At 40.0% G+C, this 230,000-nt stretch overlaps 13 protein-coding genes across 20 annotated transcripts in view; 7 read left to right on the forward strand and 6 right to left on the reverse strand.

Moving 5' to 3' along the window:
• Window positions 1–11,337: 11,337 nt before the first annotated feature.
• Window positions 11,338–20,635, reverse strand: LOC145486008 (endothelial differentiation-related factor 1-like). The gene is made up of 6 exons (XM_081464706.1): window positions 20,463–20,635; window positions 19,481–19,532; window positions 18,843–18,920; window positions 16,529–16,611; window positions 14,222–14,315; window positions 11,338–12,388 (listed from the first exon to the last, which is right to left on the reverse strand). Exons 1-6 carry the CDS (start codon window positions 20,544–20,546, stop codon window positions 12,324–12,326), a joined length of 456 nt encoding a protein of 151 aa, XP_081320832.1. The 5' UTR covers window positions 20,547–20,635; the 3' UTR covers window positions 11,338–12,323.
• Window positions 20,636–20,902: 267 nt separating this feature from the next.
• On the forward strand, window positions 20,903–22,970 carry LOC145485993 (NF-kappa-B inhibitor-like protein 1). Its single transcript, XM_081464681.1, has one exon. It carries the CDS (start codon window positions 20,992–20,994, stop codon window positions 22,078–22,080), a length of 1,089 nt encoding a protein of 362 aa, XP_081320807.1. The 5' UTR covers window positions 20,903–20,991; the 3' UTR covers window positions 22,081–22,970.
• Window positions 22,971–23,504: 534 nt separating this feature from the next.
• On the reverse strand, window positions 23,505–33,501 carry LOC145485999 (zinc finger MYND domain-containing protein 19-like). The gene is made up of 10 exons (XM_081464694.1): window positions 33,217–33,501; window positions 31,052–31,111; window positions 30,503–30,609; window positions 29,859–29,923; window positions 29,094–29,175; window positions 28,360–28,456; window positions 27,735–27,795; window positions 26,154–26,212; window positions 25,463–25,528; window positions 23,505–24,313 (listed from the first exon to the last, which is right to left on the reverse strand). Exons 1-10 carry the CDS (start codon window positions 33,268–33,270, stop codon window positions 24,233–24,235), a joined length of 732 nt encoding a protein of 243 aa, XP_081320820.1. The 5' UTR covers window positions 33,271–33,501; the 3' UTR covers window positions 23,505–24,232.
• A 1,987-nt stretch (window positions 33,502–35,488) lies between these two features.
• Window positions 35,489–47,599, reverse strand: LOC145486028 (uncharacterized). The gene is made up of 3 exons (XM_081464728.1): window positions 47,560–47,599; window positions 38,965–39,445; window positions 35,489–38,139 (listed from the first exon to the last, which is right to left on the reverse strand). Exons 2-3 carry the CDS (start codon window positions 39,421–39,423, stop codon window positions 37,126–37,128), a joined length of 1,473 nt encoding a protein of 490 aa, XP_081320854.1. The 5' UTR covers window positions 39,424–39,445; window positions 47,560–47,599; the 3' UTR covers window positions 35,489–37,125.
• Window positions 47,600–47,660: 61 nt separating this feature from the next.
• On the forward strand, window positions 47,661–174,059 carry LOC145486038 (uncharacterized). Of its 2 annotated transcripts, XR_014049244.1 has the most exons (9): window positions 47,661–47,748; window positions 52,884–53,073; window positions 58,056–58,115; window positions 61,599–61,850; window positions 62,596–62,892; window positions 73,846–74,148; window positions 74,876–75,181; window positions 77,052–79,038; window positions 173,697–174,059. XR_014049244.1 is itself a non-coding variant. In XM_081464740.1 (8 exons), the coding sequence occupies exons 2-8, from the start codon at window positions 52,983–52,985 to the stop codon at window positions 77,105–77,107; spliced, it is 1,365 nt and encodes a 454-aa protein (XP_081320866.1). In that variant the 5' UTR covers window positions 47,661–47,748; window positions 52,884–52,982; the 3' UTR covers window positions 77,108–79,302. The 2 variants fall into 2 exon arrangements, 1 of the variants encoding a protein (XP_081320866.1); XM_081464740.1 differs by lacking the exon at window positions 173,697–174,059 and having other exon boundaries at window positions 77,052–79,302.
• Window positions 99,347–113,914, reverse strand: LOC145482682 (uncharacterized). The gene is made up of 5 exons (XM_081461324.1): window positions 112,211–113,914; window positions 105,680–105,851; window positions 103,188–104,190; window positions 101,871–101,987; window positions 99,347–100,865 (listed from the first exon to the last, which is right to left on the reverse strand). The coding sequence occupies exons 1-5, from the start codon at window positions 112,509–112,511 to the stop codon at window positions 100,527–100,529; spliced, it is 1,932 nt and encodes a 643-aa protein (XP_081317450.1). The 5' UTR covers window positions 112,512–113,914; the 3' UTR covers window positions 99,347–100,526.
• On the forward strand, window positions 135,402–137,729 carry LOC145464917 (uncharacterized). Its single transcript, XM_081448733.1, has one exon. It carries the CDS (start codon window positions 135,402–135,404, stop codon window positions 137,727–137,729), a length of 2,328 nt encoding a protein of 775 aa, XP_081304859.1.
• LOC145486018 (uncharacterized) lies at window positions 150,085–150,639 on the reverse strand. Its single transcript, XM_081464717.1, has one exon. The coding sequence runs from the start codon at window positions 150,637–150,639 to the stop codon at window positions 150,085–150,087; it is 555 nt and encodes a 184-aa protein (XP_081320843.1).
• Window positions 154,037–154,585, forward strand: LOC145464926 (uncharacterized). Its single transcript, XM_081448742.1, has one exon. The coding sequence runs from the start codon at window positions 154,037–154,039 to the stop codon at window positions 154,583–154,585; it is 549 nt and encodes a 182-aa protein (XP_081304868.1).
• Window positions 159,659–160,075, forward strand: LOC145464955 (uncharacterized). Its single transcript, XM_081448769.1, has one exon. The coding sequence runs from the start codon at window positions 159,659–159,661 to the stop codon at window positions 160,073–160,075; it is 417 nt and encodes a 138-aa protein (XP_081304895.1).
• On the forward strand, window positions 160,361–162,236 carry LOC145464963 (uncharacterized). The gene has a single exon (XM_081448779.1). It carries the CDS (start codon window positions 160,380–160,382, stop codon window positions 162,234–162,236), a length of 1,857 nt encoding a protein of 618 aa, XP_081304905.1. The 5' UTR covers window positions 160,361–160,379.
• An 11,785-nt stretch (window positions 174,060–185,844) lies between the features above and the next one.
• LOC145486051 (LIM homeobox transcription factor 1-beta-like) lies at window positions 185,845–213,320 on the forward strand. Of its 5 annotated transcripts, none has more exons than XM_081464779.1 (8): window positions 191,273–192,218; window positions 195,598–195,689; window positions 198,495–198,705; window positions 206,568–206,806; window positions 207,231–207,433; window positions 208,846–208,923; window positions 209,093–209,195; window positions 209,740–213,320. In XM_081464779.1, exons 3-8 carry the CDS (start codon window positions 198,536–198,538, stop codon window positions 210,108–210,110), a joined length of 1,164 nt encoding a protein of 387 aa, XP_081320905.1. In that variant the 5' UTR covers window positions 191,273–192,218; window positions 195,598–195,689; window positions 198,495–198,535; the 3' UTR covers window positions 210,111–213,320. The 5 variants fall into 5 exon arrangements, with proteins under 5 accessions (XP_081320911.1, XP_081320905.1, XP_081320897.1 ...); XM_081464762.1 differs by lacking the exons at window positions 191,273–192,218; window positions 195,598–195,689 and adding an exon at window positions 195,700–198,401 and having other exon boundaries at window positions 209,740–210,063; window positions 212,661–213,320; XM_081464785.1 differs by lacking the exons at window positions 191,273–192,218; window positions 195,598–195,689 and adding an exon at window positions 185,845–189,025.
• Window positions 213,321–219,545: 6,225 nt separating this feature from the next.
• LOC145486123 (serine/threonine-protein phosphatase 1 regulatory subunit 10-like) overlaps window positions 219,546–230,000 on the reverse strand; it is a 29,524-nt gene continuing 19,069 nt past the window's right edge. For all 3 annotated transcript variants that reach the window (XM_081464819.1, XM_081464820.1, XM_081464818.1), the window contains exons 20-29: window positions 227,583–227,647; window positions 227,414–227,467; window positions 226,527–226,601; window positions 226,183–226,232; window positions 225,566–225,647; window positions 224,927–225,041; window positions 224,767–224,837; window positions 222,991–223,192; window positions 221,934–222,211; window positions 219,546–220,977 (exon numbers count right to left, since the gene is read on the reverse strand). In XM_081464819.1, the coding sequence (XP_081320945.1) occupies window positions 220,726–220,977; window positions 221,934–222,211; window positions 222,991–223,192; window positions 224,767–224,837; window positions 224,927–225,041; window positions 225,566–225,647; window positions 226,183–226,232; window positions 226,527–226,601; window positions 227,414–227,467; window positions 227,583–227,647 (1,244 nt within the window). In that variant the 3' untranslated portion in view covers window positions 219,546–220,725. The remainder of the gene's footprint in view (window positions 220,978–221,933; window positions 222,212–222,990; window positions 223,193–224,766; window positions 224,838–224,926; window positions 225,042–225,565; window positions 225,648–226,182; window positions 226,233–226,526; window positions 226,602–227,413; window positions 227,468–227,582; window positions 227,648–230,000) is intronic.

Raw genomic sequence — 230,000 nt, forward strand, 5'->3', positions numbered from 1 at the left:
CTGTGTCGATCATTCCACATGATTTGTACAAGGAGAAATTTAACGACAAACCCTTGCATAAAACGGAACTAATGTTGAAAACCTACACGGGGGAAAGCATTGTTCCACTGGGAGTGCTTAAGGCAAATGTTGAGTACAAAGGTCAGCAACCCTTACTGTTGGATCTGTATGTGGTTAAGAATAAGGGCCCGGTGTTGATGGGAAGGGATTGGCTCTACAAGATACGCCTGGATTGGTATGCTATTAAATCTCTGAAAGCTTCACAAACCCCACCAATTGCTAACGAGCGTCTGCAGACCATGCTAGACAAATACTCTGATGTTTTTGAAGATAAACTTGGAACATTCAAATCAGCTAAGGCAAGGCTAACCCTCAAAGAAGATAGCCAAGCTCATTTCTGCAAAGCTCGTGCCGTACCTTACGCCTTGAGGCCCAAGGTTGAAGAAGAACTGAGAAGACTTCAGAATGAAGGTATTCTCACGAAAGTTGAGTGGAGCGACTGGGCAACGCCCATTGTACCCGTTCCAAAGAAAGATGGGTCTGTCAGAATTTGTGGTGATTACAAGGGCACAGTGAACCCAGAACTACAAGCTGAGCAGTATCCTTTACCCCGCATTGAAGATATCTTTGCAAAGCTTAGTGGTGGGCAAAAATTCTCAAAGATTGACCTTCGTCAGGCATACCACCAACTAGAGATGGAAGAAGGTTCCAAGAAATACCTCACCATCAACACACACATGGGTCTGTTTCAGTACAACAGACTGGTGTTTGGCATCACATCAGCACCTGCAATCTGGCAGCGCACCATTGATCAAGTGCTGGAAGGAACATCTGGCACAAGCTGTATCCTTGATGATATGATCATTACTGGCAAGGATGATGCAGAACACCTGGCTAACTTAGAAGAAGTTCTACGACGGCTTCAGCTTCATGGGTTGAGAGCAAACAAGGCAAAATGTGAGTTTTTCAAGGAGAAGATAACTTATTGTGGACATGACATCGACAAAGATGGCCTACACAAGTCAGCAGAGAAGGTAGAAGCAGTATTGAATGCGCCACGTCCAAACGATGTAGTTGAAGTGAGATCTTTTCTCGGGCTAATCAATTACTATCACAGGTTCCTGCCTAACCTATCGACAGTAGTGCATCCCCTGACACAACTTTTGGAGAAGAATCATCAGTGGAAATGGACAGAACAGTGCGAGATAGCATTCCGCAAAGTGAAAGAAATGATCACGTCAGAGCAAGTTTTAACGCATTATGATCCCAGCCTACCACTAAGGCTTGCTTGTGATGCATCCCCTGTCGGTATTGGAGCGGTGCTGTCTCACGTAATGCACGACGGTACCGAGCGACCCATAGCTTTTGCTTCAAGGACACTCACCAAAACTGAGCAAAAGTATGCACAGATTGACAAAGAAGCCCTGTCAATAATCTGGGGGGTAAAGAAGTTCCATATGTATTTGTTCGGCCGCTCTTTCACATTGTACACAGATCATCAGCCCTTTACGTCAATCTTTCATCCGCGGAAAAGCATCCCTGTGGTCACTGCAGCTCGACTGCAACGTTATGCCTTGTTCCTGGCGGGCTATGATTACACCATTGAATACAAGAACACTAAAGTTCACAGTAATGCCGATGGTCTTTCCCGCCTTCCACTCGTAAAGGAATCCAGAGATGAAGAAGTTGTCGACCCTGTGGGTGTATTTAATTTGATGCAGTTTGATCCACTGCCAGTCACAGTGGATAACGTTAGGCGAGAAATACAGAGAGATCCTGTTTTGGCTCAAGTGTATGAGATGACGAGTAAAGGTTGGCCACACAACACTGCTCCTGCACTCAACCCCTATTTTGTTCGCAAAGATGAGATCACATTACAATCGGGCTGTCTGATGTGGGGAATAAGAGTCGTAGTACCTCCAAAGTTGCGCCCTCAAGTTCTCGAAGAACTGCATCAGGGACATATGGGGGTCGTGAAGATGAAGGCCCTCGCCCGAAGTTACATCTGGTGGCCTGGAATCGACAAGGAAATTGAACTGACGGTTAAGTCCTGCTCAGGTTGCCAACTAACACAGAGAGAGCCCAGTACAGTACCGGTACACGCATGGGAGTGGCCTTCATCCCCCTGGCAACGAATTCACATTGATTTTGCCGGTCCGTTCCTCAACAGCATGTTCTTGGTGGTAGTGGATGCACATTCAAGATGGCTAGAGATAGAGAGAATGACTAGTACAACCTCCGAGGAGACCATTGAAGTCCTTCAGAAGTTATTTGCCAGATATGGAATACCAGCCCAGTTGGTAAGCGACAATGGGTCGCAATTCACATCAGAAGAGTTTCAGCAATTCCTTAAGAGAAACGGAATCAAACACATCACGTCAGCACCTTACCACCCTGCCACCAACGGGCTGGCGGAACGCTGTGTGGGGAGCTTCAAAAGTGCGATGAAGAGTGAAACTGAAATGAAATCCTTGAATCTTAAGTTGGCAAGATTTTTGCTGGCTTATCGGAACACTCCCCACTCAACCACTGGAGAGCCACCATCCCGGTTGTTCTTGGGAAGAAGATTACGCACTCGACTGGACCTTTTGAAACCAGATCTCAGCGTCCAGATAAACAACCGCCAGATAGATCAGTCTGTCGCCAAGGGTGGCTCTGTAACGCGGCATTTTACCATTGGCCAGAGAGTAATAGCACGAAATTACAATGGAAAATCAAAGTGGGTACCAGGTACTGTGCGTGCACAACTAGGACCCCTGTCTTATGAAGTGGAGATTGGGCCTAACCTAGTTTGGCGTCGACACACAGACCAAATCAAAGATTCCAATGTCCCTGTTGCAGACAACCGTACACCAGTTATCCAGCCATTGCTGTTCCCGCCCCCCATCGAGTACCATGGTGACCAGGTAGCTGAGCCGCCTGAGCAGACAGAAGCCGTCCCACGGGAAACGGGCTTTCAGCCATCCAATCCAGCGGCTAAACCTTCAGTTAGCAGCCCGCCGAGCCAGATTGAACATGTTCCTGTTAGAAGATATCCTACCAGAGAGAGGAAGCCCCCAGCCCGACTGGACCTTTGAACATTGAACTGCCCATTTCTAGGGCTCTGACTTTATTTTTAAGAGTAGCATGTTGTGTTGAACTTTTGGGGTATGAGACTGGCTTAAGGGGGAGGAGTTGTAGTGTATTGAGCCAGCGGTTGACATTATGAGCATGCGCACTTATGCGCATTCTGTTCCGTGTGCTTCGATTGCAATAAACCAGATACATGACAGTGTGGGCAATCTATAATCACTCCAGGTTTCTCACTTGTGTCCATAGTTTGATCATGAAATAGAAAGGGTAAAATAAATCTGCCGTTGCTACAACGCAGGCTGCACACAGCACGTTACACCTCTTCTTCGTTTAGTGAAATGTTTCTTGTGTTTCTCACACGTGTCTCCACACTTGCAACCCTTGGAGCATCCTAGAGATATCCGAACACAGGTACATCGGCGGGTGATACAGTTGTTATGGCTGGAACATTGTAACGATATTATGTAATACGGCCTGGTCGCCCAGCGCTTTAGTCAGAATCGACCACGAGTTAAATTGTGTTGACCTGTTGAGCCAGGAATTACAGAGCCTTTGCAAAGCTGTCGTCCTTGTTATTTAAACCTTAAAGTTCATTACATGGTGTCAGAAGAGTGGTTACCTTGGATTTACACACAAAGATTCGCGTGAACTCGTGAACGCCACGAACTAACAAACCCGAACAAGCTTACCTAGAAAACCAACATGGCCGCCGCTTCATTTGGTTTGCCTCCACCGGAGCCTCTACAACTCCAGCAAGGGAACACAGCCCAGAAGTGGAAGAAATTCAGACAGAAATGGAGCAATTATGAAATAGCAACCGGCGTAGCACAGAAAGATGAACCAACACGTGTCGCGACTCTACTTACCGTAATCGGCGAAGAGGCTGTCGATGTTTACAACACGCTCACGTGGGATGAAGAAGGCGACGAGCTCAAAATTGAAAAAGTCTTGGAGAAGTTCGAGCTGTTTTGCAACCCGAGGAAGAACACTATCTATGAACGCTGTTTTTTTCTCGAGGAATCAAGACAGTGGTGAGTCCATCGACCACTACGTGACTGTATTGAAGAACTTAGCGGACACTTGTGAATTTGGAGCACTCAAAGAGTCGCTTATCCGCGATCGGATCGTTTTTGGAATACGAGACTCCTCAGTAAGAGAACGACTCCTGAGAGATGCAAAGCTAACCTTGGAAAGTGCAACCGAGAAAGTCAGGTCAGCCGAGCTCATTCAAATCCAACTGAAGCAAATGGCAGCAGACAAAACAACCGATGAATCAATTAGTGCCATTAACACTGAGAAACCGCCTGAAAAACAGCCTAGTAAATTACCTGTGATTGATTGCAAATTTTGTGGCAGAAGACATCCAAGAAACAAGAATCTTTGCCCTGCATATGGTTCAAAGTGCCAGAAGTGTGGTCTAGCAAACCATTTTGCAATAAAGTGCAAAACAAGGGAAACAAGACCACCGAAAACAGGCAAACGACTCCACCTGGTTGAAATAGAAGATGATACTGAAGACGAATTCGCTATCGACATGGTCACTCACAAAATCGGAGCACTGCACACCGAGAGAAATGATAAAGTTGCAAGTCAGTTGTTTGTGACGATGATGGTAAACGACAATGCATATGTCAAATTCCAGCTTGACTGTGGAGCAACCTGTAACCTTCTACCACTGAAGGACTATGCAAAAGTTATGGGAGATCCTGATGACCTCTATATTGAGAAAAGCAAGGCCAAGTTAACCATGTACAACGGAGCCGTTATGTACCCAGTGGGGAAGTGCAAGCTCAAGTGCACGAGAGATGGCTCGTCCCATGTCCTTGAGTTCCAAGTTGTTGACGGAGATGTGAGACCACTTCTGAGTGCAGAAACATGCCAAAGGTTGAATTTCTTAAAAGTGCTGGTGAAAGACTCCTTCCATCATGTGGATACAGTGACTTAAGACAGCCAGTTTACACCATCAACGTTGAAGACAGTCATTGATGATGACCTCTTGACAGAGTATGCAGATGTTTTTGAAGGCCTTGGATGCCTCGCAGACCCTTACCACATAGAGATCGACCCAACAGCACAACCAGTGATACACCCACCCCGCAAGGTACCTGTTACCCTAAGAGAGCCATTAAGACTGGAATTGGAAAGAATGGTAAATGAGAACATCCTGGCCCCAGTGAGCGAAGCAACAGATTGGGTATCAAGTATGGTTACAGTGGTCAAGCCCAACAAGCTCAGAATATGTATCGATCCTAAAGATCTAAACAGAGCCATCAAGCGGCCTCACTACCCTCTCCCTACTGTTGAAGAAGTTGCCACCAGTCTAAGCAAAGCAAAGGTGTTCTCTGTACTTGATGCCAAAAGTGGGTTCTGGCAGGTGCCGCTAGATGACGCTTCCAGCAGACTTACGACCTTTAATACTCCATTTGGTCGGTACCGCTGGTTGCGCATGCCCTTTGGCATCTCCTCAGCACCCGAGGAATTCCAGAAAAGGATGAATGATACCTTTGGAGATATTAAAGGCACTGCAGTGATTGCTGATGACCTTTTGGTGTACGGAGAAGGTGACGACATGGAGACTGCCACCTCAGATCATGACAAGAACCTAAGGATCGTCCTTGAAAGAGCCAGAGAGAGAAATCTCACCCTCAACAAAGACAAAGTCCGTTTGAGACTTACTGAAGTACCTTACATCGGCCATTTGCTTACAGCCGATGGACTGAAACCAGACCCAAAGAAAGTAGAGGCAATCCTGATGATGCCAAAGCCCACTGATGTAAAGTCAGTAAAGAGGTTCCTGGGAATGGCAAATTACCTCTCAAAGTTCTTGCCGCATTTGTCCACAGTCACGGAACCACTGAGGCGACTAGAAGACAAACATGTTGAATGGCACTGGAATGAAGTCCACGAAAGAGCCTTCACAGACGTAAAGCAACTCATCACTAATCATCCCGTGCTACGCTACTATGATGTGTCAAAAGAGGTCACCCTGCAGTGCGACGCATCTCAATCAGGTCTTGGGGCCGCTCTGTTGCAGGAGGGCCAGCCAGTAGCTTTCGCATCAAGGGCGCTAACAACCTCAGAGAGAAATAATGCTCAGATTGAGAAGGAACTTCTCGCGATTGTACACGCGTGCGAGCGGTTTGATCAGTACCTGTTCGGCCGAGAGGTCACCGTCGAGACTGACCACAAGCCCCTGGAGGCTATACTAAAGAAACCACTACTCACAGCCCCCAAGAGACTCCAGCGAATGATGATGCGCTTGCAGAACTACCAGCTTAAAGTTGTCTACAAAAAAGGCCAAGAGATGTACATTGCAGACACCTTGAGCAGGGCATACCTACCCTTACCAAACCATAGCTCACAAAATGAACTAGAATTCATTCGATCTGTAGAGGAAGTCGACATGACCAAACATCTTGCTGTGACCAGAGAGCGTCTCGCAGAATTTCAACAGAAAACAAAGGATGATGCAGTCCTGCAGCAGCTGAAGCAGACTATTGAGCTGGGGTGGCCAGAGAGAAGAGAAGCAGTCCCTTCAGAAATCCGTGCATATTACTCTTACCGAGATGAACTGACAGTACAAGATGAAATACTCTTCAGAGGGAACAGAGTCGTAGTGCCAGCAGCTATGAGATCTGAGATGCTAAAGAAAATCCACGCAAGCCACATTGGCATTGAGGGCTGCCTTCGGCGAGCAAGGGAAATCCTGTATTGGCCTGGAATGACTTCAGCCATCAAGGACTGTGTCTCTTCCTGCGGGACATGCAATTCACTTCGCATGGAACAACTCAAAGAGCCCCACATGCCACAGAAAGTACCCGACAGGCCCTGGTCAAAGGTTGCGGTGGATCTGTTTACACTGGATAAGACAGAGTATGTCATTATAGTGGATGACTACTCCAACTTCTTTGAGTTACGAGCCCTGTCCAATACGAGAGCTTCGTCAGTAATTACAAGTCTGAAATCGCAGTCTGCCAGGCACGGCATCCCCAACACAGTCAGAAGTGATAATGGTTCTCAATTCTCCTCATCAGATTTCAAAACATTTTCTCAAGAATGGGACTTCGAGCATATCACTTCCTCTCCATACCATGCTCGATCAAACGGCAAAGTCGAGAATGCAGTTAACACGGCCAAACGAATCCTCAAGAAAGCAAAGCTAGACCACAAAGATCCCTACCTGGCTCTTCTCGACTGGAGGAACACTCCAACCGAAGGGCTCGATTCCTCCCCAGTACAGAGGCTGATGGGAAGGAGAACCAGGACTCTCCTCCCAACTTCAGCAAGATTATTGAAACCCAAACTTCCAAAGCCTGTCAAGAAACTCATAACAAAGAAAAGGCAGAAACAAGCACATTACTACAACAGAGGGGCCAAACTACTAAAAGAGCTCAAACCTGGAGATATAGTAAGAATGAAGCCAGATCCAAAAGATCGAACAAAGCTGTGGAAGAAAGCAACATGTCTCCAGGAAGTTGCGCCAAGATCCTATGAAGTAGTCATCGAAGGGAAGAGATACAGGAGAAACAGAAAGGATTTGATAGCGACACAAGAGAGTCCTGCAATCGATAGCCACGTAGAGGAACCAGATGAGCCACTCCCGTCGGACGACCAGTCCCAGAGAGTCATTGACCCAGTTCAGCCAGGCACGCCTTTACCTGCCCACACAACTCCAGAGCGACCAGGGACCCCTCAAAGGCCGCCAGAGATCCCACAGCCATCTGAAAGAAGATCCACCAGAGGGCGTTTAATTAGGACCCCAATCCGTTTCAAAGACTACTGCCCACCCTGAGGGGTGCAGTCAAGCAGAACTGTAACTTTGTTGTGTTTTCCATTTGAACTATGTTAGGATGGACTTTGTGCAGGGCATTTAAATTTGCCTTTGTGGACATCTTTCATTCTTTATTTTACAGACTTAATCGTGATATTGTTTTATTTGTTGCCACTTGGAGTTTGTGTCATGTTGTATTTAAGAAAGAGGAGGATGTAACGATATTATGTAATACGGCCTGGTCGCCCAGCGCTTTAGTCAGAATCGACCACGAGTTAAATTGTGTTGACCTGTTGAGCCAGGAATTACAGAGCCTTTACAAAGCTGTCGTCCTTGTTATTTAAACCTTAAAGTTCATTACAAACATCCACAGAACGCTAATTAATTGTAAGCACGATGCTGATACTTCCTCTTGATTCGTCAGCTTGGGCTTAAGAACTCCTTCCTTGTGGAACAACCCATTCTCTCCTGGACTAGACAGGAATGGTCGAGGCTCTTTCGCTTTTTACCATATCATGTACTGGAAGTTCGCACGCCGTATATGAAGGAAGGAAGGAAGGGAATCAAGGTTCTTCTTTACCTTGCGAAATGCTGCTGCTCTCTCCTTGTCGATATCTATTTCGTCTGTCCCATGGTCGTACAGCTGCCAGACAAATGCTTCAGCGTCGGCCAAGACGCTTTCCTCTGGTGGACAATATTCGCCTAGATGTTCGATAAGCTTCGGTGAACTGTCGAAGATTTTCGAGGCTGATTGCTTACGGATACCCGCAAACTGGCTGGTTGTATCACAACCAGTGATGGCATGAAAGGCTGGTAGCGACATCCTCTTCTCCTCGGGCAATGAGATCTTGTGGACTGGTATGTAACTCTTTGTTCGGGAGGTACCGGAGAACATCCAAATTTCTTGACAGAGATCTTGTCTGTGCGCCAGAAGGAGGACGAGAACATCTGTGTCACGGCACAACACGTTAACTTGCTGATAACCCCTAGCAGCTGCGTCCCTAACGTGGAGTACAATTTGTGTCTGCCTCCTCGTGGTCTGGAGACAGCTCCTGAAGACTCTCTCTAGGCGCATCAGGTGACTACACGTTCAGTGTCTCTCTGAACCCTTCGCTAACCACCAGCTCACGTCCAGGATGCGTCCCATAACGTTGTGACATTTCAGTCGACAGAAAATGGAAAGGACTGGCCTTGTTTTCTTCAATGACAGTAAACCTGTCCCAGTTACCAATTCGTTGTTTCCTGGTCTGCACATCTCTTCTAATACCTTGCTCTTCTCTCTCTTCCGCTTTGCTCTGGTAACTCTCTTGAGATAATTTGGAAGGTATCGGTCGAAAACTACATGTACTCTTGTACGTTTGTCCGAAAAGTGAGAAACAACAAACGAAGTGAAATTATCACTCCACTCTCCGAATGACTTTGCACCCGTGGTATTTCCCAGGGACTGAACAGCTGCCATGCCGTTGATAATACTGCACTTCTGCTGGTGGCTGATGGGTGACTGACTTTGATGCACATTCTTCTGTAAGATATCGCCAAGAGATGCTAGTCTCAGGCATCCATACTGAAACAGACCAAAAACTAAGCTAATACTACTGACAATGATAAAAATAGGGTATCTAAAAGATAATAATGCTGCGGCACATTCTGTTGAGAGTGACATATTTTACGCAGTGATTCATTTACAACTTCATGCATAATAACGCATCGATGGCGAGGTGTGACAGGGGATCGTGACAAAAAAGCACATAGTGATCTGAACTATGTTTGGACATAAAGCGATAGACATCAATCTCCCCTTTATCAGATTGCGAAAATCGAAAGCTGTGGAAATTGAAGGAGCAGAAATCTAACTTATAAATTCTGTGCTGATACGCATTAAATGTCTCTAGAATGTTGACAGATGTGTCGAGGACGACGCGTCCATCGCGATGTGTGAAAATGTTAAAGCTTTAGCTCAAATTCATGTTTGGATGAAAGGAATAGATCGCAGCATATATGAAAATAGCGTGTTCTACGGTTTTCGTTTGTTTTAATTATTCTAAAAGCTTTAGTAACGACGATTTCTCTTCATTTAAGAATTCAGCCAAGGAGGCGTGACTGCCAAGAAATGACACACTAAGTTAAACCCGCCCCTGGGGGGGGGGGGGGGTGTACTCCCTTATATGGGCTATATAGGTATGTGCGGCCTCAAAGGGTATGGTTTTTCAGCCGTTTTGGTCATAAATACGGCATCGGTTTTTGCCGACTTTGGTCATTTTGGTCATAAACAGATATGGGTATGTTTTTAAGAAGAAGCCACTTTTTCATCATTATCGAAAAGAAAATCAACAAAAGCCCCTCACAAATTATGTTTACGGTAATTCAACATTGGTCTGAACTAGGGAACTAATTATAACGCAGGTCTGAAACAGGGTTTCGATTTAAGGGTCATAAATAGGGTTTCGAATTTTTGGTCAGGGCATAAATAGCTGGTTTTCACATGACGTCACTAAAATTCGAACTACAAAATATTCCTGAGATTTTACTTTAATGATGTATAAGAGCAGCTGAAAACTAATATTCATACAAATTTTCGCTCCGAATGGGTTGTTGGTTTTGTTATACACTACGCTTGAATTTCCAAGCTTTTGCGTGACGCGGCATTTATATGACGGCCTAGAGAGCTGTCATGATGGTTAAAACACTGACTTATTTCGGGGAACTTGGCTATCTGAACAGTTCATGTCTTAGAAAAGGTATTATTTTAATGTTTTAGGGTTTCTCGAGGGATAAATTCACGCGTTTGTAGTAAAACTCAGTGACAGATGTTTCTGTTGGTTTCCGGCCGCCATGTTGGTGCCCATACATGGCGTCTCCATAAAAATCTCTATAAATTTGGGAAAAAAATTTCTCCGCATATCTCGCATAAGAAAAATTGTTGTGACCAGAATTTTGGCGAGAGTTTTTGCATATTTACCTTCTTTCATTTTCCAGATTCTGGACTTTATCTATCAACCGGTTTTGATTTTTATTTGGATCTACTTTGAATTGCGTGACACTGAAAACCAGCAATAGGGTAGGGAATATCGCATATTTTGGTCATAAATAGGGTAAGGGTTTTGGGAAACGGGCCGCACACCCCAACCCAATTTTTCTGGGAGTACATTAAGAACAAAAGCAAGGCTTAGGGACAATCTCCTTCACATCGTTTTACAGGTAAATCAAAGAAAAACAAAACCACTTATCTTTCTCACTGGTATCCACGCGAAAAAGAACGACGGCTCAACCGAGCCGCAGACGTTCTCGTGTTGTTCGTGGCGCAACGCACTTTGGTAAAAAGTGGCGCACTGCACTCTGGTTAAATGCAATGCACTCTGGTAAAAAGTGATGAATTCGACAATTCGTATTCCCTTCTATATATTCTCCTTAAACCCTGTTTATGTTGCTGCTCGCTCGCAACACTCGCTCTGCAGCAATTACAATAACCTACACTTACACTAAGTACAATACTATAACAGTAGCCCTGCTAAACAATATACAAATAAACGGTGTTTACACTTATAGCAATATGGTACTTATCTAATTTCTTGCTTCTCGTTGCAAGAGATTTGTTGTTCTGAGTAAGTTTTGTGTGTGCGCGACTACGAAATAGCGACAGGCCTCGATAAGCGAGACGAATCGATATATACTACGATACTTTACTTCTGCCGTCATGTCTTGATTGACCACTGGTCGCCCAAGCATGCAACCCCCGGAACAACCCCTTAACATTTGGCAACCCTCGCATTTGGCGGGGAACGCAAACCTGATGTTGTTATCTAATATTTATTTCATCTCCTGTTGGTTACCATGCTCTGTGACATTCTAAGATGGATGGTTGAGTATTTCTGTCACCAAAACTGACTGAAGTGAGTAAAAGGCATAAAAAATATAATCATACCATTCAGAGCATGTTTGCATAATTTCAGCAGTTGGTGAGCCAAGGTATTTAAACATGTCTTTACTGCTCCATGTGAATGGTGCAAATTTTTAGAAAAGGTATGAAACAATCACTTCAATGTATATTATAATGCTGTATAACCACAACAATGACAAAAGTTCTAATTACTTATTGCAGATTTATGCATTTAACAAAAAGCCCCCAGGCATACTAGTCTCACTCAATATCGCCGAGAAAAACAATCTGAAACAATTTTAAACGCAATTTTTTTTATTATTATCTCGTTTGTCAGTAAACGCTCAGATTTTTTTCATTGGCAAGGAGTGAAGTGACATTTAACCCTTTAATCCAAGATCAACCACTAGATTTTCCTAACCTTTTTGCATACTTAGATGCTTTTTATGAAAAAAAGAGATTCAGTCAAGACTGTTTCTGAAATGATCTGATCCTAAATTCTCATGACCTGCTAGTCTTAATTTGTTACAAAAGGTAAGGAGAACCTAGAAATTGGTCACTGCTGCTAGCTTGGAATAAAAGGTAAAATTGTTTCATTACATATCACTTCTTCCCCTTGCCGCCAGGAACCAGCGGCTTCCCTTTATCTTTCCCACGAAGCTTGACACCTGAAAATAACAAACAAAGTCAGGATTTGGATTAATTGCAGGGATCCCAAGTAATCAGCCGGGAAAGTATGCCAGATGACATACTTGCCTTGGAAAAAATTTTACTTGCCTGTTCACATGCTATGTGATGCACTTTGGGATGGATACAATATGGCGGAACAACGAAATCAAATTAATTAATCAAAGGGTGCTTTCCATTATGCCAATGATTCCAGAAATTTCGGTCGGAATTCAAATGGAAAGGTCCTTTTCGGTTCCTTCCAACCGGAATACTCGGGATCACCTCTGGAGGTGGTCCACTTATTTTGATTGGAATTTTCCAACCGACATTCGCTGTTCCATTTTTGACAAACTAGTTCTTTGCCCTAATAAGGGAATTTGGTAAAGGAATTAAAAATCGCAAGGGCCATTCGTATTGGTTGGCCTGGTTTAATCAGAAAATGTCTTTCCATTTTCCTCGGGTATTCCCACTGATCTCTGATCGGTCAGTTTGGCATAATGGAAAGCCCATCCTCTTGTTAAAAATAAGAAAAAAAAAAAAAAACTTTCATCAAATAAATTTTGATCAGCAAGGCTGGGGATGTCCGTGGAAAACGGTTTATCGGTTCCGTTATTTCTGAATCACGGCCGATACAGAAAAACCACTCTTTGACTGTCATGAAGGCTAAGAGGAACGCTTTCACTCTTCCTGCTTGCATTTGGCTTGTTTTTCCAAAGTGTTAACATTACTAAATGCCATACCCTGATCAAGACGACCAAAACAGCTGATGCAATCGTGCGATGTGTCGTTCGCGGATGCAGATGCAGTACAGAGCATCGGTGGTTAACAAAATGAAAATTGAGCCTGCAGTGATTTCATTCATCACGTCATTCAAGATGGGGGACCAAAATGACGATTTTATTGTGAAAGAAAGCTGCAAATCTTTCGCTGTTTTCTGAAAGTTCCAAATGGATAACAAGTGGCCAGAATGCAGGGAACTCATGAGAAAATTTGAGAAATGTTTTTTTCTTTTTTTCTGGTAGAGTCAAACTAAAGTCGTCCAGCGAACGAGTTTCCATATTGTTTTGGTCATCCCTGCAACGACCGAACGACTATGAATATGGATCCCTGTTAATTGCAATCCAACTTTGCTTAGAGGAGAGCAAATATCAAATGAAACCAGCTTCAAACTAAAATGACATGTGTGTCAGGTAAAAAAAAAAACAAACAGCCTGCAGAAAATTACCATTTCCACAGGAGAAAATAACACTTCATCAGATACCTCACATCAGGCAATTTAGTGTATATAATCAATGTAATCTTATTGTTTAGCTTTGTTCAAAATTACTAATAATGTTTTCAAAATGATGTTATTAGAAGGTATGTGATAAGTTATATAGAGGAAGCCTGGCAGACCATCCCAAACTCTCCCCTTGTGTCTTGGAAAAAAACACTTATTTAAACAAATTACAGTCTGTTAGAATCCCCTAAACAATTCACTGAAAATCATCACCTTGCTTTTCTAGATGTATAAATAATTTCTTCACATACGAGCAAGCATACGTAGAGATACCCCTTAGACAGTCATAACAGACAAAAAGATCTTGCGCCACAACAACATGCAAGCTGGCGCAAGAAGTGAGAATGTGGTAATGTGCAATTTACCTGCAAGAACTTTTGGAAATGGAAGAAGTTGAAAGTCTAAGGGTAAGAAGACGCGAGAAGTTTTGATTCTAACCGCAAGCAACTAGGAGGGTTGTTTGAGTCAATAATAAAGAGACAAGGATCTGCATTGACTTAAATTAAGTAATTGCTATAGATCTTAAGTTTATAACGTCATTTAATAAACTCACCAAGAGTTCTTTCAAGTTTACTCAGCACCTGATTGTTGGGAATTGCTCTCCCAGACTCATAATCCATTATAACTTGCGGTTTTTCATTGATTTTCTGTGAAATAACAAAAAACAAAAAAACACACAGCTGAGTCAGTGTGAGAAAATTACCATTGTGAATACCACTAATGTACTGTTCTTCTTGACAAAAACAACTGTAGCCAGCAACAAAATTCTGAAATCAACTCATTTGTAAGGGCGACATGCACAAGGGAACAGATGAATTCCCAAGGACTAGTCCTTGCAACAAGTCCTTTAAAGTGTCTACAAGAGGGGATTGTTTGCAGGGACTAGCCCCTTAGTGCGTTTACATGTGGGGACTAATTGCACAGGAATATAGCAGAAACTAGGGACAAAAGGTACATGTAGCATTCTTTCACTCTGTAGCTTTGCAAAGTTAAACCAAAGCTATTTAATTAACAATGTAGCATTGAAATAAATCAGCACAATAAAACTGTATGTTGTTAACTTAATTATTTGGTGCTTGTTTTATTCTGATTTTGGGTTAACAGTTGTCATTTTGTTTTTAGTAAAATTCTATTAGAATTTTCCTGGTTGTAATACCCCAAGCTGCTTTTTCAACATCAACTTCATCTTCCTAATGCCAAGCCAGGCTGTAAGCCCCCTTCCAAAACAAAGTTTGTAGAAATTATGATGGGAACCTATCATAAGGATATGTGATTGGTTTAATTTTAACTAATTTGGTCACAGAGATTTCTCCCACGAACAGTTCAACCAGTTTGAATTCATGGGATTTTTTTGGAAAATGGCTTGTCCACACAAAGTACCTTGTTGGACCCCCCACTTGTTGCAGGGACTTGTCCCCTCATGTGTGCTGACCTTTAGGTGGCAGGAACAATATTTTTTTGGCAGGTCAACGCAACTCTGAATCCAGTGAAATTCAGGTCCTTGCAACAGACATGTGAAACTATAAATCAGAGCAACTTACATTTCTCAAACACACTGATATTTCATTAAGTTAAACAACAGAAATCGTAACCATAGCAGGGTTTGGATGTCTGGTCTTCATTAGCATACATGTAGATTATTATGATTTTACTTCTCTGTTTTCTCCTTAATGTTGATTGAGAAGGTATATATCAAACACTCATCTCTCTTGTTTTCAGAAAGACCAAAATAACAAACTCTCTTATTCAAAACTCGTACTCTGATTTGTTGATAAATTCTGGGTAGCCAAAGTTTGGTTGACCAGAAAAGACCTGTCATATTTATAACAAATTAAAGGTGTATAGTGCTAATATTATAAAAAATATATATATCTCAAAGCACATAACACAATGCTTATTCTAAGTGTTTATCACAGATATTTTTTATTAATTTGATGGAATCTACATGAGATCTTGATATGGAAACAGGAAAAATAGCTTTGTTTCCTCACCCGATTTAAGCATTCTTTGGAGTAGGCCTGGTGACTAGCCAGGCCGCGACTCCAAAACAAGAATGTAGGTCTGTACATCTTTCTAACCAAGCAAGTAAAAGTTACAAAAAAGTGAGTGAAATGTACCAGGAATTAGACACTCTCGCATAGAACTTTGTAACTTTGACCTAGAAATATGAGAGATAAAAGTAGTTGAGACACTTTTAGAAAATGAATCTTCTGGATGTCTCAACACTTTTGTCGCTCATCTTACATGTAGATTATTGTTTTCATGTCATATCCCTGACTTGTCCCAGGTCCCAAACCCTTGCAGTTTCTGCAAATTTCATGTTTTTCGAAGGCTAAGACGTAATGAAGAAAGGATGATAATCCTTTTTTCAATTACTATATCATGATCTCATGTAGAATCCATCATGCAAGTAAAAACATAGTTGTCACAAACACTTTTAAAGACTAAAAAAAAGTGCAATAAAAAATAAAAATGTTATAAAAGGTAAAAATATGAACAGTCGACAAATTTTATGTTTGCAAGTTGTCCTCAACATCAGTATAAAAACAGTAACATTCAGACTGGACTTTATAGATCTCCAGAGGAAGTTTGTTCCAAAGAAATGGCCCAGACTGGGCGAAGATGTGATCACCAAAGGTCTCATGACTGGTGTTAGGCTCAATGAGAAGGTCCTAGTCACAGGAGCACATTAGTGATGAGTTACAGTGGATTTGACTGGCAGGAAATATTTCTCTTAAGCTTTTTTCCCCTGCCAGTCATTGTAATCAGCAATGGTGTGCACTGTAAATTCTATAACTAAATTTAAACCAGGACATGATCAGCAGAGTTGGATCCACAAAGGATGGCTAGTAAGTCTTACTGTTGCTAGGTCCTTCTGTGTTAATTTCTTCTCCATTCTTGATTGTTGAATGAGCTTTCCAACGTCAAGTGAGATTGTCTCATCTGCCAGAAGTAGTTAAAATCTAACTTAAATCTTATTCTCTAAACAGACCAGGAAATTAAAGTGAAAGTGAAGGATGATCATTGCAGTAAATTTTCCAATTTAAGCAATTGGAAAGAAGAAACCTGAAAAAATCAGGGCTTCAACGGGATTCGAACCCGTGACGTCCGCAACACCAGTGCAATGCTCTACCAACTGAGCTGTGAAGCCACATATTGGGAGCGAGGTCAATTAATCGAGTTCATATCTTCCCGTGAGGAGTGAAATGATGTGAAGTTTATATGAAGTTTCATATAAACTTCACATCATTTCACTCCTCACGGGAAGATATGAACTCGATTAATTGACCTCGCTCCCAATGTGTGGCTTCATAGCTCAGTTGGTAGAGCATCGCACCGGTATCACGGAGATCACGGGTTCGAATCCCGTTGAAGCCCTGATTTTTTCAGGCTTCTTCTTTCCAATTGCTTAAATTGGGAAATTTACTGCGATGATCATCCTTCACTTTCATCTACAACTGCAGTTCATATATGAATTATTTCATATAAACTTCAGACCAGGAAATTCCAAGCAATCTGATCTCTTTATTGAAATTAATAATTTGCAAAGAGCCAGAAAGGATTAACACATTAGCTAGAAAGAAATACTTATTAATAGGACTGCAATGCATGCAAAGTGGAAGGCGCAGTGCCCTCATGGTTAGTGTGCTCGTCTCCGGATTGGGCGGTCCGGGTTTGAGCCCTGGCCGGGGGCATTGTGTTTTGTTCTTGGGAAAGACACTTTACTCTCTCAGTGCCTCTCTCCACCCAGCTGTATAAATGGGTACCAGCGAACTTAATACTGGGGGATACCCTGCGATGGACTAGCATCCCACCCAGGGGGGAGTAGAAATACTCCCAGTTGCTTCATGCTACGGAAACCGGGATAAGCTCTGGCCTGGTGGGCCACTTGGCTCGTATGCAGACTTTACCTCACCTACCTTACTGTATACAAATGGATACTGCATCAGGGCTCGAAATTAACAAAATCCTTAAGTTGCCATTTGGCAACCAAGTGGTAAAAAATAGTCGCTAAATGTAAATTCTTAGTCGGAAAATCTTATAGAAGAGACACAATCCATAGACATACATGACGTACTCAATACTCAAGGGCTTGCAATACATTATAAGGCGATTTTGCACAGGTATAGCCATTTTGAAGGTTTTGAAAGAGAGAGTCGTTTACTTTAGTGTGCCTTAGAATAAGCAAACATGGCGATCCAGTTGGCAATCAAAGAATCATGGGTTTGTTTATTATATCTATTCAAATAAATTGTGTCTTTCATTCACAAGTAATGTTCTTTTTCCTTTGAGATTACTGCTAGCCCTTTTAATTTGTGTCAGTCAAGGCAAAACCTAGTCGCAAATTTGCGACTACTCTCGTTTTTCTAGTCGCGAATAAGTAAAGTTAAGTCGCAAATGCGACTGTATTGGTCGCAATTTCGAGCCCTGTGCATCATAATTCTTTGCATGCACTGCCAGCCCTTACAGTTCACAGGAAAACATCACACAGCACAACTTTACTTTATGCTTGAAGTGCCTATGAAGTGAAAAATCTTTTGGTGTTTTTCTGTCGCTTGTTACATGTATGTCAACTTTTCAAAATTGCCAAAAGTGAATAATGTTGAAGACAGAAAAATCGAATTTGGCAACTGAAAGTAGGTCCATTTTGCCCATGGCCAAAACGAGTGTATTACAAGGTCGTGACATAGGAAATTGTTCAGATGACTCCATCGCTACTTTCCAACTTTTGTATCTTGGAACTTTCACCAGAGGGCACATATCCATCAGTATCTGCCATTTTACTTGCAAAAAATAGCGAACTTTGAAGAAATCTTCAATGGCAATTCACATGGCTACAGAGGTGAAGTGGTGTAAACAAATCGCTGGAACAATTTCCTACATCATCGCTTTTTAACTTGTTACCAGTCTCCAGACCCACTGTTTTGCTATACTGAGCTCACTTTGGGTGGCAAAAAAGTCAGACTTTTTCTCTCTTTAACATTACTGACTTTTGGCTGTTTCAATAAGTAGACATAACAAGCAACAGAAAAACACAAAAAATATTTTCACCTCATACATGTAAGCATTTTAAGTAAAGAAAGGTCTCACTAATCTAGTCACTTCTATATTAGTCAACAATGATTAATCATAAAACTCAATGTATATTTATCAGATCTGAATGCAGGACTTACGATGCAGTTCTTCTGTCTCTCTATCAAGTTTAGCAGAGTCCTTGTTTGCTGAATGCTGCTTGTTTGAGCCGGCACCAACTGTTTGTGAGCACAAGTAAATACTTGTTATTATTAAAATTATGGTTAAAACAGCTGAATGAGTCCATGACTAAATTCTGCCAATTACAGTGTTTCATTACTGATCTAGCATTTTCTAGTAAGATTTCTTTATCATTCAAAAATTCATGTAATAAATCATTTATAAACCAAACTTGTTCAGTGCCACACTGGGAAGAAATCGGCCTTTTTTATGCATCAACCTCACTGTGCTTAATCCATACTATCAAAACCTAAGGGAGATATTCTCCGAGAACAGCTCTGGAGCTTGGCTTACAATATTGAGCTCCATGTACATGTACCAACGATAACACCAACCACATGTTTTGCTGCAGTTTGAATTGGCTACATGGCTTTGCTTTGAGCTTTGATTAGTTCACTGTGTTGCCTGTGTTCATTGTGATTGGCAAGTAAAAGTGATTACTTTGGGTTTGGTTTACACACTCCACTGAAAAGCACTCTTACTCTGGCATTCAACCAATAATCTTTGTCACAAAAAGGTGTGCAAAGCTCATAGCATTTTGTCTTGACTGTCAACTTACATTTTTGTGTTGTTTCTATTGGACCTCCATGTCTCTGAGCTGATGCAACGGCCTTTGGAGAAACCAAAACAAAAGATATTTTTAACAAAAAAAAGAAAAAAAAACAAAGAAAATGTAATTAAAATGAGGATGTTCAGTCTGTACAAGGAACTGTGGAAACCCCTTTTAAATATAACTCTGACCAAAGTCAGGTAATGACAACACAAAAGCTTTCAGTTTCTTTAGCAATAGTCCTGCAAAGCAGTGGTGAGAGCTCAAAAGAAGTGCCCTCCAGTTGTCGGGGACAAGTAGATTCTCCTTCTGGGCAAGTAACTTTTCACTCCCACTTACCCGATGGGCAAGGGATCAGGCAAGTCATCTGCCAACTAAACTATCAAAAGAGCAAACTACTAGCTACTTGTCCCAAGGGTACTGGAAGCAGGAATTCAAGTTTTTTTTTTTTGAGTACTGAGTGGTGTCAATTTATTAACACTAGTCTACCTAGCTAATGAGAGATAATCATCTTCTCATATCACACACAGGCAGTTTGAAGACCACTAAAATTGGCAATTTAAACTATAAAGCACACTGAGAACAACATCAAGCACAGTACCATGCAGCAGCAGTATTGGAAGTATATTTATAATGTTAGTGAGTAAGTCATGGGTTGCATGTGGTTGGTGTGAAGACATAAACAGGGGCGGTGGAGCCGGAGAGCCTGGGGGGGATCTTTAGCCCCCCCCTCCCCCACCCCCCATTTCAAGCAAAAAGTACATAAAATAATAATTTTACAAATGTCGCCAGACCCCTACAAGTTAGCGCCTCTGGCGCTCGCTTGTAAGCCCCTCAATTCAAAATACGCCCCGCCATCCCTGATAAAGATTGTTAGTGGTACTTTTCACCCACAATTAATTGAAATTTAACATCGAAATTGCTGAGTAAAATATTTTTATCTCACGAATTTGTAAGCTTCACAATCAGTCAGCCCGAGTCAAATTGTTACCTGTTTAGATTTCAATTCTGCTGCTCTCGGTGTCTTCTTTCGAAGGTAGGTAACAGAATCCCAGTCAGATTCTGCCTCTGCCATTTCTATTTTATATCAAGGCAAGTGTAATTCTCAGACGATGTAAGTGAACACACGAACTGACTTCACTGGAGTGAAAAACAAAGCATCAAGCATGCGTATTGTCAAGCCGCTGACCTATTTTTCAGCAGGCTCATATTGCAACCTAAACTGAAATCAGCTAAAAAAAACTGTATCTCAGGTGCAAATTCAAACGAAATGACATCGTAACAGCGGGAAAATAATTTTCCTGATAAATTGTCTACCGAATCATGTCCCTGAAGCAAGCGAAGAAGAGACGATACAATGATGCAATGACCACTCTAACTAGTTCCCAGGGTCCTATCGGGGGGTTGTTGTAGAGGAGAGAGCTGGGCCCCACTCGTCCAAAACTAAAATGGCCGCGTTTGGTCGATCTTCTGCTTAACTTTCACTGTTCTCGCATTATTTGTTGCTGAAACTTCAACGGATGGGTAAGTCAACGGAAGAAAAGCTCTTCTATTATATTAAGACAGGGAAACTACATCGTGTCCGATCTCTCTTCAAGAAATACGAGCCATCCCATTTAACTGCCCTCGTTGATCGTAAAGGAAGAACTCCTTTGCACGCTTGTTGCCTTCTCGGTGATGATGCTATTATGAGACTGCTATTAAAAAAAGGAGCCGACGTACGAGTTCAAGACAGCGATGGGAATACGCCTATTCACTTTGCTTTAAAATACGCAATACAGACAGTGAAATTCCACGCATTCGACGACCTAATTGTGCCTTTGCTGAAGGCATGTACATGTAGTGGCCATGTTTTTGACATAGAAAATAACGAGGGGAAAACACCAAGGGAATACCTGACTGTGTTAAAAAGAACGTTTGCCCAGCGAAGGGAGGAAGAGGAAGCTGAAAGAAAACAACGGTGGCGAAAGGAGGACAAAGAGATGTCAGAAAAGAAGGAGAACTTAGAGTGGGAAAGCAAACTGCGGTTTGAAGCAAGCCAAGAGGATTACAGTATTTATAGCCAAGATGATTATCTTGAAAACACACAGGAGTCTTATGATGAGTGGGTGGAGAGAATCGCGCGTGAAAGAAGACGAAAGACTGAATCAAGTAAGCACCAGAAACCAGACACAAACAAGCGACAGGAGCAGCAAGAACAAAAGGCAAAGGAGCGAACCAAGGAACTTGAGAAGGAACATGAAGCTTACATAACACGGATATCTATCCAACGTCAGAAATTGAAACTTACGTCATCACTAACGGACTATGAAAAGCATTGTCGAGAAATATTCCACAGTAATACAATGTCAACACTTAAATTTGTGGATTTACCTTGGCCTTTTGAGGGTGACACTAAACAAATGATTGACCTTCTTGTCAAGTGGTCAGAACTGAAGTCAAAAGAAGAACGAAAGAAATTTCTGAAAGACCAGCAAGTAAGATGGCACCCAGACAAGTTTCTACAGAAATGTGGCAACAGACTTGATGAAGAGGACAGAGAAAAAATTATCGAACAAGTAAAGGAACTTTCTCAAGAAATTAATGCAATATTAGAGGGTGAATTTTGATGTTTTGACTAATGTAAAATACGACTTATAAAATAAAACCCCTTTAAACTCTGGCATGTAGTACTCTGTTCCAGGAGCCAAAACTACAGACTTTAGAGAAATCTCCGACTACTCAAAAAGTTTAAGAAACCCTGTTTACCCTGGAAATACATGCCTCTTTTTGCTCCCAGCCACGTAGAGCTTCAATCACACAGCGTGCATGAGAGTGAGTTAAGTGTCTATTCCAATCATGGGTTACCAGGATTAATTCCATACCAGTTGGTATAATTTCAATTAGGTTGTAGCTCTGTGTTGATTGAGATGGTTCTAGGGCAAACAAGTCATCTGATCTGACAAGTTAATCGTGCTTGCGGAGATTTCCGTTTGATGTGAAACTTACACCAACCAGTATGGTGTAAATGACGAATGGTGATTGGTCTGAAATCAGTGTCTTGGTAGACTGCAATAATTATTGGTGTTTATCATCCAATCCAATAGACCATATTTGTATTCTTGGTATTGGACTGAAACTAGCTTGCAATGGATGCTGATACAGGGGAATGTCATTAAAAAGAGATTAATGTCATTTACATTTGAAAAGACTCTCTGCATTAGCCTCGGTTGCAAGCTAGTTCCAGCCCAATACTGGGAATACGAAAATGGCCCATTACAAAATAATTTTATCTTGCCACCAAATGGTACTCATTTGTATTGGAAGGTGGGTGGATGAAGGCCAGTCCTGAATAAGCCATCTTGTCCGGCCTGCACATCTCAACTACAATAATTTATTTTATTAGAGTACTGCTGATTCAGACCATTCACCAAAATATTTTCACAAAATCCTTCTCACAATTCAAGGTCAGCAAAGGTGACCTGATATAATAATTTACTGATTTAGCAAGATGGCTACTGGTATATGGGAATACTAACTTGTTGCTGCAATACATTTCCCTCTCTGGCCATTGCAGTAAGAGAGTAAGCACATATTATTGCATCTAAAGCATTCACCTTAATTATTTTAGGCTGACAACAAGGTAACTTAAGTTCAATTAATAATTCAGTAAACAATAATATTTTATTTCATTTGAAGTAAACCTCAGTATAATGGCTGAAGTTAGGTGCCAATGAATTTCTTATACAACCAGGTTTTCATGGACCAAAAGGTATCAACTTCTGTCACACATTGTTTACAATAATTTCTAGCCTCAAATAGTTTTAAACACATAGCTTTTGGTACAAATGACCAATTTAATATGGCTTTGGTTCAACAGAAAGACCAAGCAGATGATTTTTTTTGTGCAAGTCTGTAATTTCCTCATAATTTGAAGTTTTGCAGTCAGCGAAAACTAAAAAGGGTGTTGATACTCGTCCAAATTGAAATATGTCACGTTGGAATATCTTTGTCTGACAGTTCTTGATAATCTCTAGTCATTCCTCTCCCAGAATAAAATATCAAGTCCATTTATTCTCTAAAAAATAACCTTGCAACAAGACAATATTCATATGCCATAATTCTGAAAGTTATAGCGACAAGTTCAACATAATCATATGTCAAGTAATCTGTACTAAAGTTAAACCTTAGAGAAAAATAGGAAACTGAAAATGCAAGTATATAATTCCAAGAAAACACAAATTCCAAGTACTCAGTCAGCAAAATACAATTGTTTTAACCTGTGAGTATTTCAGAAATCAATATTTATCGACTGAATTATTTAACATACAAAAAAATATGTCATTAACAATAAATTCTGATTTGACCTTGAAATTTAACTTGAGGACTTGGGTTTGCACTGGTTAAAAACTGAGAAACAATAATACAACCATCTAAGAGTCTTCTTTTACAAACCCCTTATTTATGGATACACTGTATATATGTATTTGAATTGTAACCAAACCTCGGAGTGAAAGTGATTTTAAGTTGACATTGACAACATCAGGTCTAGTCTAACCTTTCTACACAGGCTTAGAAGGTATAAAATGGACTACTCTAATCTCCTAAATAAACACTTTAAATATAAATAAACACTATATGAATTAAGAAATTACTGTGAAAAGGTGCTGGTTCAGACTAGAAAAGGCAGCAATGAGACAAAAACAAAATAAACCTAGTAAATTGACTAACGTTCGGTATATTACAAGACAGCAATTAGTGGAACTAGATAACTGCTGCAGTCTAGCGGTCTGGATACACATCATAACTAATTCTCTGCTTTGCCTTTTCTTTGCAGTACTTCTTGTGAGAAGGCCAGTCTCTCTGAAAATAATGATCATTGACCAAACAAGAAAATCAGTTAGGATTTGCAATGTAAAAAATAATATATTAATTATAGTTAATAAATACGTATGAGACATGACATGAAGGCTGTAAAAGGGTGTTGTTCTTGTGGTACCACACCTGTACAAGTAGTGTTTGATGTAACCATCTCTCAATATTTAGTACGGTGTGCTAAACCTTGATTACATGTATTAAAACCCCGATTTTCTGACCTTTCTTTCTTGAAAAATTTATTTGGTATTTTTATTAAACCCAGAGTCTCCAATTCTTTGCCCACACCCAACTCCTTTCTTTTCACTATCATGGATACTGCAGAACTAAGAGATTGTATGATCGACCACAAAAGACTTCCAGTGCAATATATTTCATTCCAACACTTCAAACAGTGCAACTGGCAACTGCATATTTGTATTAAGTATACTATAGATTATATACACCTTATTCCAAAATGGCCGCCATTTTAGTATTCTTTTGTTTACTTGAAAATGAGCCCTTGTTGCCTCATTTAAGGGAAAATATTCTTTTGAATTTTGAGTTTAAGAGCAAGGCAAAAAGGGCTATTTTGCAAGTAAACAAAAGAATACTTAAATGGTGGCCATTTTGGAATAACGTGTATTACATTATACTATAGATTTCAGAAATAGGAAATACTTGAACCATATTTCCCCCAAATGTTCACAAGTGTTTTACTCTATAACTAGGTAGAAACATGGAAAATGTTTTCTATTTCCCTAACAAAATACTCAGAGAAAAACACGTGAAAATCAAGAGCAGATTAATTGCACAATATCATCATTTGACTACAACTACCAGAATTTCTTTTGATTTTTATCATACACATTTTGAAGTCCCAGTTAGGTTTAAATAACAATTGCCCTAATTAGCATAAGAAATGGAAAAAAGTGAAGGATTCTGGTAGTTGTAGTCAAAAGACACCATCATGAAAATTGCCTAATATTGTTTATTTCAATTTCAAATGTAAATTCTTTTTGCTCATGCCATCATTGCATCAAGTACTTGTGCTAGTTCTGTGTTTCTATCAAGTTAAAGAATCACACCTCTTAACTTGCACCTCCCTACAGAGCGTTTTGTAATATTACTTATAACATGTTGTATACAGTTGCTAACCTCTTGACAAAGAGCTCCACAGTATCGTACTTGTTGGCACTGTCCACAGATACTGAACTCCCGAAGCTACAAGGTCACCAAAATTAAAACTATGTTAATTAAAATAGAATCTACAATACATGTTGGTTTTGTGCTTGAAAAATTAAAACAAAACAATACAAAAATACCAACAAAAACAGACATATCAAATGCACAATTTCTATTGAATAAATATAATGAATGTAAGAATGTGTACTCATTCTGGAATGTCCAAGCATTTCAAAAAGTGCAGGCATCTTAGGGCTTGAAAAAAGTGCCGTCCAGCTGTCCAGGACAAGTAGATTTTCCTTCTGGGCAAGTACCTTTTCATTCTCACTTGCCCAATGGGTAAGGGATCAGGCAAGTTGTCTGCCAACTAAATCATTAACAGAGCAAGCTAAGACTTGCCCAGGGCAAGCAAAATTTGAGAACAACTAGTCCCAAGGGCAAGCAAAACTTGAGAACAACTAGTCCCAAGGGTAAGCTGGAATTCAAGTTATTTTTCAAGCCCTGTATCTAAATTCACAGTTATGCATACTGTCTAGCACTTAGCTTTAAAGCAATGGCAACAAACACCTGAAAAACATCCAGGCTTCAACAGGAGCTTTTAAAGCTACTGATAACCAACTGCAAAAAATTTTAATAAAACAGCACAAAATATCTCAAGACTCACTTCAGTTTCAATTTTACAGCATGGGGGATAATGGCATTCATAAAAGGACAATGTGTCATCTGAAAGAAAACAAGAGATTAACCATGTACATCTGTAATGAACATTAGCAAAGTTTTCTCCTGATGGAACACTGTTTGATCTTCCAAAGTAGGAGAGGGAGGGGTGACAATTGTGGTGGTATTGCTCATTGGGGAAATGGGGAATCTTGGGGAAATCAATCTTTTTGGTAAAATATAGCTTTAAAGGAAGTGAAGAATGATCATCGCAGTAAATTTTCCAATTTAAGCAATTGGAAAGAAGAAGCCTGAAAAAAAAAATCAGGGCTTCAATGGGATTCGAACCCGTGACCTCCGCGATACCGGTGCGATGCTCTACCAACTGAGCTATGAAGCCACACATTGGGAGTGAGGTCAATTAATTGAGTTCATATCTTCCTGTGAGGAGTGAAATGATGTGAAGTATATATGAAATAATTCAGATTTGAACTACGGTTGTAGATGAAAGTGAAGAATGATCATCGCAGTAAATTTTCCAATTTAAGCAATTGGAAAGAAGAAGCCTGAAAAAAAAAAAAAATCAGGGCTTCAATGGGATTCGAACCCGTGACCTCCGCGATACCAGTGCGATGCTCTACCAACTTCTAATCCTGTTGAAGCCCTGATTTTTTTTTTCAGGCTTCTTCTTTCCAATTGCTTAAATTGGAAAATTTACTGCGATGATCATTCTTCACTTTCATCTACAACCGCAGTTCAAATATGAATTATTTCATATATACTTCACATCATTTCACTCCTCACGGGAAGATATGAACTCAATTAATTGACCTCGCTCCCAATGTGTGGCTTCATAGCTCAGTTGGTAGAGCATCGCACCGGTATCGCAGAGGTCACGGGTTCGAATCCTGTTGAAGCCCTGATTTTTTTTTTTTTTTTCCAGGCTTCTTCTTTCCAATTGCTTAAATTGGAAAATTTACTGTGATGATCATTCTTCACTTTCATCTACAACCGCAGTTCAAATATGAATTATTTCATATATACTTCACAAAATATAGCTTTCTCAGCAAAACTAGGGCCCATTTAGCATCATGGCACCCAAAACACTGATATTTAAAACCGGTTTTTTTCGGTGAAAATTTGGCAGTCAAAGGGTTAAATCAGAAAATGACTGACTGAGCTTTTGTTTGGGCCAGAATAAAGTTGCCATGGTAGTGGAAGTAGTAGTGGTAACAGTGGAGGTGGTAGAAGTGATATTGGAAACTACATCTAGACATTTAAGACCAAATCCCTCAATTCTGTCACTTTTTTTCCCAGAAATTCCCTTTTAAGTTGACTAAGTGTCATAGCAAAAAGAGGCTACGTTTTCTTATTGTTATCATATCACTTCAAGAATGACATGTACTATAAATGAGAAAGAAACTGACATTAAATTTTCTTCCCTAGTATATTTACTGGTATCATCCATCTCCTTAGAGCTTGATTTTAATTACTGAACAGTAATCACTAATTTGTTTAAATTTAAAATTTTGTCTTTGACAATATCAATCTAAAAAAGTAACAGCTCAGAAGCCATCCTTCTCCTTACCTTCTTCGATAACTTGTTCCCCATTAGCATTATAACACTTGTAGTTTAAATTCATAAAATGCTGAAAATAAACATATGGAACTTAAGATGAATTGTTAGATTTGGCTTTAACCATGGTACATAATTTAAAAAAATACTTTTTAAGTCACTTTTTTTTCTTCAGTCTTTATCTGCAAGTATTGGTAAGCTTAAATGTGGACTTTGAACTGGTTTCCAATCATAGCATCACATGTGACAAAAATGTTTTGGAAGCAGCGTAACGAAGAAGCAAACAAAGGAATCCAGGGCTTCAATGAAAAGCCTCAAGAGTAACATCTCGTGTTCTAACCCCTTGGGTATGTATTGGGCAATTACAGATTCAGGGCAAATATTGGCAAAGTGTCCCCTAGACCTATGCCAGTGAGGCTTGGGGTGCAGTGCCAAGTATAGTCAAAATGCACACCATTCCATGTGGGGTTTGGTTGAAACACACGCATATACAAAGACAAAACAAGTCAATTCAGAACCAGATGTGTCAATACAATTTAGGATATAGTTTCTTCTGAAACCTTTGACAACAATCACTGTAGATATAATTAAATAATCTACAATCACATTAAATATCTATTGTCATAAATAAACATACCTCATGTTCAGCTTCAAATGGTGGTAATCTGGATACAGCCATCCAGTATAATCTTTGATCTTCTCTTGGTTCACTTCCACAATTATTATTACTGGCACTGAAAAAAATAAAACTGTCATTGTACAATGTACATCATATCAAGTTTGTGTGCATCACCAACATGTACATAGACACAATTGTAATGTTATAATAACCAGGATTTTGACACTGTCAATAAAAATCATCAGCAAGGCAATTAATGCAGCACTCCACAAACGATACATGTATTATGTGCTCCCTGAAGCATGGAATTCCTTGGACCAGGGTCTAAATGTAGTTCTAGAATGATCATTTTCTGCTGATTTTAGCTTCTCTAATGCGCAAAATCTACACTATAATATTACATATATATTAAATATAAATTACTCACCATGACATTTGAGGACCATCAACTGATTTAAGCCAAAGATTTTTGACCAAAATCTACTTTTTACTTACATGTACAACCCAGGTTATTCTAAGATGTCTATTTTTAACATTTTTCAGCCATTATTAAGTAATTTCTCATATATTTCTATTATGATTACCTCGTGTTTACCCAAAAAGCCCTCAACAGCACAGTGCATTCTTGCACCTGAGATGTTAATTTGTGTGTTTTCTTGGTTCTCTAGCTTACAGCCAAATGATGCGCATTTTGTTTGGTCTTTTAATACATTGACATATAATCATAGTCACTACTCATGCTAACCACATACCTTTCTGCATGGCTAAATAATTGTACTTTTGAGTTCTTGCTTGCTGATGAAGGTACCACACACAAGTTGTTTAATCTGTTGTCTGCAAAACCATAACAACAACAGTGGTACAAGTAGTAAATTTCACATCAAATCCGTAACCTGGATTTAACTGGTAGCAAGGTTTATTGGCAATGTGAGCTTGAACAATAAACGACCAGCAGGAGAGGTAGGGGGCGAAAGAAAAAAAAGATAGTAAGACAACTGATGTCAAGTGGACACAAACTGCAAGAAAGTCCTTATGGTTGGGGCCCAGTAGTCCATCATTCCAGACCAGTGTTTAGTCATTTAACTGTGGTTTCATGTAGCATCATGTATCCAGGAGTATTTCTGCTCCTCCTGGTTAGACAGAGCCACTAGGAGAGTAGCATTATATTCTTGTCGAAGAACAAGGTCTAAGAACAAGGTCTTCAACCTTGACAAATCAATCCTCTTAAGACAAGTACAGAATACAAGTCAACAGACTAATTAAATGATCAGAATATTCATGCTCTCTCTATTTGTTATATGAACAGGCACTGCAATACCTAGCCAATCCTAACTGTTATTATTTTTTCAAGAATGTGCTGACTGGTTTGAACATTACACTATTGGTGTTTGTTTCAGTTGTGACCTGAGGGATCTTAGTTAATTTATAACAGTCAAAAGAGAAGTGATCCATGGAGGCATGTACATCAAGTACATTTCACTTGTATGTGTGCATGATAAAATGTCTGATGTACACACCCACTGTAACACCATTTTTGTGAGAAACTCTAAAGCCTGGTGCAACACCACCACAGTGTCGTTCCCTAAAAACAATCAAGAAACAAGAGAAGATTATAAGTGAGGCTCTAAAAGTTCACATAACTTGAAGACACTAAGTCTTGTATCCTTAACCTTCCCTCCCTTCCCAACCTAATTTAATACCAGACAATGCATCTTTTTTTTTCGCCATCTTATGCTGGGCATTGTACTCAAAGGTAAATAAGTGAGCCACTTGGATGCAGCTTAGAAATACATGTACATTCTACATAAAAGAAGACACACTAAAAGTAACGTAAAGGTAATTTAAACATTTTTTTGCATCTTTTAATTTAGTTAAATGACAATTACTTAATAAAGTTAACCACAAGCTTAGCTGGCTCTTCAGACAAAAGCAGGCTCACATGGAACATTGCAACTTTGTTAAGACTGGATCTTCAAGTTCTCAAGCATTTTTGTCCAAAGCGGTTTAGTAGCAGTTGTCTTCATAAGTCCTAAATGAAGCTGGACTTCCTAGCTGATAAACATGATACAGTATTTTAACCTTTCAAGTCCAGGTTCAAACTATGAAGAACTCAGGTCAAGGAAATTAAAGAGTAAACAGACAGAGGCAGCAAATATCTTACCAGATATACTCATGAAAATAACATCCATTTGTTTCTTCTCTTGACAAGTCAAATGCATACGCAAATATATTAGCTCCATTACCATCTTTGTTGACATCAACTTTTGCCTAAAAGTTAGCAAAATGAATGTTGTTCAAATCTTATGAGGGAGACAGCATCTTGACCATTTCAGATCAATCAGCCTTATGTGCCACAAAGGCAGAATAAGGATCTATGTATGAATGCATGAAAGGACTGTCAGCTCTCAGCCAATAAAAACAGAGTTAGAAAGCAATGCCAATTGGGTATAAAATCACTTTCGAAAAACCTACAAACAAGTAAATATCTTGATAAAATGCTTGTTATCAATGAAGAGACTTTGTGAACTATGGGTAGTTGTCAAGACATTCAACTAATTGATATTGTGGTACCATAATGTATCAATTTTCATATACATACACATAGTGTGAGTAATCAAATGTTAAAACTGAATGTTTATAGAGCAATATCTTCAAACAATTATCTCCTCTACTTGTTATTGTCATAAAAAATGTAAAATGCTTTTCTCACCTCAAATCTGAATCTCTTTACAAGATGGATGTCTTTTTCATCCAGCAAAGAGTATTTATGCTGTAACGGATAATCAGAGACTTGTAAGCATGAGAAATGTATTCTAAAGGAATACTAAAAATCTATTAAGTATGTATTTACAAGGTTTCCATATAATATGGAAACCTTGGCCTGGTTTGTTCAATATTATTGATAATTTACATGTAACACATTAGAAACCAAGATAATAATAAAGATTATCTCCAAGGATTCACATCAACCTTGTAGACACCCTATGTGTTCTGTAAAAGAAATGCATGCAGATATGATTGTTGTCTAATCACTGATGAAATAAGAGTTGCTCTAAAAGAGAGAATGTTTGTCTTACACAACTGTGCTCAACCCACATTCTTAACATGCCTCTCTTGGTATCATCAGAAATCACCACATGTGCCCACAGTTTACCACTAGCAGTCTGTTTTTCTCTCAACATTCAACAGGGATCATGAGTCGCTTAAAAGGGATTGGGACAAGACATAGGTGAGGCACACATGGGAAGAAAATCAGACATTTTTGTCCTTGTCTCGTCCCAGCCTCTTCTCATCAATACCGCCAATAAACACTTGTCTGACCCTAAGAGAAAAGACTCCCTGCTGGCAGTCTTAACTTACCCGGTAATGAATATGTGAGACAAAATCTCACTTGAGTCTAACAAGCTGGCCTCAAGAAGAGAAAGATTGCAGAACCATTTAAAAAAAACGGAAGTGCTCCCCAATCGGAAGTTACCCTATCAGCATGTGTACAATTTACACTACCAGCACACTTCGGTAAGATCAAACAAAGCGACACAGAGTTAGTTTTTCTCTTTCTTTTGCCCTTGTTTTTCTGTTTTCTCTTATTTTGTCTTTGCTTGTACTTTTTTAATTTTGCATTTGTGAAACACAAAGAAAAAACATCTAAAATGTAAGCGAATTTGCAAGTGATTGAGTTGTTTTTATTTTTCGCGCTCAGGCTGACACAAGTAACCAGAAGTGAAATTTCACCTCCTTAATAACACGTGTGAGTACGCACATGAATCGGTTAATGGGCCCTTGATATACGTTTGACTGTAGTCTCATGCTAGGTTTGATTACCAGCCGCTGTTCAAGAAAGGAGTCCACACAACTGTCCCAAACTCACAGCTGGATGCATGAACTTTGCATTGTAAATTTAGTGCATATATTAAATTGTGAATGACATATTTACGTCAAAGACGTGCTTTGCCGCTCACATGTCCAGCTGTCTCTCTCCAGGAGGAATGTAGACTGGACTCAAGTGAGCACAGGAAATCAAGCCTAGTCTTGCACACATCTAGCTGCCAGTTACATTGGTTTTGAGAAATAAAATTGTGATGATAATGCACAGTGTCCTTCACAGTCTGAGAACTAAATACTTTCAAGGTACTCGCAAGAACATGATTAGATCACTGGTTACACCCAAGAGATCTGTAATTTCTGTAATACAGAAAATGCAGTAGATGAAGAGCTCCCCCAGTGGTTCTTTAATGTTAAATAAAACTGGGGTGTTTAGACTGTAATCCTTTAAAGTGTCTATTTAAAACAATTAGACTACTCTTCGTCAACTGCTATGAAAGATAGATGCTCATGAAACACTCGGCTTCTAGTCTAATAGTTAATTAGATCATAAGATAGAGAATAAATACACGTTTATGGCATGTATACTGTATAAGGAACAGTGGCAGATGGGCAGGCGTGTGTTCATCTACGATAAGCCTTAATGATAAACAGTTCAATGGATAACAGCCAAGAGTCATAGCACTATAGCTTCTAATCCAGTTTTGCCTGCAATGGAGATTGCGACGTCTACACTGGTAAAATATATTTCCAGTCAGATCAGTTGTCAACTACATTCATTACCTCCAGTACATACTTACACTGTATCAAATCTCTATCTTGAAACAAAAGAAAACTTTATCCGAATATCGATGCACGGACCAATTTTAAACTAAGGCTTACACATGAAAGAGAAGCTTGCTTGTAAATTAAATTAGTTTGGACATGTACCATAAGCTTAAGTTAAGCTTATATTGAGGAATATCAACAATTTTCTAACACTTCCATCTCTGAAGCCGATCAAAGATAAGCTTTGCAAGTTGATTTAACTGATCAAAATAATTCAGCACTTACCTTACCACCAGCCTTGCCGATATACACAATGCCTAGCTTCTGCCCTGCTTGCATTATTCCTCCGAATTTGGTTTATACACCGAGATTTCTAAAGAAAACACAAGAGGGCAAACATGGCGGATTTCTTGCACTGCGATCCCATCACCTTGCTGATCAGCGGTCCCACGATCAAACCACATGGGGGCTTGGTAACCGGGCATATCATCAGAAACAGTCTCCTTTGTGTGTCTTGTGTACATGTGGTTCTGTAGCATGCTTCAAATACGGGTTAACCACATACTCTACGAAACACCCAAGTTACGAGAGCGGGCCATGAGAGGTGACTGCATTCGCAAGATACACTACTGTTCGTGATAAAGGAGATTCCGCGGATCACGAAAGACATTTAAGAAAAAGACAAAATATACGTTGCGATTAAAGAAGTGTTTGCACTCAAGAGAAAACATTTTTTAACCCGAGCAGTTCTCGCCGTCACAGCAACCGGTTGGAAGAGCGCGAAACGACATATTTTTACTAAGACTAATATTTCCCCTGAAACTAGAATTGTGAAATATTCCAAGCGTGTTAAATGAATATGTCAGGCTTACAAAGATTCAACCGATCGCACTTGAGAAACTGAACCCGTGACCTTCCGCACACCGCTATGAAGCTATAACTACTGAGCTGTGGGGTACATGATGTGGATAAATGTACCATAAAAAACGAATGGAAACGTATTCCCCATGCCAGTTAATGTAACTTTACTAGACCTCGGAAAGAGGTAAACATTCCTTTCAAACTTGGAAACAAAATAAATGCAAAAGTATAGAAAGAACAAAACACTGACAGATCATGGAGAACTGAATAAATATTTCGCAACGAAACAGCAAAGCATAGACGTCTTGTGATAATACCTGAGCTATTACGCCATCAGAATAGTCTTTTTTTATCAAGATTATTCCAACTCAATCATGTTCAGGGATTACAAATGATCCTAATGGTTTGCATTTTATTACTCTCATGATTCAAATGTTTTCCGTCCACACTATTCATTTGAAAACCCAACAATGGTCAACAATCACCGTTCACTTCGGATGATTATCGTGACGTCATCGTTCAAAAAAAAAAACTCCGTTTTTAAAATGTTTTCCGTCCAAAATAAAGCGAAAAGCAGGCGTCTTCAAATTCGTCCGGTTAGAAGAGCGTTTTCGAAAAGCTCCGTTCTCGTGACGGATTAGTGTGGACGGTAAGCCCAATAAAGCTGCGTTTTCGAATATCTCCGGAACACTGTGGACGGGGCCGTATTTAGCGGGTTGTATTTTCGCAGGAACTTTTCGCGAAAATGGAAGAGGCGAATTCCACGGTATTTAAAGTCTGCGATTTCGCAGAAACTGAACGAAATTGACAAGAATTTTCTTAAAGGCTTAAGAGTATCCCAGAATATAAAGTCACCATTCAGAATGATAGTGAATAGAACCATAGCAAAACAAACTTCAAAAACACGTTGACATGTTGTTTGCGACAAAGCGCAACGTTATATTTTACACAGACATGTCTTCTGTTTTTTTGTATGACTCGGAGAAAGAGAGGGTAAACGGAGCACTGATAAGAATTTTATTTTGCTCTGATCTGATTGGTTGCCAATCGCAAATGGGCGCTCTATGCATATTGGGATTTGGATAGGATGTTAGGCTTCATTAAGTCTAGCTAATTAAGTTGAATAAGTGCAACGCGACGGCCTTCCTTGGCAGCGATGCTGTAGCGGTACCAATCAAACAATACAGCAGCTTTTGATATTTGCCATTTTTCCTTTTTCACTTCCTGCATCGAGCCATTTTTCTGGTTTAACCTGAAAAAACAGACGGCGTTTCCCTACATTTATTCTACTCTTAACTATGCAAGCACGAAGCCCAGTCTGTTTCAATCTGATCTTTGCTTATATATTGTGCAACGACTGTCAATTCCATTTCACAAGTACTGGCACAGTTTTAAGTCGCACCAAATCACCAAAGTTCAAAGCGTTATCATCCTTCCTCAGAGCAGGACATATTTTTCAAGTCGGATCAGCAAATAGAATTGGGAAGAAACAAGATTATTTTAATGATTTTTGATAAAGCCTAGTAAGTTTTATCAGCCTAGTGCAGATGGTCGCCTACCCTCCCTTTCCACAAGTTAACGTCTCACTAACTTAATGGTGGGGAGTGAATCTTTTTCTGTGGTGTTTTTTTGTTTTTTAGTTTACCCCCGTCGTGGTTACGGCTTATGTGTTTTCGTCATTTCACACCGTAGTGTTTTCTCGCACAGTGGAAGAAATTTTTCACGACATACTATTAAAATATTCCGTCCTGCATCGTTTCCCAACAACTTGGATGACGAACGCTTACATACAAAGGTGCGATGAAAAGTGTTTTCGTTATTTGATTACTTGAAGTTCTCTCGAGTTTACATGTACATGTAGTGCTGTGGCTCCGATTCATGGAGGCGCTGTTACCTAATGTTTAGCGCGTCGAACTCTCGGTTTAGCGGTCTGGGTTTGAGTTCTGAGGCTGACGCCACAGAACTTGCCAGCAGCATACATGTATTGATTTGCTGCTGTTAATAAGAGGAGGTACCGAGATCTCTGATGTTTTGTCCTTTATTTCTCGGACTACTGTCTGGTACAATCTTCGTCTAACTTCTACTGCTTCTACTTCCACCACTACTCAAGTGGACACGCATATGGGTAGCTATGTGCAGGGGCGGATCCAGGATTTTTCTAAGGAGGGGTGCACCACTATAGAACGGCGTAACTGACTGGTGAGGTAAACAAATTTTAAATGCGAATACGAAGGCTTCATTTCAGGGGTGCACACCCCCTGTACCCTCTCCCTAGATCCGCCCCTGATGTGTGGGCCACACGTAATGACTGACCTTGGAGGATTCAACATCTTTTTAGAATACTAACCCAAACACTTACACGCGACTTCCAGAAGCGAACTACAAAGTTGAAAATAGAAGCTAAAGTTTAAATAACAAGAAACCTGAACGTACAGGATCTTTCGTGGGAGATCTAGCAGACCGAGGCCATTAAAAGAACCCGCCAAACATGACCATTGATAAGGTATTGTTCGGAGCTTAAGTACTGCTGATAAACTAAGATAAACAACTTGAACTCACAAAGCTCTCTGTGTGGGTAGTCCCGCCCTAAAATCACAAAACTAACGGGATAACTACGAAATGATAAAAAATTGTTGATCACTAACCAAACTGACTAAATTCTATAAAAATTATTCAGCTTCATAACATATGTAACCAGTTATGAAGATATGATTAACCAACTAGGAGCTGCCAGTTGGCTTGATAGCTCACTTCGTAGAGCACTGCACCGGTATCGCAGAGGTCATGGGTTCCAATCCCGTTCAGGCCTGAATTTTTAAATTCTTAGGCTCTAATTTCACACCTGCTTAATTAAGTTGTGTGTATAACTGCGATGATCAATCATATCTTCATATCTTTCTCCGTAGTTCAAATATATGGTCTTTCATACATTCACTTGTATATGTAACCTGTTGTTGTACTAACATCATACCGGGGGATACATCTAGCAGATTCATGCTGTAAGAATCCTCGTTAAGCTCAGGCCTTGAGAACCAGTTGGGCCCCGAGGTAGACTCTTTTTCTACTTCTATAGTTTTTTAAGGAATCGAATCAAGAAGCGGTGGCTTATGGCTCCTGTGCGACGTCCTGACTGAGTTTAACTGTTCCTACCGTTCCTCTGATCCCACCGTTCTTACTGCTCTCTATTGCATCCTAATGACGCCGGTCAATGTGGTCATCGTACATGAGCCATTAGCCCACAAAGTTGGAAACATTAAAAATATTTAAGAGCTAAACTAGTGCTCGTATTATCATCAGGCAAACGCGAGAGGAAGTTGAGAAGAACGCAAATGTTTATTTACTGTAACCGCGAACCTTGGGCAAGAGTTCAAGTTCTTCCAACTCTTGTTTATTTTCATCAGAAGATGTTGACGGCGGTACTGGCGGTACATTAATTACCATTTCTTCTCCATCGATTTTCTTGGATTTCTCTGATTTCTCTCCTATGACCTTAGAGATTATCCAGGCTATTAATGCAGAAGCAGTGTATAAAAGGGCCGCCTTAACTACTTCATTTGCAGTTTCCCTTATGAAAAAGGACTGTCCAGCTAACATCACTAGAGTAACAAGTAAAACTGTGGAAAACCAAGCAAATATACAAAGAACTAAATTCATAGGATCGAAATCGGAGTGAAGTATGATGAAGACAAGAAAAACAGCGACAACAATAACAATGGAAATAACTAGTAGAACAGTAATACCCCATAATGGGTTAATCATAATTCCGATTACAAGCCAGCAAAAATAATATATAGTCAGGTTTGTCCACAGAAAGATACCAACTTTTGCCACGAATTCTGTTGAGGTATTTCCTGGAAAGAACTGATATTTTTTTCCTGCAAAAATGCTAGCTGGTACTAGCACTACAACCTCCAAAAATATCAATGGTAGGATTACATACAGATCGCACAGAGTGTTACCAGATTTTAAAATTCCAATGGTCGTGAATAGAAGTATACTCTTTCCGATTGATAAAACGCACGATACAACGTTAACAGCCTTAGCTAACATTTGTCTCTTGCTTTTGTTTTCTGGACGTTTGTCCTTAGTCGAATTGTCGTTTCTTTTGTTTTTTGTTTTATCTTTTTTATCATTATTATTTTCAGGGTGAAAAAGAGCGAAAGTTATTGTGGCCAACGTTGGGCCAAAAAGTATTGTAAAAACAAACGAACACCACAACATTGCCCTAATGTAAGCCCTGTGCTCTGCAGGTATAGCAGATATGTTTGTCTTGTGGCCCTCTATGACACACTCAGCTGTGTTCAGCGTTGGATCTTTTATTCCTGGGCTCACGGCCAGATCTTGAAGCTTTCAAAATAAAGAGTACAATATAAGTGTCTAAATATAAGTGGCTATTAACCCACGGTTCCCAAATCAAATTGGAATTTATAAATGTTGATTTCTGTGGATGGAGGAAAACCAGTGAATAATCTCGAAAGAAATTCTCGGACCAAGAGCCGTCAGCAAGAGCCGTCAGCAACTTTACATTATGACGCAAGGTCCAAGATTCGAAGCGGAGTAACACTGGTGTATAATTACTATTGAGGGCTAGCGCTCAGCGAAACGGTCCCCAAACCCCACCCTACTCTAAGCAACTACAGTGGAACCTCACCGTTAGGCCGACCATGCACCTAACCATGTCTGCTCCTTTTTGGGGGCCCAAAATATAGCTCACTCTTTTTCCTCCTGATTTAAGTAAAACCACTTTCGATTGAGTGTGGCCACACCGCCATACGTATGTGAAAGTGTTGGGTGCCCTGTAATGGAACGTCGTGAAAAAACAACAACTTCTGTCTGTCCTGATGCATTCGGGGAAAGCAATACTGCCAGTGAGAACCCGGGGCAAGCACAGTGTTTACGCAGAAGAGCTAAGCGGGGTTAATTACATGTAACAAGCTTCCTGGATCAGTGCAAACGGCAAGACTCAAGATTGCAACTAGGAACGTATACACAATACTTGATAAAGAAGGAACAGCCCATGTCGACAAGTCCTGACTGCATTAACGAGCTGGCCGTAAACGATGTTAAAACAACTACAAGTTTACAACTTAAGTAAATACATTGTATATCAATTAACATCGCATTACTCATGATCAACTGGAGAACAGACGAATAGAACTGCTCATAGCTTACCTCAGCCAGAACTCTGTCGATCATTATAAAGCGGTCATCTTCAGAGACGTTACAACAGAACGGCGCAATTGTGATATTTAATTCTCGCTTTCGAGATGTGACTAGGATCGAACCAAGAGACAATAATTCAAGAACCTTTGCAGGCAAGGCAGCGTATAGACATGACATGCTCCATGTGTATGGAACTGGTGAGGATTTTCCCGTTTGGTTGAATGTATGCAAATTGACATGAACAAGAACAGATGAAGGCTTCCTTGCAGGGTACAGAGCTAGAGCAATGTTGAAGTAGTTCTTCGGCGATGCCAAAGCACTGTAGACATCTGCGTAGGTTTCAATACAGGTGGTATTATTCACACATCCTTTGATCACATTGGCTTTGGTGTGTTGAGCAAAATTCGTCACTATGACTTGGATCAGCAAAAGCAGCAGGAAACACTTCTGCAAAGTGGCCAGCAACATTATGGAGGTCTCCACCACAGTTCTGTTTGAAAGAAAGTTACGAATATTAACTGCTTGATTTCTGAAAAGTGAACTTTACTTTTGGTTACACTCAACAGCGAGACCGCAGCTAATATATCACAAACTAAAATCTTTTATCGATTTTACAAAGTGGCTTTTAGCCACGAAACTCGGAAAATGAATCCTCTGTAAACAGTGGCAGTTTCAGGGCCCTTGAATTGAGTTCTCAATATCCATATGTCGATTAGTAAAATAAAAATAAGATAAAATAAATAACTTGCAAATAGAACTGACATAAACTATTAAGAATCCCAACTGGCGCATGGTGGGAGGCTGACCAGGTGGCTATTTACACAACGCAGTCGAGAGGTTGAACTCAGGACTACCGAGAAAATATCCAGATAGCTGGAGGATGGAGGATTTGAACCACGGACCTCCAGATTTCAAATCCAGCGCCCTTAACCACTCGGCCACGCCGCCTCCACAGGCTCATTACCCATTGATTACCCATCGATTACTCGTGGATTGATGTCAATGAGTAATTGACATCATAATTCAGTAGTATACACGACCCCACAAGCTTTGTAGCTTTAATTTGGTGTGGGCGGAAAGCATTTTGGAAACGGAGCTTTTCGAAAACGATGACCTGAGTTTTCCGCAAGCCGGCACAAATCCAAAGTGACTGGTGATCGCTGCGTTTTCAAATTTCTCCGCCGTAACCAGTGTGGATGCTGCCTCAGCTGTCGTTGTTATTGCACAGGACATCTAAGAAATGTACAAAGATTTATGACGCACGTGCACAGCCATTGTACTGCTTATTAAATCTTTTGAGTGGTGACGTTATCGTCTCCCTCAAGGTTTGCTTAAGCACACTTTCAATCTTTGAGTAAGGGTGTCACTAAACACCGGAACGGAACGGTCAGAACGAACCAAAACACCGGAACGAGCTGCAAAGAGCCAGGACACCGGACTCAGAACAAGCCCGAATGGCACGAGAATGGGCCGAACTGACACCGGAATGGACAGAAATAAAACGGAATGAAACAAACACGAACTGGGCCGAACGAAAATGAATCAGAATATACAAGATGAACCGGAATGAACCCGAATGGACTCGGAATGGAGCAGAATGGCACCAGAATGAGCGGCTTTTTTCGCGTACAACCCACGCGTAATGCGCGAACTTATGTTAACAAAGGGAGAGATAAGTAATTAAGACTGCATTATTATCGTTGTTTCTTTGTCACGTGTACTACCAATGCAGTGGACGAATTACGCTAATTACATGCCACAATTCCAATCCACCAATCCAATCGTGTTTTCCCTCAAATTGGAAATCTTGATCTGGATAAAAACAGGTATCAGAACAGCGCGCAATGCATTGAGCTACAAGTTTTCATGTCGCCGAAAGTTCGCCAGTTGACTTCCTCGATCCTGTCCTTGACACTTCGACCACCATCTACCATCCCCGTCCACCATCTAGCTAAGACCCACCTCAGCCTGTCATCCCACAGCAGCTTGCCTATCCTGCGCTTGATACGTCGTCTATCCTGGATCTATTCTCCACAGCTGGTAGACAACAGAGGTTACCGCTACAACGTCAAACGTCTTAGATACCACTGACTGGCAATGAACAGTCAGGGCTAAGCTAGCTATCGTGAAGTGAGCTTAATAGCTTATTTTATATCTGTTGGTGCTAAATTGAATAACTTATTTCTCAACTCTCTTTTAAGTCAACCCATGCAGGGTTGTCTCTCTTTTAGATCAACCCGGTAGTGATACAACACAACGACAGTAGTTAGCAGTTATCAGCCCATCCCCACAACCGCCGAACAGTCCCTGGAGAAGTAGTATCTGCCACCATCACTACAACAGCGAAGGCCAAAGCTGTGGCATATCGAATCAGAGCAGTTTCTGCCGTCGTCGAGGAAGTTCTGCTGCAGAACATGACTGATGAACCCTGAACAAGTCTACCCTGGCCAGAGTACATCGCCAGAACTGCCCACAGAATGCGCCAGCAACTCAGACCGAAAGACCTGGTGGAGCCAGACTTCAAGATCGCCGATAGCCACATTTCTGACGGTTTCTTTCGCTCACACGTTAAAGTGGGTGGCCATCGCCATCTCAGGTTCGCCACCGGCCTGCAACTCCAGTTCCTTGCCCGCATAAAGAGCTGGAACATCAACGGTACCTTCAAGCTGTGCTGAAACCACTTTACTCAGCTTCTGACGGTACGTCAACGCGTTCGTCAAACAGGACGACCACGCTAAACACCCCTTTAGGAGTGGCCACCAAATAAAATGAAACACCGAACTAAAGCAATGACTAACAGGAGTGATTATAACTTGCATGGGACTGGGTACGTTAGCTATTAAAAATGGCGGGATCTGTATTTCGAGCATTGAATTAATATTATTATTATTATTATTATTATTATTATTATTATTATTATTATTATTATTGAAGTATTCCTCGATTGAAAGCGGCTTTTTTTTGGGACTGAGACGCAAAATAATTCGTGATGAGGTGCAATGTATTAGCCAAAGCGTACTCGAACGAATAATGTTAAAGTGTAAGCGACCGGAACTGACGTAAGGGTCACGCAGTTAGGTAACCGGTCGTTTAGCCTCCAAGTCGATTAGCCCCTGACCGTTTCGTATCAGGCCTTTCTCTGCAATTCCCCCCTACCCCTACCCTCTTGCTAAGAAAGGTTAGCCCCCAACCTGAAGTCGAAAACTATCTATTTCTCGTTCTGGAGGCTAATCGACTTTTTGGGGCTTACCGGCTAGGGGCTAATCGACTTTTGGAAACGATGGGTAACCGTCACGTAAGCTTTACTGTAGTATTGATGATGTGATCGTGTACGACCGAAATGAATTATGGTTGTGATTAAAAGCACATGGTCAAGTGTAACGCGTGCACTTATTTTGGTTGAATCCGGATGTTTCACTGACCGTGAAACACTACAATTGGTGACGAGAATAAAGTGATACGAAAACACATCTGTTTAAAGGAAAGTTATGGCGACAAATGACGAACTTCGTGGAATAAAGTCATTTGATTGTTGTGGAGATAGCACCAATGTAGGGCCAAGATGGCGGCAATGGCGAAAGGCGTTTCAATTTTATGTCCATGGTCGGGGGATCACAGCAGCCGCTCGAAGAAAGGCGTTACTTTTACATTGTGCAGGAATGGAAGTCCAAGGAATCTTTGAGACCCTAACGGATCCCGGTGTACCTGAAGGGGAAGAAGAAGACAACGTATACAAGGCTGCACTTCGAACACTCGATGCATACTTAACACCACAAGTGAATGTACCGTACGAGTGACACATTTTTCGGGAAATGAAGCAAGAAGAGCATGAAACGGTCCATCAATTTGTTGTACAGCTCAGTAATCAAGCTGCGGATTGTGAATTTGCCACTACGAAGAATAAGCAAGTACGTGATCAAGTTATTGATAAATGCTAGTCCACAGAGCTTCGGCGAAAACTTCTGGGAAACGGACAAGAGCTAACATTAGCAGAAACGCAGAGGACTGCTCGATCGCTGGAGTTATCGCAGACCCAAGCCAGACAGATCGAAGGCGATGCGGGAGCGTCTGTTAGTGCCATCAAAGAAGACAACAAACCCGAAGGAAATGGAAGAAGTGATCAGAAGAGTTTGAAATGTTACCGATGTGGACAAAGTGGACATTTCGCACGTGACAAGCATTGTCCGACAAGATCTAACACCTGTACAAAGTGTCATATGACAGGACATTTTGCCTCAGTTTGCTGAACAAAGAGTAAACAAGAGCAGAAGAAAAAGAACACACGGAAACAAGGTGGACGGGGAAAAGTTAACTGCGTGGAGGATGGTGAAGATGATGAATATGCTTTTACTGTGGGATTCGGTAAATCATGGGACAGGAGTGAACCAGAGATGGTCGATTTACAAGTTGGAGGTGTCACTCTTAATGGAGTTCTCATCAACTCAGGATCATTATGTAATATCATTGATCAGAAGACGTGAGAAGAATTGAAGCAAAAGGAGTAAAGTGCAAGTCAGAGAAGGCAAATCAGAAATTGTATCCTTATGGAACTTCAGAACCACTGAACACGCTGGGAAAGTTCGACGCATTAGTAAACCTAGCTGGAAAAGATGTTACAGCTGAATTTATTGTCATTTGCAATGAAGGCAGGCCGATACTGGGCAGGAAGACAGCCATGGAGTTGGATGTACTAAGGCTGGGACTACAAGTTAATGCTGTAAATACACCAGACCTTGTTGATAAATACAAAGCATGTTTTGAAGGAGTAGGCGAGTTAACTGACTATCAAGTTAAAATCCATGTGTACAAAGAAGTTAATCCAGTGGCTCAGCACCACAGGCGAGAGCCACTCGGTCTGAGAGAGAAAGTAGAGAGCAAGCTGCATGAGTTAGAGCAGCTGGACATTACTGAGAAAGTAAAAGGACCAACACCTTAGGTCAGCCGAATAGTAGGAGTTCCCAAACCTTCTGGTGAGATTCCATTGTGCATTGATATGCGCCAAGCAAATGAAGCTATTGTGAGAGAAAGACATCAAATTCCCACCGTTGATGAGGGCCTCCACGACATGACCCAAAGCAGTGTGTTCACCAAGTTAGACCTTAAATGGGGCTATATCAACTGGAACTGAGTGAAGAAACACGTGACATTACAGCATTCTCAACACATGCTGGACTTTATTGTTACAAGAGATTGATGTTTGGCGTGACCTCAGCTCCTGAGATCTATCAGCATGCTATCCAGCAAACTCTGCATGGATGCGAAGAAGTGCGTAACATATCTGATGATATTATTCTTCATGCTAAAGATGATGACCAGCAACATAACGAGAGGCTCGAGAAGCTGTTAGAAGGATTGCAACAAAGAGGTTTGACCTTGAATGGTGAGAAGTGCAAGTTCAAGATGCCCCCGTTAGAATTCATGGGAAACCTATAGATCGTTTTCACGTGACGTCATCATTTTCTAAAATCGAAAACTAAAGAGCCACGAAAGTTGTTATCCCCATCAGGCATAAGAGGGGGTAAATTTATATCTGTTTACAATTTTACAGCTCAATAGTTTGTTTTGTTTGGAAAACAGCGTATTTTGAATTTCAGCGTTATGGTGGTGCGTGACACAAAGCTACGATCGCATTTGTCGAATCATAGACCTATCTCATGATTTTTAGCTTTTTTAGAAGTTAGAGCATTTGGAAAAGTGCTTATGCAAATGCTTGTTTGCTCATTACAGATAATCAGTCGCCTAGATAGCCAAAGTGACTTCCAGATGTTTACACTCTTTCCCGGCCGCCATGTTGGTGCCCATCCGGATGGGCACCAGCATGGCGTCTCCATACAAACCTCTATAAATTTGGATAAAAAATGTCTCCGCATATCTTTCATAAAAAAAACTGCTGTGACCTGAATCTTGGCGAGAGTCTTTGCATATTTATCTTCTTTCTTTTCCCAGATTCTGGACTTTATCTATTGAACGGTTTTGATTTATATTTTGATCTATTTTGAATGGCGTGACACTGAAAACCAGCAATTGTCTACACGTGGTATTGCACCAACAGAATCCAAAGTTGAAGCAGTAGTCAATGCCAGAGAACCTGAGTCTGTAGCAGAAATAAGAAGTTTTAGGGGACTTGTGAATTTCAGTGCAAAATTCATTCTAAATCTGGCCACAGCTGCAGAACCACTTCGACAGCTGACACGAAAAGGAGTAACATTCACATGGGGTGAGAAGCAACAAGAAGCGTTTGAAGCTCTGAAGGAAACACTAGCAAGTGCTGAAACATTAGCTTACAATGACAAGGATGTCAAAACAAGAGTCATTGCTGATGCAAGTCCGGTACAACTAGGCACTGTTCTAGTTCAAGAAAAAAATGGCAATTGGAGACCAGAACATAGCTGATGCTGTGTCTTGTCCAACCCAAGAAGTTTCAAATGAAAGCAAGAATACATTCGGTATGTTGCAGAGAATGCAGCCCCCAGAGCCATAACTATCCAGGAAATTAAAGAAGCATCTGCTGAAGATGAAGAAATTGCAGTGTTAAGGAAGTGAGTTCAGACCAATGATTGGACTGTCGGGGAGCCAGCTTTTAAAGCTGTGAGAAACGAGTTAACTGTGCTAGGGAAGTTAGTGTTGAGAGGAACTAGATTAGTCATTCCGAGGAAACTTTGCAGGCAACTACTGGATCTAGCTCATGAAGGCCATCAACGGAAAGACTCCGTACATATACCAAGGTATGGCAGCTCTGTATAGACCGTCAAGCAGAACAGAGATGCAGAACATGTCATGGTTGCCAGCTTGTTGGTAAACTGTTGCCCCCAGAACCAATGAAGAGAACAGAATTGCCTACACAGCCATGGCAAGACCTCGCAGCAGATCTGCTGGGACCCTTTCCAAATGGTGAATATCTACTGGTGGTTGTTGATTATTTCAGTCGATTCTTTGAAGTAACTGTAGTCAGTGACATCTGGCAAAATGATTAGCTGTCTGGAAGCAATGTTTGCTACTCATGGACTACTGCTGTCAATAAAAACAGACATCGGTCCACAATTTGTGTCAGAAGAATTTGAAGCCTACCTCAAAGATCAGACAACAACAATGACCACAGAACATCACCCCATTATGGCCACAAGCCAATGGTGAGGTAGAGAGACAAAATAAGAGTCTGCTGAAAGCTATGCAGTTTGCGCACAGCGAGGAACGTGACTGGTGACTGGAATTGCAGAAATTCTTGCTCGGTTACAGAAGCACACCACACACAACTACTGGAGTGAGTGCTGCTAAATTGTTATTTGGAAGAGAGATTTGTTCAAAGCTCCCAGGTGTGGAAGAGTTGCACTCAGCTAGCAATGACAGTGAAGTCTTGGACAGAGATTGTGAAAGAAAGCATAAGGGAAAAGACTATGCTGATAATCTGAGAGGTGCTTGTGAGTCAAACCCGAAAGAGGGAGACAAAGTTCTTCTTCAGAAACCGAAGTCAGACAAGCTGTCACCATCATTTGAAGCCACATACTATGAGGTGGTCAACAAATAAGGAAATCATGTGGAAGTCTCTTGCTGGCGTCCACTACAAAACAAATGTTACTCCCCTACAGAAGTATGAGGAGGATAAGTCACAAGAAACAGCCAGCAATCCTAAATGGACATTGTCAAAAGACCCAGAAACTAGTCAGGAAGGGGGAACCAAGAGTTTCAACTCTGCGTTATGTGTTGTGGCCCAGGTGCAATCTCAGCCTGAGAGGCTAAAAGATTATGAACTCGGTTAAGACTTTGTTTACATGATGGACATTTCTTGAGAAGGACATGTCATCTTTATCAATGTGTCATTTTTGTATTGATTTAAGTCTTGGATATTGAAGCACTTCTCTTTGAGTTAGTGGCCATTTAGAACAGGTTGTAGTATGTATGTATTGTTATTTTGTTTATGAAATTGGACTGGACAATTTATTCGAAAAAAGGGAGAGATTGTAGTGTTGATGATGTTATCGTGTACGGCCGAAATGAATTATGGTTGCGATTAAAAGCACATGGTCAAGTGAGTTGAATCTGTAACGCGTGCACTTATTTTGGTTGAATCCGGATGTTTCACTGACCGTGAAACACTACATTTACTACATTTTATAGTCCATCAGTCGACCACACATCACAAAAACGTTCCCGCCAATATTTCAGTAATTTCCTACATGGAGCGAAGCGAAGCCAATTCTGTACGGAGCGAAGTCACTTCGGTATTCGTGGGAGTGAAATCACTTCCGGGTGTGGAGCAAAGTTACTCTTGTAAAGAGCGAAGTCACTTCAGTATGAAGCAATTTCACTTCTCATGCAGAGCGATCTGACTTATGCGCTGGAGCGAGCTTCTCTCCATGGAGCGAAGTGACCGTGAATTTCATCCATCAAACCGCAACGCAACTAGCCTGTCCACACAGGCAGATTTTCCCCTTTTGTTTTGCACAACGCAAGACCAACACACCAACTGACTAACATTTACACGAAATATATGACGCCATGTGCGAACGAGAAAACGTGCAAAATTACTAATTAAGCATTCCTAACACTTATAGCTCCTCTCTTACACACTCAAAATAGACTTTGAATAAAAAAGCACTCACTAACCTTCCTCACCAACAACAAAACAGATTTCGTCGCCCACGAGTGATTTGTGAAAACTGGGAACGAGATTTCTGCTCCTGTTACCTGGGCCTAGTATGTTCGCGACTGAGGCGTCGTTTGTTGGATGAGGAAGAAGCAACTTCGCCTGAGAGCACTCGGAGAATTTGAATTGTTATTCAAGATAAAGAGAAGGTTAGTGCTCTTTATTCTTATGTTTTATTATTTTCTAGGGGAAGAAAAGACTTACTTCCGGATCCTTCCACTTTCTGTAGTCTGAAAACCAGACAAGATCAAATTTGACATTTGTAGATCACTTCAGATCATCTTTGTCAAAGCTCAGACACATTTCATGTTTAGAGAAACCCCGGTAGAGCGAATTGCCATCTACGGGCCGTCAATAAAATCTGGAACGTGGAACATTCCGGAACATCCCGGAACATTGCGGAACATCCCAGGACATCGAATAATTATGATAATTATGAGAAAAATATGTGAAATTAAATTTTTGAAAATGCAATAAACAAAAATAAATTGTTATCAGCTCGGAAAATATACAAAAAAAAAAAAACAAAACAAAAAAAGAAAGAAAAATGAAAATGACTGTAATGAGTGAAGGCTTGCAACTTAGAAGACTAATCAGTTGTTTGCCATCAGTTTAATCATGTGACTGTCCCTTATTTCCAGATTTTATTGTTCATAGAAAACCAAGGTGGTCACGCATTAGAACTCTTTAATCAGACCGAAAAATATGGGTACAGGAGTGTGGTTTCTTTATTTAATTCATTATGCCAATTCAAAGATGTGCATATACACAATTTCTCATGAAGAAATAGTTTCTCCATGAGATAGAAATAGAAACTCTTCGGCATTGAGTTCCTTGTGTAAACTAGTTCAGACTGTTCAAGCTCTGATGACAGTGTAAACAAATACAAACAGAAAAATGTAGAAACAGTTGGTGATGCGCTGTCTTGCAGGGTCGCTGGCCAAAACTTTATTGGCTAAAGAAATATTTGTTACAAGTGTTGGCGATCTGAAATTGAATTCTAAGTGTCGCCAACATTTCAAATGCCTTTCCTGGAAAATGTTTTCTCCAGTACAAGTTGATACTTAATTAACTAAATACGCTTTTACTGGAGGCTATAATCTATTCATCGATAGTTCAATTTCACATGCAGATCGTTATCGGACATTCAATCAAACTTAGTTTTCTATTGAGCCATGTGAATGCCACCAAAGTAGACCAAACAAGCGAAGTACGCACATGAATGCACTGCTCTAATCTTTGATTAGTTGGGCCGAGTCTGCACTTGGTGGGCGATAGTGCCAGGTGTCCTAGCGGGGAGCGCGAAACTGGGGATAATAAAATTGCAACATGAAGATGGAACAGAGACAACTTACTTACTTACTTACAACTGACTTAAAACAAGCGACTGTATGATGCTCCTACGAACACCTCAGATGTTGAAGAAATCAGGGATCAACAAAGGAAACGCAATGAATAACCTGGCATTCATCGTCCGAATCGTCCATGTTTGTGTTGAAAAACAGAGTGTAGTAAAGCCATGTGACGCGGTTGGTGAGAAAGAAGAGGAGCCTACACTCATTTTGGTAAGTTGAAGGAACATCCAACACTCCCTACCCCTCCCCTACCGACTCCCCTACCCCCAAAAATATCTTTTCATATTTCGAGCTGATACCAGTTTATTTTTGTTTATTTTATTTTCAAAAATTTAATTTTACATACTTTTCTCATAATTATCATAATTATTTGATGTTCCGGGATGTTCCAGAATGTTCTGGGATGTTTCAGAAAGTTCCATGTTCCTGGTTTATTGATGGCCCCCTCTATGTTATACGTGCACTGAAAAACATTCCCAGATACCACATTTTGAACTTCTCAATTATCAGCAAAATAATTACCCTGCGAGTAGACTCTTTCAACCATCCAAGAAAAAAACGGGGTGCCGAAATTATCTTAGATGTGGACATGTGGACAGCTCTATGAATGACTGTTTAAAAAATTAACTGGATCTTGTGTACTAAAAGTACCTGCCGTCAAGTGTCAATCAATATGCTTGATTGACCTGGGGCAGATCTAGGGGTTTTGGTCAAGCCCCTGACTTGGCCTCAGAATGCCAGAAATCCTATTTTTGAAGAGCTCAATTTAAGAAAAATTTCCAGGGAAAGATGTCCCTGGATCCAGGCCTACAGGGAATGCCTTCAGCAGTCCATATCATGAACCTTCTTCTCTAGAAGCCCCCCAGATCTGCCCCAAGCCCCCTAGTGATGCATCCACACTGATTGGATGATGATGGACAAACAGCGTGACTGTTGCTCCTTGGCAAACGAAATCCTGGCTGCGGATGCTGGTCGCTTCAAAAGCTGCATTTCTCAAAAATTATGTGGCGGTTAGCGCTTGGATTTTGAATGGATCTTCAATGGAGTGCCACGAGAAGAAGTGTCAACCTTTCAGTTTATCTGGTGTTTGATTTGGAAGCCAGGTGATTTTAATTTCTGGGTGAAAATCGGCTTGGCCCTGGAGTGGTCGAAAATGAGCTTTCAACCCTTGTTTCCTTCTTATAACATGTAGAAACAGCGCAAAACCCATCAAATCACTCAAATTCACCATTTTGAGCCGCAGAAATGACAATACACAACAACTAAGGTAGAGTTACCTTTATTTTGAGCTTTAACATGGACATTACTCAATATCAGTTCACGATAGTTAGACTCTTTAATATTCCCATACATTTCTTTATATTTCGAACGTACAAACAGACATGCCGCTTGTATGGGCCCCATGTGCCTCAGTCGGTCTTGAACTGCTCTTTTGGCCTGCACCAACTCAAGTTGGCTTCCTTCAGATCTTTCTGGATGCTTCTGCTCCTCATGATTTTCTGTCTGCCACATTTCCATGTGCCTTGTGGGAACTCCAATCCATTGCATGGCATGCTTAATATGTATGATCCTCTCACCATGCCTTAGTGTATGACCAATCCATTATCAGCATCTTCTCTTAATGGTGGTGTTGACAGGCTCCTGACCTGTTCTTATAACAACCTTAAATCTCTGTTGGTGATCACCTCAGACCAATATACCCTCAGAATTCTCCTCAGACACTTGTTGATAAAAGTTTGTATTTTCTTTGTTGAAGTTTGTATTTTCTTTGTCAATACTGTTGTCACTCTTCATGTCTCTGGGCCATATAATAATACTGCCTTTCCATTGCTGTTGAAGATTCTGATTTTGGCAGCGGTGCATAGGTCTTTGCTTCTCCAAACCATGCTGAGCATTGTAAAAGCTTGTTGTGCTTTCTTTCTTCTAGCTATTGTATCCTCATCTGTTCCTCTCATCTAAACCACCAAAGGAGGAAGAACTTTTGGTGTTATAAGAACTCTGGTAGAGTGGAATAAATTATCAGTTTCTGTAACCTATTGACACCCTGTGTTTTTTGGCAAAAACACATCTTTGAGACATTTTTGACATTTTCAGCATGGATATGAGCTACATTAGCTCCAAAAAAAAAGTATTTGCAACATCAAAGCATGCCTGTCTGTTGCGTTTTATGAGATTTTTACCCGGGTATGCACACAAATCAAAATTTGGAGTTTTTGGACAAGATAGTGACCTACATCATCGGGTTTTTCGTTTTTTTATTATTTTTCCCACCATTCCTTTTTCTCCTCTTATCTTTTTGCTGCAGTTCTTGATCATCTACTGGGCTTGCTTCCAGTTCAAGAATTCCGAAGAAAGCATCATCAAGATGGAAACGTTCTTACCACGGAGTAGCCAAGTGTAGTCAAGAGAAATTTTGCTCTGCGTTTTTTTGCTCAATCAAGTTTCTAAGCGTTTTTGTGCATATTTTATGCTCAATTAACCCAATCGCTCTGATCTGGGTAACATTAGAAACTTGAGATCTATTCCTCCTGCAGAACTGGAATAAGTGATGCTAATTTTGGTCATTAAGTTGATGACGTCAGAAGTGGAACAAAGGTGAATGTCTGTCAGTGCCAGTTAATGGCCAGCACAGGCATCAGTGGGTTAAACTAGTGACTAGGAATGCAAAGAGCCTAAGGGAGAACTCAGCCCACACAAAGAATTTCTACTGTAGCTAAACAAAGAAAGGATCTTTAGGGTTAACTTTTTGTAATTCATTGAGAATATATTGTGAGTAGCTTTTAGTCTAATTCATTTGGTTCTTATACTTTAAAGGCCTGTTAATACAGGTGATTTTTGTAGCGTAACTTATGCAATTTTGTCACCCTGAAATTGCAAAATTTTAATTCAAAATCGCACTTGTAAGCGGGTTTTAGGAAATTGTACATATTTTGTACATATTTTAGTTTTGAGTCTTATGTAATTGTCCCCTTCACCCCTACACACATGAATTAAATACGAAATACTAATGAGAAGGCGGCCATAAGTTCATGAAAGTGTTACTCAGACTGTAAAATGAAGCCTTTCTCTTCCTTTTTATTCCTTTCCTTTTCCTTTCCTTTCCTTTCCTTTCCTTTCCTTTGTGATACCCAAGGTGTTAAAAAAAAGAGAGTTGTGGACCTTGCACTTGAGGTCACCAGGGGACAGTGAAAATAAAGGAGTGACTGGCATGATGTCCGAAGTTTGGAGGGATCAACAAGATTAGATGATCATATTATATTATGTTGTGCTGAGCTGTGCTATGCTGTGCTTTGCTGCACTGCACTGCGCTGTGCTGGGCTGCGCTGCACTGTGCTGTGATGTGCGTAAAGTGTTGTGATGTGCTTTGCTGTGCTGTATTATTTGATACTGGGGTATGTCAGGTGTAATTTTTGAACGATTGTATAGAAAATATGTTTATGTTCTTAGGGAAATCGATTAATATATTTATGCATTTAGGATAAATATACTAGCATTCTGTCATTAATGCTATTCTCTTATTTACTATGCTTCTCACTACCTATTCTGCTGACTAGATTGTGAGTAGCCTAGCAGCATCCGGTTCATAACAAAATGACAGCTGTTTCTTTGTGTTTTTGAAGTGCCTGTGAAGAGGATGTAGAAAAAGTTTTGAATGACCAGACTTACACTGAAACAAACACATTGTTTGCTCTCAATTTCTCTGTGTGGATTACAGTTGACGTAAATTGCACCCTCATAAACTATCACATTGGGGTAGAAATCTCAAGCTCATATTATTTTTTAAATGGTATATATCTTTTTAATTAACTCCCATACTGGTTAAGAAAACAATTTAATATGGTACTGCAATCATTCATAATTATATAACTGAATCTGAATTTAACTGTGTTTAACTTAATAATATTGGTTTTGTTTGATTCTTCCAAAAGGGAATGCTCTGGTTAATGACCTGTTGAAAAGACAAGAAAAGTACACTAGAGTGACTGTGAAGATACATTTATGAAGAAACATTCCACACTAGTGCATTTATGATGTTCCGTGCAATGAATAAAATTAAAGACAGTAGAATTAACAAAGACAAGAGAAAGAAGGAGAGGGGAGATACAGATGGACTATCAGGTAGGCCAGATTGTTGAAATCAATATTAAAAATTCTGCTCAACATATCTTAAAGTACATATGGAACTATGCTCTAATATTCTTGTTTAACTTGCAAACTCCCTTTCATTGATATTTTTCAAAGATTTGATCTTTAAAGGAGACTTACAACACCCAACTTTATGTATCATTCAATTCATTCTTCCTTCCTTTTCATTGGCTGAGAACCCACCATGTGACCTGTAAATAATGTAACTCCTACAAATAACGGTCTGCTCATATGTATAATTAATGTAAATACCATCTAAATGTGTTTAGCTGCAAATAATGTTCTTGCTTTCAATTCTGAAAAATGGCACATTGCTTTCCCTGAGCTGCCAGAGAGCGATTTAAATATGAAAACAAACTTTGTGAGTGATTGATCAAACAATTATTGAACTCGGTTTTCGCAAAATATCCTTATTTGTCAGTGTCTCGCAGATCAATTATTTGCCTCAGCCTTTGGCTTTGGCAAATAATTGATCTGTGAGACTCTGACAATTGATGATATTTTGCTTAACCTCGTCCAATAATTGTTACATATTTTTATTAGTTTGTAATTTATCTAGTAAGGAACTTTAGAATAAGATTTTAAAATAAAGGAGTAAGGATATGTCTATAGCTTAATGACTTAATTCATTCACTCGTAGTTTAAATTTTAATGATGAAGTTTAGAGGAACTGACGATATTATGTTTATACTTTCTATGAAGTGTAATTTTAATATAATGATTTTTATGTTTTTGCATAACTCTTAAGCTGCAGAGCAGAAATAATAGGATATTTTGGCAGGCAAAAAAATTCAGTTTAACTTGGCAAGGAGCCATTCTTAAATTCATGTGGAGTTGTACACATTAAGTGGACCGGTAGCTTTAAATGTGATTGAATGGGATTGAATTCATCCCACGGATAGTTTGACGGTCATTTCATTCTACGGTGGTGAAAAATTTTAATTACAAATTGGCAAACTTGCTAAAGTCACAACAAGTTTCTCTGCACATGTGCACCATATGTTGGCCGAGCTTTACATTTTGCTGAACTGATGGTATTAGTATACTTGGATGGTCATTTTATTTTATATGCAGTGAAAAGAATCATCAAATGAATGAAAGAACTTCTGTCAAAGCAATGTTGATTACGCATTGACTTTTTCTTCAAAGCATTTGAATGCAAAACAATGAGTGCACACTTTTTGTTGGCAAATCTCACATTGGATTTATACATACATTCATTTGGAGTCCACAAAAAAGTTGGTTGTTTAGCTCAAAGAGTAGTTCTTTCTTTCCCGTGAGGCTATTTAGCCTTTTCCACAATCCCACTTCCTAGAATACTTGTGCCTTAATAGTCAACCATCTTGAGTAATTTAATGAGTGCTTCACACGTTTTCCAGAACTTTTCACAATGTTTTATTGGCTGCCATCTTGAACTGATCAGGTGGTGCACTTGGCATCCTACATCACTAAAAGTATTAGGAACTGGTAAAAAAATACAGGGGTGGTGGGCCAGAGCATCTTTGAAATTGTAGTGGCTAGAAAACACGTTCTCTATCCCTTCCATTTGGCACAAAACTGAGTGACCCACCCCTGAATGAAGGTTTAAAATCACATGATCCACACCTTATAAAACATGACATTTTTCCTTGCATAATCTGACAAGATCACATTTTGTTTGTGAAACTGTGACCAGTATTCTTTTAGGTTTAAGATGTATTTCTTAACAGTAATACAAAATCATCTGGAAGTAATATAATTGTTTTCCCTTACTCTTGCAACTTTATATCATGTCAACACTTGGCCTTCAGACTTGCTACCCGTGGAACAGTGATCTATCTACAAAAAGGCTGTGTGAGTTCAGGGACTCGCACAGCCAGCAAACTATGAGTCCCAGGCCCAAGAGTGTGAGTCCCAGATCCATGAACATGTGTCCTGTGCCCTTGGGGGACAAATAGCATGTAGACACAGGCTGGCCATTTGGTGTTCTTGAAGACCAGCAGGTCAAAAGAGTGCAGTAGTTTGAACATTTCTGCCCTGGGACTCCTTGCTCATTCTGTTAGACTTCTTAGCTTCCTTACAGATTTTGCACTACATGAAATTGCCATCTGTATTGTACACCAGCCACGTGTACATTTTCAACCACAGGTGGATTTTTCGTCCTTTAGAACTGGAAGGAGTTACCTCTGTTGTTGATTGTGTCAAATGTGTGCCAAATTCGTGTTATAAAACAGGATGACTGGCCCCAAGGGAAACAGTGAGTTTTGTTTCCCTGAGACCTTAAATGTTGAGGGTTGAGGGGAAACAAACTCACTGTTTCCTGAGGGGCCAGTCATTAAGTGTTTTGTTATACCTCCCGACTCAAAAACAGAGAAAAACCTGTGAAAAAGTGATTTGTATGAGCGGCAGTCAAGCCGAGCTGTTCTACCGAAACGACACGATAACAGTCTTTTTCTTCGCAGCTAACAAAAATAAAGACAATACTTGAGTTGCTTTGCCTTCTTCTAAAATGATTAACTTGAAAATTCTGGGTTTGATTTGATGAGGAACAGCATATTTTGTTGTAAATGACACAAATGTTTTCCTACGTGGCGAGTGGCGACAGCGATCGAAGAGCAAGTTGCGGGTCTGCCTAATGTGCGAGCCAGCGAGCCATACGAGTCATGCGAGCCAGGGTACGAGCCATGCGAGCCACGGTTTAAACATGGACAAAATATTTGATAAACAGGGATACTACATACCAAAACATCTGATAAGAAATATATAAATAACGCTGTATTTTTAAATATACATGATACGAGTTACACTAGCCACATGAAGCGACGGTTTTAATTTCTTAGATGATTCTAAAACGTAAATATATTTAAGTACGTGACTGTATCTATTTCGTGATATTTATTTATTTATTCATTTAGTTAGTTTTTTAAGATCTTGAATATTATTCTTTGAAAGGAGTGCAAATTTCGAAGAAAACCACCGTCGAAGGTACGTGTTGGTAGTAAAACGATTTATCCCATTGGCATGATCAAGGTTCAGATAACATCAATACGTATAGATTACATAACACTATCGAAGTCACGCCTTCTCTGTAGTCTTTAGAACGTAGTGGAGCTTTGTATTTTGTGTGTGCTCTTGTTATTGTTGCTGCTGCTCACAGCTTGTTTACAATTTCCCAACAATTTTAAAAATTACGGTAGAATTTTAGAGCCCCGATTTCTTTAAACCTTCTATTATTCGAAACAATCTTTTGGTCCCATTAGCTAAAGAGAGTCAAAAAAAGTTAGGAGAAATTTTCCCTCAGCCCTACATATCTCGAATCATTTTTCGTTTCTCTGGGAGGTTCGAGAAATCGGGAATCCATTGTATCAAACTGACGTACTCTCTTGACTATTTTTTGGGTTTATTTTATTTAGTTAGTTACGTACTAGCAAGGTGAGTGTCTCTCTATGCAGATTGTTGAAATATCTCGTTTTAAAAGTAGATAGGCATAGGTACGAGAAACTGGGTTTGAAAACGACCGAAAATGGCGGATCGAGCATGAATAAGTAGTACGGTACGATATATCTTATATACATACTAATTTTTTATTTTATTTAGTTTTTATTTTTCATTTTCCGTGGCTCGTATGACTCGCATGGCTCGCACCCTGGCTCGCATGACTCGCATGGCTCGCACTGTGACTCGCATGGCTCGCACTGTGACTCGCATGGCTCGCACTGTGACTCGCATGGCTCGCACTGTGACTCGCATGGCTCGCACTGTGACTCGCATGGCTCGCACTGTGACTCGCATGGCTCGCTGGCTCGCATATTAGTAAAACTCGCAAGTTGCCGAATGTGAGTGATCCATTTTTGGTGTCAAATTAAAAGCTTGAAGACACAGAATGTTCAAATTTTCTCCATTCTTAATCTGATATGTTTTTGCTGAATTATAAAATCCCTTTTCTTGAATAATGAATGCCTTCTCTGGTGAGAAATGTTGCCTGAATTCAATGGCTTTTTGACATCTGATGGCCTACTGGTACAAATTTGCCGCCATTTCAAGGTGCACAAACTGATTAAGTGCAAGTCGAAAGTTCAAGTTGTTGTTTCCCTAGGGAGTTAGTGAGTTTTGTTTGCCCTAGTGAGTTAGTGAGTTTGACCCATGGCACGTGACACGTTCTCCTCCAATCGGAAAACGTATTTGAATTGGGAGGTATTACAACGATAATTGAATGACCCACCCCTTACCTAGGGCTTACAAGTTGATGACCCACCCCTTATCTGCTCTGGCCTACCCCCCAATACTTTTTGACCCTTCCCTTACATTTGTACTTTCACTTTTGTACTAACAGGTTTTTGTTTGCTCTGGAAATATTTCATTTATCTTCTTCGACCATAACCCTATGTGGGTATAGGGCCATTCACATCAAATACTTATTATAATGAATGACAAAACAAAAACAAAATCTTATGATAAAAAATAGCGATAAAAAGGAACATTTCAACCTCTCCAAGGTCATTTTCAGAGTATTTTAATGGTTAGAATTTGTTTTGTTTGCAATGGTTGTTTTTTTTTTTCATAACACTTATTATTATATGCCAAACTGGTCCAAGGTGAAAAGGAGAATTCTGATTAGCGGGTTAGGAGTGGTCAGATTATATTTAAATTTTTATATTATTTTTTATTTGATCAAAATGGCTGCCAAAGCCATGAACTGATCTTTCACTTTTGGATTCAAACTTGTAACTGCTCCCAAATTAGACTATTTAATTTTGGTATACAGGACCTAATTCCTGAGCTAATTTGAACCCATAGATTAATGATTCAGAAGCAAACTTACATTTCCTGAGAGGACTGCTAAGGTGGTTGATGACAGTGCTCAAAATGCAAAAGTGTTGGCTGAGTAGAGCTTGTGTGCTATTGAAATAAGTAGTAAGTTTAAATAGAATATGTAATGTTAACTTTCTGTCTGTTCAATATCTTGACTATTTTAGCGGGCAGTTCTGGAGCCTCTGGTGGTGATGAGAGGGATTCCAACAGCAACCTCAGCTCTGGTACACTGTTTATTTAGTATGCAGTCTGAATTGTAAATGTCAATGATTTGATTTGCTCTGGAAACAGTATAAACCCATGCACAGTCATATTTGATTAAAGTTGTGATATAGTTTAAGATAATTTTTCAGAAAAATAAAGAGCCTGATGAAAACCCAGCAGGTTCAAAGATAAATGCAGGGGGGTCGTTCTGCGGCATTTTGTAATAACTACGCATTTTGTAATACCTTACGCATTTTGTAATAAAGTTGCAGCATTTTGTAATTACCTACAGTATTTTGTATTAAATGAAAACGACGTATTTTGTAATAAGGGTTGCAGCATTCTGTAATAAACGTTAGTCTACGCAATTTGTAATAACGTTGGTGACGCAAATTGTAATGTCTCTTCACACGATAATTTCACGAAGCATACAGATTGGCTGGATTCCCTTCAACACCAATTCAACCTGATGGAAAATCGGTTATTATATCAATGTAGGATTTTTTAAAACTGAATATGAGTACAGTATCTGCATGGGTATTTGTACAGTAGATGCACGCGAAAGTGGGTAAATTACATTACAATGCTAACACTTTGAACAGGAGCTTTATTTCTATTTGTTTTCAGGACGTAACATGTTGATCAAAGTCGATCATCGAAAACGTAGTCGATAAGTCGATAGTACTCGATATTTGTCGATAATTGTCAATCGACAAGTTAAATTTGTCGATAAAAGTCGATAATCGCAAGATTTTCAATTGATTATCGATTTTATCGACAAAAACGCAGACAAATGTTTCAATCAGCTACGAAATTCAAGTAACCAAACCAATAATAGCTCTAATGACTTTTTTTTTAATGCCGAGTGTAAACAGCTCTTAAGTAAATCTGTGTGGCAATAAACTTAAATAAAAACCTGAACAACCAAGTGGTCTGTTATTCATTACAGAATAGAATGTTTAAATTATCTCGAGAAATGATCGATTAACAGTTTCAGCTGAACTAAATCGCGATCTTTTGCATAACTCGAACCAAACTAGTTCCCAGGGCCTCTCTAGGCGGGGAGATGAGAGATCCTGGGAGCTCGAAGACGTGCTTCTTCGGGGGGGACAGAACGGGCCAAAGTTTAGAAAAGATGCGAGAAAAAATTGGGGCCAGCAAAGTAATTAAGAAGTAAAGTATAGTAAATTGACATTTTATTTCATTAATGTTTTTACTCAGTTCAACATTTGAAAAATACAAGCTCCTACCTCCCCTCCACTAACTATGCTCTCCGCTAGGTTGGCTAAATTCGCTGGGTTTGTATGCCCCTTGCTTCTCCTTGCACCTGTGACTGTTGTACCACTCCGCAACCTACGTACGCCTACGCCATACATCGTTTTTTGTATTTCCGATACTTGTCGGTTGAAATCGATCAAAATCGATCAAAATCGATCAAAATCAATCATAATCGAACAAAGTCGATAATCACAATAAATTGTGTGATCGACTTTTATCGATTTCCGATATTTGTCGATTGATTAGTATCGACAACGATCGACAATGATCGATTTTTATCGACTATCGAAATAATCGACATGTTACGTCCTGTTATTTTGCATTATCATATTTAATTAACTCAATAATTAATCATTACATTTTACATGAAAATTATCTTGACGATCACTTATGATGTGAGACTCCTTTGTCAATGAATAAACTAGAAGAGCAAAGAGGTCTCTCCTTCTCCAGAACCGCACGACAGCACTCTTCTGTAACCGTGTCCGTTGACTCACCGGGACGTTAAACTTTCCCTGGACAAGCAGTAGTAGAGTTTCGTAGGTTTCATCATCCATCGTATACGTGAAAGCTTCTCGCGCCCTTTTTTACTTTTCTCCAGCTTGAACCAACTGGAAACTACAGCAAAGCCAGAGGAGATAAATGCCATATAAAACCATTTTGAGCGGTCTGCTATGAGGAATGCCAGGAGTTACGCTTGCTCGATTCTGCCATTTCATGCAGTGACAGGGTTTCCGCGGCAGGGGTGCCAGTAACGCACTCTCCACATAGCTCTCTTTATTAAAAGAAGATGTTGAACTTCTTGAATGGTATCAAATCATGCGACAAAAACATTGTTAGAACTGATCGATTTTTTAGATTAGTTCTTTTTCCTCATTTTTGTCCGATTCTTGGAATCAAGTTAGGTTCACGAAAAAGAAAGTAATAAAACGTCAACATTTGCGTGACAATGGGTGGAACTATTTCACCTGGTGGTATTCCATTCTCCATTCTAAAGATTTAGGACATTTTTAAGGAATTAAGCATTTTATTTTGCAAAATTTATACACCTTTCGGGCTAAAATTATGCCACATGCTTGTTGAAAATATAGATTTACATAGAAGTATGTGGGTCGTTTAGCTCCCGATATCTGCTTAAAAAGAGCATTTGACAAGCTATATTGTTGAAGGGAATCCCGCCAATCTGTATGCTTCGTGACATTATCGCGTGAAGAGACTTATTACAATTTACGTCACCACGTTATTACAAATTGCGTAGGATAACGTTCATAACAAAATGCTGCAACACTTATTACAAAATGCGTCGTTTGTATTTAAAACAAAATACTGCAGGTAATTACAAAATGCGTAGTTATTACAAAATGCGTAGTTATTACAAAATGCCGCAGAACAGGGTCTCATGTCCTGAATGAACCAAAGACCCTGTTATGAACGCAGCTGAGAGAGTGCATTGATTTGATTTTCTTCTTTTTTCAGTAGACTCAGAGCTTTATTTGATTTTATTGCAAAAGAATTAGCCATTAAAATGTTCACCTTTAACTCCCCAATGTACTAGGGCAGGGGGGTGTGGATGCCACCCCACTCATAAGGTTTTTCCAAAGTTTTGAAAAGATGATTTACTCTAAAGGGCTGAAACTTTCAGTAGCTGTTCATTCATCCCCCACAGAAATTTTGATATGTCAATTGTGTGTCCATCGTTTTTGGTGTTGCCATGGCAACTGCAAATTTCATGTATTTTTCCAGTTGTCTTCATTAAAATTGCAGCAATTCACGAATTTGTATAATTCAGAAGCATTCTGGCTTAATTTCGGATACATTTCCATTATTTCATTGACTTTTTAAGAACGCAGAAGGCGGTTCCAAGATGGCAGGTCGAATGATGTCATATGACGTCATAACCAACAAACATGATATCATCTACAGAGCAAGCTCAGGGCTATCTAATTGATGTAAATTATTTCACTGCGCCTTAACAGAACAAAAACCCAGCGAAGGGGTTCCATTCCTCCCCCTTCCCTCACACACACACCTTGTACCATGGTTGGGATATGAGTTAGCTTGTACATCCAAGGGTTAAATGAGTCTAATCCCAATGACGCTCTTGATTTAACACTGCTGTAACTTACTATTTAAACTATTTGAAAAATATGAATTCCTATTTAGAGACTACTTTGACTGTCATTTTTTTAATACGTAAGTTATTTTTTTCACATTTCTCTCTTCAGGACATGCTAAAAGAGATGCCAGTAGTGATGAGAAGGCATCTGAGTTGGCCAGACTTGTAGCAGATATTAAGCTAGATAAGTTTGAACAACAAACGTTCAGAGGGAGCAACACTTCTTCACACGGGGAGGTTGAAAGTCGAAGAGCCAGTCTTCCCTCCAACTTTCGACAAGAACAACAGCCAGGAGCATTGCGGCATCAAACAAGTGCGCCTCTTCTAAGTCAAATGAATCAAAATAGAGAACTAAAATTAGGTAAGTTACTTATAGTTGGAAATGGGGTCTTTCAAATTTGGTATTCATTTCAGAACTTACTTTTTACTGTACGCTTGGTTGAAATAGTTCAAATCTGTTAAAACTAAGTCCCATCCAGTTGTGTGTTAACTATATGATAAACATCGCATGAGCAAGTTAATAAATAAAATTATTGCAACCAAATGAGTTTGTTAAATTTGGGACTGTATTGCATCTTCATGAATATTTTTCACTCTTTTTGTCATCAACTGCATTGCTAAGTTGAGGTTGGTTGCCTCTGAAATCCTGGAATAATCTGCTGAGTACTGAGTGGTTTGCCTGATGATGAGAATAGAAAGATGGCCAGAAGTAGTGAATGAAAAGAGGCTCTTAGGAAGGTTCCACTGAATCAATGTTAATAAAATGTTAATAAATTTGTTTACATTACTAAGCATGTGTGGAAAACGACTGATTTTGAGTTTTTTGCTTCAGTTGTCTGTCAGGGGCAAAATTCAGGGAACACAGCCAACGTTATCACATGCATTATACCAAACTTCAATCTGTTTCCAGTAACATAACTAGCATTATAATTTGGACTGGTAATATTTATTGGTATGGCCTACAAAAACTTTGAGACACCTTATTTCTTTAAAAAACTACTTGGTGCACTTAGGTTATATAAATGACTCTCAAAAAGTAGCTTTATTTTTGTATCGTTTTGTTGCTCATTGGAAGAAATTAATGAAGACCCTCCCTTAATTGGCAGACGATCCACTGGCGACATCTGTGCTGAATAATCTGGAGCTTCTGGAAGGACTGGGAAACTGTTTGGACAAACAGTATAAGGGCGGTGAAATAAAATGTTGGAAACATCTTTCCGAATATTTTGGAGTGGAAGCAAAAACCTATGAGGACTTCACTCGCAGTCAAGAACGCAGTCCCACAGAAGATTTATTTGACTTTCTAAAGACACAGAAACCTAAGGAATTCACTATCGGCAAGTTGAAGGATAAGCTGAGTTCCATTGAAAGGCCAGACGTGCAGCGTATTCTTTTGGAGTTCGGTGAGTACATTAAATTAATTAAAGATTACTGTAAAAGCTAATGAAATGATTTGACCATAATGTATTGTGGGATTATGCAATTATTGCATAATCCCATATAGTCGGCGTCTATCTTGAGGGTTTGAGGACGTGATGAAACCTGAGAATCTCTCCCCCAATGAGAGTTAATAGTTAAGGAAGATAATGAAAACTCGAAACGTAATCGGAGCGTCACATTTACAAAACGGCTGACAAAATGATATTTGAAATGTGAACCGCCTTCGCTTCTATTTAATTCCCTTCTAAACGGCTCAAAACGACCCAGGAACACAGGTAAATAACAGTACATTTATTTTACATGAATGTAAATGATTATGTTATTGCTGATACTGTATTCGGGCCCCCTGTGTTTTTGGGCGAACGGGAAGATTTTCATGAAAGCAGATCGAATGGGAGCTTTAAAATTGCCTACGTGGCAAAATTTAAGCTAGTTCTTTTGTTTGCTACTGTTGGACATCTATTACTATCAATCTGGAGAGTGCAGTGTAGTGTCGCACTGTCCTCGCACCTGACACTTATTGACTGGCAAGGTGAATTTATGCTCTTTAACCATGGTCGATGCACGATATTCCAAGAGGGGAATGCCCGAAATGGTCTGCCAAACAACAGATCAGACATCCGTCGATATTCAACTTACAAATAAGTGCTGGGAAAAAGCCATCCTATGCCCGCCATGCTACGTCCAACTAAACAGGCAACAGTAAACAAGGTGAATTGCCACACTGGCCGAACTGAATGTTCAGGTAACAGGAGAAGCACGCTGAATCGCCACGCTATGCCTGAACTGAACAGGCGAATAAACGCAGGAAAATGCCAAGCTATGCCTACCATGTTACGCCCCAACTGAACAGGCAACAGTAAACATGCTGATCCGCCACGCGACACCTCAGCTAAACTTGGCAGCCATATAGAACCTGCTGAAAAACGCCATCCTATGCCTAAACTAAACAGGCAACAGTAATCAAATAGCAATACCATGTAGTGCCTAAACTAAACAGGCAATAGTTATCTTGCTGAAATGCCATGCTGCACCTAAGCTGAACAGGCAAACAATTACGCCACGTAAAACCTAAGTTAAACGGGCATCAATAATCATGCAGAAAATCCTCGCCAAGCGTAAACTAAACTGGCAACAGGACGGTAATCAAATAGCATTGTTATACCTCCCAACTCAAATCGGTTCTCAACTCATTATTACTCCCAACTTACCTCCCAACTTATCGGCTATCGGCTGCTGCAACACGAGCAAAACGGCTACACAGTCTTATTCACAAGGCATCAATCCACAAAAGGGTTTCAGGATTTTTCGATATTCTGATTGGTTGTCTAGATATTCGCATCTTAAGTTGGAATAGCTAAAAATATGAAATTCGAGATGTGTTGCGTAAATGGACACCACGGGAAAAAATTATGTTAAATATTAAAATTTCCCGACAAGCTTTCGTTTATCATTACCCCTGGAATGTTTTGGCGAAATTTCACGAAAATCCGTCAAATTTGCATACCCTGTAAATTCACTCAAAGTGGATATATTCCTCCCAGAATCAAATGCGATATTTTAGCGGCCGTTGATAAAACCAGGAACATGGAACATTTCAAAACATAATAATTTTGAGAAAAATTTATAAATTTGAATAAAGGAATAACCTAGAAAGACAAATAAGTAAAACAAAATAAGTAAGAAAAATTAACTGGTTTCAGCTCCGAATATGCAAAAATAAAATAATAAAAAAATTGAAAAATGCGAATGACAGCAATGAGTGAAGCGTCGCAACCGTAGCGATGTCGGAAGGCAATGCACAAGCTATATATTCCCACTAATCTATTCCTGGCGCCAGTTCAGCATTAGTTTAATCACGGGACGATCCCTTATTTTACAATGTGGTTGAAGAGGTCAATTAACACCATATTGTTTTGTTCATGGCGAGCGAAAAACCGGGGAGAGTACCTGTCCCCTGAGTAGGGGTTGCTGTACTCTTCCCATATTTCTTTCATTCCTAGAAAACCAAGATAGTGGCGTTCAAACTCTTCAAGTAGACCGAAAAATATAGGACTGTGAATAGTCTACATAAGTTTCTGATTTCTTTATTCAATTCATTGCGTCAAAGACAAGCGTATGCACGAGTTCCCATGGTTTTACACAGCTAATCATAAAAATTACAATTTCCTCGATTGTGATTGGTTTAAAAAACTACTATTTTCCACTAATTCACTTGCCAAGTTGTTATCGGACAGTTTGTTATTGGACAGTTTGTTATCGGACAGTTCAATAAGCCAATCACATTCGAAGTTGTAGTTTAAATCAACCAATCACAATTAAAGTTGTAGTTACGTGCGTGCGTGCGCACGCTTGCTTTTGTGTTGTTGACGCCTAATTGCCGGTAGGAGGCGCGGTGGCCTTAGACTGTTTGCATCTCCTTTGTAGGTATTTTAATGCAAATTTTCCCTTTCTTTCATAACTTGGCTCTTCTTCTTTTCTCGGAAATTGTAATTTTTATGATTAATTGGTAATAAGACTTGGTGTCGTCCAATTCCGTCTGTAATCATACTCGTGATAAACAAATCGGACTCCCGCTGTGCGGTCGTCCGATTTTGTTATCACTCTTATGATAACAGACCGAATGGGTCTCCACTCATTCCTATTACCATTACATATAGTTTCTTGTCTAAACTAATTCGAAGTACATGAGTACCGATGATTCATTGACTTGCCAGACGGAACTTACTTGTTATACAACAGCTCTACACCGTAAATTTAATTGCATCGCAAACCTTCCGCAGATGGCCTTCGATAATACAAGGAACATGGCTCGACTTTAAGCACATATCTTTTCCTTAATTTATTGTAAGTTACTGTAATTTTCTTTGTCAGTGTGTATTAAGTGTTTAGAGTAAAGAAAGCGTTGTTGTTGTCGGAACATCCCGGAATATTCCGGAACATCAAAAAAATTATAATAATTATGAGAAAAATATATGGAATTAAATTAAAGGAATAACCAAAAAAGAGAAATTAGTAATAAAAGAAAAAGATGGTATTGTTTTAGCTCCCAACATGCAAAAAAAAAAAAAAAAAGGAAAAAAAAAAATCAAGAAAAGTAATGACTGCAATGAGTGAAGGCTCGCAACTTTAACCTTTTAACCATTCTGAGGGAAATGTACAAGCTATCCCCACTAATCCATTCCTTCCAGTTGTTCGTCATCAGTTTAATCACGTGACGGTCCCTTATTTTTCCGTGTGGTCGAAGAGGTCGATTACCACCATGTTGTTTAATTGTTGCTTTTTTTCATGGCGAGCGACAACTGGGGAGAGTACCTCTCCCGGGGTAGGGGCTTGCTGGTTTTCTTCATAGAAAACCAAGGTAGTGGCGTCCGATGTCTTCAATCAGACCAAAAAATATGGGACTTTAAACAGTCTACGTAATGCACTTATCAACGTCAAGCTTGAGGGGTGAGGGGGGGGGGGGGCGGTGCGGGCTACCCACGGGAATTTGATTATTGGAATTGTAATCGCCTGCGATGTCCGCGGGATAGGCAATATGACACGGTCGCCATATTGAAGGACCAAGAGAGTCTGGTAATGAGCCATCTGCCATCTTGTAAATATCCTGAAGTTAGTGGGAGTTAGTGGTCTTTGCCCGGATCAGAAGTCAAAGAAGATTAAATGAATCTGTTTTCTGTTTTCTGAATCTGTTTTCCTGGAGCCATAATCGGGGACGGAGACCTTAAGTCTTGGGATCCGCGCGCACCTATGACATGGGACAATTTTACTATTTTTAGAACAGATTGCGCCATCCTGACGTCATATATCCACGCAGATCCACGGACATGTCGGGGGCTCTCGCGTGGACGTTGTCACGTTGCGTGATGAAATGGTAAGAGTTAAGAGTTTCTCTTGCAGATTTTTCACGACGATGGCAGGGAATAAGGCAGGGAATAAGAACCAGGGCTCTTATATGTAGTTTTATGCCCTGAGCTAATGGGAAAGGTGAGGTTTTCAAGGTCGAAAACATGACTTCAATTTCGCGATGTGAATGATTAATATCTGCTCGCACTAGTTGTACGCGTAAGATTTTGCGTTTGTTTTGTAAAGGAAAGTTATGTAAGAAAACTCTTTACTCTGGTATCAAGTTAATTTGTGAGTTTCCCAAACAATGCTTAATCATAACCAAACCCTGTTTTTTCATAGTTTCTTATTGTTTCTGTTTGTTTGGCGAGTTTGCAAAAGTTTTGGAAAGGAAAGTCTGACGCGTACAGTAAGTAGCTCATTTGCATAGTACAGTGCGTGCACTTTCAAATCCGAGTCGGTGTTTTCAATTGTCAACAAATCTTGACAAAGATTTCTTTCTTTGTCTTTGTGCCGAGATCCTGCAACAATTTTCACCAACGCCAAAAGGCTACTAACATCATGTGTGTTTCTTTAACATAGTGAAATTTTACACTGCCAAAATAAAATAGACAAGGAGTTTTGATAACTCAACCAACAAAATCGAAATCGTTATTCGAATTGATTAAAGAAAGCGTCATCGTAATTTTGATGATTATTTCTGCTGTATTCACATATTTTTAGCTAAGCTTTTAATATGTTGTCAAATATTTATCAACCGTAAACATATTTAAAAACTAGAGATATTATATGAGTTCGATGTAGGTCTTCACACGAAAGTGGAGAAGTCCAATTTGTCATGTTTTACTGACTGTTCAAAACACGCATCGGCAGGCGCTCTTATTCATCGACAAAACACAAACAAAACTGAGCAGTATCTATAGACATAAACTTTATTGTCACTGATTGGGCTTTGATAAAACATCAAACGTTGCTTACGATTCAGACGAAAATCAAACTTGCAATTATTTTTTTTTACTTTTCGGCCGAGATACACTCTGGGGAAATCCTCGCAAGCGTGTGGCAAGAGGAGGGAGACTTTGAAGTCCTGAAACGCTGCTATATCCAAATATATCTAACTAGGTTTTCGCTGTGTTTTGGAAAAGCTGTTATAAATCCTCAACATATGTGAAACTTAGAGTGGTGTAATGTGGAGCTCTTGTAAAGGAAGCAACTGAACACAACTTGGTCAGTGAGATAAAGCGGCACATAACTAAATTTGACACTGTCTTTCTTCACTCAACTGGAGCAGCTTAAAACGAAAATACTGAGGTAAAATTCCAACAGACATGAACGTATTGAGTTGTGGGCCAAAAGCATCAAACATTTCGGAAATTGCGGGCGCCATTTCCCCTCGCTACATCCGCAAAAATCCTCGCAGCATGCTCGCGCGTAATAGGACTGAGTGGAGTCCAATTCGCTCGGTTATCATAAGAGTGATTTGTTTATCACGAGTGTGATAACAGACCGAACTGGATGACACGAAGTAATTAGCAATTAATCATAGAAATTATAATTTCCAAGAAAAGAAGAATAGCCAAGTTATGTAAGAAAGAAAAAATTTGCATTAAAATACCTACAAAGGAGATGTAAACATTCTAAGGTCACCGCGCCTCCTACCGGCAATTAGGCGCCAAACACACAAAACGCACGCACGCACGTAACTGTAACTTTGAATGTGATGGGTTGATTTAAACTACAACTCTGAATGTGATTGGCTTATTGGACTGTCCGATGACAAACTGTCCGATAACAACTTGGCAAGTGAATTAGTGGAAAATAGGAGTTTTTTTTAAACCAATCACAATCGAGGAAATTGTAATTTTTATGATTAAAATAGAAAAATTGTCCCATATAGGGACAGCCCCAATACTAGAAATGGCACGCGCTTACGGTCTCCGTCCCCGATTATAGGCCCTTTGCATAAATGGTGCCTAAATTTGAATAACAATACAGTATACATCCCTAGCCGCGCTTTCATGTATCCAGACAAAGGATTTTTCACATGAATGTGAGTATTGTATGAGTATTGTTATTCAAATATCGGCGCTATTTATGCAAAGGGCCTATGGCTCCTGATTTTTGCATCCTTTCATACAGGCCATACATACTTTCACTCTATACTTGTGCATATTGAAAGGAAAGAGCTTTTTTAGGGTCGATAATTTTCTCCATGCTTTCTATTTTCCAAGTAAAAGTAATTCCAAGATGGCGGGCAGTCACGGCTCCATGCGCTCCGAAATAATTCTCGTATTCTTGCTGTTCAACTTGTGGACTCTTGACTGGCAGATTTATATTCGCATTCCTAACACTCCCGGGGTTTCCAATATGCTCACATATGGATCCCAGAGGCGAATTTCAACCTACAACAGCTCACTACAGTGCAAAGTTGATTTCATCCGAATGAAAGTCAAGAAATATTTTAGTGCCAGGATCAGTCGCTATCCAAACTCCACCTCTTCATTCCAACTTAGCTGCTTAACCATCAGTGGCGACATTTGTCCTAACCCAGGACCTCCAAGAAAGCTCAACTATCAAACCAGCGCCGGTTTGAGCGTCCTTTATTTAAACGCAAGAAGTGTCAAAGCTTTCGTCCCGCTTGATGGTAATCCTTCGTGCAAAATATGCAAATTAACTATTTTACAACAGTTGGTTTACCGCCGCTCGTACGATGTTGTGTCCATTTGCGAGACATAGCTCAACGACACAGTGCTATCATCTGAAATACTTACTGGGTATAACATCTATCGTAAGGATAGAACAGGAAAGACCGGAGGTGGAGTGCTGATTGCTGTTAAAACTGACATCCGGTCTAACCGCCGCTTTGACTTAGAGAGAGAACAAATCGAACTTGTAGCTGTTGAGCTGTTTAAGGATAGCTCTAAACCAGTTATCCTTTACACATTTTATCATCCAGATCCTGGTCCTGACGATCTAAATCTGCTGAACCACTCTCTTCAACAAAATTCCGAAATGGCTTGTATGGTCTTAGTTGGCGATTTAAATCTTCCATCAATTAAATGGTCACTGGACGAGTCTACCTCAACTAGCTTAGGCGGAACGGCGGAAGAGGAAGCTTTTTCTGACCTTATGGAGGATAATTTTCTTCGTCAGTTTATCAAAGGTCCAACGCATATTGCTGGAAACAAACTTGATCTGCTTCTATGTAACTTCTCCGAAGTCATAGACCATGTTTCTACAACTTCTCCTTTGCAAAATGAATTTCCCTCTGACCATTATTTGGTGTACTTTTTTATCCGACTGAAATTCAAGCGATCAAAGCGTGTGCGCCGTAAAACGTACGACTACAAAAGGGCAGATTTTGACGATCTGCGAAGTCGCCTACAGCTGCTATCTTCTGACATGTCACACTCCGACGATGTTGACATCTATTGGTCTCGGTGGAAAGATTTATTTCTAGCAGCAGTTGCTGAATGTGTCCCAATGAAGACCATTAGAGACACCAACTCTCCTCCTTGGATAGACAGGGAAGTTAAGTCTGCATTACGCAGAAAGTACCGTGCCCTGAGGAAATATCGTGAAAACAAAACCGTGGAACGGAAGCTAAAGCTTAGATCTTTAAGCAATGAAATCAAGAAACTTGTTCGACAAAAACATCGCGACTATCTCCTTAAAATTGAAGGCTCTTTAAAGGAAAACCCTAAACTATTCTGGAACTATCACAAAGCTATCCTACATCATCGACCGGGCTCGAATACTGAGATCACCTTTGCCGGGAAATCCGCAAAAACTGCAGCCGAAAAGGCTGAGCTTTTTAATGCTTATTTCTGCTCTGTGTTTACATCATCCAAGCAGGACAAAGCACGCAGTTTGCAAATGTATCCCATGAGAATAAATACGGAACTTTCTGAGATCACACTATCTTTCAACGAGGTGAGAGATTGCTTGTTTATTTTGGATCCGTCAAAAGCCACTGGCCCCGATGGAATTTCTGCGCGTATTCTTAAAGAGTGCAGTGAGCAGATCGCGCCAAGTCTTTGTTCCCTATTCAACCATTGTCTGCGTACTGGGCGGTTCCCATCAGAATGGAAGTCAGCTGATGTTACTCCGGTTCATAAAAAAGATCTTTTAGAGCCAGCTGAAAATTACAGACCAATCTCACTTTTACCAATTGTGAGTAATGTTATGGAACGCTGCGTTTGTAATAGACTTTATTCCCATGTCTCGCAATCTATTACATCCTTACAACACAGATTCATGCGTTCCCGTTCATGCTCTTCGCAACTCTTATCCGTACTCCATTCAATTGGGGAGGCACTCGACAAAAATAAACAGACGGATATTTTGTACCTTGATTTTGCCAAGGCCTTCGACACAGTTGATCACGTCATTCTTATTGAAAAGCTGAAATGGTACGGTGTCACAGGTCAACTGTTAGATTGGTTTTCTGACTACCTAAAGGACAGATCGCAGAGAGTTGTGATTGACGGCACCGCCTCTGAGCGTCTACCGGTCACTTCCGGTGTACCCCAGGGTAGTCTTGTTGGCCCACTCCTCTTTGTGATATTTATCAATGACCTCCCTGATGTCATCCATGAGCAAACCAGCACCGCTCTGTATGCTGATGATACCAAGCTGCACCGTACTATTTTGTCAGTGAAGGACTGTGCTATTCTCCAGCAGGATCTGACAAGTTTAAACACCTGGAGCCACGAATCAAATATGAAGTTCAACGCCTCCAAATGCAAAGTGCTAACAATTACGCGAAAGAAAACACCTGTAAATCATGAATATCACCTTGGCGAGGTAAACATACAACGCGTTCAGGAAGAAAAAGACCTCGGTGTAACTATTACTAAAAATCTAACCTGGGACTCGCATGTAACGCGTATTGTACTTAAGGCTAATAGAATGCTGGGACTCTTAAAGAGAACTTGCCCACTTATGACCGACATCAAAGTAAGGCGGACACTTTATCTATCTCTCGTGAAGTCACAGCTTACTTATGCCACGGAAGTTTGGTCTCCTGCTAGTGTCAATTTGAGAACAATCTTAGAAAGAGTCCAGAGGCGCACCACTCGCTGGATACTAAGAACTAGAATCGGCGAGATGTCCTACAAACAACGATTGCTGACTCTTCGCTTGTTACCACTAACATATGACAGGGAACTGAGAGATCTTTTATTTCTCTATAACTGTATTTCTGGATATACTGACCTAAAAATTGAACGATATGTTACTTTTACCACACATGGCCGGTCCCGCTCTAAGAACCCCACCCTCGTACTAAAACCTGCTTACTGTAAAACCGCAACTTTTCAAGCTTCTTTTTTCAATAGAATTGTAAAACCCTGGAACACTATCTGTAATCTCGCCCCTCAAGACAAATTTTCTAGCCCAAGTTTATTCAAATATTTTTTGCACGCCACTTATTTTACTTTACTGGACACTACCTATGATATTAACATGCCCTGCTCCTGGTTCCTCTTCCGTAACTGCCCTTGCCACCGCTCTTAATTTTCTGTGACTAATATTATCCGCATCTTGTCTTAAACTATTGTAATTAATTAGATTTAACTATAATTTTTAACTATAAGTAATTACTAGATTTTATTGTAATTTTTATCAAATTTAAGATTTTCTATCACCATTCTTACTAGCTACTATTATTAGATTTTATTGTAATTTTTATCAAATTTAAGATTTTCTATCACCATTCTTACTAGCTTCTAGGGTTGCTCCTCGCATGGGTAACTTTATTTTCCCGTTCGCGCAATTCCTATTGGTCCTTTTCTTCTTTTAATTATATTGTAATTTTGTGACCAATAAAGTTGATAGACTATATTCATGAGTTTTCTTTGACCCAGGGTGGAGAATTTCGATATTTTTTACCTTTTATGTTGTCCTGGGGATGGGGATTTAGCATTTTTTTCAGAAAATGTCAAAATCATCACCCCTGGGCGTTGAATGAATAGACCAATTTCGATATATTAAAATTCAGCCTAAAACAATACGCCTCAGCACGAGGCTCGGGGGAATAACTACAGAATTTGTGGGGTTTGTTCCCCGGAGCCTCGTGCTGAGGTCCATTGTCTTAGGCTGAATTTTAATGTATCGAAATTGGGCTATTGTTCTTTATCCGACATTCCTTCTCATATACCCGACTCCCTACCACGCAAAATTTCTTTTCATATTCCGAGCTGATACCAGTTTATTTTTATTTCCTTTTTTTTTATTTTACTTATTTTTTTTTTGTCATCTTTTTTTATTAAATTTTATAATTCACCTATTTCTACACCTTAATCTTTCCAGTGATTGCCTTCTCACTTGTAGAAATTCAACTCCCAGTTACTGACATTTAAAAGCAATGTCCTACCGAATGGAATAAAACTAAGCATAAGTCCACAAGTACGCATTGCGGGCCTATTTTTTTCCATTGTGATCATCATCATCGTTTATTTGCCCAAAAAGCTGATTTGATCAGTATTTATTTGCTTTTCGCTCAAGTCCTCTTTTTACAACAAAGAGACCTTTACCTCTAAAATTAATCCCCCTACCCAATATACGTAAAAAAAACATGCACCTTCCCTTTCTTTCTTGCTTTCTTGCTTTCTTGCTTTCTCGCTTTCTCGCTTTCTTGCTTTCTCGCTTTCTCGCTTTCTCGCTTTCTCGCTTTCTTGCTGTCTTGCTCTCTCTCTCTCTCTCTCTCTCTCTCTCTCTCTCTCTCTCTCTCTCTCTCTCTCTCTCTCTCTCTCTCTCTCTCTCTCTCTCTCTCTCTCTCTCTCTCTCTCTCTCTCTCTCTCCGATTAATGGGAGAGGAACTCCCAAGTGAGACGGACGAGGATGGTCTTTTCTCTCGAGAGTATAAACTTCGGGTTTTGGTTTCACTTAGGGTATTCACGTGGAACGCTAATGTTTCTAACCTTAACTACACACGAAGAAATTAAAAACGCCGCCCTACATGTCGGTTTGTGTCGATGAGACATGAAATGTTGATAGGCAATAATTTTGTCCTTACAAAGTCGTGGTTTTGGTCTTGACTCTAGAGTATATGTTGCCTTTTTGACCAGCTGATGAGACTCAAGTGGGTAGCCTGTTTGACAGTCGTCCACAAGTTATTGCAAACATGGCTTTTTTGCTGGACAAAGAGCAGAAGCCAGGTAAACGGAACTGGAAGCATTTAGCTGATATGTTTGGAGTGCCACGAAATGAATCGGAGAGTTTTGGAGAATCCATAGATGAAAATCCAACAGAACGGTTGTTTGAGTACCTCTGCGTCAAAAGACCTCGTTTAACCGCTGGGAACGTAAAAGAACATCTGAAGATTCTCAAAATGCAAGATGTGCTGGATGTTTTAGCAGAAAGCAAGAAAGGTTGGGCTTTCGTGTTATTCAGGCTTTGCTAGTTTTTCAGCATGCCTCTGGAAATATTTAGAAATGTTGCGTGAGGTATTACATTTATTCTTTTTACTATTAATTTAAGTGTCTCTCTCCACCCAGGTGTGTAATGGGTACCAGCGAATTTAATGCTGGGGGTAACTCTACAATGGACTATAGCATCCCATACAGGGGAGAGTAGAAATACTCCTAGTCGTTAAATGGTACTTAAAAATGTAAGACAAGCTCTGGCCTGATAAGCCACTAGGCTCCACGCAGACTACCATTACCTACCCTGGAAAAGTCCCGGATATTCCATCATCCCTGAGTAGTACGAACCCTGATTTATTACAGGGGAGCTTAAGCAATGACGACGATGACACCTAGTAAAAACTCTAGGTCTGTTCAGTACGCTTATGGGTCTAAAAACTTGCTTAGGCTAAATATTTAGCAAAAGCCAACCCGCTTTTGAGATAGTTGGTATTTGATGGCGGTTATTGGAAATATTTTCATCGGAAAAACACAGAGGTAACCGAATCAAGTGAAAAATAACATTCTGTGTATCACTTAGAGAGACGGAAAGCGTTGCAACGAAACTCGCTGGAGACACTCGAAAACTAATCTGACCCAAGACGTAAACTCGAACAATACACTAGGGCATCAAGTTGAGGCGTTTTTAAAAAATAATTTTCCTGTTTACTTGTCGTTGTAATTGTCTCTACAGTGAAAGACAACTCTCCACTGAAAGACTTATGGGAGGATCTAGAGATAGCAGCACGTGTCTGCAACCTTCTAAATAAGAAGCATACCAGTAGGATACGTTGCTGGAGGCATTTGGGAAACAAACTTGGCGTCAGAAAGGATACGTTGGATACGTTTTCAAACGAAGGAGAAATGATAAGCCCTACGGAAGTCCTTATCCGTCATCTGGGTGCTGCTAGACCCAGTTTGCTCATGGCTGACTTAATTTGGGCCCTGGAGAGAATTGGGAGAACTGATACTTTTTCTGTAGTCGAGGTTTACTTTCCAGGTTAGTAAACAAAGTGTTACAAAATGAATGCTTGTTAGTTTGGTGTTTCTCAAGACGCACTTGAACGATTGTGCTGAAAGGTATATATCGTTCACATTGTGAATTAAGTAACTCACATGTAGCTTAATCGTGCTTCTCATCCCTTGCTTGATCTAAATATCGAGACCACGACCGAGATTGCTTTGTCCAGTTCATCAAGGCTGGTTCTCACTAGCGCTCAAGCATAAGCAACATACGCAGGTGCACAAGGTATCCGCTGACCGGTATCACGTGACGCAGTCCAATTAATTAGGTAAATACTTGTCTTTGATAAAAGCGAGCTCCACAGTAATGTGCTGTTATTTTTTTTCGCGCGAATGATGTAAACACGTCACTTGATAAGCTAAAACTGGGAAATGTCTGATGATGTCTTAACATGACGTTCCTCGGTTTTCTAAATTTGCGTTTTTATGTTCTCGCGTTCAGTTTTCAGGGCAATTAAATTGTTACATTTGAAGAAAGTCTTGCCAATTTACCTTTGAACGCTGACAGAATTGTTGGAAGGGTAACAGCTTCTATTGGAAAAGTCTTTGAAGGACAATGAACACAACTTCCATTCAGCTTAAAAGATAATATGAAGGGATATTTGTCCTTGGATATTGTCTGTTCCTCAAAGCTCTCTCGGAGAACTCTTCTGTTCTTGCAGCAGATAAAATAAATAACTTTGTTATTTTACCAAGCTTCTAGACAGCCTACAAGGCTTACTAATCGGGAACATGCACTAGATTGAATTGGAACTTGAAGTGTTGTCTGGGGGGGCGGAACCTTTAGAGCAAGGACAGGAACCAACAACAAAGTCCACCCAAATATGACGCTGGGTTAATGAATCGGATCGGAACCACATTAGTGGGAGGCCAGCATTCTCATCACTGCGACTCTTGTTTTACCCTAGTAATGACTTTTATTCTATACGTCATTACATACATACATTACTTAATTTACCCTCGGATTTCAGAGTACCTTATGCAGCTAATATCTCCGAGCATTTAACCATCAGATGAGAGATAGCAAACTGGTCTAAGTTGAAAACTAACTCGAATTTTTGCAATTTCGACGAATTACTTTTGCAGAACAGTAAACAAAAGAAAACCGTTTGTTGGTTTGTAAACCTATTTTCCTTCATTTTTGGCTAACAACTCAAGTTGTATTTAACTTTCACAACAGCACACTGAAAAAGTGTAAATAAATCCTTAAGCGTGCGTTTACGGAGAATGGATCGCGGAGACGCATTAATTTATCAGCAGTGTTAAAAGAACCATTATAATAAATACTTACTGAACGGAGAATGTTGATCTTGTTCTTTTCTTGCTCGGTTCATAGGCTTGCACAAAAAAAAAAAAACCACAACCAATACTTCCCTAAAACGATCTTCACCCCTTGAACATTATTGTTTCCCTGTCCTGTTTTTTTATCGGAATTGTCAGCAAGGTGTGAGCAGAATCCAGCAGGATACATTTTCCAGTTACTATTTAGCTAGAACTCTGGGCTGTGTACAAGGTTTGGCCCTTCGCGATACCGCTTCGTATTAGCGTGCGTAAACTTATCAGTCAGTAACAATTTCAAACTAGAGCGGTTTTCAATTGAGTATCGAAAGTAATCAGGCAGTTACTTTGGTTTTGGTTTTGGTTTTATTGCGGTTTGAGATTGAGCGAGTAGTCTAATTGGTAAGTAATTGGTTTGGGTTTTTTTAAACACTCAATTAAAAACCGCTCTAGAAGAAATAATATGCTGGTTACACAGTATCATACTGGCCAATCGGGGAAGTAAAACACACAAAGTACGGTTAGTTATCGATGAGCTAATATTGGATATTGTTGTTTGGGTCTTTCAGATGGCCATATGTCAAGGTTCCTGGATTCTGCAAGAGCATATTTTGGTTATCCTTAACAGCAGGTAACGCCAAGCCCCTTTGAAACAGAAGTATGATCCCAAACCTTTAGAGTACCTCGATGTTTACTCAAGTGGTATGCTATGAATTTGCTTTGTCAACTGAACCAAATTCATGAATTTAAAAGTGACTCATGGGTCACCAAATTTAGGTTAGGAATGGTCCCATAAAAAGACGGAGAGTTTTACAGTTTTATACATCATGAGATTTTAGTTTAGGTAGAAATTTTGTCATAATTTCCCTTGTTCACAACAAAGCTTCTAGGATCAAAAGCTGTGCATGTCAAGTGGAATATTTTAGAACTTAAAAGAATCCCAGTCAGTTTTTCCTATTGGTTGAAAAGACCTCTCAGTGTAAATGAGTAAATGGTAGATTAATCGAACATTTTGGTTCTTAATGTATTAACTGGTTTGGACGGTGTAGAAACTGAGGTTTCAAGAAGTAATTAGCTCTTAGAGATATATATGGAAATAATTTTAAATCGGAAGTTACACAGGACTAATCGCGGAGCTCGATTTACTTATTATTCTCACTAGAAGAAAGATGAAATTGGTCACTTAATTACTGTACAATAAAACACACTATGCACGGTTATGGAACTCAAACTATAAGTCTTAATATAGACAGTTTCAGTTTCAATTATTTTCTTGTGTTTCTGTCAAGACCGAAAATGTTTGCCGGACGACATTGAGGCTTTGTTGAAGACATTAATAGCTTCGATTTTAGATCAGCACAACTAACCCGATATGAGAAATTTCGTTTCGTGGTTTCTTCATTCGTGACTGTAAATTGACGTCCTGCGAAGGGCGGTAGTAACGATGATCAGAAAAAACAGCTGATTAGGCCCCGTCCACACGCCACCGGAGGGATATGAAGACGGAAGTTTTACTCTGAAAGTGCATCAAATGTTTTCCGTCCACACGACTCCGGTGGAATTTAAAAACACAACAATCACCGGTCATTTTGGATTTGTGTTTGAGGAAAACTCGGGCAGGGAAATCACGTGAGTATCGTGACGTCATCGTTTTCTAAAAGCCCCGTTGGTGTTCAAAATGTTTTCCGTCCACACGAAAACGAAAAGACGGTGTGTTCAAATCCCTCCGGTTTGAAGATCGTTTTCGATAAGTTCCGTTTTGATGACGGATTAGTTTGGACGGAAGGCCTAACCGTAGGAATAAACCTCCGTTTTCAGATTTCTCCGGCGTAGTATGGACGGGGCCTAAGAAATAAGGAATTATTTGTGGTGCTGAAAGAATTATTTCCATTAGCTTTGTAATACCACAAGCCCAGGCTTGATGCCAGGCATCAATATTGTGACAAGTTTCATGCTTGTCTCCAGAGCTGCGTGTGCTCTCTTAACCGGGGTAGCCTTGGCACGAAAAAAGACGGTTCTGGGCGCACGTGATTTGATTGACTAGTCTTGGTAGCGATATTAAAACATGCTGTTTCGGCGACGACATGTCACCATTATCAAATGTAAATTATTGTAAGTTCAATAACCTTATATAAAGAAAGGAAAGTGTGAAACTACATTATAGAATAAAGGGAGATGGAGGAAAACAAAAGAATGTACGTAATTAACAAAAACAAAAGAATGTACATAATTAAATGAACAGTGTCACTGGAATGGAGTCTTATTGGTGACATGTCATCGTCGAAACGTCATGTTTTGATATCGGTACTTTTTATCCTGAAATGTTTTTCCAAATCTTTCGTTATCAGAATCTTGGTGTAAGATTTTCATTAATTCAAGGCAGGTTTTCTTCTCGAGAACATCCACTGGAGGTCTTAACCAAAACAATTTCATTAGAGTACCTGCAGACCTAAACAGTAATATTCTGGACGGGAGTGGCATTGGTAAGTTTCGTTATGGAGGACGTCATTGAAATTCTTTCCGAAAGTCAAGCGTAAACTTTCTGAAGTTCTGTAGGTACAGTGGTCAAACTATTTAGTTATATCTCACCAGTAGATGTTTTCGACTATGCGCCCAGTGTTGAATTAGTTAAAATCTTAGGAGAAATTACTAGCCAATCAATTCACGTGTCTCCTAAGTCACCTTTCTGTTGTATCAGGGCCCCACCGGCTGAGAGAGACGAGCGGTTCGGGGCATGAGAATTAACAGTAAATTAAAGTAAATCATTCTTTTTTAACTTTTTATAATCTAACTAATTGGATTTAGTTTTTATTTTTGTTATTTTATAATAGTTTTTATCTTTTCTTCTGAGTGACATGAAATTTTTTATTTGCATTCCTTTATTTGCGTCATTACATTTGATATATTTCATGTATGACGATTTTTGGAAACGGTGTTAATGAAAACTTCGTTGAACCCTGAAAATTACTCCAAGTGATGACAAAAAAGTAGAAGAGTACAAAAAAGGAGAAAAGACAGTGGAGGACTTTTATCGCCTTCTTAACACCGTTTACACATATCCAGGATTTTCGTATTTTTTTTTTATCTTTTTCTTTCTGCTCAAGAACGCCTTCCGAGTGAAGTAAAACTTAAGGTATAAAGGTGAGTGAATTCACCTGCTTGAATTTGATAACGTTGCAAGCAGCTAACACTCTTTGAAACACCCCTTGTGATCTGAAGGAGCCAATAGGGAGAGTAAAACGGATTTAGCCAATAGGGAGAGTCTGCTTGCTTGTGCCTGACAGTTACTTGTAATTTGAGTTGGAGCTAATATCTGAGTGTGTATGGCTCTGTTATCTTCGTCATTAGTTTGTACTGTTTAAGCAATAAAAATTGGTATACATTATGGTGAAGAAAACAAAAACTTTTCAATCATTTAATTACCTTAGTAACATAGTAGTGGATGTAGATAGGTTGCAAAGTATACAAGAAATAAAGGAAATCTTGCCATTATTGTTCTTACTTTTATCCTTCGAAATACGACATGTCTGTGCTTTCTCGCTTTAAATCTCATGATTTCGCTTGGCAACCTCCGTGATAAAACTAGTTCTAATACCCGGTTTAAACACCACCTTCAGTTACTTTTCTCCCAGAATTTTCGACGTTTCCGGTTGAATGGTTCGCTTTACGGAAATTCAATAATTTCCAGATTTTCTGGAAACTTTCCTGGGAAATGTCCGTACCATTTGTCCCCGTTTTGAAATTTTCAGAATTTTCGGTCGAATGGAAAGCGCTCAATGTCTTGCAACGCAAAAATGTTGCTTTGTTGACGTTTAGTTGTAAGGGATGAATAGACTGGCATTGTAAGTCATGGGTTGAAGCCGAAATTTCTCTTATCGGGCTTTCCGTAAAACTGCAAATTCAAGTTTCATTTCTAACATATTTTCATTACCGGCATGTAACTTGTTATTCATACAAGAGATCCGCACGATAAACGCTGTAACGATATGAAACACAAGTTCGACAGTGGTGAACATGACAAGTCTCTGAGCATACTCTCACCATTCTAGATCACATTTTTATAAGACACTTAAGGTCATTCCACTGAAATAGACCCTGCACTGAGAGTTTTGTAAAACTTTGCCTAGTGATTGTTTATATTATAGGAAATTAAATTTTGAAATAAAAATGAGGGGTCCCCATGTTCATTTAGGAGCAACAGCACCTTGTTTATACCCATATAAATCCTTATAATAGCACCATGATTTTAGTCACGATAGCTTGCTAAATTCACGTTTCCGACGATTGCCTTTTGTTCTACTTGAGAATTGGTCCATATTTATTTTACACAGAGAAATTTATTACTCAACTGAAAACAACAGAAAAAAATGACAGGTCACCATACTCGTTTGCGAGAAAATGACGATTTACCTCTATGGCGAGGTCCAGCTGTAAAGAAAAAGCCACCATTTTTTAATGTGCGCGCGCTAATCACGCGTGAAATTAGGCGCAGTAGGGATGCGCAATGCAATACTGGGGAATGACCTTAAAAGCACTTCCCACCACATATCTCCCCTGCAGTTTTAAGAATTCATGTGCACATGCGCTCAATGAATTACTCATAAAATGGCCACCATGGACCGCTGAAACACTCAAGGTTACTATGTGATGGAATCATTGGTAAAGCATTGCATCAACGGACAGAATCATCACTCCAATGACTCATGAGAAAATAGGGAGTTTAAGCAAATCACTACGGCTGGTGCTACTACGGCTGCCGTAACTGAAAAGGTCTGGGGAGAGTACGTCTCGGTGGTCTGCCAATTTTTAAGTTTAGCGAGTAAAGCGAAATACAAAGATAAAAGAAACATCGGCTAAGGAGTTTAAAATCTCTTCTATTTAGTTTAGCACAGCCAAATGGCTTCGCTCAAAGGACGATGGATGTTATTCGGTAGGACGAACAGATTATTTCTGGGCGAAAGCGAATGCCATACACTTTGTACCATAACAATTTGATGGATGAAATATATAATTTCAGAGACAAATATCTCAAAGAATATCGAGTGAAGAACACAAATATATCAATACTCAAAGAAGCAAAATAGCATCGTATAGTTATCCAGATATAAAACATCTTCACTAAACCCTCAAAGCAAACTTAACCGAAGAAAAACAACCTCGTGCTCAACACGAATATTTCACTTGACTCGCTTCGCCATTCCAACACCTTTGCCAAAACTTATCGTAAATTCAGGATACGGATTTACAAGCTTATGAAAGGCAACCTTGACACAATCTTTGACTTAAATTGAGTTTAAAGGATAGAGTATCCAATGGAATTCTTAAAATGCCGAAATGTCCGTTGAAAAGGAACAGAGAAGCGAAATAAACCCGGCGTAGTAGCCGCTACGGCAAAACATCCCGACTCACGTAGTCAGATTTCACCCTACGGCTGGATCCAACCGACGTGCATGCGCAGTGTCTCTTTTTGGGGGAAACTTACTTCGATTCCGGCAGCCGTATCAGAGCCAGCCGTAGCGATTTGCTTAAACTCCCTAATGTGTGGTAACTCCGGACTTAACTGCTTAACCTCAACTGCAATATCTTTGGGTTCATTGGTCTTGGAGATTACTACCTAGAAACTGTAATTAGGGAATGGCAGGAACCATAATCGGACGGAGACCGTAAGTCTTAGGATCCGCGCGCACCTATGATATAATATGGGACAATTTTACTATTTTTAGAACAAATTGCGTCCGTCCTGATATATCCTCATATATCCGCGCGGATCCACGCACATGTCGGGGGCTCTCGCGTGGATGTTGTCACGTTGCGTGATCAAATGGTGAGAGCTGCGAGATTCTCTTGCAGATTTTTCACAGCGATGGCAGGGAATAAGGCAGGGAATGAGAACCAGGGCTCTTATACGTAGTTTTGTGCTCGGAGCTAATGGAAAAGGTGAGTTTTTCAGGGTCGAAAACATGACTTCGATTTCGCGCTGTGAATGAATGCTCGCGCTAGTTGTTCGCGTAAGCTTTTGCGCTTGTTCTATAAAGAAAAGTTATGTAAGAAAACTCTTTACTCTGGTATCGAGTTCATTTGTGAGTTTCCCAAACAACGCTTAATCATAACCAAACCCTGTTTTTTTCATAGTTTCTTATTGTTTCTGTTTGTTTGGCGATTTTTCAAAAGTTTTTGAAAGGAAAGTCTGACGCGAGTTGATTAAAGAAAGCTGATTATTTCTGCTGTATTCGCATATTTTCAGCTAAGTTTTCAATATGTTCTCAAACATTTATCAACCTTAAACATATTTAAAAACTAGAGATACATGAGTTCGATGTACGTTTTCACCCGAAAGTGGGGAAGTCCAATTTGTCATGTCAGTTTTACTGACTGTACAAAACACGCATCGGCGGGCGCTCTTATTCATCGACAACAGTCAATTTATTGGATTTTTACACAAACAAAACTGAGCAGCATCTACAGACATAAACTTTATTGTCAATTATTGGGCCTTGATAAACATCAAACGTTGCTTACAATTCAGGCGAAACTCAAACTTGCAATTATATTTTTTTTTACTGTTCGGTCGAGATAGACTCTGGTGAAATCCTCGCAAGCGTGTGGCAAGAGGAGGGAAACTTTGAAGTCCTGAAACGCTGCTATATCCAAATATATCCAACTAGTTTTTTGCTGTGTTTTGGAAAAGCTGTTAATCTTCAACATATGAGAAACTTAGAGTGGAGTAATGTGGAGCTCTTGTAAAAGAACACAACTTGGTCAACTTGTGCGGGACACAACTTGGTCAGTGATATATATCATAAAGCGGCACATAACTAAATTCGACACTGTCTCACTTCACTCAAACTGGAGCAGCTTACGACGAAAATACTGAAGCAAAATTCCAACAGACATGAAAGTATTGAGTTGTAGGCCAAAAGCATCAAACATTTGGGAATTTCGGACTCCATTTCCCCGCGCTACATCCGCAAAAATCCTCGCAGCAGTTACGCGCGTGTGCCACACGGGATGGCGCAATTTGTTCTGAAAATAATTGAAAAATTGTGTCATATCATAGGGACAGCCCAGGGGCGGGACAGAAGACTCCTGAAATTTTCGTGTAGGCATCATCCAACAAAAAATGACGTCACATCCGGTTTAAACTGCGCTTCGCGGCTCGTTTCACAAAGCGAGAAAATGGCGTTTCGATTACTCACCATTTCCCTCTATTTGTAAACCATCAGTTTCGTTTCATTTTATATTGAGGATGGAAAGATGTTGCAGACACATTACTTCGACTTTTTAAGCAAAGATTTCGGGAGAAAAGAAAAGTTTATTATCGATTTGAGGCAAAATAACGGAGAGCCTTCCGTCATCGTCGGGCGAATTTTACACATTTGCAAAACTGGTGTTGTTCCGACTTTTGGTTCTTGTTGTTCGTGATTTAGTGATAACAATAAGTGCTATAGCCTATAATGTTAACCACAACCTGGATGAAGTATTGCTGGCCATAGTTTGCACTGTGTACTACGGGAACATAATTAACAGAAGCCGTTTAGCTCCGAAAGTCGCTGTCACCAGAGCTTTTGTTGCTCTTGGCTCACGTGTATTGGTAGAAGAGATAAGCTGGATCGCATGCTGAAGGTCAGTATCCCACATTCCCACATCTCTCGTTGAAGATTGTTGTTTTCAGTAAGATACAGTACATATATATTGGTACTTTTGGGTCATCAGTCTCTTTCTCTTTGGTGAGTGCTTTTAAAACGCCCAGTAAAAACTTGATTCACGGCATGGAAGCTTAGGTCTCGCTGGATCGAAATTCGAGTAAGATTTTTAAGTTCTAGTCCCCTTTAAAAGTAATTAAATCAATTATTCAAATCCAAGCCATCAGAGGGAATCTGCCATTGAGGCTGCCCTAAGTTAAGGTCCTGTTTAAGGACCTTCCCCTTTGAAAATCGTGGGGGTGTTCTTTGAGGCAACACAGGTCCCATTTACATAGTCTCGGGTACCCGAGATAACCCTCCCCCTGAGGCAACGTTATCACGTGTTTTTAGGTGAAAGTGTAGCCCCTGTAGGCGGAGTAAAAGTTGACCCTACATGATAATTTGTAACTCTTATTGAATAATCAAATGTGCAACTATCCCTCTTTGTTTGTTTCCCTCAGTCATTTGATTGCAGTGGGTTTTGCTGAGTTAATTTTCTGTTCTTTGATACAAATTGCTGCTTTAAATCTTAAATCTAGGCATTACGTGACACTCGCCATGCCGAGAGTTGTTCCAGTTAGGTGAGCCAAAGTGTTTATGTATACTCAAAGAAAAGTTGTTGGTTACTTTACCTGCCAAGGCGAGTCAACTTGCCCACCTGAATTGTCTTGCCCCCAAGTCTGGTTCGCGATCCTTGCGTAAACGGTTGGTTGAATTTTGTAAATAAATAAGTGAATAGTTAGCTCCACTAGGGTAACTCGGGGAAAGGGTTGTCTCTGGTACACAAGAGCCATTCTATTTTATTTCCATTTTCCCTCTTCCTCTTCCAACTGATTATGCAAAATATACTGTCCAAAATCTTTATGTCCTTTATGGGTACTGGTGTTTGAGAGTGTCATCTTTATCACTACTGTGGAATGTACCTCACCTTACAGCTACCCCTGTTAACATAGCCACCTCGTTATTATGGCCACTCTATTCTGGCTCAAACAAAAGCTCAGTCGGTCATTTTCTTATTTATTAATAATTATTATACAGTCAGATTTTTGTGGCCTGTTGGTGACTAGATTAAAGTGCCACTGAAACGAAATTTTTGTATGTGAGATTTTTGCTTAGTAATAAAGTTTCAACCTTACTTGGAAACACTGCAAACTTTTTTTTCGCATGCGGTAAGCGAAAACTGCTTTTTCAGCCGTTCGAAGTTGGCTGGTTAAGCCCAAAATTGGCGGCCATTTTGGCGCGGCCAAAACAGCCTAGTGACGTCACTGGTTGTATTACTCTCATGCTGCGCTGAAAATTTAGAGTGATTATGGGAGAAGAGATTACTGTTCGAAGCCCCCCAAAAAACATCTTAAGGACATCTCGGAGCTGTAAAGCAGATAATCACAGTAGCCTTAGACATGAAGAGGTCGAGAGTCGATCCTGGGGCTTTCCAGTCTATTTAATTGGATATTTGCAGGATATTTTATGTAAGCAAGCAAACGAGTGGGAGTTCTTAGATCGCAAAATGATCGGGACTCTTGGTGAAATGCCAGCACTCAATTAAACAATATCTACACTCATAAAGCAAAAAAGACATGAAAACAAGAGAAAGCGGCTTTTGAAAATATTATCCGGACTGCTGCTGCACGAATCGCAGCAACAACGCTTCGAGTTTTCGAGTTGCTTCGCTTCGAGGAAACCGGACGCTTTGTGAGTTTCACGGCGGACGAGATTGTGCCACAGTGACCTTTAGTCCGGTTGTATCTGCTACATCCTGCAAGTTATCACAACAGCAGCAATTTAAGAAACCCTCTTCTTTTATATGAGGGAGCGAATTTAAACTATAAAGGTAAACTAAGATGCCATGACCCTACAGGTATGTTTTCAGGAAACGAGAGAGAGCGTGACAATGTCGGCGGCGAAAGGTCATATATGCAAATTAGTTCAAATTCTGTTTAATGAACCTTCGAAAGGAGTGTAAACTAGTGACGTTTTAACGAATTGTTTTGAACTTGGATATTATTAAATGAAGATCATAGACATAAGTATGTGCTAAAGAACTCAAAGTAATCCATCGGCCGTGAAATATTGCAATTGGGAGATACGTGTAAAAGAGAAGCGAAATTCCCGCTTTGTTTACACTGATACGTATGCGGCGATAAAGCAAACCCTGCTGCGGATCACAATTTTCAAAGATACATTTTGTCTACCACAAGAACTCTCACTTATTAGTATCATAAAAAGATGCCCTCAGTGTGCAAAGAAGTACTCGACTCAAAGCTTGTGGACCGTTAATAACTTCGTGATTGTGCGGATGGCTGATGCGCTTACGGCTTTTAATGCAGTAAAGTTGCCGAGGATATATTCGAACCTTGTTAATAGACCTTAGATCAACGTGAGAATCCAAATTTCAGAACCAGGCTGAAAACAGACGACGAAATATCGTGTTTAGGCTTCAGGACGTGATATAAAAGTTGCCACACTCGTCTTCGAAATCTCCAATCGAGTACTCAAGATGTTCGAAAAGTGTACTGAGCTGTTACAATCTGTAGCATTTATTCTGGTGAATCTACACTCTCTGGCGCCCTCCAACGTTTATGATGTGTATTTCCTGTCAAGGCTGGACAGAAATTACAAGGTAGAAAACTAGTAGGTATCGACAATATGAAGAATAAACTTGAATAACTCAAGTGAAAACAAGAGAGAATCTATAGCGCTTCTTGCGTGAATACAACCAGTGACGTCACAAGGTCCTTAAACTCGGTTCCAGAGCCCGGACACAGTTTTGCTCCAAAAAGTCGATTTCAACATCTAAAAAAAGCACTTTCTGTTGGGATATGGCAGAAATAAAGTTCACCATTACTTTCAGCACGTTTGAAACTATAGATTGGGATAAAAAAAGAGAGTACGAAAATTTCGTTTCAGTGGCACTTTAACAGAATTCTGGCACATTGTAGGAGTAATTTATCCAATTTACAGTAAGCAACAGGCATCATTTTGATAGTGAAGTCCCATGCATACATTTAACTCTTGATTATTTTGAGATTTTATCTTTATTATGTCATCAAGGCAATAATATTTTGATTCCTGCTCCAGCGGGAGGAGGGGGGGGGGGGGGAACTCTTCTCTATGTGCTATATATAGCTATGTACAGCCCCAAAGGGTATGGTTATTCAGCCATTTTGGTCATAAATACTCTAGGGTAAGGCTTTTGCCATCTTATCTTTAATTTGGTATGTTTTTTAGAATAAGCTACCTCAATTTTCACCATTATTGATAAGACCATCAACAAGAGTCCTTCAAAACTTATGTTTAGGGCAACTGTAGCAGTCGCAACAGTCATAAATGGGGTAGGGAAAATTGCAGATTATGGTCATAAATAGGTTAAGGGTTTAACTTTTGTGAAGAAGGCTGCACTGACTCCCACCCAATTTTTCTGGGATGTACCAAACACATTTTCTTGCAGTTACTACAGTCTTGCTTTAGTAAATCAAAATAGTACTTGCTGCCAGGTACTTCATAAAAGTATAACTCCTCCAGAAACCTTCACAAAGTACATGTAATATCAGGTGCTAACAATAATTTTTTTTGCGGCTGATTAAAATTTAGTATTAAATTGTACTGAACTGGTGCAGATTTAATATACATTATATTTTGTCACACTTAGTTCACTTATTTTAAGACTACTCAGCAGCAACTAGTACCTCTTGTATGACCATGCAGTAACAGTATAATTTGGAATTTCAAAAAAAAAAAAATACATGTATATGTATTACTATCCTGCCTGGAAGAGTGTGTAGAGAGAGCACACAGTGCAGTGCCCTACTGTAGGTCTTTTGTTAGGTATAATAATCTTAAATTTAGAAGACTCATATTGATCTTTTAGAGTTCACAAAAAAGTTGATATCTTGACAACTCTCCTTTAGCTGTGTCACTTCATAATAAATTAACAGTTTGGTATGTTGTAGCATAGAACTTTAATTAATTAAGTTATCGCACTGGTATCACAGAGGTCATGGGTTGGAATCCAGTTCACACCTAATTTTTTTTCAGGCTATAATTTCACCTTTGCTCAAGTTGTGTGTAGTTGCAATGATCAATCATGTCTTTATACGTTAATCAATGTTTATATGTCACACTGACTTATACTTTAACATTTAATATCTTAAAGTTTGTTTATTTGTTTTATTGTGTGGTTCTAAAAAATTTCCATACCCACCCCAAGGAGATTATTGGAAATTCCAAGGATGGGGAGGGTCTCAAAAGCTAAACGTTTTAAAGAAAAGTATTAATCAAAATTGGATAAGTACCAAATTAAAGAAGATCAGCATGTTAGATGGGAGAGGGGAATTTTTCAAAATATCATAAACTAAAAATATATATATTTTTTCCAAACTCAATCATGTTAGTAGTGTTAGTGTCTATTTATTTATTTATTTATTTATTAATGAATGAATACCTGTAAAGAGATAGTCATACATTCTTGCAGATATTCTGGGAGTCTCCCACAGACCATTTATATCATCCTGTCCCCCAGGAAAGGTATGAAATTTATTGTCCAAGTAAACTACTGAACCATGGGCTCCAGTGGGGACAGTGCTATTACGATGCAATTTGCAGATTTGCTACATAATATGAGCTTAACGGTTTTGTTACCATGGCAACAGACTGCATTTCAGACCTTCCCTGATATTCTAGGCTTTCTGGCCACCTTTGGAGTTCCATTTTGATATTTGCCAATGGTGCTTCATCTACATGATCCAGCAAGCCTATTAAATAGTAAGGTCCAAGTCATATGTTTTTCAAGCTGAAAATCACTGCATTATTGAAATTGGGTTAGAGGGGACTGGAAAAGATTGAGTTGCCAATTGGGAACATATCTTTCATAGCCATATTAGTGTCTTGCCTGCAGAACTATAAGGCTACCAAGTTTCAATGATCTCTGCTGTATATATGGTCTGCACTTGACGTAATATTGGGTTTGATGTATGACATCATCAGTCCTCTCATTTGCATATATTTTACACATTTTAAACTTAGATATCTCCAGATGAGAACTAATGCAGATATTTGCAAAGGTAAACAGCATTTGTAATCTATAGTGGAATTCTATTTGATACTCCTGAAAATTCTGAATCAAGGGGTAAAAATTTGATGATAGTAGCATGCCAAATCATTGAGTTGAATTTATGCTGCTGACATTTACATGTACTGTAAGGTGTTAAAGAGAATTTTGGGGGGGAATTTGGTGTGTTTATTGAATTGCCAGAGGTTGGTTGGTTGGTTTTGTTATTGTTTTGCCATTATCTTCCATGTATTTTTTTCAAACCCAGAGTGGTTGGTGGCAAAAGCAAAACTAGCAATATTCTCACTTACCTATGTTTCTAAAGTCATGTTTTTAGGTTTTTGTGGTCAATCTATACGTAGCTGCACTGTCTTAAATTACAATAGAGAAGATGTGATATTAATTATGTAAGTTGTACTTTGATATCGTTCATACCAAAATTATAGTAATTTTCTGGTTCAATGTTTGCCTCTGCATTAATTTGATTAAACTACTGTAGTTTATTTTTTAACCGAATTTAATTTTGTTAAAAGGGAGGTGGGAATCTGAGAGCAATAGTAAACTAGACCAACAAAGATACAGAAATCTGCCACCATTGCTTTCATGGCTGAGTGGAGATGAATCTAAGTCAGACCAAAATTAGAAAAAAAAATTACTGATTTAATGTGATTATGGAAATGTTTGAGGGTTGAAATGGGATCCTGGCTATGGGAGAGTAGGACTGAGAGGGGTGGGTGGTCTGCTTGTGAATTTAAGAACCTCTGAAAGTGAAAACAAAGTGTAGGTTTGAAAAGTTTTAAAGCGGAGGTAAAAATTATACTTTAATATATCTTGTTTATTAAGGTGGTAAATGAGCAAATACCCACTTACGGTGAGTCATTGAAACAATGGCATAATTTATGTTTGTCTTTTCTTAGGTGGTTACCTCCTGGCATATACACCCCACACAGGCCTGCATACAATGCGATGATTTAGATGATGCAACCTGCTTTCCCATGTTTAACATACACGTAAGAGTATCAGTGGACCAGTGTACAAGTGTGATTTCTCTACTGATAATGAGAATTATAATAAAGATACAAAGCCACTCTGGTGTGGTTTAATTATTCCTTAACAGTGAAGTGAACCAGTTAAACCGAAGGTTGCACTCTGTAATATCAGTTGTACAAAAATTAAATAGAAAATTTCACTACATCAATTTTATTAATTAAGTAAACCTCTCTGCAAAATATATTTGTATGTTGTTGTACTGGTAAGAATATAATTTGGAAATTTTTTATGAGAAATGTTTCCATTTAAAAATGTAGCTCAGATGCTACAACTATGATTCTCCTTTTTGTGGTGTTTTCTTTTGTGGTAAATTGTGAAAACAAATTATGTTGACCTACATGTAAGGTAAAAAAATATACAAGTAGTAGCTCTTCTGAAAAAAAAAAAGTTAATTTGTTGTTGTTTCTGCCTGTTCATTTTTTCCTTGAACATTTTTATTTTCCTAATAAGTAGTTTAGCTAGTCATAAAAATGTTTTGTCGTCTCTGAGACCATAAAAAAGTGATTTGTATGTAAAATTTGAATTTTTTTGGGGGGGGGGTGGGGAGGGGTGGGGACCTTTTCAGAATTTCCCTACAAAGATCACAAGGTACAAGGGAAGGGGCAAAAATAGAATTTTAAGTGTTAAAACATATGTTTTCATTATCAGTTTGGTCCTCTCTGTGAAGCTGCAAGGTATACTTGAGGATAATGTTATACCAATTTTAATTCAAAATGCAAATGGAAACTTGCATTGACAATCACTTAATCTCTTGGCACTGTTTTGTTTTTTAGTAATTGCCTTTTTTCACAAAACAATAATTTGAACATCTCTGTTACACAAGCGGGGGGGGGGGGGTGGGGGGAAGGGGCATTCTACAAAGTTTTAAATGGAAAGGCCTTATCTCAAGGTCCATTACCCCTTACCCTTTTGTATACATTTGTACCATTTTGATAGAAATGGCACCTCTTTTGTCGACCTTACATTGCAAAAGGGTAAATGTACCCCTTTAACAAACCTATTCAGGAATACTGCATCCCTTTTCTATTCCCTTGGAAAGAAGTTAATAAACAATATTATAGAATCTCTTCATTCTCGCAGAGGAGAGTAAATGAGAGCTTTTCAACAACATTTTAGAACCAGAAGAATGGAATCTCTAAATGACAGATTTTCCTACCCTTTCATACACCTCAACTTGTGAGATCCCTATCATTTTATACCTGAAGCCTGAAAAAGATTCTCATCTTGAGCTGAGCCTCCCCATATAGGTCATTACAGAGAGCCTTCCCACATACACAAGTCAGGAACTCTTGACAAGTACTGTAAGTAGTGATGAAGCTGGTCTTCTTCAGTTTTTTAGCACAAACTTGTTGCTCTCTGTCAATTTCTAGTAGGAAACCTTTTCTTTGCTGATCTGGTCCAAGTTCACAGACACTTGCATCACTCTCACGACACTGACTCTATCAATGTCACTCACAGTCTGATTCTTCAGTTTCACTGCACCATGCTTCATCATCACTCATCATTGTTAGACATGAGTTCATTAGCTTGTAAAATTCACCAGCCTGGCAGTGTCACTGTAGCTATTGCCTGTTCCCAGACTTCCTTTTATGGCTAGATGTAGGGGCATGAAATTTCACTACTGTTTACGAACAATTTGTTCAGATGGCATATTGAAAGTGCGATGAATTACTGAAAATTGTCAGTATGGCTAGTGTTCTCTCATTCCCTTAGGGATTGAAATATCTTGATGTAAGATTACATAGAGAAAGCACACTGAAATATAATGCACATTTTTTTTTAGTAACCTTTCAAAATGGGTTGCCAATATGACAGGGATTAATAGATAAGGAACTTGGTCTGCAAACAGGGCAAATGAGAGGGTTTGAAGAACTAAAAGGTGCATCCTTGACCTCATTGGTGGGGGGGGATTGGAACTTAGCGTTGCTGACGTTTAACACCGTTGAAACGGAAAAATGAATTTGATTATAAATGAGAAAAAACCACGACATGTCCAAATTACTTAATCGCCGTTAAAACTAATCCTCTTACTTTTTTTTAAGGGGTTCACGGCCTGCCTGTAACGAAGCGTTTATCAATTAAGGGATTTGTTGGAATAAGAACGTTCTCTGGTTAAAAATATATTAAAAACATAAGCTTTCGGCTATCAGTCTGTAGCCTTTAACGAATGAAGAATGTAGCGCGCAAGCGAAAATATATACGAATGGGGTGCGAAAAATTGAGAATAAAAACAAGCGTGAAAAAAGCAAGAAGATAAAAATGTAAATGAGGCCTGATTACAATAAAATAGAGTATTGCCTAGGCAACGGTTTTGAGTTGTTATCCGCGTCGACGGTTTTTGCTGTGTGCCAAGATTCTAGTGTTTTTCGAACGTGGTAATTGCCTTTGTCAATGACACAAGCATTGTCGAAATCAATGGAGTGATTGTTTTGCCACGCATGGTTGGCAACATTAGAGCCATTTGAATAGTTCTTCAAGTTTCGTTGATGTTCCTTTTTTTTTTTTTTTTTTTTTTTTTTTATTCTCAATCTTTCGCACCCCATTCGTATATATTTTCGCTTGCGCGCTACATTCTTCATTCGTTAAAGGCTATAGACTGATAGCCGAAAGCTTATGTTTTTAATATATTTTTAACCAGAGAACGTTCTTATTCCAATATGTCTTATCCTGGTTACAATTAAGGGATTGCTTAGGGAAAACATATCTTGTTTAAGGTTCTTAACCAATCGTAACATATTTTATGGCATCAGTTTGAGTCATGAGCAAACACATGAGTTTGTGTTAGTGTCGATCGGCAAGAAAGTTCTGCAAAGCGCGTTATGTGTGTGGGTCTATTATTGCAGTGATACGATTAACAGCTCTCAAGTACTCTCGAGTGTTGGCAACAGTAAATTTTAAAAAATGCGCTTCTGTTAATAAGGTTCCCCCATGTCTAGAAACCTGTCATTGTGCATTTTTCTTAGTGTGATGCCTACCTAAGAGAATATAATATTTGAATTGAGTGCAACTTACCTAGAATTCATTATTTCCACACAAATGATGACTCCTGTGGAATTCAGCGAGGAAGAAATGGCGACATTTCGTAAAAAACACGCCGTCAAAACAGCGTGTTTTTGAATAAATAATTGCCCTGTCCTTCAAACAAACTGATATGACGAGGAAGAAGACAAAATTTTGTTTATCGTGGCCAAATAAAACGTTAAAAATATCCGGCCGATTGCAAAACATTGCCATTTTACTTACTGAGAGAACGATTATGCCATATTCAAATTTGATTCTGCTGCTCAGCGCTCTTTTTTACCGGATGTGACGTCATTTTTTGTTGGATGATTCAGATACACAAAAAGTGCCAGGCGTCGTAGAGTGTTCTCCCCCGCCCCTGGGACAGCCCCAATACTAGAAATGGCGTTCGCTTACGGTCTCCGTCCCCGATTATGGCTCCTGGGAATGGATGATAAACCGATACAGGACAAAAGTCGGAAGGCTAGGGAAACTTCGAAAACGAAGAGTAAACTTAGAGAGGAATAACAACTTGAAAGTCGCAGGTGTGGCTGTTCACACTTCTTTATACTGTGACATAATTAGAATCGTACCATGCACGTGAGCTATGCTTGGCTGAAGAAGAATTCAGAATGCTTTGTTTTCAGGATTTAACAACAGAATAACTTTGAAGATGCCAGAAGAGAAACATGTCATGTTAGTGAGGAATGTTTTTGTTACCACAGGTGCGTCACTTAGTTCTAAATTTTCGCGCCCATCGTTACTGCGCATCCTTACTGTGTATGTAATTCATATCTCAACGTCACGCTACATCATACAACAAGCGCGCACGCTAAGGAAGAAATATTAGTAAGTATAGGGCCTGGCACCGGCCTTCAATTTACTCTCTTAAATGGTCGGTGACCCCCTCTTCTTTTCATAGATCAATTTCTTTCCTAATTTTCTCCATTTTTTTACGAAAAAAAGAAGAAAGGATTTGTACGTGAAAAGTTACAAATATTTCGCTTCTCTCATGTGACCAAAGTTTTCTTCGAATGTGGACAGGCAAGACTTATATGTATTCCTTATCAAGGCCTATCCTACCTTAATATACGTAGTTGTGTTGCTGATAGTCGTACGGTAAGATCGTCTTTATTATATGGCTGAGTCTCAAAAGGACTGGGAACTACCGAATTCACGAATTTGATTGGCTGAAATCGATATTGACCGCGGTCTAGATTTTCCCATCTAGACCGGCATCTAGATTGGTTTCATTTTGCGTTGAAAAAGTAGCAAACTAAAATACAAAAATGTTCACCATTTTCTTTTATTTTCTTCTCAATCATTTATGGAAGTGCCAAAAAGCCTGATGACAAAAAAAAAGTAAATTTCGGTAGGTTTAAGTTAAGCTCATCGCCGTTCGCAAGCAAAATGTCAGCAAACCACATTAACATTAAACGAATTAAAGTTTTCTTCTTTGCCATATAATAAACATGTTATTAACCAAGCTAAGTCGGTCTGTATGGGAGAATCTTGACCTCGGTCGCGTGTACAGACCTCACTGCGTTCCGTCTGTACTCACGACCTCGGTCAAGATTCTCCCATACAGACCTCCTGCTCGGTTAATAAGAGCTAAATAATAACAAAAGCTTCTAAAGACGCATGGTCTTGAATGCGCCTTATTTCGAAGCTGTTCTCTTACTTTTTGGCAAAAGTTGATCTTTGCGTTACTGCATGGCAAGTTTTAAAAATACGTGGGAACCTTTTGGATGAGAACGTCCTTAAAACAGCAATTAGAATTTTACTCATTATTATATCTTTTGTGAGAATTTAACCCCGCGCCGCCAAAAGTAATAAAACAACGGTTTTGTTAGTTTGAATGCAAAATTTTACTACAATCAATAGCACATTCTTATCCATAGGTATATACAATAGTTATAGAAGTTGTAATTATTAATTATACTTATAACAGATCGTCATACTGGAGATGATATCTTTCTTGGAAGAATTTCCACCGAGTTGAGCTCCAGTAATCAGATACTTCTCCAGTAGGAAAATTATATTGCAAGCTAACATAATAACGGTCATTACACAACAAAGGATCGAAGTTTGTCTAGAGAAAGTTGTAAATAATACTGAGAATGAAAAATACAATGCTTTCTTTTACGTGACAGACTGTTCGCCGTAAGAAGATCGATCCAATCTTTCCACGTTATCTGCCATGATAGCATAGTCAAAACGGGAAAAGAAACGCTTTGCTTTGTCGACAATCGCACAATCTGCTGATCACCGCGGGAAGTGAAATATTACGCAGCCACAAGCAGATACATCAGTCATCTTGACCTCGGTTACCAACTGTAACCATGCCTGATCACAGGATAATTACAACTTTTACCTCGGTTAAATTTCTTTTGTCTTTTGCGGCAGTTACTAAAGTGTCAGTTGGCGCTTACACACGGAAAATGTTTACCAAGGTGTAAACTCTGGTACCTCGGTAAACCGTTCAAGTCAAACCACAGCATAAGCGTGAAGGATTTCAAAATGGCACTTTGTCAGAAATCTGAAATTTGTCTAGAAATAGAAAGATCAAACTCATCATCTGATCGTGTGTGTCATGCCCGTGCACGTAAAATAAGAACCGCTTTTGAACTTCATAATTTCATTAGCTCGAGCCTACAGAAGCGATTATCGACGCTCTGTCGTGTCTGGTCTACGTTCCAAACGTGTATTAGATGTATTGCAAACTACCGTTTCGTCGCCATATGGAAGTCCTCAAACGAGAAAAGGACATAAAACATCACTCGACAATTTCATTGCTGTGAAGTTCAGCGACGATACTTCTGAAATTAGGTTGTCGATGATGCTCTCCAACAGTAGACTGCAAAACAGTCGTATTTTTTGCGATCGCGAGCGACGGTCAATATTCGAACGAAAGGTCTGGAACGAGCGTAAAAAACGACGAGGGAGAATGGGGAGAGACGCTAAAAAATACGACTGTCCGCCTTGCATATGTTAAATTCGTTCAGAATTTCCCGTTCTTCCAGCAACGGGAAATTCCGATTGGTTTAATTCTGACGCAACCTGTCATCAAATGTCACTCACACCTCATCAAAAAGATATAGACGCCGTATCAGTTTCAGAGTAAAGACAGTAATTCTCGCGGGAAAACGGACGACGTCGAGTTGGATGCGTTTGCGAGCGATTTAGCAGCGATCCACTCGTAAAACTTATCATTTTACTTTCAGTATGAACGGTTAGCTCACTAAATACTTTGGCAATATTCCTTCAAATTTATTACTGAAGACAGGCAGGTCGGGTTTCTCAACGGCCGTTCGCATGCATGAATGACCCCGAGAGCAAGCAAATATACACGCAAACAAATTATTTCTGCACGTATTTTTCTTGGGGCTACGGACTGAACAAGACTTAAACGTCCTATAAACCTTTACAATTTTGTAAGTATTGTTCATTCTGAGAAAAACAGGAAAAATAAGTGCAGAAATAATTTGTTTGCGTGTAGATTTGCTTGCTCTCGTGGTCATTCATGCATGCGAATGGCCGTTGAAAACCCCGACAAACGAAGAAATAATGCCAATGTATTTAGCGAGCTAGCTGTACATACCGAGAGTAAAATGAAAATTTTTCGGAGTGGACAACTACAAGGTTTCACTTTTTCAGGTAAATTTTGCACACAGTCGGCAAAGAGACGTCCACCAAAACTTAGGTTTTGTCTAGACACTTTTGCGCTGAAGGTCGCCTGTGATTGATAACCGCTGGAAGATGTGGGTGGAGCTGTCAAGCAATTTCTGTCACCTCAGCGACATTATAGGACCCCCGCTCAGAACGAATTCGTTGTATGAAAAGCCGACAGTCGTTTTCTCGCCTCACACGCCCTACGGGCGTGTGAGGCTCGCGCGCTTCACACGCGAGGACCGCGCTTACGGCGCTTCACGCCTTCCGAAAACGTCCGAAAACGACTGTTTTGCAGTCTACTCCAACAGCGAAATAACAACGATACTGGTTCTCGTAGACTGGCGAGCGCAAACAGTGATGGCCTGCTGAGAAAACGGCCGTCTCATCTCTCCCACGAGGCAAATTGTTTACCTCTCACTTTCTTGCTCGTGTTTGGCAGTTAACAATTTCGCGATATTCGCGAAGAATATTCTAGCCTGCGAACCCAGACGGATTTCCGCCTGTCGCTTGTCTCCGCCGAAAATAACGTCTGCGAACCCGAGCCAGGAAACGATTTCTGTGACGTAATGACTTTTGTTTCTCTTTGGCCAATCAGATTCCATGATAGAATAAAAACTTGAGTGCTCCTCGCAGCGAATACCTCGCACAGTAGTTCTGGGGCTACTTGAGCTATACTGTGAATGGCTTAAAATTTCAACGCCACAGAAATCGTTTCCTGGCTCGGGTTCGCAGACGTTATTTTCGGCGGAGACAAGCGACAGCCGGAGATACGTCTGCGTTCGCAGGCTAAGAATATTCAGGCGCGATAACACTTTCTCAATAATTTTCTGTTTACGCGCCAAAGATCTGCGTTGTAATAAGTGTTGTTCCTTGGAGCTGTCCCTTGGGAGATTACCGAAAATTTTGATTAACGTGTTAGTCTTGTGATCCAACGGCAATGGCCCGTACGCCAGCGTACTGGACTAACAAAAAAAAAAAAAACAAGCGGGTAATCTAAGCAGGCGGTTTCTCAGTTGTCTCTCTCCCAGGCCCCTCGCGACTTTGGCGCTCGCTATCGCGGCTTCGCCGCTTTCTTAGCGCGCTCAAATTGCTTAAAAACCGCCAAGCAACGCAGGCTAAAGCAAAGGTTATTAAATTTTACAGTGACTCCTACTGCCAAAATCATCCAGTTTCCGATAAAGCAAGTCTCGAATGTAAAATCCTTAGGTGTACACATTAATGAAAATCTTACGTGGGAGAGTCATATCAACGAGCTTTCTAAAAAGATTGCTTCTGGTATAAGCGCCATTAAACGTATTAGGTATTCGGTCCCATATAAGACTCTACTTTCCATTGGCAATTCATTAGTCCAACCTCATCTCGATTACCGCAGCTCGGTGTGGGGATCCTGTTGTAAGAGTCTTTCTCAAAAGTTACAAAAATTACAAAATCGTGCTGTACTTGTCATAACGTTGTTAAGTTACGATCGTAGCACCGATGAATTGTTGCGGATGGTAAACTGGGTTAAACTGGACCGTCAACGCCTTGTTAGTAAATCAATAATGATGTGTAAGATTGTAAATTATATGGTTCCGGACTATCTTAGTTCGCACTTTATCTTCCGTTCCCATACCTTAACCTATAACCTAAGATATAGTGACTGTTTGTTTGCCATCCCACAGCCCCGCACTAGTTATTGTAAAAGAAGTCTGTCCTACAGCGGAGCTGTACTGTGGAATAGTCTGCCTTTGGATATTCGACAGTCGCCCTCTCTTAATGAATTTGAATCTAAGCTGAAGAATAATGATTTGAATAGTAGTCTTATGTAAGTTTTGTTTTGCTTTCATACACGGCTTCCTTGTAAAGCAGGTTTTTTTAATCATTTCTTTTATTGTAGTAGTTATTTGTAATTTAACTTAAATAGGTAGTTAGATTAATTTAATTCAATATTGTAAAGTCCTGAAGGAAATACCGCGTCTAAATAAAGATTTTACTTTAACAAAGGTCATTTGTAGTTTAACCCTCTAGTGTACAAGAGAGAGGGAGTAATCCAAATTTTGATTTTTTGTTTCAACTTTAGGCTTTGTTATTTGTCGAAAAAATGAGAAAGTAGCTGTTTAGCAGGACAAAGGGTTTGGAAAGCATAAAGTCCGTTTCATAAAGTCCCGTTTCAGGGACCATGATTTTTATCGCAACTTTGTATATAACAGAACACTTTATCCACAACGAAAATCAATAGGGACTTAATCCCCACCCACTTCCCCCACCCCACAACTGTACCATGATGGAACTGTCACTTCCATGCACATCTCATGATCAAGAAGATCTCGTCAAAAATTCACACTGTATAAGGTTCCCACGGTAATTTTTATAGTTTAAAAATCGAAAAACGGCAAGTTAACAATGCAAGGCTTGCGTTCTAACAGTAGTTTATTGTTCTTGCACACAAAACACTGGTTATATAGACACTCCAAGACAAATACACACTAGTTATCCATGGTATGACTGGAACTTTTACAGCTTTTACAGCTGTTGAACCAAAACATGTACAGACTAAACTTGTTTCTCAAAACAATTGTCAGCTTTAAAGGAGAATTCAAAATTCCCACCGTGAATTATTATGCTTGTTAACTTTTTTTTAGGACAATTTCGTTTTGTCGTTCACCGTGTCGGTTTCTAACTCCATCATAGCGCAAATGACGATGAAAGAATTTAAGCTGCCAAAACGGTAGGTTTTATTCCTTTAACCCAAGTTTAATGATTTATCTAGTTTGCCTAACTTTTGAATCAATTTAGAGCCGTACTGAGTACATAAATCATCTCAATGCTGGGGCGAATAGCTACGAAAACAAATGGGACCTTTAATCCAATCAATCTGATAAAGAGCCATCAGTCATCGATCGACAAGCATTGGTTGATGCAAGTGATCCTGTGACGTCATAAGCTTTAACTATTTCATTCCTGCCGCTTGGCAACAGACTGGTACCAGAACTTTGTCCTACCGTTGACAACCTAGATACCTTAATTGTTGATATGTTTGGATTTGGCGATCTCGGACACTATTACTGCATATCCTGCTGCATAATGGAGAAGAAAAAAACTTGCTTCGATCACGTGTAGAAATGATTTAGGAAATAGTGATCTTACAACTACAATCATGGCGAAACCAAAAATAGGATCCACGCATTCCCTCTCCAATCCAAGAGACTTCGACTTAAAGCTTAATCAAATCCAAAAAAACGATACCTTTAAAAAAACACCGGGAAATACTAACCCTTATTAGAGCGCTCTTCAATTGAATGTTGTAAGACCAAAACAACTGAAGAATCACAAAGGCCAATCAGTAGAAATGAAAGTACCCTGAGGAGCCAATGACAACTCAAAGTAAAAACAAATAACCCGTCTAAGGCGGGGAAAATGTGGGCGACGAAGTCGTGATAGGTGTAAGTTATGCATCTGATTGAATTGGTTGACGGAGTGGCAGAGTTTTCTGGACCAATCACAGAGCAGAGTTAAGCAAAACCATTGCATTTCCAGATTATTTTCGACACCCAATTGGAAAGCGCTCTAAAACGAAACAGTTCACAACACTCGGACCCCCCTGCAAAGTGTAATCAGAAACATTCATATATCATATTTCGCCTCAAACTGAAGGCAGACCATCGGCCAAAACTGTACAAGGTGCGTCGAGTACCCCACTTGCATTTAAACCAAATCCAGTGCCACCAACATGATCTCCATTGGTAGAAGATACCAGCATTCAGTTCAAGGAGCCTTAAGTTAGCTGAAACATCCACGCAGGTATCCCTGTAGGAAGGACGACTTGCATCGTACGACACAGTGATTGGAAAACTTCCGCTTATCAAGTTCCCGTCACCGTACACCCCAGCCCTTATAATCACTACTGCTACAGATCCTTGCAAAGTGGCTGTTACTGATGCAGAGGGCGTTACCTGAAGTGACAGTTTATAAAATTGTAAGGACTGTAAGAGCTTATTTTTATTAATTCATTTATCTATTTGTATGATTTCATGAACTCCTTTATTCTTAACTCGTCTCGTACATCATCGAGGATATTGTTGACAGAGACAGCGGTTTATTATTCAACTGCTAAGCCATTTTACCTTATTAGGGCAACGGAACGCGCAAATTATGTCACAGTATTACACTGTAGAATGTGTCAAAAATACGGACGGAAAGCAGAGCGAAAAAAAAAATGGCCGCAATGAACGATCCATGCACACCTTGAGTTTTCCGTTTTTTAGGCTTGACATTTTGAGTATTGATCTTAAAGCGCATAGATTCTTTTGTTGGACATGAAGAGCACTTTTCGTTTGTGTTGTTTTCGTCTTTCGCTCATTGCAAAATAATAGTGAATTAATAGTGGAAAAATGAATCCCTTGTTGTATGGGTTAACATAATATGAACGGACATTTTGCTCATTGCTCGTATTATTTCTCGCCCCATCGGGGCTCAGAAATTCACTGTGCAATTCGTAAAATATCCGCTCGTGTTATATTCCAAACCTTCGCCTAAGGTGTATTTATTTAAATTAAGTGTGGAGAAGCTTAGAACACCAACACAGCTCAAACATATGCGAAAATCAGGAGGTGCTGCTCCATAATGGTGACCGAAAGCCGTGACTTATCCTCGGAAGCTAAGCCTTTTAGCAAAACTACACTCTTTTACCACTCACGTTTCCACATTTATTTCTTTATTTCTTTATTATTTTTTTGCCAAATGAGGTCAAAAGAACCGTGTGACCGTGCGCTATACATCATGGTGTCCCGGTTTGAACGGCAAATACTCTTACCACAAAATTGAGGCTGAAACGACAAAATCGTTTGATATTGGAAAAAAAATGGTTTTTGTTTGATGGTTAAACACACCATACGCCCAGACATTTCAATCATTGTTTACATTACATGTTAACCATCGATCGAGATATATCTACTCACCGTTAGGCTTAACCGGGATGTTGAGAGTGAGCCTGGGTCCACTGAGATTCTAGTAGGTGTCCTAAGCAAAAAATCCAGATCGAGAGTGACGACCCCCAATATCGGAATACTGTAGCCCTGTAGAAAAGAAAACCAAACAGTAAATAGCATTACAAGTATATAAACTTTTCAAACAATGAGGTTATTACTTGGGCTTCCTACGGAAAAGCCTATGTTTAAAATTCGGTCGCGGTCTTCGTCTATCTTCCAAAAGGCACCTCCGCCGTTTCTGCGCAGGCGCTGGCTATCAGCCTCCGAGAGTCGCTCCGATAATCTAAACAAAAGTCCTGTAACCGGAAAACCCATGCAACTTCGAGTCGTTTTCCTTTTGGAAACTTAACATCATTTCACCTTGAAATGCGATGTTTGATGGGACAATATCAATATTTATCAAAACTTGCATCTCTCAGTTACTTATTACAGACTGTAATATCTGCGTTGTATCGCGACGATCTCTGTTTTACAGAGTTTTCTCCTGCTTGCAATTGAATACGAACCGCTTAGTCTTCTACCTGGAAACGATATCTAGTGACTGCAGGGTCTCACTTCGTGATATTGCTCCGAATGCTTCCAAAAAGTCATGGAGTCACTTTCTTACAAGAGCATATCGCTGTCACTCGTTTTCCTGTTACCCCTGCTACTGCGTTGCTCTGTTTAGTAACACCCTATCATAGAGGCGGCTCATAGACTCATAGACTGCGACCTATTGTCTAAAAATGTTTCCAATTTTTAACCTGTGCTGTGGTATACTTAACAGATAAATTCCATATTGCCGTGCGTCTGTTCTGAATAGATCATAGATGTTCCAAATAGATCACAGATGACGTCAGAATGTGGTAAGAACTGTCCAACAATAGATCATAAGTAGCAACCAATCAAAATGTACGGTCATGTATAAGTCAGCTTATTATATCTTGTAGATCTTTGTAATCGACTTTGATAGGCTCCTATCCGATGATCTTTCAGAAGAGAGACGCATAAATACAATAATTTTATAGCAATTTTTTGTCGTTATATTATGTGAGGCAATAGGTTTCCGTATTGTCCTGTTGTCGTAGAATTGTTTAAAAGCAGTCATTATAGCCAACAGTGAAAAAAGTAAAACTCAAAATATAATACACATAAAAGAAAGCACACGAACCACTGGTACGATTTACTTTCCACCACGCTAGTGTTTTTATCAACCTTGTTTTCCGTAAACCGTAAGTCAGCTCCCTAAAAGAACTTGGCGAAATGGAGGCCCGGCCTAACCTCAACATTTTAAATCCAAGTACTTACAACTTTGATGTTCCTTCCGTTTATCTGCTTTGTTTTTTTCTTAGTGGTGTCAATGGAGACTCGAAGAAATGGCACTGTTACACTGGCTCCCAACTGCAGAGTTAAATCCAACTCAGTCTTGTCCAGCTCAAGGTAGTATAACTTTTTAATTGATTCAATGCGAATAGTGGCTTTCACTTTCATATTTATGCCAATAACTTTTTTCTCAAAGAGTGTGAACGCTATCTTTCGAGGAGCAGTAAGGAATTTTTGAAGAAAGTTTTGTCTGCGACTTCGGTGTCTTGAATCATGCGATGCTGTTGTCAAGTTAGTTTCTCTCTCATCTTCGCCAGTCGACGTGGTGTTCATTGCGTTTGAATCTGCTGAAGGCTCGTTCAGAGCTTCTCTCTCGGAGGTTCTTACGCTGAATTTTTGGTCAGATTTTTGAGCAATGAGTTTGACGAAATCACGAACATCAACATCTGCTAGTTCTTCGTCTTCAAGATAGCTTCTCCGAGATTTCTCATCATTAAGAAGCGTAACCTTACTCGTGAAAGAAACGTTCATCATGTTGGCTGTCGATCCATTCTTAAACTGAACGGGCTCTCCGAAATTTAGTTGTTCAGTCAAATGGACCTCACCTTTTGTTACCACGCCGTTACTCTTATTAAGAACGGACGAATCAGCATATGACATGTCCAAGTCAATGTCTGATGTCATATTGGTGACATCCGAGCGATTGAATTTGTTTTTAATCAAAAGTTCGTCATTTTCCGATGTGTTTGCTTCTCTGTGCATCTTCACAATACCGGGAAACATGGAAGATTTTTCAGGTTTTGGCTCAGAATTTGGATCTGGTTTCTCTCCGTCTACACGTTCGTAAAGGTTGCGCTCAACAGTTGGGAGGAGCTGAGTAAGAATGGCTCGGGCATAACGAGTTAACTCTACGTCTGACTTTTGGTTTCCGTATAATTCAAAGGACTCGTCTGCTTTGGTGGATTTTGGCGTTTTCTTTACCCCTGACCTATTGAAAAAAACAAAAAACAACAACAACAACAAAAACAGTCAGACTCAGTGAAAACATCCAATTAGCAATTAGTATAATGGACGTGTTGAAGAAGTGACACTTCTCTCTTATGTCCAGGATTGAACGCAAGTATTGTTCAATTAGTACTTCATATTTGGCAGGGTTATTTGACATTTTCATATTACTTCATATTTGACAGAATTGTGTGTGTTTTGATGACTTTTTACCAATGAGGACACTTTGTGATGCTTATCATGAGGAATTTGAATCTCATTAGTGTTCAATCCTGGACATATCTGACACTCCTGGTTCATAATCAATTTTCCGACAAGTTAAAACTGTGGAATATGAATACCGAGCAGCAAAAAAAGAAAAAGGAGGGATGAGGAATGGGGAACTTCATGTCGTAAAAGAGTATAGCTACGTATCCAGTGAACCCCAAAGGTCTTAAAAGGCAGCTGTTGGTAGAAATTAGAAACAAAAATTACAGCATTAGAAGGAGTTCTTGTGAAAATTTCGTCCACTGTTCTCTAATTGAGAAGAAACCTATCTGAGATTTCTGTGTAAAAGTTAAGAATTGATATCCGAATCTAAAGGGATGTGGTTTAGGATGTATAAAAGGCTTTAAAATGGGAATCAGAAAAAGAATGCCAATTTTATACCAAGCATTCAATATTGCAATACGATTTGCAGTCGGTCAGAATGTGAAGATGTATTCCTGTGTAAAATAAATGTGGTGAATGTTCTTATGAATGGAACTTCTAATGACAAATCATGTTCCTTGCCGTATGTCTTCTTTTCATTTTATGCTATCCAGGGTCACGTAGCATGCCCGCCTAGGGCAGGTCAACCGATCTAGCATTTGCATATGAAAAAGAGAAACGAAATTAAAATCTGATTTTAGAGCTATACAAGAACGAAAAAAGGTCTTAGAGTGAATTTTAATTTCATTTTCCTTGAAACGAGGAAGATTGAAAACAATGGCAACAAAACTGAATACCGTTTGTTAATGAAAGAAAAATGATTTTGGAGAGGGAATTTTATATTGCTTTTGGACATTTTTAGCTTTAAAAGTAATTCTCACTGGTTTTCCGACAATACTGTGATCAGCCCCCATCCCCCACCCCCAAACCGGTGAGGGAGTCAAATAGTCAATGAAATTTAGTGAACGAATCAAACTGAATCACAATTATACATTATTATTTTTGAGTACTAGGTTGATTAAGGTGCTACCATACTTCAAGACCATCTGGAAATTGACACCACAAACCACCTGTTAGTACTTGTTCCTCCTGCTCTCCAGATTGTGAAAGTATTTGACATGATGGCCCATGCTAACATACCGGTAAACTGAATGGTTTTTTGTTTCCACTATGATATTGATGGAACAAACACTATCCGGTAGACCTATCATGCCTAATTACTTTCTGGTAATCTCGACATGACTTAGTAGATTAATTCAGGTAAGGGCTATCTTGTTACCTACCTTGATGCGCGCTCAATCTTAGCCAAAAAATATAACGATCTTCCTCGGGTCACATTGCCGATTTTTTCCAAGTTTTCTCCTTCAGCATTAATGTTGATGATCTTAAAAACGAACCAATACTCTTCTGATGTCTTGTTTATCACTTGAAGTGCAACGATGGTACTCAGTGTACCTGAAAAATGATTAAATTTGCTATTACGAAACATCACGATTGAAATCTACTAAACTAACTTAAAAATAAAGCAATTTGGCTGGAAAACAATCCTTGTTGAGTTTAACTTGACTCTGATCTCCTGTTTTCCTGACATAGGGAAGAAAGCAAGCTTGGTGAATATGCAACCTCAATACCATAATAACAACAAATTAATTCTTCGAAAGATGCTGATCCTGCAAGTAAAAAAACCGCAAGGGTAAAGGCATGCAGATTAATAACCTCTTGGTTGACATTTTGAAAACAAAACACCGCATGAGTGTCATTGTTAACTTTGACGGTTCATTATAGAGACAAACTAACTTCCGAGATAGGATTTCGAGTTGGATTTTCGAGTATGGATGTAGAGTCGGTTTTTTCGAGATGGTTACTAGTAATCCAGCTGCAAAGAAACGGCTAGTTTGTCCGTAAACCGTCTCGTAGATTTCCAGTCCAATGCAGCCAACAAAAGAATTCCTTTTAGGGTGCGGTTAGTGTTTTGCCTTTTTACTACGCGTAAACAGCTACATTTGAATCACGTGGTGCCAGAACGACCAAAAGGAGGAATAAACCTATACATCGAGCTCGAGAAACATAAGCTCGATCAGATGGCTGCAAGAAACAAAAGAATGTTTCTGGAGAAACGTATAGCTTTCTCGAAGTAAAACTACGGCATCTCAGAAGAATAACGTACAAGGACAAATAATATAATATCCGTGATATATAGATTACTTCATAGAAAGTGCGGCGTACGGATTTTTATTCACGAGTTGCAAAACTTTGGAAAACGAACGAGTGAGCGCAGCGAATGAGTGAGTTTTCCAAAAGTTTTTCAATTCGTGAATAAAAATCTGTACAAACCACACTCTATGTTGTAATTTGTTTATCGTATATATAACGAGAATTAAACATATCCGTTAAATCAGTTTTAGTTTTCCCGACACCATAAGTTTACATGCAGAACAACAACAAATTCAAAACTCATCTAACTGACCGAGCGTAAGAAAAAACAAATCTGCTTTCCAGTCCAGCAAGAGGCAGACAAAGAGCCTACACAAGCTTAAATATAATACAGGAGAGTTCGTAAGTACATAGAGTGAAATCTTTTCGCTTGTCCCTAATCACTCTCAGATTTAATCATGTAATGGCGGCGCTTCGCGCTGTCCAAAGACAAATTCGGACTCTTTGACTCACACTGTCTAAATTTGAATGTTCCTCCTTGAATGTTGTTGGCTTTCTGATGTTAAATTTACTTCCTCGGTTTCTTAAATGACCATTGATTCTCAAACTGAAGCTCTAGCGCTCAAGATGTTGGATATATTCCGCTGCTATATTCCGAAAGTGAACTAAAACGGGAAGCCGAAGCCATGTTCGCGAAACACAATCTTCTAGCGGGCGCTGATTCAAGACCGCTCCTCTTGGAAGCCATTTGAGTGCTTAATTCTGATTGGTTAAGTGATTCTACTCTGAACGTTGATTGGTTATATTTTCACATGGGAAGAACTCTATACGCGAAGCTGATTGGACGTATCGCTTTATTCACATGTGGAAATATAGCACATATAGAATTCTATTTGCAAGGTTTATTGCCTAAAATTCTCGCTATATGTACAAGAATCTACCTACTATACTTGCAAACAGTTCTAATCACAGCCGGCCCGGCGTCGCAATATAGAATGCAAGTAAGCAAAATTTTCACGGTAAATTTCATATTTTGTCCCACGAAAGCAAACACTTGGAGACTTAAAAACATATATATCTTGCAATATAAATGAGCCTAAAAAAGGCATAAACACATGGCAAATTACAGGGGTGTCAAACTCGACGAAGCGACGCGCAGATAAGAGCAGAAATCAGGCAGACCCGTTTTGCTATAGCACTTTCTTACGGCTGAACTCTACTTAAAATTCCTCCTTATAACATAACATGAAGTGCCCTTCATAAACACGAGTGAAGCAACAAAAAGATCGAGTGGCCGAACGGAGAACTGCAAATGTACAAATGTCACGAACCGTATGAGTCGTGTACTAACCTATTTTACACTGATGTCACTGATTAGCAATCGAGTACCTAGTTAGAAATCTAGAAAAAATGCCGTCAAAGAAACACAAAATAACAATATCAAGCTTCAAACAAATAAGGATCGAAAAGTTCATTACGCCATTGGCTAGCTCTATCTTGACCAATAGGAGTCGTGTTTGGCCTGTCAACCATTTAAATCATCAAACCACTCAAAATTTATTGGAAACCCCACCAAGAAAATCCCGCCAAAAAATTCTAACTCGAAAATCCAACTCGAAAATCCAACTCGAAATCCAACTCGAAATCCTAATTCGGTAAATAGGCAACCTCTTCATTATGTAAACTTACCCTTGTTGGCAAATTACAGTATTTTGGTGCTTAGCTACCTCTCAAATAATCAAACTCTTGTCACCACTTCATTCCTACCCCAAAATTATTCGACAAAGTAACGATCTCTTCAGTTTCAGTTGGTAGTTTCAGTCATAGTAAAAGGGCATAAAATAAAGAGAAGTGTTATGATGCAAAACTTTACTTGAAAAAGATTGTTATCGCATCCTTAAACAAAGCACAAAAAAAAGAGAAAACAATTTTTCTCGGATTCCGAGCTAGAAAATCGGAGGTTCTATAATTTTCGCGGGGAGTCTTAATTCAAAAGACACCAAAAGGCTATACCAAATTTGCAGCCCATTTCTAAAAGAAAGCGTCGATATATCAAATTATGAGAAGTGAACTTCCAACACTCAATACAAACTATAGATACCTTTCTTAAACAACATCTGTGACACAACTCTTTGATAAGAGTCAAGGATAAAACGATTTAATATAAGAACTAGCATGAAATGGAAGTATTAGATTCGAATTATTAAGTTACAGAAGAACCCACTGTCTTTATGTCGCCACCAGAACTAGAAAATAGATATCAGACTAAACCTGTGCATCAACCTACTATGGAATAATTAAAGTAACTACTCACCAAAATGGAGGTGGCTATTGGTGGATATTTAAGAGCCATTCCCTGTAAATATGGAGAATCCGACGACAGGTCGGAAAATTCGGATTTTCTTTTATTGCGTCAAAAAGACCCTTTTGGTGAACTATTTTCAGAAATATACTTCCAAAGTTCCAGCGAGTTCACATTTTTGTGAAATCTACCTAGGAAAGTTCGAAATACCGCTCAATTAACCAAGATGGCCGATGGAATTTATGCAAAATTGCACATTTTCAACAGGCCAGTACAGAAAGAAGGGAACTTGCCTGGATTTCACACTCACACAGTTTGTAATTTACACTTTGATCATTCTTCTGAGCTAAAAGTCATCTTCAAGTAAACACGTTTTGTCTATTTCTCAGCCGTTTGAAAAAAAAACTATGGCAATTTAATTTAGATGTAAAATTTTAACTGATTTTAGAGGGTCATAACTCTTCTAGTATGCGAATCTCTCAACAAATAAAAGGTTCTAAACCAAGAGCTATGCTATGGGTATACCATATCTAAATGGCTAGTTTGGCCCGTGAAAATTAAGCGCGCTAGACGAAAAACTATAAAGGTATTTTGACCAATTGCGCCTTTTTTGGACGAGTGAGCACGAACTTCGATTTCGCGGTCATCTTTATAAATATAATTCGACATGTTTCATAACACAAATTATTCGTAGACATCGTGTATTGTACACTTTAGCTGTACTTTAATAATATCTCAGAATAAGCCTTGGTTATAGATGGGACAGTCCTCTAGAAATCAGCCGCCCAAGCAGACGATTTTGGCAAAATGTCGGCCTTCAAGGTGGAACGGTAGTCCTGCATTCAAAACTTGAGCACCTTTGGCGAGTAAATGGAGAAAAGGCATCGCTACTTCTTCCGTGGTTATCTCTTGTTATTAGTTCTCTCTTTTTACGTTAAAAAGGGGAACCAATCCCGACTGCAAAGATTAATAGAACCGTTTGCTCGGAACGAAACGCAAGTGTACATGCAACGTTTGTGTACACAACATTATTATATGGCTAGCTCGGTGAGCGGGCAACATGAGTCAAATCCTGTGCTGTGATTGGCTACCCGAGCGGGCAAGATGGAGCTATCTTGCCCCCCCGGGACTTCCCGCCGTGTCACGCATGGAAAATTTCCTTGAAAGCCATATAATAAATCCTTTAGTGACCAAGCTTGTTTGGTCAAGATGGCTGAATATTGGCATCGTTCTCAGAAGTGGGGAAAAACAGTCGACTTCGTCTCGTGTTTTCCCCTACACTTCTTTCGTGCTCTACCGCTTCCTGCGTGCTTTACAACAGAACAGAGCACAGTCGAGGCTTCTTTATTTGTTAATTGTTCTCTTTGTCACGGTGTCACGCCATGCAATTTACCACGACAACATGTCTAACACGCTGGCTGACCAGTCACAGTTTTAAACCGCTGCATTTGAAATTTTTCCTCTACATTGTTTTAGAAAAAGATACATAGAGAAAATGGTCAAAAAAGAAGTAGCGTTTCTCGGTCTTGTCTGTCAAATTTACACTGAATTTACGGCGATTTCGGATTGTGAAACTCGCGTTCATGACTTTATGGCCCGTCACAAGAGTCAAGTCGTCTTCTCACCCAGATTTCTACAGGACTTTGCCATCTATATAAACCAAGGCCATTTCTAAGGTATGGTTTAAATTATTGCTTACTTTTGTGATACACAATGTCAAAGAATAATTTGTGTAATGAAACATGTCGAATTATGTTCATAAAGATGCAGCTCGGTCCTCTTAAAATGGCGCAATTGGTCAAAATACCTTTATAGTTTTTCGTCTAGCGCGCTTAATTTTCACGGGCCAAACTAGCCATTTAGATATGGTATACCCATAGCATAGCTCTTTCTTTAGAATCTTTTATTTGTCAAGAGATTTGTATACTAGAAGAGTTATGACCCTCTAAAATCAGTTAAAATTTTACATCTAAATTAAATTGCCATAGTTGTATTTTTCAAACGGCTGAGAAATAGACAAAACGTGTTTACTTGAAGATGACTTTTAGCTCAGAAGAATGATCAAAGTGTAAATTACAAACTGTGTGAGTATGAAATCCAGGCAAGTTCCCTTCTTTCTGTACTGGCCTGTTGAAAATGTGCAATTTTGCATAAATTCCATCGGCCATCTTGGTTGATTGAGCGGTATTTCGAACTTTCCTAGATTTCACAAAAATGTGAGCTCGCTGGAACTTTGGAAGTATATTTCTGAAGATAGTTCGCCAAAAGGGTCTTTTTGACGCAATAAAAGAAAATCCGAATTTTCCGACCCGTCGTCGGATTCTCCATATTTACAGGCAATGGCTCTTAAGTACCGATCAAGTATCCAAAATGCCTCACAAACTTACATATCAAAAACTAGAAAGATACCTTCCCAAATCTCAATTAAGAAGAAATGGACGAGTACTTTCCGAGAAACATTGGCGCTAAATTGGGCAACGTGAATGATCAACCGAACTGATGACGAAACTGTTGGTGCTGAACATATTAGATTTCTGAGGTAACAAGCTAGTCCGTATGGCCGTTATCAACAAAACTTACCCAAGTGGCTCGATCATAAAATATATTCACGATATAGCCAAACTGGATTACTATGCAAAAGCTCTGTACCTAGGCTACTCAAAAGTCTGTCATGTCAACTCAACAATCGAAAGTAAACTGATATGTCAAATGCCGAAGTAAATTCAGAATTGCGCTAATCAGATAGGTATGCTGGGTTTAGCGTTCTAACAATGAATTGAATAAAAGCAACTTATTGAGACCAAAACTTCGAACAACAAAAATTTGCAACAAAATGCACTGAACCATGCATGCATATGCAAATGTCTTCAAACATATCATGCTATTCCAGATGTGAACGTGATTAACGGCGCCAAATCAAATCCAACGCCTCAAAGGAAAAGGAACAGCAACTGAAGACTTGGGGTGATCGCAAGACTATTTAAACCCCGCATTCTATATCTTTGCACGGCCCGACTGATTTTTGAGCAAATTCGAATTATTTACCTGAGATTTGATTTAAATAAAATCTGTCACGGTTTGATTCATTTTAGTGCAGCTTTGAGATTTTTGAAATGATCTCCATTTTAATTACCTGCCTGTAATGTTTTATGAGAGCGCTTTTACTGTTCCTATCTTGTAAATTGCAGACTCTGTCTGAAACCTAAAAAAATGCATATTGGCCTAAATCTTTTTTTCGAAAAAATGATCCTTGCGACTAAAAAAGTAATTTTAAAATAGTAGATTTGTATTTTTCACTTAGCAATGAGAGGCAGTTCAATAGAGCACCTAATGTTTAATTAGTAGCGAGATCAAATACCTTTCTGAAGCTCTCCGCTCCGTACTTCAAGGACTTGCTCGACGTGATACAACAGAGTCTCACCTGGTTCCAAGTTAACTTCCACTAAGCGCCCAGAAGATTGCTCTTTCCGAGTCAAGAAAGTTGCTGTGAGGGTGGCTCCACAAACCAAGAGTGATATAAACGCAAAGATGGCGGTGGTCCGCATAATGGACCATTTACTTGAAGCAGGTTTCCCTCCTTCAGAGTCATCTTCAACGTAATCGTTTACTAGGGTTACCTTATCCTTGTGGTGTTCCTTTTTCTCTGGAGGAACATCCATGATCGAGGTTGAGGCTGTGCGACCACTTCGTCCTTTCTGAAGGTTCAGTGCATTGCATGGCCCTTTTTAAAGTATTCCGGCTTGTTTATCCTCAATGGCTTAATTTTTTGTTTATGGCCGTGATTGACAAGGCGATATTTTTAGCTTCAGTGCTGAAGCAAAGAGAGCAAACGCGACATTGCTATTGTTGATCTGCGAGCACGGAAGCAAATGCACATGAAGTTGAAAGTCTTCCATTTTCATTCCATAACCTTCTTGGCCACCCTGAAGACCAAAGAACTGTGTTAAAAGCCACCAGATAGAGGAGATTTGAGCGTCTGGAGTTTACAGAACAAAATGTTTTTTTTTTGTCAATTTCTTCCTTAGAATGAGGAAATAAAAATAACCGTGTCCTTTCAGAAGGTTCAGTACATTGCATGATTCAGTGCATTGCTTGTTCATCCTCGACGGCTTAATCAGTCTTTTGTTTTTTGGCCGTGATTGACAGGGCGATAGTTTTAGCTTCAGTGCTGAAGCAAAGAGAGCAAACGCGACATTGCTATTGTTGATCTGCGAGCACCGAAGCAAATGCACATGAAGTTGAAAGTCTTCCATTTTCATTCCATAACCTTCTTGGCCACCCCTGAAGACCAAAGAACTGTGTTAAAAGCCACCAGATAGAGGAGATTTGAGCGTCTGGAGTTTCCAGAACCAATGTTTTTTTCTAAATTTCTTCCTTGGAATGAGGAAGTAAGAATAACCGTGTCCTTTCAGAAGGTTCAGTACATTGCATGATTCAGTGCATTGCTTGTTCATCCTCGACGGCTTAATCAGTCTTTTGTTTTTTGGCCGTGATTGACAGGGCGATAGTTTTAGCTTCAGTGCTGAAGCAAAGAGAGCAAACGCGACATGCTATTGTTGATCTGCGAGCACCGAAGCAAATGCACATGAAGTTGAAAGTCTTCCATTTTCATTCCATAACCTTCTTGGCCACCCCTGAAGACCAAAGAACTGTGTTAAAAGCCACCAGATAGAGGAGATTTGAGCGTCTGGAGTTGTTAGAACCAATGTTTTTTTCTCAATGTCTTCCTTGGAATGAGGAAGTAAGAACAACCGTGTCCTTTCAGAAGGTTCAGTACATTGCATGATTCAGTGCATTGCTTGTTCATCCTCGACGGCTTAATCAGTCTTTTGTTTTTTGGCCGTGATTGACAGGGCGATAGTTTTAGCTTCAGTGCTGAAGCAAAGAGAGCAAACGCGACATGCTATTGTTGATCTGTGAGCACGGAAGCAAATGCATATGAAGTTGAAAGTCTTCCATTTTCATTCCATCACCTTCTTGGCCACCCCTGAAGACCAAAGAACTGTGTTAAAAGCCACCAGATAGAAGAGATTTGAGTGTCTGGAGTTTATAGAACCAATTTTTTTTTCTCAATTTCTTCCTTGGAATGAGGAAATAAGAATAACAATGTCCTTTCAGAAGGTTCAGTACATTGCATGATTCAGTGCATTGCTTGTTCATCCTCGACGGCTTAATCAGTCTTTTGTTTTTTGGCCGTGATTGACAGGGCGATAGTTTTAGCTTCAGTGCTGAAGCAAAGAGAGCAAACGCGACATTGCTATTGTTGATCTGCGAGCACGGAAGCAAATGCACATGAAGTTGAAAGTCTTCTATTTTCATTCCATAACCTTCTTGGCCACCCTAAAGACCAAAAGAACTGTGTTAAAAGTCACCAGACAGAAGAGATTTGAGCGTCTGGAGTTTATAGAACTAATTTTTTTCCCAATTTCTTCCTTGGAATGAGTAAGTAAGAATAACCGTGTCCTTTCTGAAGGTTCAGTACATTGCATGGTTCAGTGCATTGCTTGTTCATCCTCGATGGCTTAATCAGTCTTTTGTGTTTTGGCTGTGATTGACAGGGCGATAGTTTTAGCTTCAGTGCTGAAGCAAAGAGAGCAAACGCGACATGCTATTGTTGATCTGCGAGCACGGAAGCAAACGCACATGAAGTCGAAAGTCTTCCATTTTCATTCCATAACCTTCTTGGCCACCCTGAAGACCAAAGAACAGTGTTAAAAGCCACCAGATAGAAGAGATTTGAGCGTCTGGAGTTGTTAGAACCAATGTTTTTTTCTCAATTTCTTCCTTGGAATGAGGAAGTGAGAATAACCGTCACGTGCAGGTATATACGGGACGTGACTCCGCAAGCATCTCAGCTACTTTCAGCAGGTTATAGGTCAGGGTAAACTTCACACTTTTCTTCACACTTTGCTGTCTAATTACAGGACTATATTCTCTACTTACACAAATCCCATGATAAAGCTCTTTTACCTCCCCCCTCCCCAAAAAGATGATGTCCCAAGAGATATCTAAAACAATTCCTAAGCCAATATTTTTTTCTGGGGGGGGGGGGGGGGGGAAGGAGGTGTATTATGGGATTTGTGCAAGTAGAGAATAGAATATAGGACTTCGTGATTCCCATAAGTTGCTTAAAAATTCAATCAAAAATCTGAAGTTGCTCCAAATGGCAAAAGTTTCCAGGCAGTTGCTCCAAATAGTAAAAAATGCCAAAACGTTGCCGAGCAACTGGTAGCTTAGGCTAATCATGAGTTGAACCGTGTCCCATCCATTGGAACAGGATTCTGCGCATCACTAATGAGGGCCACACAGCTGACACCGCGGAAATACGTTTTTTGGAGGCGCGATAAAGTATTTTACTGGACAGCGGTACACCTTAACAAAACTACGAAATGCCTGCAACCAGGAGGGGTTGTGCCTAAATCCTACCGCTCAGAAGGACAACCGAGGAGTACTAGAAGCGAGTTTCCGCGTCGAGCAGTTTTCGGAAATTGTCGGCTATTCCAATCTGGCGGACTATACCAATCACATAATATGCGAATTACCAGTGGTAAAACTATGTTGATCAACGAGACAAGAACGTTTTCATTTACCTGACATGTTAAAAATAATGTGTAGAGAGTAAAGCAGTGAATTGTTCGGCAAATGCTGTATATCTCTTTAGGTCTCTTCCCGTCTAGTTCGTAAACCGTAAATTTGTGCGCTAAAATTGTAGACGTCTTTGACTTAGGCACAAGAGTTTTTAAGAGACGCCCTCTGTAAATTTCAACTATGGCCATTTGGACCAGAAAAAATCAAATTCCTCAAACTTTCTCAGATGAATGGTCTAGATAAGTGATTCACAAAAATATAACTTCCAGTTCAATTCGATTCGTATTTTAGCGCTGAGGCCACCATCTTGGTTTTGCCCCTCTGAGAGGGCTTTCAGCGGCCATTTTAGGGCACATTTTTAACAATTTGCCATACAAAGAAAACGATATAAATCCGGGTAAAAACCCGTTATTCAAGGCAAGCAAATGTTTCTTGTTACATTGAGAGGCTGTTTTGGCAATTTGATCATCACCAGATTTTTTTTACAGAATTTCAAATTACTTCCCTTTCGGACTACTCACGAAGCGCCATAAAAAAAGCGAAATTTAAAGGAAAATATCGCCAAAAGTACATCACTTGAGATCCCAAAACTACCCTCCACTTAAAGAGCAATGTCTCACATGTAAAAACATGCAATAAAATTTTGGGCCAGTTAAAACTGTAAAATGTTAGAGGAAGAAGTTTGAGCTGTGCTTTTGTCAACAAAGACAGCCGTTCTAATTAGCATAATAACGTGAAAATAACGATGCACAGAGAAAATAATGATATATTACACTTACCTCGCGACATGTCGACAACTGGATGTTCCACGATGCCTCGTGTTATATTTCCAGTATGTTTCAGTCACATTTTTGGTGATTAGTGTACGAAATCACTCTCAGACATCGCCACGGTTAAGCAGATTTTAACTCTTCGAAGCCCGCTTCATAACATCTATCAATATTATTTGTCTTTCGTCTCATAAGCTGCCGTTTACAAGAGGTTTAACAATTTGCTGAGATCCGAACTGACCCAGACGTCTGTTGGCAGCCTTTAAAATCCTCCTCTTAATCGAGGATTCTCGTCAAGAACTCGTTTAAGCTCAGTTCTGTTTTGATCTGTTGTGCACCCGCCATTATTCCACAGATTGCGTTACCAGTCCGGAATATCCCGATAAATTAGGACATCTGTGATGTCACGAAATTCACGTTTCAACCAATGAGAATGCGTGTTTTGATTGGAGTGTTGTGTTTCACAACAAACCAAGAGATTCAAGATGGCGGACAAAGGAAGTCGCGAATACTTTCCAATGCCATGAATGCGGGCCTTCAGGAGGTATATGTTTATCTCGAATTGAGTTAAATACTGTCCAAATTATAAAATAAAAGGAAAGTTTGTGTTCGCGTTCCATGTCACAGACAATTCTGCCCAGATAACGATTATCCTCGGACCGAAGGAAGCACCACAGAACGCAATGCGGGCCACGTTTGACGAGCTGCTGTTATCATTCTTTGGAAAGAGACCGTACAATCGATAAGCATTGTAATCTGCATTTCTCTAAGCACAGCAATGATCGATATGAGAATTGAGGCTTTCCTCCTATCTAGGGATTATCGGGCCGAAATCGACAGCACGCGCGTGTTCTTATATGCCAGCAAAGATTAATTGTAGATGTCCAAAATGTTATACGTTTTGGCTAAATCGAGGAAATGAAATCATCATTAAAACAGAATTTTCAATAACGCATACGAGTGAGAAATTCTTGTTCTTTTATACAAAATAAACTAAGCTAGAAAAAATGTATCCAAAATTTTAGTGTTGTCAGATGCAGGGATAGTCAAAAATTCTGTTAATATATTCTTTGTAAATCTGAAATTTCTCCATGTTGGTATTTATTTCAAACATTTCCTGTATCTATTTGTTACTGCGCTAAAAGATATCATGTCTGATTTCCACATTTAAATTATGAAAACTTACATATAATTGCTGACTTTCACAAGTTATTTACCCAAAAATATCAAAATATAATTCCTGGACAGGTTGACAAGGGAGCATTCACAATCCATCCACATGTCCCAAGGTTTTATTATATATTTATTTAAAGTATACAAAACAAATTCTGTCTTAAAAGTGAAATCCATTTTATTTTATTCACTCTTTAGGTACTCTCGACCTTGAATTTGCCTCTTAGCAGAATGCAGGACCTGAAACAAATCACAAGCGCTTAGAAGATTATTACATTGCTTACAGATGCCAATATTATTACAAATGTATTTTTCGTTTTAACATATGAATTTATTTTGAATGTAGTCACCACATTAGTCTCACTAAATAAGAGATTGCCCTCAAGTGGTCTGATAACTCTTATGTTTTCTATTTTTTATTACATATTCTTAACCAAACTGATATGTTTCCTGTTCACAACCAATTAATGTATTGCATTAGTTTCACAATTAGTAATGTTCAACACTCGACACTACATTACAAACTCTCGTACCTTTTCAGTCTTTGCGTTCATAGAAATTATTTTGCAAAAACATTACTTTCTGGTACATTCAAGCTTCATGGGGAGGTGAAGAGAATCATCATCTACTAGGAACGGCTGCAGTGTGTATAGTTTTCAAAAAATGCCAAAAAAAAGAGTACAATGCCCCCTACAAACCTTAACTTACATGTTTGCATGGCCCTCAACGTCTGGTAAATGAGCACAAACAATCTCTCTACCCTTTGTGCCATTCCTTGGGATACTGATAGCATCCATTTACAGGGAATCACTGCACAACCCCTGGCCTGTCTGTTTCGCTGCCACTTCTGTGCTCTAGGTGGTTTTCAACAGGCTACTGGCTCTCCAGTGATAAAACTGGGGTGCACATTCGGTGAATCCACCAAAACAGAGACCTCCCAAATTTGTTGAATTTCGTCCCCGTACTTAGCGGTCTTATTTCCTCTCTTTTCCCCTTGTTTTTTCTCCAAAAATTCGGCTAAGTGCCTCGAGCAGTCGAGTATGCTCTTCCATGTACTTAAGAGAGAGAAATTGAAAACAACTGTCATAAAAATGAAGGAACGATGCATTACTCAAGCCTTATAACAACAGCGGTTCAGGTACACTTGTAACGCCTCAAATTCAAAGAGAGTTTACAAAATATCGACGTTGTTTACAACCGTGTAATTTGGCATGATGAAACTTTAACAACACTAGAACCAGTAAAAAATATACACAGCTCAATGAAAAATACTTGAATACTAGAAAATAACGCGTACACTTTACTAACCTTAATATTTGGCCACAAAATCGCGTCTACATCGTCGCTTGACACCAAAAACCTCAATGATTAGAAGACAGTCAACGTTCTCCCACTACCAAAATGGCCGCTTATTCTCCTTCTCAACGTTTGGTCGCAAAAAGTCCTGGATAATGCCGGCCAGAGTCTATGCGAGACTAGAAACAACATATCTTCTTGGTCCGCAGAAAAGGTCCGCCATTTTCCCAGCTAACAATAGCTTCATGACGTCATGACTGTCCTAATTTATCGAGATATTCCGGACTGGTTACATTTGACAAATGAACATTCCAACGGGTTGGGGTAGGGTGGGTAGGAAGTGAAATTGTAACCGAAATTAAAGCCATTTTACGCATTTCTGTGGCTAAACAAGTAACTGGCTTTCCCAGAATGATTTGAACATGAGCTTCTGCTTGCAGGCATTTTCTAGGATGTTTTTGCAGGGTAGGTGATCGATTATTTAAAAAAAAAAAACAAAAGAAAAAAAGAAAACGATAGACGATATCAGGTCAAAAGATCATGATCTGTGTATCTTGATCAGCTTTAACAGTTCATCAGTGAGGCCCTATTAGGGGTTTTCAGGATACTGGATATTTGGGTAAAACGTTAATAGGATGCAAGAAGTTTAGGGGAAATATTAAGAGGACCTGTGCCTAAGAAACGACCGATGATTTCCGGCTAAAAAAATAAAATAGGCCGATTTTTATCTCCCAAGTAGAGGTTAGCAAATGCTATTTAAAAATGAATTTCTTTTGTTTCAGTTTCGCTTTAAACCAAAAATATCGAGCCGCAAACTTTTTCCGTCTGATAGCAGCAAAATCAGACTGAAAATAAGCCCCCGCAAAAAACTGTTCAGAAATTACTATCGTAACGCAAAATAATGAGAAAACTACACAGTGTTGAAGAAAAAGGCTTTTTAATGCAATATCATTCGATAAACATCAAAAAAATTGCCGAAGCGATTGAAAAATAAAGTTTCAAATATTGCATACTAAATTAGATGGAGCGTTGGAGCTTTTGAAAGCACTCACAGTGATGAATCATACATTGGAGGGATATACATCACGTTTCTGGAAAAACATTTTTCGGCCAAAGTATATTGACCTTGTACAAAGCATTCAAAGTTACCGTGTTTACCGTTATCCTGCTACTTCGGCGAAACACTTCTCTTTTGCCAATACGGCCGTGGATAGCGTGTTAAACGCCACTTTAAACCTTGCTAGGCATTCAAAGACCATCCTAAGTAGAGGGACGTAGAATTAAAAGAGAAAGGAAGATGAAAAATACGCAGAAAAAGAAAATAACTCGAAATTACCATCTGCTAACGAAAGTTGAATCTGGAAAATGTCGTCGCGTGACGGCGGCCATTGACGTCATTCATCTAAACAGCGGCGGAATCCAAACGAATGCACAAATAGGAAAACAACTTTTCCCGGCCAGAAAACGTTTAGTGGAACAATGTTATGTTGTTTTTCAGAAATGATGGTCACTCAAAAATAAAAACTTTCCCAACCGCCACACCGTTTTGGCCGCAGCGTGATCTGATCTATGGGGTCACGACTGGATCCCTAGCCGCTGACCGCCTGAAGGACATTGCAGACTCGTTTTCCCACGGTCTTTCGACTTAACGTGACAAATGACGTCAATGGCTGTGCGTGGACTTAAGTCCAATTACCTTATACACAAGCTCTCCCTCTGGCCGGTAGTATTTTCAAGATCCCACCGGCCAGAGGGACAAGGCAAAGGAAGTTTGAATTCGGGGATCCACCGAATCAAGAGCTCAATGAAAAAATTCGTCCTCAAGGAAAGACGTATTTAAAAACTCTTGTGCCTAAGTTAAAGACGTCTACAATGTTAGCGCACAAATTTACGGTTTACAAACTAGACGGGAAGAGACGTAAAGAAATATACAGCATTTGCCAAACAATTCACTGCTTTACTCTCTACATATTATTCTTAACATGTCAGGTAAATGAAAACGTACTTTTCTTGTTGATCAACATAGTTTTACCGCTGGTAATTCGCATATTATGTGATTGGTATAGTCCGCCATATTGGAATAGCCGACAATTTCCGAAAACTGCTCGACGCGGAAACTCGCTCGTAGTACTCCTCGGTTGTCCTTCTGAGCGGTAATGTTAATATCGTGTCCAAAAATACTTTGGTTTTCAAAAACTAGAGGTCAGAAGGCACAAAAACACGCAAAATTTTGAGATCGCTCAATTGAAAACGCGATTGAAAAGGGAAGCTTCGCGCCCACTTCTTGGGCGAGATCTAGAGAACCCAACAATGCACAACACGAACACAAAAATATGATCTAGATATGGTTTAAGACGTTTGAATGGAGATGAAAACGAATCGCTTAACATATGCATAAAAATGGTCAGTGGGTTTAAACCCATTAGTCTGTAGACGATAGCGTGAAGGACCTGCTGATCAATACTCGAAACCCTCGAAATATGAAAAAGTATTAGATGGAAAATGCTCCCTTCAAAGACATTTGATTTATCAAGTCATATGCTGAGCTGCAAAGTAAATAATGTACCAAGGAATTATTTTTCCGCGCTAAATTATAGTCCTAATTATCCGCCAAACTGTCAACGATAACATTTTCTTCTGCGAGACCAACCAACTGACGCAAGCCGAGCAGACGTGTGGATATTTTAGGTGGTAAAATGATAAAAATTCTTTGTACGGGAGACCTAGATGAAACGGATGATATTCAGAATAACATGGATGAGACCTCTTGGCAGAAAGGTGCTTTATTTCATGTCAAAATGTTCGTGAAATATGAGATCGGAGCAGCTTCTGTTTCCTCGGGCGTCCGCATGCAGTGCAAAGCTATTTCTTCTCTCGCGCCTCCGACATGAAAGGTATCCTAAACTGGTGCTTTGAGTTCTAATTCTTTTTAAATATCTCAGTGATTTGAATTCAACTTGTATAGACTGTAAAAGAAAAATGCGTAGGATGTTATATGGAAAGAACTAAAAAATACAGAATTTGGTTCCAAGCAGCAAGTGAATTAAAGAGGAAAGAAAATATGAACAGGGACACTTCCTATGCTAAGCCATTGGCAGTAAGAGTTAACTTATCCAGGACATACTTGTAAAGCCAAGATGACTTATTGCCAAAACAAAGAGTTCAGTAAGGAAGGTTATGACAAAGCTGGAAAGATCAATATCAGGTGATCTCTTATCATAACTAAACCCCTTGTTCTCTGATAGTATCTATCTTGAGAAACTGTAATAGCTTTACTGCCTCTAAGCAGTTATTTTCTTTATACTTTATGCTTTTAATTTTCACCATAAATCTTATGTAAATAACGATAGCTTTAACAATTATTTTTTCATTAAGTTTAAACTGACCTGAAAAAGAAATATTCTAGAGGAGAGTGTCACAGAGGTTGTACTTGTAAACATGAACCCCCAAGCCTGAATTCTCAACTCCATCCATCCCAGGTTCCCTGTTGCTTTTTGTATTGATGAGTTTATTATTGGTTTCAAGAGAATGATAAGCGTACGTTTTCAGCAGATAACAAAAAAAAAGACACAAGATTGGTTTTTAAATGTTTAATTGACAGTACAATGACAATAAATAGATAGCTTTCCATGGTTGTTGCATTTATTGGCAGAAATGGGGCCCGCTAGAATGGTCTTGCAAAGGTAGTGGAGGATAACCTAAGGTTTAAAAAGATCAAATAAGACTCCTCTTAATGTTCACCAGTTGAAAATTGGAGTAAATGTTTATTTGACCTCCCTTCCCTCTTTGGCTTTTACATCGCCCCTAACTCGTTTCAACAGAAAATGTAAACTAAAAGATAAATTTCCTAATGAGATCTAGCACCAGGAACTCAATATGTGTTTGCGATTAAAAGAATTCTCACAATTAAAAAATTCAATCCCCCACCTTTTAATTCCCGTCCAAGCAGATACAATGCGGTAATGTACATGGAGCTAACATCATAATTTATAAAACATAAAATAGCTCATTTCCAGTATCAATGTATTGAATTGAGGTCTTCAGATTTTCACATAAAGAAATTTTTTCAGTACCCTCACCTGCACAAAGGAAAAATAAAATTTCTGAAGCGTGTCAAACAAACTACAACAAACACTCTGCATAAAGCATTTTCGGATCCTTGCTTAAAGAACCATCGGGTAGAATGCCTGGACATTATTAATTATTCATGACCGGCGAAGCGGCAAATTTGAATGTTTGCGTGTCGTGAAATGCCCTGATTAAGAGAAGAAAGGGTCCAAATTGGCCCAATAGCGTTGATAAAACCTACTGTTCTGGTTTCCAGGAGTTAAAACTTCAACTTTCACGCGCGGCTTTTTGAAGAAGAAGGTTGAATCTTCAATTTAAGCCGTTAAGTAAGTTGATATATGAGGTATAAGGAGTAGCTTTTTGCTCTTGAAAATGGGCAAAAATTGGCCATTTTTTGTATGGGGACCGTTTTCAGAAGCAATTTTCAGACCATCTAAACCGGCCTTCCTAATTTTCACGCACGGCAAATGAAAGATGGCTTTTTACTGAAACAAAACCCGTTTCAAATTTGAAAATCGGTCCACAGGAACCTGTAGCTTTTTGAGTTTGAAAACTTCTTGTTGGAGTTGCATTTGAAAATGGCGCGTCTTCGATGGAAGAGCTATTGTCTTAAGCACACGTCTGTATAACAATGGCTGTCAAAACTAAACAATACCCATTCAAGAAAACCACTTGACTGTAACTGAAATATTCATTACCGCGAATTTCAAAAGTATGCTGTCGGCGCAGCTGATTCATTCGAAAACCTGTTGCTCAATGAACATGGAAAGCGAAATCGTAAGTGATCGGGAGCTCTTTTCAGAGCTCTTCGAAACCCCGATCCATCCCCTGCTGATCAACATAGTACCTCCGTTCGTCAATGGAAGCAATGGCATATTTCAATTTCAACTGAATGGCGAAGCTCTTTGGAGATGGAGAGAAGTTTGTGGACAGCCGAACACAGTGTTTGCGCTTCTGCAATTAAGTATTCTGCCTCTTGGCTATCGATTGACAGAATCTGCTGGAGAGCGCGTAGGAAAAGCGTTGGCCGAAAGCATCAGGCGGTTTTGGAGAAAGACGCAACACGTCAAAAGCACGACGAAACGGAAAGAGATGCGAGCGGAGACGTGGATTAAGCTGGGAGTGAAACCGACCAGCGCGCAGTTGTTTTGCTTAAACGAAAGAACCAATTATTTTTATTCCTATCAAAGTTTTAGGGGATTTCAAGGCGAATAAAGTAAAGTAAACATCGCCAATTACTTTAAAAACACTTCAAAGAGGCCAGCGAGTTATTGCGTGACAACAACAGCGCGAAGACTCGTGTCAATCGGTCAGATTTTTTTGAGAAACTCGGCTTTCAAGACCAGATCTTTAGCAAAGAAACAATTATTTTTATTCCTAGCAAAGTTTTAGGGGATTTCAAGGCGAATAAAGTAAGGTAAACATCGCCAATTACTGAAAAACTTCAAAGAGGCCAGCGAGTTATTGTGTGACAACAACAGCGCGAAGACTCGTGTCAATCGGTCAGATTTTTTTGAGAAACTCGGCTTTCAAGACCAGATCTTTAGCAAAGAAACAATTATTTTTATTCCTAGCAAAGTTTTAGGGGATTTCAAGGCGAATAAAGTAAGGTAAACATCGCCAATTACTGAAAAACTTCAAAGAGGCCAGCGAGTTATTGTGTGACAACAACAGCGTGAAGACTCGTGTCAATCGGTCAGATTTTTTTGAGAAACTCGGCTTTCAAGCCCAGATCTTTAGCAAAGAAACAATTATTTTTATTCCTAGCAAAGTTTTAGGGGATTTCAAGGCGAATAAAGTAAGGTAAACATCGCCAATTACTGAAAAACTTCAAAGAGGCCAGCGAGTTATTGTCAACAACAGCGTGAAGACTCGTGTCAATCGGTCAGATTTTTTTGAGAAACTCGGCTTTCAAGACCAGATCTTTAGCAAAGAAACAATTATTTTTATTCCTAACAAAGTTTTAGGGGATTTCAAGGCGAATAAAGTAAGGTAAACATCGCCAATTACTGAAAAACTTCAAAGAGGCCAGCGAGTTATTGTGTGACAACAACAGCGCGAAGACTCGTGTCAATCGGTCAGATTTTTTTGAGAAACTCGGCTTTCAAGCCCAGATCTTTAGCAAAGAAACAATTATTTTATTCCTAGCAAAGTTTTAGGGGATTTCAAGGCGAATAAAGTAAGGTAAACATCGCCAATTACTGAAAAACTTCAAAGAGGCGAGCAAGTTATTGTCAACTGTCATGTTTAAGCTTGCATAAATTAGAATACATTATGTTGCACGTGACGAGTGGTGTTGTTGAATAAACGAATTCAAGATGTCGCTGTGTGCGTCCGAGTCTTAGTGACAAACATTACATGGTACCAGGAGTAAAATGGATTCGTTCAAGCCTCCGGAAGCTTTGTCGCTTCAAGGAAATCCAAGTGAAAATTGGAGAAGATGGGTCCAACGATTCGACCTTTATCTGACGGCGTCTGGCAAAATAAAAGAAGACGAGAAAGTTCAGTGCGCGATCCTGCTTCACGTGATCGGTGAAGAAGCGCTGGAAATTTATAATACCTTTAAGTTTGCTACTGGTGAGGATCCAAACAAGATTGCTCATCTTAAGAAGAAGTTTGAGGAGTATGTCAACCCGAGAAAGAACACTGTGTTTGAAAGATATCGATTTTGGGAATGCAAACAGCAAGAAGGCGAGACAATTGATCAGTTTATCACCGAGCTGAAAACACGTGCAAAGTCCTGTGAATTTGGCGATCAGCATGACCTCATGATCCGCGACCGAATTGTGTTTGGTGTGAGAGATACCCGACTGAAAGAACGACTGCTCCGTGAATCGTCAGACCTTACCCTAGAAAAAGCAGCAAGTGTTTGCAGAGCCGGCGAAGCAAGCTCGAGTCAAATAAAGGAATTGGAAGATTCTGACAAGAGCGTTCCAGTTCATTGGGTCGGAAACAAGTTCAATTTAAGGCGTCCAAAACCGCCGCGTCCTAGATTACCGTTCAACTGTTCGAAGTGTGGTACTAAGCATCTACCAAAGTCATGTCCTGCGTTTGGAAAGCTTTGTCTCGTTTGTAAAGGAAAAGATCATTTCGCCAGAGTTTGTCCGCAAATGAAATCTCCCGTACACGTAGTCACTCCGAGCGATCAAGGCGCCATTGGTGGAGTCGAATTAGAAGTTCAATCAGATAATGGAGATCAAGAATTATTTATCGGAACAGTGACTAGTGCACCGCCTGTCGAAGACTCGGCTTGGTTTACGAATTTACGTGTCGGCGGAACACCGATTAAATTCAAACTGGACACAGGAGCCGAAGCGAATGTGTTGCCACTCAGTGTGTACTTGAAACTCAGAAATAAGTCACCACTTTCGGAAACCAGCGTCATTCTCTCATCTTATGGAGACTTCAAGGTTAAACCTGAAGGCACACTAAACTTACACTGTGAAGCTCGTGGAATGAAAGAAAACCTGCCATTTTTTGTCGCCGCTGTTAAGTCACCACCGATTTTGGGACTTTCAGCTTGCCAAAAATTAAATTTGGTCAGAAGAGTAGAGAGTGTTGCCCAGGCGTCACTCACAAAGGAAGAAATTTTGGATGAGTTTCCTGACGTCTTTACTGGACTGGGCTGTATGGAAAGCAGTTATCACATTGAATTGGATGATACAGTTGAGCCTGTCATTCACCCACCACGGCGAGTGCCATATAGTCTGCTTGAGAAGCTGAAAGAAAAACTCCAGGAGCTAGAAGAGAAAGATGTTATTCAGAAAGTGGACAGACCCACCCCGTGGGTTAACAGTCTCGTCATTGTGGAGAAACGTGATGGGTCCCTACGCCTGTGTTTAGACCCCAGAGATCTTAACAAGGCAATTCGCCGAGAGCACCACAGGATTCCAACTGCAGAAGATATAGCAAGTCGTCTAAGTGGCAAGAAAGTTTTCTCCATAGTGGATGAAAAGGATGGTTTCTGGCAAGTGTGTCTAGATGATGAAAGTTCTCACCTCTGCACATTCAACACTCCGTATGGCCGTTATCGCTTTAAAAGAATGCCATTTGGTGTAAGTTCAGCACCAGAGGTTTTTCAGAAAAAGAATGAATCCATATTTGGAGACATTGATGGTGTGGAAGTCATATTTGATGACATAATTATCGCTGCTAAAGATGAGTTTGAGCATGATACACTCATGAGAAAGCTTTTGCTAAGGGCACGAGAAGCGAAAGTTAAGTTCAACCCAGCAAAGCTCCAGTACAAAGTCAGTGAAGTCAAGTACATGGGGAACATTGTGTCTGAATCAGGATTGAAGCCAGATGTTGAGAAAGTGCGAGCCATAGTTCAAATGCCATTACCCCAGAACAGAGAAGAGCTGCGGAGATTCTTGGGAATGGTGAACTATTTTTCTCAGTTTATTCCTAATCAGTCAGAAGCTACTGCCCCCTTGCGAAGCCTGTTGAAGAAAGATGTAGTTTGGATCTGGTCACATGAGCACACACAGGCAGTGGAGCATCTAAAGGAGATCCTGTCAAGTCAGCCTGTTTTAAAGTTCTTTGATCCTTCTAAGCCAGTCAATTTGCAAGTGGATGCCTCTAAGTCAGGTCTAGGAGCATGCATTCTCCAGGATGGCCACCCAATTGCCTACGCATCAAGATCTCTCACCCAAGCAGAAGTAAACTATGCCCAAATAGAGAAAGAACTTCTTGCAGTGGTATTTGGCTGCGAGAGATTCAATCATTATGTTTATGGTAGACCAGTAGATGTTATGTCAGACCATAAACCGCTGGTATCAATCACAAAGAAGCCACTGGTTAATTCTTCTCCAAGGCTTCAACGCCTGCTTCTGAGACTTCAGAAGTATGAAGTCAACATCTCTTATGTTCCAGGCAAATACATGTATGTAGCAGATACACTCTCAAGAGCCTTTCTGAATGAGCAGCCTACAGATGATGATTTGAACGATGACATGGAGGTGATGGTCCATAGCCTCATTACAAATCTTCCCATGACCCAGGAGAAATTGGCACAAATGAAGTCTGCAACAGCACAAGATGAAGACCTTCAGAAATTATGTACAGTTGTTAAGAATGGTTGGCCTTCCCACAGAAGCCAATTGCCTGCATCAATTGCCCATTACTGGAGTCTTCGTAGTGAAATTCATGAAGTAGAAGGCCTGTTGTTCCTTGGCCAGAGGCTCATAATCCCACAAGATATGAGACAAGCTGTCCTGAATTGTATCCATGAGAGTCACCTTGGTATTGAAAAGTGTAAGTCAAGGGCCAGAGCTGTAGTCTATTGGCCAGGCATGTCTACTGCAATTGAGAGACTGGTGGCTAAATGCCCAGTGTGTCTCAAGTATCAAAGAGAGAACCAGAAAGAGCCTCTCCTGCCTCATGAAGTTCCCCAGAGACCATGGCAGAAGCTTGGTGGAGACATATTTGAACTGAACACTAACTCTTATTTAGTTGTGGTTGACTACTACTCTAAATATCCGGAACTTTGTCTTATGAAAGACAAGACAGCTAGCTCTGTTATAACTAGCATGAAATCAATTTATGCCAGACATGGTATTCCAGATGAAGTTGTTGCCGACAACATGCCCTTCTCAAGCAAGGCTTTCCGTAATTTTGCAAGTGAGTGGGGATTTGAAATCTCCACATCAAGTCCCAGATACCCACAGTCCAATGGGATGAGTGAAAGAGCAATCCAGACCATCAAGAATTTACTTAGAAAGGCTTGTGCAGACGGAAATGACCCCTACATTGCTCTACTGGAGTACAGGAACACACCCATCTCTGGACTTAAGGAGTCACCTGCTCAGCTGTTAATGAGTCGCATGTTGAAGTCCAAACTACCTACTGTGGAGTCTCTCTTGAAACCTCAAGTGGTTGATAGCCCCCACCAGAAGCTGCAACAGCGGAGTGATAAGCAGAAGATGTACTATGACCGGAATGCTAAGCAGCTGCCGAGTATTAAGGAGGGTGAAACAGCTAGAATAAGAAAAGGAAAGACTTGGGAGCCTGCCATCGTTACTGCACAACATAGTGCTCCAAGATCCTACATAGTTGCAACACCTGATGGTACCACCTACCGACGAAACCGTCATCACCTGCTCCCAACAGTCGAGTCGCCTCCACTGATCGCAGGACCAGCTATTGATGGGCCAGGCGTGCCTGTAGTAGCCGAACCGCCAGTTGCCGTCCCACCACCTGATGCTGCCATGCCCTCCCTAAACTCATCCAGCCATTGCAGTCCTCAACAGACACAGCGTACTTCCAGCGACCGAACTGTCAGATTACCAGCAAGATTCAGAGAGGACTATGTTATGAACTGAACTGTCCACACTCAGTAACCAGACATTGAATCAGACTGTTTTGTTTTTTTTTATTTGCTTACTACTAGGCTGTGTTATTGTTGGTTATGGGGAAGTTCCAGTTAATAGTGACAAGTGTGGAACAGACATTTTTAGCAACTTTCTGTGAATTGTTGTCACATAACTTGTTGACCTACTTTGTTATTCCTTTGTTTTCTTTTGTTTTCGGTTTTGTTTATTTATTTTTTTTTATTGGAAAGGAAGATGTCATGTTTAAGCTTGCATAAATTAGAATACATTATGTTGCACGTGACGAGTGGTGTTGTTGAATAAACGAATTCAAGATGTCGCTGTGTGCGTCCGAGTCTTAGTGACAAACATTACATCAACAACAGCGTGAAGACTCGTGTCAATCGGTCAGATTTTTTTGAGAAACTCGGCTTTCAAGCCCAGATCTTTAGCAAAGAAACAATTTTTTTTATTCCTTGCAAAGTTTTAGGGGATTTCAAGGCGAATAAAGTAAGGTAAACATCGCCAATTACTGAAAAACTTCAAAGAGGCCAGCGAGTTATTATGTGACAACAACAGCGTGAAGACTGGTGTCATCAGTCAGATATTTTTGAGAAGCTCGGCTTTCAAGACCAGATCTTTAGCAAAGAAACAATTATTTTTATTCCTAGCAAAGTTTTAGGGGATTTCAAGGCGAATAAAGTAAGGGAAACATCGCCAATTACTGAAAAATTTCGAAGAGGCGAACGAGTTATTGTGTGACAACAATCTTCGAAGTTTTTGTCACAGAATAATTCGCTCGCGTGAAGATAAGAGTGTTATTCCGTGGATAATTATTCTCCGGAACTTCTTCTGTGATATCCTTTACGTAAAGAAATCACACCAAAACCATGCTATACATCTAAAATCTCATTTAGACTATCAGATAGTCTAAATCTGTGCTATTTGGAATGTATGTTTATGTGGTACGAACATGTACGAACGTGTATGTAGGTGGTACGAAAATGGGTGGTACGAAAAGACGTTGGTACGAAAAACCCGGATACATGTAATGGCCTATGGTAAAAATCGGATGCAAATATCCATTACAAGTCCAACGCTTGAAATAGCCAGCTTGAAATACGCGATATCGGAAACAATAGAATAAAGAATAACTTTCGAGGCCTTTGTTTCTTAGCCCCGCCTTGACAAGTTAATGAGCTAAGGCAGTATTCCCTTCGGAGGAAAGCGTACGTGATCTTTGACCAATCAGAGCGTCCCTGTTTACGCTTCGCTGCTAATATTACAGACCTATAATTTTTATTCGACTGCAAGTAAATGTCCCGAGAACAATAGGCATTCTACGCGATGCAATAACTGTTACAATATTGTTTTGGAATTAAAATAAATCAAACTTCAAATTCTTAAATTGTTGATCAACTGTGCCACTTTTGTAAACATAATAAGATCCAGCAATAGGAACTCAAGGTGACCGGAGTTTGGAACTCAAGTTTTGTTATATAAACATACATGATTCCAGCCGACAGTGAGGCCCCTTGTTTGGTCTCAGGTAACCAGGAAGCTCTTGCCCCAGTGACCCTAGACGAGCTAACTTTCACCGTTTTGTTGAGAAAAGTGAAACACAAGTCACCCTTAGCAACATAACCAGGGTAACCCAGGTAGGCCTGATAACCTTTTTTCGTCAAAATACTATGACTGGCCTACCTGTGACAACTCATGGTATGAAGAAATCAAAACTAACTCACCAAAGCCCACAGTGATCAAATGACTGAAAGGAAGCCAAGGAAAGAAGGATAACTGAGGACTGGAATATGAAAAAAGGCTTAAATAATCCTGGAGGGACAACTTCGTTTCATATAAACACTTGATAAAGTTGCCTCAGAAGGGTCTGATAGTGTTGTCTCCAGTACCCAGGACCATATAAATGGGGCCTTGTACTCCCTCCTCCGCAGAGGCTCCCTATGGGAAATTGCATATACAGTGGACTCCTGATAACTCCAACCTTTAAGGCAAATTGAAAAAGGTTCGAGTTATCGGGAGTTCGAGTTATTGGGCGTTGAGAACAAATGACCGGAAATAAGGTGTTCAATGTTTTTTATTCATGCAGTGTACATTTTAATTAAATTTAATACAGAATAGAGAAGTCGAGTGAAATTAAAACAATACATCTCTATATTACTGTATAAATCGGAAGGTAACGTAATGTGAAAAATATAACAAAGGAAAGCAACAGGGAGAAGTCCAGGCACTGTGGTACAAAGCTCATGTGTGACTGTTGCCAGTCCAGTCCGCGCGCGGTTATGTTTCGCGTCATATAGGGTCACGTGACCAGTGTGTTTTTGACTACAACCTTGGTCACAAGGGTTGGAAGAATTCATTTTATGCCCATTTTGCCCCTCCCCGCCCCATTGCAATGTTGACAAAACACTTTCATCTAACACAGAAGTCTGCATTTTACATTTTCCAACATTGAATGGGGGAATGGGGTTGTTGACACTCATTCTGTAGGTATTACGATTATGATTTGATGATTTTTGGCATTTTCCAACACAACTTGTCCATGATTGTAGCGTGGTCGTAGGGTTTTGACCCAAGTTTTGGTGGATTTACGCTTGTTTAGCGTGTCTTTTTTGTCCCTTTCGCCGTCCTAAGGCTGGACAAGGTAACAAAGTGTATATTTTGTCCTAAGTTTATTAAGTTTCTGTTTTTTGAACTTTATTTCCAATTTTATTTTCATGTATGTTATGTAGCGTTGTTCGACAAACATTCGCATCGGGTCATTAGTATAATTTTTGCATTTATTTTAGTTTTACGGCTTCCGTTTTGAGGTCAGTAAAGTCTACCAGCCATAACTACAGTGGTTCGTTTAATCTATGTAATTACAGTTAAACTTTCCTGCACGAATTTCGACGCGAAATTCTTGGCTCGTGAATTCGACGAATTTGAAAAATTTGGACACGGAACGGGACTAACGGAATAGGATTTCGGAATGGATCACATGGCCTCGTCAGATACCCCTGATTCCAGGTTAGATATTGAAGAGAACCCAACTTCAGCGTCGTTCATGCCGAAGAAAAGTGGTGATGAGCTCGAAGGAACCGAAAACACAATACATTGGACCATGTCAAAGACCCTACCTATCTGAATAGTAAACGACCTGACACTCTAACCGAGAAAGGCTTAGAATATCAGCGTTCTTTGAGAGAAAAGGATTTTCAAAGGACCTTCAGGAAACTAAAGGACAAATTACATGAACTTGATATGGAGTGGATTGACGTTTCTGACCCTCACGTTCTCCGAAAGAAGAGATCAGATATAGAAGAATATAGACAAGACTTGGATAAAGTACAGTCAGAATATGTATCATTACTATTGGAGAAAGAGTCTCGTGATGCGATCGAAGCAGCAACTTATTTGACCAAACAAGTAGTGGAGTTGAGAATGAAAATCGGTGAAAGGATCTTTCAGTTGGAAAGGGAAGAGCTACGCTCTCGTAACAGTAAAAGATCGTCCTACTCTAAAAAGACAGCTGATACTCGCGCCTCAAAGGGATCAACCTCATCACAAATCTCCCTTTTAAAAATGAAGGCTCTAACGGAACTGGCCAAAAAGGAAGTGGAAATGAAATACGCAAAAATAGAAGCCGAGAAGAAGATGGAAATGGAAAGGAAGAAACACGAGATTAAAGAACTTCAGCGGTTAAAGAGCTACGAAAGTGCCAAAACGGAAGGTAATGATGTCGCCAGGTTAGGTGAAGAAGAAAAGAATCCCGATCTAAAGGACCTTCAGGAATTCCAGTTGAACGAGGCTGCGAAAGAAGAACTTGTGTGATTATATATCCTTACTGCCAGATCTGAATTCTGTGAGCAGCCAGATTCCTCTACCAGACTCGCTCATCCCAACCAGCACAGCTCAACATCCCACCTTTTCATCCCAGAGAGTTAAGGGAACAGAGTCATCCCAGATAGACCAAACTCCCCAAGAACAAGGCGGTAGTCTAATCAACGTACCTAGCAAGCAAGATCCTGTCAAACCAACCCCGCTGCACATCAACTATTTAGGCCAGCCTTACTGCACACCGTTTGAGGAACCAACAATTCCTTATGGTCCTGCCCTTATGGAAACACAGCAACGTTGGATTGCCGAGGCAATAGCCGAAGGTATGAAAGCTACAAGGTTGCCAACTCCCCACCTCATGATATTCAGTGGAAATCCTTTAGATTAGCCCACATGGAAAGTGTCTTTCGAAACTGTTACTGAGAAGAGGACCATGAATTCCAATAAAAAAATCCTGTATCTCCCACAGTATTTGTCAGGGGCACCGAAGAGAATTGTTGAAGGATACCAGTTTCTCAAAACAGCTGACGCTTACTCAAAAGCAAAGAAAACCCTTCAAAAACGATTTGGTCACCCCTCTGTGGTTGCAGAAGCATTCTGCAAAAGGCTAGAGAACTGGCCGAAGATACATCCCAAAGACGGATTCGCATTAAGGGAATTTGCGGACTTCCTGAAGACTTGTGAGCTGGCTATGCAATCAGAAGAAGATCTTGAAACACTGAATACGCAACACGACAACAAGCAGTTGTTTAAAGTCTTGCCAAACTGGGCCCATCCCAAATGGGGAGTCAGAGTAAGAGACTATCAAACGAAGCATGGAGATAACAAGTTCCCCCATTCGTGGAATATGTTAAATTTGTCACTGAGATTGCTGAGGTGCAATGCCTGCCTGTTCTTACTAACTTGGACACAAGCTTTTCAGCAAGAGAAGACAAGAACAGAGGCTTCAGGAGAAGAAATGGAAGTCGTAGGAACCAGGAAGCAAATTCCCTAGCAACAGGAGTGAAGGAAAAACTTCCCAATCACAGGGAATGTGGAAGGAATGGAAAGAAGAGAGCATGCCTCTGGTGTGGGAATGCAACAAATGAAATAGAAACATGTCAAGACTTTGTGAAGAAACCCATCAACGAGAGAACTCAGTTTATTCAGTCAGAAAGGGACTTTCTTTTCGTTGCTTAACCCATGGTCATATGGCTAAGGAGAAGAAGTGTGAGAAGGTACCAAGTTGCGCAAAATGAAAACAGAAACACCCAGCCTGTCTACATCATGACAGCAGGACCAGGACCAACGTTACAAGTGGAGCAGATAAGGTTACAACCGAAGCCTCAGGTAACTGTACCAATGCTGTCGATGCAGAGAATCTGTAATGTAGTGAAGACGCAGCAGTGAAATGTACAAGCGTTTGCTCCGTCGAAAGGCAGCAGTCGGGTCAAGATCAAAGCGTAATCATCCCAGTGTGGGTGTCGAGTTCCAAAAATCCTTAAAATGATGTCCTGACTTACGCTCTCATCGATGCTCAATCCGATGCTACCTTCATCACAGAGAAGCTAGAACAAACCTTGGAGGTTGACAGTGTAACAAGTCACCTTCGCTTGTCAATAGTGCATCAAGAGAATGAAATAGTTGAGTGCAAGAAGGTTCAAGGTCTTGTTGTTACAGATATAAAACGCCCAGTACACATTCCGTTGCCAAGGTTCTACACAAGAGAAGCTATTCCATACAAGCCCCAGCAAATTCCAAAGCCAGAAGTCGCCATGCAGTGGGACCATCTAAACTGTATTGCTGAAGAACTTATGCCATATAGAGAAGATGTACAGGTCGGAATGTTGATTGGAACTAACTGCACAAAGGCTATCAAACCGCGTGAAGTGATTCCTGGGGGAGAATGACCCGTAAGGCATTAAGACCGATCTTGGTCGGGGCATTGTTGGAAGAGTTTGCAAGTCTCCCCCAGATGAAGACTTTGAGGAACTGTCAGAAAGCTTGGTCAACAAGATTGTAATCAATGAAGATGCAATGTTTGCTGTGGAGTCCTGAGCAAAGGAAATCATTTGCCCAGCTCATGTGATGGAGATGTTCGAAAGAGACTTTCACGAAAGAGCAGAACAGAAGAACCCATCTACCCTGTCCTGGATAAAGGAATCTGCCAAAGAGAAGATGGACACTATGAAATGCCATTGCCCTTGCGCTCTCAGGTTGTTATGTTGCCAAACAGTCGATCACAAGCATTAAGAAGCCTGTCTCAACTGAAAGCACGATTCAGAAGAGATGCGAAGTACTACAGAGACTATGTTGAATTCATGGAAGATATGATTAAAGAATGCGCAGAAAGGGCTTCCCCTCAAGACGAAACTGGTATCAAGATTGGGGATCGCAAGATTAACTATGTTCCACATCACGGAGAAAGCCTGGCCAAATAAGAGTAGTCTTTGACTGTAGTGCACAATACAAAGGAACATCCCTGAATAAGAACTTGCTCCAAGGGCCCGATTTGACAAATAATCTAATGGGTGTCCTCTGCCGGTTCCGTCAGGAGGCTGTGGCCCCGACATGTGATGTACAAGGAATGTTCCACCAGTTCTTCGTCAACGAGGCAGACCGAGACCTCCTCGGATTCTTTTGCTGGAGTCACGGTGATTTGAAGAATGAAGCAGAAGAGTATCGCATGAAAGTACACTTGTTCGGTGCAGCTTCTTGGCCAGGATGTGCAAATTTTGCCTTCAAAAGAGCTGCCGATGATGGAGAGGAGGAGTTCGATTCAGAAGCTGCAGACTTCATGAGAAGAGACTTTGACGTTGATGATGGACTGAAGTCTGTAAAATGTGTTGACACGGCCGCCAACCTCATTAAGAACTGTCAAGCCATGTGTGCAAAAGCAGGCCTTAGGTTGCATAAGTTTAGCAGGAACAAGAAAGAAGTTATACAAGCCGTTCCACCTGAAGATCGCGCAAAAGGACTTCAGGAGCTAGACCTGACGAGAGATCCCTTGCCAATTGAGCGAACACTTGGCATAATGTGGTGCACACAGACTGACAGCTTCCAATTCCGCATAGTTATCCAAGACCGTTCACTTACAAGAGGAGGCATCTTATCTACATCAATTTCAGTCTATGATCCCTTTGGGCTTGTAGCCTCCTTGATCCTTCTTGGCAAACAGATATTACAAGACCTGTGTCGGGAAAGTGCTGGCTGGGACGACCTGATCAGTAATCAGCTAAGACCACGGTGGGAGCAATGGCGAGATGAGTTGCGACTCCTAGAAGATCTCAAGATTCCAAGATGCTACAAACCTGAAGAATTTGGAGACCCTAAGGTAGTCGAACTGCACCACTTTTCAGATGCGAGTCAAGCAGGCTACGGTCAGTGCAGCTATCTGCGTCTATTGAACGAAAGTGATCAAGCCCATTGTTCCTTGGTTGTGGGAAAGTCCCGCGTCACGCCATTAAAGTCAGTAACCATCCCACGCTTAGAGTTGACAGCTGCCGTCGTGTCAGTCAGAGTGAGTCAGTGGCTTGGCCATGAGCTTGATTACCAAGATGTTACTCAATTCTTTTGGACGGATAGTAAGGTGGTGATGGGGTACATTAACAACGTAACCAGACGCTTTCATGTTTTCGTAGCTAATCGTGTACAACAGATCCATGAACACACCCAAGCTCAGCAGTGGCAGTATATTGACACACACTCCAACCCAGCAGATGCTGCTTCCCGAGGTCTGACAGCCAAGCAGCTCTTAGCTGATAATTACCGATGGTTAAGAGGCCGTCACTTCCTATGGAACCCTTGTGCTTATCAAGCAGAAGTAGAGAACACTCCAGAGCCCTTGGATCCGAATGATCCAGAAGTCAAGGTGTCCACCCTTGCAACACAGAGTGAAGAGAGCTTTCCTGATCACCTTGAGACTGCCAGGTTGGATCAGTTTTCCAACTGGTTTAAAGTGAGAAGAGCAGTGGCAGTTTGCTTGCGGTTTAAACGTCTATTAAAGGAAAGAAGATTCCAGAAACCTACAGAAGCTCAAAGCAGTAAGTCAGTGGAGGATAGTGCCTCACGTTATCATCCCGTAGACATGGAAGAGATTGGTCACGCTGAGATGGCAATAATTCACTGTCTTCAACATGAGCATTTCAAAGAAGAAATCAAGGCTCTGTCCACGCTTCAAACGAACGACGAATTTACTGATAGAAGGAGAGCCAAGCAGCGCAATCTTAACCTTAAGAAGTGTAGCAGTCTTTATTGCTTAGACCCATACTTGGATGCAAATGATATCCTACGTGTTGGTGGCCGACTACGTAGAGCCAATATGCCCGAAGTTTCCAAGCATCCAGTCATCCTACCAAGACGGTCGCACACCACAAATCTCATTCTGCAATATTGTCACCAAGCAATCAAGCATCAACGTAGCGGAATGACTCACAATGAAGTCAGACAACGTGGTTACTGGATAATTGGTGGAACATCAGTGGTGGCGAATCTTGTTTCAAAGTGTGTCGTCTGCAGGAAGCTGCGTGCACCGCTTGTGCAGCAAAAGTTAGCGGACCTCACAGAAGATCGCGTAGAACCTGGTCCACCGTTCACGTACAGTGCGGTCGACTATTTTGGCCCGTTTCTACTAAAGGAAGGCCGGAAGGAGACTAAGAGATACGGTGTATTGTTCATATGTATGGCGTCCCGTGCCATCCATATCAAGACCGCAAATACACTAGAAACCGACTCCTTTATCAACGCGTTGAGGCGTTTTCAAGCAGAGCGTGGTCCAATACGCCAGCTGAGGTCAGATCGTGGAACGAATTTAATTTGTCGGAGCCCAAAGAGAATTGCAAGAGGCTCTGAGTAAGATGGATGAAGACAAAGTACGTAACACCTTGCTGGAAGAGAACTGCGAATGGGTTTCATTCAAAATGAATCCCCCATCAGCTAGTCACATGGGAGGTTCTTTGGAAAGACAAATTAGGACAGTGAGAAGCGTTCTTGCGTCTCTGTTAGGAGAAGCCGGCCACCAGCTGAACGATGAAAGCTTCCGTACCCTGTTGAAGGAAGTCCAAGCAGTGGTGAATTCCAAGACCACTGGCTTTGAATGACATGTCTTCCCCAGATTCACCAGAACCGCTGACGCCAAATCACTTGTTGACCATGAAGAGCAAAGTGCTAATGCCACCTCCAAGCGTCTTTGTAAGAGAAGATCTCTACCTTCGCAGAAGATGGAGGAGAGTTCAGCATCTAGCGAACGTATTTTGGGATAGGTGGAGGAAGGAGTTCCTTCATACACTTCAACTTCGCAAGGAGTGGATCAAACCCCAACGCAATATGGTAGTGAATGATGTCGTCATGGTAAAAGATGAAAACGTCCCTAGAAATGCATGGAGGCTAGCGAGAGTTGAAGAAGCATTCTCGAGCCACGATGGAATTGTAAGGAAGATTAAACTTGCCATGGTAACTCGTGCTCTTGACAAGCAAGGACGGAGAACTAATGAAGTGCAGTACCTCGAACGACCCGTCCACAAACTAGTTCTCATTCAAGAAAGAATTCCCCGACGAGGAGCCAAGCCAAGACAAGCATTGACTGAAGGAGCAGTATTGACCTAGGGAACGCTGCTGACTGGAACAGCAAGAGTGTTTATTGTGGACATTGAACTGTCTTTTAGAAACTCAGAACTTATTAATTTTTGTTGTTTCCGTTTTATCTTAGGGATTTTTTTTTGAAAGCTGTCAGAACATTTCACATTATAAGGACAGTAGATTCCCACTGTGGGGAGCCATGTGGCTGTTGCCAGTCCAGTCCGCGCGCGGTTTAGGGTCACGTGACCAGTGTGGTTTTGACTAGCGTGGTCGTGAGGTTTTGACCCAAGTTTTAGTGGATTTACGCTCGTTTAGCGTGGCTTTTTTGTCCCTTTCGCGGTCCTAAGGCTGTACAAGGTAACAAAGTGTATATTTTTGTCCTAAGTTTATTAAGTTTCTGTTTTTTGAACTTTATTCCCAATTTTATTTTCATGTATGTTACGTAGCGTTGTTCGACAAATATTCGCATCGGGTCATTAGAGTAATTTTTGCATTTATTTTAGTTTTACGGCGTCCGTTTTGAGGTCAGTAAAGTCTCCATAACTACAGTGGTTCGTTTAATCTATGTAGTGACATCATGTATTTGACATTTTCAAAGTTCACGCAATTTCCTTTTTCTATTCATGCAGTGTACATTTTAATCAAATTAAATTATACAGTACATGGAAGCGAGTGAAAATGGAACAACACATTTCTTGATTTCGTATAAACCACACGGCTGCTTCAAAAAAAAAAAATTAGGACTGCGGTTCACTGTTTGTTTTGACTTGACACATATTGACAGACATGGTTAGAGTTATCGAGGGTAAAATTATATAGAAAATGGCCTGAAAGGAAATGAACATTGTTTCGAGTTAGCGGAAGGTTCAAGTTAGCGAGGGTTTGAGTTATCGAGAGTCGACTGTACATGTACTCTGAACTGCCAGCCTACGGTCAAAGCAGGACAAAAGAGGCCTATGCAGAGGAAAGAGGGCCTTACTTGTATGTCAACATGTTTAGAGAAAAGTCTTACAAGACTAGACTGCAAACCATGGGTAAAATGTAGACTGCAGGCCTTTTAAGAACATCATATTCCCATTTTCATTTATAGAGAGATCGAGCTAACCATACACTAGCTAACCTGAGCCGTATATTTCAGGCCAACCGGAGTACTTAGCTCACTTTATAATATAGATAGGATCCTGTGTGCACTCTAATTGGTCGAAAACCCATGTTTTGTCCGAGTATAAAACGTAGAAAAAGCATGTTTTATTGTTTTGCGCGTGTAAAATCTATATCATGAAGTAAATAAAGAAGTCTGAGCCATGTATTACACTGTGATAAAACACTCCAGACATTTTAGAACGCTCAAGAAATGTAGAAAACTGCGGCTCGTGTTTTCTACATTTTTATCACAGTGTAATACACGGCTTAGGCTTCATTATTTGTTAAATAAAGGAAATGGGAATACAATATGTTTCTCAAAGGTCTGCAGTCTGCATTTTATCCTCTGTCTGCATTTTAACCACCGTTGTGCAGTAGGCAGGCTTTAAGTCTTATTTAAATAACTAAGCTTGAGTTCTTGTTTGAGAAAGTTCTCATTTCAATCATTGTGGATGGTATTTCTGTTTGCTAGGCCTGTTGCAGAATATGTGCCGAGCACAAAATTGCAGATATTTCATACTCAAATGGACTGATCATTTTTAATGGTGATTCTTCAAAATTATCTTTAATTACAATGTTTTCCTATACATATAAGCTATTCTGTGACCAAGTTACACGTTTCTTTAGGTTACGATCACGTAAAGAAGGTAATTTTACAGGACGAATAGTCAAAATTTTGCCCCACATATTACCACCGGAGAGCGATGACTGTAACACTTTAAATACACTTTATACAAGATTTTTCGGTTATAATTAAAATCTACTTATCTCTCAAGAAATAAAAATGATAATTACTCCTTGAGATCCAAATACAATGCCATTTGAAGCTGGGATGACTGGAGAAATCTGTCTCAAAAAGTTGTATCGGCGAGAGGCGACGACGCCATTTTCGAAAATTTTGTACATTTGCGCGCTTCTTTCGCCGTGACGTCATAATGGCCATGATCATCGGGTCAGCCAAATCTGACGTGTTCACCTCTCCCTCCCCTCCTGCCTGCAACTTTTACATTGTTTTCGCCGCGAGTCTTGTCGTCAGTGAAAAAGATACAAAACTTAGAGCGCACACTGAAAACTTAGCTTTTAAACTCCGCTCATTTGTTGGATAGTTCTCAGTTAATATTATATATTGTGCCAAAGCGAAACTGAACGTGCACACGGTGTGAAATTGTTGCTGTTTTGTGAGAGTTAATGCTCGCAAGCGGCTAGTCAGTGCAATTTACGTTCTGATGCGCGCTAAGGCTAAAACCCCGGGGGGGGGGGGAAGCACTGCCATATATGGGCTATATAGGTATGTGCCGCTGCGAAGGGTATGGTTTTCAAGTAGTTTACTCTAGGATAGGGTATATAAATTAGAGCGTTTGGGTCTAGAATAGGGTATAATTTTTCACAAAACTGATTAGTTGGTTGAGGATTTTATCTAGACTAAGGAAATCAGGAATTGTCACTCAAAAATATGAAAAAATGAAATCGGCAAGTTTAAATTTACGCAAATCAGCCTCAACAGTGTCAATAGATGGGGGGATTTGGGGAGTTTACTCAAGTATAGGGTAGCAAAATTCAGCTGAACTAGCGCTGGTATAGGCTAAGGGTTCCAGGGTCCCAGGGGCACACCCCCACCCAGAAATTCCCAAAGTACCCCCCGGGGCTAAAACTAGGAAGCCTTTGTGTGGCTGTAGCAGTGCTCTGAGGACATCAACTTCTCAAGTTTGTTGAATTGGTGGGCTTGAATCGTATGAATCGGTATGTCAACGGCATCTCGATCAAATTTGTCTGGAAGACATGCTCGTGTTCGTCCACTTGTTAGGGGTGGTGAATGGTTTTCAAAAACCATGGGTCTCGCAAAATTTTCGCCGAATTTCACGGGTCTCGCAGTCTTGTTTTTTAGCGGTTATGTGCGTCTCGCAGTCTCGATTTTTCTCACAAAGCTGTCTCGCAGTCTTGATTTTTTTTCAAGGCTCAGAAAGTCGCGAAGTACCGATTTGTTAATTTTTTTTTAGCAAAGTTAAATGACATCACAACATCTTAGAACCTGAACGTCTTGAGTTCGCATTTGAAACACTTTGAAGTCTCGGTTTCGCAGTTGAAGAAATCAAAATGTGTCGGGCTCGCAAAGAAAAACGCTAATCTCGTCATCTCGCAAAGTCTCGCATTTACCACTCGCCACCCCTACTTGTTCGATTGGGGGCACTCGAGTAAGTATTAAAACACGGTCATCCTGTCCTCACTTGGTATCACCGAATTATAGACTAAGTTGGCCAAAGCAGTGCTTCGTATAAATCTTGGACACGTTGGTGTAACAAGTGTAGGACTGAAGCCCCAAAAGGGTTCAAAATCTGGCCTCAACTCGAGGAAGAATTCACTGAGGTATGTTTTATTATAAAATTTCCAATTTTAATTATACTGTACTTCAGGAAGCTTGAGACTGACGAAAATAAAATTTCAAATTTTCATGTTTATTATTGTTTCTTTGTTTCTTGTCATAATTTCGAATTGTTGCAGTTCTGTATTTTGCTTTTAGTTTCTCTAAAGTGTGAAAATTGTTTTAAACTAGTTGCATAGCTATTAGAGTTTGAGAGAGCGAGAAAAAAAAAAAAAACCACAAGAGGTACATGACATCTGATTATCTTAAGATGACAGAAGACCTGGAATACAAAGCTGTTTAAAGGGTAATTAAAAATACATGCATATGTTATTGTAAGAAAACAAAAATACCATAAAATCTGGGTAATAACAACTTCCAGTTGAAACTCAATATATGAATTTCACTTTTAGTTATAAATAGGCTATCCCCCCTGTATTCACACAACAATCTTCTGATTATAAGGCCACCCAGATAATTTATGAGCACATTACCTTAGAGCCTGAGACTCTGTATAACTTTCTAAAATTAATATTTGTTTACATATTTATTTACTATTATCTGGATTTCCCAATAGAAAACTTCTTCTATTGTACATTTTTTCTATTTTGGCTCAGCAAAAGTCCTTTTAGATACTGTCCATGGATGATTTCCACAACATCAATGCTGTAAAAACACCAACTGGGAGAACACTGACCAATGCTCTCCATATGGCAACTCCTCTCCTGGACATTCAGCCATCTGTTGATGGTGGGGAGAGACAGGCGGCAGGAGTCCGGGAGAATAGGGGGCAGGAAGCAGGAGTGCTAAGAGGGCAGGAATCCGGAGAGAAATGCAAAATGCTAATTTTTGTCATTCATTAAGGCTTCAAATACTTTCAAAAACAAGAACTGAAAATGTTATTTAACTTTCGCTTAGTGTCTTTAGAGACTTCTAGGCCGACGGGGAAAGAAAAATTCACCCTTGGGCTCAAAATGAGGCTCAAGATGAAACCCTTTGACAGTGGTTATGTCATAGGTCATTCACTTGAAAGACCTGGGTAAGAGTAGCAAGGTTGAAAACGAAGAAAAAAGGAAGTGCCTAAGGATTGTGCAGCTAAATGACTAGGATGTGTTTTGAGTCTCTTTAATTTACAGGGGACAGGAGCAGGACGAACGAGGGCGGGAGTCAAGAGATAGAGGTATGGGAAGTGGGAGGTTCTGACTCCCCTGTCCCTCCCTCCACTTTATACAGTACCTTGTCCCTAAGTAAAAGGTAAATTCTGCATACGAGCCAAGTGGCTCATCAGGCCACATCGTAAAAACTCTTTTTCCTTGGCCATCGTAGCTTTAGAAGAAACAAAACACAAACCGCGGTGATAAACATGGAACCAAAACGCATGTTAAACAAAGTTAATTTCCTTGACGTTTCGTATGTACAACATACATCTTCAGAAGTGACCATTAACTAGATTACAATCGAAATTTAAACGCGAAGAAAAAGAAAAAGACTGGTATCTAATAATATGTAACAAGACTAATAGTTAATAACAAACAGATGAGTCTGCGGGAGAGAAAAAAAAAATCACCATAATAATAATAACAATACAAAATGCTAGTAAAGAAAAAGTTTTTCACTGCCAACGTTTTCATTCAAGGCTGGCTTTAAATCACGAATTAACAATGTTTCCTTAATTTTACAATGTATATCTGACCTACCAGTTGCTAAGATATCAAAATTGTCCCATTTAATATTATGACCCGTGGAGGTAACGTGATCCGCAATGGCTGAGGTGTGACCGCGTTTAGCAAGGGCCTTAAAATGTTCAGTTTTTCTATCGTGTAGTAGACGCTTTGTTTTTCCTATATAAAAATCATCACGGTCCCAGCAGCTTGCCTTGTAAACCACCATCAGGCCACGATTATCTCGGTTTCTGTAGCACGAAGCGACTAGGAGTATTTCTACAACCCCCTGGATAGGATGCTAGTCGATCACAGGATTACCCCCAGCATTAAATTCACCAGTACCCATTTATACACCTTTGTGGAGAGAGGCACTGTGAGAGTAAAAGTGTCTTGCCCAAAAGCACAACACAATGTCCTTGACCAGGGCGCGAACACGGACCACTCGATCCATTGCTGAGCGCACTATTCATAAGCCACCGCACCTCCCACCTTGTCCCTTAGGCCTAACCTTAACCCTAAACCTAAAAAAAAAGGAGTCTATAGATTTCAGTCAAGTTTACCTCTTTTGTCACTTGTGTATTTGAGACAATTTCTAATTTCCTCGCTTTCTGCCATTCAGTTTACAGTATCTAAACCTGATTTTAAGTGATTGGCAACTACTGACGGAACTTGTTTTTGCAACCTACAACTTCAGGCTTTGCACAAAATTTCTCACTGGAGAAAAGCAATGTTATAGAACTTAAGTGATTAACTAAATGCAGTAAATATTAATTTGTAAGAAATGTATCTGTTCTTTAATACCTGCTTTTGTGTCTAGTATCTGAGTTAGTCGTAGCAAAGATTTATTACGAATGGTTTGTAGACGACAGTAAGCCAATTCAGAGACACAGTGGCAAGAACAAACCCACTTGTTAGCCAATTTATCACAGGAAAAAAAATACATATAATTATATATATATATATAAAGTGAATAACTGTTTGAAAGAAAATTCGCCCTGAGTGGGATTTGAACCCACGTCCCCCCGCTACTAGTCGGGTGTGATATCCACTACACCATCAGGACAACCATGCTGGCAACACGGCAATCGAAGATGTGATTTTACGTGGTATAGAACGTGGTCTCCCGGGAAATTTTCTTTCAAGGTGACAAGGTAGGGGAAGCCTATAACTCCGTTTGAAATCCAACTAAGGATCAAATTCATGATACGCGACCGAAGTCAACTTAGCGGATGACAATGGAGGATCCACAAGGGATACAGGCTACTTTTAAATTAATTTATACGGTATAAATATGATTATCTGGGGTGTACAGGGTCAGGGGTTCTTTCATATACCGTATATATATATATATATATATATATATATATATATATATATATATATATATATATAATTTATTGCCATCAGGTGCTATAATGTCTTGTAATAAAGTGGTTACAAGTTAAGTAAGAATCTTACAAAAGGGAGGATGATACAATATTATTACTAAGGGGATCATAATTAATTTCATATTGATTCAAAGCACGTGATATGTACATGTATGATTCATTAAGCACATACAATGTAAAAATTATTTTGTAGTGATTGAGCAACGCTCATCTGAATTAAATTAACTGAAAGGAAAAACAACTGTAATATATTCGTAACCGGAAGTTGTGTTGTATTACCCAAGATGCTTAGAGAATAAAGTTGTTGTGTTGAGCAAGCCTCGTGAACTTGTCACCAAGCCATACTTTTGCTTGTATGCTTCAACAACAACAGTCAATTATTTATATAAGTTGATACAATGCACATGTAAGATAGGGAAATAGAAATCGAAAATCTTCAAATGACAGAGTAAACAAAATAAACTAGCGGGTTTCTTTGAAGAGTTGATTACTACCTCTCTGAAGTTTTGAATGTCTTTTCAGCATCAAAAGAAGTGAAACTTGACCACATCCCATAAGTGGAAGCGGTTTCGTGTAAACAAATACAGGTGTTTGGGCATTTTAAAATATTTAGTTACATGTGCATACATGTATAAGGAAACGGTCTTGAAAATTTTCATCTACTATCAACATGTATAATGAAACGATGTAAACAAAAAAGACAAGCAAGGAAAAATTGTCAATGAACCGAAGATATTGAGCGGTCTTGAATGTTTTCAGTATTTCCAGCGTTCGCTGCGGCCAACAAATCACAGTATTTTCGATTTCTACTCCCTTCGCAAACGCCACCATGATGTAAATGTAGGCTTAAACAATCCTTAATGATAGAGAAATTGCGGCTACCGTTTGTCACATCCGGGTTTGTAGTGTCAAGTGACATTTCCCCAGGATATCGCACGTGGGACGTTTTTTGGAAGGCAGCGAGTTTTTGTTTTTGGTACGTTGATAGTAAAGACCAGCTTACGGAAGTTACAGTTGAGGAACTATTTGGTTCTCAGGAGGCAATTATTTGGTTCTCAGGGAGAACATTGCTTCGTGTTTGCATTGGAATTCGTCTGATTATTATCGACAACTATTTGGTTCTTGGGGAGAACAGTGCTTCGTGTTTGCATTGGATTTCGTTTGATCATTATCGGCAATTATTTGGTTCTCGGGGAGAACATTGCTTCGAGTTTGCATTGGATTTCGTCTGATTATTATCGGCAATTATTTGGTTCTCGGGGAGAACATTGCTTCGTGTTTGCATTGGATTTCGTCTGATTATTATCGACAACTATTTGGTTCTCGGGGAGAACATTGCTTCGTGTTTGCATTGGATTTCGTCTGGCTATTATTGACAACTATTTGGTTCTCAGGGAGAACATTGCTTCGTGTTTGCATTGGATTTCGTCTGATTATTGTTCACAATTATTTGTTCTCAGGAAGAACTGTAACTGCTTTGAGCTTAAATAAGATGATTTCGCCGCTACTTCGTGTTTGGATTAAATTGTGTCTGTTTGATCGATGGCTGTTTGTTCTCAGGGACAACATTGTTTCGTGTTTGGTTGGGATTTCACCTGTTTAACTGACAATTATTTCGTTCTCCGGGAAAACATTGTTTGTGTTTGACATTATTTGTACATTGCTGTTGAAACAGAAATGTCTATTCGATCACTGCCTGTTGGTAGCAAATTTGAACAAAGTGCCCGGGACGCCTCGTCCGAAGCTAACATTGGAACTTATTTGAGAAAAAGTTCCTGCATTAAAGTACCTTGTAACATTAATTTTGAAAGCAGAATGGCAGAAAGGGGAAACACACTAAAAAATTCCCGTTCAGGTTACATCGCAACCCTTACCAGACTTAGAGGAAACATTAAAGAAATAACGGACAACTGTGGAAATTTGGAGGATCTAAAATTAAATCAGGATTCATATGAAGATGCTTGGCGGAAGTTTGTTAAAGCCCATGAAGGGCACATTGAATGCCTTGATGTTCTTAGTCGTTGTGAAGAACTCGACAGGGCCAATGATAGCTACAAGGAGCAGATGGCGCAGAAGGCAGCATTTGAAATTGCAGTTGAGTCTTGGAAGTCAAAAGCTATGTCTACTAAAGGGCGACATGATGACATAAAGTCCTTTACAAGGAAGTTAAGCAAGAGTTCGAAAGGTGGGTCCTCTGGCTCAAGTTCAGCTTCTATGATATTAGCAAAGAGGAAAGAACAACTTGCCCTCGCTTAGTTGAAAACCAAACAGCTTCTGCGTGAATAACAGTTGCAGCGTAAAATGAATGAAATTCATTATGAAAGGGACTTAAATGGAGGCCGAGATGGAGGAGGAGCGGGCTATGGCAAGTGTTAATGTTTATAAAGAGCTTGAAGACCAGTGCAGGGATAGTCAGTACAAGGAACGTTTAGCAGAGTTGATACCTGAGGAGCCTTTACACCCCATTGAGCAGCAGACAAAGGAGGCAGCTCAATCTCAGTTAATGCAGCCACATGAGCAATCAGTGCAGCATTTGGAGCCTTCACACCCCATTGAGCAGCAGACAAGGGAGGCAGCTCAGTCTCAGTTAATACAGCCACATAAGTATTCAGTGCAGCATTTGGAGCCTTTACACCCCACTCAGCATCAGACAAGGGCGGCAACTCAGCCTCAATTAAACCGACTTGAGCAACCAATGCGAAGGTCTGCACCTTTGGATGAAGTTCCTAAATTAAGAGACAATGACAGAATTAGGATCTCAGGTGTTAAGGCCTGCGAAACAGTCAGTACTCCTGTACCCAACCCAGCGTTTTTGGCAACTGGACGCAAGTAGAAATGGACGCTTATATGGGCAGTAACCAATCAGGAGCCGAGAAAGACAATAGGCTATTGTTAGGAGAACAATGGGCTCTATTGTTCTCCAAATCCAAGATGGCGCTATTTATTTTCAGCCAATCAGGAGCCGAATTAAGAATTCAAGATGGCGGCGCCCACGAAAGTCGGCCATGTTGGAAAACAGCCCACCAGCCTCGACGGAGGACTGGGATCGGTCTCACGGATTTCTATGACGACACAAATCACGCCAGGGTCACGCAAAAAAATGTCATGCAACTTCAAACTCGATACTTACAGTGTCCTGTGGTCCTAAACGACAGAAGTCCGTCTAGCAAGCGGCCAGACTAAGAGACTTGGGTCCGAGTCTAGCCTATATAGGGTGTGGCAAAGCATCATGGGATGATGACCTCATCGGGAACCAATCAGAATACTCACAGTAGTTGGCTTCCCCAGTCCCCATCTCTTAAGGAGAGCACTAAACCAAACATCACACAATGTCAAATGTCACGAACTTTAATAGCAAATCTTTTGCGCTAACATTAAAAGATATGACGTCATTGCCATGTTGATCGAGTAAAAAGACCAGTTTCTATCGTCATCGCACAATGTTTCAAATGAACTTTAATGTCCAAAACGTTTGCGCTAAAATTACAGAAAGCTGGTCATTGTGTCTCAAATAAGATAACACTATCAAAAGAAATGGAACAGAATTAATTTGATCCAGCGTGAATGCAATCTTTGACGAGTAACGAATAATAAGCGAAGACAAAAATTTATAGGCTAAAAGGTGAGAAGAAAAAAAATACCATTGAAATGCTTCAAGTGGAAAAAAAAAAAAGTGTTGGGAACTAGACTCGTTTCCAGTTTCGCAGAGTCTTGGTCCATGGCCCCAAAACGCACAATATTCTGGCCTAGTTTTCTTTGCTTTTGGTCATGAAGTCTTTGCCTGATCCGTTCCTTATTCTTGGCATAATAACGTCTCCAATATTCGTTGATCCGTTCCCTGTTGTTTTTACAGTATTGTCTTCGGTAATTTCTGATGTGCTCCTTGTTCTGTTGAAAATAGGCTCTCTGGCTGCGGGCGAGTCGTTCTTTGTTGTTTTCATACCATCTTTTACGACGGGTTTTGAGAATTCCGACGTTCTCTGCACGATATTTTTTTGTTGGGCCAGGATTCGCTTTCTGTTCCTTGAATAATATTTTTTGTGGTAGGCCTTTTTACAGACGACCTTCTGGTCATTCCCTGACAATTGATTGGAGCAAGTCATCTTGCATGTGTGGTGTGTTAAAAATAATGACTAAAACCCTGGAGTCACACACTCTTATAAGAGGCACATGGCTAATTCAGGTCTCTTCTTCTACTTCCTCTTCGTCATCATCGTCGGGAAGTAATTTCTTTCGTATAAGTCTGTTTAACAGGAATTTCCGTTTCGCCACTGCCGACTCGGCTGCTTCGTCAAAATCCATGTCGTCTTCCTCAATAAAGCGTCGAAGAGTCTTCATGACTTTACGGTGTATTGCGTCGAGTTTGATACGGTGAGTCCATTTTAGACGCTCTAAGTAAGTCCTTCGTAGCCTTCTTCTACTTACAGGTAATAGGGCATTAAAAGCAGCATTTTCGGCATAGTTTTGGGATTTTCCCTTATCCAGGAACTGCTGGACTTCTTTCAGGTAGATTTCTTTGAGATCTTCCCCGACATTTTGACGTAACGGACTCCACGGATCCGGTTCATCGTCGTCCGCTTCCTCTTCCTCTTCGGAGCTGTTACTATCTCCTCTTCTTCCTGTTCCTCTTCAGGCTCCTCTTCGTCCACCTCCTCTTCCTCTTCTACGTTTTCATCATTGGTATCTTCTACGGGACCAAAAATATCTGTTGAACGATCATCCATGATTCTCGTCGACCTTCACCCAAGACAACGTGCTTCAAATGAGCCGAGTCGATTAAACTGATGTTTAATATACCATTTCGGTCAAGGGTCAGACATCCTCTCTCTTTCTTCGATGGCAGCGCGGGTATCCTTCGTGCGTCATAAGGTGACTAAACACGCGTTTCCTGTCATCACTGGCGGGATGTAAATCCAGGACCGTGTACCCAAACGGTCGTTCGGTCACTTTTTGATACGCGTCCATCATGTCTTGCCAGCAAGTGGGAAAAGCTTGAAGCAGTAAATTCTTCATCCCTAATTGATCTCTTGGATTTTTGAAGGCTACGATGTAGTGGGCGTTCCTGGAAATACTCTTAGCTTATTTCCCTGGTGGAAACATGTCTTGGCACAAGTACAACACGGTGATATTTTGATGATGAGAGTGTTTGGTGAATAAGTCTAGCAACGCTTTGTCCTCATCTCCCTCTGCCATCAGATCGTCTAATACGAGTAATCCACCCTTCGGAAACCATGACTTGAGATGGTCTGACTCTGGAATCCCTTCGTGAAATTGCACACCAGCGTCTACCATGTCTCTAAATCCGTCTTGCCACGCCCCGTAGCAATAATGAATCGTAGTGGGAGGGTTTACAAACAATTCTGCCAAGTGATCCAAGAGTAACGATTCGGTAAAACAAGTCTTGCCACAACCAGAAGGGCCCACGATCAAAATACTGGAGGGTGTCTTGAACCGAAACGCTTCTCCCATTTCTATTCTACTAGGGATCCCATGGTGCTTTTCGGTAAGAAATGTGACATTTGGGACATCTCGTGTCTTTTCTGATCCACTGCTTTGACAACTATGTTTTTCGTGACGAATTCTACTGTCTGCACGAGAGAATAGTCTATGACAATATCGACAATAAAGGGACATGACTCCTTGCTAGTTTGACTCAAAATGAATTGAGGCAGTTAATGCCTTAGTTTTATACATGATTAATGATGGAGTTGACGAGTGTGGTGGAGGTGGTGGCGGCGGTGGTGGTGGTGGTGGTGATGGTGATGGTGAATGTGGTGGTGGTGGATGTGGCTGTGGTGGTGGTGGCTGCGGTGGTGGTGGTGTAGGTGGTGGATGTGGCTGTGGTGGTGAATGTGGTGAATGTGGTGGATGCGGCGGTGGTGGTGAATATGGTGGTGGTATAGGAGGTGGTGGTGGTGGTGAATCTGGTGGATGTGACTGTGGTAATGAATGTGGTGGATGTGGCCGTGGTGGTGGTGAATGTGGTGGCCGTGATGGTGGATGTGGTGGTGGTGTAGGTGGTGGTGGATGTGGTTGTGGTGGTGGTGGTGGTGGTGTAGGTGGTGGTGGTGTAGGTGGTGGTGGTGGTGGGATGTGGTGGTGGTGGTGTAGGTGGTGGATGTGGTGAATGTGGTGGAGGCGGCGGCGGTGGTGAATGTGGTGGCGGTATAGGAGGTGGTGGTGGTGAATGTGGTGGTTGTGATGGTGCATATGGTGGTGGTGGTGGCGATGGTGGATGTGGTGGTGGTGTAGGTGGTGGTGGATGTGGTGGTGGTGGTGGTAAATATGGTGGTGGTGGTGTAGGTGGTGGATGTGGCTGTGGTGGTGAATGTGGTGGATGTGGCGGTGGTGGTGGTGAATGTGGTGGTGGTGGTGGATGTGGCTGTGGTGGTGGTAAATGTGGTGGTGGTGGTGTAGGTGGTGGATGTGGCTGTGGTGGTGAATGTGGTGGATGTGGTGGTGGTGGTGTTGGTGGTAGTGGTGGTGGTGGTGTAGGTGGTGGATGTGGCTGTGGTGGTGGTGGTTAATGTAGTGGTGGTGGTGTAGGTAGTGGTGGATGTGGTGGGGGTGGTGGATGTGGCTGTGGTGGTGGTAAATGTGGTGGTGGTGGCTGCGGTGATGGTGGTGTAGGTGGTGGATGTGGCTGTGGTGGTGAATGTGGTGGATGTGGTGGTAGTGATGGTGGTGGTGTAGGTGGTGGTGGTGGCTGCGGTGGTGGTGGTGTAGGTGGTGGATGTGGCTGTGGTGGTGAATGTGGTGGATGTGGTGGTGGTGGTGTTGGTGGTAGTGGTGGTGGTGGTGTAGGTGATGGATGTGGCTGTGGTGGTGGTGGTTAATGTAGTGGTGGTGGTGTAGGTAGTGGTGGATGTGGTGGTGGATGTGGTGGTGGTGGTAAATGTGGTGGTGGTGGCAGTGGTGGTGGTGGTTTAGTTGTTGTTGTTGGTGGTAAATGTGGTGGTGGTGGATGAGGTGGTGGCGGTGGTGTCGTAAAAGATGGTATGAAAACAACAAGGAACGACTCGCCCGTAGACAGAGAGCCTATTGTCAACAGAAAAAGGAACACATTAAAAATTACCGAAGACAATACTGTAAAAACAACAGGGAACGGATCAACGAATATTGGAGACGTTATTATGCCAAGAATAAGGAACGCATCAGGCAAAGACTTCATGACCACAAGCAAAGAAAACTAGGACAGAATATCGTGCGTTTTGGGGCCAGGGACCAAGAGTCTGTGAAACTGGAAACGAGTTTAGTTCCCAACACTTTGTAACCGGTCAAGACTTTAAGAGTTAAAATTATAATCAATTCTTTCTTTTGAGTTATTATTCAATAAACGTTGTAAAGACTTAGACTCTGTTTTGGTTATAACAATTTAATGACATTACTGTGCGGTATAACCCCTTATCCCCCCCGTCTTCTCATTGATTCTTGACCACGTGATATCGCGTACCCCCTATCCCCCATCCTCTCATTAGTTGTTAACCACGCGACATTGTTTATTGTTTTGTGAATACCCGTTTATAAGTCAATCGGTCTTGATAGAATTCATTTCACTTGTGACAACGTTCAGCACACGTCTTCTTTTCTAAGCGTAACATTCTTTCCTGTCTTCGTGGCTATGGAGTTGAGCGATTGCTAGTTGTGTGACGCTTTGAAGGAAAGGACTATATTTGATGTAAGTGATTTATTTTGGCGCTATTGGAAACCCGCTTAGACAACTATAATTGTTGAATTAGGAGCGATTTGCAGTGTTTGTAAATGAAGTTAAATCTTTACTTCAAGCGCGAAACGTTTCTTTGAAATTCCTTTGATTTTATTCTCAAGGGTTAAGATACAGTCTATCATGATTTCAGCTTCTAAACATGTGCTTTTCGGTTTTAATTTATTCCATGTTTCATCTCTGACTAATTATGTTAATTCTTCAATGGTCGCCCAAAATGCCTTTTGTTTGTTCAAGATTCCTTTGAATGATGCTTTTCTCAAGGAAACAGTCGAGATCAAGGAGTTTAGATTTTATTGCGAACTGCCATTAGCAATTCATTTTCACTTGAAGCATTTCAATGGTATTTTTTTCTTCTCACCTTTTAACCTATGAATTTTTGTCTTCGCTTATTATTCGCTACTCGTCAAAGATTGCATTTACGCTAGATCAAATTATTTCGGTTGCATTTCTTTCATAGTGTTATCTTATTTGAGACACAATGACCAGCTTTCTGTAATTTTAGCGCAAACGTTTTGGACATTAAAGTTCATTTGAAACATTGTGCGATGACGATAGAAACCGGTCTTTTTACTCGATCAACATGGCAATGACGTCATATCTTTTAATGTTAGCGCAAAAGATTTGCTATTAAAGTTCGTGACATTTGACATTGTGTGGTGTTTGGTTTAGTGCTCTCCTTAAGAGAGGGGGACTGGGGAAGCCAACTACTGTGAGTACTTTAATTCATTCTGATTGGTTCTCAATGAGGTCATCGTCCCATGATGCTTTGGAATAGCCTCCCTATAGGCAGACCTTGGACCCAAGTCTCTCAGTCTAACCACTTGCCGGACAGACCTCTGTCGTTAGGACCACAGGACACTGTAAGTATCGATTTTGAAGTTGCATGACAATTTTTGCGTGACATCTGGCGTGATTTGTGTCGTCATGGAAATCCGTGAGACCGATCCCAGTCCTCCGTCGAGGCTGGTAGGCTGTTTTCCAACATGACCGACTTTCGTGGGCGCCGGCATCTTGAATTCTTAATTCGGCTCCTGATTGGCTGAAAATAAATAGCGCCATCTTGGATTTGGCAAACAATAGCGTCCATTGTTCTCGAAACAATAGCCTATTGTCTTTCTCGGCTCCTGATTGGTTACCGCTCATATGGGCCACCATTACTACTGACGCACACTTTATGTTGATGAGGCTGGTACATGTAAATATGCAGACCAACCGTACAATTTAAAGGACACTAAGACATTGAGAGCACCACTTGTTAATCCACCAGTGTTAAGGAATGAATTGCAACAAGTGCAGGTGCCATTAATGCCACAGTTTAAATCTGAAGAGATAGCACGGCGGCCAATCCAGGTACAATGGTCCCAGACCCCATGTGCATATCCAGGTGAATTTCAAATGCAAGAATCAGCATCATTTACATCTGATGGCAGATTAGAGATGGTACAAGCACTGCGTCAAGTTGTCTCCACTCTGAAAGTTGAGTACATGCGTTTCGATGGAGACCCGATGAAGTATGTCTCGTTTATGCATAACTGTGAGACTTGCCTAGAGAAAGATAATCCTGACAACTCCAGAAGGCTGCAACTGTTAATTCAGCACTGCTATGGAAAAGCAAGAGATGCAATCGAAAGCTGTGTGAACTTACCCGTAGATGAGGGTTATCATGTTGTCAAGAGTACTTTACGTGAGAACTTTGGACTCCCTCACATCATAGCCAAAGCACACATCAGAAAATTGGAGAGCCTATCCCCTCTGAAGCAAAAAGATGGAGCAAGTTTACTTGCATTTGCCCGCCATTTAGATGTAGCCATTAGGACACTGTCAGGCATGGGCCTGAATATGTCAGTGATTTGAATCACACAAATACATTGAGGGAACTGAATAAGAAGCTCCCATTGTTCATGAGAGTAAAGTGGGCGGAACGCGCAGGAAGAATTATTTCACATGGATCAAGACCAAAGTTTGCAGACTTCTTGCAACACTTAAAGGACAGGGTTGCACTTGTTAACAATGAGTTTGGAGAAGTTTAACTGCCAGTCCTTCGAAAGAAAGGGACAGTGCAAAACGGAAGGATCCACAAGGTCGAGGTGCTCAGAAATGGACTACACTATTTGGAGGTGTTCAAGGTCAGAAAAGGGGTGGCAAACAGAAACAGAAATTGCCGGCTTGCAGTGTATGTCGCGGTCGACACAGGCTGTGAAAGTGTAAGAAATTCAAAAACAGCCTCATCAAGACAAATGGAAGGTGGTGCCGGACCAAAACCTTTGTATCAAGTGTCTACAGAGTGGACACTTTGCAAGAGACTGCCCCAAAACTCAGTTCAAATGCCAAGTAGATGGATGCAACCGGGATCACAACACGCTACTGCATCCCCCTGCAGAAAATCCAAGCCCTCCAAGCGGTAATGATGGGAAAGAGTGACAGGAACTAATACCAGCAGTGACACCAGTGGAGTGACTAGTGAGAGAAGTGCTGTGACTGCTGCAACTGGGCCGGCGAGCGAGTCTGTCTCAGTGTTGTTCCAGTTAAAGTTCTGGCTAAAGGTGGTAATTCAATACCCGTTGAAACGTATGCCTTGTTGGACAGTGGCTCAGAAATTACTCTTTTCCATGAAAGCTTGAAAGAGAGCCTAGGTGTAAGCGGCACCAAGTTGGACTTCACTTTGTCCGGGATAACAGGCTCAACCAGGGTAGAGAGTCAACAAGTAGACCTGATAGTGATGTCAATGGACGAATCAGTTATAGTGGAGCTCCCGAAGGTCAGGACAGTTAAGCATATAATAATAATAATAATAATAATAATAATAATAATACTGATAATAATAATAATAATAATAATAATAATAATAATAATCAATATTTAAACAGGGTGACCCCTTCAGTCGCAGGACTGGTATCAACGGGGGCCCTGTATAACGTAAAATAAAAAGAGCATGTATAAATAATATATATCTATAAAAAAAACTAACTACTTTAAAAGATACGCTGAAATGTTTAAAAAATTTAAAAGCTTAAAAGGTAATAGCGTTCTCATAAAAATTGGATATAGAATTGAAAATGTTCTAAAAAATAACCTAAGAAAAAAAATCGGAGATAGCCTTGAAACGTTCCTTAGGTGGCAAAATCTTTATGTTCGTTGGAAGGCTATTAAATGTGCATGCACCATGATAATAAAAAGACTTTTTAGCGACATCTAAATGAAATTTAGGAAGTATAATGTCAGTGATTGACGATCTAGTGCATCTGTTAAAAACATGTTGGTTGTCGCTCTGGCAGCGTAACAGGAAATAGTCTTTAAAGTATAGAGGAACTTCTCCGACCAAGCACTTGTTAACTAACAGTGCACAGTGCTTTTCCATGGTTTTTGTAAGAGAGGGCCAGCGTAGGTTCTCGAGTATTGTTTCCGTGGCTATGTCAGGTTTAAAACCGTATACGATTTTCGCAGCTCGTCGTTGCAGGCGTTCAAGAGTCTTTCTGTTAGTGCTTCCCAGAGGGCAAAAGCACGTATCACAATAGCTTAATATCGGTAGCACCGTGGACAAATAGATCTTATTTGCTGCTTCCGTGGTTAAACAACCTCGTAATCGTGACAGGAGGCCAAGTCTGCTAGCAACTTTTGACCTTAAATAGCTTATGTGATCGTTGAAAGATAAACACTCGTCTAGCAAGACTCCTAGGTACTTGAACGACTTTACTTGGTTGACTTCCTTTCCTTCCATGCAAAGCGGACTATGAGATTCAGATCTGACTAGCCTTTGCCGAGTTCCAAATAAAACATACTCAGTTTTCTTTAGGTTGAGGAAAAGACCGTTTGCTGTTAACCAGTTAGAGACGTTATTGAGATCAAGGCTTAAGTTCAGCTGTAGTTGGTCAATGTTTGAAGCAGCAGTAAAAATAACGGTGTCGTCGGCATATAACATAACACTAGACAGACCAACGGCCAAAGGAAGATCGTTTATGTAAAGAATAAACAAGAGAGGCCCTAACACGGAACCTTGAGGTACTCCGCTACTGATGTTGGCGGCAGAAGAAAGGTGATTTTCAATGGACACTCTCTGAGTCCTGTTAGTGAGATAGCTCTCAAACCACGAGAGAGGCTGGTCTTGAATTCCATATCTGTACAACTTGTTTAAAAGACCGTCATGAGGAACAGTATCGAAAGCCTTTTTCAGGTCAATAAACACTGCCCCCGTCAATAGCCCTTTGTCCATATGACCACGAATTTTATCTGTAAGGAAGGTAACGGCCAACTGAGTTGAATGATTTGCGCGAAACCCCGATTGATAAGGCGAGAGAAGAGAGTTTTCTGATAGGTAGCTATGTAGCTGATGGAAGACAGCTTTCTCCAGAATTTTCGACAAGATCGGTAAAATTGATATAGGCCTGTAATTGTCCAGATCATCTTTGTTTCCAGATTTGAACAAGGGTACAACCTTTGCTTGCTTCCATTCAGACGGGACTGCACCAGTTTCAATAGAAAGATTTATCAAATGTTTTACACAGTCAGCTATCACAACTGCGCTGTCCTTTAAAAGTCTAGCAGGTAGACCATCTAGACCTGTAGCTTTCTTGAGTTTTAGGCATTTAAGTTGCTTAAGCACAAACGGTTTACCCACTGCTGTGAACTCAAAATGATTCTTTGTAAACAGCTCCTCGGTTGTAGAATTAAAAACTGGTCTTGCATACCGGCATGATTCAAATAACTTGTTCACAACAGAAGTAAAGTAAGTGTTAAACAATTCTGAAATGCTTTGTTTATCAGTAACAATCTTGCCCTCTGCCTTGATACAGGTCGGAATAGATTTCTGTTTCGTGTCCGGCATTATTTTCTTCACAGACCTCCAGAAAGATTCAGAATCGCCGCTGTTCTCTTCAAGTAGTGATCTACTATAGCTTTCCTTAGCACGTTTAATCCTTGCACTGACTTTGTTTCGGAGTAATCGATATGCGGCCAAATCGGTGTCTAATTTTGATCTACGATATTTCTTGAGACTGGCATCCCGAGCTCTCATCATCTGTTTGATTTCCAGTGTAAGCCATGGACAATTACGTCCTCTAACTTTTTTGTCGATTAGTGGAGCATGTTTGTCACATTCAGCCGTAAAGTTGCATTTCCACAAAGACCAGGCTTCTTCGACGTTAGTCGAACTCAACACATCATCCCAGGGGATTTTCTTCAAATCACTGCAGAAATTAGTTGGATCGTATTTAGCATAATTCCTGCACTTTATCACACGAGGTTGTTCTTTGAAGTTATTTATCTTTCGAACTGAAATTAGCATATCATGATCACTCAGACAGGATTCAGCAACTACGGCTCGAGAAATGTTTCGTGGATTTGTGGTGGCAAACAGGTCAATAAGTGTAGCGGTGGTTGACGTAGACCGTGTTGGTTCATTAATCAACTGTGTTAAACCAAAGGTTTTAAAAATCTCTTTCAACTTTTTGGTTTCAGAGCTTGGTTTCTTAGGCAAATAATCACAGTTGAAGTCCCCGTTTACAATAATTTCTTTTCCCTCAGCCGCGGCAGAGTCCAGGCTGTTGTAAAAGCGAGCCAAATAATCTTCGTCAGGCTGGCTATCTGACTCTGAAGGTGGCCGATAAAATGTTCCAAACAGTATGCTTTTTGATTTAGGCAGAAAAATCTCAATCCAAACAGATTCATCAATCTCGAGGTCAGATCGGCGCACAGCATTAATTGACTCACTGACAAACACTGCTACACCGCCTCCTTTCCTCACCAATCTATCTCTTCTAAAAAGTGTAAAGCCAGGCAATGACACTTCTGCATCAGGACAGTTAAGCATATGCCAATTAATGAAAGCTGTATAGCCAAGAAGGAAGACCTTGAACATTGGCCACATTTGCATGATGTTGAGTTACGACAGTTGGACATTGGAAGTGTCATGCTAGTTGTTGGGCTCAAAGACAATCCAAGTTTTTTCTTGCCATTGGAGTGCCGTGCTGGTAGAGAAGGTGAACCAGTAGTAGTAAGGTACAGTCTGGGTGGACTGTGATAGGTCCTGTTGGAGGAGAAAGCTGCAATTCTGAACGCTTAGTCAACTTCTTACGTATGGGAGACAGCTCTATTGTCTGCACCAGGGTATTGGAATCTGAAGATTCTGTTCTCTGCGATGGTTCCAAAGACAGTGTTGTATTTTCTGAAATGTTAGACAATGGAGATGCTGTCAAGGTGCATGTTGCAGACGCAGGAAGTGGCCTAGAACTAGGACCTGATTCCAGTGAAAACAAGAACCAGTTACAAACAGATGAAACTAAACGTCAAGCTCGAAATGAGGAGCTGAACCAACAGTTGGAGAGACTCTGGAAGACAGACTTTGAAAGCTCTGAAGTTGAGACACGAGTGTGTGCATCATTGGAAGACGAGAGGGCCTTAGAAATTATGGAGAGAACACTTAAGATGGTCAATGGACACTTTCAGGTTGCCCTGCCTTGGCGAAATGATCCACCCTTCTTACCTAACAACAGGATAGTAGCGGAAAGAAGAGGATTCCTTCTGAAGAAACGACTTCTGAAAGATGAAGCTTTGTTTGAGAAGTACAAGACAACAATGACTGATTACATTGAAAACGGCCACGCCGAAAAGGTCCCCAAAGAGGAGTTGGAAGTAAAGGACAGACCAGTGTGGTACCTACCCCATCATCCTGTTACACATCCTTTAAAGCCGGACAAAGTGAGAGTGGTTTATGATTGTGCAGCAAAGTTCGGACAGACATCTTTAAATCATCAGCTGCTGCAGGGCCCGGATCAAACGAATCAACTTGTGGGTGTCTTAAGTCGGTTTAGACAAGAAACTGTTGGAATGGTCGCTGACATAGAAGCAATGTTTCTTCAGGTTTTGGTGGACCCAAAGGATTGAGACACTCTAAGATTTTTATGGTGGCCAAATGGAGACCTGACAAAAGAGATGGAAGGGTATCGAATGGCGAAACATTTGTTTGGAGCAACGTCTTCACCGAGTGTTGCTAATTTCTGCTTGAGGAAGACAGCCCAGTTGTATCAGGATGAGTTCGATGCAGAAGTGGTGGAGACAGTGAAGCGCAACATGTATGTAGATGACATGATGAAGTCGACAGGCACCACAGAGAAGGCTGTCGGTTTAGCCAGTCAGTTGCGCAAATTGCTAGAGAAAGGTGGATTCCGTTTGACAAAGTGGTACAGTAATGACAGAGAGTTGCTCGCGACGATTCCAGAGTCTGAAAGAGCCAAATCAGTGGTTAATTTAGAGCTTGAAAAACTTCCTACAGAGAGTGCACTTGGCCTCAAGTGGAACACAGAGGAGGACACGCAGAGGTATAGTGTCAGCTGTTTATTCCCTCTTTGATCCGTTGGGATTCATCGCTCCATATGTCATGAAGGCAAAGTTGCTCTTGCAGACACTCAATAGAAAGAGGCTAGGCTGGGATGATCCTCTGGATGAAGCAGACAAAGGACAGTGAAAGCGCTGGCAAGACGATCTGCCAAAACTGCAAGAAATACAAGTAGACCGTTGTTTCAAGCCAAAGGAATTCGGTGAAGTTAAAGAAGTACAGTTACACCTCTTCTCAGATGCTTCTCGTCAAGGATATGCAGCCGTTGCATACCTCCGTTTGAAAGATGTGACCGACCGAACTCACTGTGCATTTGTGATGGTGAAGGCAAGGTTGGCTTCTGTACGGGAAATTTCAATTCCAAGATTGGAACTTACAGCCGCTGTTATCTCGGTAAAGCTCTCCAAGATTATTCGAGAAGAATTGGTCATGACAATAGACCAAGTTCACTACTGGACTGACTCGACATCCGTGTTGAAGTGCATCAACAACGAATCAAAGCGATTCCATACGTTCGAGTCTAATCGTCTGACAGTGATACACAATGGCTCTAAACCCTCTGAGTGGGAGTACGTAAACCGAGATGACAACCCTGCTGATGACGATTCAAAGGGACTGAAGATGGATGCCATGTTCAAGAATGATCGTTGGTTAAAAGGTCCCAAGCTCTTGTGGGAAAACGAGAGCCACTGGCCCAAAATGATTGAAATTCCAGTCTTAGAAGATGGAGATCCAGAAGTAAGAAAGGAGGCTCAGATTTATGTTTCCGCTCTCCAAAGTAATGTTGTGGATGACTTGATTTCGTACTACTCCTGTTGGTGGAAGTTGAAATGCGCCATCGCATGGTTGCTGCGCTACAAACAGTACCTTCGACTCAAAGTCCAATTGAGAAAAAACGCTGCAATCGTAAGTGATTCTTCAGTCGAGTCTAGTGAAATGCCATTGATGAAATGCGACCATTTGACAGTGGCAGAGCTCCAAGTGGCTGAAATGGAAATTCTCAGACGCGTTCAGGAAGTAGCTTTTCCAGAGGTCTTAAATGTACTTTCAGCAACAGAATGTTGTGAGGACAACGGTCACCCAAAGACGATTCTTCGAAAGGCAGGAGCGTCAATACGTCAGTTGAATCCGCAGCTAAAGGAAGGCCTGTTGAGAGGCGGAGGTGGACTAGCCAATGCCCCTGTTGGTTACGAGAAGAAACAACCTGTTATCATCCCTTATAAGCATCAGGTGACAGATCTCATTATCAAGCAGTGCCATGAAAGCTTGGGCCGTATGGGCCAAGAATCTGTCTTATCGTCTTTAAGAGAGACATTCTGGATAGTGAAAGAGAGGTCGGCAGTGCGGCCTTTGATAGGAAGGTGCATGAACTGTCAACGGCAGAGGAAAGCATGTCCAGGAGAACAGCTCATGGCAAGTTTACCAGAAGATAGGCTTATTCCTGACAAGCCACCTTTCACGTATGTTGGCATAGACTATTTCGGACCGCTCGAAGTAAAGCAAGGTAGATCCCGAGTAAAGAGGTATGGGTACCTCTTCACCTGTTTGACGACACGTGCAGTGCACGTTGAGATAGCCCAATCCTTGGACACAGATTCGATGATAAATGCGCTTAGAAGATTCATTAGTGTTCGTGGGTATCCAGAGCAGATAAGAAGTGATCGAGGCAGCAACTTCACAAAGGCAGACGAAGAGCTGAAAGAAGCCGTGGAAGCGTGGAATGAGCACAAGATTAACAACTTCTGTGGACAGAAGAAGATTGAATTGATTTTCAACCCACCCTCAGCAAGCCATGTGGGTGGTGCGTGGGAGCGGATGATACGTTCTGTGCGGCAGATCCTAAAGGCCATTTTAAAGGAGCAGCAAGTCTCAGATGAAGTACTCTCGACTGTTATGGCAGAGGCAGTAAACATCCTGAATTCCAGACCTCTCACTCGTAACAGTGACAGCCCCCTAGATGAGCAGCCACTGACCAATAACCATTTGTTGCATCTCCGTCCCTGTCCAGGTTTACCACCAGGAATGTTTGACAAAGATGACCTCAGCTACAGACGCGCTTGGAGGCAGGCCCAATATTTGGCTAATTTGTTCTGGCGCAGATGGACGAGTGAATACCTGCCAACCTTGTTAGAAAGGAAGAAATGGAACGCACCGAGAAGGAGGTCGGTGATTTAGTCTTATTAGCAGATGAATCCTTCCCTAGAGGCAAGTGGCCACTTGGAAGAATCGTAGAGGTTATGCCTAGTCGAGATGGATTGGTGCGCACAGTAAGAGTGAAGACCAGTTGCACTGTGGCGACGCGCGCCAAACGACAGCGTAAGGGAGAACCAGTGAGCAAAGAAGGCACCACCATACTTACGCGCCCAGTGACCAAGTTATGTTTGCTGGAAATGGAATGAACAGCCTAGATTAATCAATCAGTTCAAATGATTTGTTGTGACTTAGAGAACCAAATTGAACTGTGGGAAGATGACTTTGAACAATTGAGAACGTTCCGAACAGCTATTTCAGTTATTATGAATTGTGTATTTGCCTTAGTTATAGACGGTAGCTCTTGTTCTTGTGTATGTAAATGAGACTGTTGTTTACAGTCCCATTTAGGGGCCGGTGTGGCTACCGTTTGTCACATCCGGTTTGTCACATCCGGGTTTGTAGTGTCACGTGACATTTCCGTAGGGTGTCGCACGTGGGACGTTTTTTGGAAGGCAGCGAGTTTTTGTTTTTGCAGTTTGGACCGTATTACCAAACAGTTCTTCAACGTGCCTTGCACGGTTCTTTGGAATTGTACGTTTTATTGTACCCCTTTTGGAAAGTTGATATTAAAGACCAGCTTACGGAAGCTACAGAAATATCGTGTGAATGAAATGAACAAACGTTTTCTTCTGACATTGAACGGCAGGTACAAAAAAATTATTTCACCCGTTCCAAAAGGCGCAGAAAGTCAGAAAGGTGATAGAAACGGCAAACAAGCCAGTCTTTAAAGACAAATTCTTATAAAAGTTTCTTTGACGCGATGCGAAATATAAATGAAGAAGCACCACATGTCGGCGCAAAGTGAGTGTGAATAAAAAGGACCCGACTTACATGTACCTTAACCATTTCATGCAAATTACACTTTAAATCCAACCAGTCTTCAAAATCCTCGCAAAAGCTGCATACAGCACCAATCTCCTGCTTTGCTGAATACCCATCGTTGTTTTTGACAATTCTGAGGTGAGGGCGGCTGAAGCAACACGATCCACGCTTCGTCCGCTCGAGCTGGCTCGAGTCAGCAAACTGCACATTACTCCACACAAAATGACTCCCCTGTACCGCTGTTCATTACGAACATTGTTTGAGTATTAAAAGCCCATTTAAGGACGTCAAACTCACCAATAACGAGAAGTATCAAGGATATTTTCGACCTTAAAGCGAAGGAAAATACCGATCTCAGAGAACTGATCGATCGAAGGACAGCACAGCACAGCCTGATGGTGATCACCACTGACCAGTTACTGTGACGTCAAAAAACGTATTTCCGCGGTGTCCACACCGCTCAGTCTTAAAAGGATCAATCCGGTCATGGGGATGTTACAATTGCCAATTTATTTCTACGTTATACGGAACACTTTTGCTTTCTTTAAGCAGTCAAATTGTGTTTTAAAGAGGCCGCTATGAGAATGTTCTAATGTATGTTACGTTATGTGCTTCTTGTCTTTTACCTATGTAGTTTTTCTTGCTTCAATAAACCGTAGCAAATAAATCATTTAATTTATTTACCGAAAAATGGATTTTGACAAAATTATTTAACGGAATGAAAAGATCTTGCCCTAAATTATAACGGGGAATGTCGATCTACGGAAAGCAAAAATGACTTTAGACATCACACCACAAAGAAAGATCTTGCCTTTGAACGATTTTGTTGAGTTTGAATTATCTCCATGTCAAAACCGGGCTCCTTGGAACGGTCAAACATGATGGATGGTAGAATATTACGTTAGGTACACATTTTAAGAGATAAAAAAATCTTTATTTTAACAGTTCACATTCTCCGATTATGCAGGATTTTCACCAAAACCATTCCAAGATTTAAAACTTCAACTTTGAAAGGGACAATAACCTGAATAACTGACACTGGAGAACATTTTTCGGGACGAAGACAGATACGTTGAAAATCAGCAAAGACGGTACAAGTACAGAAATGTCTCAATGATCAGCAAAATGATTGTTACAATTCCTTCAAAGTACTTGAGACTATGACAAACTGAGAATTTTTGGACTTATCCGAACATTCGAGTTTGTTGTGAAGCCGTAAAAGAAAGAACAATTGACAATCTGTATCATGAGGCCACTGCTGAATGTGCTTCCCTGAAAACATAAAGTTACTTGCTTACTTACTAGTTTCGCTACTTGGTTGAGATTAGTTTTTCCGTACAAAGAACACACCTTGCTAATCCTATCGTATTTTTCAAGCCTGAAAGCCATACAACTGAGGAATCGTTCGATTCTGAAATCAACAGTCGGACATAAATCACGTACTTGTTAGTTGAAGATCATCCCTCGTCCAACTTGCAGTAATCAATCTCACGCCTTTTCAACGACATTCTTCTGCCAGAGGTGGTCAGTTTTATACGTCCTTGAGCTACTTATTGTGATTCGGTATAACTGATTTCCTTCTCTAGGCGCGTGCAGAACGACTTGAATTGCTACGACATAACGAATCAGAACAGAATCAAATACCTTCAAAGACACTGAGACAGCCGTCCGCGACATACTAAACCAGGTGGCATTTCATTCAAGAACTTCAAATATTGTGAGTCAACTCAAAAGGTTTGCACCTCTGATCGTAATATTTATTTCATAGTTTTGTACCTCGTTTCTGTCGACAGATATTAAACTTCTTAAAATGCTCAGCCAACGATTGTTTTGCGAACAGCAAGTATTACTAGAGCAAAAAGTCCAGAGTTCACGAAAGGCTGAGCGCTTCAGCAGATAAAAACTGAAGAAATTCACTGTACAGGTTGCTTTGCTTTTTACAACGTGGCGGAACAATCACATCCTAGAGCAAGTGTATAATTCACTATTCTCCACTTAGGCAGTACCTAACTGAAGAGAGTGCAATCTGTGGTTCTAACAATGGCCTAAAACACAGACCTAGGATACAACAATTTTCTGTCTTTGACATGTTTAGCCATAATCAATAGACGTTTGAGGCCCTTGGAAGCTTCGTGATCACCTGGCAAGAATTCTTGCATTTTGTGTTATGTATGGATGATGAAATTATCTGAAGAACACGCCCTCTGTGCTAAGGCAGGTAATCTGTGGAGGGGTGCTTAATGAGCGCCCCATACCGACTTGTTTTGCATGTGTGAAGCCACAAAACCAACCACTGATTTCTACCGCTCACGATTAAATAAAAAACAATAACAGACGATCGAACAACGCACGCCGCTATCCTTTGATCATACGAACCTATAATTATCTAATTAAAGGATCCAAAAGTCATCTTTAACCTCACGTGGGAAACATCCCTGAATATTCTTGCAATTCTAAAAGTGTTGCCTTCACTTCGTGAAACGGAGTCATTATGGTTCTCTGGGAACGTTGGAGTAGTTAGAACAGAGCAGGGCTCCCTTAACAGACCCCACTTGAAGCTTAAAAGCATGCCGCTATCTTATACCGACGCTGTTGGCACAGTCTGTCTCAATCACTTGGCAGACAGGAGGTTTATTTTGAACGGAACATATAAACAAATCTTATCAATGGCTTGAATTTTAATTATTTTATCGAGGATAATAGGCTTCTGAAGATTAGCTTTGCAACCAGTGAATGCTCTGGGCGAGATGCACCCTCCAGTACTACAACTGTGGCGTCAAAACAACTCTGGCATAACTTTCTTCATGACATTATCGAGGTCCTTGATTAAATTTGAATCGCATACAAAAATTCGTGTTCTTGTGAAGTTAGGTAAACATTTTCCTTTATCCCAGCTTGCCATGACAAATATTACGGCTAATCGTGTAAAGTTAAACATTACAAAGCTTAAAAAATAATAATATTTTTCAGCTTAAATAATAATATATATATGTTATTGGCCGGCTGGAAGGTCCGTATAGGGAAAAACTGTGACCGAGGTCTTGAAATTGCGCATTTTCAAGCCCGAGGTCACAGTTTTTCCCTATACGGACCGACCCTAAGCCGGACAATAACATGTTTATCTTTTTTTCTTGAGGTAAATTGGCTTACAAGTGGGTTTGTTTACGCAACTATGTCATTGAATTGGCTTACGCGCCGTGCACAAACCAATTCTAAAAAAATCTAACTAGCGAACGAGCGAGTAACTCAGATACTAGACAAGGTAAGTTGTATTAAAGAACAAATTTATTACGAACTACTTTATGTTAGTGGCATTTAGTTCACCAATTAAGTTCTCCGAAAATGTTTTTCCGGTGCGAAATTTCGTGCACAGATTGAAGTTGTACTACAAAAACAATTTGTGTCAGTCGTTGCGAATCACTCGAAATCAGAGTTTTCTACCGTAAATTGAGTGGCAGATAGCGAGGAAATTCGTTAAGTGTATTCCAAAGAAATTCTCCCAAATACAGCAACGATCAGAGAGGTAAACTCGACTGAAATTGAGTCATTTTTTAATTAAAACTGTATAGAGAGAGACACGCAGGATTACGCGCCATTACAGCGCCGAGCTACAAACAGCCAAACAAACTCTCACAACTTCAAAAAACTCGATTGAATTTACTTACAGGGACTTTCCTTGCCATTTAAAGGTGAATAGAGATAAACTTGCGTTGATTAATCGTCCATGGAAGTGTAAAAAGGGCGAAAAATTGACGATTACCGCTAATTCGTTCACGAAAATAGATCAACTCGACGGATTCCGCCCGCTGTGGCGGTCCGGATGAGAAAATTCCGCCCGCTCCCGGAACCAATCAGATTGCAGGATTTGTTGAATCCTGCCCACTCACGAGCTGAGAAAAAGATAAATATATGTTATTTGCCGGCTGGGAGGTCCGTATAGTGAAAAACTGTGACCGAGGTCTTGAAAATGCTGCCCGAGGCCGGCCTCGGGCAGCATTTTCAAGCCCGAGGTCACAGTTTTGACTATACGGACCGACCTTAAGCCGGCCAATAACAGTTTTTTTTTTTTCCTGCGGTAAATTGGTTTTACAGATTACAAATGAGTTTGTTTACGCAACTTTGTCATTGAATCGGCTTCCGCGCCGTCTACTAACGATTTGTAAAAAAACTCTTTGCAACGAGGGAGTAACTCAGATAGTATACAAAGAAAGATATATTAAAGAACAGATTTTTTTCGAACTACTTTATGTTAGTTGCACTTATTTCACCAATTAAGTTCTCCAAAATTTGTTTTCGCGATGTGAAGTTTCGTGCGAAGTTTGAAGCTTTACTACCAAAGCAATTTCTGCTTTTAAGATCACTTGAAATCAGGCTTGTCCACCGTAAATTGGATAGCAGAAAGCGAGGAAATTTGTGAAGTGTATTCCACAGAAATTCTCCTAAATACAGTAACGATCAGAGGTAAACTCGACTCAAATTTTACGGCGAGAGAAGGACAGGATTACGCGCCATTACAACGCCAAGCTACAAACAACCAAGCAAACTCTTACAGCTTCAAAACACTCAATTGAATTTACTTACAGTGACTTTCCTTGCCATTTTAAAGGGAACAGAGATAAAGTTGCGTTGACTAATCGTCGATGGATGTGTAAAAAAGGCAAAAGATTGACGATTAGCGCTAACTTTTGGGAGTGAAATTTAGGCAGTAGGGAAAAAATCCGGCTCACAGACCGGTCACGTGCGTATGATTAGCCAATCAAATTCGAGGACTTGGTATTCCGGCCCGCTCAGATGATTGAGAAAAAAATAGAAGGGATATTTGTCCTTGGATATTGTCTGTTCCTCAAAGCTCTCTCGGAGAACTCTTCGCTTCTTGCAACAGATAAAATAAATAACTTTGTTATTGTGCCAAGCTTCTACCCAGCCTACAAGATTGAATTAGAACTTGGGATGTTGTTTGGGGGCAGAACCTTTAGAGCAAAGACAGGAACCAACAACAAAGTCCACCCACATATGACGCCGGGTCAAGGAATCGGATCAGCACCACATTGGTAGAAGGACAGCGTTCTCATCACTGTGCCTCTTCTTTTACCCTAGTAATGACCTTTAATTTACATTATAACAAAGTTTCCATATAACGCGCGCTCTTACTGGCTGAAAGTGCGTGCTTTATCAGAGAACAGAGCACGGGTTGATGACGGTAAGTTGGCTTTCAGATTTTTGCGTCGGAATTTCCACAAATTTGCGCCAAATTAAACATCCCCTGTGATTCAGACAAACGCAATGGAAACGAGCTATTTGTCTGTAGTAAATATGGCTCACAGAGACCATTGTTAGCAACAGTAGTGTTAAAACTGTACGAAAATAACAAGTTTTGCTAGATTCCCGCCGTCAAAACACGTAACGAAATAAACAAATTCTCAACCTAAACAGTGCTTCAATAAAAGACATTATATTTGTTACGGAGGCAGAAATTATACTTAAGAAGTAAAACAACGATAGAAAACAACAATTGAACTGTCTCTGTTTATGATGAGAAGCTTTATTTTTGTAAAAATGCTCAATTGCTCAAAGAACACTTACATGCAGTGTAGTAACGCTCGTTCTCCGGTCATCTCAGCGAAGTGAACCGACGAGTGCTCAGTTCAAAGCTTGCTCTGATATTCTCTTCTGTGCTCGGAGTAGAGCCGTTTAGTCTTTCTAACTTTTACCCTAGTTCGAACAATCTTGCTGCATACGGCTACAAGCCGTAAATAACTGTAGCTCCTTTCAAATTCAACTCGGCATTTCGCATTTTCATCCACAAGCTTTGAGCTCCGCGTTTCGTAATTTCCACTGGAAAAGTGCACGTTTCCATGAGCCACAATACGGCCGGATTCCTCTGGACTATAAACCTTCACCTGCCTTTAGATCCATAGTTAAAAATCAACTTAAAAGCGAACTTCGGAGGCATCGTTCTTCTCTCAAAAGCCGCTCAAACTACTCGAAACTGAAAGCTTAGCCGAAGTCCAGTTCGTGATTGACAGCTGTCGCTTCGTTAGCCAATCAAATTATTTTAACAATTCTAACAAGGATTGTGATTGGCTTATTTTAGCGTGCTTTATCAGAGAACAGTGCACGGGTGACGCCACTTTTGTTCGTTTGGAAAATAAAGTTTGGTTTGAAAATTCAGCCAAATGGGTGGGGAAATTATTAGATTCTTTATCATAAAACAAATAAAGAAGCCTCGACTGTGCTCTGTTCTGTTGTAAAGCACTTAGGAAGCGGTAGAGCACTCAAGAAGTGGGGAAAAACACTCGACTTTGTCTCGTGTTTTCTCCTACACTTCCTTCGTGCTCTACCGCTTCCTGCGTGCTTTACAACAGAACAGAGCACAGTCGAGGCTTCTTTATTTGTTAACTGTCAATTAGTTTTACGTATTTCCGGTATTACGAAAATATGCTACATAAAACACGTTCCCGTAAGGGGGGGGGGGGGGGGCGGTACTTGGGTCAATCTTTGTTGGGTATGTGCCGCTGGCCTCTCAGAACCCCTACCCCATTATAGTCATATTCTATGGCCAATTATAGACCCCATCTTAGTCACTTTTGGGTAAATGTAATTTTCACGATCCCAACTTAGTCACTTTCTGTCTTTGCGTCTACCGTATAAATCCTTTTAACTAAGTCTTTCTAGAGATGGAATTAATGCCCGGGAATTAATGTTCCTGTCAATGTCACGTTTAAAGTAAACAAGTCCCTAGCAAAGGAGATCAAACGCTTATTACAGCAAAAGAAGATCCAAGTTATCTTAACTTCGATGGACGCAGAATAGCAATTAAATACCGTAACACGAATGTGGACTTTGTTCCGTACAATTGTGCAACTGGTTAATGTTTAAGTTGTGATTTCAAGTCCAGAAATGTGATGGGAGCCGTTTGTCAAATATTAAACAACAGCAATAAATATGGTAACATGATTTTTTTTCGGCGAATCTTTCCGTTTATAAATCACAACTTGCCAGAATTTTCTTACTCTCAAAATCTCGGAAAAGTGTGACCCCATTCTAGTCACCCTATAAAAAATGCTTGAAAAGGCGACTCCATTATAGTCAGTCCAGTCGTGAAAATGCGACCCCATCCAGCGGCACATCCCCATTAGCCCATTTATAGGAAGTGCCCCCCCCCCCCCCCCGAACACGTCCCAACGTAAAATTCTCATTGTACCTGAAGAAGGCTGGTTTGGCCAGCCGAAATATAGTACACCTTCAAAAAATCATCCTACGTTGTGTCGGTTTCTGCATTTGTATTCTTCATCTTATGTGTGAAGCCGATTAGATCACTATTGATCCAACGTATACCAGCAGGATCATCGTTCCGGTTGCTTGCTTAAACATTCTATTTATTTTAGACATACATTACTATCAGACGAGAGACAGCAAACTGGTCTAAGGTGAAAAGGAGCTCGAGAATTCTGAGTTGTTCCCTGAACGGTCTGAATATTTGCACTTTGAACGAATTACTTTTTCAGAACAGTAAACAAAAGAAAACCGTTTGTTGTTTTATAAACCTATTTTCCTTCTTTTTTGGCTAACAATTCACGTTGTATTTAATTTTCACAAAAGCACACTAAAAAACGTAAATGAATCCTTAAGCGTGCGTTTACGGAGAATGGATCGCGGAGACGCATTAATTTATCAGCAGTGTTAAAAGAACCATTCTAATAAATACTTACTGAACGGGGAATGTTGATCTTGTTCTTTTTTTGCTCGGTTCATAAGCTTGCACAAAAAAAAAAAAAACCACAACCAATACTTCCCTAAAACGAACTTCCCCCCTCGAACATTATTGTTTCCCTGTCCTGTTCTTTTATCGGAATTGTCAGCAAGGTGTAAACAGAATTCAGCAGGATACATTTTCCAGTTACTATTTAGCTAGAACTTTGGCCATTCGCGATACAGCTGCATATTAGCGTACGTAAACTTATCAGTCAGTAACAATTTCAAACTAGAGCGGTTTTCAATTGAGTATCGAAAGTAATCAGGAAATTACTTTGGTTTTGATTTTGGTGTTGGTTTTATTACGGTTTGAGATTGAGCGAGCAGTCTAATCGGTAAGTAATTGGTTTGTTTCTTTTTTTAAACACTCAATTGAAAACCGCTCTATAAGAAATGATATACTGGTTACACAGTGTCCTACTGGCCAATTGGAGAAGTAAAATACACAAAGTACGGTTAGTCAAGCTCGGTTAGTTATCGATGAGCTAATATTGGATGTTATTGTTTGGGTCTTTCAGATGGCGATATGTCAAGGCTCCTGGCTTCTGCAAGAGCATATTTTGGTTATTCCCAACAGCAGATAACGCCAAGCCTCCATGAAACAATAGTATGATCACAAACCTTTGGAGTACCTCGATGTTTACTCAAGTGGTATGCTATGAATTTGCTTTGTCAACTGAACAAATTTCATGAATTTAAAAGTGACCCATGGGTCGCCAAATTAAAGTTAGGAATGGAGACATAAAAAGACGGACAGTTTTACAGTTTTCATACATCATGAGAAGTTAGTTTAGGTAGAAATTTTGTCATAAATTACCTTGTTCACCACAAAGCTTCTAGAATCGAAAGCTGTACATGTCAAGTGGAATATTTTAGACCTTAAAAAGATCCCAGTCAGTTTTTCCTATTGGTTGAAAAGACCTAAGTAAGTAAGCAAGTGAGTAAGTAACTAACTTTATTTCATCTCGGGTTGATGAGGCTGATCAGGCCCCTAGCAATACGGTCATGCTAATATGCCGAGAAAAATGTAAAAATATCAACAACAACAACAAAAAAAACATACATGATCAATTAATGATTAACATTCTAACTATATCATTAACTAAACAATAAACAGTCCTAAATCTTAAAATTATTACAGTGAATCGTAGAAAACTGTACATCACAAACTTAGCTCTCTTACAGCATTCATAAATTCCATAAGGAATGTCATTGAACGTAATTCATCCTGTAAAGAATTCCACACTTTGGCACCTGTCAATGTAAATGAGTAAATGGTAGATTAATCGTAACATTTTGGTTCTTTATGTTTTAACTGGTTTGGACGGTGTAGAAATTGAGGTTTCAAGAAGTAATTAGCTCTTAGAGATATATATGGAAACAATTTTAAATCGGAAGTTACACAGGACTGATCGCGGAGCTCGATTTACTTATTATTCTCACTAGAAGAACGATGGGATTGGTCAATCAATTACTGTACAATAAAACACATTATGTACGGTTATGGAATTCAAACTATAAGTCTTAATATAGACAGTTTCAGTTTCAATTACTTTCTTGTGTTTCCGTCAAGACCAAACATGTTTGCCGGCCGACATTGAGGCTTTTTTGAAGACATTAATGGTTTCGATTTTAGATCAAAATAACTAACCCGATATTAGAAATTTCGTTTCGTGATTTCTTCATTCGTGACTATAAATTGACGCCCTGCGAAGGGCACTGGTAACGATGATCAGGAAAAAAAAAACCAGCTGATTAGGCCCTGTCCACACGCTAGCGGAGGGACTTGCAGAGCGCATCAAATGTTTTCCGTCCACACTGCGCCGGAGGAATTTAAAAACGCAACCATAACCGGCCATTTTGAGGAAAACTCGGGCAGGGAAATCACATGATTATCGAGACGTCATCGTTTTCGAAAAGCGCCGTCGGCGTTCAAAATGTTTCCGTCCACACGAAAACGAAAAGACGGTGTGTTCAAATTCCTCCGGTTTGAAGATCGTTTTCGATAAGCTCCGTTTTGATGACGGATTAGTGTGGACGGAAGGCCTAACCGTAGGAATAAACCTCCGTTTTCAAATATCTCCGGCGTAGTATGGATGGGGCCTAAGAAATAAGGAATTATTTGTGGTGCTGAAAGAGTTATTTCCATTAGCTTTATAATACCCACATGCCCAGGCTTGATGCCAGGCATCAAAATTGTGACAAGTGTCATACTTGTCTCCAGAGCAGCGTGTGCTCTCTTAACCGGGGTAGCCTTGGCACGAAAAAAGACGGATCTGGAGGCACGTGATTTGATTGGCTAGTCTTGGTAGCGATATTAAAACATGCTGTTTCGGCGACGACATGTCACCGTTATCAAATGTAAATTATTGTATGTTCAATAACCTTATATAAAGAAAGGAAAGTGTGAAACTACGTCAGATTAAAGTGAGATTGAGAAAAACAAAAGAATGTACATAATTAACAAAAACAAAAGAATGTACATAATTAAATGAACAGTTTCACTGGAATGGAGTCTTTTTGTTGACATGTCGTCGTCGAAATGTCATCTTTTAATATTGGTACTTTTCATCCTGAAATGTTTTTCCAAATTTATCAGAATCTTGGTGTAAGATTTTCATTAATTCAGGGCAGGTTTTCTTCTCGGAAACATCCACTGGAGATCTTAACCAAAACCATTTGATTAGAGTACCTGCAGGCCTAAACAGTGATATTCTGGACGGAAGTGGCATTGATATGTTTCGTCGTGGAGGACGTCACTGAAATTCTTTCCTAAAGTTAGGTGAACTTTCTGAACTTCTGTAGGTACAGTGGTCAAACCATTTAGTTAGATCTCAACCAGTAGATGTTTTCGGCTATGCACCCAGTGTTGAATTAGTTAAAATCGTAGTACACAATGCTAGCCAATCAATTCATGTGTCTCCTAAGCCACCTTCCTGTGGTACCAGGGCCCCACCGGCCGAGAGAGACAGGCGGCTCAGGGCATGAGAATTGACAGGTTTAAAAAATATAAAAGTAAATTAAAGTAAATCATTCTTTTTTAACTTTTTGTAACCTAATTAATTTGATTTAGTTTTTATCTTTTCTTCTGAGTGACATGAAGTTTTTTGTTTGCATTTCTTTATTTGCATTGCTACATTTTATATATTCTATATATGACAGGATCTATTGAAACAGTGTTAATGAAAACTTCGTTGAACTAGAGCCTTGATTTTATGACTCCAAAAGCCCTGAGAATCACTCCAAGTGATGACAAAAAAGTAGAAGAGTACGAAAAAGGAGAAAAGACTGTGGAGGACTTTTTTATCGCCTTCTCGACACACCGTTTACACAAATCCAGACATCAATATTTTCCTATATTTTTATCTTTTTTTCTGCTGAAGAACGCCTACCGAATGAAGAGAAACAGTAAAACTTAAGGTATTTATAGTGGTGATTGATTCCACCTGCTTAGATTTAATAAAGATGCAAGCAGCTTGCACTCTTTAAAACAACCCAGGTGATCTAAAGGAGCCAATAGGGAGAGTAAAACGGATGCAGCCTATATGGAGGCTGCTTGCTTGAGCCTGACAGGTACTTGTAATTTGAGTTTTAGCCAATATTTGAGTATATCGGTAAATGCCTCTTTTAACTTCATCATTAGTTTGCATTGCTTTTAAAATCAATAAACATGATACATTGTGATGAAGATATAGTAGTGAATGTAGATAGGTTGCTAAGTATGCAAGAAATAAACAGCTGAATAAAGGAAACCTTGCCATTATTGCTCTTACTTTTATCCTTCGAAATACGACATTTCTGTGCTTTCTCGCTTTAAATCTCATGATTTCGCTTGGTAACCTCCGTGAAAAAACTAGTTCTAACACCTGGTTTAAACACCACCTTCAGTTAATTCATGCATTTTTGCAGACTACGATGTAGCCGGAATTATGGGTTGTTTCCAATTTTGTGAAAATACCTTACGGTTATTCCTTTATGACAGAACCATAGCTGGGAATTTTGTTATCTCACATGGTTCTGATAGTCCGGCGGTGGCAGCTGCAGCGCCCAATCAGAATGCTCGACAGAATGTTTGTTTACGAAAGCTTGTTTATGAGCGCTTTCTATTCCATGAACTTCCGGGAATTTCCAAAGACAAATGGAACGGCATTTCCGGAATTTCTGGAAAAGAGGACAGCCTTGCGAGGTGTTCCGAAATTTTCGGAAATTTCTTATCTGGAATTACCGTACCATTTGACTTTTCTCCTAGAATTTTCGAAGTTTCCGGTGAAATGGTTCGCTTTACGGAAATTCAATAATTTCCAGATTTTCTGGAAACTTTCCCAGGAAATGTCCGTATCATTTGTCTCCGTTTTGAAATTTTCAGAATTTTCGGTCGAATGGAAAGCTCTCAATGTCTTGCGATGCAAAAATGTTGCTTTGTTAACGGTTAGTTGTGAGGGATGAATAGACTGGCATTGCAAGTCATGGGTTCAGGCCGAAATTTCTCTTATCGGGCTTTCCGTAAAACTGCAAAATCAAGTTTCATTTCTAATATATTTCATTACCGCCATGTAACTTGTTATTCATACAAGAGATCCGCACGATAAACGCTGTAACGATATGAAACACAAGTTCGACAGTGGTTAACATGACAAGTCTCTGAGCATACTCTCACCACTCTAGATCACATAAGACACTTAAAAGCACTTCCCACCACATATCTCCCCTGCAGTTTTAAGAATGCATGTGTACATGCGCTCAATGAATTACTCATGAAATGGCTACCATGGACAGCTGAAACACTCAAGGTTACTAGGTGATGGAATCATTGGTAAAGCATTGCACCAACGGACAGAATCTTCACTCCAATTACTCATGGGAAAATGTGTGGTAACTCCGGACTTAACTGCTTATCCTCAACTGCAATATCTTTGGGTTCATTGGTGTTGGAGATAACTACCTAGAAACTGCAATTAGGGAATGGATGATAAACCGATACAGGACAAAAGTCGGAAGAAGGCTCAGAGGGAAACTTCGAAAACGAAGACTAAACTTAGAGAGGAATAACAGTTTGAAAGAGACAGAACACGTGGACTCACTTGAAGGCAGCGCATCTAGGAAGCCTTCAGATCGTCTCACACCATAACAGCAACTAACGCGAAAATCGCAGGTGTGGCTCTTCACACTTCTTTATACTGTGACATAATTAAAATCGTGCCAGGTACGTGAGCTATGCTTGGCTCAAGAAGAATCCAGAATGCTTTGTTTCCAGGATGTAACAACAGAATAACTTTGAAGATGCCAGAAGAGAAACATGTCATGTTAGTGAGGAATGTTAATATTGTTACAACAGGTGCGTCACGTAGTTCTAAATTTTCGCGCCCGTCGTTACTGCGCATCCTTGCTGTGCACGTAATTCATATCTCAACTTCACGCTACATCATACAACAAGCGCGCACGCTAAGGAAGAAATATTAGCAAGTATAGGACCTGGCACCGGCCTTCAATTTACTCTCTTAAATGGTCGAGGACCCCCTCTTCTTTTCATAGATCAATTTCTTTACTGATTTTCTCCATTTTTTTTTAAAAAAAGAAGAAAGGATCTGTACGTGAAAAATTACCAATATTTCGCTTCTCTCATGTTGCCAAAGTTTTCTTCGAATGTGAGCATCACGCCCAAAGTCCCGTTCGCAAACGGGACTTTGGGCGTGATGCTCAACGAGTTTGCCTTTGAATTCTAAAGGTCTCTGAAGAGTCTCTTGGCCGAGACGAAACGCCGTGTCAGACTAGCCACGAACATTTCACAAGTATGTGACAATTGTTTGCTTTTGTATAAATTTAACTCGTGAACCTACGGTTGGGAATCCTTCTGCGATAGAGGGCCGGACTGTCAACATCAAGAATTTGCGAACGGGACTTTGGGCGTGATGCTCAACGAGTTTGCCTTTGAATTCTAAAGGTCTCTGAAGAGTCTCTTGGCCGAGACGAAACGCCGTGTCAGACTAGCCACGAACATTTCACAAGTATTTGACAATTGTTTGCTTTTGTATAAAATTAGAATTTTACTCATTATTATATACTTTGTGAGAATTTAACCCCGCGCCGCCAAAGGTAATACAAAAACGGTTTTATCAGTTTGAATACTACAATCAATAGCACATTCTTATCGATAGGTATATACAATGTTATAGAACTTATGATTTTTAAATATACTTATAACAGATCGTCGTACTGAAGATTATATCTTTCTTGGAAGAATTTCCACCGAGTTGAGGTCCAAAAATCAGATACTTTTCCAGTAGGCAAAATTATATTACAAGCTAACTTAACAACTAAAAGATAGACCGTAATGACCAAATTTAGCGCCCTCCTTTCAATAAGCGTCCCCTTTGTTAAAAGCGCTCCCCGTGAAAATGCTTTCTTAATCTAAATGTCTCGAAATGCAAAGAGACTGAAAGGTTGAATGATAGTAAATTTTAAACGTTCTCTGGCCAATATGTATTTTAACAAGCTTTCAAGCTGCATCTTAACTGCAGTCTTCCATGGGTGAAATGATGAAAGGGGCGCTAAAAAAACTTAGATGTCATGCAATTAAAAAATACATGAACAAAACTTTTTTGGGCTAAAAAGTATGCTGTATTGTCCTGGGAGTGGACGGGAGTTATTGTCTGCATTGGGGGTTGTCACGGTGTGCCAAGCGTTCAAGAACTTTCTGATAAGATAATTTGCTTTGTCAATGATGGAAGTGTTACCATGTATGATTTGTGAGCTTTTGGCCGCTGTTTGTTTTTTCCTCGTAAAAAAACGATCTACTCGTTTCACCGACATAACTGTGCGAACAGTTACACAAGGAGTTTTATAAACAACGCCAAGTTGTAATCAAAAGATGGTAGTTTTCTCTCAAAAATCTGACCAAAACTTGTGCCAGGTTACACTCTGCCAGAACCTTCTATGCCAAATCGGCATACATGAACTGAAAGACCCTTTGCAACAGAAACACACCACACGATCAATTAGTTTTATTTGTTTGTTTTTATGATGGTCCGCACTTACCCCTTCAGAAGCAGGATTTTTCATGTTACGGAGGCCCCAAATGGGACCCCCCTGAAACTTTTGAACTACAAGTTAGAGAACAAAACCAACTTGGTTTTTGGAATATCTCACTAAAGCCAACTTCTAGAGAGAGTTTTATAAAAATCTGTCAACCCAGATTTCCAACCTCTGGAACACTTTCTCAGACAATGACACTTTAAGTGTCTTTCAGTGTCATCTTTATTTCTTCTTTCGTCTTCCCCTCCTGCCCCCCACCAACCCACCTCACCTCCCCTATCTTGAACCAACAGAACCACGCCTGAAAGCAATGGCGAACTGTAAAAATGATAGTATAATTAGCGTTGTAATGCATGTGTTAACTTTGCAATTGTTTCCATTACCAAAGATTGACAAGGCTGTCAAGCCTGAATTTCTCAGTCGTTTTTACATTTCTGTTTCTAGAGATTTGTCCCAGATCCAGTTATATCAGTCTAACATTGACCACTCAGTTGTAACATTTTGGAGTAGCTTTTTTATTTTTACTTAAGTTTACATTGAACAAAATAGATTCTTATTTTATCTTGATTCGTTTTACGTATAAGAGCTGTACACACTGTTCTGAGAAATAAACACCTCACACGTTACAGTCATTACAAAGTAGTGTTTTGTAGGCCAGGTATGGATCATGAGTACCCTCAGCCACAGGTTGCTCCAAAAAGTCTTTAAAAGTTGCCTGAAGTTGCTGGACTTGTATAAAAATTTGCTGAAACGTTACCCGTTGAGTATAGCGTACAACGTGTTGTACCTGCTGTATTCCTCCGTTGTCTGGCGCAGCGTTTTCGGTGTTACTTAGATTTGCTCCAAGCTGTTTGACTTCTCTGAGGGTCGTTTTCACTCGAGGAAGAGTTGGGAATTTCTTCCTCTGAACTACTGAAGTTTCCATGGTTGTCGCCATTTTGAAAAACGTGGTCTTGTTTACGAACAGCTGACCTCAAACCACAAGTAGTCCAACTGAGGGGAAGGGCGTGGGGCATAAGGTTGAATTGGCCCCTTGTAAAATGTTATCTATCACACTAAAGAACTGAGATTTTCTTATAAGGCTACATAACAATGTTTAAACAGCATTATAGGACTATGTTAATCAATCAATCAATCAATTAATCAATCAATCAATCATTTTTCAGTCAATCATTTTATTTCTTAATCAGTTACACTTTACAGTTCGACTGGCCGTGGATAGCTAGTACTAGTCTAAGCGGGCCAGACTAGCACTAGCTAGTCACGCCGCAAAGCGAAGCAATGCTCTAAACCTTGGATAACTAAAGGAATAAGAAACTCAATTAAGGCATAAATAATTCTTATAAGTTGCCTAAAAATTTAATCAAGTTGTCCCAAAAATCCAAAGTTGCTCCAAATAGTAAAAGTTACCGAAGCGTTGCCAAGCAACTTGTAGCTGAGGCTAATTAGGAGTTGAACCGTGTCCTATCCACATTTGGTATCACTAATGAGGGCCTCCCAGGCAGGGGGAGGAGGTGGGGGGGAGGGAAGTTGTATGTTCCCTTATTCCCTCGAAAATTTCACTTTCCTTGGTCCCTAGTAATAAATTCCATTGCTCCCTAAACGTTTTTCTCAGCGTTCCCTTTCACAGTAGAGACATCCCTTGTTCCCCCAAATTAATCCTCAAATTATCCCATATTCTCCTGAAATGAGTGATCATGTTACTGGTTCCGCCAAATCCCAGGGAAGCCCAAATTTTTCTAACACACACAGCTCTTACAAGAATCAATCCGGTCAAGGGCATGTTGCAACTGCTAATTTGTTTCTACGTTATACAGAACACTTTTGCTTTCTTGTAGCAGTCACATTGTGCTAACAGGACGCTATGAGAATGCTCTAATGTATGTTACGTTTTAACACAACCCCCGCATACAATATACAATTATGTAGTTTCCAAATCGCCACAGTCTTTGCCAGCTCTCCACTAACTCTGGCAAAACTAATTCGACATTAATGTTGGGTTGAATTGAAGCGGCAATTTAATTTCACATTTTATTCTATAACAAAATTAGAATTTGATCCTTCGGTTCTCATTATGCGCTGTTTGTCTTTCACCCAGTTCTTCTTGCTTCAATAAACCTTGGCAAATAAATTCTTTTATTTATCTATAGAAAAATGGATTTTGACAAAACTATTGAACGGAATGAAAAGATCTTGGCCTAAATAATAAGGGAAAATATTGATCTGCAGAAAGCAAAAATGACTTTAGACGTCACACCACGAGGAAAGACTTTGCCCTTGAACGATTTTGTCCATTTGAATTATCAGTATCTTTGTCAAAGCCGGACTCGATCGTTGGAATTGTCTTATATGGTAGAATATTAACGTTACGTACACATTTTAAGAGATAGAGATAGCTTTATTTTAACACTTCACATCCTCTGATTTATTTATGCTGGTTTGTTACCAAAAACATTCCAAGACTAATTTAAAAACTTCAACTTTTAAAATGATAATAACCGACTTTGGAGAACAATTTTTTCCGGACGAAGAAGGATATATCGAAAATCCGCCAAGATGGAACAATTAAATAAAAGTCACAATAATCAGTAAAATGATTGCTACAATTCTTTTAAAGTACTCGAGACTATGAAAAACTGAGAATTTCCGGACTCATCCGAACATTCGAGTCTGTCGTCAAACCGTCAAAGCCAACGAGAAAGAAAAATTGACAATCTGTATTCTTGGTTTAGCTACTTGCTTGTGATTAGTTTGTCCGTAAATAGAGCACACCTTGCTAATCCTATCGTATTTTTCAAGCCTGGATGGTACACAGCCTTAGAATCGTTCGATTCTGAAATCAAAGAGGTCAGACATAATCACTTACTTGTCAGTTGAAAATCAACCTCGTCCAATTCGCAGTAATCAATCTCACGCCTTTTCACCGACATTCGTCATCCAAAGGTGGTCAGTTTTATACGTCCTTGAGCTACTTATAGTTCATTCAGTATAACTGGTTTCCTTATCTAGGAGCATGCAGAACGACTTGAATTGCTACTACATAACAAATCAAAACAGAACAAGCTACATTCAACGACACTGAGACAGTCGGCGACATACTAAACCAAGGAGCATTTCATTCAAGAACTTCAAATGTTTTGAGTCAACTCAAAAGTTTTGCACCTCTGTTCACAGTATTTATTTCATAGTTTTGTACCTCTGTAGTGTTGTGCTTAATCTTGGGTCGACTCGTTTCTGTCGACAGATATCAAACTTCTTGAAATGCTCAGCCAACGATTGTTTCGCGAACAGCAAGCATTTCTGGAGCAAAAAGTCCAGGGCTGAGTGCTTCAGTAGATGAAAACTGAATAAATTCACTAGACAGGTTGTTTTGCTTTGTACAACGTGGAGAACAATCACATCCTACAACAAGTGTATCGTTCACTATCCTCCACTCAGTCAGTACCTAATTGAAGAGAGTGCAATCTGTGGTTCTAACAATAAACCTAAAATACGAACCTAGGATATGGCAATTTCTGTCTTTAAGATGTTTAGCCATAATCGATAGAAGTTTGAGGCCCTTGGGAGCTTCGCGATCAGCTGGCAAGAATTCTTGCATTTTGTGTCATGTAAAGGTGATGAAATTATCTTAAGAACACGCCCTCTGTGCTAAGGCAGGTAATCTGTGGAGGGGTGCTTAATGAGCGCCCCATACCGACTTGTTTTGTGTGCAGCCACAAAACCAACCACTGATTTCTACCGCTCACGATTAAATAAAAAACAATAACAGACGATCGAACAACGCACGCCGCTATCCTTTGATCATACGAACCTATAATTATCTAATTAAAGGATCCAAAAGTCATCTTTAACCTCAAGTTGTAATCGTCCCTGAATATTCTTGCAATTCTAAAAGTGTTGCCTTCACTTCGTGAAACGGAGTCATTATGGTTCTCTGGGAATGTTGGAGTAGTTAGAACAGAGCAGGGCTCTCTTAACAGACCCCACTTGAAGCTTAAAAGCATGCCGCTATCTTATACCGACTCTGTCGGCACAGTCTGTCTCAATCACTTGGCAGACAGGAGGTTTATTTTGAACGGAACATATAAACAAATCTTATCAATGGCTTGAATTTTAATTATTTTATCGAGGATAATAGGCTTCTTAAGATTAGCTTTACAAGCAGTGAATGCTCTGGGCGAGGTGCGCCCTCCAGTACTACAACTGTGGCGTCAAAACAACTCTGGCATAACTTTCTTCATCACATTACCGAGGTCTTTGATTAAATTTGAATCGCAAACAAAAAATTCGTGTTCTTGTGAAGTTAGGTAAACATTTTCCTTTATCCCAGCTTGCCATGACAAATATTACGACTAATCGTGTGAAGTTAAACATTACAAAGTCGTTATTTCTTGTCTTAATCGATGACAGCACGAAACAGAAAGATAAATAGGACGCAGTTTCATTGAAAGTAACTGTGTATTTCTTTTGATTTTACCGCCGCGTAAGAAATTGCTTTAAATAGTTGATTTACATCATTTTAATCTGTCCATCGACGAGGAAGTGAAACCACATCAATATTTTTCACATTGAGAAAACTAAGAAATCTCAGTTATCAACAAGAAATTTGACGACTGCGTCTCGTTCAACTCCTCTACATGTTCTTTGCAATGTTTAGAAAAGCCCTTTCGATTACTCCACAAATAATTTACCATTTTTTTTTTTGTATCTGCCGCGCTGCTATTCTTTCGGGTGTCTTTCTTTTACCGCTCCGTGCCCCCTGGCAATGTGAAATTTCAAACAATCGCAACAATAGCATCAAACGACGAGCAGCGATCAAGATAATTGCTTTCTTTGACCATCAGCCGTGGCGAAGTCGGCTCTGAGGGTTTCTTTTGAGCTGGGCCAGGTTGTTTTGACTTAATGATAACAATAACCCATCGAAAATGTCATTGAATTTGAAAAGCAACTTGAACATAACGACTTGAGAGTCGATAACTTCTGTAATTCTGGGTGGCTTGAGACTCAGAAACAGACCGTCTGTAAATGTTGTAATTTTGATATTTGTTCCCCTACAAAATAGACTAGCATTTTTTCGTATGGTCACGTGACGATACAAATGGCATAAAACACGAGGCTTGCTCGCTTATGCAATTACTGAGTTATTGAATTTTTTAAACACGCTTGTAAACAATGATTTGAATTGTATTCGTAACACTTGACGTTTGACGAAATAGCAGAGTTTATGATAGTTTTCATTGCACTCAAAATAACAGCATAAAATGCGTGTTTACCTTTAGTTCAAGAACTTATAATCCAATTTTCCTATCAACAAAGCATAATAAGTTATTGTGCCGGCCGAACTTCATAATCAATTGTAAATCTTTTGAAAACTTCGCCGAATGCTTTTAAAATTAATTATCATAATTAAGTTATTGGTTATCTTGGGAACAGAGGACTATCAGTCCCAAAAAATAAAGACAAACAATAAACTGCAAGGCTGATACTACGTGAAAGACGTTTCGAGACACCAACATGACAAGAACCGATAAAGCAGGATCGCAACAGTGGACAGCTGTTTCGTCCTTACGTTGGCAGCGTTTATCGTATGCGGTCCCTTGCAGTTTCTCGTTTCCCAAAAAATAACACAGGCTGATGCAGATGCAGTATTGTATAGATCACAGATAGTTGAAGAATTAAGATGAATTGACAACAATACAACCTGCTTCGGATAATTGTCTTAGAAAAACACGTTCAGTTCTCTTAATTATTTATATAATTAATTAATTAATTAAAATAATACATAAATAAATTAACTAGTTTAAATATTAACAATTTTTGAGCATGAGAGGCTCTAAGCGGTGTACCTTATGCCCTTGTAAATATCAGAAAATGAACATCGCTTTGAAAATCGATTGCTCTTTTTGAGCACATTTATTTCAACTGATTTGTTCATATCATTTAATGAATGTTTTTGTCTGTTTCACTGAGTTGTTTATTTGTATCACATATATTACAAAAAATAACTTAATTTCGTTAATGTTGTATTAGAAAATATATTATTAAAATCCCCATTACTCCCCCACGTTTTCTTGCGCAATGTAATAAATTAGCTTTTATCAATTAGAGTGACTTGCAGAAAATGTAGTGATTACTACACGAAGGCTACGCGAGACTGGAGCAGAATAATGCTGAAGTTTATTCTAGGAATGATGTGTTATTCATCATTTAATTAAGAAGGCTATTTCAAGATTTATTGAGTAATGTTTGTTAAGTAAATAATTACATTCAAATCAAGGGAAACCTAAAAGTGGGAAAAGACCTTTTGCACTGGGCGGTTTGTTGCCCCATTTCAGACCATGTGATGATTCTCTTGAGGATTCCTCCCTTCAAATTTTCAAGTAGTCGTGTGCATATGAATGAGTAATTTTTAGACGGATAAAAGAGCTATTCTCTAGACAATATTACGTGGTCTGTAATGGGACAACAAAACGCCCAAGCGAAAAAGGTCTATTTACTAAGGCAAAAAAAAAGAAAAATAAATAAAAAAATACTAAAGGGTTGACAATGGCGAAAAAAAAAAACAAGAAAAAAACACAAAAACGTATTTGACGTATTTTTAAGTTTTCGAATTATAAGAGTAAATAAGACGAATTAAGACACAAATAGGAATAAATATCTTTTTTAAACAATTGGTCGATTATTCTTCGTTCATATGTGGCACACTTTGGTAGGCTCTTGGTAGTATGCATCATTGGAGTTTCAATTTGTTCTAAGTATTTGAGTGTATAAGATTTCACGATATATGGAATGGAAATGCCATTATAGCATCTCTACACCATGTCTACGGAACTTTCTTTTCAAATGTTTCTAAAATTTTCGTCAAACGTCCTTGATTACTAAGCCAGGTTACTCATGCATCCAGGCGTTGCAGGTAATGAGATGCACAGTTCCTGTTCAACAAGTAGAAATTGTCGCCGAATGTAATGAGGTTGCACCTTGGAGCCCTGAATAGTTTCCTGTGGATACTGGAGTCAAAATAAAATTTGAAATTGTGATACAGTTGCCGGAGCTTTGGAAAACATAGTAGTCTAGAGCTTTGGCACCTAGTCTGAATGCGAAATAAAGGCTACATGGCGAAAGTTGAAACTGAGGAAAACTGGTGTACTTCTTTCATTTTAAAAAAGGCAGTTGAGCTGGCTACGACGACTACTGTTTGTTGGTGGTGCAGTCTAGCGATTTAAACTTTGTGGAAAATTAATCTCGTTTTGCATGTACTGTTTATTCTTATTATAGGGATGAGTTTTCTGAAACAAATGTTCTTTTTTCAGTTTTGCTACCAACGGCCTCATGTAGGGTTCCAAAAGCCTCTTATCCATAGGAAACTATCGTTTTCGTGTTTGATAAACGAGTTATTAATTTGACTTAAGAGCGATCTGAACATAAGCAAAGCTGGATCTTTGCACGCTCAACTGTCTATCAGCTGCAGTCGTATTAATATCTGATATTACCGCAATGAATGGAGACGGGCGTTTTTTAATGATACGTTTTGCCCAAAATGTTTCATCAATCTCTATACAAAGGAGTGGACTCATGAAACAAAACAGTGCTCCTTTTTGGTTAGTAAAATAGAATTGCAATAATTTGTAAACTTCAGTCCGCTATTGTGCCACTGCAAGGCGCTATTGCCAACAGGTGCGCCAAGGTGACTTGTCCTAAGCCTCTGTCAATCACGTTGGAAGACCTGTATTGTCAAATATTGAAACAAAATTGGAACTGCGGTTGCGATATATTGAAAATTATAACCAAAATGCTAAATAAACCAAAGATGCAAATTATGTGGGACCATTTTAAAGACAGCTAATTCGAAAAAGAAAAATTCTGTCAGTCGACCTTGCATCTGTAGTGAGAAGGATGGTGATATCTCCAATAAAGGCAGGCTCCAAGATCACCTGTAATGAGTGGAGGAGAAAAGTTATTAACGGGAAAAAAAAGTGCTATAGTTTCTTCCAGCTAAAGACAAATGTCCTTCAGCTAAACAAACGAAACAAAAAAAAATCCCGTGTATCTAAGGCAAAAGCATTCTTACGAAAATTAAAAAACCTTGCTTTCTCCGCACATGCGACAAAAATGCTACCATGTATTTTCAGTTTTTCTAAACAAAAGAGACTGGTTTAGCTTAAATCAAAATTGAACATCTTTCTTTGTCTGTCATCATAGCTGGATCTTAAACTGGTAAGGCTGACATACGTTTGAACTGTATTCTTTAATTTCTTGCAAATCAAACAACAGCTTTAAGGTTCAAAAAATGGTCAACCTAAGCAACATTTCCCTAGACCGTGTTCTTGTTGTGTTGTTAAGCGTTGGTTATACGGATACGCTATTATTAACACGCAGGAAGCCTTTCAAGAGTGGTTCATGATTTTGAAAGTATTAAGCTTCATTGCTATACCAGTGACAGATCGTTGTTGAATAGTGACAGATTATTGGGTAGCAGCACTTATCGATGTAAGATTCGTGCTTTTAAGCTTTTATTTCTTATTCCAAGGTTAATTGTCTAAGTTGGCTGTCATTGAATTTTTAAAAGACACAACAACATAATTCTAATTCAGACTCATAGGATATGCCAGTTCATCAAGTTTCATCTTCTTTCTGCTTGAAAATTAAAAATTTGAACTGGTGAAATTATCGTTACGTTGAATTAATATTTTTGTGAGGTAACATTATGATAGAAAAAATCTTAATGACTAACTTAGTTTTTCTCTGTAAGAGCCGAATATAGAAGCGACTAAAACTCATATATAGTAGTTTTTTCCAAATTCCACCTGCCGCCGGACACCTCACTGAAGAGTGCAGAACACACGACTTTTAAATTTCTGCAAACATAAAATTACTGGGAGTCGACACTCACTCAATCCTCTTCGTACCCTTGGGCACGTAATGCTAGAAGATACCACCTAACAAAGTTTCCCCCTCCTACCTTCTCACCAACGAAGGACTTATAGCTTTTCTACCTGCACTAAAATTCTCCTAAATAATTCGGGTTAGAGGCTTCAAATCTTCGTTTCAAACTAGAGATGATTATCAACCTTTTCGTTCTGGATTATTGTTGCCTTTTCAATCAACTAAAGCTTTATTGTTATGAGCAAAAACCAAGTAAGGAAAAGCCTTTTCGTTTAAAGTTTCTGGGAAAATCCGGGTTCGAAAACAAGTTAAAACGTGAATCACATATACAAAATGGATCAAGCAATATGAGTGATTTTCCTGTAGCCTTTCTTCGATTCACACTGAAAGATATGTTTTAAAGTAACATTGAAGGCTGGCCTGCTTCCAAAGTTTCGTTTGAAGACACAACACGTTGTAAAGCATAAATTATTAATGAAGTTTAAGGTGTGAAAAGGCTGGTTTGATCCCAAAATAGATTTCCTATCAAACTAAGCAAGTCAAATCGAGGAATAAACGGCATAGAGAACAACAGTGGTTAAAAATAAAGTCCGTCGAATTAAAGTTACATTTTATTATGGACGTCGCAACTAAAAATTTAAAGACAGAATCCCTTTTCAAACAAAAATATATGCCAAGTTCAGACACCTGTACTTCACATATTTCGCTTTTCACACTTTCTTCGTATACCAATCAATTTTATTGTCTTCTCGGTAGCAAAAGGTGGCAATAACTTCTTGTATAAGTTAACGAGATCATCAAAGCAATAGAAAACCTTACCACTCTACTCTCTTATTCCGGAAAATACAAATTTCCCTCGTTAAAATAGTTGCTTTCGCAATTGCAAATGAACAATAGCTTCCAAGCGAAGGTTTCTCGTATATTTACCTCGGATGTGCAACAAAAACGTTTTGCTATCAACTGTATTTGAAGCCCGGGATGACAGACTGAAGGTCGTTCACATTTTGACGAAGCAAGACGTATGTCAGATGACATAATTTCGAGACGCTGCAAAGCATTCGAGCGAAGAACAAGCCAGGGTATCTTGTTAAAATTAACGATCACCAAAGCAAAACTTGCTTTGAATTGCGTTGTTTTAAAAAATATATTGAATTATATCGAATTCTCTCCCAAGTTAAGTAGTCCAGCAAATTTAACACATCATTAGGTTTATTTGTAGTATTTGTGGCCCCTTCATAAAAACTCCCAAATGTTGTAAGACTCACACCAAGACAAAGGAAAGTTATCTCGCTAATTTCAGTTTCAGACTTTAAACTGCAAACCGTTTCTGCATTGCAGCGGCTCTTTGTTTCATCGTAACATTGCAGGTTCTTTTATGCCGGAGTCACTTCGCAAAAATATTTGAAGGCTAGTGAAATCGTAGGGCGTATCTGATACCAAAGAGGTTGTTATTATCCACTCAGATGGGATTTAAGGTTTAGAAATCACATACATTAATTCTTCTCTTAATAGTTGGCCTCCATTTTTAAAAATTACGACTTAACCTTTAAAGAAAGATAACTGATTTCAGTTCATGTTTTCTTGATATACCCTTGGAAGTCCTTCATATATGACACAAAGTACAATCAACGAAAGCCTTTTCTGACCTGACTTGTCATTGTTAGTACCAACATTGTTTTCCCTTTGCCTTACCCTGCTACCCTCTTCAAGCCTTTCTAGAAAATAGAACTTCTTCTTGAAGTTCTTTCTGAATGCATTATACTTCAGTAACTCCACGGCACCTCCAACTGTAAGGCAAGCAGTCGTTTAAGCGACATTGGTATAAAAATCCTGCTCGCGACTTACAACCGTTGTTACGTTATGTGATGTTATTCTTCTCGAATGTGTTCAACACGAGTTTGCGAGCCCTAAGTATGATCCGAGTGGACGATTTAAAGAAGTTTGTATCGTGATTTCAGAGGCATCCCTACTTTTAAAAGATGAACTGAGCATCGAAGAAGGGTGTGATATGCTTGATACATTCTACGAGTACATGGCAGGCATGGCAGGAGTACCCTTGGTTTTAAAGGTATTTTTATTACCTGAATTATTCAGTTGAAATTCAATACAAGACTCTGAGAGGCGAGTATCTTTGACTGAAACGGCTATTATTCATAGCCTAAAAGAGTTGTTTTACATTCTTCGTGCGACAATCACAGGACATCGTGCTACTGATCGTTGTAAGTATGTATTTAACACTTAAGTCATACACCTGGTGTTACCAAGTGAAACTGGCTTGGAGCGACTCAATAGCTATTGATGTTTACAATTCTTGAGAATTCAAGTTCAATCGAGGCACTCGGAAGAAGTTCATACAAAAGATTCAGTTTAGTTAGCTAGTTTCTGTTTAGTTACAGACAAGTAATACCTGGTTTACAGTTACTGCTCACGTTGTGAAATCTCTCCGGCTCAAAGACTAGTTGGTAGTAAGCAAAGATGGTGGATTTATCGTCCATAAAAAGTGGCAGTCGAACTTGATCTCGCCTATCGTTTAAACACGAATAATATGACCGTTCTAGTCTCAAGCTTTCCAAGTGCTTTCAATTTATAAAATGCTTTCTTCCATACTTGAGAAAAGAACGACGAATGAGTTCCGCAATGTATGCAAGAAACTGTCGCGACTGTAGCAAGTCAAATAATCAGTGACAAAAAAAAAAAAAAACGCCATCTAAAGCAGTCGCGACTCCTAATAAGACCTGAAAATCTTGGGTAAGCAAAATGAACTTAGCAATAATTCCACGGTTTCCAAGGTACGTCGCAAAAACGCATTGCGAAAACACTGACAGGAAATCAAAGGCAAATGTTCCCGATGTTTCTTAAATGTTTTGAAACGCGACTTGAGCAGGGTTGGCTGTGTACTATTTGAGAGCTCGCTTTTAAAATGTCTTGAGCAAGATACTGTTTTCAGCACGTGGTGCGGAAGAGCTTCTTAAGCAAAATCAACCTACCTGTAAGGATCAATATTTCATCTTCTAGTGAATACGATCAGTCTTCCATTAACACATCTTTTGGGGCTTCATGGAAAGTTTGAATGTCAATTATAGCAAGGTTTTCGTCCCTTATGTTAATCAACATCTCTACCAATACGAAAGGAAAATTCATATCCAAACTTTAATGTTTTCAGTGGCCTGCTTCTCAACTTAGTAATGTTTGCTTCGCTAATTTGAATAAGTCGAATGAATATGAGAAGTAAATGTCACTCGCGTTTGACGTGGTAACCAAAACCCTTTTTGAAAAGAAAGGAAACTCGCAATGTTTGCGAATTGTCTTGTCTAGTTAACACGTAACGGTTCGGCGTCAAAACTGTTTCCGCGCGATCTCACGGAAAGCTGACGAACGTTTATCACCGGGTTGAGCTGATATCAAAGCTGACTGAGTGCGTTGATTGCGCGATACCACCTAAAAAAAGTAATGAAAATAGCGGAAATTTTTCCATTTATCGTGGAGTCACTTAAGATCCAGCTTTCACACCTTCACGCCTTTTTTCAAACACAACTGTTTGGAAGGGGAAATAGTTCAGGTACTTTAGAACTTTGAGGGAAATTGTTAATTCAGTTTATTGTTTAGCGATCAACTGAAGAAGACGGTTTCTTTCGCTGAAAGGAGACAATCAGATCAATCTTTACTGGAAAAAGGGGCAAAACGGGGCGTTTTTGTGGGCTAAAATTGTCTTCTGCTAGCCACATAATTGACAGCATTGCGGCCAAGCAGATATGAACGAGAATTAAAATGAGGAACGTCAAATTATTATTTAAGGTTGCTCTCCTAGTTCTTGACAAGTTGTACCACCAACCTACTTAACTATTAAAATATTCGCCTAAGCGGCGACTAAAATAGCTGCCCCTGTAAACAAACTTTCCGGTAACTTGTGAAAAGTGCACGGCGCTTCCTTGCAATTTATGTACTGTTTACTTTGTACAACTGCTGAGCTAGAATAATTTAATCCATATAAAGGCCCAAGCTGTCACTTGGTGTGTGGTGATTATCCGGCAATGCAAACATCCGAAAGTTCTTTTCACACACAGAAAAATTTACATTCAGAGTTTACTTTTTCGGTTCTCTTTGAAATGTTGACAAGTTTGACTGGTTGTCAGTTTCGCCCACACTCGTGTCGTCCCGCCCTGTCAAAACCTACCTTGTGCTTGCCGCCTGACATGGCGTATTTACAGAGCTGAGCGTGTGTTTAATGCTAATTGCCAAGTTACTACAACAAACGAGTTTTATGGCTAGCGGCGCGTGGATAACGCTTCATCGCGCAAATATTCTATTGCTTTTTGAAGTAAGAGCGAATTTAACTACGTTTTTCTTTGAACTCAATTTCATTGATTGTTTAGTATGGCTCCGCCTTTCGGGAGAAATCACGAATTTCAACTAGTTTTTTGTCATAATGTTTCTGAATACGCAAATTGGCCAGACTCTCTCAAGCTATAGAATATTACATGTAGGGGTTGTTGTTTATAGGAGATAATGTTTGTTGGACCAACTTGCCATTAAGTTTGAACTTTTGCAAAAATTCCGCTGTTTGAGCCCCGATTAAATATACCACAGACAGAGTAATGTTATGAATGAAGCTGGTTTGAATCAACTGTGTTGAAACAGGCTGTACACCCCCCTAAAAAAAACCCACTTACCATAGTGAGAGAAATGCCGTCGATTTAGAGTTTTTCTGCAAAACGCGATGGAACGATTTTCACATCGAAGACTACCTAATACTACCGTATTCGTAAAAAATATTTGAGCACTCTTCAACCGTAGTTGGTAACCTCAACAAAAATATTGTCACAAAGAAACCATAACCTATAAGTTTCGTTTTCTTTAGTCTCGTGTTTCGGATTTAAAAATACAAGTTTTCAATAAACCATCGGTCGCTTTTTCTAGTGGTTATTGCTGCGGCACCATGTAGCTCGGCAAATACACCCACCCGTACGATTTATTAACATATGACCGTTATGCATGCTCGTGCAATGTTCGAATTTACTGCTTGCTGTGAATTATTTAATAGCTGGGAAAGATACAAGAAATGCTTGCCCTGCTTGCCCTTCTTGGTTTTACAGTTTAATAACTCCAGGGCATTTAATAACTCGAGGTAGATACGCAACGAGGAACATGCACCGAAGTGTCGAAACCCGACAAAGAAAACCAAATTGGGTGATGAATATTCAAGCGACACAATAGTGGATGTTGGCAGATTTTGGGCCCGCCTCATAAGGACATGAATGGCTGAGCTTCAGGGAACTGGAAGCGAAGATCCGGTGACTCTATTGACTCAATACGCTCAAAACTAGAAGCTGTGTTCAGTACACAAATCTTTTAGCACTCCGGAAAATCTGGCCTGACCGCAAGACATGAACACGGCGGCGTCCCCTGTATTAGGTACAGTGTTCTCCACTTTGTTGCCATTTGTACGTAAAGCTAAAATTATTCTCTGTGTTTACGATGTTTATGGTTTAATACAAAGATGAGTTCGGGATGGATTTATTCTTGCCGCCGTTTACGTGACCAGGAGAATTTAAATCAACGATCTTCCCCATAGGAAAACGCTACGCAATATCATCGTTTAAATAATTTGTGATCCAAGAGGTTTGGTTCTATGTTTGGGTTTATATCTAACCTACCAGAGTTTTGCCGGTTCCTTATATGCGAAAGCGAGTCATTTCAAACAGAAGTGGTTACTAATACCTAAATTGTTGGCGTTAAGAACTTTCTTTTACCAAGCGTAAACTTACATTCTGAAAGGAAAATATTTCAGGCTTACGAGTGGTGTTGACAACCAGTGGATCGGAACTCAGACAAATTTACCACCGAAGATGTCAGGGCAAGACGTGGAATTGGCACAATACGCCAACTTAATGAGTCCAATTTGTCAGTATGATTTCAGAGCACTGTTTCCGCGCATTGTTGATCAGCATATTTTGCCACCTTCCATTCGACTGTACAAGAACTGACCGTACATTTATAAAGAGATCGACTTAACCTTTTATTCCCATACCCCTTTATAACAAGATAGTAATTAGTTTATGTCGTTAAACCGAAAACAAATGCTAAACTGCTGCGCTCTAGTGGTCAGGTTACTTCGCTAGGAAGGTTCACCGACTATTGGATCTCACTAAGAACCGAAAAATCGATGGGAAAACCAACTCTTACAAGGCCATGCAGAAATAGACAAAAGTCTATTTCGATCTAGTTCCCTCTGAGAAAATTCCACTCGCTGTTGTTTTATCACAACAGTCTGCAGATGTCCCCCAGTTTTTATTCATTTACAAGTCATCCATCGGCCATAGCTGTCAATTCTATGAAAACTCTTTCTCTTTGTTTATTTCAAAAACTGTGTTGATACAATATTCGAATAAGGAACGTATGTAGCTTGTTTCACGTAAAATGGAAAATCCGGCGCGAAATTTGCCCGCTCTATAGAGTCAATCGAGCAGATTGCAGCTCAAAAGTAAACAATTTATAACAGTGGCGAAATCTGTTTGAGGAGACGGCTTAAGTTTGTGGAGTTGAACCCATATACACCTGGCGATATTTTCTTCCTTTTCAAAATTTCCTCAAAACGTAAGAGAAAGTTATGAAAGGGCTGAGAAATCGTTGCAATAACCTGTTTTGATTGACACAGCCAGGATGGCGCACAGTTACCTCTGTGTGGGGGTCAGATAAAAATATTTCATACATGAAAACTACTTTGCAGTTAAAAGAAAAGAAAAACTTCGAATGTGGTTTTCTGTCAATACACGAAGTTGCGAATACTTAAGGACAAAGGAAGCTTTTTTATTTCATCTCTTTGGTGATGGGTATCAACGGTTTACAGCGCCGCCCCAAAGGGGCTACCGATTCGTTTGAAAGAAGACTACTTCAGAAGCGCACTCTCTAGATTAACATCTAGATACTTGCTGTTGGCAGAAAAGATTGAAGATACATAAAAATACTAGAATTAATCTCTTTAAATTTCGAAGAAAGAATGACTTTCAAGCCGCATATTTGTGGCTGAAGGAAGAATTTGTCTGTATTGAAAGAAAAGGAAGATGCCATATTAGCAGCCTTAGGGCACGTAAACAGATTTGCGCGCAGTAAATTGATTTAAACCTCAAGTTTCCCGAGGGAATATGTTTGTACATGCGGAACACATTCATTTACAGGCTTTACAGCTTATGGGAATCAGGATAACCCAGACAAGATCAGCTTGTAGGGAAAAATGCTTGCATACGTATTTTATTTGAAAACAACCTTAGATTACTGTTAGTTGACCTCAGAACACCTGTGATTTAGGCTAACTGTGCATTTAGTAAGACTTCAAGTAGAGAATATTCCAGAAATCCTAATTTTACCTGCATAAAGTCTTTATTATAACTCTACAAAAATTACGAAGCCTTGGGTTGACTTTTTCCATTGCTTAAGGTTTCGTTTTCGGACCCTTTATGAATTAGTCGAACCACAAGACAAGAATAAAATTAGACTGCATGCCCACATGCAATTTTAGAATTATCCTGAAGATAAGTTCGCTGAACGCAAAACGTGTTTTAAATAGCATTTTCGTTGCTCCCTTTGACCTCACGGCATATACCAAAGTTTGAACTGATGATCTTTACCTTTCCCGAGTAAGTGTAGGAAACCACAACATGGCACGAAAGACTAATTCGGACGAGAAGTACGTTGAAAACTTCTGTCAGTGAGAAAACCAAGTACAATTTGACTTGAACTGGGGAAGACGAGAATTAAGTTGAATATGCGACACTAAGATGGACCAGATGTTTTAAATCTCAGAGACTGAAATTAAACGGAACTCTCTGCATGTTTACCTACCGTATTCAGCGGAAAACTTGCTCTGAGGCGTTCGTGCAAACAATTCGTTGGGTATATGTCATTAGAAATACTTCACAGCACCGTATTTTTCTATAGCTGAAAGCGAGGAAAGAATGGCAAAGAAATACCAGGGGACTGAATGCCAGAAACAACAGCTAACGAAAGGAATATACTAGCTTTCCCTGGGAACACTTAATATGTGATGTGTAAATAAAACTGTATTACAAGAGGAAGCGTTGAAACTCAATACTACCAAGTCTTTCCTGCGACTCCCTCAGGTTAGCTGTACTTCTGTAGGATAGTGTAGCTGCGATGCTCTTTAAAAAAAAATTGTTAATTTCCTTGGAATAAAACATCGGAATCGGAGCACATGTTACATGTATTTCACAACCAAAGTTTTACAAAATTGTTTTGACGCAAAATAGGCTATTTTTTTCTCCACTAAGGTCGCTACAAAACAACTATGTCACGCTCACTCATAAGTACTCGCTTAAACTAGAAAAATACACGCTGTTTCAATGCGACGACAGACTTTTGAAAATGAGCAACTTTGCCTCATCCTTCACAGCCACACGAGCAGCGACAAGCAGCTGCAAACGAAAGGAACCTTTTGAAAAATTTTAGCATAACATTACCCTTTGAGCTTGTTGACTTCCGACATCACAGAAAACAGCCTTCAACACTTCTTTGTGGGTTTCTGAGACTTTCAGGATCGTGTAACTTCTGCGCGACTATTTTTTCCTAAAATCTATTTATTTTACAGCAGCAACTGTTTATGTAGTTCACTACAGTCAGCGGCGCACATTTTTAGCGATCCAGTTTTTTTTTCGGCAGGCGGGCGATAATCTTCCAAAAGCACACAATACATTTCTTGAATAAAATTTCTTGGACGCCGCGCAGCTTTCGCTGTTGCTAATTCTAGCCGTGCTATCTTTCATTCCTTTCTTTCCAGCCTCTGACTTAGCTACAAAACCGATTTTCAATAATAACAAGACGAGTGAAAGGCAAGTCACGACAAGCCGTATCTTCCGACACTAAACACAGGTATCACTTACACATATTGCCTGAAGCAGTGTGCAAACAAATGCGATTAGAATAGGTTAATAGTTATTTTATTTATTCAAGAAATATTACTGCTTTACAATGAGAGAGCATTTTTGCTAAGAAATTAGATTGACTCTGAGAATCAACGTGAAGAATGAGGTGTAGAAAAGCTATAACGCATTACTCCCACAAACATCTACCCACACTGTTTGGCGGCGACCCACTTAGTCACAACTCAGAAAACAGAGATGAAAGATCTGCCGCCAGGATCACACCTCTTGTTATTAAAGGCGTGAGTGTATAAGTGTGTATTTAACCGCAATGATTTGTTCTCTCAAGGAGATATACATGTATACTCTATTTGAAGGTAAAAGAATCTCATTTAGGGAATATTTGCATGCCTTTTTGGAAAATAAACGGCGAGGCTTTGGATGAGTGCAACACTATACCGTACAACGCGAACACCGATAAAATAGTTATCAGCAACGGAAGGGAGACAATAGGGTTGAACACTGATCGTTGGTTAACCTCTTGAGTATTATAAGATTAAAGTTACGTGGCGATCTATGACTGGAATGTATCAGAATACGAGACGAAAACGCATCGGTGTCGCGCTCAGAACATTTAAGGATGGTTCGTGTGTTGTCAATAATACATACCCAGCCATAGTATTAACCACTTTAGAAATGAATGGCTTGTAATTATAGCGATGAATATTACGAGAAGCCACTTAATTAGAGCCATTCACTTGACCGTCAAGCAACGACCGAGAGGTCTGTTTAGTCAGAGTCAAAATATAAAACCACTGCGTGATTCACAAAGAGCTTGTTGTTTTTATATTTCAATATTAATAGTGTGCAACGATCTCGCTTTTGAAAGCGTTTATACAACTTATATGGCAAGCGAACGAACAGAAAAGGAAACGTTTACAAAGACCCGGCAATCACATGTGACTTACAATGTGATTCTTGCTTAAACAAAAAATTGCGTTTAAGCCAAAAAAAGGGTTTGTTAAGCTGAATAAGGGAATTTGATCTCGTCTATAGGCAGCAAACGGACAAACTTTTGGCGCGTTGAAGGCGCGCCTTCCACGCCGAAAAGAAAGCCACACGAGAGTAGAAAACAACGAGCTAAAATCAAAGAAACCGACAACATTGATCCGTGTCGAAGCAAAATGATCATTTTATGGAATAAATGCCACTGCGTACTCAAATAGATAAAGCCTGCACACCCAGGCCTTGTCCTTATCCCCGTCCCTGGTTTTGCAAGTGTATGGATAGGAACCAATCCGTGTAATTAACCGATGAAATTGAAATTTGTGCCTCGATTGACCTAAAGCTTTGAGTTTTGTAGAGGTCTCCGCCGTATCTTCTGCGGTTCAATTGTCCGACTTGTAGAAAGAATAGCCTGAAAGCAAAGCCAATTGCCCATGAGATTTCACATTGTCTCGAAGCCGCCAAAGTATCTGCAATTGGCGGTATCGAATTTCAAAGGCGTTCTTTCTGTCGCGAAACCACTTGTGAGCGACAGCTCTACCTGTCAACATGCCGTCAATATAATCACAGCCGTGACACCCGAACTTAAGAAATAACGCAACTCCAATCAACACGAATAATTTTCCACTTAAAATTAATCTTCGTTGTTAGGTGCGCTTTTAATGGCAGCTTACCTGAACTATTCAAAGAAAGGATTGTAAAAACTCTCTGCGTGTGACCAAGTTGTTGTTTCTATCGTCTTCGACGCGTTTTCCAATTTTTGGTATTTTTTCCATGGTGAACAATTCGTGATATCTGCAGGTGGCGTGCGCGGATGTCATTCGGTTATTGCACGTGCGTTCTGAGCACAGTGGTTCAGTAGAAACTTCCTCTCCCCGGTTGTGATTGGACATTTAACATTTTTCCGGCAAAGCTTGAATCACTGAGAATATTTGTGCCTTCGCTTCGCCATTGAGGGAGGTATTATAATAGGCCATTGTAAACCAATTATTTCGATTCCTAGACCGATTAGGTAACCTCTGCTTTCAAATCTGGAATCTGTGATCTCCAGAGCGAGCTAGTTACGGCATAGAAGGTTGATCTACGAAGTCACCCTTTCAAATTGTCGTTGCGATGGTGCTATTTGCCTTTTAATGCACGTGTACACTGCAGATTGTTCGGTCCCGGTTGGTCACAGAACAATCAATCAAACTGTCACATGTCATTACGGACAAGACAATAAAAAAAGACGCTTGGCCGCCCTTTCTACCAATAGCTTAGTTGTTGAGGTGTCAAATCGATAGAGCAAGGCCTGCTTTCAAACGGAGCGGCCTGCCAGACAACACGACTGAATTTCTGATAATTCAGGTTCGCGCGCGAAATGTTTACCACGCTCGAGCAGTGTGGAATTCGGCTGCCTTGAGGAAATTAAGCTTGTGTTCCGATCGACCAAACAGGTGGAATGAAGGGAGCCCCTCGTACAGATTGTAGATAGTAAACTACAAAAGCAGAGAAGTCAATCGTATCACAGAAACAATTACACAAACAGCAATATTGTGGCGAGTTTGCAACTATTGACCAGCCTCACTAGGCTTAGAAATTCTGTGATAAAACATCTCGAAATACGAGTGCAAGGTAACCTCCGCAAAGACTCGGTCGAGTCGCAGTGACTTGAACGCGCATATCATCCCGATGACTATGGAAGATAGCTGCCACCGGAAGCGCCCCAAAATAATCGGTTAGTTCCATAGTAGAGGAAACGAATCAATTTTATAAGATGGTTGCTGCTAAGAGTTTGATTTTACAAAGTTGCTTTGCGATCTGTTAACAGGGAAAGCGAGCTGTGGGCAAAATGGTGGTCAGACTAGGAGAATGAGCGTGTGCACGGGCTGCCAGGAACCGATCGAGGACCGATTTGTGATGAAAGTAATGGACGAACCATGGCATGAAAGCTGTTTGCAGTGCTGTATATGTAGAAACACGTTATCACGATCATGCTTCAGCAAAGATAGGAAGCTCTACTGCAGGACAGACTACGAAAAGTAAGTAACTCTTCAAGCCTCACTTGGCGGTTGTGAATATTGTCGCGTTAGATGACGACCTCTCCATCCCCCTGTTCTCATTAAATATTTTTATAATTAGCAATTTTTCTCCAAGTACCTAATACATTACCGAGCAAAAGGACTGTTGTTGATTTCAAGCTACTTGTAATTTATGAAATCAACAAAGCTTCCTCATCTGTCTTCGACCCAAAAGATTTGACGCGGGCGCTAGTCGCGTATTCAAGTCGCTACAGGCGATGCTTCTCGATAAATTTCTTTTAATGTGGTGATAATAATTTTTCTAAACGTCCCAGTTAAATATATCGAGGTATCAAATTTTCTGAAATGCTTCTCAACAAGTTGCGGCGTTCGTTCACCAGTTGTCCGCCATGGCGATCATCCCGAAATTATATTTACATCACAGCTCTAAACATATACATGTTAACTATGCATCGGTTCCTTTGAACATCTAAAGCGTAAGGCCGCCTGCCGATCTTGGAAAATATGAATAATTATTGCGTTTTCTGACTTATTTCGCCTTTTAATTTGATTAACGTGTTGAAAAGCACAGAACGCAACTCGGATACTTTTAGCTCCTAATTTTCGCGCTCTCGTGTAGTAACGTGCGAAGTCACTACAAGCAAATGTATGCCTACAGGAAGTTCTTTTGAATGTGTTAATCAAACTTGGATCTTGAAATGATAGATGTCTTCCGTTATTCTTGTAGTACGCATACGTCTGCTTTTGGCATCATTTATGTTTTAAATATTTCAATGTGCGTCTGGGTTTTCAACAGTTGATTTTGTGGAGGTCTGGGTTTTTCTTTTTTTCGCGCGCTCGCGAGTTTCACTTGAGCTGTAGCCAGGTCTTCAGAACTTTTCCGTGATGATTCTTTTACCAGTCAATTTATTGTCAAAGCTCAGTGTGCTCGGACGTAGCGACTTTAAACGCTAACGAGACAAGTGGAAATGGACACGGAGAACAAAAAAATATATCTTCTTCTTAAGTTGTTTTCAATATTTTGCCGAGTCTTTTGATATAATCCGTGTTACTTTATTCTCAGAAAATAAAATTCCGAATGAAAGCAAGATTGCCTGAGCGGAAATTTGCCTCTTAGAGCACAATTAAGGCTCTTTTCATAGGACAGTAAAGTTGAGACAAATTACTAAGAAAGATTTCAATTTGGGTCGCTTTTGGTTACTTAGAACGATGCCTGAATGCTACATTTAAATCAGCTCACCGTGTATTACTCTACTGTTATATTAGTAGCCTGAAAAACGATTACTTATCATTACTTGAAAAGAGTACAACTTATCAGTATAAAGACATTTTTCATTTGTCTGAAAGGTTTCTGGTCCATTTGTCCGGAAGATTTGTTCCAAAAATCGGTTAGCGGCGAAGTTTCTATTTTTGTAATTGAATGTTTGCGTAAGGACGGATCTATTACCATTGTCAATCACACAAACCATTAAGTGTTCTAGGGCGAAGTGGTTCGTTCCAGGCCGTTGTTCGCTCTTCTATTTATCTCAGCATAATATTACTGGCTATGCTTTCAAAGACCGGTTTTTTCTTTTCGGCTGCGTTCTTTAAAATAAAACGATGTTGCCGTGGATATTGAAAACTTAAAACGGAACCGCCTTATGAAGTATTTGTTTAGAATGTGTTAGCTACTGATTTACCTCAAGCGAGAAAATCAGAACGTGGATTTCTCTTTTTTATCGATTGCAATGAAGGATATATTCTTTACGAATACGCGTGTGAATATAAACTTTCAAGGAGCCGCAAACGACGGGAATTGTCGCGCGCAAAAGAGAAATCATACTTGTCAATGAAACACTTGTCTGGCTTGTGTGCATCGAGTATTCAACATCAAAGCGGCCATATATAATGAGCAAATGAAAACACCGTCGGATGTATTGAAGTTATCTGCCTTGCCAACCTTTCTACACGTTTTGTCCTTGAAGTAGGTGTTGAATCCTCCGGAAATATAGAATCGAAAAAAACTAGTATAATTATCGACCATAAGCTACGGCAAACACGGCTACATGTGTTCACTTGCTTTTCGAAAATCTTGTTGGTCAGTTCAAAAAAGCTTTGGCATAAACATCGGCGATTTCTTTGAAGCGCTTGAAACAGTGCTGTTTTATTTTATCCGATGTATAAGCAAATTATGTTGTTAAACTTCGATGTACGCGACAAAGAGGTACCGAGGAACAACGGAGATCCAAAGTGAAATCCTCCTAGTTAAGGGTGGAATAAAGTTTGAAATTCACGGACGCCACAAAATCTGATCAAAGAAAATGTGAATAATTCATTAGACCTTACACGGCCTTTGCAAACACACCTAGCAGTTTATAGGTTATTCTTTTGTTATTTTCGTCTCTAAATTCAATGAATTTTTTCTTTTTGCTCGCGATAAATGTTCAGTCTTTTTTTGTGGACAGGACAAAAAATGTTTCGTTTGAATGTGAATAGGAAGGTTAAATTTTGTTTGAGCGACAAACTCAATCTACACAATGACAGATTTTTGACAATTTTGAAACACTCGAAAGCAGCTAAAAATAATTTTCAAACGACCTAAATTCTCAGTGAGAAATGGAAACAGCTAATCAGCTTACGACCGAAAAAGCCCTTCTTAGATTTAGTCAGCTTTAAGTACTTGAATTTGACAGTTGTCCCTAAAAAAAAGGTTTACTCAGTGATAAGGAAATTTCTCGTTGGCAGACTCTTTCAGAGCCATAAAAGGCGAAGCTGAATTAGCGCTTAAAAGGATTGTCTTATTTTCGAAAACTTTGTTTTCGCTCTTCATAGTACAGGGCTATTTATCTTTCGGTTCTTCATCGCAAACGGTCTTATAATGTAAATTAGTGATTTTTCTTCACTTTTAAAACGTGCCTCAGTTTAGGTGCGAGTTGTGTTACAAGTCAAGTCAATGGTTGTTTGACAGCCATGCTAAAATTTCTATTGGTTCCCTCTTGAAGCCGAATAGTTTATCCCGACAATTTTGTCGCTGGAGATTGCCTCTATCAAAATCTAACTAAAAAAATCAGCTTGGGTTTTCTAAATTGGAAAAGACGACGACTAGAATTGAATTTGGTCCGTTGCCTATTAAAGCGGTTGCGAATTTTCTACTCAGGAAAGTTGTTGTTTACTGAACAGAGAAACTTTGCGGAAAGGAAATATTTCACCCGCAGGATGTCAGTTAAGAGAACGTTTCATTATCAACTGCTGACTTTGAAGTTAGTAAATTTGTGTCGCGTGAGTCAGGGCTTCTATCCTTTTTTTGAAGTCTGCTAGACAAACATCGCAAGATTCCACGACAAAGTTGTTTTCACTGAGTAACCGATTAGTAAAGCGATTGACTGCAAAGACCGATTTATCGCTGAGGTCTGCACCTAACTTTATAGAGCCGTGTCTATGATATTTGACACAGAACGTTTTTGTTGCCCTTTCTTCGAGTTTCATGTAGACATTTATCTTCCAAACCGCTTCGGAATACAGACACGGCTCGAACACAACAATGCCTTGCCCGGTGGCCAGAAATTTAAAACTGCTCCAGTTTTCTTAGGTTATCTTGGCAGCTGAGATATTCAACCTTCTTGGGTGTGAGTTACAGTGACCCTATGATAGAGCAAGGTTATCGCACGCTGTTTTTAACGCTAAAGATAGCTCTCAGTTTTGTAAAATTGAGAATCTATGTTACATACTAGACAAAGTATAGATATAAAGACTTCACGTGTAATGGAGTCGAGCCATGACGTCGTTAAAGAGTTGGAAAGAGATTTTACAATTAGATGCGTAGTTTTTGAAAGATTGCCGTATTCCTGAGTGGGTGGAATATAAAACTGACGGCCTAAATATAGTGATTTAAGTATACGTGCTTGAAAATGGAGTTTGGTTTCCGTGAATTGACAAGTTTTTCGCATCCATTTGTTTTGGTTTATAGATAAAACACACCTTGGAAGTTAAATAACCCAAGGTACTTGGCCTTCAAAGAATTGTCTAGTGATATACAACCAAGAGATAGCAGCAACCTTTTGTTTAGTCTTAAAATGCGATATTTTGTCTTCGATACTGATAGGATTTTAATGGAATGCATAGAAGAATCGATAAGTTGTTTTCAGCACTCGACATCCTGCCCAAATATACCAATGTTTTGAAATCGAATCTCTCTTTCGCGCAAACTGCATCTGAAGACCTTTGAATGAATCGGACAAAAAACATTGCTTATCTGCTAATGTCTGTGGGAGTTAAACGTGCAATGATTTTCACCTCCTGAGTATAATGCTAACAATAATGTTTAGATATCCGACAAGGTAGCGAAATTGTGGCGACAAGCAAACCAAAAATGTGACCGTGAACAACTCAATGCTGATAGCGGAAAAGTGATCTTTAAAGGAGCATTCTATTAATCGTTGTTCCTCTAAATAAGCTTTTTCACTTGAGAAAGAGCGTATTATTTATTGTTTCAACTATTCTCCAATTTGTTCGGCACTTGACTAATAATAGCTTCCCTGATGTTCAGCAACTATCCAAGCCGACCTTTCCATGTTTACGCAGGGACTTATCTAAGAGCTTTCATCTGTTTAAGTAAAATCTAGAAAGAGTTTTATATGGAGCAATTTCCGACAGGAAGGCCTGACACGAAAACACCAGTGCCAATTGTTTTCGTAATGCCGGGGAAAGATTAAATAAAACCGGCTGGACACAAACGTTAAGTATTTAGTGACACTGCTTAACTAAAGCAAGTTTGATGTTTTACGTGTGGCAGTCTTCAGATGTGAATTCATTTCGAATGTGTAATCAGCACACAATTTAAAGAGCATCTTTTCTCTATTTCCCTGAAACATCGAACTTCTTCATAAAACCACAGCGAGCTCACCACTAAAATTTTCAGGAGGCTAAATCAGTGGGGTTTATTTAGAGTAAAATGATTTCTTGTACAAGGCACACTCGTGAATATTGCGGCTCATCGCTTTGAGTGCAGAAAAAGAAGATCTGACATGTCGCGGTTTAATTTTTCCTCAAAATTTGAGCATTCACTTCTAAATAGAACTTAGGAAGCCAAAGTAAATTTTGAATTATATGAAAGGTGTCGGTCACCAAGCTATCGACCGAGACGTGTACTTTATTTCTTTGTAGGAATTTTTATCTTTTCTGCAAAACCCTATATCACAGGTTGGTGTGGCAGCTGAGTCAGTTCAGTGCCAAAGTAATGACCAAGTACGTAAAAAATCACCGAGGTAACTGATGAATCAATTGCTAGCCCAGAGTTTAAGGTATCAGATGATTCTTGAAACGAACAACTGGAACCTTATTAATTTGTTCTCCGGTGTTTCGCTCGTCTACAGATCTAAGGTCAATTCTGCAGTTCAAAATCTTAGATGCTTAGTCTTAGCTCAGATGTCCGACATGTTGGTGTTCCATTGATTTGCAATTCTGATGGAACTTGTCCTTGGAATGTTTTGATTCTTAGGCGTGACTAATGGAGGTTTTTGTTCCTTTCTCCAGCCCCCTTGTACATTAAAAATGATATAAAATTCTCACGGAAACGTTCGGTGTTAAAAATGAAACTCATTAAAGCTCTTGGTTTCAAACAGTTCAACCAAATTGTGGCATTTAAAAAAATCATGAATATTTTACAACAGTTTACATAAAATCACGGAACATTTCACTGACTGTAGGTGGAAAATTTGGTAACAGTTTTCTTTAGCCTTGCCTTATGTTTTGAATTGAGTTAAGAGGAGGCGAGTAGCAACTTTGTAGACCTTTTGCTTTTATTCATGAAGAAGAGAAAACATTAGAAATACAATGTTTGCAATTAAAATTAATCAACGGAGTAGTCGCTTTTATCAGCTGACAAACCATGTCTAAAATTATTTAGAAGACGTTTCTTTTGATTTTATCTTATGGTGGCTCTGCTTATAAGGTTAACAGGAAACAGAACGTGTAACATTATTAGCATCCATAAACCCATGGTGGAAAAACATTAATTTATATCAGTTTATTTAAGAGTCAATATGTTGACAAAAAACAAAGGATCGAAAAGGTGATATGGGTCGCTTGTTTACTCAATTGCTGGTCCTTGCAACTCGCACGCGGTCACATCTAGTGACAAATTAGGACAAAACAAGACTTACAGGCTAAATCCCTCACAAGTTAAGGAAAATATCGTAAGAGAATAAAACTCTCAAACTAGCACAAAACTGGCACAACTTAGGTAGAATGGTATATTTTCTCTCTCGAGTAACATTTATGTTGTTTGCTCTTCATGGCAGGTCTGTAAATACCAGGAAAATGAGATATTTAAACGCAAATAGACTAAGCTGGCAGTTGATATGATATCATAAGAGTTTGTTTAAGCAGCTGAGCATGGCTTAAATATTACTCATTATCTAAGTTTACCGAAACGTGGTCGGAGACAGGTTTGTTTTAAGTGAGACGTTAAACGGAGCCATATTATTTACATGCAAGGAATCGATAATTTGTACAGTGACGAATTAGAGCTACGCTCGTTGGAGGGTTCATAAAGAAAGCTTAGATGGAAAACTTATAGGTAGAAAAAAATAGCTGAAGAGAGAAAGGTCCACTTTCCTTATGCCTTCAAACCAACTTTAATTCTAATGACTCAGAGCGCACTTGTTTGTTTCTTTTCAAACCGTTTTTCTGGTGAGCATGAAGTGTATTTTCTTCAATGCTTTTTACGTTAGTACTGAACACTAAATCAACCTGTGTGGTTAGAATATGGTCCGGAAAAAAACCGTTCAACAAGTGGTGTCAGAGTTTTAATTTCGCATACAAAATAAGCAATTTATCTACAGAAAATCAAACCCTTATTATATTTTTTTTATGGATCTTTGCATACCGTTCTCGTAAGGTGAGGTGTGAATTTCAGCCTCGTGTTTCTGGTTTCAGTGGCCTAGAATCACTCCCCCCTGAATGAGGTGCTAGCCCATCGCAGGGTTACCTCCCAGGGTGGAGAGAGGTACAGAGAGTGATGTATGTGGAGTAATGTGGAGTAATGTGGAGAAAGCGTGGCCGAGTGGTTAGGGCGCCGGAGTTCAAATCCGGAGGTCACTGGTGCGAGTCCCGCTCTAACTACTAAGCTGAAGTTGATTCTCCGTGGACCGTAGTTCAACTCCTCAATCATGCTTAAAAATAGCCGACTGGTCTCCCTCCCGCCAGTTGAGAATGTTAAGCTTTTTATGTCTATTTGAAATATTTTTTTCTTTCAGTTGAAGTGGCATGCCTGAGAACCAGCTAGATGTAGCTGAGCGCATTGACCACTATAAACATGCAACAACAACAACATCAGTCAATGCGAAACTTCAACATCCCTCCCCCACACTGCACGGGAATGAACATTTTGAACCTTCAGTTGGTCAATTGCTCATCCCCTGGCCAAAACTGATGTTCGAATGGCCCACCTTAGGGTCGCACTAGGTGATCAAATGTCCCTACCCTGTGGACACATACGGCAAAAATGAATAAAGGAAAAGAAAGAACGTTCCCTCGAACACCCACTGGGTCTTAAAAGTTGTTTGTATACCGTTAAAATATAAAAAGGATTAAATTTTCACGAGCAAAACTAATTATAATTACCTTCAAACGCAACAGAAAGCTTTCCAAGGCTTTTTTCAGAACCACAACGTTATTTTTTGCCCTTTATGAATGGCAAAATTAAAACAAACAAACAAACGTGGATAGCAGTGGAGAATATCTACTAAGCAGCTATTCAATTTTGCTAATAACCGACCGAGTTGCCTGCTTTTCTTGGTGGTACAGCAGATACCTGCTGCAAATCTTTTACTCATTCCTTTTTCTCAAAGTAATGATTGGTTTTGTTTCTTTTTGTCACTCAGGATGTATGGAACAAAATGCAGTGGCTGCAAGACAACTATTCCAGCCAACGAGTTTGTGATGCGCGCATTAGGCAACGTCTATCATATACAATGCTTCGTTTGCACAATGTGTGGACACCGTCTCGAAAAAGGGCAAGAATTTGCTTTAAAAGATAACAAATTATATTGTAAAGACGACTATGGAAAACTTCCAAGTAAAGGCTCGTCGAGCAGCCCGCCTCACAAGCAACAACAGGAAAGTAAGTCAACGTTTTTGAACGTCATGCTTCTATATATGTTTGTTGTTGGTTGTTTATTCGTGTAAGATGTGCAGTGGCTCTGCACAATAGCCCATTTCTGAGTTGCCTTAAGCCCCTCTATGAAAGCGAGGCCTGGTACACAACCATTCATATGAAAATGAGTTTAATTTGCGTGTGAATGAAATCTCATTTTCAAATGAAGGGATGGACACCAAGACTCGCTTTGAGAAAGGGCTAAAATTAATTCGGAAAAAGCCTTATTGAAAGGTTTGTGAGCTGTGGAGCACCGAACATCGAACGCATAGAAGAGGCTAGTCTCTAAACGTGCCGTTATATTGCCTTGCCCCTTTCAGGGCTTATTCCCCTACAAGCTCGTCCAGGCTTACTAACATCGAGTTTCTTTTTCTTTTTGCTTGCTTTGCAGACGTTATTAATAACAGTTTCAAAACTGAAAAAGAAACCAAAACGGAAAAAGGAGATAATTCAGATTCTGACGATTCATCAGTTATAGGTGATGATGAAAACGACGACAAGAAAGGTCCGAAAAGACCACGAACAATACTCACAAGTCAACAAAGAAAAATATTCAAGTCTGCCTTTGAAATTAGTTCTAAACCCTGTAGAAAGGTATAGTGCTTAGCTAGATAACTGATTTTACTGAATTCTAAACCCCGGATAATGCATTTCTAGCGTACTGATTGGTTCACTGAATCTCGGTTACCAGCCATTGTACCTCTGTTCGACCGAATATGGAAAATGAATGCGGCAAGTGTCGCTTAACTTAAAGGTTTTCGCCGGTGGGGTGAAGAAAAGCTCTGTCCGGCGGAAAAAATGGCTGAAAGCAGCACAATCGGTAAGCTTTCTATCACGAAAATACTGGAAATAATAGGCAATGACATTCCGAAATGTCATTTCGACATGTCATGATTAGCTCAACTACCTAAAATTTGATACGAAACATTTAATCTAAAGGGCTTGGGTAAATGTGAGTTAAAAGGCAAGGAAAAGCGAAAGAATGAAGAGGAAAAACAGACACCTCGTTACAGTTCAGTTAGTGAAAGCAATTAGGTCTTGTCAATCTATACTTCAGTGAACTCGATCGATTCTGAGCAACACAATCCGCAGTCAGCCGTGTAAACAAATTAACTCTTGCGTCATTGGACTTAAACAAGGCGTATCATTTTCAGCAATGCCATTTTTTCCGAGTCCTCTCGTAAACTTTTTGTAACTTATCAAAATTTTCCAGAGCGTAGACAACTTTGGAGGTGATTACAGAGTATGCGAAGAAAATTTCGGAAGAAAACAACTGCCTCGCTCGCTCTCGTGACATGCTTCAACACCGCGCGACAAATTTTCCTGCCTTTTTTAACCATCGCTTCATTTAGATCAAGCTGAAATGTCCACATCGTCCAGTCGCTTGAAAAATTTTATACAACAATTATTTCATTCGCCCTTGTTGGATACGGGGTGAATATAATATCTTCAACCTGGGCCAATGGAATAATTGTAAGCATTTTGTTGGTGGGAAATCTCAGTTGTAAAGCTTTGTGGACACAGAGAGGGTAGGCATGCTGATTTATGATAATAATACTAGTGACTTCCCAACTACTCAGACTTGTCCCTTTTTGGCACGAGATCCAGAGCCCGGGAATTGGAACCCTTGACTGGATCAAAGTGTTGTGTCTTTGGAAAGGACACTTCACTTTCACAGTCCTTCTCCCCACCCAAGGGTATAGACCCCCATACATAGCTGTTGATGAAGTTAGTGAATTCTGGGGCCTACCTGTCAAAATATAGTTTAGCTAGCTAGCTTGTGGTGGACTAACATGTCATACAGAGATGGGTAGCAAATTCTCCACGGAGCGGCGTAGCAAATTTTCTGAGAGGAGGTCATCCTGAAACATTAGAACAAAACACCATGGAGCAAGAAGAGGAGTGGGTGATAGAAAAAAAGCATAAATATTCTTTCTCTTTCCATCCATTCCAGATATTGTCATCATTAACATGGCTTTATTGTGTCTTTTTGCTCTCACTAAAAGGTTAGAGAAGAACTTTCAAGAGAAACAGGTCTTAGCGTTCGTGTTGTTCAAGTCTGGTTTCAAAATCAGAGAGCTAAGGTAACTATTTGTTTGCCAAGAGGTGTTTTTGCCGAAGTCATTCAAGGAATATTTGTGTACATTCGGGATCAGAGCCATTGGCTTAGTTCATCAGATAATGTGTTACTGCGCGAATGGTTGTATAAGTAAATCAAGCGTTCAATAATTGAATTGTTATATTTCTGGACAGATAAAAAAACTCGCTAGAAGGAATAATCCTGAATCCGATGGGGCTGCAAGTTGTAGAGTTAGTAATCGACAAAGAAGTCTTAAGAAAAGTAAAGACGGAAAATGTAAGTATGCTTCCTACTTTCCTTACGATGCAATAATCCGGTAGAACCAACAAATGTTTCGTTTATCCGTGGGGCAAAATTCTTCAGTTTTTATTAACTCTAACTTGATAATAACTACATGTCATTTCTAAACTTTCATGGAATCCGAATCAAACATTTTCTCTGACTTTTTTCTAAAATTCTCCGTATTTAGATCTGTTTTCCTGCTCAACAGGGTTAATGATCCTTTCCTTCAAGCGGGGTCTTGAGTCTCACCTTCGGATATCGAATACTGTTCTATGAAATCAAATCACTCATATTTTTACATGGTCTTGTGGTAAAGAGACCTGTTTCACGTTTTTGAAATCGTGCCGAAATCGTGCTTTTAATGTGAATGGCGATGTTCCTTGTGATACCTTAACCCCTAAGCCTAAACCTAAGCCCCCTCGGGACCACCTGCAGTACATCTTTGTACGTTTCCCACTTTGTGAACCCAGAGTTTCTAATGAATGAGCGATTCAATCAAAAGTCAATCACGTGACGAGATCTTTTTTCTTTGGTTTAGCTTCAAGTCCGAGAGATAAACGGCGGGCTGACAGAGACAGCTTAGATCTGCCTCCGTCACTCTCCCCTCCCCCACAGCTTCCAGGATCTCAACCCCCTCCTTACGGAATGCTTCCACCTCAATACCAACATTTACAAAATCATATGGGACCAATGATGGGGCCGCCCCAGTTTCAACCTCCGTACCAAGGACCGCTTAATCACATGGACTCGGGTGAAATGCCTATGGAACACGGAATACAAGCCATCGATGAATGTTTGATGCGACAACAGCAGTTTAACCCGGGGGATATGGGCGGATACCCCACCGTTACAAGTCACAATGGTCAGAATCACTTAGAACTTATGCATGACATGATAAATTCATTTTAATTTATTATAATTAAGACATAAAAAGTATCTTGTACAATGTTTTCTCGTCGCAGACAATATATTAGATTATTATCGATGTTGCTATTCGCAAAAAGCTAGAATATGGGATTCATTTCGTTGTTATTTATTTTTGCTGATGCTAGTTTTTAATACATTCCCAGCAAATGGTGTTAAAAAACCGGCTGTGTACGCTTCTGTTTTTTTTTTGGAAAAACTTATTTTATGCCTCGTTCTGTTTACACACAAAAGCTGTTATTTAACATTAAACACATCATCACGTCTTGAACAACCTATGGGCAAAGTTGTCACAAAATGACTTAAAAGCAAGAAACTAAAGCTCGGTCAGAAATATAATCAAAGACTTTATTGCCAGTCGAATCACTAAGGCTGCTTAAATTTATCTGCAGACTTGGTCTGCATCAGATAACACGGAAAATTTTCCAATTCCCAATTTCCACCATAATACATTTTACATTGTTAAGGGTGCTAGGTAGGTGAATATCATCATATGAGATCGTTCATGACCCGGCATCGTAAATTCTTGATACTAACTTAAAAGAGAGAAATTCAGAGTTAAAGACTAAACGTGGCTAGTGCAGAGAGAATGAAAGGAGAAAGAGAAATTTAGCACGAGCTCTTCTCTGCATTCAGAATTTTTTTTTGTAACTTTGCCCGTAAGTTAATCATTGTGCTTTTATACAGCTCTGTAAGACCTTTTGATGCGTCAACCTCTTCGATGTTTGTAGTATGGCAAACACTGTGATTAAATTCTTAAAACAAGCGTCTAATATAATGAATTTCTGTTGTCAACTTTTTGTTAATCATAGTTTTCCAAGCCTTTTTTTTCTCTTTTTCATTCACATATTCGTTGCACACAAATGATGAAAAACAGCTAATCATTTTCACCGCAGATGCTCTCCACAGTGGAGATACTTGACACGGATTAAGCTTGAATAGCAGAAATATGCTTTCCGAAACGAGCGTACCAACATCAAACCCGTTTCACCGCATTCTGAGCAGTCTAAATGTCATCTAGACACGTCAAACTCGATAACAAGACGCGAAAACTGTCTATTATACTAACGAGAAACGTTTTGAATACTTTATCAAAACATACGGCTTTCAATCCGGATTGGTTGCCGTTAGCTTTCACTCTGGCTTACTTGCGGTTATTCACATCGTCTACAGGGAAAGGGGCTGATTCTCGTGGATAGTATCGAATGCTGACCTCGTTTCTAAAGCGTACTCTGTTGACAGTCCTCAATTAAAACTCTCCTGTAGAGAAATTATATACCTGTTCCTGTACCTTTACGTGACTAGGTGTCATAAATCAACATAAAGATGTCGAAAAACAAACGAAAAAGTTAATGAACGTTAGCGGTCTGGTGAGTGTCGCGTTCAGTTGGTTTCCATTTCAAGTTTCGTTTCTACGGACTCCACATTGAATCAGAAAAGAAGACAAAGAAGAAGAAGAAAAAAAAGAAAACTGCTTTTGCGTAGCCTTTGAAGAATTTTCTGATTTTGTAAGATACCTAGGACAAGGTTAGTTTTTTTCTAACAACCACATTTTTGTATTTGGCACACGCCCTGTTCTTTTATTGGATTTTTTCCATACTTATTACTTCATCAAGTTAAGAGTTTTTTTAGCATTTCAAATATATGACTTGAAGTTTTACATGTCAGACGGCTTTCTTGCTGAAACAAAATGCCATAAGAATCAAATGAAAAAGGTGTTAGTTAGAAACTGTCATAAGTCAAAAACTGTACTGGTTACAGTAGGGTTTTCATTCCTGGGTATGTGTTTGTAAGCTTATAACAATGCCCCTTTAAGAGCAGGCCTCTTGTTTATTACTTCAATTTATGGAAGCAAAATTGTTGAATCTTGTTTTAGAGCTTGATAGTCGCCAGTTGGGTTGCATCGTTACCCGATCGTTATCGACGAGAGAAATGACTGAAGGAAAAGCAACACAATTCAACGAGCTCAACAGTCCGAAGGCAAATAGAAATACAATCTTTTTTTAATCTTTCGACATAGTTTGAAATCGAGTTCCTTCTGATAATTTAGAGGAAAGTGGGGAAAAAAGGTTTGGCGAGGCCATGAAATTAATGAAAACATTGCAACAAGTTTTGTTTGATGCAAGATTTGATATAAATATACTAGCTTATACTATATTTCAACTCCGTTCGACAGTTATGGTAACAAATAATTAGCATAATTCATTGAGTGCTACCCTAGTTTTTCGCAGGTATAAATACTGCTAGCGCACCACATGTCTCAGGTATAGAGTTGTAATTTTATATTCCATATTAAATTTCGCATGAAGCGAAACACATGGTTTTGTAATGATTTCCTTTCTCGGCCTGGCCTTTTTTCTGCTTTTTCTGACGCAGCTTATGTTTCTTTGCTTGTGATACAGTCAGATGTCCCACATCGAGGAGCATTTTTTTGCCTTTTTTACTTATTCAAAGTTGTTCTTTATTTAGCTCAGTAATAAAACAGAGGTCTGCTCAAAAACATCAGCCTAATATCAAAAAATTATTTTGTTACAGATTCTGACGATGCCGCAACACATTGGTACAACGTGTATTTATAGCAGTTTGCAGACCCTAGCATCAGTCTTAAACCTTTTCTGTACCGTGATCGATATATCAATTCTCCTATCTGGCCACAATACATTTCTTTTAATGTTTGTTGTAAGAATTTGGTGGTTCATCAACAAGTTGATGAATTTTTGTATTTTCATCAACTGTTTGCTTAACAATGTTTCTATATCGTTCAGAGAATTTCGATGTTTGTCACTGTTAGGAGTGTTTGTTGCATTTTTTCGCGACTGAAACTTAAAACTTGGAATGTAGAATTAATGAGGTCAAAAATCTTTGATGTGTTAATAATGTACTTTATATTTATTTACATCTCATTCTCAAAGAGTTCTTATCATAGGGGCGAAAGGAACCCTAGTCTTGAACAAGACATGGGTTCATATTAAATTAAACCGTGTGAAAGGGAAAGCTGTTAAGATGGAGGTTTACTGCAGAATAAATCTTCTATTCTCATAATTTAAGCGACATTGACCTCCTAGTTGTATAATAAATTATATTGATATAAGGTGTAAATAATATTCATTAAAGCAAGAAGGCAGCCTTGATTTCTTGCTCTCATTACTGTGTACAGAATAATCAGATTCTAAAATAAAAGAATTCAAAGTTATTCCTGAATGCTGTTCATTGTGTTGAATGGGGACTGAGGATATCCTGCACTAAAATACCACTGATCTGACCGCCGACGGAACACAAAAATGTGGTCGAATTATTAAATAAGAAACGTTAAATTTAATATGACACTGGTACTTATCCCTTTAAATGATGTCATCAAAAATCCACGTCCAGTTTGCATAGCTAGAACTGAGCGATAAGAAGTGTGAGAAGTATTTCTACTCCTTCCCCCCCCCCCCCACCCCGTTTGATGGGATGGTAGTCTATTCTCCGATATCCATTTATACACCTGGGTTTAGAGACGCACCGTGAGAACAAAGTTTGTTGCCCTAGAACAGAACACAGTGAACTCGGCCAGGGCTTGAACCTAGACCACACGATCCGGAGCTCAGCGCAAATACTACCATAGGTCAAATCGCCTCCCACAGATATCATAACAGGTACATTCTGATTCTCACGCCGCATCAACCTCCTGTTTTGTAGTTCAAAACACAAATGACGGATTGTAACTAAACACAATTTGAACACCATGACTTCATATTTCCTTTCGTTAATCATACGTTCTAATTTCATCGTTTTATTTAAAGAGACGTTTTTAATAAATGGCATCAACAAGATTCTGCATCTGAGGTTTGTATGTATAATTTCGCCAGTGGATTAAATTTTTACGGAGACATTTTTTTGCGCGAACTTTTTTGCGGATCGTGGAAAATCCGTAAAAATTGCAAATATCAGAATCTGCAAAAACTTCGTGCCATACGGTGGCGAGATGGCGAGGTGGCGAGGTGGCGAGGTGGCGAGGTGGCGAGGTGGCGAGGTGGCGAAGTGGCGAGGTGGCGAAGTGGCGAGGTGGCGAGGTGGCGAGGTGGCGAGGTGGCGAGGTGGCGAGGTGGCGAGGTGGCGAGGTGGCAAGGTGGCGGGGTGGCGAGGTAGCGTGGCGAGTGGCGAGGTGGAGAAGTGGAGAGTGCAGAATGGAGAGTGGCGGGGTGGTGAGGTAGCGTGGCGAGTGGCGAGGTGGAGAAGTGGAGAGTGCAGAATGGAGAGTGCAGAGCGCAGAGTGCAGAGTGCAGAGTGCAGATTGCAGAGTGCAGAGTGCAGAGTGCAGAGTGCAGAGTGCAGAGTGCAGAGTGCAGAGTGCAGAACGCAGAGCGCAGAGGGGAGAGTGGAGAGTGGAGAGTACAGAGGGGAGAGTGGTGTGTGGATAGTGGAGAGTGCAGAGTGCAGAGTGCAGAGTGCAGAGTGCTGAGTGCAGAGTGCAGAGTGGAGAGTGGAGAGTGGAGAGTGGAGAGTAGCTAGTGGAGAGTAAAGAGTGGAGAGTGGAGAGTGGCGGGTGGAGAAGGCAGAGTGCAGAGTGTAGAGTGCAGAGTGGAGAGTGGAAAGTGGAGAGTGGTGAGTGGAGATTGGAGAATGGAGAGTGGTGAGTTGTGAGTTGTGAGTGGAGAGTGGAGAGTGGCGAGTGGCGAGTGGAGAGTGGAGAGTGCAGAGGGGAGAGTGCGGAGGGAAGAGTGGAGAGTGGAGAGTATAGAGTGGAGAGTAGAGAGTGGAGAATGGCGAGTGGAGAGCGGAGAGTGGAGAGTGGAGAGTGGAGAGTGGAGAGTGGAGAGTGGAGAGTGGAGAGTGGAGAGTGGAGGGTGGTGAGTGGAGGGTGGTGAGTGAAGAGTGGAGAGTGGAGAGTGGAGAGTGAAGAGTGGTAAGCAGAGAGTGGAGAGTGGAAAGCAGAGAGTGGAGAGTGGTGAGTGGTGAGTGGTGAGTGGTGGTTGGAGAGTGGAGAGTGGAGAGTGGTGAGTGGCGAGTGGAGAGTGGAGAGTGGAGAGTGGTGAATGGAGAGTGGAGAGTGGAGACTGCAGAGGGGAGAGGGGAGAGGGGAGAGTGAAGAGTGGAGAGTGGCAAGTGGCGAGTGTTGAGTGGAGAGTGGAGAGTGGATAGTGGATAGTGGAGAGTGGAGAGTGGAGAGTGGCGAGTGGAGAGTGGAGAGTGGTGAGCGGACAGTGGAGAGTGGAGAGTGGAGAGTGGAGAGTGGAGAGTGGAGAGTGGAGAGTGGTGAGTGGTGAGTGGAGAGGGAGAGTGGAGAGTGGAGAGTGGAGAGTGGAGAGTGGTGAGTGGTGAGTGTAGAGTAGAGAGTGGAGAGTGCAGAGTGCAGAGTGTAGAGTGCAGAGTGCAGAGTGCAGAGTGCAGAGTGCAGAGTGCAAAGTGCAGAGTGCAGAGTGCAGAGTGCAGAGCGCAGAGCGCAGAGGGGAGAGTGGAGAGTGGAGAGTACAGAGGGGAGAGTGGTGTGTGGATAGTGGAGAGTGGAGAGTGCAGAGTGCAGAGTGGATAGTGGAGAGTGGAGAATGCAGAGTGGAGAGTGGAGAGTGGAGAGTGCAGAGTGGAGAGTGGAGAGTGCAGAGTGGAGAGTGGAGAGTGAAGAGTGGAGAGTGGTGAGTGGTGAGTGGAGAGTGTAGAGTGTTGGGTGGAGAGTGGAGAGTGGAGATTGCAGAGGGGAGAGTGGTGAGTAGAGAGTGGAGAGTGCACAGTGCACAGTGCAGAGTGCAGATTGGAGAGTGGAGAGTGCATAGTGCAGAGTGGAGAGTGGAGAGTGGAGAGTGGCGAGTGAAGAGTGGAGAGTGGAGAGTGGAGAGTGGAGAGTGGAGAGTGGAGAGTGGAGAGTGGAGAGTGGAGAGTGGAGAGTGGAGAGTGAAGAGTGGAGAGTGGTGAGTGGAGAATGTAGAGTGTTAAATTGAATTAATTTGAGATATTTGTGAGATTGTGAGATTAATCGAAGTAGTTTAAGTAAGAGAACGTGGATACCTCACGACAGCCTACATACGTACCGATAAACAGTTATTTTTCACTAGTGGTATGAAAATAAAGACCTGCTTATACTTAGTTTTGAACAACTACCTTTGTCAGACATCCATCGATCCTAACTTTTATTGACATGGAGTTTAGCAGATGTTGTTGTGAGATTTGACAGTCTATTCAGTTTTGGTAAAGAAGCTACAAGAAGAATTTTCTAATGACTCACATTCCATCAAATTGAATTGATAAGAGATATTTGTGAAATCTTTACATTGGGGTAATCAAAGTAGTTTAGATAAGAGAATGTGGATACCTCATGCACGACAGCGTGCATGGCTTAGTGATCGAGAATGCGTGGTCAATCTGGAAACTTCTCTGGCTCTAATATCAGAAGACCGGTTGAAATTAACTGAGCAGCAAGTATCCCCATTCTCATTTCAAGGTTACCCTAGCAACAACTAAACATAAAACATAGGGAGGGCACATAGACTAATATATAGTTGGTGACTCGGGCTACGAATTGGATCAATGCGTAATGAATTCGAGTTTTCATAGATGATATTTACCTAGCTAGCTAGTGGACAAGTAAACGCAGCCAAAAAAATGACTAGAAAGCCGAGAGAATAGTCGAGGCGGAGAAGGCTTGTTCTAATATTACGTTTGGCATTTAATACTGCATTAGGCTACTTCTGTAATAGTTAGCTCTGTCAATATCAGAACGCGTCTGAGACATACTAAACAAGCATTAGTAAAGCTGGGTAACACTGAAAAGCTGTTGATTTCTAAAGGCAGGAATTCATTTGGGCTATGTTTGCCGACAGGTGCAACACTTAGCTATCATTCCCACTTGCAGTTGATGAAGGTAAATTAACCGCCGCAACCAATTTGCGAGGCTGACGTTTCGATCGAGTGTTAGCCCTTCGTCAGAGCGAAGCATTGTGTTACTAATAAGTCTCAAGCAGGGTTGATGAAAATTTAAGTCACTGCAACGGCGCGTGTAAACACCGTTCATGACAACAATATCTTTCCCTTAATGATATGACCAAATACCATAATTAGCCTTGGAATAAGTAGTTAAATTACAGTGTCACTTGTTGAACTGGGCACTTGGAAAAGAATTCCTATCAGAACGTTACTTAACGACGTTCGCGCGAAAATGTTCCAGTCGATAGATTTTTTTAAAATTTTTACTTCAGTCACGAGTTACTTGTGTCCGAAATGCAGAAAAAAAAAGGGGGTCACAGACTTCGTTTCAGAGATAAAGCCTGTGGAAAACTACTCTGAATTTAAAAAATTGGCGCACGTAGTTCAGCATGGTCTACAGGGGTTTATAGTTAAACATATCGAAGGTGAGTCAATGGAGGCAAACGATCTTAGTCATATTTTGGAGCAGTGAGTCTGTTGCGTAAATAATTCCACGTGTTGCCAACGTTTTCACAAAACTTAACCCTTCAAGAGACATTTGAAACCACCGCACAGATAAACGAAGAGCTAAAAAGAACAGAATTCGATGGTGCATTTTGCAAAAAAATTCACACTTCTAATCGATAGATTTTCATTTTTTCTTTGAACGTAGAAAATCGGTAGAGAAAATGATCCATCATAAGAAAAATAGGGGTCACCGAACGTCCAAGATCGTTGAATCCGGACAAAGCCATAGCAATGGCCATCTGCCCTATCATTGTTCCTTTTATTACTTCGCGTGCACGTGACGTGTGAATTTGCGTGCGCCGTAAGGATGCGTAGAACAATTAGCGCGAACGTCCTTAGCAACAAAGGATAGCGATCTTTTTCTCAAATAAACCAGTAACTGAAGAATACGAATTACTGAACGATTTTCCGGTTCTGTGGAGATCGATAGCCTGTCGATAAAGATTATCAAAAGAGAATGGAAACTTAACGAGGAAGAGTTAACTAAAGTGAAAGCAGAGAAAACAGCACAATAATAACCACTCAATCAAATCAGTTTTAATGAAAAGCTTGCATCAAATCATATGCTTGATATTAAATATAATTTTTGCACACCAGTTACTTCAATAATTTCCTTTTTACAGTGAATATGCATGACCTTTCACATAATGAAATGAAATAATGCGACATACTTTACAAAACGTCAGTTTCTATAACCTGTTAAGGCAACACTCGTGAAAAGTGAAACGAATTCACAACTATAATAAATTGAACAAGTATGCTGACAAGAATGCGGAGTGATGGATCAGTGTTACACCACGAGACGGCATCGGTGCTTATTCAGCACAGCGGGCAATAACACAGCCCCAAAATGCCTTGCACACTTGGTTCAACATTTCATGGTAACAATACGTACTTATATACCATATTGGAACTTTATATTGGTAAATTATTATTGGCCAATTTTATCGTGTCCCTTGTGTAAAGTTTCGTCACATCCTGCTCAGTTTCCAATGACGGCTTGTTCCCTTTCCATTACAATTTAATATCATTACCGCGAAGATCATGGAAAGTTTCCAATACATCAATTAAGGGAGCTCTCTCTGATGACATACTGCCGTACAGTAAAAAAACCCGCGTTAATGAACCTAATTTTGAAGAACCTGTTAGTCTAAGATTTCCATTTAGGTCCCCTTCACGTAAGAACCTGTTTGAGCCTGAAATTTTAAACAGGTTTTTACCTTATAACTCACTGAAAAGTTAAAATTTGTAAATCAAATAACTTAAATTAGGTTTTGTATTTCTTAAATTTGTTTACATTGCAGTCATTTAGACATGATTATTGGCACAATTTATCAAAACAATTGTCGGTAGCACTCTTCTACCAGCAAAAAAATACTTTTTTCGTGAGAAAATAAGACCGTGTTTAAGAAACTAAATAGCAGGTTCTTATATGCGGGTGTTTTCTGTAGTTAATAACATCCATGTGAAGACAGTCTAAAACTTGCAATGTCAAGATTTTCAATCAAACAACTGGATCAAATTGCTGTCAAGACTAAAGATGCCTTGAACACAAAGCTATGCAGCAAGCCACATCTGTGGGTATATGCAGCATACCTGCTGGGTATATGCTTGTTTTAATTTACTTTTTTGTTATGATATTCTACGTATTAAGCAAAATAAAATGGTCGTCGTCGTTGTTGTTGTTTAGACCTCCGTTTCCTATTGCTTTCTAACACCATTCATAAATTTCCTAAAGGTACCTTTCTCGTTTCTCAATGAAGTAGCTTCAGTGGAAAAGACAAGGCATTTTTGAGAGGGGAACGAATTTGGAGTAATCAAATGGAACCTGAAAAGTTCATCGTGCGACGAAAGAAATCTAGGCTAGAAAGCAAACGCCAACCAAGTGGACAACTAATGTATTGCTGATTCCCTTACCGTGCACATCAATGTTCGAGGAATTAAATTGTTCATCGTAAAAGAGAAAACGTTAGGTCCACAACAGACTACGCGTATAGAAGTCTGCAGGCTGACTAAAATAAGGAGCATTTATTCTTTAGTTTTGTCCAAAAATATTTTCAAATATTAAAATCGTTTCTACCTAGTATTTTACATACATGTATTCCAAATTTTATACAATTTGTACAAAGGTAAATCGAGTAAGGAACGCTTTAGATAAAATATGTCGCGGGTTCGTACCGTACCTAACAGAAATGACAACGACGAGGAGAGGAATGAAGTGGCCAGTGTGCGCGGTAAATTAAGTCCGTCCAAATTTCTATTTCTCCCAAGCAGGTGTAGACATTGTGTTTAAAGTGATGAGAGGAATTTAGCTGCCGATACTGAGACCAAGTGAACCAGTATAAATGGAGACTGAGCCAGCAACATCATATCAACTCCATTGACAGCGCTCATCCCGATATAACGAACAACTGTAGAGGAACAAAAACTGGAAAATACCACGACTTTACGACGAATTAAGCCGAGTCACTGCTTATAACGCAAACAGTTACGTTTCGTTCCCAAAAGTAGAATTAAGATTTACTCCGAGGAAAAAAAGAGACGATTGAGATCACTAGGCACATGTTTCTCTTAACCTCCTCACTGAGGTGGTTCTAAAAATTCGAATGAACAACATAGTGTAACCTAATTTTCTGAAAATGGAAAAGCTCGAATACGACGAGCTCGCATCTATTGCCCATAATCTTTTGTTGTTGTTGGCCTATAAATGTTGGTTATATCGGGATTGCACTAAAATTCTGACCACTGCAGAACTGCCGACAATAAAAGATTCCTAAGAGAAGTGGTGCCCTAGTTAAATTTGCTAAAGAGAATTAGTTATGGAGTCAAAGTGTGTTTAGGCGTGATAGGATAGTTGGTCACTCAGTACATGAGAGATGAACTATAAGTCGAACTGTTTCGAAACTTGCCAATGTTACTGCGGGAAACTCCTCTTTCTTGACTTCCACGAAATATCCTCCTTGCCCTTGATTTATTTATACTATTTTTTCCTTCTTATAATATTTGGTTGCAAAATATAGTTGCTTGAAGACAAAGACAGCGGTAAATTCCAGTAAATATAATCAAGTGATTTGCGCAGATGATAATTTGACGATTGGAAAACGTGACTTCGGCGATACTAAATACGATAACAGCGAAAACACGCATTCCTGGAATTTACTGCCACTGTCTTCAAACGTTCTAGAATTTATTCTCAAACTGGGGGTCCATTTATTCCTGGATGTAAAAAATGACACGTGCTTCCTCTGAGACAGCCTCGTTTTGAAACAAAGTGCCGACATATGGGAGCTCCTCTGCCCCGGGCCCTTCCACGCGCTCGACCGCGCGGCATTCCTCGACCTCTGCCGCGCATGTTCATATTGTCTCCCAGTTCACCCTCTTCATCTTCGTCCCCATACTCCCCTCCGTCGTCGAATTGATCTGCGAGGAAGTCGTCTCGTTGGGCCTAGGAACAGGAAAGTAAGTATGAGTGATTTCCTAACACCTACTCATTTGGTTTTTAGTTCATGTTTCTACTTAGGAGCATGTGGATAATTTCAAAGAGTCTTGTTAAGGGAAGAGCGGTTTTCAATTGAGTATCGTGATATTCACTTTGGTCAATCATGGTTCCCACAGGCATCACTTTTTAAAATTTACTCTTCCCTGATAAAGTATAATTTGAATTGATCAAGAAGTTAAACGCTAAAAGATTTTTAAAACACATACAAAAAAGCGAACGACGTTTCGGCGCTACGTTACGCCATTATCAAGTTAAAGGGGCAGTATCACGAGTGGTCTTCTAAGTTTTTGTGCAAACTATGCTAGAATGATAAAGGTGCACTCAATGATCAACAAAATAACCTTTAAACGACAAAAAGGCATTTAAATTCAATCTCGAAGAGATCAATGATTTTTAGTGATTTTCCTCCAAGTAACATTGTCAAACTTGAAAACGTCGGCCCGACGTTTTCAAGTTTTACACCACTTCTTTCCTACTCATCCGTAGCCACAACAGCTATAAAAAAACTTTCGTGGCCAGTACGGTGCACTTTAGCAAGGTTAGGCAACTACTAGTGAATTTACAATTTATACCAACAACTTCATTGGATTTTCAAGTAGCGCCAAATCTTGGTGAGACTGCCCCTTTAAAAAGTGAAAACGTATAAGGCGTAATACGAATCTATAAAATATGAAACAATAATTAAATTTGCGATTAAATGACATAGTGACGTGAGGTTTTTAAGCCAATCACGTAGCGTTGTAACGCAATACCCAATGAAATGCGAATTAATTTGAACACTCAAATGAAAACTGCTCTACAGGTCAAAAGCTTCATTTCTTCTGTTACGATGGAAACGCAAGAGAAAAACCGCTTTACAGTAAAAAAAATCGATGGAAAAACTGAATGCAGACAAAGCTTACCATCTCTGGAAGAAGAGGTCGAGGACCTGTTGGCATACCTCTTCCAACGCCTGGCCCACCCTGCATTCGCAGTGGCATATGTCCCCTCATACGTGGACCCATCATTGGGCCCTCGGGACCTGGGAAGAGAGGTCCAATAGGAGGTCCTTGCCTAGGCCCTCCTGGACCCTGGAAATGCATAGGCATATCATGTCTTAGATGCGGGCCCTGCACGCCCCTTGGACCCATAGGACCAGGTGGCCTGAACACATTTAGGCTCCCCATTGGATCACCAGGAGCTAGGACAAGAACAGATGAACATAAATCATTTAAATAATATATGCGCATTTTCCAGAATCCTGTGATCAACCTTTAATTTCTCTTGCTACCCGCACACTAGGCTCCATTACCAGCTGCTGACCGGGAAAGGAGCACGCATTCCTCCCCCGAATTCTTCTCGGGAAGGAAGGTAGACTGAAGTCTAGTGAGTGGCGGAAATCGAGCCTGCTGCACAGGTTGAATGGAACTATAAAAACCCAACCAAGGTGTGGCGACCTTTTTTAGTATGTGTTTTAATAGCAAGGTGGGAGTGCTAAGAGTTGCTAGTGGTCTGTGTTGCTTGTCAGGTGACAACAAAACGTTTTGCCACTGCAGGAGAACAAAATCCCAACTGACTAGTTAGTGCTCATTATATACAATATCAGACAGCCGATTATCTTACTGATGATGTACAGTTCCTCAGATCAAATGAAAGTTGGCATTTGAAACTGACAAATAACTCGACTCAATTGTCAATCCTCAAAAACTTTGGGTATTGAGTTTCAAGTCAAGAAAACAAAGAAACAAATAACTAATCTACTTATCCATTCTTCGCTGCTACTGCTATGTATCCAAGAAATAAACCACTTCCTCAAAAATAATTGGGTGATAGATCTCAAGACGTGAAATTCAAACCTTTAAACTTGATTCTCCATTGTCGAAAGCATCCAGGGTAGGATATCAAATTTGAGTCAAGACTGACAACTTAAATTTGACTGCTACTGCGCAAACTAGCTGTTCCTTAAACTTAAGCACTTACCAGCCCCAAGCAATCCTGGTCCTTGACCCATGCCATGTCCAGATCCAGGCCCTTGCATTCTTGGAGGGCCCATTTTATTTTGCTGTAGAGGTTCCAAGATATTTTGGAGGGCACTGGGTAAGGACGAACTCCCTGGCTCATTCTGAAGTGGAGGCTGAGAATTTGGTCCCATTGAGGGTGTACCAGGCTGCTGAGAAGGCTTCTGAAATAAAAAGAGCATTTCATGAATGAAAAGTTGTCTAAATAAAAAACATTCTTATACATGATCATATAAAGCAGAAGAGCACAAGTGGTCCAGTCAACTGCAAGCTAAAGTTAAACTACTTCTAAAATAATGACAAAAGTTACATCTGCTTTCAATGTTACTTGCATGGGCGACATCTTTCGACCATCTTTTGAAATGTTATGTAAATGGCTGAAAGACAGTTTAACTGTGAAACTCGCAGAAGAAAAGACAAACAAATGATAATTACTGCCCTCAACTGGCTGGAGAAGAATGTGGAATTTACATGCTTCCCTATTTACAAGACAATTCAAGCGATTTTAGTGTAGTTTATCAGTTCTTAATAGTGACTTCTGGTAGAAATGGGCTGCTGACGCTTCTAATATTCGCAAGGTGTAAACATTCAAAGCAGTTGATTTATTTCACTGGGAATAACTTCTTGATACCGGTACTCCTAACCTTAGCTTGATGTTAAATAAATCCATCTTTCATCACTACAATTCAAGTTCGACCGTAAAGAAGTCCATTGTGCTTACATTTTTGATATAGGCCAGGTTACATAGCATGCCGAGAAATGGCATGTCAACACATGTGGCCTATGCACTTAACACTGAAAGCGGGTGTAATGAATTTCAATACCAATAAGTTTTAAATAATGAATTTAATGAATAATACCTGGTTTACTACTACCAAACCAAACCAAAATTTTCACAAAACTATGAACACCTCCAATAGCCCTCTCTTCGATGCTTGGAGAGTTCTGCAGTAATGCCGTGGCCACATCATTCATTGATTGATCAATTGATCATACAAACAATTTGCTAAAGATTCTTCAAAAACTGTGTTTTTTTGTTAATATTTAGCAATCAAACTTGCATTTTCTCTTAAATCAAGCAACAACAACAGTTTATTTCTACTACTGTAAACAACTAAAAGAATTTACAAGATTGTAATTATAAATATATAAATAAACAGTACAGTACATACAGTAGTGGGACACCCAAAATAACTAAAAAGCTAAACTAGTTGGGTGACCGTAATTATAATAATTAAAAATGTAAGAGTCAGGAAAGAGGCACAACAAATACATTGGTACACATAAATATCACAAACTTGGTACAAGAGTAAATATACAAAACAAAACAAAATAAATAGATATAAACCATCAAAATATCAGTAAAGATTAATAGAGACTAATGAAATGCGAAGTTAGTTCTTTTTTAAATTGATTAGAAGTACAACACTTGAATCTTTCATCAAGTTCATTCCATAATTTAGGTCCATTAAATCGAATATTAAATAACAACAATATTAAATAACAACAGCAAACAACAAAAGATGATAGGACTTCAACTTCTTCTCCCAAAGTCAGCCTGGAACCTCAGCATTTTTGGCCTCTAAGGATGAGACTATCTTTTATCATTTAATAGTCTTATTTATTTTCTTTACAACTAAGGAGAGAAAAGATGAGATTATTGAATGCTGAGAAAGAAGCAAGAAAGACGACCCTTTTATTAAGTAACAATACTAACAATATTGCTCTGATCTCTTACCAAGAGTTTATCCAGCAGAGTCTGAACAGTATAAGCTGGCCTGTCAGCAGTCCCCTGGGGAGCCGACCCAGCTGTAATAAAGGTAGAAAAAAAGATTATGTGGTTTAATAAATCTTGTACATATTCTGTTTGGTCTGCAAGTAGACTGCTAAAAGCACACCTGTATTTGATGTTGCTGAAGACAAGAGGGTCATCAAGGCTGGTGGCAGCTGTACACCACTGCTGCTAACTGCTGGTACAACTGGAGTCCTCGCTGGAACATGAGTGGTTCCTTTCTGCAGAATAACATTAAGCCATAATTAGGCAAAATTACAATTACAAAAGATGGTAACTTTCTAAAGATTACTTGAGGTTCCTCTTGCAAGAGGCTTGCCTATTATCCTGGCTTGTGAATATTAATAAAACTTTGACAATTGCTTTGTCAGGTAATATTTAAGTATAAATAAAAAAGATTATTATTTGCGATGACACAAAAGCCTACACTTAACTAATGTTAACAAATATTAATCAAGCAAGTACACAATTGAGCGTTCAGTCAGCAATAAATAATCAATCAGTCAGTCAGTCAGGCCCATCAATCAATCAATCAATCAATCAATCAATCAATCAATCATCAATCAATCAATCATTCAATCAATCAGTCTGTCAGTCAGTCAGTCAGTCAGTCAGTCAGTCAGTCAGTCAGTCAGTGTCAGTCAAGCAAGCGAGTAATTATTCAAACAGTCTATCTGTTCTAAAGTAAGTCCATCAGTTAGTCAATGTTTTCTATCTGCGTCAAGTGGGCAGCAGTATTTTGTACCTCATCATGTGGGATAACTCTGGGTTCTTCAGGACTTCCTTTCTGGTTCTCTGGGTCAGGTTCAGCTGGGCTGTCTGGAAGACTAAAACAGTAATTATACAAAACAACTGAAACAATAAGCAATGAAAATATCAACAAGCAAAATACTACAATCGACTTCAATCAAATCTAAGACAAACAGATGACAAGTGGACTAAATAACTTTTGAAATGTGCAGTTCCAGAAAATATCCATACTACTCCCATGGAAGGGATTGAAATTTCCTGAGGGGTAAATGTATGAAGCTTAATTGGAATTTCCAAAGGGGTGGGGAGAGGGGGGTCTTAGAAAACTCGCTTCCACGGGGGAGGTATGGATATTTTCTGGAACTACACTATCTTAGAAATACGTGAAAAAAATGTAATAAGAATTTCTCTATTTAAACATGCATAATTAAATACACATAACTTCTATTTACTCCTCATTAAGGGGGTTTGCAGTGCTCAATGTACCATACATCCAGAAGAGAAGTCATATGTAACATTTTTTGCACCTTCAGTATAAAACCATGGGATGCTACATTTGTGAAATGAAAAATGGTTACAACTTAAGCAGAAAACCACCTAACCAGAACTTACCTTGACTTGGTTAGAAAGATGTCTGCAAGTATGCTCGCTTCTCTAGTTTTCTGTCAGAAGCAAATTATCAATCAATAACCACATACATGCATGTGATTAATGCAGGAATAGCCTCTAAGTCATTTTATTTTGCTGACCCTTTCAGATTTTCTCTTGCTTCTTTTTTCTTTTCCTTTTTGTTGGCTCTATTATTCTCACTACCTCCTACTCTTTTGATCCTTTCCACCAGCTGGAAAATTTTCAGTCTTAGTAATCACAGGTAAACCATGAAAATGAGACTATAGTTAATACGTCAAATGTGACATAGACACCAATTCCCGTTAATGCATTTTGTAGTGACAAACCTGAATTTGTCTCTGTGTGCTTTTTGCTCCTCTCTCTGCTTGATGTTCTACTGTTAAGGCTTTAGGTCTGTACCACTGAAAACAAAGTCACAATATTTGAGGCTTTCTCAACACGCAGGTGTTTTGAACATATTTTTTAAACATAGACTGAACATACTGTGTTGGCTAATTTAATGGTGCATATTTTTCTGGTTGTCTGTCAAGACAGGTGGACATGAGAAGCCATTTCCTCCCTAATGTCAATTACTTGTAGTACATTTATGAAGTTCTGACTCTTATGTCAAGTCTTAGATTCCAATGATCTGCAAATAACAGCCAGACTTAAATGATAACCAACCAAAATTTTCACCATCAATGATTATTAGCACATTAATAAAGGGTTGGTATTATACAGCATACTTGTACATTTTTGTTTATTCCATGAAATGACGGTAAAGCTTTGTGTTTCTTAATAAAACAATACTAAGCGAGTTTTACCAATGACCGGGCACCTAATTTTTTAGCGCTCTGGCCCATGGATTGAGTCGTCCAGATTTCAGCCCTGGCTGGGGCCAATGCATCTTGTTGTTGGGTGAGACACTTTACTCAACTCTACATGTAGTACCTTCTCTGCCAATATGCATGAATGGGTATTGGCAAACTTAATGCTGGGGGGCAACCCTGCAATGGACTAGCATCCCATCCAGGGGAGGTGGAGTAGAACTATTCAGACTACTCACTTCATGCTGTATATGAACATAGAAACTGGGGTAAGCTTCAGTAGTATGGGCCACTTGGCCCAACACAAACTTAACCTATCTACCTTACATTAAAGACATCTCCATGATTTCTGAAATCATATTATTAATAATACTTGGTACCAAAGGTTAACCAACAAAAAAACATACCTTTATTCTCTCTGCCATAATGTCTTCACTCAACCGTTTGGCTTGCTCCACAAGCTGAAACAAAGAAAGTCATGTTCCTGCTAAAATATAATAAAGTAACTACGATGGGCAGAAAAAAAATTCACAAAAGTATTTTTTGCAAACAAGGTTGAAGGGGGTACCCACATACCTGTCTTTCTCGAACCATCTCATTATGTGCCGCATCCAGAAAGTTCACAGGATGCCTCACCAGCGCTGAAAAAAAAAAAAAAAAAACACAAATCAATAAGTACAAGAGAACCCTTACACTGCTTGGCACAGCTATATTAAACAATGTTTGTACCCACTGCTACTTTCAAAGACAGTCAGTCGTCTTATATATAGTCCCCTTCATTATATTATATGGAAATGTTTTGTACTCAAAAAAACAACAACAACAACAAAAAAAACATTAGGAAGCCATCTTAAACCTATGAAAACATCAACTTCCAAGGACTATGACCCCCTGGCCTTGAACTTTGATGGCATGGATTTTTTAAGGATGAAGCTGGTTGACCAAAGAACATGTACCTTACAGTAGTTTGAACAAGCAAAATGTTGTTACAGTATGTCCTGTTCTGTGCAGCATTGCAACTTCCGTTTTTGGTATAGGCTGTGTAGCTGGTGGGATATCGTATGCGGGTGCTTACATACATACATACATACATACATACATACATACATACATACATACATACATACATACATACATACATACATACATACATACATACATACATACATACATACATACATACATACATACATACATACATACATACATACATACATACATACATACATACATACATACATACATACATACATACATACATACATACATACATACATACATACATACATACATACATACATACATATATGAGTAATAACGAAGAGGCAAGATTTGCTGTTACTCCGAGTTTCGTGCTTACGCACTCATCAGACAGTATTTAATGATAAGCATTCCTATCAACTAGATATATATACACGGTATTAAACAATAGGCTAATTGCTGGACTAGTTGCATTACAATAAGTGATAGTTATACTGGAAAACAATAGGTGTGAAGACAGAAATTACGGGGACGAGTATAAACTGCGTGGGTGCAGTACAATATAAAGAAAGTGTCAAGCGTTCTTCAAGTAGAATTTGTTCTCGTGCCGGCATTTAGAAATAAGTTCTGATCTTTTGTTTAGTAGATTGTCGTTGCTATGTTTGATAATCATTAGTTTTTCTGTGAGGCAGAGGTCGCATCGTTTGGAAATGTTGTTGTAGGGTCTTGCACGGCTAATAATTGACCATTTGATGTTGAAGTCTTGTTTTTTGTCGTGTAGTTGCCAGATGTATTTAGAAAGCTCGGTGCTGTTGATGTGTTTTCTGTGCTTAAATGTGGATTTGTGCTGCGAGAATCTCTGTTTGAATGTTCCTTCTGTCAGTCCAATGTAGTTCTTGGTTGTGTTGTTAGTTGTAACTTGTGCGTTGTAGATTACACTGGAAGTCAGGCATTTGTTGTCTAGCGGGCATTGGTCTTTTTTGCGGCAGTTGCATTGCTCTCCGGTGATTGCGTTGGCGTTGTTGTCGGCGTTTGTTATTTTCATGTTGTGTTTGTTGATTACTGTTTTCATGTTGTCCATGCAACTGTAGCTGACTTTGACATTGTTTTTGTTGAAGAGGCTGTGGTATTTATGTTGGTTCGGAAAGTGCTTAGATATGAGCTTCAGGAATGTTCTACCGATGTTTGTCTTTACGTTTTTACTAAATGGAGGGTTGTACCATATAATGTTTCTTTGTCTGTTGCGTCGGGGGCGTGTTGGTTGATTGTCTTCGTTGTAAATTAGTGTTTCAGAGTATCCGCTGGCTTTCAAAGCAGTTTCGTAGATTGGTTTGGCCTTGTTGAATTCGTGTTCGTTGCATGAGTTGGCGGAAATACGGCGATTGATGGATGCTGGAAGTTGCTTTATTATGTTAGGTGGGTGGTTAGACTTTGTGTTGATGTACTGCGGCTCGTCGTTAGGCTTTCTGTAGGGGCAGTAGGTACCTTTTGTAAGATCGAAGATCTTTTGACGTTACTATGGGCAGCTTCGACGGAGCCGAAGTATGCGAGCTCGTAGGCTTATTCATTCTCGACGACCTGTGTAACATATACGGGATAGACAACATCGGGCTTTACAGAGACGACGGACTTGCCATCTTCAAAAACATCTCCGGACCTCAAGCAGACCGTACAAGGAAGGACATAACAAGACGCTTCAAGACATATGGACTTAACATTACCATACAGACTAACATGAAAATTGTTAACTACCTGGACGTCACCTTCGATCTTACAAAAGGTACCTACTGCCCCTACAGAAAGCCTAACGACGAGCCGCAGTACATCAACACAAAGTCTAACCACCCACCTAACATAATAAAGCAACTTCCAGCATCCATCAATCGCCGTATTTCCGCCAACTCATGCAACGAACACGAATTCAACAAGGCCAAACCAATCTACGAAACTGCTTTGAAAGCCAGCGGATACTCTGAAACACTAATTTACAACGAAGACAATCAACCAACACGC

The sequence above is a fragment of the Orbicella franksi genome, chromosome 1 (genome assembly GCF_964199315.1).
Source record: "Orbicella franksi chromosome 1, jaOrbFran1.1, whole genome shotgun sequence".
Taxonomy (NCBI): Eukaryota; Metazoa; Cnidaria; class Anthozoa; order Scleractinia; family Merulinidae; genus Orbicella; species Orbicella franksi.

Coding starts and splice junctions, on each gene's coding strand:
- LOC145486008 (XM_081464706.1), bottom strand. CDS start 20,546: ATGGCAGAGGCAGAATCTGACTGGGATTCTGTTACCTACCTTCGAAAG. Junction 19,533..20,462: donor CAGAATTGAAATCTAAACAG/GTAACAATTTGA, acceptor GTTTCTCCAAAG/GCCGTTGCATCAGCTCAGAG. Junction 16,612..18,842: donor AGAGACAGAAGAACTGCATC/GTAAGTCCTGCA, acceptor TACTTCTGGCAG/ATGAGACAATCTCACTTGAC.
- LOC145485993 (XM_081464681.1), top strand. CDS start 20,992: ATGGGTAAGTCAACGGAAGAAAAGCTCTTCTATTATATTAAGACAGGG.
- LOC145485999 (XM_081464694.1), bottom strand. CDS start 33,270: ATGCAAGCAGGGCAGAAGCTAGGCATTGTGTATATCGGCAAGGCTGGT. Junction 29,176..29,858: donor CAAAAATGGTGTTACAGTGG/GTGTGTACATCA, acceptor ATGGTTTTGCAG/ACAACAGATTAAACAACTTG. Junction 25,529..26,153: donor GCTGTAAAATTGAAACTGAA/GTGAGTCTTGAG, acceptor GTGACCTTGTAG/CTTCGGGAGTTCAGTATCTG.
- LOC145486018 (XM_081464717.1), bottom strand. CDS start 150,639: ATGTCCCTTTATTGTCGATATTGTCATAGACTATTCTCTCGTGCAGAC.
- LOC145486038 (XM_081464740.1), top strand. CDS start 52,983: ATGATGTTCCGTGCAATGAATAAAATTAAAGACAGTAGAATTAACAAA. Junction 53,074..58,055: donor AGATACAGATGGACTATCAG/GTAGGCCAGATT, acceptor TGACTATTTTAG/CGGGCAGTTCTGGAGCCTCT. Junction 61,851..62,595: donor AAATAGAGAACTAAAATTAG/GTAAGTTACTTA, acceptor CTTAATTGGCAG/ACGATCCACTGGCGACATCT.
- LOC145482682 (XM_081461324.1), bottom strand. CDS start 112,511: ATGGATGTTCCTCCAGAGAAAAAGGAACACCACAAGGATAAGGTAACC. Junction 105,852..112,210: donor GAGCGGAGAGCTTCAGAAAG/GTATTTGATCTC, acceptor ATCATTTTTCAG/GTACACTGAGTACCATCGTT. Junction 104,191..105,679: donor AAGATTGAGCGCGCATCAAG/GTAGGTAACAAG, acceptor TTTTTTCAATAG/GTCAGGGGTAAAGAAAACGC.
- LOC145464926 (XM_081448742.1), top strand. CDS start 154,037: ATGCCACAGTTTAAATCTGAAGAGATAGCACGGCGGCCAATCCAGGTA.
- LOC145464963 (XM_081448779.1), top strand. CDS start 160,380: ATGGTGAAGGCAAGGTTGGCTTCTGTACGGGAAATTTCAATTCCAAGA.
- LOC145486051 (XM_081464754.1), top strand. CDS start 198,356: ATGACTATGGAAGATAGCTGCCACCGGAAGCGCCCCAAAATAATCG. Junction 198,402..198,494: donor GAAGCGCCCCAAAATAATCG/GTTAGTTCCATA, acceptor ATCTGTTAACAG/GGAAAGCGAGCTGTGGGCAA. Junction 207,434..208,845: donor GTTCTAAACCCTGTAGAAAG/GTATAGTGCTTA, acceptor TCTCACTAAAAG/GTTAGAGAAGAACTTTCAAG.
- LOC145464917 (XM_081448733.1), top strand. CDS start 135,402: ATGGGTGTCCTCTGCCGGTTCCGTCAGGAGGCTGTGGCCCCGACATGT.
- LOC145464955 (XM_081448769.1), top strand. CDS start 159,659: ATGGAAGGGTATCGAATGGCGAAACATTTGTTTGGAGCAACGTCTTCA.
- LOC145486028 (XM_081464728.1), bottom strand. CDS start 39,423: ATGTTGCTGGCCACTTTGCAGAAGTGTTTCCTGCTGCTTTTGCTGATC. Junction 38,140..38,964: donor TCGACAGAGTTCTGGCTGAG/GTAAGCTATGAG, acceptor TTATTTTGAAAG/CTTCAAGATCTGGCCGTGAG.